General features: G+C 43.4%; 1 protein-coding gene and 1 long non-coding RNA gene across 3 annotated transcripts; one reads left to right on the forward strand and one right to left on the reverse strand.

Moving 5' to 3' along the window:
* The first annotated feature begins 28,717 nt into the window (after positions 1-28,717).
* On the forward strand, positions 28,718-204,265 carry FER1L6 (fer-1 like family member 6). 2 transcript variants are annotated; one of them, XM_044928802.2, is made up of 42 exons: positions 28,718-28,893; positions 65,758-65,796; positions 70,404-70,486; positions 75,497-75,617; positions 79,015-79,069; positions 79,526-79,657; positions 83,494-83,556; positions 85,419-85,497; positions 87,084-87,240; positions 87,815-88,001; positions 89,227-89,419; positions 92,817-93,169; positions 96,984-97,092; positions 97,974-98,157; positions 104,355-104,475; positions 106,060-106,160; positions 111,429-111,519; positions 114,614-114,733; positions 116,316-116,468; positions 123,689-123,866; positions 127,230-127,354; positions 137,272-137,406; positions 141,406-141,555; positions 151,982-152,092; positions 152,357-152,518; positions 153,838-154,018; positions 155,435-155,661; positions 158,558-158,680; positions 161,407-161,446; positions 162,997-163,109; positions 164,126-164,257; positions 165,238-165,363; positions 170,872-170,999; positions 175,487-175,657; positions 178,640-178,800; positions 181,131-181,273; positions 184,453-184,541; positions 184,976-185,074; positions 188,377-188,618; positions 190,352-190,515; positions 200,415-200,515; positions 202,244-204,265. In XM_044928802.2, the coding sequence occupies exons 1-42, from the start codon at positions 28,871-28,873 to the stop codon at positions 202,425-202,427; spliced, it is 5,649 nt and encodes a 1,882-aa protein (XP_044784737.2). In that variant the 5' UTR covers positions 28,718-28,870; the 3' UTR covers positions 202,428-204,265. The 2 variants fall into 2 exon arrangements, with proteins under 2 accessions (XP_044784737.2, XP_025121253.3); XM_025265468.3 differs by lacking the exon at positions 65,758-65,796.
* On the reverse strand, positions 148,329-161,043 carry LOC112579207. Its single transcript, XR_006545030.2, has 3 exons — positions 160,783-161,043; positions 152,342-152,469; positions 148,329-150,685 (listed from the first exon to the last, which is right to left on the reverse strand). It is a non-coding gene; the product is annotated as an uncharacterized LOC112579207 (long non-coding RNA).
* Positions 204,266-227,601: the final 23,336 nt, after the last annotated feature.

The following is a 227,601-nucleotide window of genomic DNA, read 5'->3' on the forward strand; positions in this document are numbered from 1 at the left end:
AGGGAGCAGCTGCCCAGTTAAACTTTTCTTAACTTCATCTCTCAGTGTTTTTATTGCTGGTATTTCAAAAGTCACTGTCCGGGTCCCTGTGGGCAAAGAGTGGGAGTTGTGTTTAAAGCTCAGGGTACAGGCAGCTGAGGGCTGGAGTGGTTTCAGTAGCTTCTTTCTTTGTGTACAGGCTTCTCTCTTCCAGTGGATGGCAGTGTCTCACTTTTTAATCCTCCTTTCTCTGAGGGACTTCACTTGCTTGAGGACAACAGAGTAAGCGGAATTCATTTACCGCCCCCCTCATCACCCACTGCCTCCAGCCCTGTTAAAGGACTGAGTTCGCTTGGATAACTACTTTGAGAATATCGGGACTTACTCCTCCCGGTTGATTGTCCTATAATTAATTGGTCCTTAAGTGGCTGTGTGACCTAATTCTGACTGATGAAACAGCATGGGAGGTCTGTTGGGGAGGGCACCCCTTCCAAAGGGAAAATATGAAAAAAATACTGAACAATGAGGGGAAATGAAACCCCATCCATGGTCTTTGGATGCTATCATTGCTCTTCTGAGAACTTCTAGGTCTAATACTTAGTGGTTGTGTAATGGTGGCATGGTTACATCCTTAAGTTAGGTCAATTTGGTTGATAAACGTGAGACCTCATAAGAGTGTTAGAAGAGAGCAATAAGAATTTAGTGAAGCTTGGAAGATAATGGGAGATAGTGGGAGATCTGTTACCAAAACAGTGTGGGGAGGGGCAGGGGGCAGGGGGGAGTTCCAGCTGCTCACCCCTAGAAAGCCAATAAACAGGCCAGGTTGGTGGAAAGGACCAGCATGCAGAAAAAGCAGTCATCTCTAACAGTCATCTTCAGATTGGTCATCAGTGGTCTGACCAGCATCATCTTGGTTGTTTCAGTTCAGTTCAGTTCAGTCGCTCAGTCGTGTCCGACTCTTTGCAACCCCATGAATCGCAGCACGCCAGGCCTCCCTGTCCATCACCAACTCCCAGAGTTCACTCAAACTCATGTGCATCAAGTCGGTGATGCCATCCAGCTATCTCATCCTCTGTCATCCCCTTCTCTTCCTGCCCCCAATCCCTCCCAGCATCAGAGTCTTTTCCAATGAGTCAACTCTTCGCATGAGGTGGCCAAAGCACTGCACTTTCAGCTTCAGCATCAGTCCTTCCAATGAACACCCAGGACTGATCTCATTTAGAATGGACTGGTTGGATCTCCTTGCAGTCCAAGGGACTCTCAAGAGTCTTCTCCAACACCACAGTTCAAAAGCATCAATTCTTCGGCGCTCAGCTTTCTTCATAGTCCAACTTTCACATCCATACATGACCACTGGAAAAACCATAGCCTTGACTAGACAGACCTTTGTTGGCAAAGTAATGTCTCTGCTTTTTAATATGTTATCCAGGTTGGTCATAACTTTCCTTCCAAGGAGTAAACGTTTTTTAATTTCATGGCTGCAGGCACCATCTGCAGTGATTTTGGAGCCCCCAAAAATAAAGTCTGACACTGTTTCCACTGTTTCCCCATCTATTTGCCATGAAGTGATGGGACCAGATGCCTTGATCTTAGTTTTCTGAATGTTGAACTTTAAGCCAACATTTTCACTCTCCTCTTTCACTTTCATCAAGAGGCTCTTTAGTTCTTCTCCACTTTCTGCCATAAGGGTGGTGTCATCTACATATATAAGGTTATTGATATTTCTCCCGGCAGTCTTGATTCCAGCTTGTGCTTCTTTCAGCCCAGCGTTTCTCATGATGTACTCTGCATAGAAGTTAAATAAGCAGGGTGACAATATACAGCCTTGATGTACTCCTTTTCCTATTTGGAACCAGTCTGTTGTTCCATGTCCAGTTCTAACTGTTGCTTCCTGACCTGCATATAGGTTTCTCAAGAGGCAGGTCAGGTGGTCTGGTATTCCCATCTCTTTCAGAATTTTCCACAGTTTATTGTGATCCACACAGTCAAAGGCTTTGGCATAGTCGGTAAAGCAGAAATAGATGTTTTTCTGGAACTCTCTTGCTTTTTCAATTTGATCTCGGGTACAGTTAATCTTCAGTTCCAGGGTCCATATGTTCCCATTTCTTTGTGGCCAGTTCTCAAGTGCTTTATTTCAGATGCTGGCAATGAGGGGATGGGGTGGAGAAGGCAATGGCACCCTACTCCAGTACTCTGGCCTGGGAAATCCCATGGACGGAGGAGCCTGGTAGGCTACAGTCCATGGGGTCATGAAGAGTTGGACATGACTGAGCGACTTCACTTTCACTTTTCACTTTCATGCATTGGAGAAGGAAATGGCAACCCACTCCAGTGTTCTTGCCTGGAGAATCCCAGGGACAGGGGAGCCTGGTGGGCTGCCGTCTATGGGGTCGCACAGAGTCGGACATGACTGAAGCAACCTAGCAGGAGCAGCAGCAGCAGGGGATGGGGAGGGTGGCAGACATCTTGTCCAAAGGCTGATTCCCGCCCCCCTCTCCCCGCTGACAGGCAGAGGGTGAGAGCTCTTACAGACAGAGTGAGGGGGGCTACATGCAGAAACAGCAGTCATCTCAAGCAGTCATCTTCACATTGGTCATCAGTAATCTGACCAGCATCATCTTGTTTAAGGTACAGTTACTCTTCAGTTCCAGGGTCCATTTGTTCCCATTTCTTTGAGGCCAGTTCTCTGAACTGTGGCAGCTCATGTCCTGGGTGCAGTCTGGTCATCATGTAGTTAACTTCTCCACCTGGTGTTTTAGTGTCGGTAAGACAGCTCACAGGATATGGCTCAGAATATTATCTATAGTCCTTGAGAAAGAACTAAAGGTCCTAAGGATTATTATTTATTCTCCTTTGACTGTTTTCCTTTATTTCTGTATTTCTCATTTCTCTGGTTAAACTTCTTTGACTAGAGTTTTCCGCAGACAAAAGGCAGGCCGAGGACACGGTCGGGGGCAAGGACCATAGAGCCCTGCTCTGTTTCAAAACCACATAGCTGGGAGCAAGGGAGGAAATGGTGAGACAGCCCCAGAAAAGCCCATGCTCCTGCAAAAACGGTATAAGCGGGGAAGGTGAGGATGAGCCGTGAGCTTCTAGTAGGCAAATGTGAGCAGATTAGATTGGAGCCAGGGGACATCTGACACAATACTAATGACTGTATTGTTAAGTATCAGGCATAGCAATGACTATTCGTATTGTGCGGGAAGGGTTTCTAATTTTCTTGACTCCTCTCATTAGGCACATTGAAGGCATTCAAAGAATTCTTGTTAAATGAATTATTCTCTTATTAGCCTGGAAAAACCAAGGTCTTTTTTCTGAGGATAGATAGAAATACAGATTTGGTTTTTCCAGAAATGGAGCAATTATCCTTCAGTTATGTGTGCAATAATTAGACAAGACACACTTCTTTAATTTCCAGAGGTAGAGAATTACATAAATGCAAGACCACTAATAAAAAACAAGGTCATTATCCATGACAGGTGCAGAGGACCCTGAGATGAATGGGGCTGTATGCTCCCAAAGGCATTCAGCCAAGCAGAGAAAGTGCACACGGAGCTGACCATAATACAACGAGGAAGGGTGGTATCCTACGGCTACTTAGAAAGAGGTGCAGAGCACAGAAGAGGGTGTTGTGCTGAGAGGAAAGGAGAAGAGAGTCGGTGGGGTTTATGACAGGCTGCTGTGAAAATTTAATTGGAGTGGGGCTTCCCTGGCGGTCCAGTGGGTAAGACTCTGTGCTTCCAATGCAAAGGACTTGAGTTGGATCCCTGGTTCAGAAACTAAGATCTCACATGCCTCAAGGCCGATAAAAAAGAAAAAAAAGAATAGGAGTTTGCCAGACGGGGAGTGCAGGAGTGTATATCCTATGCAGAGGGGTTAGCATGAATGGACACAAGGGAGCAAGACAGTGTTAAGCATTTTAAAGTAATGGCAAGTTCTCTGCATTTGTAGAGCATGACCACGGTCCGTGCTATAACAGAAGGATAAAGAGAACATTGCTTTCTGCAATCAGGAGAAAGCTGAATGCCTCTGGTCATCTGGAGATAAGCTGAGTCACCTAAGTATTCTGAATGTCAGTAGAATCTTTGTTGCTTTTGTGTTCACATTACCCGATTAAGGGCAAAGTTTTCAGGTGAGGCTTGTGCCTTTAAATCTTGACATCCCACGGGTAGCTGGAAACAGTGTGGGTAGATGGCTCTTTGAGCTCTTGGAAGGTAAGCCTGAAATGAATCTTACTCATTCTAAGGTTGTGTGGGCTCATGGTGGGTATGACACATGGCTGGTGGTCAAAATACAGGTGTTGGCTTGATTCAAACGCTGTAGATGACTGTGAAAGCAAAAAAGATGGTAAGTCCTGTCTCTGAAAAGGGAAAGTATGACATCGGAAGTATGAGTCTCTTGGAGAAGAGAATCATATCTTTTTTTTTTGGCCAAATGGCATGTGGGATCTTAGTTCCCCAACCAGGGATTAAACTCACACCCCCTGATTTGGAAGCAGAGTCTTAACCATTGGACTGACACAGAGATCCCAGGAATTGTCTTTAATTACAGGGAAAATGAAGTAAAAGGCTTGCATCGAGAAGTATTTTGTGTCTTGAAATTCTACGTTCTATATTTTTTCTTTGGACTTGCATGATTCCTGCAAGGACCCAGGCAGGCTACACAAAGAACCTACTTTATGAATTAATCAACTTGAGACAAAGTTCTTATAATTAAGCTCAACTATGATCTTTTTTAAAAAAATAATTTTCTTCTGTATTTTCCCTGACATTTTCTCTAAAGAGATAACAATTCTCTTGTCAAATTGTTTCCTTTCAGAGTCCATCTCTTATCCCTCTGAAATGTAAACTTCTCTGCTTGATGGATAATCTAGGTCTATGGAGAAGAATTCAGATGTTAAAATAATAAAACAAGCCTAGTGTAAGGGCTAACGATCGTGACTATATTCTACCCATTGTCAATCTCTTCAGTTATATCTAAATAATGAAACTGGACATTTGGTACAACAAGAAACTAATTTTCTTTTTTTTTAAATCTGTTTAAAGGTAAATCATTTGCTTTGTGTGCTGAATAAAACCTCTGGTCTTTAAGAGAGATATTTATATTTATAATTGCTGCTTCATCCTGCAGAGGCTTTCAACAAATTTAAATTAAAGTGTTTTGGACAGTTTCTAACTTTAAACATCTTGCCAATTGTCGTTCATCTACAGTACTCCACACATTCTTGCCGAATTTTTATTTGTCTGAATTTGATCACAGGAGCTACAAGAAAGAAAATTTAAAAACTTGATATTTGTGGCTCAACCATAGAAGAGGCTGACCAGAAGAATATAAAATAGCCAATGAAAAAGAAAATCAGGCATTTAGTGTTTGTCTAAGGCTCATTAAGGCTTCCCTGGTAGCTCAGCTGGTAAAGAATCCACCTGTAATGCAGGAGACCCCAGTTCGATTTCTGGGTCAGGAAGATCCGCTGGAGAAGGGATAGGCTACCCACTCCAGTATTCTTGGGCTTCCCTGTGCCTCAGCTGGTAAAGAATCCGCCTGCAATGCGGGAGACCTGGGCTTGATCCCTGGGCTGGGAAGATCCCCTGGAGAAGGGAAAGGCTACCCACTCCAGTATTCTGGCCTGGAGGATTCCATGGACTATATCGTCCATGGGTCTCAAAGAGTCGAACACCACGGAGTGACTCTCACTCTCACTAAGGCTCATCAAGAAAACAAAGCAGAAATACCAGTACTGACTCTTGTTGTCATGGTGATGATCCTTCCAAATCTTAAATGTATAGAAGCCCAAGAAATGCTTCACAAGGCATGTGATCCAAGGACTCCAGGCTCTCTAAGGCAGTAAAATTTATGTTTAGGAATTTTGATTCAGGCGAGACAAGCCTGGTTTCTCTCTGTACCACTGTCTCTGCATCTCCCCATGTTTGCCACCCAAAATCAGTCCTTTGGTTTTGTTATGGAGGTTTCATTACACAGAGCTTCCCAAGTGGCGCTAGTGGTAAAGAACCCAGCTGAACACCAGGTCAGACTGGGCTCCCCTGGTGGCTCAGATGGTAAAGAATCTGCCTGTAGTTGGGAGGATCCCCTGCAGAAGGGATTGGCTACCCAGTCCATGGGCAGAGCAGCCCGGGGGCCCACAGTCCGTAGGCGCCCAAAGAGTCCGACACAGCCAAAGTGCCTTAGCCCCAGAAAATGACTCAAGTGAAAGATCTGATTCCTTCCAAAGAAAAACTATTACTGTGAGTGAAAGTTTTTCTTTGAATTAAGATCAGAATGAAGAAAGAACAGAGATAACAATCTATAAGACACACCAGTTGTGCATAAGTGTTCCTGCTTCACATTTTTGGGGTTTTATAAAAGCCCTCTTATTCTTTTTTTGGTCTCAAAGCATGGCATATGGGATCTTAGTTCCCCCACTAGGGATTGAACCTGTGTCCCCTGCAATGTGGAGTCCTAACCACTGGACCACCAAGGAAGTCTGAAAGCCCTGTTAGTCTTTTCATCAAGTTTAAACCAAGACCCAGGGCCACTTCTACCAGAAGATTAAATTTTATACCCCATACATTTCTCTCCTCTTAATCTTGGTAATTCTAGAAGTAGGTTTGCCAGATTTAGCAAATGAAAATACAAAATGTCTGGTTAAGCTTGATTTTAAATAAATAATAAATTGTTGGTAAAAGTATATGTTCCATTTACTCAAAAACTCAAATTTAACTGGGTATCTTGTGTTTTACCTGGCGAGCCTATTTAGAAGACATCGTGTTACCCTATCCAATAAACTTTTTCTTTGCTGGCATTGAATGACCTGATTTTGTTTGGGAATCTACTCCTTCTTAGGTGGATTTACTTCAGAAGTTAATCCTGATTGGTCTAAATGAGCCTAGTAGTTCCATTCTCCTTGAGAGTGATTGGTTTAGATGTGGTATATGGTTCAATTCTTGACTATGGTGGCTCAGATGGTAAAACATCTGCCTGCAATGCGGGAGACCCGGGCTCGATTCCTGGGTCAGGAAGATCCCCTGGAGAGGGAAATGGCAATCCACTCCAGCACTCTTGCCTGGAAAATCCCATGGACGGAGGAGCCTGATAGGCTACAGTCCATGGGGTCGCAAAGAGTTGGACGGTGACTTCACTACTGGGGTAGGGATTCTGGGAAAGGCTTCTTTGCTTATTGAAAGAAACACATGAAAAGAACTGATCTCTTTCATTCCTCTGGATGTTGTCCTGTCTAAATGTGACACCTGGAGCAGTGGCAGCAATCTCGAGACCATCACAAGGGCAGACTAGACTGGAGGACAAAGCTAACTTTTGGAAGATGGCAGAGCAGGGAATTGGGAAGAACCTGGATCTCTAATGATGTCACTGATTCCCTGAATTAGTTAAGCCTGATATCTCACTTTGGAACTTCTTAGATGAAATAATAAAGTTTCCTTATCTTTTAAAAAATTAATTAATTAATTGTTTTGGCCACACCATAAACCTTATGGGATCTTAGTTCCCCAACCAGGGATGGAATCCAAATCCCTGCATTGCAAGGTGGATTCTTTACTGTGTGACCACCAGGAAGGTCCCAAAATTTCCTTACCTTATAAAGTATTTTGATTTGAGTTTTCTATTCCATGTAACCCAAAACATCCTAAATAATAAATTATTTATTAGACTGGAAAACCAAAGCGCAAATAAGTGAGATAAGTTATCCAATGTCACTGATCAAGGAATTACTGGGGTTGAATTTGCACACAGAGCTGTCTAAACTTCTCTCCGTTATACCAGTTCAATCATTTCCCTGGAGTGTGGCTTTGGGCAAATTCTACCACTTCTCTGAACTTTGACTTCCTTCTCTGTAAAATAGAGATGTACCTTTTCCCTTTTTTTGTTGTTTCGTCATTAAGTTGTGTGCGATTCTTTTGTGACCCCATGGACTGTAGCCCACCAGGTTCCTCTGTCCGTGGAATTCTCCAGACAAGAATACTGGAGTGGGTTGCCATTCCCTTCTCCAGGGGATCTTCCCCACCCAGAGATGGAACCCGTCGCCTGCATTGCCGGCAGAGTCTCTACCTCTGAGCCACTGTGATGCGTTAAAGATTTAAATAAACAGTGTGAACAGAAAGGTCAACATGAAGATACCTAATACGTTTCCTCCTTCCTTGCTCAATTTATGTTTTTATTCTTAGGAATAGTCCTTTGCTCCTTACTGTGAGAGCAGATGAATAGTCCTTTTCCTTGAAAAGGGCGGGTATACTATAAGGAGTTAGATAAGTAAAGTTTCCCATTCCATGAAAGTACTTAGACTCTTGAGTCTCACTGTTCATTGGACTGAATGAAGCTCATAAACTCAATGAGTTCTTCAGATTCTGGGGATCACTCACGATTGTGTCTACATGCTGGAGCGTTTCTTTCCATCTTGTTATAGTTTTCCATTCCAGTCATCACTCATCTTGAGTTTTCATGCTGTGGATGACACAGTGGGGAACAGCCCCCACTAGGAGCCAAAATGTAATGGTTCTCAGAACCATACTTTAAAAAAAAATTCTCTTATGGATCTGGAAGCCAGAAGTTCTAAATTGAGGTATTAGTAGGACCATGCTCCCTCCCAAGGTTCCAGGGCAGGATCCATTCTTGTCTTTTCCTGTTTCTGGTGGCTCTGGGAAATTTCTTGGCTTATAACTGCATCATTCCAGTCCTCCATCTTCCTGCGACCTTCCCTTCTGTGTTTCCCCCGATGTGTGTCAGGACACTTCTTAGAACCATGCTTTCCAAAAACAGAGGCTGGGACACTGATTTTCAGGATACTGGCTAAGTGAACTTGTAAAGGTTGCTTAATCATTCTGAGCTTTACTTTCCTTATCCGAAAAATGGAAATAATAAGACTTAACTTCAAAGATTGATGCCAGGACCACACGAGGTAAAAAGTGAAAGCTTCTGATATCTAGAAGTTGAACAGAGCATCATCACCTTCAGGGAGTCCTGCCAAACACACAGCGCTCAACATTCTGTTACTGTCGTTACCTCTGCAGCTGCAGGTCACCTGCCAAACTGTTCTCCTTCACAAAAAAAAGATTCATGAATTCAGCCTTTCAGTCACACATTTCTCTTTAGAAACTGAGCAGTAATCAAATTTCCAGACCTTGTGTGAACGGCAGGGGCATGAATGGGTCACAGCTCAAACAGATCCTCCAGTCAGTTCTGACGCCTCACCAGCATCTCTGGTTTGAATATAAACAGGAAAAACTTTGAGACTCTCTGAAAGCCCATGTTTGGGATTTGAGTAACTTGAAACCTGAGCAGATAATTACATACCCTCTGTTACAGTCCTCCAAATTAACTTGTACCAACTGAGCTCACTCAATCCGTTTCAAAGGCTAAGGAAATTGACAAAATAAATTGTCTTCCTAGAATTGATATAAAATATGCTTCTACTGAGAAGTTACAGAGAAAATAGACTAAAAGAACCTTGGCTAGTGACTCAGTCTAGATTCCACCAGCCCTAAATCATTGCTCCAGCTAGGCTGTCTTTATGGAATAGCCCCTCGACCCTTCTCCATCTCTGCCCTCTTTGTGAAATCCGAAGACTTAAATATAGTGTGTGTGTGTGTGATCCAAAATAAACATTCCCAAAGCCGTAGGAAATTCTCTTGCTCCTTCCAAGCTAATTCCCTCCTCAACAGAGGTAACCAGTATTCTGACCTCTATCACTTTACTTTTCTGTGACCTTGAACTTCACATACATGAAATCATGAAGTTTGTACCCTTTTATATTTGGCTTCTTTTGCTCATCAATGTGTTTGTTGCATGATCCATATTTTTGCTTGTAGCCTTAGTTTTTGGTTTTGCTTTTTTGATTGTGCCATGCAGCATGCGGATCTTAGTTCCCCAATCAGGGATCAAACCCATGCCCCTTCAGTGGAAGTGCAAATTCTTAACTACTGGACCTCCACAGAAGTCTCTAGTTTTTTTTGTTTTTTGTTTTTTTTAAATAGAATTTATTAGTAGTTTTAGGCTCACAGCAAAATTGAGTTGCTGGTACAGAGATGTCCTATATACCTCCTGCCATCCACCCACAAGTGTAACTTCTCCCATTATCCATATCCACACAAGGCTGGTGTTTTGTTACAATCACCATGTGGCACAATGGTTTTCAACTAGGGCAGGGCACCATCCTCTTAGGGACCACGCAGATGGACAAGTGTGGTGCTGCCTTAACTGTGACAATCACCGGCTCACTACCGGTGTGCAGTGGGCAGGGGACAGGAATGATAAACATCCTGGACTGTGCTGTGTGGCCCCACAAGAGAATGATTAGCTCCACCTGTTTACTTTACAGGGGAGTTAAAGCACAGGTGAAGGATGCTAGTCTGGGGTTGTGTGGGGTGACATGAGCTAGGAATCCCAGTGCCCCATTCTAGCTTCAGTGCCCTCGCTTCTCTGACATAAGGTGCAGCTCTTAAGAGGATGAGCTCTGGAGTTCCGATAACCTGGGTTCAAATCCAAAGTCCAGGGTGTTCTGGGCAAGTTGTGTGATGCATGGCAAGTTACTTATCCAAGCTTCAGTTTCTTTATCTGTAAAATGGGAATAACCTTAGTATTTGCCTTGCAGAGTAGTTTTCTGAGGATAAAAATGAGCTAATTTACCCACAGTGTGCTCAGAACTGCCTGGTCCATGGGGGATGCACTTTATACATTGAGTGTCAACTCTTTCTCACAGTATTTGGATGTGGTTGTTTTTGTGAAGATGGCTGTATGTTAGTCACTCAGTCGTGTCCAACTTTTTGCAACCCCATGGACTGTAGTCTGCCAGGCTCCTCTGTCCATGGAATTCTCCAGGCAAGATTACTGGAGTGTGTTGTCAATCCCTTGTCCAGGGGATCTTCCTGAGCCAGGGATCGAACCTGGGTCTTCCTCATTGCAGGCAGATTCCTTACTGTCTGAGCCACCGGGGAAGCCCCAGTGGGGTTCATACTCGTGAAGATGGCTAGTATTTTCCTTTTTAAAAAAATTTTTAATGAGGTACAAAGTGTTTATTCACAAGCTGGGACTTCCCAGGTGGCCCAGCAGTTAAGACTGAGTGCTCCCAGTGCAGGAGTGCAGGTTTGATCCCTGGTCATGACAAGCCACTCCAGTGTTCTTGCCTGGAGAATCCCAGGGACGGGGGAGCCTGGTGGGCTGCCGTCTATGGGGTCACATAGAGTCGGACATGACTGAAGTGACTTAGCAGCAGGGAACTAGATCTCACATGAGTTCACAAGTCACAGCTAAGAGCCCACATGCTGCGATGAAGATCCTGCAAGTGGCAACAAAGATGCTGTGTGCCACAATGAAACAGTCAAACAAATAAAAAGCTCACATATCACAAGTGTGCAGATTAATGAATTTCTTCCAACTGGACTGATCCTCATAACTAGCATCATGATTAATACACAGGACATATCACTGGTACTCATATAACCCCTTTTGTTCCCTGTCACTACTCCCCACAAAGAGCAAACTGTGAGTCTAAATTCTAACAGCTTCGATTCTTTCATGTCTATTTTCATACTTCGTATAATGGAATCATATCACATGTACTTTTTGTGTGTGCTGGCTTCATTCTCTCAATATTGTATCTGTAAGTTCCATTCTCCCCCACCTCCCCCTTGTCCCACTCTCTCTGTTTATTGGAAAAGAATAAAATGCCAGCACAGAGGGAAAATATATGAGAGGGTGACTTAATGGAAATTTTTAAAGAGGAAAACTTGCTGCTTAGATTAGTTAAAGGGATTGTGTGAACTTTGCTGCCTTGTTAAAATCCCGGCACTTAAGGGTCCCAAGTGTGGTCAGAAGAGCCAATTAGTGATTTGGGCTTTGAGGAAGGGATCAAAAAAGAAGAGTAATGATAAATAAAAACTTATGTAGCATGTGTTCTGGGGCAAAAGCAGACTCAAAGCAGGCCAGTTGCTAGATGAGACATCTGTTCAGTGGCACTCTTTCTAGAATTTTTCTGATGGATTTTATATATCATAACTGAGGTTCATTTCTTTATATAATGAAAACACATTCTAAGTACCACATGTTTTTCATTCCCAGAAGTGATCTCTGCTTCCTACATACGTTTGGGGAGGTGGCCCCCATCAGCACACTGCTTCTTTCCCTAAGCACTGCTGTGTGGACTTGCTGGCGTGTTTGTGCAATAAAGAAGTAAGTCTGTTGACTTGAATTGATATTCATCTTTATTTCTATACTCTAGTAGGAGTCATTGTCTGCTTAATTTCAGGAGATAGAGGTAATCATTTTTCTCTATCTTTCACCCAGCAGAGCTACAAAACAAATTCTGAGCTATCGGTTTCACAAGGCAGGACGTCACCAAAGAGTTGTCAGACATGTCAAGAGAGGCGTGATAGGAAGACATCGGGAGCATAGCTCTTCAGAAAGCGCCATCGGTGGGTTAATCAATGACTCAGACAGGGAGGGAGAGTTGTTCGCTGTCGCCTGCCAGGTGAGCCCGAGTGATGCGGGCCCCTGTGCCCCACCTCTGTCACTCCCATACTGACCCAAGCTAGTATTGTCTCCTGTCTGTTTTAGGAAGTCTCACTGCTGTCCCCCCATGTTCTCTATAGTCTGGTCTCCATGCAGAACCCAGAGCTGTCCATGAAAATTGTAGGTCAAATCTGGTCTCTCTGCTTCTCAAAGCCCTCCAGTGGCTCTCTCTTCATTCAAAGGGAATATATATATAAAAGATTTTATATGCCTATGTGTGTGTGTATATATATATATATAATCTTTTATATTAATATATAATCTTATATATGCACATGTATAATCTTTTGTATATTATACACAGATGCTAGGGGATTTTGTGCATAATGTGTGATAGAGTTTCTTATCATGGTAAGACTTTCTTCTTAGGTGTGGACCAATTCTTCCTTCTCTGCTTCATAGCCCTGACAGCTACCACAACACTTGGCACATAGAAACGCTTAGTGAGGGACAAAGTGATATAATGTATGTGAAAGCAACTGGGCATACCCTCAGCCAAGAGTCATTCTTTCATACAATTTTTAATTACAGTTGATGTATTGGACTTGTCTGCAATTGCTAGCCTTCTTTTTGTTCACTGCCATGATTTTGTCCAACCTCTGTCTATTTAGCATATTTTTCCATGTCTCATTTCCTCTGAGCTCCCAAAATAGCACTATAATTTTCTCTGATTGATGCTGTTTGTATAAACTGGCAAGGATCCTGGGTTCACACACCTGAGTCCTCTGGCTCGAGTGGGTTTCAGCAGGACGCTTGGGAGTTCAGCCACCAGCAGCTGGACGTGTTTGGCATCAACTGAGATGAAGCGGGGAGAAACAGCAAAGCCCTGTAGAGTGGCAGGCACGATAAGGGCCGTTGTCATCCTGCCGCTGTGACAGGCAGTTTCTGGTCCTGTTCTGCGAGTGTTCTCACTGGTGGGCTCATGTTTCAGCCTAAGTCGCTCAGGCTTTGAATTAGCATTTTCATCAGGTTGTTCCAATGACAGGAAGCACCATCACATATTATGCAAAAAATCCTCTAGCATAAGCATGTGAAAAAAAAAAGCCTCCTGTAATTTTGTTTTCTTTACCCGCCCCTGCAAAGAAAATGAAATTATTATCTCTAGAGAGATTGAGTCTTCCCTAAAAAAGTTGTTACCATCACGAAAAAGAATTACCAGCCGTAAGAGAGGCCAACAAATTATTATTATTTTGCTTAAGCACATTTTCCATTATAAGTACAGGTGAGAGAGTAAGCTAGCTCTTCATAAATCTTTTTGGTATTGTAAAGAACTTGATGCTCTAATTGTTTTTTTTTTTTAATGAACACATTTTTGCTACCTTTTAATTTTATTTTCAATATTTTAATTAATTAATTTAATTTTTGGCTGCACTGGGTCTTTGTTGCTGATGTGGGCTTTCTCTAGTTGCAACAAGCAGGGTGTGATCGTGCACAGGTTTCTCACTGCAGCGGCTTCTCTTGTGGAGCCAGGCTCTAGGCTGTGTGGACTTCGGTAGTTACAGAGCACAGGCTCAGTCGTTGTGGTGCTTGGTGGCAGGCGGAATCTTCCTGATCCAGAGATTGAACCCATGTCCCTTGCTTTGGAAGGTGGATTCCTACTCACTATACCACTAGGGAAGTTATCTAATTGTTTTATTATTTTTTTTTTAATAAAATGTAGCATCGTCTTTAAGAAATCAGGTTTAAGATTTCTGAGCTATCCTGTGTCACTTTCCCAGAGAACAAGTCTTAGAGAAAATTAAAAGCAGCTGGGAGAAGGGGTTGGGGTGAAATAGAGTAACATGATATGTTCCAGAACAGGAAAGATGAGAGACAGGAAGAAGCTAGCTGCGTCAAGACTGCTGAGAATCAGAGCGGGGAAGTCAGGAGACTCACTGGTAGCATTTTGCTCCCAAATCTACTTTTTAACCCTTGCATGGCCAAGGGTATGCCGAGTTCCTGGAGTCAAAGTCATAAGGAGAGCCTGGAGCAGTCTTTGGATGGGAGTAAGTTAAATACAGGACAGTTGATCAAGACCTGAATTTCACCACTTGTGGCTCAAATGTTAAAGAATCTGCCTGCAATGCAGAGACCGTTTCAATCCCTGCGTCGGAAAGATCCCCTGGAGGAGGACATGGCAACCCACTCCAGTATTCTTGTCTGGAGAATTTCATGGACAGAGGAGCCTGGCAGGTTACAGTCCACAGGGTTGCAAAGAGTCGGACACGACTGAGTGACTAAACAACAAAGTTAAATACAGGACAGTTGATCAAGACATGGTTTTCATCATTACAGCCCAAGCCTTAACCTACGACCTCCCAGAGAGCCACTACCCTCCCCTGCAATGTTTACTGACCTCTGTCCCAGGGACAGAGCTCTGGGAGAGGCAGGGGGTGGGAGCCACGCCTCAGGACCCCACCCTGAGGTCTTCATTTCCAGCCTTGCCTGCACTAGCTGTGTGACTGTGTTACTTCACCCATTAGACTCATCCTAGAGATAAACCAGTTAATGTTCGTGAAACATTTGGCATAGTGCTTGGCAGGTAGCAAGAACAATCGGAACATTAAATAAAATACTTTTTTTTGGCTTTGTCCAAATACTTTTTTTTCCTATTCATTTTCTATAAAACTTTTACACGTAACTATATCTGTTTTAAAAGGAAACTTTGTTACTAATAAAAATGGAAGGCCATGTTATGAAAAGAAGGTAACTAAAAATAAAAATGAGGAAAACAAAACAGTGTTATTATTCTAGTTATATTCTGTGCCCTGTGTCAGGCTCTGAGCTTGAGGCCTCTCTCTCTATGTTAAAAAGTGAGATTTGCCAAGCTTTGGGCATAAAAGATACAGTAGCACCAAAATGAAATTTACCCTTTGTTGTAATCACAAGGATCAAGGGAGAAAGAGAGTTGTAATAATTTTATTATACATTTCATTATATAACGAAATCTATATTATTATATAGATTTATTGTGTATATATTTCATTATATATACAATTTTATTATATAATGTATGATACATTTTACTATACATTATATATCAGTCAGTTCAGTTGCTCAGCTGTGTCTGATTCTTTGCGACCCCATGAACCACAGCTCACCAAGCCTCCCTGTCCATCACCAACTCCTGGAGCTTACTCAAACTCATGTCCATCAAGATGGTGATGCCATCCAACCATCTCATCCTCTGTCGTCCCCTTCTTCTCCTGCCTTCAATCTTTCCCAGCATCAGGGTCTTTTGAAATGAGTCAGCTCTTTGCATCAGGTGGCCAAAGTATTGGAGTTTCAGCTTCAACATCAGTACTTCCACTGAATATTCAGGACTGATTTCCTTTAGGATGGACTGGTAGGATCTCCTTGCAGTCCAAGGGACTCTCAAGAGTCTTCTCCAACACCACAGTTCAAAAGCATCAATTCTTCTGCACTCAGCTTTCTTTATAGTCCAACTCTCACATCCATACATGACTACTGGAAAAACCATAGCTTTGACTAGATGGACTTTTGTTGACAAAGTAATGTCTCTGCTTTTGAATATGCTATCTAGGTTGGTCATAACTTTCCTTCCAGGGAGCAAGCATCTTTTAATTTCATGGCTGCAGTCACCATCTGCAGTGATTTTGGAGCCTAAAAAAATAAAGTCTGTCATTGTTTCCACTGTTTCCCCATCTATTTCCCATGAAGTGATGGGACCAGATGCCATGATCTTAGTTTTCTGAATGTTTAGTTTTAAGCCAAATTTTTCACTCTCCTCTTTCACTTCTGTCATAAGGGTGGTGTCATCTGCATATCTGAGGTTATTGATATTTCTCACGGCAATCTAGATTCCAGCTTGTGTTTCTTCCAGCCCAGCATTTCTCATGATATACTCTGCATATAAAGTAAATAAGCAGGGTGACAATATACAGCCTTGACGTACTCCTTTCCTATTTGGAACCAGTCTGTTTTTTCATGTCCAGTTCTAACTGTTGCTTCCTGACCTGCATACAGGTTTCTCAAGAGGCAGGTCAGGTAGTCTGGTGTTCCCATCTCTTTCAGAATTTCCCACAGTTTGTTGTGATTCACACAGTCAAAGGCTTTGGCATAGTCAATAGAACAGAAGTAGATGTTTTTTCTGGAACTCTTTTGCTATTTCGATGATCCAAAGGATTTTGGCAATTTGATTTCTGGTTCCTCTGCCTTTTCTAAAACCAGCTTGAACATCAGGAAGTTCATGGTTCACGTACTATTGAAGCCTAGCTTACAGAATTTTGAGCATTACTCTGCTAGCATATGAGATGAGTGCAATTGTGTGGTAGTTTGAGCATTCTTTGGCATTGCCCTTCTTTGGGATTGGAGTGAAAACTGACCTTTTCCAGTTCTGTGGCCACTGCTGAGTTTTCCCAGTTTGCTGACATATTGAGTGCAGCACTTTCACAGCATCGTCTTTTAGGATTTGAAATAGCTCAACTGGAATTCCATCATGTCCACTAGCTTTGTTCATAGTGACGCTTCCTAAGGCCCACCTGACTTCACACTCCAGGGTGTCTGGCTCTAGGTGAGTTGTCACACCATCGTGGTTATCTGGGTCATTAAGATCTTTTTGTATAATTCTTCTGTGTATTCTTGCCACCTCTTCTTAATATCTTCTGCTTCATTAGTTCCATACCATTTCTATCCTTTACTGTGCCCTACTTTACATGAAATGTTCCCTTGGTATCTCTGATTTTCTTGAAAAGATTTCTAGTCTTTCCCATTCTATTGTTTTCCTCTATTTCTTTGCATTGATCACTAATGAAGGCTTTTTTTTTTATATCTCTCCTTTTTATTCTTTGGAACTCTGCATTCAAATGGGTATATCTTTCCTTTTCTCCTTTGCCTTTCACTTCTCTTCTCACAGCTGTTCGTAGGGCCTCCTCAGACAACCATTTTGCCTTTTTGCATTTCTTTTTCTTGGGGATGGTCTTGATTCCTGCCTCCTGTACAATGTATATAATATTGTATGCTATATACAGTATAATATATAATCTCATCTAAAATAATTTCAGGACCACCAGGGAAACACACAGTTCACTCACACACTCAAATATGTATTTGGGGCTTCCTTGGTGGTGCAGAGGTTAAGAATCCACCTGTCAATGCAGGGGACATGGGTTCAATCCCTGGCCTGGGAAGATCCCGTAAGCCACTGAGCAGCTAAGCCTGTGAGCTGTGACTATTGAAGCCCATGCTCTCCAGTCTGTGCTCTACAAGAGAAGTCACGGCAATGAGAAGCCCGAACAGCACAGTTAGAGAGTAGGCCCTGCTCACTGCAACTAGAGAAAGCCGGAACAGGGCAAGGAAGACCCAGTGCAGCCAAACTAAATAAATATACAAATAAGCAAGCACAGAGCTTCGTGCAGCCCCGATTTTCAAAAAAATAAAAAATAAAAATGTATTTGGAAAAATGGAGGTTTACCCTCACATTTCTCCTGCCTTGGGCACTTGTAAATTTCTTCACCATTCCCAGCTCTGCGGGAAGCATGCACTGTTGGTTGTCACTTGGGCTCCCCAGACTCTCTCCCTCATTGCATGGTGCTTCTCTGTGGACACCAGTATCAGTTAACAGCTTCTGTGCGACGGGCTGTACTTCTTATTGTGTTGTCCTTCTTCCCATCATTACATTGCCACCAAGACCAGGTGTGGATCAGACTCTCCTGAAGTATATGTGAGTCTGACCTGGGTCCTTTGGCTGTGAAGGGCAGCCCCGACCCAACTGGTGAAAGTTCAATATTGGTCTAAGGATTAGATCACAGTTTCTGTATGTTTTACACACGTGAACTCATCTTCTCTTCACAACAGCCCCATGAGTTAGTAACTTAATTTACAGATGAGGCAGCTGAGGCTCAGACAGGTTAAGCAGCTTGCCCAAGATCACACAGCTAGTAGGTAGTAAGAGCCAGGATCGTCTAGGTTCTGGAGTCTGGGATTTTGCCACTGCACTGTACTTCCTCTCAACAAACAAACAATAAACAAACAAATGAGATAAGTATATTGTGGATCAGAGAATGACCTATGCTAATGGAGAATACCAAAGGAGGGCGTGCAGGGGGCTGGGTTTTCACCGAAGTGAGTAGTCAGAGATGATGTCTCTGAGCAACGAAGGATTTGAGCAGAGGCCTGATGGGGTTGAAGGGGAGGAACCTTGAAAAATCATTCATTTCACCCATGAAATCAATCTTAAGGATATATTACCTCTGATCTTGCCCACTGCTCAGCTCAACGTAAGAAGATATGCAGGATCAAATTTAGGAAAAACATTATTATTGTTAGGTGCTGGAAAATAGAGAGGAGAAGATCAAAACAAACAGCTGAGAATAAGGAAGGATTCTTAGTCTTCTCCATGCCTGGTTCAAAGTGAGGGCAGGATTAGAGAACACACAGCACAGGCTCCTGGGGGTGCAGTCCACAGAGTGCGGGCTGCTCAGTCACTCAGTCGTGTCTGACTCTTTGAGACCCCACGGACTACAGTACACCAGGCTCCTCTGTCCTCCACTAGCTCCTGGAGTCTGCTCAAACTTATCTCCATTGTGTCAATGATGCCATCCAACCATCTCATTCTCTGTTGTCCCCTTCTTCTTCTGCCCTCAATCTTTCCCAGCATCAGGGTCTTTTCCAGTGAGTCGGCTCTTTGCATCAGGTGGCCAAAGTGTTGGAGTTTTAGCTTCAGTATCAGTCCTTCCAATGAATATTCAGGGTTGATCTCCTTTAGGATGGACTCTCAAGAGTCTTCTCCAACACCACAGTTCAAAAGCATCAATTGTTTGGTGCTCAGCCTTCTTTATAGTCCAACTTTCATATCTGTATATGACTGGAAAAACCATAATCAGGGTTCTAGGGGGCCAAATAAAAAGAGGGCTTGTTCTGGAAGCAACCACACTAGAAGAAGCAAGTACTGTCCTGGGAGGGGGGATGCAAGGGGTGGTGGTACAAAGCATTGTCCTGGGAGGTGGCAAACGAGGGAAGCCAGCCAGGGGTACCACAGTGAGCTGAGGGGCTGTTGGGTAAAAGAGGGGAGCGTGCTCAGCTCAAAGGCCTCCAGATTCCAGTTCTAACAACACACTTACCTTCGTGTGCTATTCCTTCCAAGTACGATTTTAAGTCCCTTTCAGAGCAAAGGTACTGAGGTATTTTACTGTGTTGGCTGAAAAGCTCGTTAACAACTTTTGCAGAAACCTAAATGAATCTTTTGTCCAATCCAATATGTGCTGCTAATTGGCACATCTGAGAAAGCCTGAGAAAGCCTGGCTTCTTCCTTACTTCTGCTCTGCAGAAAGGTAAAATCAGGCAGAACACATGGAATGTTCTGTTTGTTTGTTATTGTGGTTACATGTTGTGTGATTCACAAGGGCTCTGAAACTCTGCTGATTTTACTTTCCTGCAAGGAATCTGCCTTTGTGCTTTGAATCTGTAAATATTTGGGAAGGATGTTTTCTTGCTAGCGATTTGTAACTTTTTTGCCTGAAAGGTCATGAGTTTCTCATTTTAAAATTTCTATCTTTTTTCTTTTATCTTGATGTCTTTCCCCCTTCCCCATTTTGCTTTTGAGTATTACCCTGATTTGCTTTACCTTATTAAAAACCTAAGTTATATTTGTGGTTCTCACTGTGTAACAATAGTACCCATATTAGGTAGAAAATAAGAGCTTTCAACACCGTCTATGTACTGATGACTTTCAAGTTTATGTCTCTAATCCCACATGTTTCCTGAGCTCTGGGTTCAAGAAAATCTGGAAATCTTTCTCTTTTTTAAAAAATATTTTGTTTATTTATTTGGAAAAGACATGAGTTTGATTCCTGGGTTGGGAAGATCCCCTGGAGGAGGAAATGGCAACCCACTCCAGTATTCTTGCCTGGAGAATCCCACGGACAGAAGAGCCTGGTTGACTACAGTCAATGGGGTGGCAGTGAGTCAGACACAACTTGGTGACTAAACACCAACACCAACATCTATTTATTTATTTATTTGGCTGCCCTCGGTCTTAGTTGTGGTGCACGGTATCTTTCATTGTGGCACAGACTCTAGTTGCGGCTTGTGGGCTTAGTTGCTCTGCAGCATGCAGGATCTTAGTTCCCTGACCAGGGATCGAGCCTGCATCCCCCGCACTGCAAGGCGGATTCTTAACCACTGGACCACCAGGGGAATCCTTGCATTCTTAAATGTTGCCAATGGATTAGATAAAACAACAACCACGGTAACATTATGGGATCCAAACCTATCTAGTCTGCAAAGGGTGACTGACATAGAGACAGAGAGGGAGAAGGATTCAAGCCATGCTTGGGGAAGGAACACTGCTGGAATGTATGTGGGTATGAGTGGTTGCAAGTCCGGGGCAATAAGACAAAGAACTGGATAGGGCTGTACAGCCTGAGAACTGAATCTACTTGTAGGAGTTCAGACCCCATTCGGTGTACTGTGGGGAGTCTGTGATTATGGAGATGATTTGTTGAAAACTCTGTTCTATAAAGCAACAAGATCCCCTAGAGGAAGGAATGGAAAAGGTTGTTGAGTTGAGGATAGAGAATGAGTTAAGAGTGTTGCAGGGAAGCTCCAATTCTCACTCCAAGTTGCATCTGTTCTTTGATTTGCTTTTTGTTGCTTTTGTTGTTATAATCGCACATAATGACCTGCCTCAGGGAACCAGACCCTCTGGCTGAATATGAAAACCAAAGTGCCTTTGTTCAGGACCCTGTCCACTGTGGATATCTACAGGAAGAAAGAAATTAACACACCCCTTCCCCAGTCTTGCCATTCCAGAGGATATTTGCAAAATTGGTTGTTGTTTAGTCACTCAGTCATGTCTGACTCTTTGTGACCCCATGGACTGGAGCACGCCAGGCTTTCCTATCTTTCACCATCTCCTGGAGCTTGCTCAAACTCATGTCCATTGAGTCGGTGATGCCATCCAACCATCTCATCCTCAGTCATCCCCTTCTCCTGCCTTCAATCTTTCCCAGCATTAGGGTGTTTTTTAATTCAGTTGGCTCTTCACATCAGGAGGCCAAATTTTTGGAGCTTCAGCTTCAGCATCAGTTCTTCCAATGAATATTCAGGATTGATTTCCTTTAGGATTGACTGGTTTGATCTCCTTGCAGTCCAAGGGACTCTCAAGAGTCTTCTCCAATACCACAGTTCAAAAATATCAATTCTTTGGTGCTCAGCCTTCTTTATGGTCCAACTCTCACATCCGTACATGACTGCTGGAAAAAACCATAGCTTTGACTATATGAACCTTTGTTGGCAAAAAGTAATGTCTCTGATTTTTATTACGCTGTCTAGGTTTGTCATAGCTCTTCTTCCAAGGAGCAAGTGTCTTCTAAATTCATGATTGCAGTCACCATCTGCAGTGCTTTTGGATCCCAAGAAAATAGTTTGTCCCTGTTTCCATTGTTTCCCCATCTATTAATGGGCTTTTTACTTTGCTTCCTCACTTCCCCCATCTGTGTTCTATAAAATAACTTGGCCTCCAGACCCTGATAAGATGGTTATTTTGAGACTTTCCAAAGTCGTATTCCTGTAGACTGCCAAACTCCTCTGTTTATGGGATTCTCTAGGCAAGGATACTGGAGTGGGTTGTCATGCTGTCTTCCAGGGGATCTTCCCAGGGATCTGGGTCTCTTATGTCTCTTGCATTTGCAGGTGGGTCCTTTACCCCTAGTGCCCCCTGGGAGGCCCTGTCTCAACACCTCATCTCTCAGTTAATTGGCCTATCATGCAGCAAGTAGGGTGAGTTTGAACTCAGTGACATGAGGATGCTACAGGGATTCAGGGTGAAAACTGATGAGGGTCTGAACCTGGACTAAAACAGGGCTAGCGAGATATATGAACAGTCAAAAAATATTCATGTTTGGCTAAAAATAAAGGTTTCTTTCCATTTGTTGAGAGGTTGATTTAGGAGACTGAGGTCTAAGTCACAGACAGACCACTAACTAGTTTTGTGGCTTAGGGCCAATCATTCCTTTTAAACTTTAGCTTTTCTTCTGCCACATGGTGACAATGATAACTGTCCTGTCAACTCAGGATGCTGCAGCAATCCAGAGAAGCAGAGAGCCTGGAAGAGCAGCCATCACCATAAAGGACTGTGTCCGTGGAAGTGAGCTGGGGATATGGGGATGCACATGCTAATTGAAATGAGGATGGGCATGCTCATTTATTTATTAGCACGGGCTGTGTAGGAAAGGACAAGGTTATCATGGAAGTGATTTTTATTGGTGTAATTTTAGCCAGTTCTGGGATTCCACATCAGTTAGGATTTTAAAAACATAAGGAAACATGAAAAATTATTATTTAAAAGAATGATGATTTTTTTTTTTTAATTTATGTGAAACAATAGCAGCATCCGGAGAGGAGAAACTTCCTCTGTTGCTGTGAGTAGTGACAATCACAGACCATGCTAAGTCTCACAGCTGCTTCTTGTTTTAAAAAAATTTTTATTTCTTTGCACTTGATCTTACTTGCAGCAGGTGGGATCTTCATTGACGTGTGTGGGCTCTTTTAGTTGCAGAATATGGGATCTAGTTTCCTGACCAGGGATCAAACCTGGGCACCTTGCATTGGGAACACGGAGTTTTGGCCACTGGACCACTAGGGAAGTCCATTTACAGCCACTTCTAAGCAAAATGGACCCACCCACTATCTTGAGTTGAGGGCTCAATTCAAGGCAGCTGCATTTGACACCTCAAGCTACATCTGATCCAGCAGCAGCGGATACATCAGTGGTCTAAGATGTGCCCCTGTGTCAAAGAGATTCTTCCAAATGGGATTAATAATGGTAATTAACTGAGCCAGGAGGGTAATTTCTATAGGAAATTTGGATGAGAAAGTAAAGCTTCCCATCTGTGGCATAAGGACCATGGGGTAGACGGGTAACATGGCAGACCCCTAGGGAGAAGGGGGGATGATGGTAGAAGGAAGATGGTAGAACGCTAGGGAGATGGTCCAAGATCTTTTACTTCCAGCATTTCTGGAGTTACTTTAGGTCAAGAATCACTCTTCTGCTATTTTCCACGAGGCCATGTCAACTTTCATTATTTTGTTCTATATAATTCCATTCAGTGGGAGTCCTTAAAATAATCTTCACCATTCACTTGAGTTAGCCAAGCCTCCTGAAACCAAAAGGCTATATAAAAATACTGTGCCTATTCATCTGAACTGAGAATAATCTTTTTTGAGGTGTTTGAATTTAAAGCAGAAGTTAAATGGTAAAGTTAGATGGTATGTGACTGGATAGACTCAGAAGTTTAGGTTAAACATTAGAAAAATGCTGTATTTCAAATTCCTCTTTTATAGAAGGGCCATTGCTTTAAAAAAGGAAGATGTCTTAAGACTAGTCATGTCAATGACAATGAGAACAAGGCTGAATTAACTAATGAATTGATGGTGGAGTGGAATAATCCTGGGCTTCAGTCAGAAGCCTTAACTTGAAGTCCAGGTCCTATGACTTCCTGGTTGGGTGGGCATTGAGGTTGCAGGTAAGTCATGCAGTCATGCAGGACCCCAGGTGTTGAAAAATGGAGATGTGATGGTGTTGACCCTTCTATAACAACAATGATGATGATGATGGTGTCACTCCTGTGACATAAAGATAAACTTATGTCCATGAGATAAACTATGCAAAGTTCCTCATAAATAAAACTAATCGGTATTGTGAAATTAAGAAATTAGAGACTTCCTTGGTGGTCAAGTGGCTAAGACTCTGCTGTACCTCTAGGCTCCTCTGTCCATGGGATTTTATAGGCAAGAATACTGGAGTAGGTTGCCATGCCCTCCTTTAGGGGATCTTCCTGACTCAGGGATCCAACCTGGGTCTCCCATACCGCAGGCAGATTCGTTACCATCTGAGCCAGCAGGAAAGTTGGGAAAAAGGATTAAGAGGCTTGATCAAAGTTGAACAGCGTGGGATTCAAACCCAGGTCTTTTGGGCTCTGCATTCTATGGGTGATTGGCTCATCCTAGGATGCTGAAATGGATGGGCTGCCATGATCCTTGCAGATTGCCCACTCTAGGCCTTTCTTTTTGGAGAAAAGGAATCTGAGGTCCAGGGCAGTGAAGTGACCTGCCCAAGGGCACACAGCTAATTACTGGCGAGATCAAATTCTCAGACTTGGGCCTCTGACTCTCACAGCAGTAACCTATCATCTGTGCTAGGTGACGTCTCTGGTGTGCAGCTATTTTGAGTTTCCATGTGCTTCCACAGATAGGCTGTGGAATTCCATGTAATTCCACAGAGAATTACAGGGAAAACTTAACCTTCCTGAGGGAACAGCTGGCATGCGTGCTGTGCTGTCTGGAACAGCCCCACACCCTGGGTTTATGGTGTTTTGCCTCTGGCTTTTCCTGGCAGCAGGTAGTTGTGGCCCAGATTAAACAAATAAGGGAGTTCACTGAAAATCAACCCCTCGATTCTTGTGGATCAGCCACTTCTAGCATGAATGTTACATGGCACTGCACCTGGAAGGGAGCAGAAAGGACACATTAATATGCTCACAATAGCCAGTTTGGGTGGAGTTCTCATCAGGTATCAAGGTCCTTTAATTGTCATAGGCTACCAGTTAGTCGATTAAACCCTTTTAACAGCTGAGGAAACCGAGAACCAGGGACATTAAGAAACTTGTCAGTGTTAAAAAAAAAAAAAAAAAGCCTCATGAGTACTGAAGCCAGGTTATAGCCTTCATTCTCTGGTATGTTTGATGCCAAAGTTGAGATTTGTAATCACTGTGCACACCTGTGCTGGACTTAGCTTTGTACCCATGGGAATGCTGGGTGGTTGGGAAATAAGGGAAAGTTTTGCCTTCATGAAATTGATAGCCTCACATGGGATGCACAAGTGCACAAGCATGATTAATTAAAGCACTTGCTATCTCAGAGGGAGTGCTGACTTTTTCTACCAGGCCCTCTTCTAAGAGATTTATGAGAATCACCTTTAATTTTTTTTTAACATGGCTATTCAGTGAATTTTAATCTGCATCTTACAGATGAGTGAGAGAGGTAAAGCAGATGACCAAACTTTATAGTTTATAAGTATTAGAGTCTTGATTCAGTCCAAGGTCATAGTTACTATGGTCAAGTTACAAAAAAGAAATGCAATGCGAATCTAAAAGGAGAAGTCTGTGGGTTTGGAAACTTGATTACACTAAATGCTTTGAATCTATCTGACTTTGATAGATTTTCCTGCCAACCTCAGTGATCTTGAAGAGCAGTGGATTGCACGGTGTTGGAGGCAGCATGTTGTAATCAAAACGGGAAGAGAATGGATGCCAGAGCTCTGAATTTGAGACCCTTCTCTTCCTCCTGGTGAACTGTGTGGCCATTGTAACTTGGCTGTTGTAAGCCAAGAACACATTGGCTCTTTCTTCTGTGTCCTGCTTGCTGTCACTGAAAGGAGCTTATCAGTTAGTCAGTTCAGTCATTCAGTTGTGTCCGACTCTTTGCAACTCTTTGCAGCACGCCAGGGCTCCCTGTCCATCACCAACTCCCAGAGTTTACTCAAACTCATGTTCATTGAGTCGGTGATGCCATCCAACCATCTCATCCTCTGTCATCCCCTTCTCCTCCTCCTTCAATCTTCCTCAGCATCAAGTCTTTTCCAGTGAGTCAGTTCTTCGCATCAGATGGCCAAAGTATTGGAGTTTCAGCTTCAACATCAGTCCTTCCAATGAACATTCAGGACTGATTTCCTTTAGGATGGACTGGTTGGATCTCCTTGCAGTCCAAGGAACTCTCAAGAGTCTTCTACAACACCACAGTTCAAAAGCATCAATTTTTCGGCGCTCAGCTTTCTTTATAGTCCAACTCTCACATCCATACATGACAAATGAAAAAACCACAGCCTTGACTAGACAGACCTTTTGGCAAAGTAATGTCTCTGCTTTTTAACATGCTGTCTAGGTTGGTCATAACTTTTCTTCCAAGGTGTAAGTGTCTTTTAATTTCATGGCTGCAGTCACCATCTGAGGTGATTTTGGAGCCCCCAAAAAACAAAGTCTACCAGTTTCCATTGTTTCTCCATCTATTTGCCATGAAGTGATGGGACTGGATGCCATGTAAGGAGTTCATAAACCTGGTTTATTTTTAAGATATTTTTTGTTTTATTGCTTGTGTCTGGGAAGATACCCATAGGTGCTAACAAGCCCCACAAAGACTGGAGAATTTGTAAAAGCTTCATAGAAATCTCGAAGTTATAGGGCTAGTTCTATTTTTTCTCATATTCCTTTCTTAGGCATACTTAGATAATTATTCATCAATTGATTTCCCTTTGGTATTACAAATGTCTGCTTCTTTAATTCCTCAAAATCTTCAAAGAAGGACAAGAAGAGAGTTGTTTTCAATTTGGCCAGCTGTATTTCCCCAGTGGGGCTTCCCTGGTAGCTCAGTGGTAAAGAATCCATGTGCCAGTGTAGGAGATGTAATTCAGTCCCTGGATTGGGATGATCCCCTGGAGAAGGAAAGGGCAACCCGCTCCAGCATTCTTGCCTGGAAAATTCCATGGACAGAGGAACCTGCTGGGCTACAGTCCGTGGAGTCGCAAAAGAGTCAGACATGACTGAAGTGACTTAACAACAGCAACAATTTTCCTGGTGAGTTTCCTTTCTTCTAACTTTGTGACGATGAAAATAACAGTTGTCTGGCCAATGCCATTGGTTATTAGCTATGTGATTCGGGCAGGTCTTCTTTTTTGGGCTCCATCTTCTCTCTCTCTCTCAAACTAAGGCTACATAAAATCACTGGTTTGCACATTGAATTGCACACTCTCAGAAATGGTCATCACGAGTTATGGAATTATTGGAGAAGATCTGGAAATCCGTACATTAGACAAGTCTGAAGGCTGAACAAAACCATGCCTTACATATATCTATTACATGTGTATAAGGATGCTGTTGTAAATTATGAAATGCAATTTAAAGTATTACTGTAATTTTACTAATTTTGGCCACTATGCTTTTCTTCATTAAAATGCCATTAAAACTGTTACTGAATATTTACTGATTTTGATCATCATGATTTTCTTAATTAAAATGTAATTTAAAATGTTCTTGAACTTTTGTTCATTTGGGTTATTACAATGTTTTTAACAAAAGATACTACACATTCTGTTAATATGAGGAAGGTCTGAATGCATCTTTAATATTAGGAATGGGTCTCCCAAATGCAAAGGTTGGGAATCACAGGTCCAAATGATTTATTGGGTTCTTTGCAGGTCTAACATTTTGGGGTCCTAAACTGCAGTGGCCAAAACAGTGGCCATTAAGCCACATGTAGCCATTTAAATTTAAATTAATTTTAAAAAGTGTACACAGTTGCACTCGCCACATTTCAAATTCTCAATAGTTGCATGGGTTAGTGGTCAGTGTTGGTAATAAAACATTTCATTGTTGAAGAAACAGCCTTTTCTTGGAGAACTGAGTCGTTTATTTATTTTTTTGCCTTACTGAGCAGCTTATGGGATTTTAGTTCCCCAACCAGGGATCTCAACAGTGAGAGTGATGAGTCCTAAACACTGCACCACTGGGGAATTCCCTGAGTGATCGTAATAACATGTTGTCCTTGCAATGAGATGGTATATGTGTGTGTGTATACTCAGTCATGTCCAGCTTTTTGCAACCCCATGGATTGCAGCCCACTAGGCTACTCTGTGGAGAAGGCAATGGCACCCCACTCCAGTACTCTTGCCTGGAAAATCCCATGGACGGGGGAGCCTGATGGGCTGCTGTCTATGGGGTCGCACAGAGTCAGACACGACTGAGCACCTTCACTTTCACTTTTCACTTTCATGCTTTGGAGAAGGAAATGGCAACCCACTCCAGTGTTCATGCCTGGAGAATCCCAGGGACAGGGGAGCCTGATAGGCTGCTGTCTATGGGGTCGCACAGAGTCGGACACGACTGAGGTGACTTAGCAGCAGCAGCAGCAGCAGGCGCCTCTGTCCATGGGATTCTCCAGGTAAGAATACTGGAGTGGGTTCCATCTCCTCCCCCAGTGGATCTTCCCAAGTCAGGGATCGAACGTGCATCTCCAGGGTTGGCAGGTGGATTCTTTAGCACTTGAGCCACCATGGTCTTAGAAGAATATGAGTTTGAGGCTTGAAGGCACTTAGCCTTTGGTTCTGTCATTGAAGGGAATTAAGACACGTGCTGCTAGGCGTGTCTGACGGATGGGTCTACTCTTGGTGGGACAGTTTCCTTTTGCACATTTGATTACACTGGGTAACACGATGCTCAAGAATAGCTGTGCACGCCAGTGAGTGTTGATTCAGCCACACCCCAAACAGCCTCACCCACCAGATGACTGTGAAACTCAGAAGCCTGTGCTCAGGATCTGGATAAAGCCAGACATCAGGATTTTGCCAGTTCCTAGCCCAGAGGAGCCACCAAGAAGAGGAAGAATGGAGAAGCCATCCAAAGCCAAGTAATATATTTCCTTTTGCTAGCAAGGTTTCTGGGTGTGGCCAGAGCCAAAGGGCCGGGAGCTGGGAAAGGAGGGCCTCCCTTCAAAAAATCCTTAAAGATTAACTGAGACTTAAAGCTTAGGAGGGAAAGTTCATGGGCCAGAAAGGACGGCTGGGTCTGACCATGCACTTAAAGGGCTTCCCAGGCAGCTCAAGTGGTAAAGAATCCACCTGCCAATGCAGGAGACATGGGTTTGATCCCTGGGTCAGGAAGATCTCCTGGAGAAGGGAATGGCAACCCACTCCAGTATTCTTGCCTGGAGAATTCCATGGACAGAGGAGCCTGGCAAGCTACAGTCCATGGGGTCACAAAGGGTCGGACATGACTGAGTACATACATGCACCTAAGAGACAGATTTTTCCCCTTCTGATGAGAAAATATATCATATTCATTGTAGAAAACTTGGAAAATATAGAAGCTATGAGGATTTTAAAAATCACTCACAGTATCACTGGAGATAACCATTGTTAATATTCTGAACATTAGAAAAATTCCTTTAGCTCTCCCAACTGAGCCATAAGGTGAAAAGTGAAAGTAAAAGTGTTAGCTGCTCAGTCCTGTTTGACTCTTTGTGGTCCCATGGCTCCTCTGTCCTTGGAATTATCCAGGCAAGAATACTGGAGTGGGTTGCCATTTCCTTTGCCAGGGCATCTTCCTGACCCAGGGATCGAACCCGAATCTCCTGCACTGCAGGCAGATTCTTTACAGTCTGAGCCACTGGGGAGCTATAAAGGGTTAACATTAAATGCTTTGTATTTTTGGAAACCAGGCCCTTTCCTGATGTAATTGCACTAACCTATAAAGCCAGCTTAAACTTGTGGTTTCTTTTCTTGCTCTGGCCATCTCTTGCCTCAAAGTCTCTTCTCTCATTTTGTAAATAAGAAGTGGGGTCTTTTTAGTCCTATGGTCTCATTCTTGGACCTGCCTGGGGAGTTTTGCTGGGGCTCAGTCTGCACCCTTATGGCCCCAAGGGCCTTGGGGAAGTTAGTCGTGTGTCCAGAACAAGCCTTGGCTCTTCATTTGGCTTGGGGCTGGCGAAAAGGGGTGGGCTGATGAAAAGGGGTCTAAGCCCATTTGTATCATTTCATCTACAAAGCAACTTGGTAGAATTAGCTGGGCACATCGTCAGCTCTGCTTGGGGACAGGATTGGGGTAATGGTATACAAATAGGCTGCTGAATCATTTTTGAAAACTCAATCATTTATTAAATATATCTGTTACGAGTACAGCTCTTTACTAGGTTCTGGGTCCACACACACGGATCACCCAGATCTTCTTTCAGAGCACTTGCAGATAAGTGGTATTGATGAATAGCAAAATAGACGACTATGATGCAGGTGCTGTGAAATTATGATAGGAGTAGGAACCCGGGTGGGAAGAGAAATTTCATCCATTTTGGAGGATCAAGGAAGGCTTTTCAGAAAAAGTGCATCTAAGCTGAGAGGTGGAGGGTGAATGGTAAACAACATTCCTGAATGTCGAGAAGGTGAGAGAATGTTCCAGGTAGAAGACACAGCAGGGGTAAAAGCTGGGAGGTGAGAAAGCATGATCGCTCTGAGAGGACAAGTTCAGTAGGGCACATGCGATGTCTGTCTGCATATTTTCCGGGTAAATGCCTTGCACAGGAATGTTTGCTTCCAGACTGGCCTGAGTTGCTCTGATGGTACATTTCCCTTCCTTCTCAAGGGTTACTGTCACAGTTTCTCAAGAAGACCCAGGTGGGAGTCGCTTTCCTCAGGCAGCCCTGCTAGATTTCCTCTGGGGGAAAGAAACTCTCTCTCCTCTGAATTCCCACAGTGCTCTTGTCCGCTCTCACTTTCCATGTATACAACAGCTACGTCCAATGTCTCTCTTGCTACTTTCTGGAACTCTGAGCAGACTGAGGTCAGGGACAGTCTGTCTTCCAGAATCTTACCTGGTGCCTGGAACAAAATTGCACATACACAGCATATGTGTGTCCAGAGAGAGCTGCATTCAAACAAGGACTGGTCTTCTATGGGGCTGTCTTGTACTTTTTGAGATTTTATTTTATTTTATTTTTTTGGCCATGCTGCATGGCATGTGGGATCTTAGTTCCCCAACCAAAAACTGAACCTGTGCAGCCCTTAAGTGGAGTCTTAACCACTGGACTGGGAAGTTCTTTTTTTGAGATTTTATCACATCTTCTCTCCCATTATAATCATTCTTTCCCTCTATAGACCTGCCCTGATCCTCTGCTATGGCCAGGCTCAGGAAAAATTTCAGAAGAGGATAATGACATTTAATTTCATTTGTGCATGCAAATTGGATGTGTCAGGATGAAGGTTTCAAGTGGAGTTATAAATAGTGCTCAGAGCAAGGGCCATGCTGTGCGTGGAGAGAGAGTAGAGCTTCTCACTTGGGGAGTAACACTGCAGTGTCATGGAGGGTTTTTGGCAGAGTTCATATCCAACCATTATGCATGTGTTTGGCTGCATTTATTGGTAAATTAATGAAATAGTTCTAAACCAGTGGCTGGGTGGGCTCCTATCTTGAACCCAATGAATATCCTGACACCTAGGATCCACTGACATCCAGCCATTAATGGGTTAATGCCGATCGAGGCAGGGGGTCTCCAGGGTCCTGCACCAGTGCCACTTTGACAGGTCAATACCCATGCCACTTTGAATATCACCCCTGGTTATCAGGTATACGTCTGTCAGTGATAGTGAAGAGTTTCCTCCTAAAGAAAGATTTGGGGTGAGAGTGGCTTTTGATAAAAGACAGCTGATTAGGAAACCATATACAGGAGTGAGTCCAACCCTTGAGTTAATAATTGACTATTGCTTCACCTCTGCTTCTCTGTTTTCTTGTCTGTAAAAGAGGGAAAAGAATTCATTCCTATTATCCATCTGTCCACCCATCCATCCAGCTACTTGCTCATCCATCCAACAAACAACTGTGCATCCCCACCCGGAAATGTTGCCTATGCTGGCCAGACAGACATTTAGGAGTTCAGTTTGGGAAACTGGTCACAAATCTAGTTTTGAAGGTTGAATGAGATGTCGAAAGCAAAGCCTTTCAAAACTGTGGAGGATTTCACTTATGGTGAGTCCTCATGACATCAGTAGAAACGTTACTTCCGTGGTGTTGACTCAGGCAGGCAGACTAGGGCATTTTGGTGCAATTTAGCAGTCAGGAAGGCCTTTTAGGTCTTCATCTATTCATGTTGTTTGTATAATCCTGCCTGTACCAAAAGACTGTGAGTCAGTTTCCATTTAACTAGTATTTGATAAGATCCTTCTTGTTCCAGATACAGTTTTTTTTTCCCCAAATGAAAAGAACCTTACAATTTTTGCTGATTGTAAACATAATGCACAATTTTTATAAAAGTGTAAGACCACACGGTAAAAGGTATAGCTGCTGCTGCTGCTGCTAAGTCGCTTCAGTTGTGTCCGACTCTGCGCGACCCCATGGACTGCAGCCCCCCAGGCTCTTCCGTCCATGGGATTTTCCAGGCAAGAACACTGGAGTGGGTTGCCACTTCCTTCTCCAATGCATGAAAGTGAAAAGTGAAAGGGAAGTTGCTCAGTCGTGTCCGACTCTTGGCGACCCATGGACTGCAGCCTTCCAGGCTCCACTGTCCATGGGATTTTCCAGGCAAGAGTACTGGAGTGGGGTGCCATTGCCTTCTCCTAAAAGGTATAAGGATGAAAGTAAAATTACCCCAATCCTGCCTCCCAGAGATGAATACTCCTCTTTCTGATGAACAATCCCTTCAGGCATCTTTCTATGCTGATATGCATTTTTAAAACCATAGACTGAATTGTGTTATACATGCCATTCTGTAACCTACTTTTCCTCTGAATATTATCAACATGCACTGAAAATTCCATTATCCAGTGGGTGATTGAAGAGAAGTGCTTAATATTAAAAAGCACTGTGACTTTTATGGTTTCTTTTCCCATATCGTACCAAGATTCCGTGAGAGTTAAATCCTTTTCTTGCATTTTCTTCTTGAACTAATCAAATTTGTGCTTGTGTCTTGTATGGTGGTTCTTTTTAAATTAAATGAGTACATATTGCCCTATCACTGCTAATGAATACCTGATACTCCACTGTATATACAAAATACATTTATTTAATTAGCCTCCGGCTGATGAATATTTGAGTTATTTCCCATTTTTGGCTAATGTAATCATTCCATAATAAACATCCTTGTGTATTCAACTTTGTTCATTGGCAAAGTTGTATGATCTCATCCTCAGGATAAATTTCTAGAAATGAGAATCTGGCTGAGGTCAAAGGTTTTTAAAATTTAATCTGTATTTGTATCAGGGGCTATTATGGGGCAAGAGAAGTTGTGGAAGCTCGAGGCTTAGCTGGGTTGATGGGACTTCAAACTCATGGCACAATTATAGAACAGTCCAGAAAGCAGACAGCTGAAGAGTGAATGCTTTTACATGAAATGGTCACTGAATGTTGGAAGCAGTTTCAGAGAAAGTGAGTGAAGTGACCTTGCTTTGGAGTCCTTAAAAATAGCTGGACCTTCATCACTGAGGTTACCTCTTAGAGAGCTCTGCTTAAAGGCAGTTGGATGAATAGATTCTTTTTGTTCAACAAATACTTCACGAGTGCCCTTCAGTGTGTGGCATGGGGCAAAGCCAGGGCAGCCAGGGCGGTCAGTCCATGAGGGACACAGGGTGGCCAGTGTGAACTGCAGCTCAGAGTGGGTGTGCTCTGGCCAGTTCTTGAATCCTTCTATGACTCTATGGCTTCCTGTAAATGGATGGGTACACTGGCCCCCAAGGGTTGTAATCCACTTCAAAATCGAGCATTTGGAGGGTAACGCTGGTTTGTCCTGAAGAAACAAGACTAGACTGGTTCTATGGCCCCCAGAGCTGGGAGGAGAGATGGAGGCATGGTAGCTCTGTCTGGGAGACAGGATTGAGCAAGGAGCACTCATGGTGACTCTGAATGACCACATAGCTGCTGTTGGGTAGGGAATACACGCTTTATACAGGAAGACACACTGATTTGACCTTTGGGGTCTCTTCCTACTCTGGGACTTCGTGATTTCATAATAAAGTTTTAAGCAATGTGATATTCATTTGTTTACTCATTCAACAAATTCAAATGCCAGGGACTCTTCTAGATACTGGAGACAGAAGACAGATCAAGTTAGGTGTCTGCCACTGAGGGGCTGTTTTCTTAAAAATTAAAATAGAATTTAAAATAGAAAAGGCATACTATAATATTTACCATCTTAACCATTTTTAAGAGTATTCAGGGGTGTTAAGTATATGCACATTGTTGAGCAAACAATCTCCAGAACTTTTTCATCTTTTGAAACAAACTCTGTACCCACTAAACACCAGCTCCCAATTTCCTCCTCCCCTGCCCTGATAATCACTATTCTGAGTTTGACTACTTTAATAATTTTTTATTTATTTATTTAAATGGGGGGGTACTTTACAATATTGTTGCTGTTTTTGCCATACATCAACATGTTGACTACTTTTGATGCCTCATGTGAGTGGAATCACATAGGATTTGTCTTTTTGTGACTGGTTTATTTCACTCAGTATAATGTCCTCAAGGTTCACCTATGTTGTAGGATGTGACAGGATTTCATTCTTTTTTAAGGCTGAGTAACCACGTGGCTCTATCAGTAAAGAACCCACCTGCCAATGCAGGAGACATAAGAGACACAGAGCCTGGACTCAAGAGAGCCTGGAATGCTTCTCCCTATGCCCTTTCCCTACCCTACTCCCCACTGCAAAAAGAAATTGCCATGCTTCTAGATTCCAAGGGTCACCTTTGGATCTACATGTTGAACTTGCTTTATATCTTATAATTGATGTATATGATTTATATGTTAGTGTCCCCCTACAATTCCCCCAGCCCCCCCAAAACCATTCATAAGTTGGTGATTATCTTTCTATATTCTATTTAATCCCACTGACTCTTACACAGCCCAGGGAGGTAAATATTAAGAGATGCTGGTGAAGACTCTGTAGCTAAGAAGGGCAGAGGGACTTCCCTGGAGGGCCAGTGATTAAAACTTTGCAGGTGGCACTATGGAAAAGAACCTGCCTGGCAATGCAGGAGACATAAGAGACAAGTTTGATCTCTGGGCTGGGAAGATCCCCTGGAGGAGGGCATGGCTACCCACTCCAGTATTCGTGCCTGGAGAATCCCATGGACAGAGGAGCCTGGAGGGCTACAGCCCATAGGATCACAAAGAGTCAGACACTACTGAAGCAACTTAGCATGTTCCAATGCAGGGGGATGTGGGTTTGATCCCTGCTTGGGAAGCTAAGAACCCACATGCCTTGTGGTCGAAAAACCAAAACAAAACATGGAAGCACAATATTGTAACTAAATCAATACAGACTTGAAAAATGGTCCATATTTTTAAAAAAAATAATAAAGGTGGTAGAGTCAGCTTTGAACCCAGACTGACTCATCCAAAGCTCTTCTTTTCCTCTGAATCATGTGTCCTGGCTCTGGTTTCCAAAAATACAGCAGCGGTGATCTCTTGCCTCAGCATCCTGTCTTGCCCTCTTTGTTCTCCTCCGGCTGTGTCTTTTCCTGTCCTGGGGAGGGGCTGCTGCACAGTGAGTTTCTACTCTCTGAGCCAAGAGTCGTGGCTCTTGGCCATCATCACTCCAACATGGTGATGGAGAGATTTGCCCCCAAGATTTATTCCAAAGCTGGTGAGGAAATGTCTGGTAAGAAAGCGAGAGTCTGGAGAAGTTTTGCGATTTGCCTAATCAGTAAATGGCAGGCAGTGAAAAAGACAAGCTTCTTGGGAGCTTAGTTTTATATCACAGAAGTGAGTCAGACGTCAATAATGAGACTTTAACAACCAATCTCATTTTGGGGAAAATAAAAGATTCAACTCATGGCTTGGCTGAAAGATTGGGCTAGTCATCATAATAGTGAGTCTAGTTATTCGTGAGATAAGAGGATTGATGAAAAAAAATTTTCTACGTCTCTACGGGAACTGGTTAGTGGAAATAAAATCTGTATTAATCCTTTGGGAAAACCAAGTGAACTCTGAGTGGTAAGGATTCAATGATAGAAGTCACATTTCTTTATTCAAATATCTGAAGGGCAACCTAGTTTTTATTTGTGAAACTTAATTTTTGGCTTTGACTCTAATAAGCATCTTATGTTTTGAAAATCTTCACACCGGCTTTTGTGGAAGCACCATTCGTTTCCAAAGAGATCTTATTTTAATGCTTCTTCACAAGTTGTACCTCTGGCTGGTAGATGGGTGGGCTGGCTGATACTATCTTACTTTACTAATGCCTGCTTTATTCAAGGCAGAATCCCAAACACTGACAAAATAAACGTAGATCACATTTATCACTTCTTCTCCATGTTCTGCAGTTACCTTGGAGAAGGAAATGGCAACCCACTCCAGTGTTCTTGCCTGGAGAATTCCAGGGACGGAGGAGCCTGGTGGACTGCCATCTATGGGGTCACACAGAGTCAGACACGACTGAAGTGACTTAGCTTAGCTTAGCTTGGCAAGAGAGCTGAGTTAATTTAGTTTGACAGGATTTGTTCTTTATGAAGCTTTACTGACTGCTGTCTTACACCTCTATATATCCCTGTTTCTAAAGTTGTTGTCTGATGAGATTTCTTCTCACTGCTTCTTTTTCCCTTTCTGGAAAGGTATGCAAAGTCCATGTTGTGAATAAGGCAGGGCTCTACTTATGTAATTGCTACAAATGATGATAAGGGTTAGAGAGGAATATTAATTTCTCTGTTAATACTTGAATATGAATCAAAGTTTCATTGATTTGTAAATTACCTTCTAATGGAATTTGAAAAAAGTCTTCTCATCAGAATTTCTCCATAAATTCTCATTAAATGCTCACCTTTGCATATAAAGGATACAGATGAATTCACTGATGAATATTCCAACATGTTCAATTTTTTAGAGCAAAAAATAGTATTTGAATTAACCAATATTACTGCTGCCTGGTGGTGATTTATTGAAGTTATTTATTGTTGGTGGAATGAGACTATGTTTTTCTTTTCAACTGCTCTACACCTTTAATCTTCTTTTCCCATCTGTAAATTCTTCCCAAGGTAAAACCCATAATAAACCTGCTTCCCTTGCAGCTAGGATGCTGACATTAGACTCCAGCTGCACCAGTCAGATGTGTGCACTTGAGATTTTGAATTGAAAGCTAGTGACACAAATAAACAGGTGGAGCATAGAATGATTTTGGTGAGGGGAAGGGCAAATAGCCTATTTTCTTATTTATTTCTTTATTTTGGGTGCACCAGGTCTTTGCTGTAGGATGTGAGATTTTATTTTCAGACCAGAGATTGAACCTGGGTCCCTTGCATTGGGAGTGCAGAGTCTTAGCCACTGGACCACCAGGGAAGTCCCCAAATATCCATTTTCTCAGAGAGAGCAGTACCAGAGGTTCTGGCAGTACCTCTGGTTCCCAGTGTGGTGGATAAACTGAAGTATCTGTACCCAGAGGTGGGATCTACCCAGGGGCTGTCTGTGACGTGTGAGGCATTGCTCCTGGCTTTGTAGTCTTCAAGGTTTTCCCAGTTTCCCTGGGAATCTGGGGCTTCCCTTGTGGCTCAGATGGTAAAGAGTCTGCCTGCAATCTGGGAGACTGGGTTCGATCCCTGGGCTTGATCTCCAGGAAGATCCCCTGGAGAAGGAAATGGCAACCCACTCAAGTATTATTGCCTGGAAAATCCCATGGATGGAGGACCCTGGGGCTGCAGTCCATGGGGTCGCAAAGAGTTGGACACGACTGAGTGACTTCACTTTCGCATCTCACTTTTGAGAATTTGAAACTGTCTCATATCCTTTAACACATTCTTTTTCTAGTTAATCTAGCCAGGGAGTGTTTCTGTAATTTGCTACTAAGAAATCCAACTGATAAAACTGGAATATGAGGAAAAAGAAAAGGAAATAGGATTCTTTCACATGTATTTATATACATGTGTTTCAACAGCTGATATCTTTCAACAACTGATTCATATCAGCTGTTGAAAGACATCAGTAGAACAAGACTCTTTGTCAGGTTTTCTTATAGTAGCCATCATCTATTTCAACTGATTCATGTTTTAAAACAGCAATCTAGAGACAGTGATGCACACCCAGACACACCCAGATGTTTCTAAGGGAAACAGGGTGTTTTAATACCAATGAATGGCTGTGAGTTTGGGACTCACCAGTGGCCTTTTTGTTGTTGTTTAGTCACTAGGTCATGTCCAGTGGCCTTAGGAAATGGCTTTAAAAGATGAACTATGAAGAAATTAAGGATAGAGATCTTCTGGAAAGGCTCCAGGTTCTTAGCTTGTGAGGTATTAGGAGTTGGTTGAAATAAAGAATAGTTTCACTGGAGGCCCATGATTTAATTCTTCCACCCATTCATCCAACTATATTTATTAAGCATCCATTCTGTACCATGAACATGCAAAAATATCAATATTAAGGAGATGGTGGTGAGCTAGGCAGAGCTACACAGGCCTTTATTTGATGCTCCTTTCAGAGTGTTTCCATTTACATATGAGGGAAGGATGATGGGCTTTAGTATAACTGAAGATGATGAACACTGGAGATGTCACATGAATTATCCACCAACACATAGCCAGTAAGTAGTAGAACTGAGAATCAAATTCAATTCTTCTGGTTCCAGAATCTTACATTCTTTCCAGGATGCCAGCCCTCCTTACCTGCTAGAGTTCATATCAATAGTGAGAGACAGGTGTGAAAATAATACTTTTCTTGGAAGGGAGTCTGATTCAGAGAAGGGTTAAATTGGTAAATATAGAGGCAGGACCTCGCTTTCTAGGGCTTGTCGTCTTACTTCCACTCTGCAGTTGTACTACCCCAGGCTGCCTCTCTCATTTATATCTTGATTATAAACATAGTACTGAGAGATGCCCTTGATGGATGATATTCAGGGAAGGGAAAACATCAGACATCTTTGGGATGAGGGTCAGGTAGCTTCAAATGCAGTCAAATGTGAGAACTAGAGAAAGAGGGAGGGCAGGAAAGGGAACTCTACCTACTTAGCCATTTCTTCCTAGGGCTGTGATTTTATAAAAGACGTGGTCCCCACCCTCACTGATACCACAGTCTAGTGGGCAAGATAAACATGTACGCACTGAGTCATTTCTATCCTCAAGCCTGTGCATATATGTATCCTACTAGGTGGCATTATTTTCCTTCTTTTTTTTTTTAATTGAAATTTTTATTGAGACCATTGTAGGCTGTTGAGAAGTGAAGATAACACGCGATTATGGGAAATAATACAGAGAGATCTCATGCACTCTTTGCCCGGTTTCCCCAAAGGTAACATCTTGCAAAACTATAGTACAATATCACAACTAGTACATCAACTTTGAAACAATCCACTGATTGTACTCAGCCTTCCTAAGTTTTACTTGTACTCATGTGTGTGTGTGTGTGTGTGTGTGTGTGTGTAGAAGTGTGTGTTTGGCTCTGTACAGTTGTATCACCTGTGTTGGGTTGGGATCTAACACCATGGTTAAGATACAGAACTGTTCCATCACTATGAGGATCCCATGAGCTGACCTTTTATACTTTTATAACCATATTTTCCTCCCTCCCTGGTTTTATATTTTGTGTCTTGTGTACCCTTGGTATCTATAAAGAATCAATGAAGGGACTTCCCTGGTGATCCAGAGGCGAAGGCTCTGAACTAATGCAGAGGGTTTGAGTTCAATCCCTAGTCAGGGAACTAGGTCTCACATGCTGCAACTAAGGGTTTGCATGCCACAGCTAAAGATCAAAACTCCTGTGTGCCACAGCCAAGACCTGATGCAGCCAAATAAATAACTAATAATTAAAAAAACTCACAACACAAAGTAACATAAAAAAGGACATTTGAACAACTCCTAAAATAAAGTATTTTTTAAAAAAGAATAAACGAACTAACAATGCCATAAGAGATTGTATTACATTTATATATATATTTGCGTTTGTATTTATATGTGCCCTCTGAAGGAGAGGAAGAAGCCATTCATTTGAGCAGGGCCTTGAAGTCAGAGAAGAAGGCAGAGCTTCACAATGAGTGAGGGACACTCATGACTTGGACTGGAGGGCGTGGTGACTAAGCTCGTGGACTCCACGAAGGCCTGCCTGCCTGGGTTTGAATTCCCTTTCCACCACTTACTGTCTGAGTGATCCCCACCAGGCAGATCTGTAGGCCCCCTCAGTTTTCTCATCTTTAAAACAGAAAGGACATTGGACCCACTCCAGAGGTCACTTGGAACAAGCTGCAATGGTGCACCGGTAAGAGTGCCAGGAAAGCGGTGAGACTCACCTCAGCAAACAGATGCCATTCTTACTAGTCTCACTTAGCAATCTGAGAAGGTCCTTCAGTGACCCAGACTGAAGTCCTGTCTCATTCTGCCTTTGTGAAGAGGTGTGGATTGAGCTTTCTCCTTGGGGCTGATGCGGGAGACAGTTCTCAGACGACACCCACCCTTAACACCCCCCAGTATATTAACACCCACCAGGGCCCTGGTGGTCACCCTCATTGAGGATCCTGAGGCCTTGCTGGCATTTTCCCCATCTCTTCTTAAATGCATTCTATGAGGAGGTTGTTTTTTTAAAGATTGTTTTTATTTTTAAATTTTTTCAATCTTAGTTTTGACTTTTTCGGGGCTCAGTTGCAGCACGCAGATGTTCTGTTGTGGTGCCTGGGCTGGTCTCTAGTTGTGATGCACAGGCTCTCTAGTTGAGGCACTTAGTTGGCACGTGGAACCTTAATTCTCCCGCCAGGGATTGAACCAAGACCCGCTGCACTGGCAGCAGGATTCCTAACCCTTGACCACCAGCGAAGTTCCAGAAAATGATTTGTTAATGAGCATTTAATCTGGGAATTTGTGAACTTCCTGAGTCACCGCTCTCCTGAATAAGCAGAGCTTTGTGTAGCAAAAGCCCCACCTACACTTTGCACACATGGTCAGTGGACAAGTTTGACCCCAGGCTGACCTCCTTCCTAACAAAGAGGCTTATAGGAAATTATTCCCGAGAATCAGCTCCCTTTTCATCCACTTCCTCTTCATGTGATTGAGAGAGGTGTTTACTGTGGGTCTGATCTGTGGGTAGTGTGTCTAGACCTCTCCTGGTTCCATTGACATTCCTTTGTTGTGTACACACCTGCTGTGAGAAAATAAATCTTATGTTCCAAAGACAAAAGGCAGTTAGTAGAGCAGGATTTGGGTTAAAAACCCTTTGCGAATCCCTTTGCCAACTGTCAAATCCACTTCCAGAGGCCACCACAGGAAAAGGCCTGTCTGAGGAGCTGCAGAGACAATTTTTTTTAAGGATGAATTTGAAGAGCACCTTGGACATCACTTTGCATCCACAAATTTCACATGGCGTCCTCAACAATTCATTGTGTGCTATGAAATATTATTGTCTTTTTCTCCCCTTAGAGATTCTTGCCATCTCAATAGAGCAGGGACTTAACCCATTAAGTGTGGGCAGTTATGGAGAGGAGAGTAGTGAACTGTTTCTTAATTACAGATACGGGCACATTCAGCAGGCTGGTGGGACAAGCATAAATTTAGGGGACATGGGAAGAGGTTTTAGCCCTCACTGATGATTCTTAGCTAGTGCTCACTCTAAGGATGAAAAGACTTCTCTGGTGGCTCATACTGTAAAGAAACTACCTGCAAGCCGGAGACGTGGGCTTGATCCCTGGGTCAGGAAGGCCCCCTGGAGAAGGGAATGGTAACCCACTCAGTATTCTGTATTCTTGCCTGGAGAAGTCTATGAACAGAGGAGCCTGGCAGGCTGTAGTCCATGGGGTCTCAAAGAGTTGGATGTGACTGAGAAACTGAGCATGCGTACTAGGGATGAAAATCTTATTTTCTATTATTACTCTGAGTATAAAAAGAGTTTTCCCCTCTCTCTTCTTCATCTAGCCCTTCCCCTTTTCAGTATTAATATGGGTTTTCAGATTGTTATCTAATGTGTTATAATCCATTCCTGTTATTGATTTTGATACTCAAGTTGTCTCCTATTTTTCCAGAGAAAGCCCCTTCAGGTTGGCTCCTGTGTCCTTTCCACATGCCCCCATCAGGTTTTTTTAGCAGTTTCTTTCTTTCTGGAACGAGACTTTCCAGGTTCCTACCTAACCTCTTGTAATTATGTTAGAAAAGTAAGAAGGTAAAAATCATTTCCCAGCTTTAACACTGGCAAACATATCCTAGAACTTTGGCAAAGACCTAGCAGGTTCTGGACTGGTCCTATTGATCACTGAAGCTCCAGAAATGGATCCTAGGAAAGTCACTGTTTTCTGTGAGAGGCGGCTGAGTGTAGATGCTGCTGGTGCTAGGCAGACCTGTGGGCTCAGGCAAGTGCAGATTCATGGACATCTGGTCAACACGACCCCTGGCACGTATCCATGGTGATGGGAGGTGGGAAGCATATGGTAATTAAACCCACAAGGAAAACAAGTTCATTCAGGGATTTGAACTCTTGTTTCCCAGATGACACCAGGAGAGCAGCAAACCAGTTATAAAATTATCTCTTTGCTTTGCACCAGTTTAAACAGGTGCTAGTGGTAAAGAAGTTGCCTGCCAATGCAGGAAACATAATGAGATATGGATTCAACCCCTAGGTCAGGAAGGTCCCCTGGAGGAGGGCATGACAACCCACTCCGGGATTTTTGCCTGGAGGATCCCATGGACAGAAGAGCCTGATGGGCTACAATCTACAGGGTCTCAAAGAGTCAGACACAACTGAACCGACTTAGCACACAAATCTCTTCTACTCTCATATCTATAGAGACGATGATCGTCAGTAAAGGGAGACAGTAAAAGGATAATAGAGAAGATGATGAGGTGGAAAAAATCTCCCAAACCAGCTGATGCAAAAAAAAAAAAAAAAAAGTCAAATGTCAAAATGTTTCATCAAAGCAGAGACATTTTGGGTCAGAGCCTTCTAGACAGTTTGTGTGTTACTTGGCAAGCATCCCTTAAAGAACTTTGCAATGCCAGTTGAGTGTGTGGAAAGAAAGCAATAGACCTGTGTATGAGGATGGAAAGAAGATTAGCCGCTTGGTTGGAAGGAGTCAGTGGCCATGTCACCAGTGGCCTGATGTTACGCTAGGATGCATGCCAGTTGGGATGTCTCAAGCCAACTACCCACATGCTTCAAAATTGCTCTGAACCCTCCCAGTTGTTTCAAGGACAGAAGCTCAGAAGTGGGCCCATACTCCTCAAGTTCGATGAGAAGGCCAGGTCCTGAGGAAAAGATGAAGCCCAGCTAGTTTTGAGCCCATAATATGGTGCCCTACTTTTTCACCATAGAGGCTCAAAGCCCTTTAGTATTATCAACTTAGTTAATTATGATGTTGCCCTTTGAGTCTGGAAAGTGCATTGATATTTTTAAATAAAAGCTGATTGCAGCCTGATCTTTTCAATAAACAGTGGTGAATTTTCTAAGCAAAATGAGGGTGCTGTGACATCCATTCACTTGGACCCAACCGCCTTGCATTTTCTGGTCTTCCCATTGTTAGAAGAGAGTGACTATTACTAAAACAAATGTGTAGTGTTCAAGCTTTAGAAAGTCAGCTTCCTGGGGATCTTCAGGAGTTGAGTCAGCAAATACACACACTACTGTTCTCCTTTGTCTTGCCTCTTGCAGACACAGATAATCTATCAGAGTTTCAAAACTCTATATACTACTAATTGGATGCCTACAATGGATGGGATGATGGGGGCAAGAAGAGTGAAACGTATCTTGTCTCTCCTCTAAGAGCTTTTCAGTATGCTTGGGAAGAAATCAAGGGTGATAGCAACTGTTCTCAAATGCACTTTCAACCTATGAGAATTTCACAGTTACATGGAGTCAGAGCCATCCATTTTTCACGGTACGGCAGTAGTAGAACGAGGATGGTATGTTTCTCCTGGGTCTCTTACAACGTAATAGTATTTTCCAGAAAGACACTTGTCCTCTCGCCAGTTTTGGTTATGCTTCCCCTGTGCTGTGCAGTCTAACTGTGACTTGGTTTTTTTTAATTGCACAAAACACAATAACATGCAGGTTACCCCCAGTGGTGGAACGTGTCTTATGGATATATTGAATATGGGATAGGGAAGCAGTGAAGTGTGGACCTTAAGGGCGGAAGTTCACAGTCAAGTCTTGGCTATCTTCAGGATGGTGGATGGTGGATCCTGGGCACATCAGCTTAAGCTCTCTGATACCTGTTTCTTTATCTGTAAAATAGGGACAGTGCTAGATACTTTACAGAGTTGTTCTGAGGATGAAATGAGATAAGAGTATAAAGGTGTTTGCCACAGTTCCTGGCATATCAAAATGCTCAAATTCATAATTGCCATTATTATTTAAAATTTTTTTCTCTTAAATATTTATTTTTCCTGCTGCATTGGCCCACAGGATCTTCATTCATTGTGTCACGTGGGATCTTTCATTGCAGCACATGGTCTCTAGTTGGGGCGTGGGGGCTTACTTGCTTCATGGCATGTGGGATCTTAGTTCCCTGACCAAGTATTGAACAGGCTTCCCCTGCACTGCAAGCCAGATTCTTAACCTCTGGATCACTAGGGAAGTCCCAGCCATTATTACTTTTGAAATTAAGTTCATTATTTTGGTTGTGCATGGCCTTTGTTTAGTTGCAGTGCATGGGCTTCGCATGTGATGGCTTCTCTTGTTGCGGAGCACAGGTTCTAGGGGGCACAGGCTCAGTAGTTGCCCTGAGGCATTTGGGATCTTCCTGGACCAGGGATTGAACCCATGTCACCTGCATTGGTAGGTGGTTTCTTAACCCCTGGACTACCAGAGAAGTCCTGCCATTATTTTTATTCTTATTCTTATCACTATTATTACATGTGGCATCGATTCCAGCAAGCAGCCTTGTGGATGAGCAGAAATGTTGACAGAGCGTCCCCCCGGCCACCACTCCTTTAGGGATGCAAACATTGCTCAGGAACTGTTGTGCTGTTCAGGGTTCCCATCAGCCCCTGGACATTAGGAGGTTTCCTCTGGCTCTTTCTGGCTCCTTCACTTTGTAGACTCATCTACTCCCTCTCTGCTTCAACTAATACCCTGAGCTAATTTCCCTGTATTCCTCCACCTGGTGACTTCTGTTGACTCATAGGTTTCAAAATCGTGTTTCTGTTTCCTATTTCAATGACAGGTAATCAAAAGCAGTTAGTTGGTTTCCCCTTTCTGTCTTGCCAAGAACATTTTCTTTTCATTACTGTACATCTCAAGAAGGGAGAAGAAGGAACACTCGTAGAATTCAAGAAGACTGAATCCCACACAGACTCATGTCAGGTCTCTTGTCCCTCGGTGACTCTAATGTGCCCTTTTATATGACTGTCACCTAACTGTTTACACAGGGAACACCTGCTTGGTACAAAGAAATCAGTATCTTTTCCTACTAAGCTTCCAGTGTACTGAGAGGCTACATTGCCCAGAAGTTTACAGAAAAACTATAGCACAATTTGTAACAGGGGATTTATTTCCTTTTCATTCAGTTGTTGAATCATGAAGGGGTGAAGTGAAAGTCGCTCAGTCGTGTCAGACTCTTTGCGACCCCATGGGCTATACAGTCCTTGGAATTGTCCAGGCCAGAATACTGGAGTGGGTAACCTTTCCCTTCTCCAGGGGATCTTCCCAACCCAGGGATCAAACCCAGGTCTCCCACACTGCAGGCAGATTCTTTCCCAGCTGAGCCACAAGGGAGCTGAGGTACAATTACCAATTTTCAACCTTGAGTGGAAACATTTGATATCAATTAAAACAACAGGGTAATACCCACAAAAATAGGTCCAGTATTAAGATCTATAGATAGTTTAGAATTGCATATTAACACATATATGTGGAAACTAGAAAAATGGTACAAATGAATTGCTTTCCAGGGCAGAAACAGAGACAAGCATGTGCAGAACCATGCGTGGGGAAGGGGAGGGTGGGACGAATCGGAGAGTGGCACTGACGTATTTACACTGCTGTGTGTAAAAAGCTAGTGGGAAGCTGCCGCCAGCACAGGGAGCTCACCGCTGTGCTCCGTGATGACCTAGAGGGGTGGGATGCCGGAGGGTGGGGTGGGAAGGAGGCTCAACAGGGAGGAGATATATGTACACATATAGATGATTCACTTCTTTATACAGCAGAAACTAACGCAACATTGTAAAGCAATCATATTCTAATTTAAAAAAGAAAGTTATAAAAAAAGAATCCACTTCTTATGTTTCTTATTTTACTCAGTTCACCCATCTCTTAAAGATGACACCTATTTTAAGAGATCAAAATCACACCATTTGCTAAAAGTAGGAGCAAAGCTTTAATATAAAGGATAATGAATTTCCTACTCTTCCAGGGAAGATTGCATTTCCTGAGGTTTTCCTGGGTCCCTTGCTTTTTCCTCCCACTTTTTGTCATCCATTTGGGGACAGCAAAAGAAGCGAATATCAAACCATCATTTTGAGGCTTTTTAATAATGCTGATTGCAGCCATGAAATGAAAAAATGCTTACTCCTTGGAAGGAAAGTTATGACCAGCCTAGACAGCATATTAAAAAGCAGAGACATTACTTTGCCAACAAAGGTCTGTCTAGTCAAGGCTATGGTTTTTCCAGTGGTCATGTATGGATGTGAGAGTTGGACTATAAAGTAGCAGAAGAATTGATGCTTTTGAACAGTGGTGTTGGAGAAGACTCTTGAGAGTCCCTTGGACTTCAAGGAGATCCAACCAGTCCATCCTAAAGGAGATCAGTCCTGGGTGTTCATTGGAAGGACTGATGTTGAAGCTGAAACTCCAATACTTTGGCCACCTGATGTGAAGAGCTGACTCATTGGAAAAGACCCTGATGCTGGGAAAGATTGAGGGCAGGAGGAGAAGGGGATGACAGAGGATGAGATGGCTGGATGGCATCACCAACTCAATGAGCATGGGTTTGGGTAGACTCCGGGAGATGGTGATGGACAGGGAGGCCTGGCGTGCTGTGGTTCATGGGGTCGCAAAGAGTCAGACATGACTGAGTGACTGAACTGAACTGAGAGTGGGTCCTCCAAAGAGCCAATTCCAAGATGACATTGGTGTGATCAAGATTTATTTGGAGAGGGAATTCTCTGGTGGTCCAGTGGTTAGGACTCTGAGCTTCCACTGCAGGAGGCTGGTGTTCAAGACCTGGTCAGGGAACTAAGATCTTGCACGTCACTTGGTGTGTCCAAAAAACCCCATTTATTTGGGAAACTTATGGCAAAGATAGAGCTTCCCAGGTGGTGCTAGTGGCAAAGAACATGCCTGCCAATGCAGGAGACATAAGAGACACAGGTTTCATCCCTGATCAAGAAGATCCCCTGGAGGAGGGCATGACAACCCACTCCAGTATTCTTGCCTGGAGAATCCCATGGACAGAGGAGCCTGTCAGGCTACAGTCCCTGGGTTGCAAAGAGTCAGACACGACTGGAAGCAACTTAGCACTGATGCATGGGAGAGATAAAGAGGAAGGAGTACCAGAAGGCAGAGAGTTTTCAGACTATGATGCAAACCTGACTCCTGTGATGAAGAGCAGGAAGGAAGGGGAATTGGATAGGAAGAATCTTCCCCAAAAATTTTCCTCCAGGCCAACAGGGACTCTTGTGACTCAAGTCATCCATTAGAAGAGTACCATGTTTTATAGGACTAGCTCACTTGCAGTGCTTAGTCATTTGCTGGGTAGCATGATCTCAGTGTGACACAGCAGTGAATCAGAGGTACAGGAGCTAGGGCTGTCAGTGAACTATGCTTCGTGCAGCCAGAGACCTGAGTGGCACTTTTTCATGACTACCATGGTTTCCAGTTTTGGCCATTTTTAACTGTACAAACTTGAGTAAGTCATTCCAGGCTCAGAAACTAAATGGTTAATCTATCAATGAAGAGGGAAACCGTTCTATGTCACACAACTGCTGTGACACATCAGATCAGATCAGATCAGTCGCTCAGTCATGTCCGACTCTTTGTGACCCCATGAATCGCAGCACGCAAGGCCTCCCTGTCCATCACCAACTCCCAGAATTCACTCAGACTCACATCCATCGAGTCAGTGATGCCATCCAGCCATCTCATCCTCTGTCGTCCCCTTCTCCTCCTGCCCCCAATCCCTCCCAGCATCAGAGTCTTTTCCAATGAGTCAACTCTTCGCATGAGGTGGCCAAAGTACTGGAGTTTCAGCTTTAGCATCATTCCTTCCAAAGAAATCCCAGGGCTGATGTCCTTCAGAATGGACTGGTTGGATCTCCTTGCAGTCCGAGGGACTCTCAAGAGTCTTCTCCAACACCACAGTGCAAAAGCATCAATTCTTCAGCGCTCAGCCTTCTTCACAGACCAACTCTCACATCCATACATGACCACAGGAAAAACCATAGCCTTGACTAGACGGACCTTTGTTGGCAAAGTAATGTCTCTGCTTTTGAATATGCTATCTAGGTTGGTCATAACTTTCCTTCCAAGGAGTAAGCGTCTTTTAATTTCATGGCTGCAGGCACCATCTGCAGTGATTTTGGAGCCCAGAAAAATAAAGTCTGACACTGTTTCCACTGTTTCCCCATCTATTTCCCATGAAGTGATGGGACCGGATGCCATGATCTTCGTTTTCTGAATGATGAGCTTTAAGCCAACTTTTTCACTCTCCACTTTCACTTTCATCAAGAGGCTTTTGAGTTCCTCTTCACTTTCTGCCATAAGGGTGGTGTCATCTGCATATCTGAGGTTATTGACATTTCTCCTGGCAATCTTGATTCCAGTTTGTGTTTCTTCCAGTCCAGCGTTTCTCATGATGTACTCTGCATAGAAGTTAAATGAGCAGGGTGACAATATACAGCCTTGACGAACTCCTTTTCCTATTTGGAACCAGTCTGTTGTTCCACGTCCAGTTCTAACTGTTGCTTCCTGACCTGCATACAGATTTCTCAAAGAGGCAGGTCAGGTGGTCTGGTATTCCCATCTCTTGAAGAATTTCCCACAGTTTGTTTTGATCCACACAGTCAAAGGCTTTGGCATAGTCAATAAAGCAGAAATAGATGTTTTTCTGGAACTCTCTTGCTTTTTCCATGGTCCAGCGGATGTTGGCAATTTGATCTCTGGTTCCTCTGCCTTTTCTAAAACCAGCTTGAACATCAGGAAGTTCACGGTTCACATATTGCTGAAGCCTGGCTTGGAGAATTTTGAGTATTACTTTACTAGCGTGTGAGATGAGTGAAATTGTGCGGTAGTTTGAGCATCCTTTGGCATTGCCTTTCTTTGGGATTGGAATGAAAACTGACCTTTTCCAGTCCTGTGGCCACTGCTGAGTTTTCCAAATTTGCTGGCATATTGAGTGCAGCACTTTCATGGCATCATCTTTCAGGATTTGGAATAGCTCAACTGGAAGTCCATCACCTCCACTAGCTTTCTATGTTAAAGTTCTTTGTAATCTATGAAGCACTCTGGAAATAGAAAATAATATTAGGATGGAGTGACTGAAGCCTTTCAAATGTAGTAGCTGTTAAAAAGCCATTGTGCTCCTTGACCACAATGCATTGCCTTTCCCAGATTGCTCTGTATTTCCCATAGGCCCACTGCAGTGCTGGGCGTCTAATAGGTAATGAGTAAATGTTTGTTGAATCATGATAGCAACTTTTGAGAGTTCTGCAAGGAAACACTCCATGACTGAGATGGTATGTGGGATAATGATTGTAGACACTGAAATTTATTCCCTCTGGCAGAAGGCCACATGGCAGGAGGCAAAGCATGGGGGAGGGTGGAGGATGATTTTTGTTGATATGGTCTGCACTTGGATTTGGAATTGACGTAGCAGCTTCGTGCAAAGGGCATTATTCTTCCCAGAGTGGGGAAGGCTGGAAGAGAGTTTTGTAACCTTCTTGTTTTGCAATATAGCCTTTCTTTTGGGAATTTCTAAAATAATTCTGAAGCCAACTGAATTAAGACAATTCCCAATCTTCTTTTTAGATAACTTTACAGCATCACTCCTCTGAAGTTCATTTCCTAGAGTTGTCTATCATTTACATTATTGAGCCCTTTGAGTTTTACCAACTCATCCTTCCCTCCTTTTGAAGAAAAATCTGTTGGGGCTAAAATGTTTAAGGGTCAAGCACAGGAATGAGGGAAGTGGATAGTGGGGGTGAAGTGTGACTGGGTAATTTCTTAAGGAGCTGACTATAGCTCATCTGTTTGGTTCTATTTCCTGAGAACTCACAGTTTTGTCTGTTCCTTCTTTCTACATGGCTTTGCACCAGCTCAGCATTTTCAGCATTCAAATGTTTGTTGAATGAACTAATGAATGAATTAGATGTGCTGGGTACAGGAATCAACTAGAGAGAGTTTCTACCTTAATGGAACTTTTGGTTTAAGGGATGCTGGTGAAAAAAAAAATTATGTAAAAATAAAATGACAAACTATGATAAGTGTTGAAAAGAAAAAGCATGAGAAACATGAGGACCTGCTGAGGAGGAGGAGAGGGGGGAGTATCTGGGATGTTAAGTGGCATCCTTCTAAGGGGCAGGATGGAGTCAATAGGGTGAAGAGGTGTGTGAGGGCATATGGATTCCAGGCACAGAGAAGGCCATATGCAGAGACCCTGAGGGAAGGGCATGTTCCAGTCAAGTTGCCAAAGGAAGGTGGTCAGAGCAGAGAGAGAAAGCAGTGGAGATAAAGCAGAGAAATAAAGCTCTGGGTTTTTCCCTGTGGTGAACAATCAACAAACCTTTATGACTATCTACCATGCAGCTAGCTGACTTCTGTTGTTATGATGTGTACTTATATCTGAGTCAGACATAACAGCTGCACAGCAAGACTCATTCTGCAAATAAAGAGGAATAAACTTAAATTCTAGGAGGAGAAATGTGAGTTTTAGCTAGAGAACCATTGAGGGCCCCTGGGACTATTGAGTTCAGATAAGAGCTGCTACAGATCTTCTTTTGTGAAGAACAGATCAGACAAAGGGAGGAGGTTTTGCTCCCTTGAAAGGATCAGGGATCTGGAGGCGAGGTTCCAGCTCTGATGGTTCCATGATTGGCTGTGTGACCTCAGACCACATCACCTTTTTAGTCATCACTTTCCCCATCCATAACACCTGAGGTTGGGGCTCAGGGATCTCTGACATATTTGCTTCTGACTGGGGTCAAATTCACAATGACCAAAAAGGGAAGAAGGAGTGCATCAGGAAACATGTTCCCCATCTGTGAACCCCTGAGCCACAGACCATTTCTTTGGGGACAGTGAAGGCTCAGCTGAGGCTCTTGAATGAGGTTGCCCTGTGAGTTACTATGTAACCGGCTCAGTCCTCACTTGCAAAACCTTCTCCCTATCCCTTGTCTTCCTGTTCTGTCTCTTAGAGACTCTTACATCACTGCCTAGTCCATAGGCATCAACCTCCTAGCCTTCCCCATGAGGGATCAGTAGAAAGAACCCAACTTTTTTCTCCTTTCCTGTGGCGCCATCAAGAAGTGCAAGGGGGGACTTCTCAGTGGGTAAGACTCTGAGCTCCCAACACAGGGGGCCTGGGTTCCATCTCTGATCAGGAAACTAGATCCCACATACTACCACTAAGACCCAGTACAACCCAAATAAATAAATATTTTGTTTGAAAGTGCCAGAGGAAGTAACAAAGGGTAGTGAGTCAGTTCCTTGAGGTTGCCATACAAATGACCACAGACTGGGAGGCTTAGAACAACAGAAAAGTATCCTCTCCCAGGTCTGGAGGCCAGAAGTCTGAATTCAAGGTGCTGAGAGGACCATGCTCGCTCTGAAGGCTCTGGGAGAATCCTTCCTCTTCCAGCTTCTGGTATCTCTAGGCGTTCCTTGGCTTGTGGCCACATCGCTCCCATCTCTCCGTCTTCACATGGCCTTCTCTGTGTGTCTTCTCCTTTTCTGTTTCTTGTGAGGACACTTGTCATTGGATTTAGTCCCCACTGTCCGGTGGCACTAGTGGTAAAGAACCCGCCTGCCTGTGCAGGAGATGCAAGAGGCGTGGGTTCAATCCCTGGGTCAGGAAGATCCCCTGGAGAAGGGCATGGCAACCCATGCCAGTATTCTTGCCCGGAGAATCCCATGACAGAGGAGCTTGGTGGGCTATGGTCCATACGGTCCCAAAGAGTCGGACACGACTCAAGAGACTTAGCACAACACAGCATGGGGGTAATCTAGAACTTAATTACATCTTCAAAGATTCCTCTCTTTTTTTTGCCAATAAGGGCACATTCACAGTTTTCAGAATGTGCATATATCTTTTGGGGCGCCACCATTCACCCCACTACAGGCCATGACTTCTGAGACATTTGACCCACCAAAATGCCTTCTTTTTATTGATTTTTCTCCTTTCTAAACTTGACTTCTCAAAATAACATCATACTACAAGTTCCAATGAAATGGCAGAGAGGAGACAGCAGGCTGGAGAGCCTGAGAGCACAGGCTCTGAGGGTAGGTGGTGGTGGTGTTCAGTCACTAAGTCGTGTCTGAATCTTTGTGACCCCATGGGCTGTAGCCTGCCAGGCCTCCCTGTCCTTCACCATCTCCTGGACTTTGCTCAAACTCAAGTCCATTGAGTCAGTCTCAGTGATGCCATCTGACCGTCTCATCCTCTGTCACCCCCTTCTCTTCCTGTCCTCAATCTTACCCAGCATCAAGGTCTTTTCCAATGAGTCATCTCTTCGCATCAGGTGGCCAAAGTACTAGAGCTTCAGCTTCAGCGTCAGTCCTTCTGATGAATATTCAGGACAGGTGGCCTTGGTTCAAACCCCAGCACTTACCAGCCCCTCTGTGACTCAGTTTCACCATTCATAAATTGGGTACTATAACAGTACCTACCTCTGAGGGCTGTTGTGGGACTTAAATAGGATAATACTTGTTAAAGTATCTAGAACTGGCCTCAAGTAAAGTGAAAACACTTTACTTGTGGGAGTATGTGTGGTAGTATGTGGGAGAAGGGGGCGACAGAGGATGAGATGGTTTGGATGTCATCACTGACTCAATGGACATGAGTTTGAGCAAACTCCAGGAGTTGGTGATGGACAGGGAGGCCTGGCGTGCTGCAGTCCATGGGGTCACAAAGAGTTGGACAAGACTGAGCAACTGAACTGAACTGAAAGAGAAAAAACATATTACAAAGCAGTAGAGGATGGTGAAAACGACTAACTTGGATGGCTAGATGGTGGCTAGAAAGTATCCAGGGCTTTGGCACTATCTGGAGCTGGGGTTTCTTTGAGCCTCAATCCACCTGTGGCTACCTGACTTGGAATAAAGCACGCCAGTGGCCACTCCCCTCAGGATCTGCTCTGAGCTGCTGTGTTTGCGGATCAGCATCCTAGGCTCTGGCGGCCAAGCCAAGCAGCAGGTACTGGGTTTCAGATAGGGAGCTACCAGGTTGACACAGCAGAAAGGGCATTTCCGGGGAGACACCCGCCCCTCCAGAGGCAGTCTAGTGACCCACTCCATGCTAGAGGGGAGGCTTTCTCCTCCCAAGACCAGTTCTGGACACTGTGCCTCTGGCCCTGCGTTGAATCCAAGAAGATAGTGAGCACGAGCACTTCCAGGCACGGTCAGAAGCCCTCAGTGGCCAAGGTGAGACCGGTTGCTCTTTTTCTTATGACTGAGCAGGACTCAGTTGTAGTCTGGGCTGTTGGGAGCCCTTTGGGATGTGGCTCCTCTGTTTGTGCTTAGAGACCTGAGTCATGATGGGTGAGGTCTCAGAGTGCAAAGAGGCTGGGCTTCAGCAATGGATACTGTGTGGCTGTAGGCAAGTTTCCACATCTCTCTGAGCTATGGGGTTTAGCACCTGGGAAGGGAGGATTGCACTCTTGTTAAACCTGTGGCTCTAATTGGTATTTGGGAGAAGGTATAGAGCGGAGGTTTGATGGAGCTTGGTTGCAGCTTAGAGCTGTGGGATCTTAGGCAGGTTACTTAACCTCTTACACTTTAGTTTTCACATTTGTAAAAGGGATTGAACACTGCTATCAGATGGTTACTGGGACAACTAAATGAAAAAACTGTATGCAGAACCCTAAGCCAATGCCTGACTTATCCTACATGCTTAATCAGCTCAGTTCAGTTGCTCAGTCATGTCCGACTCTTTGCGACCCCATGGACTGCAGCATGCTAGGCTTCCCGGTTCATCACCAGCTCCTGGAACTTGCTGAAACTCATGACCATCAAGTTGGTGATGTTATCCAACATCTCATCCTCTGTTGTCCCCTTCTCCTGCCTTCAGTCTTTCACAAGCTTAATGAACAGCAGCTATTAAGATTTCCCCGGACCACTTTGAATAATGACAGTCAATAATGAAATGGATGACTCTATTGAGTAAATTAAACACTGTACAATGGATAACTGTTTAATCCCAGCATGGTCTAGAAGGAAAAGCATTCAGCTGGCCATGGGAGACTCAACTCTGTCCCCAGCTTGGCCAGTTTGTAGCTGGGTAACTGAGCAAGTTGCCTAACCTCTCTGAGCCTCAATTTTCATGACTTGAAATAAGAATCATAGTAGCTATTTTCTTTTATTTGCCAGGAGCTGATCTAAGGGCTTTTCATATATAAACTCAATCCTTGTTACTTTGTGAAGTAGATATTTGTTAATATCTGTTTTACAGATGAGGAAATGGAGGCATAGAGGAGTTATGTCATTTGCTTCAGTTGCATGGATTATAAAGCAGAGGCCAAGGTTAGATATGAGCCTGTGTTCTTCCCAGGATGCCATGGAAAGACTGCCATGCTCTGTCCCCTCACAGAGCTTCTGTTAGGGTCCCACATGTGACAAAGTGCTTGGGGGAGGGAAGAGTGTGGTCCAGGTAGGACCCAGAGTTCCCATGTACCTCCTCGGGTCTGGGCTCCACTGCATCTTTATTCATTACTGTGTAAACTAGGATTTTAAGCAGGAGTTAAACAGGAGTAAGTCGAGGCTTCCCTGGTAGCTCAGTGGTAAAGAACTCACCTGCCAATGCAATGATCCCTGCGTTGGGAAGATCCCTTGGAGTAGGAAATGGTAACCCACTCCAGTATTCTTGCCTGGGAAATCCCATGGACAGAAGAGCCTGGTGGGTTACAGTCCATGGGGTCACAAACAGACACTTCGCAACTGAGCAAGTTCATATGAGTTCAACATAATCTTCTCCACTTCTGATATTGCTCTTAGAGAGGATTGGAAGTAAATGAGTTTTTCATCATTGTTTATTTGGAAAATCTTTACTAAGAGTCTCAAGGACTCAATATAACTTTATACCTCTTCTATTAGTGTTTAGACCTCTACTATTAGTGTTTCCAGGTGGAGCCTGGGAGGGACAGGACTGGGATGCCCCTGCCAGTTTGGGACCCTGAACTGAGGCTGAAACCCCAAGGACAGTTACTCCTGGGGAGGGTTTTTTTCTTCCCAGCCAAGAAGCTAAAACTTCAGCTTTTGCAAAAGTAATTTCAAAGGAAACCCAGCAGAGCCTTCAAGAACGTCTTGGCTGAGTGCCGGAGAGACAGTTGATGGCATTCTGTTGTTCCTGAGACCCTGTAAATCTCACACACAAGACTCCCTCGAGACAAGCTGTTCTACAAAACCTCTCCAAAATGCCTTCAGTGTTATGTCTGGTTGCATGAGTTGATAGATGACCCTTCAGATCCATTTCCTTTTATGCAGGATATCAGTGAAAAGAGAAGCAATGAATTTCTGGTGGGGATTTTTTTTCCTCTGTGATCTGTTCGGGGTCTGGCTGACTGGAAGCTGTTTGTGAGTCATTGCATTGACTTGCTTCACTATATTTCAAGTTTTAACTGACAAGAGAGCTTCACTCGACTGCTGTAATTAAAGTCCCTACTTTGGGAACACATCAGCTTGAGTGAAGTAGATTTTCCCTCCTCATGGTTGCAGAAGCCATTAAAGAATTCAAGCGTGTGAAGGAGATGGGATCCTATGGAGGTCGTATCTGAAGTACCGTAGCCTTTCATTTTCAGCCTTGATTTGCTTTTTCTTTTATCAGTTGTGAAATTCTTTTCATTTGACTTTTTTAAGTAGACAGAAGAAAGTGGTTAGGTTATCATAGTTGACCCCTTGGAATATTTTCTGTAATGCACAGGAGTTCTGAAGGAGAGCTCTGTGGAAGAATAAAGGCCATTTTTTTCATTTATGTAAGTTAATTTTTATTGGAGTATAGTTGCTTTACCATTTTGTGTTAGTTTCTGCTGTGCAGCGGAGTGAATCAGCTCTCCGTACACATACATCCCCTCTTTATTGGGTTTCCTTCCTGTTCAGGTCACCACGGAGCACTGAGTAGAACTCCCCGTGCTGTGCGGTAGGTTCTCCTTAGTCACCTACTTAATGCAGGTGTGGTCTGTTATCAGCTCTTGCTCCACCTGTGTTTGGAGAGGAAGGGCTGTGGAAGGCCACACTTGCTGGAGTCTTAGCATTCCTGGGGGGTAAATATGGGAATAAATGGGGACCCAGAAGTCCCAGCAATTTCCATAAGCAAATATGACCTTGGTCTGGTTCCTAGGTCTTAGCTTTTTTCCTGGGTCTTAGTTTCCCTATCTGTCGAATAAGTAGGCTAGTCCTGAAGAGCAGTTTTCAAACTTGAAAAGTTTATTTATGCATTCCTTGAACTCCTTAACACAGAAAGCAGGTGATGATGAAGCCCCTCAGGTCAAAGGGGTGGAGGGAAGAGGGCAGATTGGGCCATCTTGATCTTTCCTTACTACCTCCTACCTCGACCCCCTGGGTAGACACCCTGGCTTGAGATCATTGATAACCCCTCCCACCAAATATCTAGAATTCTTTTTCCAATCCCTCCTTTCACTCAGCATCTTTACTGTAGTCATTCTGCCCAAAGATAGAAGTGAAAATGACTTTATTATTTCATCTCTTCTGACTGAAACTGGATAGTCCTGTTATAAATCACTCTGAACTATTCTGTCTTGGAAGAATGCATGTAAATTTCCATCTCCCCCTTGTATGTTTTGGAAGTATTTGTAGTCATCAATTTGTGAAGTAGTAAACTCCTCATCACTGTAGTCTTTGAGGCTAGGGTTGGCTTGTCAGCTGAAAGTCTTATTTATTAATTATTTTATCAAACAAATACCTCTTGAGGACCTAGTATATGCAAAGCACACACGTGTGCCCCAACCTTGCCTAATGGGGAGGACGGACATACATATAAGCAATTCGTAGGGGAATGACTGGCTTTACCAGCTTCAGTTCAGTTTAGCTCAGTTGCTCAATCGTGTCTGACTCTTTGCAACCCCATGAACCACAGCACGTCAGACCTCCCTGTCCATCACCAACTCCGGAGTTTACCCAAACTCATGTCCATTGAGTCGGTGATGCCATCTAACCATCTCATCCTCTGTTGTCCCCTTCTCCTCCTGCCTTCAATATTTTCCAACATCAGGGTCTTTTCAAATGAGTCAACTCTTTGTATCATGTGGCCAAAATATTGGAGTTTCAGCTTCATCATCAGTCCTTCCAATGAACACCCAGGACTGATCTCCTTTAGGATGGACTGGTTGGATCTCCTTGCAGCCCAAGGGACTTTCAAGAGTCTTCTCCAACATCACAGTTCAAAAGCATAAATTCTTCTGCACTCAGCTTTCTTTATAGGTTACAAATAAGTCACATTGTCTTTTATCATTCAAAGTCATTGCTTTAGTAGGTTTGAAGAGTGGTCAATTTGTCTTTGGTAAAGACAAGCCTTCCTACTCTTGTTTCCCTGGGAGCATCAAGCACAGGTTTGCTTTTAAATATTTTGTACCTTTAAAAACATGTTTTTGACATGTACACACTGCTTTATTTACTTATTTATGGCTACAACAGTTCTTCATTGCTGCATGCAGACTTTCTCTGTTGCAGAGATCAGGGCCTACGCTCTAGTTGCAATGCACAGGGTTCTCACTGCAGTGGCTTCTCTTGTTGCAGAGCACAGGTTTTAGGTGCATGGGCTTCAGCACTTGTGGCACAGGGGCGCAGCAGTTGGGCCAAGGGCTTTAGAGTACAGGCTCAGTAGCTGTGATGCTCAGGCTCAGTGGCTCCACGGCATGTGGAATCCTCCCGGACCTGGGATCAAACCCATGTCTCCTGTGTTGGCAGGAGGATTCTTATCCACTGCCACCAAGGAAGTCTGTTTTTAAATATTAAGCAAAGAGATAATTTTACTTACAGTCATAGATTTCACTCCCATCACTCTCAACTGTATTTCTACTGAAAAGGAATCCTTCTGTGATAAAAGATGTCCCAGGACTTCCTGAGACAGTAACACTCTGGTTTGTATTTGGATGCTTACCCATTTTTGAACACGGCCGCTGAACTGGGATGGGCTTCCAGCTTCAGCCACGTCCTGGGCCAGCACTGGCCTTCCTCATGACTTTCTAGTCTTGGTATTGGGCATTGGTCAACAATCTAGATTCAGTCATCCTCATCATGAACCCCCCAGGCATCTGCAGTTCCAGCCACACTTCAGTGCCTCTAAGGCTAAGGACCCTGTTGGAATTATCTTTGTACACCAGCGCCTGCCACAGGGCCTGGGCCACAAACAAAATCCATGACCTTTTGTTCCATCACCTTCAATCACCCCCAAGTAGTAGAGAAAGAACCAACCGATAAAAGATGTTCAGGCATGATAAAGAGAGAAAAAAAGAGATGCATTGAAAAAGGGAGTGATTTTAAGAAATGGATGAAGACCAAGGCTGGGTGACAGCCAGGGGTGATGCACCATTTAACAGAGAACAAATGGGTTATCAGGTACCAGCATGAGTAATTTCCTCTTTTTCCGCAGCTCCATGGTGAGTATTGGGATAAGGCTTAGCCACTGACTTTTGAGATTGTTCTCTTCTCTGATTATGCTCTGCTCTGGTTATGGTCTTAACTCTTTTCTATCTGATATGATAGATTTTTTAAAATACATTAAAAAAATTTTTGCCTGGGATGGGTCTTTGTTGCTGCACGCAGGCTTTCTCTAATTGTGACGAGCAGGGGCTACTCTTCATTGCAGTACAAGGGCTTCTCGTCATGGTAACTTCTCTTGCGGAGCGTGGGCTCTAGGGTGTGGACTCAGTACTTATGGTGCACGGGCTTAGCTGCCCTGTGGCATGTGGGATCTTCCTGGATCAGGGAAGAGCTAGTGTCCCTTGCATTGCAAGGTGGATTCTTAACCACGGGACCACCAGGGAAGCCCCTGATACTTTACATTTTTAAAGAGAGACAGAGAGCTTCCAATGAATTCTTGCAGCCCTTTCTCTGTGTGTGCTCTATCTGCCCATCTACCTGTCTGTGCGTCCTACAGTCACTGAGCCTATGCCAGGCATTATGGAAATACAGACATAAAATAGTCATGGTTACTGCCTTCAATAAAAGAGAATGATATTTTCAAGTAATCTTATGATCCCTATAATAAATGATTTCATATTATAGAAATAAGGACAAAGGGCCAGTGGAATCCAGAGGAAAGAGTGACTTGATTCCTCCTTACAAAACTAAGAACTGTTCACATAAAAGGAGGTAGCCGAACTTTCCTAGAAGAAAGATGTGGGTGTTGACAGTAGAGATGGGAGATGTTACCTGCAGTGGAGGCCCTGAGATCAGGTTCATGGACAGAAGCAGGTGATGAGTTTAGGAGGAGCTGTCCACGGGCCTGGAGAACAGAGTATGGGAAGTCAAATACTGGATTAGTGGGCTGAGCCTATAATGTGGAGAGCCCTAAGGGACATTCGTAGAATGTCGATCCAGTTTTTTCTTTTAATTAACATGTTTAGGATATGGTGGGCTTCCCTAGTGGTTCAGTGGTAATGAATTTGCCTGCCAATGCAGGAGATGTGGGTTCTATCCCTGGGTCTGGAAGATCCCCTGGAGAAGGAGATGGCAACCCACTCCAGTTTTCTTGTCTGGGAAATCTCAGGGACAAAGGAGCCTGGTGGGCTACGGTCCATAGGATTGCAAAGAGTAGGACATAACTTAGCCACTAAACAGCCATAGCCATATGATATAGCACTTCAGTGTTTACAAATAGAATGTTGTATGTTTTATATCATTTGATCTTCATGACAGCTACCTGAGAGAGGCATAACTTATCCTCTAATTTATAGATGAAGAAACAGGTGCAGAGACTTCCCTGGCAGTCCAGGGGTTACACCTCACCTTCCAGTGCAAGGGGTGTGTGTCTGATCCCTGGCTGGGGAGCCGAGACCCCACCTGCCTCAGGGCCCAAAAGCCAAGACAAACAAACAAACTAAACACAGAAGCAATGTTGTAACAAATTCAATAAAGACTTTAAAAATGGTCCACATCAAAAAAAAAAAAAAAAGGATCTAAAAAGAAAAAGAAACTGAGGTGCAGAAAGCTTAAAGATTTGCTCAAGTTTCCATAATGAGCAGGTGGCTGAACTGATAATCAAATCCAAGATTTTGGATCCCAAAATCTATGTTTCTAAAAAGCGATGCATTTTGTTGAAGCATATTGTTGTTCTTTAGCTGCTAAGTTGTGTCCAGTTGTGCAGTCCTGTGAACTGTAGCCCACCAGGATCCTCTGTCCATGGGATTTTCCAGGCGAGAGTACTGGAGTGGGTTTTCATTTTCTTCACCAGATGATATTCCTGACGCTTGACATATACACATAAAATACACACACAAATTATAAATATATGACTTGAAAAATTTCACAAGTGGATAGAGTAAATAGTAATCTCTATTAAGTTAGGGAGGTTTTACATCTTTCCAATATTACATTTTTACATCTATGAGCATGGAGTATCCCTTCACTGATCTTATTTTGTAATTTCTGGTATAGAAATCTTGCTCATATTTCTTAGGTTTATTCCCAGGTTTTTACATTTTTTGATGCTCTTGTGATATCTTTTATTTATAATTTTAGTTAACAGTTTATTATTGGTATGGTGGTGGTGGTGGTTTACTTGCTAAGTCGTGTCCAACTCTTGTGACCCCAAGAACTGTAACCCTCCAGACTCCTCTGTCCATGGGATTTTCTAGGCAAGAATACTGGAGTGAGTTGCTGTTTCCTTCTCCAGGGGATCTTTCGCATGTAGGAACCAAACCCAGGTCTCCTGCACTGCAGGCAGATTCTTTACCAACTGAGCTGCGAGAGAATCCCCTTGTTATTGATATAGAAATGTACAATAGATTTTTTAAAAATTGACCTTGTTTCTAGATGACCTACTGAACTCACTTATTAATTCAACAAATCAAACTTTATTTATTTATTTTTTGACTGGCTACGTGGTTTGTGGGATCTTAGTTCCCTGACCAGGCCCTCAGCCTTGAAAGCAAGGAGTCCTAACCACTGGACTTCAAGGAAATCCTTCACTTATTAATTCCACTAATCAAACTTTATTGAACTGTTAAGAGAGGGCTTCAAGTACAGTGTTGGATAGAAGGACTGATAGCAAACATCTTTTTTTTTTAAATTGGAGGCTAATTGCCTTAAAAAGTGTGTTGGTTTCTGCCTTACAACAACGTGAATCAGCCATAAGTATACATATGTCCTGGAGAAGGCAATGGTAACCCACTCCAGTACTCTTGCCTGGAAAATCCCATGGATGGAGGGGCCTGGTGGGCTGCAGTCCAGGGGGTCGCTAAGAGTCGGACACGACTGAGCGACTTCACTTTCACTTTTCACTTTCATGCATTGGAGAAGGAAATGGCAACCCACTCCAGTGTTCTTGCTTGGAGAATCCCAGGGACAGGGGAGCCTGGTGGGCTGCCGTCTATGGGGTCACACAGAGTTGGACACGACTGAAGCGACTTAGCAGCAGTAGCAGCAGCATACATATGTCCCCTCCCTCTTGAACCTCCCTCCCTCCCACCCCGCCCCACCACACTTGTCTAGGTTGTCACAGTGCAGAGCTGAGCTCCCTGTGTTGTACAGAAACTTCCCACTGGCTGGCTATTTTGTATACGGCAGTGTGTATGTTTTAGCACTACTCTCTCAATCTGTCCCACCCTCTTCCTCCACTGCTGTGTTCATAAGTCTGTTCTCTATGTCTTGATAGCAAAAATCTTTGCATCCTTTTTTTAAAATCTTAGAGAAAGTCTTTTAATATTTATCATTGATATGATATTAACTCTAGGATTTAGGTAGATATTCTTTATCATATTAAGGAAGTTCTATGCTCTTCTAGTTTGCAAAGATGGCTTCAGAATGGAGACTAGTTTGCAGGAAGGAGGAAGAATGGATCCAGAAAGTCCAAGTTAGAGTGAGGTCTGTATGAGAGTCGGAGCAAGGTGGCTGCAAGGAGGAAATGTGAGGGTGGGATGTTCTGGGTTCTCTTCCTCCTCAAAGGCTCTTATATGGCAACTGCTCATCTCATAAAAATTTCAAAAGAGAAAAGATCACTACAAGTTGCCAGAGTTCCTTTCTCTGGGTGTCCCAAATGGTGCTGTTTATTATTAGATGTTTTGTGATAAAGATGTGGTCCAATTCATTTAGAAAAATCTGAATACTCTATCACTCTCTTTGGAAAGTCATGATGAAGGTCAGCATATTAAAGGCTTGGAGAATCCTACAAAGGGAGGATTTAATTTAATTATTTAATTTAATATAGCACCCATCCTTCTGTCTTTGATGTCCATTACACCAATAAAATGAGACTCAAAAGGAATTTTAGAGATCCTCTCTTTACCCATTATTGAGTTGAATGATACTCACCTAAAACAAAATCTTTGTATGTCAGTCTATTGGTTTTCTTAAGGTTATAACTGTATCTTTCTCTTTCCCTGTTATGTTCAAAATCATTGAGAAATAGACCCATGTGGAAAATTGGGATCAACCTATCACCTTTATTGCTGGCACAGGTAGATTGGAGGAAGTTGAATGGAGTGGAGTCCAGATCAATTTTCATATACTTCACTGTGACTCAGAGGTACTCAGCCACCCAGCTGCGCACGGGGATAAGAATCTCTGCCTCAGTGACTTGTAGTCACTACAGTGACCTGTAGTAGGAGCAGAAAGCAGAATACAAATGTTCTGCAGGAAAGCTGACTCAAAGAAGGGAAGAGCACATGGGAATAGAAACCTTTAACATGACCCGAGGGAAACATGGCAACCAGTGGGTGCCATAATGTTATCATTGTGCCAAAAGATGCTCAGGGAATAGAAGTGAAAAAGAAATTTTGGGGAGTAAAGAAAAGATGGAAGTCTCAAAAGGGTGGAAACTTGAAGACTGATTTATTCTGGGACACAGGGAAAGAGAGATGCTTGTTCTAAATAAGTCTGTTTGGGACTTAGAGATTGATCCTTTTATCTTTAGAACAGAGATCAGGGCTCTGATTAGCCAGCATATAAAGAGGATGAAATAAAAATGAACATTTTCTTAGGGACCCAGGAAAGAGAAAGCTTGGGGCCAGGGGAGTCCAGCAGCCCTAAGTATACTGAGTCAATGACATGACCTGCCAAATTTGTTTCTCTATTTTCCTTGCTGTCCAGCCAACTCGGTCATACACTGATCTTAGCTAGAGAGGAGGAGGAACAGGAGAGGATGGAGGCTAGTAGCCATGGGTTAAACAGGTTCCTCCTACCCTCGGAAGATGGCCTCAGTAGTGGGCGCTCTTGATGTGCTGCAGGGTGGGTGAGAGGCATGCGAGGAAAAAGTCTCCATTTTCCTGGAACAGACCTACCACAGCACCTCCTACCACTATGCCCTTGAGTTTTTGGCAAGGGTTTCTGAAGGACTGTCAGAGACTGGCCTAACCCAGAATGGTTCTACCCAATGTTACTCCAGATTATTCCAGAGTCACCCTTGGTTCAGAGAAACCACAGGAGGGAGGATTCATTAGCATCCTTGGAGGGGTATTTCCTAGACTCTGGCAGGTGAAATAGCAAGGTTTTCAGTGACAATCTGCTAAGCTGGTGGTATCTGAATCTCATTGTGATGGCTGATGGGGCTGGAATATCAAAATGAGGACCTACCAGAGAAACATCTGTTTACCTCAACAAGGTGGGAGATTCCATATTACAGTAGGCAAAAATGGAGTGTTTCCCACCAGACTGGGAATCAGTTCTCCATCTACTCAGGCTTCCCAGGTGGCGCTAGAGGTAAAGAACCTGTCTTTCAATGCAGGAGACATGATCCATGAGTCAGGAAGATCCCCTGAAAGAGGGCATGGCAACCCATTCCAGAATTCTTGCCTGGAGAATCCCATGGACAAAGGAGCCTGCTGGGCTATAGTCCATGGGGTTGCAAAGAGTTGAACACGACTGAAGCGACTTAGCAGGCACGAACACACTGCATCTACTCAGTTCATTGCCTGGGACACCTCAGACCCAATAGAGGACTGACCCTTCTCTCTTAAACTGAAGGACTCTGTTCCATCAAGACTGAGCTGATCCCATGCAGAATTAGAGAAGACAACCAATTCTATGGGCTAATTGTTGGGATGAAGGTTGAGTGGAAGAGGAGTTGAGGTTGGACAATAAAATTCACCCAGCCTACCCAAATAAATTCACTAAGTACTCTGAATTTCCTAAATGGTATTGTTCCTGCTGGTTAAAAAATTATCTTTGAACTTCCTTAAAACATACAAACCTTGTCTCTGAGAACACAGCTCATCAGCACTGATAACTTAGCCATAGGAGAACCTATGTGCAGAACCCTGCTGCACTTCAGAATCACCTGGGGAACTTAAAAAACTACTGTGCCTTGGCCCCGCTCTGACCAATGAAATCAGGCTCTCTGGGATGGGATCTGGCCACAGTGTGTGAAAGGGTTTTAGAAGGCTCTTCAACAAGAACCCGATGTACAACCAAAGTTGATCATCGTTGCTCTGAACAAATAGGATATGATCAGGAGAATAGTAATGGGCAGATCATAGGGAGAGGGGAAGAAACGTTTCAGAGTCTTGACAAGGCAGGATGTCATGTGAATTTATATTTTCACAGTCTTCTGTCAAAACCCACATTATAGCTATTTCTGTGTTTGCTGGCTTGCCTCTAATAAATCTATGCCAGTCTTAGAAGTAAGATGAGTATACAGAGAGCATTTACCCAAGAAGGTATTTCCAACAGTCAGCTAGAAACTTACTCAAGGCTCTATGATAACCTCAAAATGGTGATGAAGCTTGGTTTTGTTTTGTTTTTTAAGATAGACCTGATTACCTGCAAATCCATTCTTTTGATAAAGGAATTTTATTAAATATTAATATATTAAATGTAATATATTTTTCAAATATATATTTTAAATTATTTTCAAGAGTTATCATATATAGAAACTCACAAATCAAAAAAAATTTTTTTCTACGCTGGATGTTATGATTGTGTTTGGAGGGTGAGGTGCAGAGGTGACCTGAGTCCTCTTAGATGGGAAGGAGAGCGGGAGGGGCCTGGACTGGTCACACCCATTGATGCAATTAACTTAGTGTTTGGCCTCTTGGCCTGAGCTGCTTCTATTCTGCACTAAAGGTAGAAAAGATGATTCTAGAAGAGGAATCTGGTGACACGAGTGGAAAACCACATAGAGACCATGGTTGTGAGCCATTTCCTAATCCCGGCTCCCCGAGCTGTGGACATGACCATAAAGTAGTTATTTGTAGAACTTTTAACAGTGCAGCCTGAGGGTTCAAGGAGGTCACACACACAGCACCCCCATGAGAAAAGCAAAGTGAACTTTATCGCCACTTCCTGCAGAAGAGGAGCCTGGAGCTCAAAGTCCCATGGCCGGCCCCAGAGACATAGTCAGAAAGTGACATAGATGAGACCCAAACTCCAGTTGCCTAGCTCCTCTTTCTGTGTGCTGGGCTGGCTGCCTCCCTGCCTGCATGAGCTCTGGGGTCCACGTGGAGCGACACCACCTTGAACAGAAGAGCAGAAGCGTATAAAACACACACACTGTTTAATGCTCTCATTGTTTGGATTCAGATATCGGAGTCATGGTAGCTTTCACCCTGAGGATACCAGGTGGGTACAAATATTTCTGTGTGTCTCTTGACTTATCTTTGGGTGGCCCTGGTGGGAGATTCAGTAGACCCTAAGCCAGAGACCCGCATCCTTTTTTAGAAGTGTATGTGGTGGGGTTCCCATGATGGAAACCCTGGCACACTGGAGGTGGGTGGGTGATGGCAGCTGCCTTGAAGACTTACCAGGCAATTCTTCCTGAGTTACTGGCTGATCCCAATATATTGACTGGAAACCACTGGCATCCTCTTTTTTAAAATTTAATTTATTTGTGTTATAAATATATCTCTTAACTTGAAGTATACTTGCTTTACAATGTTGTGTTAGTTTCCGCTCTACTACAACATGCGTCAACTGTATGTATACATATTTCCCCTTCCTCTAGAGTCTCCCTCCCTGAATCCCACCCCTCGAGGCCCCTGACAACCTCTTGTTTGTAAAAATGGGTAATAATAGCATCTGTCTCATGCATAGTATATTTCGAGGATCCAAAGAGCTAATGTGTATAACCTGGTATTTCATGGAACATGGTGAGTGTCAAAGTACGTTTAAAAAATTTTAAACTCAGGGGAATATTGTAGCATGTTTTCTTGTCATCAAGAAAATAATAATAATAATATAGCACGTTTAGGGCTTCCCTGATAGCTCAGTTGGTAAAGAATCTGCCTGCAATGCTGGAGACCTGGGTTCAATCCCTAGATTGGGATGATCCCTTGGAAAAGGGAAAGGCTACCCACTCCAATATTCTGGCCTAGAGAATTCCATGGACTCTATAGTCCATGGGGTCGCAGAGTTGGACATGACTGAGCACCTTTCACTTCATTTCATGGCACATTTTGCATTGTCTAAGCATTGTGTCCTTTTTAAACATCACCCTGTGGTTAGATAAGAAATATTGTGCTATATGTGAATGAAACGAGCTCATCTGAGTTAAGCATCCAGGCCCAGATTCTGGAGCTAACAGGTGGGGTCAAGCTGGGTCCTGAGCTGGGTTCTGTGTCTCCAATTTACCCTCTGCTGCCTGATTTGCCAGTGACTTGATCTTTCTGGGTTGGTGAGCTGTGTCCTCTCTCTACTGTGGATGTCATGTGGCTGAGGAGGAAAAATCAACTTTCATCAAGAAGACTTTTCACACTGGGCATCATGCTGGGCGTATCCTTGAGGACTGACTCAGGGTTCCAGGCAAACAACCTTGTGTGTTTGTGAAACAAACATCAGCCCGTTCCAGAGAGCAGAGTGGATTGTCAATTCCTTGGGCATCACTAGACGGGTTCTGGCTTCCTCTGCAGGGGATCTGAGCTGTGATCATCTCAAAACTGATTCTTCCCCCAAATCAATTAAAAATCTCTGAGGGTGGTTCCAGATGTTGGCATATTTCAAACCTCCTAGGTGTGTCTAATAGACAGCAGAGTTAAGAGCTCTTGGTTTTAAGGGGTAGGGGTGCCTGTCTCAGGCAGATTCTTTACCACTGAGCCACCAGGAAAGCCCTAAATTGGATATTATAATTACATGGGTTGCATGGATTTTTCAATTTTCTGATGCATCTAAAAGGTATTCAAGGAATTCTCTGGTGGTCCGGTGGTTAGGGCTCACGACTCTCATTGCCAAGGGTCTGCATTCAATCCCTGGTCAAGCAAATAAAATCCAGCAAGCTGCGTGGTGTAGCCAAAAACCAAAGTGGGGTTGGGGGGTGTTTATACTATACTGTAGTGTGCAAAACATTATGTCTTAAAGAATGTATGTACCTTAATTTAAAAATACTTTATTGCTAAAAATAATAGTTTATTGCCGAAAAAAGATGCTGAGCATTCAGTGAGTGGTAATCTTTTTTTTCTGGTGGAGAGTCTTGTCTCAGTGTTGATGGCTGCTGAGTGCTCTGTCAGATTGACGGTTGCTCAAGGTTGGGGAGACTGTGGCAATTTCTTTAATATAAGACAACAGTGAAGTCTGCCACATGGATTGCCTCTTCTAAGAGGTAGGACACCTCTCCCTCCTCCTGTGCCCACGACAGCAGCTTAAGGCATGCCCCGATGCCTCAGTTCCCAGCTGCCCCATGGGAGAGTTCAGAATGCTAAGGCCATCTATGAAGAACACTTCTGCTCCCTAAAGGTGTATTCAGTCTCCCTCTGGTAGGTACTCTTATTTATTGGTAGCAACTTCCTGTTACTGAATGGAAATAGCTCAGTCTTCTCAAGTCATCTGAGAGCTCGCTGGCCAGGTTCCCAGGAACATTGCTTCTGCCTCCGTGAAATGATCACAGGCAGTGAGCCCTTGGGGACCACAGTGGCAATTCAGGGTTTGGAAGGCACTGGCCATGGTACCTCTGCTGGGTAACTCTCCTTTGAAAACAGGAAAGGAAAAACTATTATTGGACATTTTCTTCAAGACTTTCAGGAAAGAGGGATTTCCCTGGTGTAGCTAAGATTCCTGGGAGACGTAAACGGGTATTCTTGTCACAGCTGATGGCAAATCAAAGTGGGAAAAATACTACCTCCCAAAAGGGTATGTTTTAATTCTCTCTATATCCTGGACACTGTCCTAGGGATTTTGCTTACTTGCTCCTTTTTATTCTTAGAACAATCCTGTGAAGAATGTACCTTGTTATTTATCTCCATTGTACCCTGGGGAAAACTGGCTCCAAGAATTGCCGTGACTTGTCCAATCCACCCATGTCTGGGTGGTTCTGGAGCCTATTATTTCCATTTTACTGTATTTCAGGGTCTCGAAGGGTTACCGCCCCCACCCCCAGGTCCCTTAGGCCAGTCCCCCCTCATTGAATTTCAGTGTTTGTCCTCTCTACAGCACCCTTCACTAGTGGCTCTCAGGTATCTGCTTGCACACATCCAGGAACAGGGAACTCACTCCCACCCAGTGCAGTTCATTCACTGTTCAGACAGCACCAACAAGGAAGGCTCCTTAATTCCTCATCTGGATCAAAGCAGGATGTAAAAGAATAAATAAGCAAATAAGTGAATGGAGGGGACATCTGTCTCCTAGTTGCTTCTTCTCATTGGTCTTAATTTTATCATTTCAAATAATGAGAATAACTAACATTTATTGAGCAACTAGTATGTTCCAGGTACTGGGCTAAATGCTTTACGTTTGTTATCTCATTTACACATGAGGACTCAGGAGTATAGAGAGGTTAAGTGACCTGTTCAAGGAGGCAGAGATGGGTTTAGAACCCAGGGAGTCTGGCTGTGGAGGCCCTAAAGTTGGCTACTGCAGTTCACCCCCTCGTGAGTCCAAAATATGTCAGTGAAAGGGAAAGCTTCCTTGGTTCCTTCACTGTCCTGTGTTGCTCCAGGACTGCAGGATGCTCCCTGAAAGGGTCTGAGCTTTGCTGCTCTCTCCTCCCTTCTGTCCCTGTTCCTCTTCTTCCCTCTTCTATGGGCCACCCCATCAGGCTGCCTGATGCAAGGCCAGGACTTTTTCTGACTTGCCACCCTTCCACGCAGCTCCAGAGAGGGGTTCTCTCAGGAAGCCAGCGATGCTCCTGATATCAGCTGTAGACAGCAGACTGGGCCCTTTCCTGGGCTGAGAAAAGTGAAAGTGTTAGTCACTTAGTCGTGTCTGACTCTTTGTGACCCCATGGACTGTAGCAGCCTGTCAGACTCCTCTCTCCATGGAATTCTTAGGCAAGGATACTAGAGTGGGTAGCCATTCACTTCTCCAGGGGATCTTCCTGACCCAGGGATTGAACCCGAGTCTCCCTCATTGCAGGAAGATTCTTTACTGGCTGAGCCACTAGGGAAGCCCTGAGTTGAGAAGGAGGCCCCCAACTGGATTCCTGCTCTTGGCTAATAATAATGATGATAGTGGCTGACATTTTGGGCATATACCATATGTCAGCTGAGCTGTGTACTTGTGCCGTGACCTCAATAAATCCCAGGGCTGCTCGTCCTTGGAGATGGTCTGAGAGCTTGGCTGTGGAGAGGGTGATTTATTCTGCTCAGGGGAATCAGCAGGCTCAGGCTTCTCAGTGGTTAGAGTCTGGGCTGTGAAATCAAGCAGACCCGGCTCCAGGGGTAGCTCTGATACTTAGGGGCTGTGTGACCTTGGAAACATTATCTACTCTCTCTGAGCCTTGGTTGTTCATCTGTAAGATGGGTAGGAGAGGGTTGCTGTGTTGATTAAATGATATCATTTGTTTTGAGTGCCTGGCATAGGTGAGAAAAGAGAAATGAAGGTAAAAACAGCTAGTGCTGTCTTTTAACTATGGTTCTGGGTGGATCTTATGATTTCTGTTCAGGTGGTATTTCGTGGTTTCTGCAAAAGCAGACCGATCTGGAGAATGTGTTGGGTCATCCTGACACTTGTGGGTTTTATTTTTTTGGTTGTGCTGCCCAGCTTGTTGGATCTTAGTTCCCCAACCAAGGATCGAACCTGGGCCCCGGTAGTGACAGTGCTGAGTCTTAACCACTGAACCACTGGGAATTCCCTTGACACTTGTCTTTTGATGCCCTTCCAGTGTGGATGAGGAGGATGGTCAGCTTCCAGAAAAACTCAGAGTGTGTGTGTGTGTGTGTATTTTCTCTTAACGTGTCTGAATGAGCCAAAGTTACTATTATTGTATTTTTTAGTTTTTCTTCTTCTTTTTTTCCCCCCAGAAAAGGGATGTTTGGGCTAAAGCTGAAGAAGAAGAAGAAGAATGCAGAGAAGGGGTTAATCCTAGCCAACAAAGGTGCCCAAGGTGAGGCTTTTGGGATTTCGGGAGGGACTACTACCCTGGGGCCTGCGGGTCTCCAGAGTTGACTGACCCCTACTTGGCTGAGAAGGGAGTTCACTCTCCGTGGGAGTGAGGTGGGAACTGTGTCTGGGTCTTCGAACCCTGCCAACCCCAAGTGTGCACCCACGGCCATCCCCATCGGTGCTGGGTCATCTGGTCGCTGAGCCGGGTGGGTGGGTGGACACCTGCTGGGCCATGAAAGGCCCCCACAAGGAGGCAGTGACAGAAGAGCTCAGGCTCCCAGCTCTGTTCGGATTTGCTCTGTGCCCCAGGATAAACCACTCAGCACCTCCAAGTCCCAGCTTCTCCCTTTGATAAGTGTTTGGAGTGTGGGCTCAGCTGACCGTGGGGGTCATGGGGAAAGCAAGTGAGATGATGAAAATCAGCGGGAGGGCAGCAGCTGCTCTGGGGGAGGCTTTCCATCCACGGACTCATTTAACCCCTCCATCATCCTGCCAGAAGGTGCAGTCATCCCAGTTTCACAAATGAGGTCACAGAGATGCAGTGAGAGGACTTGAAGTGTGGAAAAGACCAGCTGCAGGATTGCAGGGCTCAGTGGAAAAACCAAAATGCAAAGCCATTGTCAAGAACTCATTAAGAATAGCTGGATGGTGACTGCAGAGCACTAAGCCAAGGACAGCGAAATCCTTCTAATCACAGGGCTCAGCCGGCTGCCCAGACCCTTGAAGCCGGCCGTGAGGGGGCCGGGGGGTGGGGCGGCACAGAGCCAGGAAGCAACGGCATTGGGATGCAAATCCAGACTCTCAGATATTCTACACTTAGAATGGGCTACTTCCTTTTCCAAAAGCAGAAAATCCCAAGTTACAAGGTGACCTGTGGTGGTGGAGGCCAGGCCCCGAATCAGGGAGACAGTCAAGTGTATTGAATCAAAGAGGATCAACTGCTTCCAGTGGACAGGTCTGGGGTGATGCCTGGAGACTTTTGCTGGGTCGCCCTGACAACAGCCAGTCCAAAGCCAGCTTTCTGGACCGTTTCTAAACCAAAATGGGTCTCTTTTATTTTCACCCTCCTTGTCTCCTTGGAGGGATCCACCGTTTACCCTTCACTGCTGTGTCCTGTAGGTGCCCTGTAGCCTTATCTCTGCCCTCCCCAAGCCCAACTCCACTCCTCACTCCCATGTAAAACCCAATCTTACTAAAGAAAAATATGGGAATTCATCATACTGAAGTGCTAATAATAATAATAATGATTAAGTCATCCTTGGATGGGACAGGAGAGGCATCACATTTTAAGTGGAGACAAGGTTTAAAGCTCAAGAGAAGTACTTGCCTATTGGGTGAAATAGAAGGTATCAGGGAGTGGGTAGAAAAGACTCTAGGGTCCTTCTTGATATCCTTGAAATTACAACCCTAAGTGGACCCTGCAGTAGTCCTGGAGGTACAAGGCTGAAAAACAAACAGTTCCTTTCTTCAAGGACCTTATGAAAAATAATATCTCTGACACACTGAATAAGCCCCTTCTGCTTTTGATTTGACATACATTATTCATGACTCTGAAATGTAGATTCTTTTGCCTCTGTTTTAGAAGAGGTTCAGAGAGGGTAAGTGCTTGCTCAAGGTTACACAACCAATAGATGGAGAAACTGGCTTCTGAGGCTGGGTCCGTCTTACACCAGAGCCCAGGCTTTCCTACCCCGCGGGTCAGCCTCCAGTGAGGAGCCCTCACTGACTGTGCAGCAGGGAAAGAATAAGCTGGTGGAGATTTAGGACAGCTGACCACAGGCATTTCAGAGGACCTGGTTCCCATGGCTCATTCTAATTAGAGTCTTCAGCCCACAAAGCAAACAGGGCAAAGAGGAATCAGGCCTCTCCTGGAAAGTAAATAGTGTCCATCCTGCTGACCAGGGCCTCACCCTGCAGATCGACAAAACAGAGTCTATGGAACTGAGTACAAGTTGATCTTTCCTTCTTGGCATGACTGGGGAAGTTAGGGCTTCTCTGGGTGAAACGTTTAGAGATTCTCAAAGTCTGTGGCTCTTACATCTGTGTATTTTGAGACCTAATGGCTATGCCTTAATTTTGTAAAATACCAGTTATCTTGACCCATCCATCATTAGGGCTTCCCAGGTGGCTCAGTGGTAAAGAACCTGCCTGCCAATGGAGGAGACATAAGAGACGTGAATCTGATCCCCAGGTCAGAAGATCCCCTGGAAGAGGAAATGACTACCCTCTCCAGTACTCTTGCCTGTGAAATCCCATGGAGAGAGGAGCCTGGCAGGCTACAATCCATGGGGTCTCAAAGAGCTGGGACACAACTGAGCTTGTAACATAAGCACGTACCCATTAATTAGTTACCCAATGAGTAGTTGTTGGGTACCTTCCACGATCATCATTCATTCAACACATTTTAATGACATGTCTTCTAAGTGTTGGGTGTTGTGCCAGATTCTGGGTATACAATGGTGACACTGGATAGGTTAGAGGGAGGACAGTCCTGTAGGGGACACTTCCGTTTGTCCCTCCAGATCTATTCTCCACCCTTGTTCATCTGTTCTCTGTCCTAGGAGGCTGACCCCACTGGATGCACCACCCAGGTCGCTTCCCCAGTGGTGCACCCCAGCACGAGGTCTGGGAGAGGGAGGTCAGGACGTGTCCCCCAACTGGAGGATGGTCGTCCCCCCTTCTAGGGAAGCCCATGGGACCCGACCTCCTCTCTTCTCAGGTTCTAGTAACTATTCTCTCTCCTCATCTGGAGGGTCTCCAAGTGGTATCAGCTTGGCTGCTGTGAGCTCCAGATAGCTCTACAACCCTTTGTGGTTTTTCTACACCCACACCTTTGTAAAAAGTCCTCAGAACATCCTGTCCTGGTTGGGCCATCTGTTATCCATGGGGGCCCTGATGAGAAAACTGTATTACAAGTGGAGAAAAGTGCTGGAAAGAAAACAGACCATGCCCTTAAGCGGAGTCTATTGGAGGATTTCTTTTAGTGTGGTTCGAGAGGGGCTCCACTGGCAGGGAAAATATTTAAATTACAACATCGAGGATGAGTGGGAGCCCGCCAGGGCAGTGAGAGCAACTCAGGTGGAGCAGCCTGTGAAGAAAAACTCCAAGCAGGAGGTGGCTTGTTAGAAGGGATGGGAATGAGTAACTAGAAAGCAATGAGGGCAGGACCAGAGGAGCAGGTGGGCCAGGAGGAGATGGCAGTCAGGTAGGTAGGGAATTAGAGTCAATGGCAACCCATTCCAGTACTCTAGCCTGGAAAATCCTATGGGCGGAGGAGCCTGGTAGGCTGCAGTCCATGGGGTCGCGAAGAGTCGGACACAACTGAGAGACTTCCCTTTCATTTTTCACTTTCACGCATTGGAGAAAGAAATGGCAACCCACTCCAGTATTCTTGCCTGGAGAATCCCAGGGACGGGGGAGCCTGGTGGGCTGCCATCTATGGGGTCACACAGAGTCGGACATGACTGAAGTGACTTAGCAGCAGCAGCAGCGGCGGACTTCAGACATATTCTAAGTGCAATTTTTCAAAAGAGGGGTTTTCAAAAGAGAAACATAATCTTTTGTTTTTTTTTTTTCAAAGAAGGTTACAGTGGATGCTGCTTCGTTACTTGATTGGTAGGACACAGTATTTCAGTGACTGAATGAATGAGTGAGTGACTGAATGAATGAGTGAGTGAATGAATGAATGAGTGAGTGAATGAATGGATGAGTGAGTGAGTGAATGAATGAGTGAGTGAGTGAATGAATGGATGACTGAGTGAGTGAATGAATGAGTGAGTGAATGAATGTTGGCTATGGATGAAGCTTCGGCTGACTGCCTTCCCACCTCCAGGTCGGTCTCACCTTCCTGCATATAAACCCCTACAGAGAGGGGTCCATGTTTTGTTAATTTCTCCATCTTGCACATCTAACATAGCCCAGATTCTGGCATGTGTAAGTTTCCTAAGAATGTTCACTGGAAACCTGACTCTGTAACAGTTGCTCCTCATTCCTGAGGCCCTGTGGTCAAGACGGGGAGCAATAAAGTTTATCTTCACACTTCATGTCGCACAGTTGGGTACTGGCATTACTCTAGGGTCTCTGCAGGCTGGACTTTTGTTTCCCAAGTGACAGAAGAGTCAGAGCAGGCAGCATGGGCTCAGTCATCCTTTCTATAACTACTGGACACCTATGAGGTCTGTGTCCATGAGCCTCTGTGGCAGCATGGGCTGCGTTATTCTGTCTTCTGACTCAGTTCTGTTTTGTTGGTTCACTAATTCAAATCAGAGAATCAATATATATCAAAGCTGGAAGGGGTTTAGAAGCTTACCAGTTTCCCAGAGAGCCCAGGGTTCTAAGAAATGGCTTCAGGGGTTGCTGAAGAGGGTGATGGTGAGGCTGGAAGAAGGTCACTGCCCTACATTCTACCTCATGGCACATAGAACAGCTTGGTGTCAACAGACTTGTGTTGTATATTGAGGTTCTGTACAAAATTACATATATGAAAATGGACCGAGATCTGATCTCTTTGGGGAACATTATTCAAGCTATTGCACCTTGTTACTCAAAACTAGCCCTCAGACAGCAGGAATGACCTCACCAGGGACCTTGCTTTTAGAAATGGAGAGTCTTGGGCCCTACCCTGGACCTACTGAATCAGAATCTGCATTTTAACAGCTTCACAGGTAATTTTTATGCACATGACATTTTGCTAATGAGACGCAGAGGTAATAAGTTAGTTGTCTAAAGTCTAAATGTGGCAAGGTTGTGACTTGAGAGCGCATCTTTAAATTTATAAGCCATAACCCCACAACACCAGCATACAAATCTACCCTTTTTTTGAAAACAGAAGATGCATAACATGTGTCTGGCCTTTCTGCCAATAAAATGTTAAGGTCCATGAGGTCAAGGACTGTCTTCTGATCTCCTTGTGTGTTTGTGGTGACTGGCATAGCGCTGGACACAGAGTCGAGGCTCAGATCACCACGGTGTGGCATATTTAATAGACCGTTCTCTTTGTTTGCTTCTCTAGATGATCAAGCTGAAGCAGAAACACCACAGGAGGGAACTTCTCACCAGGAAGGCCTGGGAGGAGATTTGATTTCCGACAATACTTCCATCACTCCTGTCCCCTCATCTCCTCCAAAGAGAAGGTACAGTGTTGGCACAGGCAAGCAGCCTACACCTACTGAGCACCTCCCTTGTGCCAGGTACCCTGCAGGCTCTGGGAGAATAACACCAGTCCCTGTGTACAAGGAGCTGAAGGTCTGAGGCAGGAAGACAGCGTGCTGTGTCCCCTTCACTTTCTCTATGGCAGTGCTGGCCAGGGCCCTGGCTCTTCCAGCTTCTAGTTTTAAATCTTCATGTCCCTCATTGTTCAGGAATGACAACAGCAGCAGGAGACAGAATCAGGAGCTGTCCCTCACCTGTTCTGTAAGTCATCGAGATGCTAGATGTCTTAGCTTTGTGTTTGTCCCAAATGAGAAAGTGGTTCTTTTCCTACCCAACAAAAAGTCAGAACAAACTGACCTTCTGCATGCAATCTGCTCTTTCAGTTAGCTGTAGGTGTGTAACAAATAACCCCAAGGCTTAATGTAAGAATTCATTATTGCTCATGAGTCTACGGGTTAGTTGGTTAGTTTTTACTGGTTCCAGATTGTCACAGGTACATCACTCATGTTTCTCTCATCATTTGGCAGCTCTGTTGATTTTAGTTTGAGGGTTGGTCCGTTGAGCGCTGGCCTAGGATTTCTTTAACTGGGGCTATGGGGCTTTTCTGACTATAGTATTGCATCCTCTAGCAAGCTAGGCTTTTTTTTTTTTTTTTTTTTTTTTTTGGCCACACAGTTTGTGGGATATTAATTCCCTGACCAGGTACTGAACCCACAGCCCCTGCAGGGAAAGTGGGGAGTCCTAACCACTGGACCACCAGGGAATTCCCCCCAAACTTTTTCCAGTGGGGCTAATGCCAGAGTTCTGAAAGAAACAGTGGAAGTGTACACAAGATCTCTTGAACCTCGGCTTGAAATTGGCAAAAGTCACTTCTGCTGCATTCTGTTGGCCAGTGCAAGTCACAAGTCCAGCCCATGTCACAGCAAGAGCAGACTACAATTTCCAGAGTAAACAGTCTGGATATGGGGAAGCCAATAATTGGGGCTAGATGCCCTTTGATTTGTTTGTGTCCATTTCTTATTTATGATAACTCCTCATGCCATCCTTTCCTTTTCCACTCAGGATTATTACTATCAGTAGAGCAAATTAGTGCTTCCCTGAGTGGCAGGAAGATCCTGAGTTGTTATTACTGGGCTGTGACAGGATGCACAGTATATGTAAGGGTGGGGTAGGGGGGCAGAGAGAGATGGAAATCAGAAAAGGTGATAGCCCAGAGACTGACTCTTATAAGAAGGCATGAAATTTGTATGCTCATACTCACTGTAGTATCTTCTTCCCCCCTACACTGCACCTTGACACCTACCACCCTCAAACTCCAGAATCAGGATTTCAATTATTTTTAATATCCTTTAATGGATCTTTGACACTTATCTTACTAGGATAATAGTACTGCATTGGTGGAGAAAGGCAGGTGAAAGAGAAGTACTAGCCTTTTCCTTTCTCCTTGGTCAGTGGATTTGCCATCAATTAAAATTCTACCCATCCACCAGTGCTCAATTCAAACTTTACCTCTGTAGTGACTTCTTTACTGCTTAGTTTGGCTCTCACGAATATTTCTCCTCTCTGAACTTCTGTTACGTTCTTTCCCTATGACACATTTTGTACTTAATAGTTCTCTATATATATTCTGGTCCTCTCTCCCTTGGATAGATTGCTAGCTCTGCAAGGACCAAGATGATGGCTTCTTCATGTTTTCTCCCTGACTAGCACAGAGTTTTCACATAGTAAATGCTCAGTACAGGTTTGCCATTTTATTAAAGAACAGGTACTCTTTGATATCTATCTTTTCTTACATGCAATATTTCTTTTAATCCATAGAGCAACCCTATGCAGTAGAAATTATTTCTATTTTTAGATGAAGAAATTAAGGTTAATGTCACAAAACTGGGGAAAACAGATATTCTAATTCAGATCAGTCTGACTCCAAAGCCTTGAGATTCTTACTAGTTTATTCTCTGCTAGAGTCAGTTACAATCAGCAGAAATAGAATGAAATCAGATGCAGTGTTTCTAGAAGGCAAGAGAATAAAATTCTATAGAAATTCGAGCTGTATTTTTCCCCACCCATTGTGCTTCTGTGACAACAGGGATTCTTCATATCTTTCTATTATTATCCAATCTCTAAATGCCCAGGTATTGCACATCTGTTTTCAATTATTCATGACAGTCCAGACAAATGAAGTCCCCTGAAAGTGAAATCTCACTAAGATGGCTGGTTGTTCCTTCCAATTTTCTTTCTTTTTTATTTTTTTTTAAACCCCCCCTTTTTTTTTTTTTTCCTAAAAGCAATCATGAAACCCAGAATTGCTGTATAGATGAGAAATGGCAAAGTGGTCATCGGGATAGGACCAGACAGCAGATAAAGAAGATTCTTATTTAGACTCAGGTCTGCCACTGATTTGCTGGGGCATCTCAGCTTCTTGTTCTGTAAAATAAGAAATAAATTTTACTGATAATCATACTCACAATAAGAGTTGACATTTAATCTTGCCATATGCTAATTTAAATCTTTATATGTTACATCTTTTAATTGTATACACTCCATGTATATGGGTTATTATTAGCTCCATTTTTTAAGATGGGAAAACTGAGTCATAGAGAGGTTAAGTTATGTGTCCATTTACACTTATCTACTCCAGAGATGGGGAGAGGATATCTAGTATAAATAAAAGCACTTAGAAATACCTGGAAAAATATTAGCATGGCTTATGGATTTAAGGTAGGTTCTTTTATTTATTTTTTTAGAGAATAGTAATTACATTTTTTTGAAGAAATATTTGTGTGTTTTTTTGCAGTATAATTGTTTTACAACTGTGTATTAGTTTCTGCTGTGCAATGAAGTGAATCAGCCCTGTGTATGCATATGTCCTTCCCTTTGGGGCCCCCTCCCCCACCCCACTAGGTCATCGCCGAGCAGGAACCTGAGCGCCCTGTGCTATGCAGCAGCTCCCACTAGCTCTTGCGCACATGGTACCTATGTTAGTGCTACTCTCAGTTTGTCCCACCCTCCCTACCCCATCCCTGTGAGAGTGAAGGTGAAGTCGCTCAGTCCTGTCTGACTCTTTGCGACCCTATGGACTGTAGCCCACCAGGTTCCTCCATCCATGGGATTCTCCAGGCAAGAATACTGGAGTGGGTTGCCATTTCCTTCAGGGAATCTTCCCGACCCAGGGATCGAACTCAGGTCTCCTGCGTTGCAGGCAAACTCTTTACCATCTGAGCCACCACGTAACTCTAAAGAAAGTGAAGTTGCTCAGTCAATTCCTCCATTCTCTACATCTGCATCTCTATTCCTGCCCTGGAAATAGGTTCATTTTTCTAGATTCCACAGGTAGGTTTTTACTTAATGAAACATATGTGTTAAACTTTTTTTCAATAGATCAAAACTGTTGACTAAGATCCACGATGGGGAGGTCAGATCCCAAAATTACCAAGTAAGTGATGAGTCCTTCCTACCCAGCCTCCGCCAGCTCTTTTTCTTTTTTTATTTATTCATTTATTGTTGCCTGTGCTAGGTCTTCGCTGCTGTACAGGCTTTTCTCTAGTTGTGGTGAGCGGGGGCTACTCTCTAGGTGAGGTGCACGAGCCTTTCACTGTAGTGACTTCTCTTGCTGCGGAGCATGGGCTCTAGGGTGTAAGGGCTTCAGTACTTGTGTCCCACGGGCTTCAGTAGTCGTGGCTCCCAGGCTCTAGAGCACAGGCTCAGTAGTTGCCGTGCATGGGCTTAGTTGCTCCTCGGCAGGAATCTCCCCAGACCAGAGATCGAACGTGTGTCTCCTGCAGCGGCAGGCGGATTCTTTACCACTGAGTCACCAGGGAAGCCCTCCCCCAGCTCTTCCTGTGTGACTGAGCAGCCAGGCCGAGTGTGTGCACGCTGCTTTGTGTTGTAGATCGCCATAACCATCACGGAGGCCCGCCAGCTGGTGGGTGAGAACATAGATCCGGTTGTGATCATCGAGGTCGGGGATGAGAAGAAGCAAAGCACAGTGAAGGAGGGAACCAACAGCCCATTTTACAACGAAGTAAGTCATGGGGGTCACCAGCTTCCTCTCCACCAACATGCTCTTCACCACATGGCAGCATTCTTCAGCCAAACAGAAAACCTGTGCTCCTGCTGACTGCTTCCCATCCCTCATCTGAGCCCAAGGCAAGCTCGCTGAGCCTCCTTGCCAACACAACTTGACAATGGACAGTCCGAGGCAAGGACTTCCTCCTGATTTTAAATTCGTTGCTGTTTTCAATAGACCCATTTTCTTATTACTTAAAAAATATTATTAGAGTATAGCTGACTTACAATATTAGTCTTAGATAGTCTTAGTTGTCTTACTTACAACTTAGTAATGAAGTTTTTTAATATATTATGAAATGATCACCGTGGTAAATCTGGTTACCATCTGCCACCACACAAAGTTATTATAATACTCTTGACTATATTTTCTGTGCTCTAATTTACATCTCCATGGCTTATTTACTTTATAAATGGTAGTTCACACCTCTTGCTCACTTTCGATCATCCCCTCAACACCCCTCCCCTCTAGCAACCATCAGTTCTCTGTATCCATGAGTCTGTTTCTGTTTAGTTAGCTGATTTGTTTTGTTTTTTAGATTTCACATGTAAGTGAAATCATCTGGTATTTCTCTTTCTCTGTCTGATTTTTTTCGCTCAGAATGTTACCCTCCAGGTCTGTCCATGCTGTTGCAAATGGCAGTATTTCATTGTTGTTTTTTATGGTTGAGAAATATTCCATTGTGTATATATATCACATCTTCTTTATCCATTCATCTGTTGATGGACAAAGTGTCTTCCATATCTTGGCTATTATAAATAGTACTGAACACAGGGAGGCACATATCCTTTCGAATTTGTGTTTTATTCAGATAAACACTCAGAAGTAGAATTGCTGGATCCTATAGTAGTTCTGTTTTTAATTTTTTGAGGAACCTTCGTACTGTTTTCCATATTGGTTGTACCAATTTCTTATAAACTCATCTTCATCCATCATAAGTTCTGAGTATATATTCAATAAATGTGTTGGCTAGTAAGAAGATAAACATTCATTTGCAGAGCAGAAACACTGAAAATTTAATTATTAATTTTGACATAGTCATACTGATTTGGAAAGTAAAGCAGTGGTATTTTTCTAAGCAGCATAAAAACTGTAAAGGAAAACATCAAAGAGAGACATAGATCTTCAAAGTTTATACACACTAATTTCTCATTTCTAAATAAAAAGATTACACAGTTTTTAAAAACTGTCAAAGATGTGAAAAGTATAAAATGATTTATGAGAAAATATATACAGTATATATGTTTCCCCTGGTCTTTGATCTCTAAGTCCTTCTCCCTGGAGGCAGACTTTCTCACCAGGCATTTGTGTATCTTTTCAGAAATATTCCAGGTGTGCATAAGAATGTGAACAAATATTGTAGCCAAATAGTAGTGTTCTACACAGACTGTCCTGGACCTTGGGCTTTTCACAAAATGATATATCCTGGAGATTAGTCTGTATCAAGACATCTAGTTCAACCTTATTTTCCCTTCTTTGCTGTAGAGTTTTCCATTGCATGGACTTTTTATAATTTACTAAACCAGTCAGTCTCTCATTGATGGATATTAAAATTTTTTTCAGCCTTTGGATACTACTTATAATGATATTTAAATGGCATAATTGGGGTGAAGAGTGTATGCATTTAAATTTTGATATCACCACATTGCCCTCCAAAGAGGTAACGATTTACATTCCAACTGTGTGCAAGAGTGCTTGTTCCTCCCAGACACTTAAACACCATGAATTGTCAAAAAGTGCAGTCAACTCTTAATTAATTTTTTAATGAGAGTGGAAATTGAAAAGGAAGTCGGGGGAGTATGCATAATAAAATCAACAGAAAATTCCCAAATCCCATTTGAGCTGTTAACTAACTCCTTTCCTCTTTATCATTCCTGCCTTAAGGCTTTTAACTATTAGTTAAAAGTGGCAATGTCTCCTTCCTGTTCTACTCCCCGCCTCCAGAACCTTTGAGCTGTTAACTCCTTTCCTCTTTATCACTCCTGTCTTAGAGCCTTTTACCATGAGTTAAAGTGGCAGTGTTCTCCTTCCTGTTCTTCTCCCCACCTCCATAACATCTTTCAGCGTGAATGCAATATGAAATAAAGTGTGTGGAAGTGATTTAAAACTGCAAAACTCTACAGACTTGTTAATGAGAGTAAGTATTTGCTTTATGCAAACAAGTCTTGCATCTAAGTGACATTCCATTGGGCTAAATGTAATCATTGGGAAATCAAGTGAAAACAAAAGTTGAATTAAAAATCTTTGTTACAGACTTGGACTCTAATTTTCAAGCCTGAAGTTCATCAGATGTTGAAGGAATCAGTTAGTAGAGACTGGGGAATCTTTCCCAGCTAGAAAAATGTGTGTGGCTTCAGAGGTCCAGGGACCCTCTGTGAGGCAGTTGAGTCTGAAACATGTGAAACTCAGTGGAAGGCAATAAATGTTAGAACTAATTTACTGGTCCAAAGGAACCCGCAGCAGCTCATATACCAGAGAATGAAGAACTTCATGTAAATGAGTTTTGCACAGAAAAGATTTTCTGAACACCAAAACTCTTCAAAAGTTTGAACATATATATGAAAAATTTCCTGAAATGTTATACATAGCTTCCTGTTCTCTTAACCAGGAGACACTGAACATAATATAACCTTAATGTAGCTTTTCATTGATACTGCAGGACTGCCATTTTGAAGGTCTCTTATTTCTAGTGTTTGATGACATCTTTGGTTTTCCTTCCATGTTTTGGCTTTTCTGTTCTGCCTTTAAAAGCAAGCTGTTAGTGATCCCTTCTCCCTTCCCACTGCTGTCATGTTCGCTCTAATGTCTTGGTGTCATTCCTCCGTCTTGCAGCTCAAATACCAAACAATCCAAGAAACAACTTCCCAGTTCTGACTCGGCTACCACCTTCAGTCCTTAAAACACACAGGCTGTAACAAAGCACTACTCCAGCTTTCTGCATGAGGAGCATCCTACCTCACTTCGGGAACTTGACAAAATTCCGATGGTGAAACATCTAGCACTTGAATTCCTTTTATGATAACTTTAGGGGAACTCAACTTTGGTCCCTGGTTCAGCAATAACTAGCTATATGACTCCAGGCGTGTCTTTTAAATTTTCTCACCTTCAATCTTTATATGTAGAATATGGAAACTAGTCTATATATTTTCTTCAACTCTAAAATTCAATCACTTTTTTCAAATTAGAAATCTTCCTTCCCCATAATTGCTTTTTATTATTTTCCTGGTCAGTCTTGGGAATTTCACAAGGATGTTTGAAGCTGAAAAATCCCAAGAAAATGAAATTTTAATCAAGTTTACCCTAAATTAAAACCACAATGAGATATATTTTCAGTCATCATTATATATAAGCAATAAAAATGAATATATAAGAAAACCGACAATTCAAGAGTTAGCAAGGGAATGGAGAAATGGCTATTTTCATATGCTGCCAGTGGGAATGTAAAATGTTTTAGCACCTTTGGAAAAAAATTATGCTAGCTACTAAAAATTTACATGCACACAAGCTATGATCCAATAATTCCAATTCTCATGTCCATTTTAGAGGAAAGCTTCTGTATGTATTATGAAAAGATGTAATTGGTGTTTTTTTTTTCTATTTGAAAAAAAAAGAAAACAAACAAGTTTCAGTGAAAACAAATCAAACAAATTAAACAAGTCAATTAATTGATGATAGAGTTATGCCTTTGGGAACCTTGCAGCAATTCATTAGAACAATGCAGAACTAGAAGTATTGAAGAATAGAGTTCTTACATGAAAGTTCTTACAGGCAGAATGAACTTTGTTTTACAGTACTTTGTCTTCGACTTCATTGGGCCCCAGTTGCATCTTTTTGACAAGATCATCAAAATCTCAGTAAGTATATCATTGGTGGTGATGGTGATGGAGGTGGAAGAGATTCTAGGCTTTGGGAAGTCTTGAAGACTTCCTTGCCTATCTTCTTCACCCATTCAATCTATATTATATTATATTATATTATACATAAGTTCTGCATTAAGGTTTAGGTAATAGTGGAATCTTGCTTGGGGGTACTTAAAGAATGTGACTCTTGAAGAATGAGAAGTCACCAGGTGCCAAACATTCTTCACATGTGAATTTCAGGCATGCTGACAGGTGGTGAGAAGATATTTTGGGACCTGGGACATTGCCCAGATGTTGTCTCATTGCATCACTCAGACAACCACCTGTTTGTGGGATCAGCTTTATTGCAGGCTCTGAGGGGACTGGGTAGAGTTCAGAGGAACAGTTAATAGCTAGGTTTTATTCAGCATCATAGACAAGGGTCATGACCGTCTGTGGGGCAAGTGGATTTTTAGCAGAGGATCAAAGCTGGTATTGCCTATCTCTGTATCTCTAGCTTGGAAGAAGAAGGTAGAAAACTGTCCTTGAATCAAGGATCTCATAGAATTTTATTGTTAGTAGGGAGCTCAGAGGCCACGTAGTTCAACTTCCAGCCAGTACAAGAATCCTTCTCCACCACTTCCATGACATATGACATGGGGTTCTTAGACACTACTTGATTATATCCAGTGATGGGGAGGTCACTACTTCTAGAGAGGCCCATTCCATTGCTGGAGAGTTCTGTTATAAAAATTATCCATTTAGTAAGCTGAAATCTCTCTTCCTGCAGCTTGAGAACTGCAAAGGGATCCTATACCTGCTTTTAGATGGCAGTATTTTCAAGAGTGGAAGACACCTGAGTTACTATCACCCTTCATTCACACCCTCAGTTTTCTCTTTTCTGAGTTAAAGGTTAAACTAGTTCTGATTCTTCAGGAGTTTTGTGGCTTCTGGACCCAGGCCCAGCTCTGCCAGCTTCCTGTAGAACTTTTTTTTATCTTAATTGCATTTAGAATGAAAAATGTTCTGTTGTAAACAGCCAGCAGTCTACTGACTTATCAGACAAAATATTGAGGATGACAGCCTCTTTTGTCCCAACTACTGTACATGTCCAAAACTTCTCAAGACAGTAGGGATGGGAAAGTTGTGAGCAAAGCATTGCGGGATTTTAGGAGAGAAAGGGAACATGTTCAGTTGTGAAGGATCAGGGAGGGCTGCTTGAAGGAGGCAGCGTTTGCTCTCGGCATTTAAAGATGGGTAGAGTTGGGACTTCTCTGGTGGCCCAGTGGTTAAGAATCTACCTTGCAATACAGGGGACATGGGTTTGATGCCTGGTCAGGGAACTAAGATCCCATATGCTGTGGAGCTACTAAGTCTGAGTGCTGCAATTACTGAGCCTATGTGCCCCAGCTATAGAGCCCATGTGCTACAACGGAAGATCCCTCATGGTGCAAGGAAGATCCTGCATGCCACAGCTAAGACCCCATGACAAAGCCAAAAAAAAAAAAAACAAAAGTTGGGTAGAGTTTCTAAACGCAGAGATAGATTTGAATGTTGGGCTACTCTAGAGTTCATTTTGGCTACAAACAAACAAAAAACAAAAACCTTTTAGGTGGTGAGATTTGATGGGTGTCCCTGAAAGGACATTTAGCTAAAATCCTGCTAGAGGGTGAGGTAAAGCTGTGATTCTTTGCCCACCCTTACAGCCATCCCTGAGGTTCGATAACCAAATGTCATTGTGCCCCAGATAAGAGTGAAGGCCAGACAGGGTTCAAGGCCTAGAATCCTCTTTGATGGGTTTGTCATGAGCCCTTTTCACAGATTTAGCCTCAAAGAGAAATCTAATGTTGCCAGACTCAATGCTCCGTCTCTCCCAGGTCTTTCACCACAAGCTGATAGGAAGTGTACTGATCGGCTCCTTCAAAGTGGACCTGGGGACCGTGTACAACCAACCGGGTGAGAAAGAGTTGCCTCCCAGTCTCTCTTGCTCTTCTTCTCTTCTTCTGACACCTAGGAGTCAATTCATTTATCCCTTTATCCACTTATCCATTCATTCAATACATTGAGCATCAGTTAAGCAAAGTGGTATAACTGTGTGTAACTCATGGATCTCTTCTTCCAAGTTTTCAGTCTGATGATAAAGCTGTCTTATATGTCCATATGCTGTGTGCTTAGTCGCTCAGTCGTGTCTGACTCTTTGCGACCCCATAAACTGTCGCCTGCCAGGCTCCTCTGTCCATGGAGATTCTCCAGGCAAGAATACTGGAGTGGGTTGCCATGCCCTCCTCCAGGGGATCTTCCCAACCCAGGGATACTTCTGAGCAGTTTTTTAAAATATTTTCCCAAAGTCTGTCCAATTTATTGCTGTGAGACATAAGAAGGAAATGTGGAAGTTAAGAATGTGGCCTCGGGGGCCAGAATTGCCTGGTTTCAAATTCTACTCTCCTCTTTCTTAGCTGTGCAACCTTGGGTTAATAACTTGACTTCTCTGTGCTACAATTTCCTTATTTGTAAAAATTGGGATATGATAGCACCTCCTCCATAGAGTTGTTGGAGGATTAAGTAAATATATATGTAAGTGAATATATACATAAGCATATATGCATAAGCACTTCATAGGATCTAGCACAAAATAATGACTATGATAAGTCACACATGGGTTTGCTGTAATTATTACTATTATCCCTGATTTTTCAGAGGCACTAGGCAGATTGTCCAAGGTCAAGAGTTAATCAGTAACAGAACCAACAGCAAACATAAATCTTATAATCAAAGGTTCTTTCTCTTCAACAGTGATTCCAACTCACATGACCCCAGGGGGCCAGGCACTGGGCATCACTGAGTGCAGTGGACTGGGTTTAATGCAGTGGGAAATGAGGGAGGCTGGGGGGAATGGAGGCGGGGGCACATAGCACCTATGGAAGGAATAGCATCTACTCAGCTCCTTTCCTACCTGCCACCGTGTGGCAATGTGGACTATGTATTGCCAGATCTAACAGGTTTTTTTTTTTTTTTAAAGATAAGCTTAAAGTCTAGATTTTGTGAGAGCTTTTGAAGTTTGGGCTCACTATGTAGGCCAAGCAAAAAGATCCGTGAGTGGCACTTGTGAAATTACGTGTGGCTTCTTCTGTTTTGGCTACACCGTGCAGCTTATGGGATGCTAGTTTCCCACCCAGTGGTCCCTGCAGTAGAAGCACAGAGTCTTAGCCACTGGACCCCCAGGGAAGGCCCTCAGGCATGGCTTCTACACTGCATTCATGTCCTTCTCTCCGGTCAAAGCTAGACTCTAGTCCAGGCATTTTCCACTTGGTTAAGGGCTTCCCAAATCCCTGTGGCAGGTTGGGGAAAAAGATGGAGAAGTGGTTGGGGAGAGAGGAGAGGAGGGGAAGGAGGAGAGAGGGGCAGCATGAGACTTGGAAGTAACTGTGATGAGCGAGCCCCTCCTGGGGAGCAGAGGGTGGGGAGGTTTGTGTTGGAAGGAAGTGGGTGGAGCATCTGGGTGCATCCGTGCAGGGTATCTGAGCTGTCGGGACGTCTTGCAGGTCATCAGTTCTGTGACAAGTGGGCCCTGCTCACGGATCCTGGCGACATCAGGACTGGCACGAAGGGGTACCTGAAGTGTGACATCAGCGTGACTGGAAAAGGAGATGTCTTAAAGCCCAACCCCAAAACCTCCGATGCCGAGGAGCAAATAGAAAAGTGAGACAGGCCCATGGAGGACCGTGCAAGAGAAATGACATGTCCCCATTTCCATGTCTTTCCCCTCTCCCCTTCCTTATGGGCTCTTGAGAACTGCCAAGTTAAAGAGGCCTGTCCCCCCCAGACTCTTCTCTGTCAGGGGCGCCATGAGGTGTCCTACCAAAGGCACCACTATCCTTTGGGAGGGCAGCTTCTAGAACAAGAACAGCCTGTCTTCCTATACCAACCCACAATGGATAAGCTATTCCCAAGCTTATCCTACGGATCTGAATTGAGCTGATTTTTCTTTGAAGGGAGAATAATTTCAGCCACTGACTTATGAAATGGAAAGGTTTAATGCACCTCTTTTAAGTGTTTATTCTCTAATTCTGGAACCTGAACCAGTTTACCACATTCATTCTATTCATACCCTGCGCTGTCATTCACACCAGGAAGAAAACTCATTTTAGTGATGCATCCTCATATTTTCTCCTGTATCAGGATGCTCCTTTCTGCCTCCAAATTGCCTCTTCCTCTTCTTTCTATTCTTTCAAGTGAAACAGTTCCTTTATGTTTCATTTTTGTCCCCTGCAAGGAACCTCTTGATCCCTCAAGGGTTTCCATCAGAGAGGCCCTGGGCCAGGTTCTACGTGAGACTCTACAAAGCCGAAGGGTTGCCCAAGGTGAACTCCAGCATCATGGCAAATGTCACCAAAGCATTTGTGGGTGACAATAAGGACCTCGTGGATCCCTTTGTGGAGGTCTCCTTCGCTGGGCAGACGGTGAGTGTCCATTGTTGCAATCCTGGCAGACCTGGGGCCGGAATTCTGTTCTTTACCCCAGGACATTGCTGGGTAAAGGACATTACATTAAAATCAAAATCAAGACATGCCTGGAGAGAGAAAGCTTGTCCCCAAAAGGCCTGGCACGTGGCAGGAAAGTAGGGGAGAGTCACCTACTTCCTCTCACCTTCACCTTCCTGGAAGGTTCATGGAGAAAAACTGGCAGGGGGAACCACCATTCAGGACCCAGGCAGGCAGGCCTCCTTCCTCACCTCTGGCTCCTTCTCTGAGCTATTGGCCAGTCCTCAATTCCCAGAGAATTACCACCTCTCCTTCAATCTGCTCCACAATCTACCCAGCTTGTCCTTATCATATGTAAGCCTGGACATCCTTGTGTCCAGCTGTTCCCTGCTCAAGAGCCATTGGAAGTGCCAGGGCCTGGGCACATGGTCAGAGCTTAATCCTGATTAGTTGGACTCGGAAGCTTCAGCCAACACACGTGTCTCTACCCAGCTCCTCCCTTTGGCAGGGTGAACCTTGGACTACTTTTGTCTTGGGTCCCATTGGCATATAGAGGACATATATAACCCCCAAATAGGATATCACCTCCATTGTATGATGAGGAAACTGAGGTCTAGACTGGGGAAGGGATTTGTATTAGGTCCTAATTTTAAAAGATATTTATTTATTTGGTTGCACTGGGTCTTCAATGAGGCACGTGAGATCGTTCATCTTCATTGTGGCACACAGGCTCTTTCAGTTGCAGCACGTGGGCTCTAGTTCCCTGACCAGGGATCGAACCCAGATTCCCTGCATCAGGAGCATGGAGTCTTAGCCACTGGACCACCAGGGAAATCCTCAGTCTTTTATAAGACGCGAACTCAGGGTCTAATTGTATCTGCTGTCTTCCTGGAAATGCATAGAACGCCTTCATAGCACGGGTGTCAGTTTCACCTCAACCCAGTGTGATGATGAGAACTTTCTGGGGGAGGACCTGTGACAACCCTCCTTTTGTCCCAGATGCCCAGCACGGTGTCTGGCACAGAGCAGGACACTGGTTATGTTCATGGGATGTAACTGATTTTCATGGGTGCCTCGTGGAAACAGGTTCATTAATTTGGCAACTTACTTTATATCTCCAGCTGGTGTGAAGAGTGTTCTTTAGTTGGTCAAAGGCCTCTTTCATTTCCTCCAGTGGTTCACATCCTCCTGGCTTTGTGTTTAGGGGCGAACCACAGTGCAGAAGAACTGTGCCGATCCCGTGTGGCATGAACAGGTGGTCTTCAAGGAAATGTTCCCTCCATTGTGTCGGAGGGTAAAAATCCAGGTGTGGGATGAAGGCAGCATGAATGATACAGTGCTGGCAACCCACTTCATTGACTTGAAGAAAATCTCCAATGAACAGGATGGAGATAAAGGTAAGGCCTCACATGTCTGACTTCAAGGTAGGGTCTTGAAATGATTCATTTAGAGCCTCATCTTCAAAGCCAGAGGAGCAGGCGATGTGTTAGGCACTTTCCATCTCTGCGTGGTCTGTGGCTTGGGTTGGTTTAGGGTAGTGGACAGAGCCAGACTCTAGGAACCATGAGGCTTGTTCCCTGTCCCAGGTCTTCCAGGAACACTGCTGTGTGTTCTTGAGGAAGTCACTCACTTTCTCTGGGCTTTATGCTTCCTAACTGGAAAATGAAGACTTTAGATCGGATCAGAGGTTGGCAAACTGTGGTCCATGGACCACAGCTGAACTACCATGTATCTGTGTATGGCTCACAAGCTTAGAATGGTTTTACTGTGTTTAAATGGTTCAAAAAAATATGGTTCCCTCAACTACTGATGAGCATGAGCTGACTGCAGAGAGCCAGGGCAAGAATGGAGAGCCCCAGCCAATTCATTGAGTCAGTCCAAAGAATTTTCACCCTGGATAAAGCTCTTTATAGTAATTACCCTACATACAAATGAGTTCCATTCCAAGTGTGTGTTCATAAGTCCAATTTGTTGGTAAGTCCAAAAAGCTAGCCTAAGTACCTAGCTAACACAATCAACTATACAATACTGTACTATAATAGGTTTATAATACTTTTCCTACACATCATACATACATAAAAAACAAACACAAAAAATAAAACATTTTTAATCTTACTGTACAGTGCCTTGAAAAGTACAGTAGTACAGTACAACAGCTGGCATACAAGGATAGGCACACATTTGCAACTTTTTGAAAGTTTGCAACTTACATGTTCATATGTAGGGGACTTACTCTATTAGCAAAATCTAAATTAATAGCTGATAATTCTCTACATATCCCAACCCACCTTCCCTTTATTTAAATCTCAAGAGAATCTTTCTCTGCACTACAAATTTATGTTAATTAATGTATGTATTTGTGGATATGTGTGTATACACATTATACTGTAAAAGGCTTGGCTTATGCAGAGAACAACTTTTACACATTTTTGTGCCCTGCACAAGAGTGTTATCATAGAAAGGCCTTAATAAATATATACCATTTAACTTTCCATCTTGTGGAAATGTTTGCCCCAGATTGCTTTATGGAGAAAGCACATTCTGCCCATCCATAGCATTTCTCAACCAGACATAGACGTGTTTTACCCACAACTTTTCAGAGTCACTTTGTTGGGTTTGGGGAGATGTATAGCGATAGTAAAAAGTAGATATCATGGGTTATAGAATCTTCCTACCTCTTTTAAAACAATAGCACTACTTCTTAGAATTTATTAAAGGCAGGATAGAATCTAGTCCATGGAGGAATGGGGCAGTGGGTGAGGGGATGGAGAGAAGAAGCTTTCAGGTATTAGAATTATTGATAACAATAAAGCATATGACAACTTTTTGTCAACAAGAATTGTTAAGCAAATTATGATACATATTGATTCCTAGGTCAGGAAGATCTCCTGGAGGAGGTTTTGGCAACCCACTCCAGTATTCTTGCCTGGAAAATCCCTTGGACAGAGGAGCCTGGTGGGCTACAGTCCATAGGGCCACAAAAAGTTGGACACGACTGAAGAGATTTAGCACACATGCACTTATTAAGAGTAACAGCTAATATTTTAGAGCATTTCCTAAAGACTTCAGTGAAGCACTTAATATTATCTCTTTTAATCCTGATAGATTAGATTATCCCAATAGATAATCCTGAGATAGGTACTATTAGCATCCCCATTTTACAGTTGAGGATACTGAGGCATCAGAAAGTTAAAAGACTTCTCCAAGGTCACACAGCTTGAAAATGGCAGAGCTGAGACTTGAGATCTGAACCCAGGAAGTCAAGCTCAGGGCCACCATCCTGTACTGCCAGTCAAAATGGAACATTCTGGGAATTTCCCTGGAGGTCCAGCAATTAAGACTCTGAGCTTCCACTGCAGGGGTCCCAGGTTCGATCCCTGGTCCAGGAATGAAGATCCTACATGCTGCAGAAAAGAAAACAAAAGGAACATTCAGTTGCCAAAGAGATGTTTGCATAGACACTTACATTTTCCCAGATGCTATGGATCAAGAAAGCAAACAACTTATGCCAAGAGTAAGTTAAAATCACAGGGTCTTTTCAGTTCTACGTTTAGAGCACATTTCAGAACATTTACTTCTCTCAATCTCCACTACCATCACCCTGGTCCAAGCTATCCATGTCGTGAATTTTAATGTTGAAGGAGTCCTTGAACCAGTGTGCTCACATCCATTCTTATAACCCTTCATATAGCAGCCAGAGTGAATTTAAAAATACACATCTGAGTAGGTCACGTCTTTCCTCAAACTCCTCTAGAATAGTCCCATAATCTCTAGGATAAAGACAGACCCACTCGCCTCTCCACACTCTTCTCACCCGCTCCCTCTCTGGACTCCAGCCGCACTGGCTTTCTCTTCCAGTTCCTTCTGCTTCCAAGCTCCTTTCCAATGCCATATGCTCTCTCCTCTGCCCAGAACCCTCCTCTCTGCCTGATTCCTCTTCACGCCACAGCAGCCTGTTCTTTGTCCTTGCAGCACAAGATATAGCTCCTTCATAGCATTTGTAATGTGAATATTTGTTTCATGTTTGTATCTGATTTAATCTCCATTGGGCTTTATGTTTCGTCTCTAAAATGATACCTGGCACATGTTAGGAGTCCATAAAAGTTTGATGAATGAAAATGCATGTCAGCACAGTCTTGCTAAAATTATGGACAAGTCTAAACATATGCATGGAAGAAAGACTAGAAAGAAACATAGCAAAATGCCAATTGTGATGGCATGTCTTTCTTTCTTTAATTTTATTCTATTTTTGGTTACCATGCGTGGGCTTTTCTCTAGCCCCTGGAGAGCAGGGGCTATTCTGTAGTTGCGGTGCATGGGCTTCTCATTGCAGTGGCTTCTCTTGGCTGAGCACAGGCTCTAGGCACATTCTCTTCAGTAGCTATAGCACGTGGGCTTAAAGTTTGTGGTGCATGGGCTCAGTTGTTCTGTGGCATGTGGAATCTTCCCAGACCAGGGATCGAACCAGTGTCCTCTGCATTGCAAGGTGGATTCCTGTCCACTGTATCACCAGGTAAGTCCGGGATGTCCTGTTTTGTTTTGTTTTTTGACCGAGCCTCATGGCATGTGAGATCTCAGTTTCCCAACCAGGGATTGAACCTGGGCCATGGCAGCAAAAGCCCAGAATCCCAACCACTAGGCCACCAGGGAACTCCCCATGATGGGATATTCTGTAAATATTTTCTCTTGTCTTTTCTTTATACTTTACATTTCTAAACAAATGTGTACAACTCTCAGCAAGCAGTAACCAGCTTGAAAGCATAACCAGGCAACTAAAGCTTGGGCTCTTTCTAGGCTTCCTGCCCACGTTTGGACCTGCCTGGATTAACCTGTATGGCTCACCCAGGAACCACAGCCTGATGGATGACTACCAGGAACTGAATGAAGGCTTCGGAGAAGGCGTGTCATACCGGGGCAGGATCTTGGTGGAGATTGCTGTGGAGATCCTCTCGGGAGGGGCACAGGAGTCTAAATTCTCCAAGGCGCTTAAGGAGTTCAAGTTGTCCCCGAAGGACAAAGATGGCAAATCTTCCAAAGGCGTGAGTAAAGACCAGGGTGACAAAACTGACGATGGCAAACCCCAGCAGGCTTCAGACAAAACCAACTCAGCAGAGGTCGAGGTGGAGCCTTTCAACGTGCCCCCAGAGGTAGGTCTGAGCGCTCTTCCACTGAGACTGTGCCTGGAGCCCAGGGCAGAGACAGCATCTGCCGTGGACCCCCAGAGACCCACGGAGGTGTTGCGCCCCCTGCAAAATGTGTGTTGACTCAGCCCTGTATTTCAGGGCTGATCCTCTGCCTTTTCCTGCTCACATCATAGCCATCTGCTCATGTTGCATTCTGTCTGCATCCCCCCCAAACACAGATTCCCATGGACACCAAAGTAAAATAAAATTAAAGCACTCTGGAGGAGCTGTTGGGAGTGGGTGGCTGGGTGATGGACTGAACTCTGTCTGGGGCCTAATTGTGTTTAGCTTTGTTAGCTCAGCATACATTCTGGATGAGATAATGTGGGATGAGGGATGAAGAGGAGGAAGAGTGGGTGACAAGCAGGGACACAAGGAACCAAGACACCTGTTCCCTGGCCCCACGCCTGTGGGGAAGTCACCGCTGGAGGGAATGGTTATCATTGCTTGTGACTCAGCAAACAGCAGAGTAGCATCTTCTGGCCCAGTTCTGTGTTAGGGGTGAGAGGTCTGGGACCCCAAGAGGAACATAAACCGTGACTAAGCTCTCAGTCTTTAAGTTCAGCAATAGTACTTTGTCACTGCAAACGAAAGCATTTTATATTTTGGTGAGTAGATTATAGCTTGATTCTGCCTCTGGGAGGGTGTTTCTTAGGTCAGCCAGACTCTAATTTCAGATGGGGAAGGGATGGGGTGCCTGGTCTCCCAGAGCTGTCCATTCCCGGTAGAGACTAGAACACACAGAAGGATTTTTAGTATGTGGGTCAACTTAGCCTTGGAAGAGCCACTTGATTTTACTGCTGGGATTTAATAAATTTGGCTTCTGCCAGAGTGGATGATCCAAAAGAGAGCAAGGCAGAGACTGCAATGTCTTTTTTGCCCAAATCCATGGAAATCACACAGACATTTATGCCACATTCTAACTGTTAGAAATGAGCCACATGTCCAGCCCACATTGAAACAGGGTTGGGGAATGAATGAGGCTTCACCTTTTAAGGGGAGGCTTTTCCAAGAATTTGTGGACATAACTTTAAACTACCACACTACAGCTTCTGCCTTCCCCAGAGCCTCAGCAGCTCAGAGCTTGCCCTTACTAACATGATAATATCTATTTTTTTGTAGCATCTTCTTGTTTAGCTCTCCAGGTTCCCGCAGCTCTAATTTCCCTTGCTGCAGCCTTGCTGTCATTGTGAATCTGGACAAATGAGGTCCTATAATGCTGGCTTTTTAAACTCATCGTCATCATCACCATCAAAGCCTATCTCCCTTCTGTCAAACCTTGTGTTCATCTTTATTATCTTTTAAATTTATTTTTATTTTTTCTTGGTATATAACTGCTTTACAATGTGTTAGTTTCTGCTGTACAACATCGTGAATCAGTTGTAAGGATACATATATCTCCTCCCTCTCGAGCCTCCCTCCCATTCTTGCCCATCCCACCCCTCTAGGTCATCACAGAGCGCAGAGCTGAGCCCCCTGTGCTCTGCAACTGCTTCCTGCTTGCTAGCTGTTCTGCACATAGTAGTATATATGTCAGTGCTACTCTCTCACTTTGTCTCATCCTCCTTTTCTCCCGTGTCCAGAAGTCCATTCTCTATATCTGCATCTCTATTCCTGCCCTGTGTTCCTTTTTAAATCCTCAGCATTGGTAGGAATAAAAATAGAGCCTGACTGCATGAAATTTATGGTATGGAAGGGGAGATAAGACCTACAAAATAAATGTATAGGAAGTAGAATGTGATAAAGTGCCTTAAGCAGGTAAAGATAAAGTCATATTATCTCCTGGGGTGAGTGCAGTGTAAGGATTAAAATACTGGGCTCCCAAATAAGACAGTTGGGTTTAAGATGTGGCAGTATTGTGCGATGGTTACTGTCCGGTCTCTGGACAAGTATCTGTTTGAGTCTTTGGGCAAGTGATTTAAGCTCCTTAGGAGGTTTATTTCCAATAATAACCTCTACTTCATAGGCTTATAATGATGATTTAATGAATTAATACAACAAAGTGCTTATTAGAAAAGAGCCTGACACATAGTAAGTGCTCAGTTACTAATAATCATGTTTAGTAACTATGAACAGATATCTTACTCTTTCATGAAACTACAGCTTCTCACCTTTAAATGGATAGAATAGAAAGATCCCTCTCATAGGATAGTTACAAGAATTACATGAGATAATACAGGTAAAATTCTTTTTTTTAAACTTTTGTTTATTTAAAGTGAAAAAAATTATTGAGGTATAGTTGATTTACAATACCATGTTATTTTCAGTTGTATACCATAGTGATCCAGAAATTTTGAATGAAAGATAATTGCTTTACAATGTTATGTTGGTCTCTGCCATACATCAACATGAATCAGCCACAGGTATACATGTGTCCCCTTCCTCTTGAACCTTCTCCCACCTCCCACTCCATCCCACCCCTCTAGGTTGTGGAGAGCACCAGTTGAGCTCCCCATGTCCCACTGGCTATCTATTTTACATATGGGAGTGTGTATGTTTCCATGCTACTCTCTCCATATCTGACACACAATAAGAGTTCTGTAAACACTACCATCATCGTTTTTCTAGCTCAGGGCTTCAGGGGAGGCTTCCAGAAGAAGAGGCATTTGGGTTGGACTTTGAAGGGTGGATGGGATTAAGACATGCATTATAACCTGTTGAAATACTTACGGTGACTCCACGTATGGCATTGGCGTGTGTAGGCTTTATCCTAGGTACTGCACATGGGTGATCGCATTCCTGCCCCATGTAGGTCCTGCTGTGATGCTCATTTCACAGACAAGGAACATGACACCTGGATAGCGCACACGGCTTGCCCAGTCAACGGCTAGGAAGCAGCAGAGTTGGGATTTAAAGAGGGGATCACCTGGCCTTGGAACCTGTGGTCCCTCTTCCAGGCTCCGTGGCCTCCATTCCCTTCGGGTCTCTGAGTGATTTTTAACCTCCTCCCAGAGAGTAAACTTGGCCTCAGGAAGGCGTGATAAGGGGCTGGCTTACAGCCAAGGGACACAGTGGCGGCAGGCGGGAGCAGCACGTGCTGTGACTAAGAGTCAGCACCTGGCCCCACCCTGTCCCACACTTTCTGGTCAATAGAAACATTTCCTGCTGATGCCAGCAGCACAGGGGGCTTGTGTGTGAAGAAAGAGTCTCAAAAAGAGAGAAGGGGACTTCCCTGGTAGTCCAGTGCTTAAGACTCTGTGCTCCCAATGCAGGACGCATGGCTTCGATCCCTGATTGGGGAGACCAAGATCCCTCATGGCTGGAAAAAAAGAGAGAGAGAGAGAGAGACAGACAGAGTTAAGAGCTCTTGATTGAATGGGGCTCTTAGCCTCTGAAACTACAGCTGCTGTATTTCCTTCAGTGAACCTTACTGCTGTTTCTGTTGGGCTCAATAAATCCAAGGGTAAAGCCGGAAAGCACGGCATGGAAGCTCCAGCTCATTCAGCCGCCTCACTCAGAAATGTAATGTGTCACCTGGTTTCTGGAACCATCACTCTCTTAACAAGATACATATACCAAGCTTACCTTTAAAATGAAAGCAGATTTGATTGTAAGGTTGAGACTACATCATTGCGAATGGCTGAACTGGGATTTGCAGCGTGTAGGTCCTGGTTCCTGCCAGTCTGATTAGAGTGGAAGTGATGTACGGTATCAGGCTGACACCAAGACTCAGGTTTCTGTAAATCACCCTGGACCAGGTTGGCCTCACTGATTCAGTTTCCTCCTACTATAAAAAGATCCAGGGCCGTCTAATGTACTTTTTTTTTTCTTTCTATAGATTGTACCAGAAAAACATGAGGAATTTTTACTCTTTGGAGCATTTTTCGAAGCTACCATGATAGACCGGAGGATCGGAGATAAACCCATTAGCTTTGAAGTTTCTATTGGTAAGTGCAGACAAGCCCAGTGTCTGGCACATGGCGTGAACTTTATACCTCTTTCTTGAATGAATCAATGCCTTACATGCAGATGGTAGCATTCTGTTGGAGGTTTGCACCTCAGGAAGAAATGAGTAACTCCTTGTCCACTCTAGACTCAATATGTAAGGGATAGATTTGTTTTCACAGTTTTAATTAAATATATATATATTAAAAATAATAAAATATTTTTAAATGCATACCTATGGCTGATTCTTGTTGACGTATGGCAGAAACTAACCCAATATTGTAAAGCAATTATCTTCCAATTAAAAAAAGTTAAAATAGAAAGATTGAGAGTATAGTTTGCATTCAGACAGACTTGGACTACTAATCCTGGTTCCCTGACCCTAGGATCACTTAATTTCTCTTGGTCTTGGTTTCTTCATCTATAAAATGGGAATAGTGATAATTCCTTATGAAGCTATGGCAAGAGTTTAATGAATTAATGCACATGACATGCTATGCGTATAATAGATGCTACTGTTGTAACTCCCAGCAGTCTTCTGGACTGATGTGCACCTGGGAAAACCACTCCAAGAAAGAGCATTCCGTCAGAGAAGGTCTTGATTTACATTTGGGAAGTTTTGGAGCAGAAAAAATGGAGAAGGAATCCAGTTAATCTGTAACTTAAGTCATTTAAAAAAAAAAAAAAAAGACCTTAAGATGGAAGCTGATGATGGCTTTGTATCATTGGTAATCTTATTTCTTTGATCTGACCATCATCCTGCCTTCATACTGAGAGCTTATTACTCTGCCCTGGGAAGACATAAGCTTGGATCCTTTCTGCCAAGCAGCCTGATTCTACTTATTGACATCTGGCCCTTCTCCCCTTGCTACTGGCTCTACAGGTAATTTTGGGAACCTGATTGATGGAGGGTTGCATCACAGGAGTAGGAAGAAGTCGGCAGACTCAGCTGAAGAAGATGCTCTGCCACTGCTGCACGAAGGAGAAGGGGACGCAGCCCATGATGTCGCCATTCCCCTGGTCTCCACCACTCACCCAGAGAAGCCACTCGTGACAGAAGGGAACAGGTAGGAGACACAGCTTCCCTGATGGCTCAGGAAGTAAATGTAATGCAGGAGATGCAGGTTTGATCCCTGGGTTGGGAAGATCCCCTGCAGAAGGGAATGGCAACCCACTCCAGTATTCTTGCCTGGAGAATTTCATGGACAGAGGAGCTTGCTGGGTTACAGTCCAGCGGGTTGCAGAGAGTTGGACACGACTGAAGTGACTGAGCACACACGCACAGAAGCCCCAGGAGGTGAGAGTAGCTAGGATTTCTGACTGTGGAAATGTGACCCATTTCCATGACCGTTTGATTCAGTTCTTCCCTAAAACTAGAAACATTCTGTATCTTAGTTATGGGTGCAAGGTGCAGACTAGACTGACAGGATAACTGCCACTCTCCTGAATTCTCGTGTTGACAACTCTCCAAATGACACATCCAGTTAATTCATTCAAGGACAGAGTGATGACGATGGTTCTTATGACCATATCTGAAGCTCCCTTTATCCTATAACTTTGAAGCATAACAATATAGGAAGGTCAGAAGTTAAAATTTCCATCCAAAATCCTATCAACAGTTTTTATAGTCATTTGAACACAATGTAAATTCAACTTGGTGGAATTATTAATTACATCATTTCTTATCTTATTTTGGACACAAACTGAAGAACTCAGAAATGATTCTTAGCCATGAAAAAAGACCATTTCAGAAAACAACTGGGGCTCCTACATGCACCCTTACCGATCTTTAACCCACATGACATTTCAACATGCAAAGAGAAGTGAAATTATAGAACTTTGTCTTAAAACAGTGATGTCAACCAAGTGGCTTATGAGAAAGGAAAGCCGCACGTAGTGAGAGTCTTCTGTGTTCTGAGCTTTGTTCTAGGAGTAAAAAAAATATGATCTCACGGGATTGTCATAAGAGAAGATTGCTCATTACATGTCAAGGGATTGAAATCACATTGCTAGTTCTCATCAGTCTCTACTTTTCTCAATCTAGACAGTCTCTCTGGGTATGAACCCATGGCTTAGTGACCACTGTTAGAATAACAAGAACTCTCACATCTATTTTCCCAGATGGCCTTCTTCCTGAGTAGCAGATCTAAGCACCTCTACTTGGGGGTCCCCAAGCTAGTCATCAGACTCATTGTCTTCACAGGCAACTTTTCCCCTTTTCCTATCTTTCCCATCTCAGAGACTGGTCCTACCACTCACTGCATTCTCAGCCACAAATTGGAAATCTGTCAATTGTTCTCTTTTCCCTTCCTACCCACATCCAGTCAGTGATGAAGTCTGGTTAATTCTAGTTCTCAAGTGTGTTCCCTACTGCCATTTCTTTAATTTAGTCAATTGGTATCTTTGGCATAAGTTATTTTAAACACGTCTTACTTGGCTTGGACCTGCATCAAGAAAATCACCAAACTATCCATCTGAACTCCCCACTGTCCCAGTTTGACATTATCCACTGGCTACTTGTGGTTTTTAAAAAATAAATAAATAATTAATTTTTGGCAGTGCTGGGTCGTTTGTTGCTGTACACAGGCTTTCTCTAGTTGCAACAAGCAGGCGTTGCTCTCTAGTTGAGGTTCGAGGGCTTCTCGTTGCAGTGGCTTCTCTTGTTGTGGAGTATAGGCTCTAGGGCGTGTGGGCTTCATTAGTTGTGACTCGAAGCTTCTAGAGTGTGGACTCAGTAGTTGTCGCACATGGGCTCAGTTGCCTGGTGGCATGTGATATCTTCCCAGACCAGGGATCAAACCTGTGCCCCCTTCATTGGCAGGCAGATTCCTAACCATTGGACCACCAGGGAAGTCCTGCCTATGCCTTTCAGGATTAATCTCAGGGGCCATATTTTGTTGATTTGATCCCCATCCACTTCTTTACAATAAACTCCAGCCATTCCCCAAATTCCACCAGTCCTCCAGTGCCATTCCCCAGATGAATCCTGCTGTTTGCTCCATGTGGACCTTGGAACACGCTCTTGCCTCTGCCAGGCAATAAGCGCCATCCTCAGAATGGCTAGCTCCCATTACCTTTCAAGAGTAAATTCAAGTTCCCTTCCCTGAATCCCAAGGCTGATTTGGACTTCTCCACTCAGCTCCATCAAACACTGTTCACACTGCATTCACCTGTTTTTATTCGTCTGTCTCTCTATCAGATGGTGAGCAGTCAGAGGGCAAAGGACTGTGTCTTGTTCACCTTTGTATCTGCTCATCTCCGCACCGGGCATGTAGTAGATACTCGTACCTGTTTTTGAATGAGCTAAGGAAGTGCTATAACCGAGTTGGGTCCCAGATACCATGGGGGAAGAGAGTGGGAAGGGGAGGAGGTGAAGAGTTGGCAAAGGTCACAACAAAAGTGACACCCTAAAGAGCGAGGATGAGTTTAAGGATGAAAAGCGATTGTCTGGGACAAAGTAGGAAGGAGTAAGTGAAAATAACCCTGAATGCGTGTCCTCTCATTTCTGAGCATGGCTGCACATTTTCTAAATCCTGTCTCTCCCGTGGACCACCTTCTTTGGGGTCTTTTTTGGCCCCCTGGCAGCCATGCTTGATGGCCCATGCTCCCTTACATGCACCAAAAAGGACCCCAAACTTCCCCATCCTTTAATGGTTTTTCTGTCCAGTGTCAAACCTGAGGACATCACTGAGCAGGGTCTGCAGCTCTGGGAGGCTTTTCTGAGGCTCTCAGTGGTACTCTGCATCCTTCTCTGGGACCAGGCAGTGAAAACATCCCCACCTTGTTAGACTAGCCCATTGCTGATAGTGATGGTAATATCAGGAGATGTAGTATGGGAAGGGTTTAAAGGAGATGAGAGCGCTACAGAATCCTTCAGTGGGCCGCACATCAGTACTAACTGGCTCACTCAAAGGGACCAAAATAAGTCATGCTGATGTTTGGGGGTTTTCTGTATATCCTGTCACTATATTGAAGCTCTATCCACATAGTGGTAAGCCAAGAATGGCAGCATCTGAATTAGAAGGTTTTATAATAGAATATACCCCAACACACTTGGGTATGCCCACACACACATATGCCTATGCACTCACAGTGTCCACACCCATGAGCACACATACACACATGTACAAACACACACGTACAACTTATTTGTCTGTTGCCGCCATTTAAATACCACCTTATAAGGAGTGGTTTAGCCTGACACTTGAAACATCACCTTGGGTTTGCTCTGGGCTTTCCAGTTTTCTAAAGCATGTGCATTTACATATAATTTACATATGGGGCTGGAGTGCAAGAATGAGACTGGAGCACAAGCCCAGAGTCAGATTACCGTTTGATTCTCAGGGTTCCAGGCCTACCCTTGCCCAGAGTCACAAGGCTGATGGCACATCAGGGCAGCCGTTCAAACTGTTAGACTTCTCTTCCTGTTGGCAACGTGGTACCCTCCCATCTGCTGCTCTCCATCTGCATGGTCATTTGCCTGAGAAAAATACCACATCCTGAGCCCTGTAGATCCAGTAAGATCTGGAGGACCTGGGAGCCAAAGACACAGAGGCTCTGAACACCGCTAGCACAAAATCATCCAGAGCGAAGAAACCCTGGGACAGAGCACAACATCGAGTAGGAATTTATTTAGTTGCAGGATTCTCAGTGCCATAATCTATTTTTAATTTTTATTTGAGTATAATTACTTTGCCTGGAGACTCCCATGGACAGAGAAGCCTGGTGGGCTACAGTCCATGGGTTGCAGAGAGTTGGACATGAGAAGGCAATGGCACCCCACTCCAGTACTCTTGCCTGGAAAATTCCATGGATGGAGGAGCCTGGTAGGCTGCAGTCCATGGGATTGCTAAGAGTTGGACACGACTGAGCGACTTCACTTTCACTTTTCACTTTCATGCATTGGAGGAGGAAATGGCAACCCACTCCAGTGTTCTTGCCTGGAGAATCCCAGGGACAGCGGGGCCTGGTGGGCTGCCATCTATGGGGTCGCACAGAGTCGGACACAACTGAAGTGACTTAGCAGAAGCGACTTCACACACACGTAGTTGCTTTACAATGTTGGGTTAGTTTCTTCCATGTAGAAAAGTAAATTAGTTATACATATACATATATCTTCTCCTTTTAGGATTTCCTTCCCACTCTGCTCAATGTGATGTGGCAGCCTGGATGAGACAGGGGTTGGGGGGTGAATGGATCCATGTATATGTGTGACTGAGTCCCTTCACTGTCCATGTGAAACTATCACAACTTTGTTAATCGCTTTGTGCTAAGTTATTTCAGTTGTGTCCAACTCCTTGCAGCTCTATGGACTGTGGCCTCCAGGCTCCTCTGTCCGTGCAACTCTGCAGGCAAGAATACTGGAGTGGGTTGCCATGCCCTCCTCCAGGGGATCTTCCGACCCAGGGATTGAATCCTTGTCTCTTACATCTCCTGCATTGGCAGGCGGGTTCTCTACCACTAGTGCCGCCAATACAAAATAAAAAGTTCAAAAGGGAAAATAAAGATTTCTTTCCCACTTATGTCATCACAGAGCACTGAGTAGAGTTCCCTGTGCTATTCGGTAAGTTCTGATCAATTACCTATTTTGTACATAATAGTGTATATATGTCAGTCCCAGTCTCCCGATTCATCCCACCCCCACTTCCCTCATCAGTATCCAGGAGTTTGTTCTCTATGCTTGTGTCTCTATTTCTGCTTTGCAAATACGTTCATCTCTGTCAATTCTAGACTCCACATATGAGCCCTATTATACGACATTTGTTTTTCTCAGTGCCATCATTTTTAACAAGATAAAGGGAAGAGCAGTTTCTGACCTTCCTTATTTGCTAAGTTTTATTTTGTTCCCCTGCTGTAATCGTAACCTCAGTTTCTGCCAAGGACTTATTTGGCTTCTCTTCTGAATGGTTGCCTGCTTGTTTGTTTTCTGCAGAACAGACCATGGAGCATCTTTGCTAACTTTACGGCCTCTAGAAGAAACTTAGGTTGGAGAGCTAAAAGAACAACCATGCGTTCTTTCAGGCTGAAATCCTCTGTAGCTTTTGGAATGGAAACAAAGCTCTCTCTTTCACTTTCCCTCCACCCCAACCTCTAGAAGCTCATGACTCCTAACACTGTCCACATTTATTAGGGCCCCTGTCCAACCAATGCACATGACAAGAAATGTGCTCTTGCCTGCATTCCATGTTTCTCTTCACACCCAGATGTTTGTGGGAAAATTTCAGGGGGCTGGGGGCAGAACTAGGTAAGAATATAGCTGTCATTAGGCAGAGAACTTCAACCTTAGGCTATATCTCTCCCATCTTACCTGCTTCCACATCCACATCCTTGGGAACTGAATTCTCCCAGTTAGTCCCTTCTTTTCTGTCTTCAGTCTCATCCTCTGAACTATCTTTTTCTCACCATCATTTAAGCATATCCAACCATCACCATCAACCATTCTCTTTGGCTCCATGTCTCCCCTTCCAGCTACTTTGCCATCTCTCTGGTCCTTTCTTAGTGAAATGGGTCACCGATCAATATATTATTGGCACCAATGCCCAGCAACAACAAACATTGGATGGATGGATGGATGGATGGATGGCAGCCATGGAATGTTGGAGTTGAGTTTGAAGCACATGACTTCATCCTCATTAATATTATTGGAGAAGGCAATGGCACCCCACTCCCCTACTCTTGCCTGGAAAATCCCATGGGTGGAGGAGCCTGGTAGGCTGCAGTCCATGAGGTCGCTAAGAGTCGGACACGACTGAGCGACTTCACTTTCACTTTCATGCATTGGAGAAGGAAATGGCAACTCGCTCCAGTGTTCTTGCCTGGAGAATCCCAGGGACGGTGAAGCGATTTCAGTTTATAAAATACATTCACCTTTGTTATCTCAGTGGATCCTTACACAGTCAGTTCTTAGAATATAGAATTAAAGGGAAAGGAAAATGTTAGTTTTTCTCCCTTCTCTCAATTAGAAAGAGAATTTTGCCTTGAAGAGACCTTGCCAATTAACTCCTGCCTTCTGGTGATCATTCTAAGCTTTGCCCTGGGTCAGAGTGGTAGCCGTTACTACCTCTTCATTGTAGCCATATGGCTGTTCATTGCTTAGTGTTCATGGGTCCCCAGATAGAGGCTAAGGATGGAATTACTAGTGTGACTATTTTGTTACCATCCTTTCCCCAGTCCACCCAGGATGTGTGAAAGATGAACATGTGACTGGAATTGCCTGAAAAACACTGGTGGCCAACTAACTTCCAGACCTAATGTGTTTTCCCAGGAATTACAACTATTTGCCATTTGAGGCCAAGAAGCCCTGTGTCTACTTCGTCAGTTCTTGGGGAGACCAGACGTTTAGGCTGCATTGGTCCAACATGCTGGAGAAGATGGCAGACCTCCTGGTAGGTGACTCTGATGGGTGATGGATTCAAATATTGGGAAGCTGGTAGGCAAAGGGAATCTTTTCCCACCCAGAAGAGGGTCTTGGCCTCAGTTTAAATACCAAAGAATTGAGGCCTCTGCATTTGGATGACACATGGCTCCTGCCATGTGAACCCAGGGAAACGAGAATACATTTTGAAAAATTCCTCACCTTTAAATCAAGCTCTCCAAATTCAAATCCCTGCTCTGCTTCTACCTGTTATAGCACCTAGTATGATCCTTGCTAAGTCATTTCAGTCATGTTCGACTCTTTGTGACCCTGTGGACTGTAACCCACCAGGCTTCTCTGTCCATGGGATTCTCCAGGCAAGAATACTGGAGTGGGTTGCCATGCCTTCCTCCAGGGGATCTTCCCAACCCAGGGTTAGAACTCGCCTCTCTTAAGTCTCCTGCATTGGCAGGTGGGCTCTTTACCACTAGCGCCACCTGGAAGGCCCATAGAACCTAAGGATAGACCATTTTCCTCATCTCCAAAGGTCAGGGGATGGACAGCATTCTCACAAAATTGACAGATCTTAACTTCAACTAGTATAAAATCCTAAGTCTACCAATGCATGAAAGTGAAAAGTGAAAGGGAAGTTGCTCAGTCGTGTCTGACTCTTAGTGACCTCATAGACTGCAGCCTACCAGGCTCCTCCAGTCCATGGGATTCTCCAGGCAAGAGTATTGGAGTGGGTTGCCATTGCCTTCTCTGAACAAAGTAGATAATTCCCTCCAAAGTCAAGCCCTGCCACCTCTCTGGTCCTGTCTCTCACAAGCTCCTCCTCCTTACTTTATTCCAAGCACAGTGGTCTCCTTTCAAGTGTCTCAAAGAAACCAAGCTCCTTTGTGCCTCCTAGCCACCTCCATGCTCTTCCCTCTGCCTGGGCTGCTTTTCCTCATCATGTTTCTCCAAGGAAGCCCAGTCAGCCTCCATAGCTCAGGTTCGAGCACTTCCTCAGAGACGCTTTTTGACGTTTCCTCTTACCCTCTCCCATCATATCTTGTTCTTTTCCTTCAGAATTATTTGAGGAATTGAATGTGTGAAAGTATTCAAAACAGTGTGCATGCGTGCTCAGTTGCTAAGTCATGTCCAACTCTTTGCGACCCCATGGACTGTAGCCCATCAGACTCCTCTGTCCATGGGATTCTCCAGGCAAGAATACTGAAATGGGTTGCCATTTCCTCCTCCAGAGATCTTCCTGGCCCAGGGATCAAACTCCTGTCTCCTGCATTGGCAGGTAGATTCTTTACCTACTGAGCCACCTGGGAAGCCCATTTAAAATAGTACCTATGTGCAATAAATGTACGCTGTCCCACCCAAGCCCCCGGGGGTAAATAAAACCAGGGAACATGCTGCTTTGACATCTTGCACCTTCCCTTTGTGATTCCTCTCACATATCCCTTTGCAGCTCACATAACTCACGGACAGTGTCATCTCTTGCCTCTTTCCTTTTCAAAACAGAATATGAGCTGAATATAATTTCTGTGAATGTTAGAATCAGTGTCTCCACAACAGTTTCATTCCCATCTCTCATCCTTCCACCTCCGTGGTTTGTTTTCAGGAAGAAGGTATAGAGGAAGTAAAAGAACTGATTAAGATTTCAGAGGAAGCCCCAGAAGAGAAAATGAAGATGGTGCTCAGTGACTTTATCAGTCAAAGCAGGTACTGGAGGGACAGCTGGTGTCTGGGCAGCTGAGCTGTACTTACCTTAGAAAATAGTCAATTTTACATGCAGTCAAATGAACATTGAGTTGTGTTACATCCATCTTATTTTGTTCAGTAATTTAGCTGCTGTGGGCTCACTATTGCTTTCTGAAACTTTACTAAAACATAAAGCAAAGAGAAAAAAAAAAAGGAAAAGGGAAGAAAAGAAAGACTTACTGCAGAGATTCTTTTTGAAACAAGAAAATTGCTAGCAGTGTTAAGTGTCTGGCATGCTTCTTTGCATTTGGTAGGTACTCAGCAACTATTTGGGCTTCCCAGGTGGCACTAGTAAGAAAGAATCCACCTGCCAATGCAGGAGACTTAAGAGATGTGGGTTCATAACCTGGCTCAGGAAGGTTCCTTAGAGGAGGGCATGGCAACTCACTTCAGTTATGGTTGCCTGGAAAATCCCATGGACAGAGGGGCCTGGTGGGCTAGTTCAGAGAGCTGGACACGACTGAAGCACGTTAGCACACATGCAACAACTATTTGGCAGTTGGCTGGTGGTGGTGGTGATTTAGTTGTTAAGTTGTACTTGAATTTTGTGACCCTATAGACGACAGCCCATCAGGCTCCTCTGTCCATGGGATTTCTCAGGCAAGAATCCTAGAGTGGGTTGCCATTTCCTTCTCCAGGGGATCTTCCTGACCCAGAGATTGAACCTGCATCTCCTGCACTGCAAGTGGATACTTTACTGCTGACCAACCAGGGATTCCCAGTTAGATGGATAAATTGTATCAAATGCTACTTAACAGAAGTTTTTGTACACCACATTAATAAGCACCAATTAATGACTCTTACTCCAGGAGGTAGACAATATAATAAAAAAATAAGTAGGGTATGTTAGTTACCAATTGCAGAGTAACAAATAACCCTCGAATTTAAGTGACTAAAACATATTTATTATTTCATGGTTTCTTAGGTCAAGAATGTAGATGTGGCTTAGTTGGGTCCTCTGCTCAGAACCTATCCTAGGCTGCACTCAAGGCATTGACTAAGGCTACAGTTACCTCGGAGCTCATCTGGGAAGGACTCACTTCCCAGATCACTCACGTGGTCATTTGCAGCATTCAGTTCTTTATAAACTGTTGGATTGAGGAGGATTGAGAACTGCAGCTCCCTGCTAGCTGTTGTTTGGAGGTCATCCTCAATTCCTTGCCATATGGGCCTCTCCATGCTACCTCTCACAATGTGGCAACTGACTTCATCAGAGTGTGTGAGACAGAAGAGTCAGAGAAGACATGCCAGTAAGCTGGACATCATGGTCTTTTATTATCTAATCTTGGATGTGACAGCCCATCAGTCTTGATGGGTTCTGTCAGAAACCAATCCCTGGGACTAATGTATATTCAAAGGGGAGGAATCATATGATGGCAAGAACAGCAGGAGGCGGGGATCATGGGGGCCATCTTAGAGGCTGCCTCCCTTAAAGGAAACACCTTGGATTAACTCTTGAAATGAATCAGTCAATACTCGAGCAACAGTGAGAATTTGTCATCATAGAATAAATGGAAAAGGAGTGACATTTCATTTGATGGGAAAAACAAAAACAAAAACAAATAGACAGCAGATAGCTAAATTCCTGTGTTCTGCTTTGCAAGTTTTGTCTTTCCTAATCTCTCAACTACCCGAGCATTTTTACTTTTTTTAAAAAAGGAAGAAAGTGGAGAAATAAATATGTGTTTTTTCTATCTTTATTTTTCTTCTGTTTTTCACAGAAGCAATATGAATCAGTGCTACTCCTGCTGTGAGCTAAGTGCCACCTGCAATTCCCTTGAAGTATCTTTTAAAAGCTTCATGATCATTTTTAGAAATTGTGGGCAAATTAATAGCTGGAAAATTTTTCTTTACTAGGAGGTTGCTTGATGTGATAATCATTCCTTTCTTTTCTGCAAGTTTTAAACCAACTGAAAAATATACATGACCGTCAGACAGAGATCAGACATTTGTTTTCTATTTGGTAAATAGGGATTTAAGAAAGCAGTTTGGACCTGAGGTCAAGGAGGCTTTGTGGTTCCCCCCAACCTGGTGGCAGTTGAGCAGCTTGACTTTGGGGCTTCCCCCTAGAAGGACCAGACCACCTGCCATGTGGAAGTGAGGAGCCTGCCCAGAGCCCACAGTTGGCTGGGTCTAAAAGATGAAGAATGATCAGAGTCAGGAGCCAAAGTCATCTACCCCCATTCTGAGGGGGAAATAAGCTATTTCTCCCCCTGTGTGGAAGGGAGAGAGATTAGAAGTGTTCATCATGTTTCTTAGAGCTGATCCATCCTGGGAGTGGAACGGATTCCTTCTGCCTCTAGGAAAGAAAGGTAGACATGTGACAAGACGCCTTCCTCAAAATAGAATCCTTTTATTCTTCTTAAAAACTAAGAGAAAATGCAATGACTAGTAGGCCCAAAGAGAATCTCTGGCGAAGCTTCAACTTCCACTAGGCAGAGCTTCTGTGTGGGACCCCAAGCTGGGAGGTTTGGCATCTTACCCCCGTTTTGTTCCTTTGTAACTGATTCTTTTCATCACAAAAGTACTACAGGCTCATCTCACAACGACAAGAAAACGCAGGAATGGGTAGGGTAAAAATGGTCTCAGTTCTCTCTTCAATCCCACTCAGAGAGCAGAGTTTGATTGGTCTTTCTGGTTTTTTTTCCTGTGCATTTGCAAACATACACATTCATAAGAATGCTCTATTTCTTTACAAATATTGCACTTTGTTCAGCAGCTTTCTTTTTCACTCAACAGTGTATCACCAGCATCTTTCTACAGTGGTAACTAATGGTTGACCCCACTGTTTAGTCATGTGATATGTATCATGCAGTATTTAACTAGCCCCTGATATTTTTGTTCTGATTTATTTTGCTACTATAAATGGTGCTACAATAAGCATTACTGTATAAACATCTTTTTTTGCAAGAACTTTCAGTTATTTTTAAAGGATAGAATTCTAGTATAATTTTTGGATCAAATTATATGGACATTTATATATTGATAAGTGCTGTCAAATTACCTCCTAAACATTATAATAATTAACACTCTCCTATCGTAATAGAAGAGAGTGACTTTTTCCTCTCGAATATTTTCAATCTTGAATACTATCCAGTTTTTAATAAGTGAAAATGGCATCAATTTTAATTTGCATTTAAATTATTGCTGATGAGGGCAATATCTTATTTTCCCACGTTTAAAGCCATTTCTAGTTCATTGCACTCATAACCTTTTTCTACTGAGCACATTTTAAACTTCATCTCTCAAAGTGTTACTGTTCAGTCCTTTGTATATTTTAAAAAATATGAGGACATAGCCCAGTTTTGAAACTAAAGTATTTGCTTGACATACAACTTTTTAGGAATCTTTGGGTGTGTGTTAAATTTGTAAAATAAAGGAATTGAAAAAAACTGCATTATTTTGGGTTTGCGCTTACGAACTTGTATCAGTTCAGTTCAGTTCAGTTCAGTCATTCAGTCATGTCCGACTCTTTGCGATCCCATGAACCGCAGCACAGCAGGCCTCCCTGTCCATCACCAACTCCCGGAGTCCACCCAAACCCATGTCCATTGAGTCGGTGATGAAATCCAACCATCTCATCCTCTGTCATCCCCTTCTCCTCCTGCCTTCAATCCCTTCCAGCATCAGGGTCTTTTCAAATGAGTCAGCTCTTCTCCTCAGATGGCCAAAATATTGGAGTTTCAGCTTCAACATCAGTCCCTCCAATGAACACCCAGGACCGATCTCCTTTATGATGGACTGGTTGGATCTTCTTGCAGTCCAAGGGACTCTCAAGAGTCTTCTCCAACACCACAGTTCAAAAGCATCAATTCTTCAACGCTCAGCCTTCTTTATAGTCCAACTCTCACATCCATACATGACCACTGGAAAAACCATAGCCTTGACTAGACAGACCTTTGTTGGCAAAGTAATGTCTCTGCTTTTGAATATGCTGTCTAGGTTGGTCATAACTTTTCTTCCAAGGAGTAAGCGTCTTTTAATTTCATGGCTGCAGTCACCATCTGCAGTGATTTTGGAGCCCCAGAAAAATAAAGTCTGACACTGTTTCCACTGTTTCCCCATCTATTTGTCATGAAGTGATGGGACCAGATGCCATGATCTTCGTTTTCCTAATGTTGAGCTTTAAGCCAACTTTTTCACTCTCCTCTTTCACTTTCATCAAGAGGCTTTTTAGTTCCTCTTCACTTTCTGCCATAAGGGTGGTGTCATCTGCGTATCTGAGGGTATTGATATTTCTCCCGGCAATCTTGATTCCAGCTTGTGTTTCTTCCAGTCCAGTGTTTCTCATGATGTACTCTGCATATAAGTTAAATAAGCAGGGTGACAATATACAGCTTTGCCGTATTCCTTTTCCTATTTGGAACCAGTCTGTTGTTGCATGTCTAGTTCTAACTGTTGCTTCCTGACCTGCATACAAATTGCTCAAGAGGCAGGTCAGGTGGTCTGGTATTCCCATCTCTTTCAGAATTTTCCACAGTTTATTGTGATCCACACAGTCAAAGGCTTTGGCATAGTCAATAAAGCAGAAAGAGATGTTTTTCTGGAACTCTCTTGCTTTTTCCATGGTCCAGCGGATGTTGGCAATTTGATCTCTGGTTCCTCTGCCTTTTCTAAAACCAGCTTGAACATCTGGAAGTTCACGGTTCATGTATTGCTGAAGCCTGGCTTAGAGAATTTTAAGCATTACTTTATTAGCCTGTGAGATGAGTGCAATTGTGCGGTAGTTTGAGCATTCTTTGGCATTGCCTTTGGGATTGGAATGAAAACTGACCTTTTCCAGTCCTGTGGCCACTGCTGAGTTTTAGCCATCACATTAGGCATATACCAAAAGAAAGTGGAAAAACAAGCATTCCCCAAATCATTATGGGACCTGGACATCAATTCCCATTCTCATTTGTCTCTCAGAAACAGTACAGGGACTTCCCTGGTGGTCCAGTGGTTAAGACTCCAAACTCCCAATGTAGGGCACCCAGGTTTGATCCCTGGTCAGGGAACTAGATCCCATATGCCACAACTAAGACCCAACACAGCCAAATAAAGAACTAACTCTTTTAAATAAAGAAAAGAAACGTTAATGCATCATTGCTTAATCCTAGTAAAAAAAAAACCTTGGCTCCGTGGCTTCATCAACTTTCCCATTGCATTGTAGAAAGTATACTTGCAAATCTCTGGAATTTTAGAAATGAATTTTCACTAGGTTTGAAAATTGTTTTTCTTCTCTTCTAGCGCCTTTATCTCTGAAGCAGAAAAGAAGCCTAAGATGTTGAACCAAACCAATTTAGATAAGAAACGACTTACGCTCTGTTGGCAGGAGCTGGTATGTGAAAATCTACTTATACTTGGGAAGCACTAAAACATGTGCTTTAAAAATAAGCCTCATAGATGAAGCATAGGTCATAGACCACATGAGGATAAGGTTCTAAGGGTTATATGTTTGTGTGATATAGAGGAATGAGTGGAAAGGGAATAAGCAGATGAATGCGCTGGAGAAGAGCTAGCATGTATTGAATGTTTGTAAGATTGAGCTAGAAGCCCACCAGCGCTACATTCTATTCTGATGTAGGGCTTGTTCATTTTTTGGCATTTGTATCTTGTCAGAGGCTGTGGACTCTTGCACCTAACCTTCTGCCTCCTGGGCTGAGAGACAAAAAGAAATAACTAGGCTTCCTCCCCTCGATGTCCTCCCTTTACCATGTATGAAAAGCTGTGAGCCCTGCCTGAGGGCAGGGTCGGGTGGTGGCTGGTCCCTCTCTGCGTCCTGTGAACCCTGCACAGTGCTGGGTGCCTGGGAGTCACTCGGTCCCTGTTGAATGAGTGACAACTGGGAACTGCCAGGCCAAGTCAGACCCTGATTATTTCTCCTTGAAACTTCAGCTCCAGCTGTGGCAGCAAGGAGTGTCTTGTATGAAGTCATGATAATTCTGCAAAATGAAATTCCTCAGTGTCAGGGAGCTCAGTTTGGTGCTTTATGATGACCTAGAGGGGTGGGATGGGGTGGGAGGGAGGTTCAAGAGGGAAGAGATACATGTATACATACAGATGATTCACACTGTTGTATAGCAGAAACTAATACAACATTGCAAAGCAGTTATCCTCCAGTTTACAAAAAAACCCGACTCTGTTTGGCCAGGGACATTTTAAAGATGTGAATGGGGCCTGGAGAGATGAACCACTTTTTTTTTAAGGTCGTAGCTAATTAAGTATACTCCAGAGACTAAAGCTTGAGTCTCTGAACACTTGAATCATCCATCTTTCCAGAATAATAAATGGTTTGTGTTCTCCCCTACTCCTGGGGAGACCAGACTCCCACCATATATAAAATCTTCTTCCTACCCATTTCTTCCTCAGCACCTGTGACTGCCCCTCCCTGCCTCTGGAATAGCCATCCCCTATGTATCACCCGCCGAGCTCTCTTGTTTTCTGTGTCCAGCAGTCCTTGTCCTGAACAAGCCCACCATGTCAGTACCTTTTGGTGGCTTGGCTCTTTCCCCACCTCCAGCCCTGTGTTTCCAGCCTCTGAGTGGACACGTCAACTGCTGCCTCATTGCCCCTCTGACCCAACATACCCAACTCAGCCCATTATCTTCCCACCTAAGCTTATTCCCCGTCCTGTATTGGCATCACCAGCCTCCCCTGTTGCTCTAGTCAGAAGCCTAAGAATCAACTTTGAACCCTATGCTGCTGCTGCTGCTGCTAAGTCGCTTCAGTTGTGTCCGACTCTGCGACCCCATGGACTGCAGCCTACCAGGCTTCTCCATCCATGGGATTCTCCAGGCAAGAACACTGGAGTGGGTTGCCATTTCCTTCTCCAATGCATGAAAGTGGAAAGTGAAAGTGAAGTCACTCAGTCGTGTCCGACTCTTAGCGACCCCATGGACTGCAGCCCACCAGGCTCCTCCATCCGTGGGATTTTCCAGGCAACAGTAGTTGAATCCTATACCTCACCCTAAATGGTCAGTTTGACCCCAGGCAGGCACACGACCTGGCCTTTAAAGACTCTGGCCCTTACTCTATTCTTTATCCCCTGAACCACTGCCTAACCTGAGTGCCTTAGCATCTCTGGCCTGGACTATTGCAGTCATCTTCCTCCAGTCCACCTTCCAGAATGGTCTCCAAAACACTAACCTGCTTAGATCGCTCTTCATGAAAATATCACTGGGGTCTCTCAATTGCTCCAATACTTTGGCCACCTGATGTGAAGAGCTGACTCACTGGAAAAGACCCTGATGCTGGGAAAGACTGAGGGCAAAAGGAGAAGGGGGCAGCAAAGGAGGAGATGGTTAGATAGCACCACCATGTTGATGAATATGAATTTGAGCGAACTCTGGGAGATAGTGGAGGACAGAGGAGCCTGGGGTGGGTTACGGTCCATGGGGTCACAAAGAGTCAGACATGACTCAGGGACTGAACAACAAAAACAGTGCAATTGTTCAAAAGATAAAGGCCAAACTCCTTTGTGCATGACATACAGAGCTGCTCAGCATCTGGGCCCAGCCTAGTCTCCCAATCTTAGCTCCCATTTCTCCCTTCCTAGATATCTAAGCAGCAATGATTTTGAACCCCTATTATGTATCTTCATATGTAGTTGTTCCTTCCATCTGGACTGTCCTTTTTCTTATCATCTGATGAACTGAATGTATTTTTAAAGATTCAGCTAAAATATCATATTTAGCATTAGTCATAAAACCTGGCTTTGGCCCCTCTAGTCTCTTGGTGTTTTACACGGTTTAGTTATTTGCATGTACTGCTTTCACCTTACCAACTGTCAAAGTCTCAGGGAAGGGAAACCTGTGTCCTTCCCCTGCCTGAGGCCTTGGCTCCTGGGAGCGCCTGGTCCACAGCAGGCATTCAGGTCCCTCTAATCAGTGGCTTCCCAGGCGCCAGGCCCTGGGTGCAGGGAACACGAGGCTGTAGGTACTTGGTGCTTGTCCCCAGTATATTGACTCATCTGTTCACTCCACAAACATTTATTTAACACCTGCCACGTGCCAGGAACCCCATCAGACACTGACTTCTCTTGGCCTCAGCTTCTCAACTGTCAAATGAAGGTGAAATAATATTCACTCTTTCCATATTCCTGAAGTGAAAGTGAAAGTGCTCAGTCAGGTCTGACTCTGCAACCCCATGGACTGTAGCCCACCAGACTCTGTCCATGGGTTCTCCAGGCAAGAATACTGGAGTGGGTTGCCATGCCCTCCTCCAGGGGGTCTTCCCAACCCAGGGATCAAAACCAGGTCTCTTGCATTGTAGGCGGATTCTTTACCGTCTGAGCCACCTTCTTCTTTTAATGGGCAGCATGCAGACCCTGAAACTGCCCTCATGATGGCTCAGTGTAGAGCTTACAAGCACTTTGACTGTGCTTCTTAACCAGATTTCTAGAAAGATGTACACTGACTCTTGTTTTGTTTTAGGACGCGATAGCCAAAGAAGCCAAGGGGCTCACTCAGCAGCAGCAGAAAAAGTTATCTCTTGAAGAAATGATCCAGACAGCCCAAAACTTTGTGGAAAAAATCCGCTTTCTTGTGGATGAGGTAATCAACTCTATGGGTAAAGCTCATTTGAAAGATTAACCTGAATATGTCTTCCTGGGGGGTTTGAATGTTTGCTAAGGATGAAAGATGGAGCTGTGTTTTTTCTCAAGTTCTGCTGAGCTGAGGAGGCAGTATTCATTTGAAGGGTGAGAAGGGACGTTTTTAAATTAAGTCAAACATGTATGACTTTATGGATTTTTTTTTTTAACGAAGCCTGAGTAGTCAGCAGAAATAAAAAGCACATTCCTAAAACAAAAACAAACAGAAAAAAAAACACATTTCTTAGTAGGCTCAAGAAAAGTCAAAATAAGCACAAGAACTTTGATAGATTTTTAACTAAGAAAACTGAAATTGAAGCTCATGTTCAGTAAAAGTTAAAACAAATCTTCTCATTTTAAAGTTAGTTGTAAGCCATTGTTAATCGTCTATACCCCAATACCAAAAAAAGTTTAAGCTTAAAAAAAGAAAAAAATAAGAAGAGCAGGAAAAGGGGAAAAAAAAATTATTTGTAAGTAATATCTTCTGGTGACAACCAGAATGAGCTTTATAAAGTCCTCATATTTGCTTCTGTTATAGAAACCAGGTTTCCTGTGGGAAGGTTTCGGGGAGAGGTATAGGTCTACGGCTTCTGTTGTTCTTGAAAATTGTTTTTCTTGTTGCAAATCAGTCATTCCCTGGAAGCATAAAAAACCCTGAGACAGTCATTTTGGAATGCAGGAATTTTAATAAGCACCCAGAACGTTTGAAACAGGGCTGTGACTAACCAACCCTGTGGCTGGAAACCCTTCCCATGAGTGTCCCTGTTTCCATATCAAGAGAGGAAGGGTACTAGTTACACTTGAGGGTTATGGAGTTAGAAAGAGCATCTGCTTACAGTCCAAGGACGTCAAAAGCTAGTTTATGACAATACACCTCCCTTTAGTTTTGGAAGCTATGTTGGCTCAGAAATGTGCATTTCAAATACTCACTGTGTAATGGGTCTCTTGGCAGGGAATTCTGCAATTCTTATCTTGATTAGCTCAATTTTAAAGTCTAATTTTCCACGCAATTTAATGCAGTTTCTCCTGAACCTAAAATGGAGTGAAAATACTTAACAATCATATTTTAGGTATAAAGTCCCTTGTAAAATTGTTTTTCCTTTCTGAAGATGGAAAGACATCCAAGGACATTAATGGATTTTTGTTTTTTCATCTAAATGTTCTGGAAATGTTACCAGGCTCCTAGGAGGTCTACTGCGTGAAACTAAATTGTGCTTACAAGAGTGCAAAGAAAAAAATTCCATTGGAAAGTGTAGAAAATGTTTGTTCTGCAGATGGAGAAAAGTAGGCGAGCAAAGATGCCAAGTTATGGGTCTGACTTGTGTATTGTCATAGTGTGTTGAGAGTTTGGTGTATGGGGTTTCCATGACCTAAGACTTTCTTAAAGAAGCCGTACTTAACTTGCTTGGTTGCCCAGCTGTCTCAGTACCCAGACGGTTTAAGTTACAGAACTTTTGCAGAAGGGGGTTGTTTCGGGATAGGAGAACCCTGGAAATGCCTGTGTAAATGCCCACCTATCACATCCACCCGTTCTGCCCTGACAGCCACAGCACACCATCCCTGACGTCTTCATCTGGATGCTGAGCAACAACAAGAGGGTGGCCTATGCCCGCATCGCCGCCAAGGACCTGCTGTACTCCCCCATCAGGGACCAGATGGGTCAACACTGCGGGAAGATCAAAACTCATTTCCTCAAAGTAAGTCTGTGCTATTTTTGACTCAAAGACAGGAAATCTCTGTTTTTCCTGGGTTACACAGAATTCCTAGTATGTGTCCAGATTTTTGACTCAACCCTAAGACGTTCAAAAATCCGAGGATAACTAGAACATCTTGCCCCCTCTTGATTCAAGTTATGTTTAAGTAGACCATCCTAATATTTTCCATTTTTCCTTTTTTTTTTTAAATCTAGTGGATGTACCCTAAGGTTATTTTAAATTTTACTTCTTTGATTACTGGGAAGGATGAACATTTTTCTGTTAGTTTCCTCTCTACCTTTTCTCTTGGGTAATTTATCCATAGCATCATCTCACAAGTTCATCTATATCTTTAAACTAGATTGCAAAGAAAATTACAAGAGGAGAGGCTGATATTCCACAGAACTAGTTCAGGATTCCTGATGACTTTACATTGTAGATATATGATAGTCTTTTCATCTTGGCTCCCTGCACCCTTTGTGGGTTATAGGCACAATCTCTGGATAGAATCTACTGTCTTTAAATCAAGATTTAAGCCTTTCCAGGAGACCTTGGGTATTTCAGTTCTACTACAATGAAATTTCTATCCCAGAAGTGGCCTTGAGCAAACATAGAGAAGGAGTGGTCTCAAAGGCTTGTGTGCATGCATGCCGAGTCACTTTAGTTGTGTTCAACTCTTTGCATCCCCATGGACGTAGCCCTCCAGGCTCTTCTGTCCATGGGCTTTTCCAGGCAAGAATACCAGAGTGGGTTGTCACCTGCTTCTCCAGGGGATCTTCCCGACCCAGGGATCAAACCCACATTTCTTGCATCTATTGCTTTGGCAAGCAGGTTCTTTACCACTGAGCTACCTGGGAAGCCCTGATCCCAGATTAGGGGAATATTAATCTAGAGGAAACAAAACTACATCATCTGAAGACATGGCTAGGGAATAGTAAATCTGGAAAGGCAGTCAGGGTTCCGTGGTTCCTGTTCCAAGATTTTTCTTTCTACCTAATTTAATATTCACAATGCTATTAAAAATGCTGGAACAGAATTTGCAGAGCTCAGCCCAATCCACCACCCAGAGTTGTGTTCTGAAGCAGAGTTCTCCAGCTTCAGTCTCAGAAAAGGACACTCATTACCCAAAGCAAGCTCTTTCTGAGAGGAGCTGGATGCACTTGCCAGAGGGGGGCGCCCAATCTTCTTTTTCTTTTCTCCCTGGGACACCTGTCAATGCTGAGTCCGCCCCTTCTCAGTCTCATTTCCACCTCTATCCTGGTTTCTGCTCCACAGCCCTGAGTCTCATCTCTTCTTTTCAGGCCTCTAGCTTTCCATTTAGCTTTCCTTTATTGTTGTTCAGCCTCTCAGTTGTGTTGGACTCTTTGTGACCCCACGGACTGCAGCATGCCAGGATTCCCTGTCCTTCATCATCTCCTGGAGTTTGCTCAAATTCATGTCCATTGAGCTGGTGATGCTTTTCCCAGGATGCAGCAGAAAGTGGTAGCTGCAGACACCCTTCTGGATCCTGCCACAGAGTGAAGTCTCTACAAAGCAAACACTTCTTTCTCTTACTAACTGATGAGCTAACTTCAACACAGTTTGTGTGAATGACCATCTTTCTTCCCTTTTTCTGACTGGCCATGATTACCCTTCTTTGTAAGCCAGTTGGCATTTCACCAGGACCGTGGAGGGAGGTGGGTGGGTTATGGGTAAAGCTCAGACTTTAGCATTCTGTCTTGCAAAACTTGTACACATTGGTGATCATAGTTTTTTGATACAGATTTGCATTCTTTAATATTTTTCTGTTTTTTTTTTTTTTCTTTCCCTCCCTGCCTTGCCATGCTATTCATAAACGGAAAGAAGTTGCTCTGGTTGGTCAGGCTTCGGGAGCACATGAGAGAAAAGAGATTGGGGAAGGGGGAGCAGGGAAGACACAGCCCAGGCTGGAAATACACATGAAATTACACGTGGGGTGTTGCTTCTATGAGTACCTCAGAAGGCGCTCAATAATGTTGCCTGAGTTACAGCTTGGATTCCTAAGTGAGAGACTACACTGTCTTGCAGGCAAGTTCAATGTGTGTATTTTTTTTAAATTTATTTAGTTAGTTTTTGGCTTCGCAGGGTCATTTTGTGCTAAGTTGTGTCTGACTCTTTGCGACTTCATGGACTGTAGCCTGCCAGGCTCCTTTGTCCTTGGGGTTATACAAGCAAGCATACTGGAGTGGGTTGCCATTTCTTTCTCCAGGGGATCTTCCCAACCCAGGAATTGGACTTAGGTCTCCTGCACTGCAGGTGAATTCTTGACCATCTGAGCCACCAGAGAAGTCTTTGTTGCTGCATGAGCTTTTCTCTAGTTGCAGAGAATGGGGCTTCTCTCTAGTTATGGGGTGCCGCCTTCTCATCATGGTGGCTTCTCTTGGTGCAGGGCACAGGCTCTAGGGCACTACCACCGGCCTTCTGTAGTTCTGGTAGTTGTGGCTCTTGGGCTCCAGAGCACTGGCTCGGTAGTTGTGGAGCGCAGGCACAGTTGCTCTGTGACATGTGGGATCTTCCCAGACCAGGGACTAAACCCGTGTCTCCTGGATTGGCAGGTGGATTCTTTACCACTGAGCCACCAGGGAGTTTTTAAAAAGATGTGTAACCTACAAAGTTTAGGTACGCGGCCATGGTCCTTGTATAACAGCACAAGATATTAGCTGAGTGTTAGGTTCTAACCATGATTCACACATACAGGTTGTTTTCAGAGCAGCAGAGATGTAGGATGTTTTGTGGTTTTGTTTTAAGCAAGGGATATCAGTCTGGCTTGAGGCAATGCAATATAGTAAATGAAGAGTCTTGCTACTCATTGAAATAGTGCTCCATAGGTCAGCAGGATCAGCACTAATAGGGAGAATGCAGAATCTCAAATCCTACCCCACACCTTCGGAGTCAGAATTTGCATTCTACCAGATCTCCAGGCAACTTACATGCATGGATACACATATCAGTATGTGAGGAGGCCTAAGAGGATGGGCTCTGGAGCCAGGTGGAGCACGGTTAAGTCTTGGCTCTATTCCTGCCTTGCTCTGTGATGTTGGACAATTGTCTTAACCTCTTTGAACCTCCACTTCGTCATCTTTAAAATAAACAGCATGAAAGAATTTGTTTTATAGTCATCATGAAGATGAATGATAGCCTATGGCTTGTTAATAGTATGCAAGTGATAGGACTTTCTGGACTGCAAGGAGATCCAACCAGTCCATTCTGAAGGAGATCAGTCCTGGGTGTTCATTGGAAGGACTGATGCTGAAGCTGAAACTCCAGTACTCTGGCCACCTCATGCAAAGAGTTAACTCATTGGAAAAGACCCTGATGCTGGGAGGGATCAGGGGCAGGAGGAGAAGGGGACGACAGAGGATGACATGGCTGGATGGCATCACTGACTCGATGGACGTGAGTCTGAGTGAACTCCGGGACTTGGTGATGGACAGGGAGGCCTGGCGTGCTGCGATTCATGGGGTCGCAAGGAGTCGGACACGACTGAGCAACTGAACTGAACTGAATAGGACCTTCTGTGTGTAGGAACATTCGACCAGGGCCTGGGACAATGTAAGTGCTCAGCACATGTAAAATATTATCATTAGACCAAGAAACAGAAAATTCAACAAGTATTTACGGAGTGCTTCCTGGGTACAAAGTACTCTTTTAGGCATTGAGGACATCACTGTGATATGACAAAAATCCTACTGTTGTGAATTGAAGGCCAGTGATGGATCGAAATGGCAGATTTTTTTGTTGCTTTTATGACAACAAAATAACCATAGGCTCTCAATAGCTATTTGTTGAATTGAACAAGTGCTTAGCACATTTTAACTATTACCATTATTACCGTGGGCTTCCCTGGTGGCTCAGTGGTAAAGAATCCGCCTGCTCTGTAAGAGATGCAGGTTTGATCCCTGGGTCAGGAAGATCCCCTGGAGAAGGACATGACAGCCCACTCCAGTATTCTTGCCTGGGAAATCCCACGGATAGAGGAGCCTGGCAGGCTGCAGACCGTGGGGTCGCAAAGAGTCAAACAACAATAACAATTATTATTGTAGAAGTGATGAATGGAGAGTTATTTATCTTATAATTTTAAAAATTTTGAGTTGCAATTATGGTTCTCTTACTAACAGCAAAATGACCTTATTTGTCTTTTTAAAGCTGAATAAACAATGACGTCCTACTCCCTAAAGAATAAAATCTAAACTCCTCCATATACTCAGCATGATTCTAAGCCTCGTCTGTGTCATTCTCTGTTTCAGCTCTTTCTTTGCTGAAAGCTTTCAGCAGATCCATCCCTGGCATAGAGTAAGCATTCAGTAAACGTCAGCCCTTAGCACCACTCTTAGATCCTGCTCTTGTAGCTTTGTTCAGGCACTTTCCTCTTCCTGGGACGCCTTCTCTATTATCCAACCCCAAAGTACTTATTAAAACCCACTGGAATATGTGAGTCTTTTTTTTTCCTTCCGGTTTTATTGAGCTATAATTGACATAGAGCACTGTACAAGTTTAAGGCATACAGCATAATGATTTGACTTACATATATCTTGAAGTGACTATCATAATAAATTTAGTGAACATGCATCACCTCATATAGATACAGAATTAAAGAAATAAAAAAATTTATTTCTGTGATGAGAATTCTTATGATTTATTCTAACTTTTTCATATGTAACATCAGTGTTCATTGTATTTATCATGTTGTACATTACATCCCTAGTATTTATTTATCTTTAACTGGAAGTTTGTACCCTTTCACCTTCATCCAATCCCCCTTGCATACCCCCTGCCTCTGGTAACCATAAATCTGGTCTCTCTTTTCTTTTTTATTATGTACATATGTATTTATTTGACTGTGCAGGGTCTTCGTTGCTTTGCACAGGCTTCTCAATGAAGTGGTTTCTCGTGTTGTGGAGCACAGGCTCTAGGCACGTGGGCTTCAGGAGTTACAGCACGTGGGCTCAGTAGTTGTGGCTCATGCACTCAGTTGCTCTGAGGCATGTGGAATCCTCCCAGACCAGGGATTGAACCTGTGTCCCCTGCATTGGCAGGCAGATTCTTATCCACTGCTCCACCAGGGAAGTCCTAATCTCTTTTTCTCTGTTTGTTTTTGAAGTATAATTGACCTACTATACTATGTTCGCCTCTGTTATACAATGTGATGATTTGATATTTCTGTACATTTCAAAATGGTCACTATGCTAAGTCTAGTCACCGTACAAAGATATGGAATATGAGAGTCTTAAAGAAAGGGTGGAAATGCCTGCTGCTTCTTCTCTGGTCCAATGGCATCTTCTCTCTTACACTTGACTTTGAATAAGTGAATGCAGGTCAGCCTCCTTGTCTAGATGTGAGCTCTTGGAAGAGAGACCCAGGACTGTCTCTCAGTCCTTGAGACGCCCTTCTGGCCCTGTTCCCTCTGCAAGGTCTGGTGACACCTGGTGGCAGTTGCTGAGTTGGGTTGCTTAGAATCTTTCTGGGGAACTCACAGAGAAAGATAGGAAGGCAGGCGAACAACCAGGTGCAATTTGGATTCTGGGGCTTTCCACAAGTGCCTGCGAAATTGTCAGAGCAAGTGGTAGCCTCTCCTAGTGGGATTTTGTGACTCTCGAGGGGAAAGAAGTGGTGCAGAAGAAAGGGGAATTGTGTATTGATGGGAACGCCTGAGAAACAGAAGAGGCACTTTAGAAGAGTCAACAGTCTGGAGAGGTGGCCACTTTCAGAATGCAAGCATGGCCGGAAGTACTGAAGATGGCTGAGTCTGGGGCCTGGGACTCCCTAGATGGGATGTTGGTGATGGTTTAGTCACTCAGTCTTGGCTGACTCTTTGCCGCCTCATGGACTGTAGCCCACCAGGCTCCTCTGTCCGTGGGATTCTACAGGCAGGAATGCTAGAGGGGGGTTGCCATTTCTTTCTCCAGGGGGTCCCCGACCAAAGGAATCCCCCAATCCCGGTGGAAATAAAGGTGCCACTCTACATTGAGCTGTGTCCTTCACATGTTGAGCACGCATGCACCCATGCACAACATGTATGTTGTGTATACACAGCACTCAAACTGGCACACACATAAACATACAAATTCAAATCTGAGTGCATTCAAAGAGGGAAAACAGGGCAGTAAGGGAATTTGAAATCACACTGTGTGAAGAAAGGATGAAGGAAGGAGAGGTGTCCAGCCAGGTAGAAAGGATGTGATAAGGCAGGTAGGTTCCTACAAGCCCACAGGGGCCTGACCTATGGGAGGAGCGTCTGAGTTTTTCTGAATGAAGCAAAGAGGCAGAGGCTATGGCTGAAACTCTAGGCTATTGGAAGCTCTGGGAAGGGAGATTTCAGCTCAGTGTGGGGAGAGGCAGGCTGTGTGGGTTCACGGTCCAGAGCCCAGATCTGATTTCATCTCCCCCTAATTCGAGTCCTGGCTCTGTCCCTGAAAAGCTGAGTGATCTCAGGCACTAGAAATGGCTTCCCTGAGTAACCCAAAAGATTCGGATCAGCTAGTCAGTTAATTGGATCCGGGACACTTTCTTCATGAATGATGCATAAGCCAATGATGGATACAAAAAGCTTTGCTAAGCCTGTTGATGTTTGGTGTATAAGACATTGAAGATTTTCAGTAAAATGAACACTTTCAGTTAAAAAAAAAAGAGCTGTATTATCTTAGGAACTTATTATAGTTAGCCTTTCTGAGCCCGAGTTTTCTTCTCTCTAAAATAGAGGCAATAACCACACCTATCTGTTGCTGCTGCTGCTGCTAAGTCGCTTCAGTCGTGTCCGACTCGGTGCGACGCCATAGACGGCATCTCACCAGGCTCCCCCGTCCCTGGGATTCTCCAGGCAAGAACACTGGAGTGGGTTGCCATTTCCTTCTCCAATGCATGAAAGTGAAAAGTCAAAGTGAAGTCGCTCAGTCGTGTCTGACTCTTAGCGACCCCATGGACTGCAGCCTACCAGGCTCTTCCATCCATGGGATTTTCCAGGCAAGAGTACTGGAGTGGGGTGCCATTGCCTGTTAGGTTTAAATGATCCAGGGCTTGTAAGTGCTTCATGCAAGGCCTGTTTAAACTTCAGGGCCCATTAAACCTGGGTCCTTCTCTAAAATCATGTGTTGTGCCAACTAGGGTCATTGGTCTCATTTTTATACAAGCCCCAGGGAAGGAGCTCAAAGAGTGAGGCCCATTTGGTTCCTACTAATGAGACAATCTTCCTTGTAACCTTTCCCCAGCTTCCTGGAAAACGGCCGGCTGGTTGGTCAGTACAAGCAAAAATCGACGTGTACCTGTGGCTGGGCTCCACCAAACACTCTAATGCCATTTTGAGCAACTTGCCAGCAGGCTATGAAGCAGAAATGTCCTCCAAAGTGGCTGGCACCCATCACCCACCAGCCAACCTGCTCTACCAAGGTATGATGCCCACTGGGCCAAGAGGGTCATGAGCTGTCTCTGGTGGGCTTCTGAGAAGACAGTAAGGAGAGGTGAAATGCGTGAGTTACTTGCACAGAATCAACTTATTTGCCTCTCTTAATACAATATCTAAATTTTCCTTCTGACCTTCCGATGTCCGTTTAAAAAGAATGAAGTCATTAAGCATATCTAGAGTACACACTTTTCTGTTAATAGAGTGTAATGAGTTTCTTTGTAGGTGGACAATACAGATTGAGTTTGTATTTTAAGCACAGATGTCTTTTAAAGAAACATCAGTAAATTCTTGTGCTAATAGGATCTGTGGAATTGAAGCAGATTTTCTTTTACATGGCATTGGGGTTTTGACCCAAAAAGAGCAGGCGTTTATGTTTTCCAGTAATGACCCAATAGGAACTGATATCACTGGGGTCACTCGTGTTTCTTTGGTTCTTTACTTGGCTACTTTTAGAAATTCAGCATGGTCTATGTAATCCCTTTTTCTGTACAGATATTTTCAATGAGTGCCATCATGTTTACATTTTCACATAATTCTTCTATTTTTTTATTGTGGTGAAAGTCACATAATATAAAACACACTCTTTTTATCATATTTAATTGTACAGTTCAGTGGCAAGGGCTTCCCAGGTGGCTCAGAAGTAAGGAATCTGCCACCAGCGTAGGAGACACAGGAGACAGGGGTTCAACCCGTGCGTTGGTAAGATCCCCTGGAGGAGGAAATAGCAACCCACTCCAGTATTCTTGCCTGGAAAATCCCATGGACAGAGGAGCATGGCGGGCTGTAGTTCATGGGGTTGCAAAGAGTTGGACATGACTGAGTGAGTAACATTTTCACTTTACCCAGCTAGTAAACTATCTCCAAACTCTTCTTTCTTTCCATTGCTTCCCATCTTGTCTTTAGAGAGTTTTCATCTTTGGGTGAAAACATCCACATCAAGTTATCTTTTTATTTTTATAGACACTATCTCTAGAGACCCAAAGTACCTGGACATATTTGCTGTCCCAGCTATTCAAAATTCAGAGGAGAGGAGAGATTTTTCCCAAAGCTTTCTGATCCTCGGAAGCATGTTCTTTTCACAGGGTGCCCTAATAAACTCTTTCTGCTGTGCCTTGACATTGATGGCTTTGGCCGCTTTCCACACCTCCTGGAGAATTTGGTCTCTTCATTCATTTAATGCTTCAGAACATATCCATTCAACCAATAACACCAATAATTAGTTTGCCCCTGCATATGGAAGGCACAGCGGGAAAACTAGTGAGGGCTTGTAGAGCCGAGTGAGAGCTGATCCTGGCCCTCTGAGGGGGCCATCAGACGTGCCTTTAATAAGCACACGTGGAAAATGAGCCGTAGCCCAGAGGTGGACTAAGCATGAAAGCAAAGAGGAAGCCACTTTACTAGTCTAAGGAACAGAGCTGGTAAGACTCAAGGTTTCAGGAAAACAAAAACCTAGCCTAAGTCCATGTCGCCTCCTGAAGTTGTGCAGGGTCCTGTCTATGTGGCTGCACTGGGGGCTCTGCTAACATTCTGGGGTTTAGGCACTTTGGGGGGAGCTGGTGGGCGTTCTCGGGGGATGAGCCATTCTCAAGTTCCCCCCAGCTGAGAGATGCGCCACTGATGTAGCCTATTAAGGAACACGTGGGCCCTCTCTTGACATACCCCAATCAGGAAATTCCTAAACCATCCACTGCACATTTCTTTGTTTACCGTCCCTTTTAAGGAGTTCTGTTGTGTAAGAGAGTTAAAGGCAACAAATGAATATAAAAAACAAGAGAGGCCATGCGTCAAGGATCACTAAGTCCATGGACCAAGGAATATGATTAAGTCACCCCCTCCTTGGGGTCCCCACCATCCCCTGGTCTGCCCGCCGTTGCCCGCAGCCCTCTCTCTGCTGCCCAGCCCATCGAGCAGCTGTGCTCACTCCTGCCTTTCACCTCCCATGTCCTCTGCCTATATCTCCTGCAGGACACTCAGCCCCAGCTCCTGTCATGAATTGATGTACTTGGCTTATCATCTGTCTCCTCCCTGGAGCTCCTTAAGGGTGGGGGCCCTTTTAGCTGCTTCAGAAGCCTCAGAGGCCAGAACTGCACCTGGTACACTATAGGCACTCACAATGCTTTTGGCTGGCTGAATGGGTGGATGGATGGCTCAAGACTTTATTGAGTTTATTTTTTAACAGCTTTTTATTTTATATTGGACTATTGGGCTTCCCAGGTGGCACTAGTGGTAAAGAACTTGCCTGCCAGTGGCGGGAGACATAAGAGACACAGGTTCGGTGCTTGGGTCAGGAAGATCCCCTGGAAGAGGGCATGACAACCCACTCCAGTATTCTTACCTGGAGAATCCCATGGACAGAGGAGCCTGGTGAGCTGCAGTCTATAGGTTCACAAGGAGTCGGACACAACTAAGGCAACTTAGCAGCCATTCACACATAGCCAATTAACAATGCTGTGATAGTTTCAGGTGGACAGCAAAGGGATTCAGCCACACATATGTATCCATTCTCCCCCAAATTCCCCTCCCTTATTGAGTTTATGGAAGCAAAGACAATTTGTGGAACCATCCCTTTCTTATACACACACACACACACACCAGAAACAGGAGAATTACTAAGAGATAAAATATGGTACTTTATTTTTTAGTTGAAGTATAGTTGATTTACAATATTATATCATTAGGTGTACAGAATAATGATTCAGTATTTTTGCTGAATTATATTCCATTATGTTATTATAAAATAACATGGCTATAATTCTTTGTGCTGCACAATATATCCTGTTGCTTATCTATTTTATACATAGTAGCTTGTATTGGTTCATCCCATGGCCCTTATTTGTCCCTCCCTCTGTCCCTCTCCTCTTTGGTAACCACAAGTTTGTTTTCTATTAATATATCTGTGAATCTGTTTCCATTTTGCATGTAGATTCAAAACACCATGATATTTCAGAAAGAGAGTTGGACTTTGTAACCTGAGAGAAATGAAATCCGGGCTCTGGCATTAGCTGTGCAATCTTGGAAATGTATCTTAGCCTCTTTGTGAGCCATTTCCCTCATGTAGAAAATGAAGATACTGATGTATATTTCACGAGGTGTTATGAAGATTAAAACCCAAAATGTGGTGAAAGCAGCAAGGAGAATGCCCGTTGCCAAAGTACCCACGACCACGACCTCTTCCCCCATCTGCCCTGTGACCATTTTGGTCTCAGCGGCTGTCGGTGCTCGTGGTCTCCCTCATCTGTCTCTGGATGCACCCACAGACACACAGCACACACAGGCACCCACCCACTCACACTCACCAATCCTAAGAAGCCTGCTAATACACACCCCTTCCCATTATTTGTCCACAGATCGTCACATCTTTCAGCTGAGAGCTCACGTGTACCAAGCCCGGGGCCTCATCGCAGCCGATAGCAATGGACTCTCAGACCCTTTTGCTAAGGTCACATTCCTTTCCCACTGCCAGACCACAAAGGTAACCAGGGAAGCCCACCTGCTTTCTCCTTGCAGCCCACTGCTGAGCCACAGCAGGCCCCAGGAAAGAAAAGGGAGAAAAAAAAAAAGGGCACATTGCAAATACTTGTGTCTCTAGATGTGTAGGTATTTTAGACCCAAAAACATGGATGCAAGGAAGAACAGATGTGGGGAAGGTCTACTGATCCTATATGATCTGCTGTCCTGAAGCCAAGAGGTCAAGTACCCGAAGCAAAGGCAGACTGGGGGAGGAAAGAGGGATGAGGAGGGAAGGAAGCTGGCATCCTCAGCTCCTCCTTCAGTTATGGGCACAATGCCCATCTCAGTGGGAAAACGAATGAATGAGAAAACAGCACAATTGGCATGAGGCTTGTGCTGTAGTCTCTACTGAGGGGTCTCGGTGGGGAGGAAAGCTTTTCTGCTTTGTTGTCAGGAAGCCCTAGACTCTGTATTTCCAGCTGGGGGTCTTAGCACACTTTTAACCCCTCTGCAATTCAGTGTCTAGAAAATACTGCTTCCTGATGGATGCTATGAGGATTCAAGGAGATGGATCTAAGCCTGTTTCCTCTGGTTTCTTCCTTTCCTGTGCACTGAGCGCTGACATGTGAAAAGAGGCCCTAATCAGCACATGCCCAACAGGCTGCTTTTCTTGTGAAATCGTGTTCTGTAAGGGTTTACTCTGTTCTCTGAGGATTCACTGTTTGAGGGAGGGGAGCTCAGTAAAGGCTTTGCCTAACTCTGGGAGTTAAGACAGAATTAGGACACAGAGAGCCCTGAGCTTACATTCTATTTCATCTACTCTCCAGCTGCCTTTATTCACTAAACCTCCATTTATCCTCTTAAAATAGGACTGTTGAGAAGAATCAAAAAGTTAAGTGTACAAAGAGATTGATAAGTAGTGGCCATTCCCTTGGCTTATTTTAAGAGGGCTGACATTTCTTTCCAAATTGAGGCCGTAACCTGGGAGACTGTGTTTTGATTTACAACACAGATTGAGATCATCCTATGAACTAGCATCTTGTCCATTTCACCAGTGCATCTTGTCCATTTCACCAGCTCAGGAGGAGTGAGGAGTGCTTGCTCTGTGCCAGCTCCTAGGCTGGGCTCAGAGGAGCTGGGGCACCAGACTCTGAGCTTGCACAGTGTAGGATCTGGGTGGGGCTGGGCAGTTCTTTGGCAGATGAGCTGGCTGCACTATGCTAAACCCCATGGTACTGGACCCCAAGAGCCACATGGAGAGAAGGGTTGGCTCTGCCTGGGAGGAAAGTCAGGAGAGACCTCAGAAGGAAGGTGACTTCATCCTCATTTAGCGAATAATCATGAAAACTTGAAGATTTCAGACTCCTTTCTCTTCCCTGTGTTTTGAGAGGCATTACATACTATAGCGATTAGGAGTATAGAATCTAGAGCCCTTGATTAAAAGCAGGAGAAGGGGACGACAGAGGATGAGATGGTTGGATGGCATCACTGACTTGATGGACATGAGTTTGAGCAAGCTCCAGGAGTTGGTAATGGACAGGGAAGCCTGGCATACATACTGCAGTCCATGGGGTCATAAAGAGTCAGACACGACCAAGCGACTGAACTGAGAGCCCTAGTGCCTGGGTTCAAGCCTGAGCCCTTCCATTTATGAGCTGTGTGACCTTAAACAAAATCCTCTTTGTCCTCAGTTTATTCATTTCTGTATTTGTTTCTGTAAAATAGGGATGGTGGTATTGTATCTACCTCCAAGAGGGTGCATCACCCAGGACAGTGTCTTGTTTATAACAGCTCCTGGGTAACTGATTGTTAATATTGCCATTGAGGCTTGCCACCAGAAGCAAGGGAGATTCTCAAAAGGGGGCTCCCTGGAAGCCTTCTCTGCCTGCACAGCTTGGAGTTCCAGGTCCTTAGAGGTGATCTCAGGGCTGGAGGGTGGAGGAGGGGCAGGGAGTTTGAGTGAGTTCCCTCAGCTGATGTGTAATTCTCCTTCTATCTTTCATCTCTGTATGGTCTCTTCATTTGATTTAGACTTACATCTCAAAAAGCTTCCCTGGTGGCTCAGATAGTAAAGAATCTGCCTGCAATGCAGGAGACACAGGTTCAAATCCTGGGTCAGGAAGATCCCCTGGAGTAGGAAGTGTCTACCCACTCCAGTATTCTTGCCTGAGAATCCCCATGGACAGAGGAGCCTGGCAGGCTACAGTCCATGGGGTCACAAAGAGTTGGACATGATTGAGTCACTAACACTTTCACTTCTTTTCCCAAAGGGACAGATGACATTTATTTATCAAATAATCATTTGAAAAGGGAAACAAGTTCTGCTGAATCCTGGATACTTCATACTTTTGAACCAAGTACCTAATTTTTATTAATAATAATATTAGCTGTCATTTATTGAAAACTACATCTGTGCCAAGCACAATGCTAAGCTTTTTATATGCATTTTTGTCTATATCTAACTGCAGCCCAAAGGTTTAGGATAAACAGAATGATCTCTGTTCGTTTCCAAGGCAAACCATTCAATATCACAGTAATCCAAGCCTATGCCCCAGCAGTAACGCTGAAGAAGCTGAAGTTGAATGATTCTATGAAGACTGTTTAGAACTAACACCCAAAAAAGATGTCCTTTTCATTATAGGGGACTGGAATGCAAAAGTAGTAAGTCAAGAAACACCTTGAGTAACAGGCAAATTTGGCCTTGGAATATGGAATGAAGCAGGGCAAAGGCTAATAGAGTTTTGCCAAGAGAACGCACTGGTCATAGCAAACACCCTCTTCCAACAACACAAGAGAAGACTCTACACATGGACATCACCAGATGGTCAACACTGAAATCAGATTGATTATATTCTCTGCAGCCAAAGATGGAGAAGCTCTATATAGTCAACAAAAACAAGACCAGGAGCTGACTGTGACTCAGATCATGAACTCCTTATTGCCAAATTCAGACTTAAATTGAAGAAAGTAGGGAAAACCACTAGACCATTCAGGTATGACCTAAATCAAATCCCTTATGATTAGACAGTGGAAGTGAGAAATAGATTTAAGGGCCTAGATCTGATAGATAGAGTGCCTGATGAACTATGGATGGAGGTTCGTGACATTGTACAGGAGACAGGGATCAAGACCATCCCCATGGAAAAGAAATGGAAAAAAGCAAAATGGCTGTCTGGGGAGGCCTTACAAATAGCTGTGAAAAGAAGAGAAGCGAAAAGCAAAGGAGAAAAGGAAAGATATAAGCATCTGAATGCAGAGTTCCAAAGAATAGGAAGAAGAGATAAGAAAGCCTTCTTCAGTGATCAATGCAAAGAAATAGAGGAAAACAACAGAATGGGAAAGACTAGATATCTCTTCAAGAAAATTAGAGATACCAAGGGAACATTTCATGCAAAGATGGGCTCGATAAAGGACAGAAATGGTATGGACCTAACAGAAGCAGAAGATATTAAGAAGAGGTGGCAAGAATCCACAGAAGAACTGTACAAAAAAGATCTTCATGACCCAGATAATCACGATGGTATGATCACTCACCTAGAGCCAGACATCCAGGAATGTGAAGTCAAGTGGGCCTTAGAAAGCATCACTACGAACAAAGCTAGTGGAGGTGATGGAATTCCAGTGGAGCTATTTCAAATCCTGAAAGATGATGCTGTGAAAGTGCTGCACTCAATATGCCAGCAAATTTGGAAAACTCAGCAGTGGCCACAGGACTGGAAAAGATCGGTTTTCATTCCAATCCCAAAGAAAGGCAATGCCAAAGCATGCTCAAACTACCACACAATCGCACTCATCTCACACGCTAGTAAAGTAATGCTCAAAATTCTCCAAGACAGGCTTCAGCAATATGTGAACCATGAACTTCCTGATGTTCAAGCTGGTTTTAGAAAAGGCAGAGGAACCAGAGACCAAATTGCCAACATTCACTGGATCATCAAAAAAGCAAGAGAGTTCCAGAAAAACATCTATTTCTGCTTTATTGACTATGTCAAAGCCTTTGACTGTGTGGATCACAATAAACTGTGGAAAATTCTGAAAGAGATGGGAATACCAGACCACCTGACCTGCCTCTTGAGAAACTGTTATGCAGGTCAGGAAGCAACAGTTAGAACTGGACATGGAACAACAGACTGGTTCCAAATAGGAAAAGGAGTATGTCAAGGCTCTATATTGTTACCCTGTTTATTTAACTTATATGCAGAGTACATCATGAGAAACACTGGGCTGGAAGAAACACAAGCTGGAATCAAGATTCCTGGGAGAAATATCAATAGCCTCAGATATGTAGATGACACCACCCTTATGGCAGAAAGTTAAGAGGAACTAAAAAGCCTCTTGATGAGAGTGAAGGAGGAGAGTGGAAAAGTTGGCTTAAAGCTCAACATTCAGAAAACTAAGATCATGGCATCTGGTCCCATCACTTCATGGGAAATAGATGGGGAAACAGTGGAAACAGTGTCAGACTTTATTTTTGGGGGCTCCAAAATCACTGCAAATGGTGATTGCAGCCATGAAATTAAAAGATGCTTACTCCTTAGAAGGAAAGTTATGACCAACCTAGATAGCATATTCAAAAGCAGAGACGTTACTTTGCCAGCAAAGGTCTGTCTAGTCAAGGCTATGGTTTTTCCAGTGGTCATGTATAGATGTGAGAGTTGGACTGTGAAGAAAGCTGAGCACCAGAGATTTGATGCTTTTGAACTGTGGTGTTGGAGAAGACTCTTGAGAGTCCCTTGGACTGCAAGGAGATCCAACCAGTCCATTCTAAAGGAGATCAGTCCTGGGTGTTCTTTGGAAGGAATGATGCTAAAGCTGAAACTCCAGTACTTTAGCCATCTCATGCAAAGAGTTGACTCATTGGAAAAGACTCTGATGCTGAGAGGGATTGGGGACAGGAGGAAAAGGGGACGACAGAGGATGAGATGGCCGGATGGTATCACAGACTCGATGGATGTTTGAGTGAACTCTGGGAGTTGGTGATGGACAGGGAGGCCTGGCGTGCTGCAGTTCATGGGGTCGCAAAGAGCTGGACACGACTGAGCGACTGAACTGACTGACTAACTGAACTAGTGTCCTCAGTCTGCAGATGGGGAAGGTAAGGCTTGGAGACGCTTTAATTATTAATAGAAGGTGGTAGAGCCAAATTATGCTGGGAACTCAACTGGTAAAGAATTTGCCTGCGATGCGGGAGACCTGGGTTTGATCCCTGGGTCAAGGTAGTCCATGGGGTCACAAAGAGTCGGACACAACTGAGCAACTTTCACGTTGCCTTTCCAGGTGGTTCAGACGGAAAAGTATGTGCCTGCAATACTGGGTTCGATCCTTGGATTGGTAAGATCTCCTGGAGAAGGGCATGGCAACCCACTCCAGTATTCTTACCTGAAGAATCCCATGGACAAAGGAGCCTGGTGGGCTACAGTCCATGGGATTGCAAAGAGTTGGACACGACTGAGTGACTAACACCTGTGGAGCTAAGATGGATACCCATGTTGGTCTAATTCCAAAGTCATTTTGCTTAACCACTTTGCTTCCATTTTGGACCAATACAGTATAATAACGCATATATATGGAATTTAAAAAGATGATAACAATAACCCTGTATGAGAGATAGCAAAAGAGACAGAGATGTATAGAACACTCTTTTGGACTCTGTGGGAGAGGGCAAGGGTGGCATGATTTGGGAGAATGGCATTGAAACATATATAATATCATATGTGAAATGAATCGCCAGTCCAGGTTCGATGCATGAGACAGGATGCCTGGGGCTGGTGCACTGGGATGACCCAGAGGGATGGTACGGGGAGGGAGGTGGGAGGCAGGTTCAGGATGGGGAACACGTGTACACCTGTGGTGGATTCATGTCAATGTATGGCAAAACCAATACAATATTGTAAAGTAATTAGCCTCCAATTAAAATAAATAAATTTATATTAAAAAAAAAGAAAACTAAAAAAAAAAAAGAAAGGGTTCTAGATTCCCTCTCCTGTTTCAGTGTGTGCTGCCTCCGTGGGACTAGTCTTTGTGTGACATGCCCAGCTCATGCATGTAGGTGGAGAAGGCTGAGCTAGGGGCCCTACAGTCATAGCTGAGCTGGTCCACCATTCACCTGTAAGCACGTGTCTGAATGTGTTGCTCAAGGAAAACTGACTCTGAAGGGTGGGTTCTGCAGCAAATCCTTTATAAGTGACCTTCCCAACCCAGGGATCAAACTCACATCTCTTACATCTCCTGCATTGGGAGGCTGATTTTTTTTACCACTGCGCCACATGGAAAGCCCCTTATATGTGACTTAATGGTACAAAATAATTCAGACTGGAAATCCAGCTATTCCAGACATCACCAAGGACGTGGAACTTGGAAATCTTGTGGTGATAGAGCAAAGGGAATGAGAGACAGCTCCCAAAGAGAAAGACTTTGGGGATAGAAGGGGAGGGAGACTGTGTGGCTAAGATGGAGCTTGGAGGAGAAAGACAGGGATCTTAGCAGGTGGGGAGCATGGAAGCTGAGATTTCAAACAGGTGGTTGCTGAGTCCTGAGGAACAGGTGGTCTGTTATTAAGACACGAGTTACCCAGTGACCAAGACTGGCATGCAGTAGGTAGTCAATAAATGTTCACTCATTTATAAATGTGTGTGGCTGGGGTTGATTAGGGGGTGGGCAATAAGCACTTATTGAGTACCTACTGTATGCCAGACACTTTATATGCTTTATCTTAGACAATGGTCATAACAATTCTACAAGGTAGGTACTAACTCCATTGAAGTGAGTAAGACTAAGGTTCAGAGGGGCTGAATCACCTGGTCAAGTAGGACATAGGTGGATGGTGAAACCAGGGCTCCATTCCAGGGGTGTCTCTGAGACTAAAGCCACACTCCATCCATGACATCTTACTCCTTCTTCAAAGAGTTAAACTTCAGTTCAGTTCAGTTGCTCAGTCATATCTGACTCTTTGCGACCCCATGGACTGCAGCACCCCAGGCTTCCCTTTCCATCGCCAGCTCCCAGAGCTTGCTCAGACTCATGTCCATCGAGTCAGTGATGCCATCAACCATCTCACCCTCTGTTGTCCCCTTCTCCTTCTGTGTTAAACTTCAGTGTTACTAGAATCTCTCCAGCAATGTCATTGAACCAGTTTTTATAAGCATAACCTCTGAAGGAAGCCCTGAGAAAGTGAGGTGAGTTGTGCTCACCTTGGCAGAGAAGTTGTTATGGAATCCAAGCTGGCTCTGCTTGCTGCATGACAGGCCAGTGAATCCTAGAGACGAGGGGTTGAGGAACGGAAGAGACTTTAATCGATGAGCCAGCTGATGAGAAGATGGCAGCTATCACCTCAAAACAACCGTCTTGTCAGGGCCTGGTTGCCAGGTGGTTTTATGGATCAGAGATGGGGAGAGGCGAGGAAACAAAGTAAAAAGACTATTCAATCCTTGCAAATATCCCCTAGAATGGCAAGTCTCAGATAGGGGGATGTGTTAGTTTCATTTCCTTAGAGTCCTTGCCAGGTGCAGGGCTCAGGTTGTGTCCCTGAAGCAAGCCATTATGTATGTTTATAATAACAAAAAAGGGTTAAAGTCAAAGAAGCAGATCCAGTGTAAATTTAAATTTAACCCTTCCCGGTTACAAAGTGGAAGAATGTACTTTTGCTCGGATGAGCCTTTCAGTACCTCTCAAAGGTGGCCACAGGTCCTTTCACTCATGGGACAAGGCAATACCCACTCATTAGTTCATGCAAGTAGCTATCGAACACCCACTCAGCACAGGATGCCATGTGATACTGGACACTGTGCCAGCGCTTTGAAGGAATAGATACATAATGAACGAAAGATTGAATGCTAGCCTCTGGAATCTTACCAAGCAGCAATTATAGCCCCAAGTGCCAAGGAAGCCATCAGAACATTTCTGTAGGAAAGATGCTGTGAGAATCATAAATTGCTTTGGTATCACGCTCTTGGGGGCAGCCTACAAAAATGATCACATTTTTATTTTCAAAAGCAACCTGAAAACATGGTTATTGTGATGTCAGTCACCTTCACAGGGGAACTTAGCATTGCAACGCTGTAACTTCTGTTTGTGAGTTGGTGGAAGCCATTCTTTTCCTGTCCAAAGAATTAAGATTTTCTCTGGAACATAATGTTCAAAACCTCACTGTGTGAGAGGCATAAAATACTCCAAAGGCAAAAAAGCAAGGAAGGAAGTTGTGGAATGTGCGATATTTTTATGGATCACATAAAAAGCAATAAAAATATTATTTCGTGATCACAGTGCACATGATTTAAGGCCATGACTTGAAATGGCTCTTGATGTAAAACTCTGAGATGACAGTTTTATTTGGACCTTGGAGCCTAAGCAGTTAGTTAGTTCAGGCCAGAGGCTCTCTCTACTCCCTCCTAGAGAGAGTGGTGCGCAGTGGAAATTTCCTCAGGATCCAGCAGCCGCTGTGTGGTCTGCATTATGCTGTGAAATCATCCATTTGCCTGCACTGCCTGGGAGGCTGTGACTGGCCTCTTTCCAGTACTCACGTATGAATGCAACAGTTTTTGCCTAGTTGCAAAGTCTACACATCCTGCAAGCAGGCCTAGCTTCTAGCTCTGTGAAAATGGCATGTTTCCAAACATCCAATAAAATAGAGGATGCAAGTCCATCACACCCTACCTTCTAAAGGTACTGCTTGGATGGCCTGGCAGGGAGCACTGAGCCACTTCTGGTGAGACATTCATGGTTCTGGACAAATTATGTAGTTTGGTTGTCCTTTGGTTTCCCATCTGCATAATGGGTGCAGCTAATTTCCACTGTCACAATTTGCTATGGAGGAAAGAATGATGTCTTGCAAAATGGTAAGGATTATTTTGAAGACCCTAGTCGGTTCAATACAGTCAGATTAAGTAGCCAACAGCAGTAGAATTCCACAGGAATATTAACTTGAGAATATGCTTTTGAGTATTTGATGACACAATTTTATTTGTTAACAAATGAAGAATCACTAAATCTCCCTCATCCTCAGTTTAGCCTTTCATTGGGCTTCCCAGGTGGCACAGTGGTAAAAGTATCTGCCTGCCAATGCAGGAGATGCAAGAGATCCCTGAGTTGGGAAGATCCCCTGCAGGAGGAAATGGCAACCCACTTCAGTATTCTTGCTTGGAAAATTCCATGGACAGAGGAGCCTGGCGGACATGGGGTTACAAAGAGTTGGACATGACAGCACAACAAGAACAACCAAATGGAGATAATATTAGCATCTACTTGGTGAGGATGGATGAAGTTAGCAGTTTGGGCCAAAGGATCCAGGTTAAATCCTGGTTCTGCCACGTGCTCACTCTGGACAAGTGAGCATTGGCTTATGTTTCCACCTCCCAGAATTGTTGGGAAGTTTGAGTGAGACAGTGTGATGCACCGCAGCCAACACACAATACATGCTCAGTGAAGGGTAGCTGGTGTCATGATGGAAGCACCACTGTGAGGATTAAGCTGGAATTATGCTTGCAAATGCCTTCCCTGGTGGCTCAGACGGTAAAGAGTCCTCCCGCAAAGCAGGGACCCAGGTTCAATCCCTGGGGAGAGAAGATGCCCTGGAGAAGGAAATGGCAACCCACTCCGGTATTCTTGCCTGGAGAATTCCAAGGACAGAGGAGCCTGGCGGGCTCCAGTCCATGGGGTCGCAAAAGAGTCAGACACAACTGAGTGACTTTCACTTTTACACTCATGCTTGCAAATAGGGTGGCAATCAGGTGGGGTACTACTCATGAAACTTAGGTAAGCTCCTCCAGGGCAGGGAGTCTGCATGCCTAGCACCCAGTACTTAGTCGTATGTTAATTTCCTTTGTTGCTTGAATGTTGATCAAGTGATCAGTGATGTTAAGGATATGTCCTCTTTACCCTTCCCAGAGCCCCTTCCAACTCGATAGAGTGAGTGTTGGCTTTTCTCTTGGCCCCACCTTACAGGTCATTCCTGAGACCCTCTCCCCCACCTGGAACCAGATGCTCCTGTTCAATGACCTGGTGCTGCACGGAGACCAGAAGGAGCTGGCAGAATCCCCGCCCTTAGTGGTGGTGGAGCTGTATGACAGTGATGCGGTGGTGAGTGTCTCAGGGCTGTGCTGACCGGGCTTCACCAAAGACACTCTGTTTTCAGCCACCTTCCTTTCTTTATCCAGCCTGGGAAGGTGCCTGGACGCAATCCTCACCTGGGAAAAACACTCATTTTACAGAACTAGGGAAATTGGTGACGATCATTTGTTTTACTAATGGGTTTTTGTTTTTTTTTTTTTTTTTTTGCTTAGATTACCCTTTAGATTGCAATTAAAATAGGATCTGATTCACAAAAGTTCAATCAACATTCACTTCTTTAGGAATATAATTATTAAGGCCACCCATAGTTGTCCCCAGTCCCCAGCGGGCTCTATATTCTATTGCTGCTAGTAAAAAAAGTCCATGCCTTTTGAAAACAGAAGGTCTTTACTGATCTTTCTGGCTGGAAGCAAACGGATGTATTGTCACCGATTCAGTCTTGTAACTGGATCTTCTTATTTTGGTTGTTGCTTCCAAGCCCTGAAACAATGCATTTATCTCCATCTCATTTCTGTTATGATGTTAGCCAGACCGCTTCCTCTCCAAAGATGTCTGTGTTCTGAAATGCTGGGCCGATTCTAAAACTTACTGGAGGATTCTTTTTTTAATCACTGAAACAAATCTTTTTCTTTTTTAAACTAAGAAGTCTAAAGGGAAAGGCAAAGGCTTGTTTTAATGTTTTCTTTAATGTCTTTACCTCCTTCGGAGATTGTAGAAGCACAAATATATTAAGTACAAGAGTTGTTGCAAGAAAACTTGCTAAAGCCTCCTCACCTCCTCAGAGCAACCTGGCAGTTCCGACCTTCAGTCAAGGTCAGGAGGAAATTTGGATGGGAGAACTGGAGGGCATGAAGCCCCTTCTGGCTTTGGAGAAGAGGAAACAGAAGCCCAGAAAGGTCAAATGCCTTGTTCAAGGTCACAGCTGGCTGGAGGCACAGCCGGAACTTGAATTTAGCCTCCTGTGTCCACTCTTTCTTGCACAAGTGGAGTGGCCATTGTGACTGTCTCCCTTTAGACATACATATTCAGCTTCTCCTTGTCACTCTCTGGACTCCATTCCCCCATCTGTAAATTTGGGCTGCTGCTGCTGCTGCTAAGTCGCTTCAGTCGTGTCCGACTCTGTGTGACTATTTATGGGCTTCCCCAGTGGGTCAGTGGTAAAGAATCCTCCTACAATGCAGGAGCCTCAGGAGACATGGGTTCAATCCCTAGGTCAGGAAGATCCCCTGGAGGAGGGTACGGCAACCTACTCCAGTAGATGTGTGTTCTACTGCTGTGCCTAGAATATAGACTTTCTGTAAAGAAGGTCACAAAATAAACGCCTTTTTAATAGAGTCCATAACAATATGATTCCAATCTTAAGTATTTTTATTTGACAACCAATAACAACAATCAAGGGCTGCCCAGGTAGCTCATCAGTAAAGAATCTGCCTGCAATGCAGGAGACACAGGAAGTATAGGTTCAATCCCTGGGGCAGGAGGCTCCCCTGGAGGAGGAAATGGCAACCCACTCCAGTATTCTTGCCTGGAAAATTTCCATGAGCAAAGAGAGGAGTCGAACGGGCTACAGTCCATGGGGTTGCAAAGAGTTGGCCACAACTTAGCACGTGCGCACACACACACACACACACACACACACACACACAAATATACAAAACAGCGATCAGTCATTAAAAACAGACCCACCCACTGGACTACAGTGGATTTCCCTTTGTCTGTTTGCTTTTCAGACCCTCTTCTAGATCTCCATTCATTGATTGCCTTCCTGGGCCCCACCCCAAGCCAAACTCTGTCCAGAAAAGCAAGCCTACATTCTCACATCTAAAGGAAAAGAAAATGTAGGAGAGAAAGAAAATACGAACTTTTTTTTGCACTTTCTTCCTTGAGATACGTGTTGATGTGCAAAAGATTCTGTTCACACCCGTGGGCTGCCGCCATCACAATCCCATGGTGATGATCAAATTTTAGATTCTGACTCTGCAGGACCCAGCTTCCAGTCTCAAGCTTTCTCTCATTACACAGTGCCCGTGCCCTCATTCAAGTCTGCTGGCTCTGTAAGAAATTAGTTTATATTTGGCACGCAGGTTGCTTGAGTTTATGTTTACTCTTTTGTTTCCAGGGCTTGTTTTAAGTTAATTTTTCTAAGCTAGGATTATGGGCAAAATAATTATGCCGCAGATCATTCATTTCATATACAGCTGCCCTAACTCCACTCACCCCCAGAACAGGTCTGATGTGCCACTGGATATCAGCAGGCAGCTTCGTTTGTTTGTTTTCCCCCTTGCCAAGCTTCCTTTTACAGCCGGGAATGCAAATGTTGGTTCTTGAGTCCAAAGGCAATGAAACAGCACAGGTGTTAAAACCCAGCCTCAGCCAAAGAGAGTATGGGCGCTGTCCTTGGACTTGGAGGTCATTTATCCAAGAGTGAAAGCTCTTTTACTCTTGGATCAACAAGAGCTTGGATGAGTGCCTGCCCTGTGCCAAGGGGACATAACAGTGAATCAAATAGGTAATCCTGCCTGCCTGCCTGGGGCTTACGTCACAGCTGTTCTTGAGATAAACAGCAAAGCAGCCCCAGGCTCCAGCCCCAGGCTGTTTGGGGTGGAACCAGAACTGGGAGCAGGCACTAGGAAAAGGCAGAAGATATACCATCAAGTTGGAGAAGGCAATGGCACCCCACTCCAGTACTCTTGCCTGGAAAATCCCATGGACGGAGGAGCCTGGTAGGCTGCAGTCCATGGGGTCGCTAGGAGTCGGACACAACTGAGCGACTTCACTTTCACTTTTCACTTTCATGTATTGGAGAAGGAAATGGCAACCCACTCCAGTGTTCTTGCCTGGAGAATCCCAGGGACAGGGGAGCCTGGTGGGCTGCCGTCTCTGGGGTCGCACAGAGTCGGACATGACTGAAGCGACTTAGCAGCAGCAGCAGCATACCATCAAGTAGTTCTTCAAGAAACTTACAAACAAAGCCATTCTAATACTCTTTTACTGCCAAGAACAATTGGGCAGAATTGCTCTATTACTTAAACATGCTGATCTTAATCACCATCATATTACTATGTGTGTGCTGTGCTTAGTCACTCAGTCATGTCCAGCTCTTTGTGACCCCATGGACTGTACCCCACCAGGCTCCTCTGTCCATGGGGGTTCTCCAGGCAAGAATACTGGAATGGATTGCCACTGAGCACTTACTGTTTACCAGCTGTTGTGCAAAGCACATACATTATTACATTAATCATCATGGCCCTGTAAACAATGTACCTTTTTTTAAAAAAGAAATTCACCCAAGGCTTTACTGGGGCCCCTGCTGCAGCAGTGGGGGAGTGAGAATCGACAGGTTCCCTTGCTGATTTGCTCCCTGAGCAGGAGGAGCAAACTTGTTCCTTATATGGGGAGAGGGTAACACTGTCCTTAGGTGGTTTGCCCCCCCTTAGGTGATGTTGTGTGCAGGGGACATGCGCAGTACCCTACTTATGCTCTCAAAACAATGTACTTTTAACCCCTTTTTAAGCATGAGGATCAAATGGTTGAGTAAATGGTCCAAGACCAGAGATCTAGAAAGTAGTACATTTGGCGTCTCCAACTCATGCTTGCCTGGACTCCAAACTTGTGTCTCAACCACAGTGGTGCCCTGCCCTGGAGATTGTTCGGAATGTGTGCTACCACTTTATTTTCCTTTTCCCTTTCAAGTCTACCCGGGGTGATTATCTTCATTCCACTGAGCTCAATACACTGAAAAAAGAGATAACCCCTAAGATGGTCTTCAGCCAGCAAGCCCCTGAGATGACCTTAGAGTTTTCCCTGGGAGCCCAGATAGATTCTGTTGCTCCCCGAGCCTCTGGAAAAGGACTAGAGGGGCTTAGCAGAAGAAGACAGTGAGGCATGTAGACAGTAGTAAGAGGGAGACATGAGGCTGATGGCTTTGTGAAGGTTAATTACAAAATCACACTGAGACACGAGGTGGGTGACCACAAGGGACAACAATTCTTATCTTTTCTGCCCTAGGGAAAGCCAGAATATTTGGGTGCCACTGTGGCTGCTCCTGTGGTGAAACTAGCTGACCAGGACTACGAGCCCCCCAGGCTGTGCTATCACCCCATCTTTTGTGGGAACCTCTCTGGCGGGGACCTCCTTGCTGTATTTGAACTCCTGCAGGTAAGTGGACTGGAATCGACAGCCGCACTGACCGTCCATCTAGTCTACCCGGCCAGAGACGCAGCCTCACAGGAGGTGCACGTCCATCACTCTGTGCCTGGTCCCTCACTGCTGTCCTGTGTCTGGAGACGGCTCCTTCTGGGGACCTGGAAGATACTATTTAAGAACTCAGGTGACCAGCTATTCCCAGAGCCCCTGTGCTGCAAGTCAGAGTCCCAGGATGAAAGGTCCTTACGGATTTGGCCAGCAAAGCATGAGCAGCCCTATGCTCCATACAAACCATGAGAGGATGTGAAAGGGGAAGGGAGCAAACGTTTGTGGACACTCCCATGTGCCCCATGTTGTGGTTGCTGCCTCACATCCCCTCTCATCACACTGAAATCTCCCTCAATCCTGATAAGGTAGGGATTATGATTCCCATTTTACGGATGGTAAACTGAGGATTAATGTAATTGATTGACTTCCCTCATCAGGCCGCTAGTCGGTGGTTGAACTGAGAGCTGAACTTAAGACCTTTAAAGCCTTCTGCTCCTTACACTGTATCACAAAGTTTCCCAAAGACCTTGAAGACTTTGGGGAATTTAGGAACATACATCTAGGAAGAACTTCTCAGAAAGCAAAGGCAGGATACTTGGGGAGGGAAGCTGAGTCTGGTTGAATCATCAACGACCAAATGGGACAGAGGGAGGACCTGGGAAGAAATGACCTGGTAGGCCTGCATCAGGGAGGTTTCTCTCCCTGACCGTCCCATTCACTGGGGGCAGAGGGCACCTGCCCTTTGGGTCAGATCAGTCCTCTTTAGGAAAGCCTGTTTTCCAAAACTCCCAGTTTTAGAAAAATCTCACCTGCTACAGAAACTAGGAAGCAAGCAATCCTAAGACACAGCAAGCGAGTAAGAGGAAGGGTGTTAGAGGTGGATCCCATGGGTATGGATCTTGTTCCCATCACTTACTAGTGTGTGACCTTGGGTTAGCCACTTAGTCTCTGTCTGTTTAACCTGCAAAACTGGAGATGATAATTAATCTCCCTAAAGTTCCTGGCATGAAATCAACATGCAACAAATGCTACTTATTTTATTATTAGTAGTATTATTATACCATGGAATACTAAAGCAGGATATCTCAGTCAGTTCAGTCACTCGGTCACGTCCGACTCTTTGCGACCCCATGGACTGCAGCACACCAGGCCTCCCTGTCCATCATCAGCTCCCAGAGTTTACTCAAACTCATGTTCATTGAGTCGGTGATGCCATCCAATCATCTCATCCTCTGTCATCCCTTTATCCTCCCACCTTCAATCCTTCCCAGCATTAGGGTCTTTTCCAAGGGTCAGTTCTTCATATCACAGGTGGCCAAAGTATTGGACATTCAGCTTCAGCATCAGTCCTTCCAATGAATATTCAGGACTGATTTCCTTTAGGATGGACTGGTTGGATCTCCTTGCAGTCCAAGGCACTCTCAAGAGTCTTCTCCAACACCACAGTTCAAAAGCATCAATTCTTCAGCACTCAGCTTTCTTCACAGTCCAACTCTCACATCCATACATGACCACTGGAAAAACCATAGCTTTGACTAGACAGACCTAGTCTAGTCTCATCTATTTCAGGATATCTAGTCCCATCTATTTCAGGTGAAGAAACTGAGCTGGATATAAAGGCAATGGCTTACTTGATATGGCAGATTGGAGCCTAGAATTCATGTATACCAATTCCTCCAAGAGCTGGAGAGACTGGAGAGTATAAGAGGAAGGGAACAGCTACTGAGTTAGATACACTGGTACTCAAATCCAAACTGCCCATGTGTGTAGCTTGGGAGTTGCTTAAGACTATTAGAGATGAGCTCTGCTGCTGCTGCTGCTGCTAAGTCGCTTCAGTCGTGTCTGACTCTTTGCAACCCCATAGACGGCAGCCCACCAGGCTCCGCCATCCCTGGGATTCTCCAGGCAAGAACAGTGGAGTGGGTTGCCATTTCCTTCTCCGATGCATAAAAGTGAAAAGTGAAAGTGAAGTCGCTCAGTCGTGTCTGACTCTTAGCGACCCCATGGACTGCAGCCCACCAGGCTCCTCTGTCCATGGGATTTTCCAGGCAAGAGTACTGGAGTGGGGTGCCATTGCCTTCTCCGAGAGATGAGCTCTGAAGTACAGCTAATCAGACTTTGATTGTGGTCTGGTCTTTGCTCCATTTAAGGATGAACTTTTTAATGCTGGAATGGCTGCCTTGGAGAAAGAACAATCTATCTGTCAGGGGACCTGAAGCAGGATGAGCTCTTAAGGGGTCAGAGTAGCAGAAACCTAGGCATCGGCTTCAGTTCTGCAGCGACTGTAGTCTAGGAGGGGAGAAGAGGACTGGTGAAATCTTTGTCTTACAAATCTTAAGTTCTAGGATTCCAGGATGCCCAATCAGGTGAAAGTTGAATAGAACCAGCTCTCAGCAGATAGATGTGTGCTGCACAGAAACGTGAACTCTTAGCACTGAAAGAGTGACCTTCAAAACCAGCTGGTCCAGTCTTTCCTCAAGTGAAGGTCCAGGTGATTTTAGGCTGTCCATGAGTGATTTTAGGTCAAAATTGGGTAAAGTATTAAGTAATATTGAATTAATATTGGTGGAGTTTTGCTCCCCCCCCCCCCGCCCACCCAGGTTTTTTGAGATATAATGGACATATAACTTTGTGTAAGTTTAAGGAGGTTCAGTTCACTTCAGTTCAGTCGCTCAGTCGTGTCCGACTCTTTGTGACCCCATGAACTGCAGCACGCCAGGCCTCCCTGTCTATCACCGACTCCCGGAGTCCACCCGAACCCATGTCCATTGAGTCATTGATGCCATCCAACCATCTCATCCTCTGTCGTCCCCTTCTCCTCCTTCCCTCAATCTTTCCCAGCATCAGGGTCTTTTCAAATGAGTCAGCTCTTTGCATCAGGTGGCCAAAGTACTGGAGTTGCAGCTTTAAAATCAGTCCTACCAATGAACACCCAGGACTGATCTCATTTAGGATGGACTTGTTGGATCTCCTTGCAGTCCAAGGGACTTTCAAGGCTCTTCCCCAACACCACAGTTCAAAAGCATCAATTCTTCGTCTCTCAGCTTTCTTTATAGTCCAACTCTCACATCCATACATGACCACTGGAAAAACCATAGCCTGGGCTAGACAGACCTTTGTGGACAAAGTAATGTCTCTGCTTTTTAATATGCTGTCTAGGTTGGTCATAACTTTCCTTCCAAGGAGTTCAGTTCAGTTCAGTCGCTCAGTCGTGCCCGACTCTGTGACCCCATGAATCGCAGCACACCAGGCCTCCCTGTCCATCACCATCTCCCAGAGTTCACCCAGATTCACATCCATCAAGTCAGTGATGCCATCCAGCCATCTCATCCTCTGTCGTCCCCTTCTTCTCCTCCTGCCCCCAATCCCTCCCAGCATCAGAGTCTTTTCCAATGAGTCAACTCTTTGCATGAGGTGGCCAAAGTACTGGAGTTTCAGCTTTAGCATCATTCCCTCCAAAGAAATCCCAGGGCTGATCTCCTTCCGAATGGACTGGTTGGATCTCCTTGCAGTCCAAGGGACTCTCAAGAGTCTTCTCCAACACCACAGTTCAAAAGCATCAATTCTTTGGCACTCAGCCTTCTTCACAGTCCAACTCTCACATCCATACATGACCACTGGAGAAACCATAGCCTTGACTAGACGAACCTTTGTTGGCAAAGTAATGTCTCTGCTTTTGAATATGCTATCTAGGTTGGTCATAACTTTCCTTCCAAGGAGTAAGCATCTTTTAGTTTCATGGCTGCAGTCACCATCTGCAGTGATTTTGGAGCCCAGAAAAATAAAGTCTGACACTGTTTCCACTGTTTCCCCATCTATTTCCCATGAAGTGGTGGGACCGGATGCCATGATCTTCATTTTCTGAATGATGAGCTTTAAGCCAACTTTTTCACTCTCCACTTTCACTTTCATCAAGAGGCTCTTGAGTTCCTCTTCACTTTCTGCCATAAGGGTGGTGTCATCTGCATATCTGAGGTTATTGATATTTCTCCCAGCAATCTTGATTCCAGCTTGTGCTTCTTCCACTGTTTCCCCATCTATTTGCCATGAAGTGATGGGACCAGATGCCATGATCTTAGTTTTCTGAATGTTGAGCTTTAAGGTAGACAATATGGGAATTTGATATATGTATGTATTACAAAATGATTACCACAATAAAGTTTAATGAACACAGCCATCACTTCACACATTTAACGTGTGTGTGTGTGTGTGTGAAAGAAAGTGAAAGAGCGAGAGAGAGAGAGAGAACTTTTAAGATCTACTCTCATAGCAATTTTCAAGTGTACAGCACAGTATTGTAACCGTAGTCACCACACTGTGCATTAGATCCCCAGAACTTACTCATCTTCCAACTGCAAGTTTGTGCCCTTTGGCCACCCTTGCTCACTTTCCCCACCTCCCCACCCCTGTCAATCTACCAATCTACTCTCTGTTTATGTGGTTTTCACTTTTCAGATTCCACATATAAGTGATGTCATACAGTATTTGTCTTTGTCTTTGACTTACCTCACTTAGCATTGTGCTCTCAAGGTCTATCCATGTTGTTGCAAATGGAATTTTGCCTGTTTTGATCCTTCTAGCTACTTTTAGAAGAAAGTCTCATGCCCATCTGTGTATAATCCGTCTTTCAACTTGCAACCTTCTTTTTTAAGGAAGCACAGGCTTCAGTTTCAGTGCCTCTAAAAAAAATCAATATTAGCTATAGGAACATTTCTCTGAGTCTACTTGTTTGAACACCAGCCCCTCCAGACAGAGTGAAAAGAAAGTTTAAGAAATGCTACACATGACCTATTCCAATAACATTGTTTTGTTTTCATTGGTTTTCTTTTTAAAGTTACTTTCCATTGATGGCCAGTGGCTTTTGTTTTACATAGGAACCTGAAGTTTCTTTTCTGAAAATGAAATGATATCTAATGAAAATGTTTGCTAGATAATAGCACACATGATAAAAGTGGTAGCTCTTGTTGTTGTTTAGTTGCTAAGTCATGTCTGACTCTTCGCAACCCCATGGACTGCAGCATACCAGGCTTCTCTGTCCTCCACTATCTCCTGGAGTTTTCTCAGATTCATGTCCATTGAATCAGTGATGCTATCTAGCCGTCTTATCCTCTGTCACCCCCTTCTTCTCCTGCCCGCAATCTTTCCTAGCATCAGGGTATTTTCCAATGAGTTGACTTTTTGCATCAGGTGGCCAAAGTATTGGAGCTTCAGCTTCAGCATTAGTCTTTCCAGTGAATATTCAGGGTTGATTTCCTTTAGGATTGAGTGGTTTGATCTCCTTGCAGTCCAAGGGACTCTGAAGAGTCTTCCCCAGTACTATAATTTGAAAACATCAATTCTTTGGAGCTCAGCCTTCTTTATGGTCCACCTCTCACATCTGTACATGACTACTGGAAAAACTGTATCTTTGACTATACAGATCTTTGTCAGCAAAGTGATGTCTCTGCTTTTCAAGTGGTAGAAGAAGGACTGATGTGAGTAAACCAGCTCTAGTATAATGCTCTCATTTTACATGCAGAAAGCTGAGGTTCAAGTCTGGCTAAATTGGATTCAGTCAACTGATCTTTTCACTGCACAAATCTTCCTGAAGGATGTCCCTTAATCTAGGGGGCCCCAATCTTCCAGACCGTAGACTAGTACCTCCTGTCAGATCAGCGGTGGCATTAGATTAGAAATAAAGTGCACAATGAAAGTGATGCACTTGAATCATCCCCAAACCACCCCCTCCATCCATGGTAAAATTACCCCTTGTGCCAAAAATGTTGGGGACCGCTGCCCTAATCCATCAGTGAGGGCTGGACCAGCAGATCCCGACAGGCTCTCTGAAGTCTGGGCTTTCTCCCAATGCCATGGTCCCACCTCTGATCCTCCTTCCATCCCTCTGCGATGAGCCGGGTGGACTAACACAAGATCGTCCTGCTTCCTAACAGCAGGGTGGATGGAGGCAGCCTTGACAGAGGCAAGCAACCTAAGCGACACAATTCATTAGGGTTTCATTAAGACTTCCTCTCAGCTGATTCCTTGTCCAAAAAGTAATTTGATCATCAACACAACTGTCTCAGCAGGTGGATCTCATACAAGTCGAGCAGGCAGGACCTGAAAAATTCCTTCATTGTCACCTGTGGCTCTCAGCGTCTATGTGCGAGTGGTTTACCTTCAGCCTCCTTCTCCATTACTGAAATGCTGCCCTGTCTCAGAAGAAGGGTTTGGTACCTGGGTTCTTCGATGCCCCAGACTGAATTCCTTATCTCCATTTTCCTCCCCTACCCAGCTAGCTGCCTCTTGTCCTCCCAGTCCTGGCCCACTCCCCCCTCCAACCCCATTCTCCTAGCCTCTCTGCCTTGAGAATTCAGACTCAAATGTAGTTCTTCACTCTGGGTCTATATCCATGGCTAGGCCAATTGTTCTAGCCAGATGATCATCCCTTGTTCTCATAGACCCTCGTTTCATCAGGATTATTCCACCTGCCTCTTTCCTGGTCTAACCTACTCCTCTTTTCTTGTTCACTCAATTCTCCGCATTCCTTCCAGAAGACAATTCTCTATACTACTCTCCTCTTAAGAAATGATCAATGTCTGTCTGCTTCTCACCTCCAAGAAACTTTCCTGAAGACTATATTTTTGGAACATGAGTTCCTCTGCTGCTGCTGCTAAGTTGCTTCAGTCATGTCTGACTCTTTGTGATCCTATGGACCCTAGCCTGCCAGGCTCCTCTGTCCATGGGATTCTCCAGGCAAGAATACTGCAGTGGATTGCCATAACCTCCTCCAGGGGATCTACGGTTAAAAGAAAGTTTGACAAATTCTTCATTGTTTTATATATCTCTCTTGGAGCCTTGAAATGCCCATTACCATAGTAAAGACTCTGAGAAGTCAACTACAAAGAAACTTTTGAAATTCTTTTTTGAAATTCAACATTTCCCCAATGTTTTTGAGTACAATTTTTTTTTTTTTTTGCATGACAACTCTTAGTATTTCATGAAAAGAAAATGCAGCCCCTAGAAGAACATTGGGTGTCCATAGCTTGGCATTTAAGCTCTCCCCAAATTAATTTATCTTCAGACTGCTTTTTCAGTCTCACATGTCAGTACAGTCACTCTGCACATACTGTGGCCTCTTTACAGCAGATATTCTGAATTCTCAGACCTCACCACACAAACATCCTCCTCTGTTTCTAGCCGCATTGTCATCCTGTTCCAAAATGTTTCCCTACTCTGCCCATCCCGACCCCTGCACTCTACTTACTCTTTAGGAAACTGACCATCATCACCATTCAGGACCAGAGTGGCCTCCTCCAGGAAGCTTTCCCCCTCCCCCACCTCAATCAAATGTTTTATCCTCTTCCAACTGATGTCACTTTGCCTCTTTTTCGGTTTAATCCAGGCTTTGTTGCAGGCTTGTCGCCCTTAATCTGTAGTTTTTTGAAGGCAAGATCTACTTCACCCATTCATTCATGCACTTAAGTAAATATTATCCCATGTCTATTTTGTCCCAGAACGTTCCTAAGAATTCATCAGTGAATAAAACAAACTCCCTGACCTCATGGGACTTGTATTCTAGGGAAGGGAAGATAATGGACAACACTATATAAATTGTAGCATAGCAGCAGTGTGGTAAATGCTGAAGAGAAAGGGAAAGCACGTGAAATACGAAGCAGGTGTGGGTGTTGTGGGAGGGGGCAGAGTTAACACTTTAGGCATCCAGGGAAGGCTCCCTGAGGAAGTGGCATTTAAGTCAAGACCTGAAAGGGGATTTAAATATGCTTCTGGGATAGTTTCAGGAACTAGCAGTCCTTGAGCACCTGTGTCGCATTGGAGACTAAGATGAGTGAAAGTTGAGCCTTAATTGTTGCACAGGTCTGTCAATTTCCAGTTTACTCTTATTCCTAGGGAACTTACTATGTGCCAGGAAGTGTTGCCAAGCGCTTTGCATACTGCCTCATCCATTCTTCACAGCAATTCATGAATCAGATATCATTATCTTTACATATAACAGAACTGAGACTCAGTGACACTGTGTGACTATTTCAAATTCCACAGCTAATAAGTGATGAAGCACAAAACTGGTATCCACCTATTATACTGAATGAGGGGTAATGGAGGTGTGGATGATGGGCTGGGGGAGACAGAGAAAGGAACAAGGCTTCTGAGCATCAGTGATTTTTCAGATGGACTGGAACTGAGACTAGGGTCCTACACGACTCCAAGTGTGGCATCCCCTTAAAGTCTGTGCCTGGGTCCCCCGTCCTGTCCTGCCCCTGGAACTCCTTCGAGGTTCGGTTAGGTTAGATATGTCCTGGGATATTAAAGCAGTCAGGCTTTTGGACCAGCTTATCCTGATCCTTCACACTTTGCCTTCATAACAATTCCTTATCATACCCTACTGAGTAACCATACACTATGTGGTTTTATAGGCCTGCAGCCAACCCATTTCACTCTGAAAAAGCTGGGAGCAAAATCGCTCAACCTCCACCATGCTGTGGGATCCTTCAGAGTTTTAGTTGCTCAATCATGTCTGACTCTTTGTGACCCCATGGACTGTAGCCCACCAGGCTCCTATGTCCATGGGATTCTCCAGGCAAAAATACTGGAGTGGGTTGCCATTCCCTTTTCCAGGGGATCTTCCCGACCCAGGCATCGAAACTGTGTGTCCTGCATTGCAGGCGGTTTCTTTACTATCTGAGCCAGCAGGGCAGCTTAAACTCTTAAGGGCATCTTTGAGGCGCTTCTGGAATGAGCTTGTTTAGGGCATTTCCCGGGCTGACACCGCAGCAGCCCCAAGATGAGCAGACACGTGGTACTTTTTAAAGCGCGTGGAGCAGCACCATCCCCTGCCACCACCACAGCTGGTCTGTGGCTTTATCTTTGGAACCACCGGAGCAATCAGCTTTCTCAGAGAGGTGATGTGTTGCAGCCTGGATAGCTCATCACCAGGCAGTGTTCACCTCATCTTTTCCAAGCTTCTTTTTCTGGTCTGGCTCATTCTGCAGCTTCATTATCTTGAGTCTATTTGGCATTCCCAGTGCCTGCTGTCTTCTTTTTCCGGGCTTCTTTCTAATTAACTGAACCGCATCTGCTGTTGCCAGCTAGAATATGTCTGCAAAAAAAGAAATGGTGATATGTTTGTACTTTGTAGGTTTTGATGAGCAATTAGACTTTTTTCGAGCATACGGAGCTAATGTGTCAGTCAGCCAATAAACATTTATCAAGAATCCATTGGAGTTGGAGCATCACTTGAGGGTCTGAGAAGGAAATGCAGTAAACAAAGGCTTCCTCTTGGCCAAGTCTGACAAACTCCCCCATGAGGAAAACTTCCAGCTCCAAAGCAAGGGTCAGCTGGTCCAACATCTGAGGCCCAGAGAAGGAAAAGGACTCATGCAGGGTCACACAGCACAGCCTGGTTTCTGGGCTCAGTCCACTAAAGTCTGCACTGAGCCTACTGAGAAGACACACTGTGCCCAGGACTGAAGAGTAGAATGGCTCAGTGTGTATGCCGTGTGCTAAGTCGCTTCAGTCATGTCCGATTCTTTGTGACCCCATGGACTGTAGCCCACCAGGCTCCTCTGTCCATCGGATTCTCCAGGCAAGAATACTGGAGTGGGTTGCCATTTCCTACTCCAGGGGATCTCCCTGACCCAGGGATCAAACCCACGTCTCTTAGGTCCCCTGCATTGGCAGGCAGGTTCTTTACCACTAACACCACCTGGGAAGCCCCAGTGGCAGCGGCAGCTTCTTAAAAGATGTGCGTGCTGAGCTGGGTCTTGAAGGTAATGCACAGTGGTTGACCCAGGGAGAAGGCCCTTTCCATACGAGACTTTCTAATTCCTTTGTGTGAGAGTTCAGTAAAGCACAGTGATTGCCTTCCTGCAGTTTCATTCACTCCAAAGGCACAGGAAATGACAACTTTCGTCCCAGAAATCTGCCTTCAAAAGACTTCATTTTCTGTTTCACTGATTACGAGGTAGTGTCTGTTGGTTGACTGAATCTCCTGTAGCGTATACTAGGGGAATAGTGAAGTCTCAGAGGTTGGAATCCTATCAGAGTCCCTCTGCCATTCCACAGCTGGAGTTTCCATGCCATTTGATGAGGTTGTGAAGCTCCATCTACTTGTCTTTTTTCCCTCCCCTCTCTACTGTGAGCTCACTGAAAGCTTATGAACCTATTAACTCCTGACACATTGTAAGTGCTCACTAATGTTGGATTACCCTCATGAATGAATGTGTTTGTTGATTAAGAAACTGTGATAAAAATGCATCGTCTTGATTTACATTTTAAGCTGGAAACATTCATTTGGTTAAAACAGTGGCAGTCTTTCCCATGAGGTGAGATTGTGTGGCAGCCTTCATTTTCCTTGCCTCTCCTGATTTCTAACCAGCCTTGATCTGTGTGGTAGGTCCCCGCATCTGGGCTGCAAGGGCTCCCTCCCTTCGACCCACCTGATGTCACCCAGATCTACCCTGTTCCTGCCAGCATCCGGCCAGTGCTGAGTAAATACCGCGTGGAGGTAGGGGGCTGGGAAGGATTGGGCTGTTCTTTGGGACTAAAGGCACTGGGGCATTGCGATCGCAGCTGGATTGTGTGAGGGGACTGGTGGGGTCCAGGGGGAGACACAGCTGCTCAGAGGGAGCCCTCAAGGAACGCACCATCCTTTCCTGGAAGAACACACCGTGGTTCCCAGGCTGGGGCACCTGACGTTCCCACCCCTGAGCCACACCTGCTGGCTCCTCCCCGGGCCTTTGAGGGATAGCCCTACCCGTTTTCTCCTCAGGTTCTCTTCTGGGGAGTCCGAGAAATGAAGAAGGTGCAGCTCCTCTCGGTGGATCGTCCCCAGGTCCTCATCGAGTGTGCGGGACGCGGCGTCAAGTCCTGTGTGATCCAGAGCTACAAGAACAACCCAAACTTCAACGTCCAGGCAGATGCTTTTGAAGTGGTGCGGGTCCCCGCCTCCTACCCCCAGGCCCCTACATGCTCATTCCCTTCATTCCCTAAGATGTAACTCACTCCTTCATGAATTGGGGGGGATGTTTTAGAGTTTCAGGTGTCCACTACTCACAAGAAAGAGCAGTCTAATTCAGTGAAGAGCCAGAATATCAGAATGAGATAAGACAGACTTTTGTTGTTTTGTTTTGGAAGCTTCCAGGAGAAGATCATTTAGTAAATCAAAGCAGGTTGACAGTGGCTCCTGAAGTGTGGCCCCCAATTCATCACCATCACCCAGGAACTTATTATAAATGCAGATTCTCAGGTCCTGCCCCAGGACTACTGAATCAGTCTGTTAGGGGTGAGCTGGGGCCCAGACACCTCTGGTTAAACAAGCTGTGTAGGAGACTTTGATACACATTGATGTTTGAGAACCACTGGCCTGGAAGATACTGTCAAAAAACTAATGGTCAGATGTTTAAAAATTATTTGTATATAGCATCTCAGCAGTTTGCATTTGAATTTATGCTTCTAAAGTGATGTTTGATACCTGTGCTTTTTCTTTATTTCAGTACTGTTTTATGCTGTTTTATGAACTAACTGTGAAATCAAAGTTTGCTTTGTCCAACCCAGTCAGCTCCAACAGACACAGATTTTCTGTCAGCAAAGTGTTAGTCTCTCAGTCGTATATAACTCTTTGCAACCCCATGGACTGTAACCCACCAGGCTTCTCTGTCCATGGAATTCTCCAGGAAAGAATACTGGAGTAGGTAGCTGTTCCCTTCTCCAGGGGATCTTTCCGACCCAGGGATCGAACCCAGGTCTCCTGCATTACAGGCAGATTCTTTACTGTCTGAGTCACGACTAGAATTAAAGAATGTGTACTGTGTTTGCAAAGCTTCCACACCAGGCTTTGTTGAGCTTGGGGTGGGGGAGGTCACCAGGGTAAAGAAATGGATGGGGTGCTGGCCCTCAGTTCCATCTTAAGTGGCTCAGCTCTCATCTGTTTTATATCCTGGGTCTGTGTTTCTCTGAGATGAGAGTTTGGATAGATAATGACAAAATAAGAAGATTGAAGACGACTTGGGGAGTGTGTGATTTTTGCAATTTATTTGTGGGTTGAATTGTCAGTGCCATCCCTCATATGTTGCATGATGACTCCCTGACTTGAGAAGACAGTGCTCCAGCCTCTGGCCAGCTGCAGGCGTGACCCGGAGGGATAGGGCAAGGCAGGCTCAGAGGAAGGATAGGTGCCTGGTTGGCTTTGGTCCTGCTCGCAGACAGGTCAGCTCAGGTCATACCCCACTCCATCCTCATCTCTCCCTGCAGGAACTGCCCGAGAACGAGCTTCTGCACCCGCCCCTGAGCATCTGCGTGGTGGACTGGAGAGCCTTTGGGAGGAGCACCCTGGTGGGCACTTACACCATCAACTGCTTGAAACAGTTTTTGTGTAAATCCAGGGAGCCCCTCAGCCTCACCTCACAGGTGGGCGGAGCCCAAGTTGGGAAAGGTAGGAAGATTCTAGATCTTGGAGCTGTGGGCTACGAAGTTGTGGTACCTGCAGGTGTCCACTCGGGACCCCAGCACAAAACAAATGCCCCAAGGTCAAATGGTGCTTTCTGAAGAATTTGCTCCTGTGGTCCCCTTTGCTTCTTAGCTGCCAGGTTCTGACCTGAAGCCTGACATCAGGGTCAACTCTTCTAAGAAGGGTTCTTTGTGACTGGAGCTCCATTCTGCCCCTGCTTGCGTGAATGCTAAGTCGCTTCAGTAGTGTCCAACTCTTTGCAACCTCATGGACTGTAGCCCACCAGGCTCCTCTGTCCATGGGGTTTTCCAGGCAGGAAGACTAGAATGCGTTGCCATGCCCTCCTCCCCTCCTGCCCCTACTCCCTGACATTTTCTTTGCTTGATGTACCGAAATTTCTTCTGTTTGGGATCCAGGTGCAGGGTCGAGTTCCTTGGGTGACGTGGTTCTTGCTGTACAGTCATCACTTATCTCTGCAAGACTGCTGTCTCATTATATTCACCGGCCTCTCCATGCTTTATTCCTAGTTTCCCCACTGCATGCCTCCCACGGCTGATGCTTGTAAAATCTAAATCTATTTGATTAACATATATTATATGATACTATAATATTCACTTGGTTTTCCACTTTCCTCACTCAAATCTATGTTTTAAGATCTGTCCATGTTGCTATGGTTACTTTCACTTGTTCCCCCGATCTGGTGCATCTACCCTACACTGGTTTCATTATCCCCTCATACTGGACCACTGGGCTGCCTCCAGCTCCCCACTTCTGCACTGTTGTGATGAACATCCTGTGTGTTCACTGAGGGAGAATCCTGTGTAGGGGTGAGATTACTGGCTCCCAGGAGATGAATACGTGTAATTTTATTAAGTACTTTCAGAGTGTGCTCCAGAGAGCAGTACTGGTTTACATCAGTCTACACTAGTCTGTGCCAACCTATTCAAGTATACACCAGTCTATTTCAGGCTCCCTATTATGCACATGGACTCATGTGGCCAGAGTTCTGCCAACACTTTGGGAGTTCACAGACCTCTGGAGTTTCTAAGGTTTCCCCTGGTTAACACAGTGGGGGAGGGCAATCAACACATAGAATCTGTTCATTAAATCTTAATAAACATGACTCCTACAACCACTGTTATTTAAAATTACTCTGAGGGATCAATAATAAGTATAATCATTTGTTGATGAACAGACACCTTACATCATGATCTCATTTATTTCCCAAAGACATGGATACTTTTACTGTCCTTTTATAAATATGGAAAGTGAAGCTCAGCGTTGTTAGGAACTTGTCATATTTGAATTCTGATCTGTCTGATCGCCAGTACTGGGTCCTTGAAATGATTGCCCTGTATTGATTGTAGCCCAGTTGCCTGATCCAATGTCCTTTCATTTCAGATATTTCAGATTCATCAGTTGCCACTGAGCCCTCTGAGACCCTCAGCTCTGTTCAGGAGGAACCAAAAGATCATGTCTTTGTGGATATTGAGCCACCTCCCACAGTGGTACCTGACTCAGCCCAGGTTCAGGCAGCCAACCTGATTGACATCCCTGACTCGTCCCCTATGCTGGAGCCAGAACACAAACCTGCAGCCCAGGAGCCACCAAAAGATGGAAAAGCTAAGGTCAGAATGTCATCTGTCTTCATATTTACAAGGCACATTAGAGTTTGCTGACTAGGTTCTAGATACTAATCCTCCCACCTGTTAGTTGTATGAGCACAGCAAGAAACTTCACATTTCTGAGCATTAGTTTCTTCATCTGTAAAATGGGGACACTGATACCCACTTCACAGCATTGCCATAGAATCAGATGTCAGTGTATATGGAATTAAAGTGTTAGTCAAATGTGACCGTATTTAATGGAACAGAAATACTTCTCTATTCATTGGCTTGGAAAGAAAATGATTTCCTCATCTAGGCTTATTCCACAAATATTTTGAACCTACAACCTACTTTGTATAACATCTTGTGGGACCAAAAAGATGCATCTTCTGGATTCTAAATAGAAATGAGACTTATCTTCAGTTGGCTGAGATTCTGTAAGGGGAGGTGGATAAGTATATAAGATCATAAAATGGGGGCAGGAGTAATCTTTTAAGTCATAATTTTGAATGAAAAATCCTTGTGTACCTACCAGTTGACTCACAGAAGAAAGCAGTTTTGAGAATGTCCTAAGAGAGGGCCTGCCCAGCAAATGGTAAAAGCTGAAATAAGAGGCAGAGTGAGATAGATGAATCGATATTTTCTCGGGCTCTTCCCATCTCATCCAGGCTCAATGTGACTCTCTGACAACCCACAGGTTTCTCTCTGTCCCACCAGCAATGTACCTGCCGCTTGGTGTTACAAATCTCAGTTGAAGTGTTTTTGCCACCATGAAACTGTGGGTTTCACCAGTTCAAAGATGATTTAAAAAAAGATCTCTATCATGTAGAGGTTTGACAGAAAACAACAAAATTCTTTAAAGCAATTATCTTTCAATGAAAATTAATGAATTTAAATATATATATATATATATATCTTTGGATCCGCTGTACCAGATAGAATGCCTGGCACATCATAGGTAGCCAGGAGATGAGAACAAACAAATGATGCATACAAGGTCATGATGAATCTTTCAGGACACAGCTAACTGTCTTCTCCCTAAATGCCTGTTTTCTGCCGTATGTACATCACACTGCCTTCCCATCTCCCAGTCAACACAAAACACTTGTGTTGTCAGTCTCATTTATTTGCACCAGTTCCAATCAGATAGGATGCTAAAGGGGGATTTTCTACATTATGCCACTTAATCCTCATGACAGTGAAGTGAGCAGGTGTTGGGGGCCAGCGTGAGGCACTCCACCCATGGCAAAGGTCATGAGGAAGGAGGCTCAACATATGCAAAGGTGGGATCGAGCCTCAGGAGTCCGCCTGGAAATCCTCGAGCATCTACCCCCATAACCAGAGCCTGCCTACTTTGCTACTTTGCTACACCTCTGACTTTACGGGGGGCTGTCCCCCACCACCTCTTTTGGAGAAGGAGTTAACGTAGAGCTCCAGTTAATAATAATTCCTGGGTGTGACAAGAGTGTTTTAACCTACAAACTCCTCTGAAGGTTCTCTAGCCTGCCTGACAGGCTTGTCTGGCCACATGTAATTGCTCACAGCCTCCCAGCCGTGAGAGGCACGAGATGCTTTAAACCTTCTAGAAACAGGTTCCTTAGAAAAGTTAGAAAACCATTAGTATAAGTATAGTGGGCTGATTAGAAATTGTATTGGTGAAGGGTTTTTCATTTGTTGAGCCAATGTTTGTTGCTAAGTCTCCACATCCCCTGCCCTTATACACATTAATTAACATAAAGAAGAAATAAGTATTAACCTTTGATATTAATCACGTTAGACCTTAGGCTAAGTAAATTCTTTCCTTAACTAAAACCCACTACACCCTCACCCTACAGGAATGTAACTTTATTTGGGTGGCGTCTGTTTTAAGAATAATCACCCCTGGAGAAATAAGTGTCCTGGCTGACTGACCGCTGTCACAAGGAGAGGGTCATAAATTGTCAGCAGGCCCCCTGGCCAGAAGATGATGTCACACCCCTAAGACCTCTGTATACATTTGTATGAAGCACCTGACTTTGATAAAAGTCAGGACTGCTGACCCCACGTGACTTTTGCATAACATCTCAGTGTATAAAAGTAGACCACGGAAAATAAAGAATTGGGATCAGTTCCTCGAAAGACTGGTCTCCCCATGTCTCTCTCTCTCTCAAATTCTGGCTGAGTCTCCATCTGGAGCGTGGAACCCGCCATGCTTACTAATTATGCCTGGGCTTCTAAGATCCGACCGGGGAGGCCTCAGTGTCTCCTCTCCTTCGGGAGAACGGAAGGACGCCTGTGGCCTCCGTAAGTGGTGCAAACTTCTTGTCTTGAAGTTTTATTGGTCTCCCGCGTAAACCAAGCTACTCAGCCTCTTTTCTCCACTGAATTTTCCTACTGAGCTATCCTCATTCCATTACTCTTTATACCTCTAATTAATATCTAATTGAAGCTATTGTATCCTGATCCTCGCTGACGCCGTCCCCACTTTGAACTCCCTGGATCAGCCGGGGCTGGACCCTGGCAAGCAGGTATCATTGTTCCTAGCTGAGGAGACCGAGAATCACAAAATTTCTATTTTTGTTTATATTGTGTTTAGAAGTTCATTCACTTTCTACTATACCACGTTGTATCATATAGATTGCTTGTCTCTTCCACTCAAGTCAAAACTTCTCAAAGGTGGGGATTGTGTCTAACCCTTAGATTCCCATATCAACCATGATATATCTCATAACTACTCAATAAATGCCAAATGAATGGATGACACATTATTAAACTTTTATTTATTAAGGAGAATGGGGAACTGTAATAACAAAACCTGCCGACGCCTCCACCCATCTTCTGAGGGTACCCATGTATCCTCTTCCTTAGTAAACTGCTCAGCCACCAGCATGCAGATTCTTGCCGCCAAACTAATAATCCATCCCTCATTCCTTGACAGGACTCCAGGAAACCTTCCCGGAGGTCTACTAAAAGGAGAAAGAGGACCATAGCTGATGAATCGGCTGAAAACGTCATTGACTGGTGGTCAAAATATTATGCCTCCCTGAAGAAAGCACAGAAGGTGGGTTCTTTCTTGGCTGTGACAGCCACGTGCCTCGATAAACACACAGCACCCTTTACCACCCCCCTCTAAAGTGCTGCATTGGTCCCTCTTTTTGGTTCCACTCTAGGTAGGCTGTACTTGGGTGTGGTTCCATTAACTGCTGAAGGGTACAAGCCTGGAAGGACCAGGGTCCAGAACTGCAAACTCCTTACTGTCTGGCTGGAGCTGACCCTAGGACACAGGCTCTGCTGTAAATGCTGGCAGGATGTGATGTCTATCTTGGCATCCAGAGAATCTGCCCACCTCAGGGAGGTCCAGCCAGGAGAAATGGGGTCTCTAGACAGGTGGGCATCAGTGAAGGGAGCTTCAGGTTTACCTGGAGACACCCAAGTTCAAGTGTTCTCCAGCTGGATTCTAAGTTCAAAGGGGAAACTATCAAAAGTAAAGGCTGGGGTCTTGGCCTTAGCAAATGGCAATAATCAGCAGATCCTCGTGCTCCTGGAATAAGAATGGAATTAAGTTATAAAGTCAGAAAACCAGTGGGGAGTGGGTCTGGAGATTTAGGGAAAAGCTCAGTGAGTTTGGTAAGACTTCTCATCCTTGAGTTAAAATGGAAAGGAAATTCTGATGTTATTATCATATTCTATTGAATAGGAATTCTTCTGTTCTTTATTTGGAAAGACTGTATTTCTTTTTTTCCCACTTTTTTTTATTAGAGTATAATTGCTTTAAACTTTGTATTAGTTTCTGCTATACAACAACGTCAATCAGCTATGTTGTTGTCATTCAGTTGCTCAGTCACATCCAACTCTTTGCAGCCCCATGGACTGCAGCACACCAGGCTTCCCTGTCCTTCACCATCTCCTGGAGCTTGCTCAAACTTGCTTAATCAGCGATATGTATACATATATTCCCTCCCTCCTGAACCTCCCTCCCACCCTCCCCCTTTGTGTGTAGGTTATCACAAAGCAGCCAGCTGAGCTCCCTGTGTTACGCAGCAGCTTCCTGCTAGTGTACATATGTTAATGTTACTCTCTCAGTTTGTCCCCCACAACTTCCTGCACTGTGTCTACAAGTCCTTTTTCTATGTCTGAGCCTGTATCCCTGCCCTCCAAATAGGTTCATCAGTACCATTTTTCTAGATTCCATTTGTATGGGTTGATGTTGTTTTGTCACTAATTTATGTCTAACTCTTGTGACCTTATGGACTGTAGCCCACCAGACACCTCTGTCCATGGGCTTTCCCAGGCAAGAATACTGGAGTGGGTTGCCATTTCCTTCTTCAGGGGATCTTCCTGACCCAGGGACCAAAGCTGCATCTCCTGCATTAGCAGGCGGGCTCTTTACTGCTGAGCCTGCAGAGAAGTCATATATATATATATAGTTGTGTTTAACTCTTTGCAACCCCTTGGACTATACAGCCCATGGAAATCTCTAGGCCAGAACACTGGAGTCAGTAGTTATTCCCTTCTGCAGGGGATCTTCTTAATCCAGCGTGGAACCCAGATCTCCTGCATTGCAGGTGGATTCTTTACCATCTGAGCCACCAGGGAAGCCCATATATATACATTAATATATGATTTTTTTTTCCTCTTTCTGACTTACTTCACTCTGTATGACAGATTCTAGGTTCATCCACATCACTTCAACTGACTCAATTTCATTCCTTTTTATGACTGAGTAATATCCCGTTGTATATATGTACCACGTCTTCTCTATCCATTCATCTGTCAATGGACAGTTAGCCATGTCCTGGCTATTGTAAATAGAGCTGCAATAGTATGGAGGGTCCTTAAAAAACTAAGCATACAACTACCATGTGATCAGGGTCCAGAACTGCAAACTGCATAGAAGTCCCACTATGGGGCATATATCCTAAGAACAACTTAACTCAAAAAGACACATGGACCATAGTTTCTTCATCTAGGACTATCCATGAATATTGATATACAGTTAAATAAATAAACAACCAAATGTTAGTCCCTGCCTCTAAGCTCCCTCCTTCTGCTGGAGTGGGCACTAGCACTTTGGGTGAGTGTGCAGCCCCTTCCTCTTTCTCTGTTAAGCTCCGCAATTCCAGCACAAACCCAGCAGCCCAAAATGTCAGTGGGGAAACTCACAGATGCAGATCGGGATGATGCTCCAGGGATGTGGAGGAACAGCAGGGAGAGGGGTTGCTTTTCCAGCGGTTGAGAGGAGACTGCACCTAGAGGAAAAGGACATCAACAAGCTTGGTGGCCCTGGTCCTGGATGTATGGGCACCTCTTCTCTAAGGCAGGGCATCTCCCTCCACTTAAGTCCTACTTTACAGCAAGGCTTCCTTTGGGAGCTACTAAGGACTGTTTCAGAGAAGGCAATGGCACCCCACTCCAGTGCTCTTGCCTGGAAAATCCCATGGACAGAGGAGCCTGGTAGGCTGCAGTCCATGGGGTCGCAAAGAGTCGGACACGACTGAGCGACTTCACTTTCACTTTTCACTTTCATGCATTGGAGAAGGAAATGGCAACCCACTCCAGTGTTCTTGCCTGGAGAATCCCAGGGATGGGGGAGCCTGGTGGGCTGCCATCTATGGGCTCCCACAGAGTCGGACACGACTGAAGCGACTTAGCAGCAGCAGCAGCAAGGACTGTTTGCATATTCTTTTAAAATGCTGAGGGCTGAGATAATTCAATGAGAACTGTTAGCAATCTGGGTTAATAAATGAGATGTGAGTGTCATCATCTTGTTTCCCTCTTTTTTCAAAGGAAAAGGAGAGCAATTCCAAGGAACAAAAAGGCAACACAGGTGAGTGGCTATTTTGGAGACTTGTAAATGCAGCATAAAGCCATTTGAGTGAGAAAATGATAAAACAGGAGCCACGAGAGCAACCTTGGAGCCCAATGCCCTCATTTCCCAAGTGAGGAAATAATCCTAGGAAGATGACAGCACCTTAAAGAGATTGTGTAACTGATTTGAGCTGGACAGGAACCAGATCCCAGGAGCCCAGGTCTCCTGAGCTCAGTTCAGTACTGAAGTCGACCCATTGGCTCACATCTCTACCCTAAAGTCTTAATGTAGAAACAGCAGAGTAAAAATAGGAACAAACTGGGATGGCAGGCCGAAACCAACATGGTAAACTTTAATAGAGGTGACCTGGATTTAGGTTCCGAAACTCAGCTGACAAGGATTGGATAGAGCCGGTTTGGCAGAAGCTCAAACGAAAGAGCCCTGGGATTTGAAATGACTGCAAACTTGATGTAAGCCAGCAGTGGGTCTTGGCTTAAAACAAGGGGAACACCGAGTGCTGTTCCAGGTAACACAAAAGTAAGAAGACCAGAGTCAAGTTCAGTTCCGCAGGCCACTCCTATTAGCATATTTGATTCTAAGACTAACCCCAGGACATAAACAGTAGTATCCTGGTTTGCAGATAGTAAAACGGAAGTACAAAGAGGTCGTGTAACTTGCGGAAGTTTATCTGGCTAGAAAATATCAGAGCTAGAAGTTTGTTTCAGGTGGTTTTTCTCCAGAACCTGCTCCTAAAAAATTACCAAATAATCTCTCAAAGTACATTTGTGACTTTGTTTAAGACTATTAACCTATTTGAGTTTGAAGATATTTTTTAAATATTTGTGATTTTTATTTATTTATTAGGCTGCACCAGGTCTTAGTTGCAGCATGTAGGATCTTTGGGCTTGGTTCTGGCATGGGGGCTATTTTTTTAAGTTGTAGCGTACAGGGTCTAGTTCCCCAACCAGGGATCAAACCCAAGCCGCCTGCGCTGGAGAGCAGTCTTAGACACTAGACCACCAGAGAAGTCCCGAGACTGAGGTTGTTGAACTAGACAATTCTCAAGGTCCTAAAGAGATCTGAGGGGGAATGGATCTCAAGCTTTAGTGTCACTTTATCCTGGGTCTGTTCTTTACTAGCTGGGTGACTGGGCAAATTACTCACCCTCTCTGTGCCTAGTATAATGAGTTCTCACATATCGCAGGAAGGCCTGCACGTTGCTAGCCCCAGGCATCTGCTGACATTGCCCTGCTCCTTGAGTGGAATCTCCACCGCTCTTGCAGTGCATGGTCTGTAGGACTCAGGGCAGAAATCCTACTATGAAATATTACAATTTCTTCTTCTTTTTTTGCTATGCCATAGAACATGGGGAAATCTTAGTTCCCCAACCAGGGATGGAACCTGTGCCCCCTGCTTAACCACTGGGCCACCAGGGGAGTCTCTCTATTCCTTTTTTAAAAGAAGGGTCATGACACATGCCAGAGCAAAGGAAAAGAGGGAGCTTGACCTTGTCTCTTCTCATCTAAACAGCCATAAGAAGTCTAATCATTTCCACTAAATATCCACAGAGGCAAAACCAGATGAGGTAGTGGTAAATATAGACAGCCCGAAGAAGAAGAAAGACAAAATACTGAAGAAGAAACCCAAAGAAGATGAAATTCCCAACCTGGCTGTCTTGCAGGTGTGTGGACACAGCCATCTTGGCCATGGTTAGGGCGGGAAACTCAGAAGGGGGTTCTTTTAGTCCTTCAGTCAACTTCAGAATGCCTTTGTCTGAACTAACTTGCTTTGTCTTTGTTATCATCACTGATTTAAAGCAACAAACTGTCAAGAATGCAAGCCAAGACAGTAGAGCTTGTTCTTTTTCCATTTTCTGCATGCCCGTATTGAGAAGGGGCATAATTTCTATTGGCTAGCCTGGATCCAGCAATGTAATTTAGTGTGTGAGTTCCCCTGGGATCATTTCTTGGGGCTTGACATCATCATGCAGATGTGCACAGACTCGAAATAGTAAGAGTTTTAGCTCTTACTAAAGTCAGCTCCATAGACCAGTCCTAACATTAGCCAGAGGTTGTTAGCTAGAGGCAAATTGATGGATATGAAAATTGGGAGTATGAAAATTATGTCCCTAGATACTGAATTTAGCTAAGTTATTTTGATAGGAAATTTGAAGAAGTGATCTAATTATATTACTAAACTAAAAACTCAGTTTTCCATTTCTAAAATATACATGTAATTTTCTACTTGGAAAATTCACAGCTATATGCATTATAATAAAAGCAAATATTCTATCACTTTATATACATTAAGAATGAAATGTTTAATGAACAGTTTTTAATTTGAATATCCTCAAAATATGGCAGTCTGTATCTGACAATCAGTGACATCAATTAGCTATAAAAAGGTTAGCCACATTTATACTTATATATTACATTTTTTAAAAACTTTGGTTTAGCTATACTTCTTAGAATTTGAAAGTTTATCAGAAATGTTTTATACATTTCAAAGTGGTAGCTAGTTCTAGGAATGTCAAGTCAACCATCTTTCTTATTTTGCTAAAGATAAATTAATACTCCCTCTTATACTTTTCCAAGAGGTGTATAGGAAGACTGGTTTTGGAGAATCTTGGCATTTTTTCATTAAATCAATCCTGGGCTTTCCTTCCTCTAAGCACTCTCTCCTCCCTTCTTCCTAAAGATATATGATGGGGATCTCGAGAGTGAATTCAACAATTTTGAAGACTGGGTGAAAACCTTTGACCTGCTCAGAGGCAAGTCCATGGAAGATGACCAAGGCCTCGATGGAGACCGAGTCATAGGAAAGTTTAAGGCAGGTTCCAAAGTTAACTTTTTTATTTGGCTCTCCTGTCTATAAATATCAGATATGACTTAATTCTGTGGGACTGTGGTGTGCAATGTGGGTAAGGAAAATCCTTGATCTCTATGCAAGACCCTCCCTTTTTAGAATTCCACAAGACCAAGCCCTCGTCTTTTAAAGTATTTGATTTGTGGCCAGTAAAGTAGATTGCAGCTCAATCTGTGGAACATGAGGAACCAGAGTCATTACCTAAAAAGATCACTGAGTTTTACTCTTCTTTCCCTACCCCTGGCCTCCCAAACATTTGATTGACACAAACCTGCCAGCTGAATGATTAAACTGATCAAACAACACAAGCCCTTCATCTGGCAGACTTACGGTGTCAGCCTCACAAAGTAATAGGTGACACTTGCTATAAACTACTGCACGCCTGGGCCCTTTATATGAAAGAGACGTGTTGGAAATCACATGGGCATTGCAGCTTGCCAATCTGAATTTTAAATCCTCATTGTGATACCAACCAGCTTCGTGATCTTGAGCAGTACTTGACCTCCCTGAGCCTCGATTGCAGCATCTAAAAATAGAAATACTGCAGTCGAATGGAATGAGATAATGGGAGAAAATGCTAGCTCAGCACCTCGCATGTACAAGGCACTCGGGATGCCATCTGATGCTCCTATTCATGCTTCTCATGTAACAGCCCACTGAGGAGGGTGTTGCTGCACCAACACCGGTTCACTGGTGTACCCTGAAGAACTACAGATTGCAGGCAGGTCATATGAACTGCCCACCGATTCACTGGTGTACCCTGAAGAAGTACAGATTGCAGGCAGGTCATATGCACTGCCCAAGGACACCCAGGGCCAAGGCTAGAGCTGCCCCAGGTCCTGTTGGGTCCCAAGCTATGGTTGCTTCCCAGAGCTATGCCCTATACGGTTTTCAGTGGAGCATATCATCATCTTGTTTCAACGCATGGTGCTTTGTGGTTCCAGGGCTCCTTCTGCATCTACAAAAGCCTGGAGGATTCCAGCATCGAGGACAGTGGGCAGTTGAGAATCCAGCAAGGGATTCCACCGAACCACCCCGTCAAAGTCCTGATCAGGGTGTACATTGTTGCGGTGAGCCATCCTCGTTTACCCTGAGGGGTTGTCGGAATCACCAAGAGCTGCCACAACAAAGTTTTATAGACTGGGCGACATAAACAGCATTCCTTTTCTCCAGTTCTGGAAGCTGGAGGTCCATGATCAAGGTGCCACCAGAGCTGGTTTCTGGTGAGATGCATCTTCCTGGCTTGTAGATGGCTACCCTCTGGCTGTGTCCTCACAAGCCTTTCCTTTGTGTGTGTGTTGTGTGTGTGTGTGTGTGTGTGTGTATGTGTTTGTGAGGGAGAAAGAGACACACACACACACCGAAGGAGAGAGACAGAGAGAGGAGAGGAGATACGTTGTCTTCCTCTTCTTGTAAGGTCACTGGTTCTATCAGTTTAGGACATCACCCTTAATTCAGTTCAGTTCAGTCGCTCAGTTGTGTCTGACTCTTTGTGACCCCATGAACCGCAGCACACCAGGCCTCCCTGTCCATCACCAACTCCCAGAGTTCACTCAGACTCACGTCCATCGAGTCAATGATGCCATCCAGCCATCTCATCCTCTGTCGTCCCCTTCTCCTCCTTCCCCCAATCCCTCCCAGCATCAGAGTCTTTTCCAATGAGTCAACTCTTCGCATGAGGTGGCCAAAGTACTGGAGTTTCAGCTTTAGCATCATTCCCTCCAAAGAAATCCCAGGGCTGATCTCCTTCCGAATGGACTGGTTGGATCTGCTTGCAGTCCAAGGGACTCTCAAGAGTCTTCTCCAACACCACAGTTCAAAAGCATCAATTCTTTGGCACTCAGCCTTCTTCACAGTCCAACTCTCACATCCATACATGACCACTGGAAAAACCATAGCCTTGACTAGATGGACCTTTGTTGGCAAAGTAATGTCTCTGCTTTTCAATATGCTATCTAGGTTGGTCATAACTTTCCTTCCAAGGAGTAAGTGTCCTTTAATTTCATGGCTGCAGTCACCATCTGCAGTGATTTTGGAGCCCCAAAAAATAAAGTCTGACACTGTTTCCACTGTTTCCCCATCTATTTGCCATGAAGTGATGGGACCGGATGCCATGATCTTCATTTTCTGAATGTTGAGCTCTAAGCCAACTTTTTCACTCCCCACTTTCACTTTCATCAAGAGGCTTTTTAGTTCCTCTTCACTTTCTGCCATAAGGGTGGTGTCATCTGCATATCTGAGGGTATTGATATTTCTCCCGGCAATCTTGATTCCAGCTTGTGTTTCTTCCAGTCCAGCGTTTCTCATGATGTACTCTGCATATAAGTTAAATAAGCAGGGTGACAATATACAGCCTTGATGTGCTCCTTTTCCTATTTGGAACCAGTCTGTTGTTTCATGTCCAGTTCTAACTGTTGCTTCCTGACCTGCATACAGATTTCTCAAGAGGCAGGTCAGGTGGTCTGGTATTCCCATCTCTTTCAGAATTTTCCACAGTTTATTGTGATCCACACAGTCAAAGGCTTTGGCATAGTCAATAAAGCAGAAATAGATGTTTTCCTGGAACTCTCTTGTTTTTTTGATGATCCAGCGGATGTTGGCCATTTGATCTCTGGTTCCTCTGCCTTTTTTAAAACCAGCTTGAACATCTGGAAGTTCACGGTTCACGTATTGCTGAAGCCTGGCTTGGGACCTCGTTTAACCTTAATTAGCTCCCTAAAAGCCCTGTCTCCAAATACAACCACATCGAGGGTTACAGCTTTGACACAGGAATTTTCAGAAAACATAACGCAGTTCTTAATAAGGGGTATAAAGTTTGGTTGGGCTTCCCTAACGGCTCAACAGGTAAAGGATCTACCTGCAATGCAGATGACGCGGGTTCAGTCCATGGTTTGGGAAAATCCCCTGGAGAAGGAAATGGCAACCTACTCCAGTATTCTTGCCTGGGAAATCCCACGGACAGAGGAACCTGGTGGGTTGCAGTCCATGGATGTGACTTAGAGTTGGATGTGACTTAGCGACTAAAGAACAATAGAGTTTGCTTGGTAACATGGACATTTACTGGCTTTTCACTCAGCGAAAATATTCCCAAGCTGCCAGGACCACTGTGTGTAGCTCTGTTTGCTCTCTGTGGTTAGCTGCTAGCTGAGCAGAGAACCAAGCAGCACTGAAGCAGGCAGCTCCCAGGCAAGCCAGCCAGTGAAAAGAGCCAGGGCAGAACAGGGCAGCTGCCGCTGCTCAAGCCTCCCGCTCCCACCCAGCTATGCCTCTGCTCTGCTGCAGGCAGACATTTCATTTCCAGTATATTCCCAAGAAAACTATTATCTGCCCTAGGCTTCCTTTCTGACAGTGGGGCACTGATCTTTCATTGTGAAACTTCTTAGCCCGATTGCCAGGAAGCTTGGGGCCAAATTTGCTGCTTGATCAAAGTGACCATGTGCTCGACTTTCGTGGTTCATGTGTTTGTATTTTGACCTTGAAGTTGATTTATAGCCATATTATTGTGTATTAACTTTTTGATTACATTGCATAAAATATTTTTAAGAAACTGAAATGAAACATAAAACAAAGATGAATTATTCTTTAATGCTAAGGTAGAATGAAATGTCCCCTTTCCAGCATGCAGTTCTCATGCTCCCTTCATTGTTAGTAGCAATGCCCATCATCACCATGACCACCACGTGCAAGGCATGTTCTAATCACTAAGGATGTTGTGATGGGAAAAAAACCAAAACAGTCCTTGCCTTCAAGGAAGTCACAATCTAGTTGGAACGATGAGAAGTACTTGTAAAGTGTTACTGGCAATGCCAGTGGTCTATATTAAACACTCAGCCACAGGAGAATTTAGATAAATCTCAAAATTTTGTTCAAGAGATCACTCATGTCTTGGGAGAGATAATTAATGTGCATTCCTCAGGAAATAGAACATGTGTTCAAATAAATTTGAGGAAATGTTGTGCATATAATAATTCTTTCCCTTGTCCAACCCCTGAGATACATAAAGCTCATTAGCATGCTGAATGCTCTGAGAATTCCAGAAGCAAAGAAACTGATTTAACAGCTTGATTCTTTAGCAGCATTTTCAAACCTTATTGCCCACACCTATTTTTCCTCCCTACAGAAAACCCTGCCATCTTTTTCATGAATCAAATAGAACATAGGATCTGTATAGGAGGAAGGAGAGACTAGAGAAGGATTATGATTTGTGTATTCATTTAGCAAATACCTGCAGCACACTTTTATATTTATACATACATACGTGTATATGGGTATGCATATATATATATTTATATACAGGTACCCTCTAGAATAGGCAATGGCACCCCACTCCAGTACTTTTGCCTGGAAAATCCCATGGACGGAGGAGCCTGGTAGGCTGCAGTCCATGGGGTTGCTAGAGTCGGACACGACTGAGCGACTTCCCTTTCACTTTTCACTTTCATGCATTGGAGAAGGAAATGGCAACCCACTCCAGTGTTCTTGCCTGGAGAATCCCAGGGATGGGGGAGCCTGGTGGGCTGCCGTCTATGGGGTCCCACAGAGTCGGACACGACTGAAGCAACTTAGCAGCAGCAGCAGCAGCAGCAGCCTCTAGAATGCAGATCAGGTTCCTGCTCAGGAAACAGCATGGAGGAAGGAGGACTGGGACTGAAACTTGAACACAGGCAGGTCTTGAACAAATGAAGAGTCAGAGAGTATCAGCCCTGAGTTTTAGGGTTTAGGATAGACTGTGGACAGCCAATGTTTTTCCTTGACATTTCTAGTAACAGTGATTATGTGTGGTTTGCTTTCTCACACTGATTTAATTAACTAATTGAAATCTTGAAATCTCTAAATTTGATAAAAATACCAAAGAAGTAAAAAATTATACTACTTAAAAGTTGCATGGAGAAAGAAATAAAATCCCCTCAATTCTGCAATTCCATCCCCAGAAATAGCTTACCCTTCTTATGTATATATACTCTTTTTATGCAAACACATCTCTATTTACACTTGTCTACAACTACATCCAGATATATATTTAATGGAGCCCCACTTCATGCATTACATGTTGATCTTCTATTTTCTTTCTTTCGTTAGTAATGTACCTTGGACATTTTTCTAGATCGCTTCATACAGGTCTTTTTCATTCCTCTTAGTAACCACCTAGTGTTTTACTGAATTAACATAGTATCCATTCATTCATTCACTCATCAAAATTGGGAAGACCCTATCTTAAGTCCTGGAGATAATGTAATGAACAAGACAGATAGTACTCTCTTGCTCTCATGGAGATAATAACTAGTTGGAGATGATATGAGGATTAGGAGGGTATAAAAATAACCACAGACAGATAAATAAGCAAGATAAATGTTAGAGATAACTGCCACATAAAGAATTAAAATTGGTGATGTAATCAACTATACTTCAACAAAAATTAATTTGGCGATGTGATGAGAGTAAATGGGAAAGGGCCAATTTTGAATTTTCTTCCAAAGTAATTGACATGTAAGTTGTTCACAATTTTTAGTTATTAAACGATATTCTAATGAACAACCTTGAAAATATAGCTTTGTGTGCTTATGCCTTTCTGTCTGTAGGATAGAGTTCTAAAAATAAGACTGTTTCTTATCCAGCTCTCAACTCTGCACTTTCTCCATCTTTTCCATATCTTTCCTCACCATCTCCCTACCCTGGTCCTCCCTGATGGAAATGGATTGTTACTTAGCTGACCAGCACTCAATGCAAGACTGATGGGCTCATGCATTTCAAAGCCAACTGGTTTTAGGAGAAGCTTTTATGTGTAGCCCATAATATTACAGATGAATCTCAAAGAGATGACTTGTTTTGTCCAAGATCACATGACTACTTAGAACTGGAACTCAGATTCATGCTTTTTGCCTCCTCGTCCAGCAGGTTCCTCTTTACTCTGTCCCAACCAGTGCTTCCCACTGGGGAGACAACTCCAGAGAAAGCAGGACTTGAGCAAAGCTGGTAACTTTTAACAGCCGAGTGGAAAGGCTAAAACAGTGGTTTTTAAACTTGGCTGAATCATCTAGGAAGCGTCTAAAAAAATCACAAAGTCCAGGAACAATTAAATATCTGGGGATAGAACTCAGTTCAGTTCAGTCACTTAGTCATGTCCGACTCTTTGCGACCCCATGGACTGCAGCATGCCAGGCCTCCCTGTCCATCACCAACTCCTGGAGTTTACTCAAATTCGTGTCCATTGAGTCAGTGATGCCATCCAATCATCTCATCCTCTGTTGTCCCCTTCTCCTCCTGCCCTCAATCTTTTCCAACATCAGAGTCTTTTCAAATGAGTCAGTTCTTCACATCAGGTGGCCAAAGTATTGGAGTTTCAGCTTCAGCATCAGTCCTTCCAGTGAATATTCAGGACTGATTTCCTTTAGGATGGACTGGTTGGATCTCCTTGCAGTCCAAGGGACTCTCAAGAGTCTTCTCCAACACCACAGTTCAAAAGCATCAATTCTTTAGGATAGAATTCAGGCATCAGTATTTTTTAAAATTCCCAGACGGTCCCTGTGCCCAGTGTTGAGAACCACTGGACTGAAGGATTTTTTTTTCCTCTTCTCCAGGCATTTAATCTTAGTCCAGCTGATCCAGATGGCAAATCGGATCCCTACATTGTGATCAAGCTTGGCAAAACTGAAATCAAAGACCGGGACAAATACATCCCTAAACAGCTGAACCCAGTATTTGGAAGGTCAGTGGCCATCCGAGTCTCATTACACCGTCCTCTCTGTGTTTGCTCCTGTGGGGTTTCTTTGAGGAGGGGGTTGGTGTGTAGAGCTGTGTGGGTCTGAGTACACGGTGCAGATTAAATGCTGCCTCCTGCTCATGGTAACAGCCAATCAAGCCAATATTCATGGGGAAGGGCCGGATTCTTTCCTTGGTCTTTTTAGCAGTTTGGTTGTGCATGATCTTCACGCCCATGGTTTTCCAATAATGATTTTCCCAGATCTCAAATGTAAGAGGCCCCTTGAACAGTCATAAGGTTCCCCCTCCTGCCTTGGAGAGAGTCCATTTTTACAGACCAGATAATCGAGGCCCAGAGAGGTTTAGAAACTTGTTCTAGTTCACACCACTCATAAGTAGAAGAGAAGGAGCCAGATGTTTAGTCTTTGTCTGTTACCAAAGGGATTTTTGCATCGTATCATTTTGCAGTTCATTAGGGCTTCCCAAGTGGCACTAGTGGTAAAGAACCTGCCTGCAAATGAGATACGTGTAAGAGACGCGAGTTCAATCCCTAGGTTGGGAAGATCCTCTGGAGGAGGGCAAGGCAACCCACCCCAGTATTCTTGCCTGGAGAATCCCATGGACAGAGGAGCCTGGTGGGCTATAGTCCATAGGGTTGCAAAGAGTCGGACAGGACTGAAGTGATGTAGCATGTAGCACGCTGCAGGCAAAAAGTTGAATTGCACCCCCAGTGTTCCTGCAAAGTGTTTACAAGACATTGCATTTGCATATTTTAGGTGAGCCAGGGATTCTCCAGTTCTCAGCAACCCTCCCCCAGAATACTGGAGTGAGTAGCCTTTGCTTTCTCCACGGGATCTTCCCAACCCATGGATCGAACCTAGGTCTCCCACATTGCAGGTGGATTCTTTACCGGCTTAGCCACCAGGGAAGCCCTTCAGCAACCTTATCACCCCATTTATCTTCTAAAAGGGTTGTGTTTGTGAGCCTGACTGCCATTAACTCTGGAGTCAAGCACACCCGGGTTTCACTTTGCCACATCATGCAGATGGCTTAACCTCTCTGATCTGTAGCAATAACAGTGACACGACCCTCGTACGCCTTCAGAAGATTAAGTATGACAAGCACCCAGCACTGTCTATGACATTGCATAGTAGCTACTCAAAACGTATTAGTTTCCTTCCTCTCCACCTCGATAATCATTTTAGCAATGTACACATCTTAAGTATATCTAATTTCTTTTTCCCCAGAGTCCCAAGGACCATGGGATGAAATCTCTATCCACCTCATTTAAATTCATTTACACAATTGTGGTTGCTTTGGAACTTCTGACATTTGATCAGAACCAGCCTCTTACATGTGATTCAGTTCAGTTCAGTCGCTCAGTTGTGTCCGACTCTTTGCGACCCCGTGAACCGCAGCATGCCAGGCCTCCTGTACATGTTATTGTTCCCCAGGAAATAAGACAATAAACGATCTTGCTTGTTCCAATTAAAGAGAATGATTAAAAGGATGTGCTAAGGAAATGTACCCTTGCTTCCCTGATCCGGAGATGACTTTTATCATTACCTGCCGTTTATGTAACCAACACTTCTTTTTGCCAAGTGCTTTGTAGTCACTTTTTATGAACTGCTCTCTCCATAGTGCCATGAATTAGACTGGTTTTATAACCTCCACTTATGACCATGGTAAACAAAAGAGAGGCTGCTGGGATATTCCTTCCTACCTCTGGCACTTCAGAGCCTCTTCCAGAAGCCTTCCAGGTGTGGATGCTTTGTTGGATGTGTATTTAATTGTTACTCAGGGAAAGATACTGCTGGCTCAGTCTTGAAAAATTCTAGCAGGGGCCATGGAGGGCTCTTGTGCCTGGACTGGGGTCTGGGGAACCCCTCTTTGAGACCTTTATAAGAGGATGTCACAGGCTCCTCCCCTGATGCCCAGGCCCAGACCTGCCTTAGTTTTCTTCATAACCTCTAGCATGAATTGGTGTGTTTATTGTGTGTTTATGGTTGTTTCCCATCTCCCCACTAGAATGTGAGCTCCATTGCAATGAGGACTTGATCAAGTACCCTGTACCCTGTACCTTGCTGTAACCCTAGTACCTCAGACAGGGCATAGCACAGAGCAGATGCTCTTTGAGTATCTGCAGAATTATAGAATAAACGAATGAATATACAATGGGGAAACAATCCTTCAGTAATTTTTCAGTGGGATTTCAGGGAACCCCATTATCCTGAGGGTGTACACATCTGAAGAGTTGGAGGTTCCTCATTTTCTTAGTAACCACAGTGCCTGATACACATGACACATATTATGATGTCTCATAAATGTCAAATGAACAAATGAATCAAAAAAGAAGTAATGATTGGACAAAGAAACAATGGGACATCTTTTCTCCAAAGGTTCACAGTACTGAATGTTTCTATAAGACTCAGGTTTTACCCATTTCGTGATGCATTCTCTTTTCTCACACCAACGTTGTATCCAGAGGTCATATCACATTGACACCCACGTTCGTATAAGTCTGATTTTCCCCCTAAGTGACTGGAGATCCAGTCATGGCAAGCTGCTTTTGGTAGTTTTCCTAAGGACAGCACTAATGAAAATTCAGGAGAGGTGAACCAGGGAGCGCACAGCACACCATCCTGAAAGACGGATCAAGCATTTGAGCCCTCTGTCCTCTGTCATGGTTGCCAGGGGCAGTTAAACACTTAATAAGTCTTTCCTTGGTGGCAGCAGCTTGGTGATGGCCAAGCCTAGAGGTGGCTGGGGGCTTTCTGGTGATATGCCTCTAGAATATCCATTACTGCTTTAAATACAAATCTTGGAAACCCAGGGAGGCAATACTATGACTTCAGGTGGAAGAAATGAACTCATTTTCTGCACAGCTGTATTCCTGGCCTGCTAGGGCTGCCTCAGTCAGTTACAGGCAAGGAGCTGTCCAGCATCTCTGCATTTTTCTCTCTGGGGAGGGTTAATTGGCTCTGGGCTATGCTGTGATTGCTCTCCCCACCACTCTGGAGAGTGAGAGTCGGGCTAAGTGGGCCTGACCTTGAAGGCCACAGCCCAGACAGGCCTGAGGACAACTAGGAAATAATGGGCCCTCTAGTCTCCTCTCCTCCCAGCCTCCTCTCTGTCCCTTGCTCCCAGACCAGCCCTCCCCGTGTTGTCCCAGAGCAGAGTCAGGAACAGCTGGAGAAACACTGGTGTTTTAAGAACACATTTGCCTAAAATGCAGGCCTACATTCCCAATTTAATTCTTAATTACCTTCTCTAATGCTCAGTAGAACAGATAACGCATTGTTACAAGAAATCCGACATCATGCCTATTCCTCTCAACACTGCATTGGGGTGGGATTGTGGAAGGAGCATGGAATTAGAAGGAAACTGATACTTATCTTAGTTTGACATGATCTGTGATCTTAGGCCAGTCCCCTGTGTTCTCTGGACTTCAGTTTCCTTAGCTGTAAAAGGAAGAGATTGGATATGATGATTTCTGAGATCCTGCACAATTCAAAGAAACATTTATTGTGTCTGCTTTCTGCAGCTGAAGTACAGGCTCCAACAATGCAGAGATGAGGAGGGCAAGTCTCTCTGTTCACAAGGGGCTCAGAATCTTGTATAGATACATCCCAGTCCTGCACGTCTATGTTTTCATGGTTTTCCATTGTCAGTAGGATTTTCATCTCAAATAAACGCAGCTGATATTCCCTGATGAATCCACAATGGAGGGGAGAGGAAATGGCAGTTTATTGGGCACCAGTTGAATGCCTGGAAGTAAAATCTGTGCTTTGTATAAACAAGATCCCATTTAACCACTATGCTATATTATAAAGAAGACGTATTTATCCTCGTGTACATGTAAAGAGCCCAAAAGAGTTGAAATAACTTTCCCAATGTTTTACAACCAGGAAGTAGCTGATTCAAAATCAAGATTAGAAATCAGTCCTGTTTGAGACCAAAATCTAAGGACTTTGCTCTTCCTCTTGCTGTCACCCTAGTTGAGACTATAACATGTGACCCATGAGAGAGTAGATGATTGGCTGCTGGAAATTGACAAAAGGGCTGGAAATTGTTTGTATCTCAATGAAAAATTAAGCTACATAAATATCCATTAAGTAGTAATTGGGTTTCTCAGTGTTTAGTGAGTTCCTACGGAATGTAGGCCTATACTTAACCACTTGATGCAAAGAGCCAACGCAATGGAAAAGACCCTGATGCTGGGAAAGATTGAAGGCAGGAGGAGAAGAGGGCAGCAGAGGATGAGATGGTTGGATAGCATCACCGACTCAATGGATATGAGTTTGAGCAGGCTCCAGGAGATAGTGAGGGACAGGGGAGCCTGGCATGCTGCAGTCCATGGAGTCACAAAGAGCTGGACATGACTTAGTGAGTGAACAGCAACAATGGACTGTAGGCAAGCTAAAAGTGAAACAGGAAAAAGTTCTCTGCAGCACCAAATGCTGTTGATTCCTAAAGCCTCTGCTTGGACGGCAGGTCATTTGAGATCCAGGCCACGTTCCCAAAGGAGTCCTTGCTCTCCGTGCTGATCTACGACCATGACTTGATTGGGACGGACGACCTCATTGGTGAGACCAGGATTGACCTGGAGAACCGCTTCTACAGCAAACACCGAGCCATCTGTGGCTTGCAGAGTCAGTTTGAGATGTAAGTTCCTCTTCCTGTGGAGTCTCTGTTGGTGCCCTGAGGCTGCAGCCCAGGCTCTGGGAAGACCACCTAAGACTCAGTTTTAATATCTCAGATGGGCTCCATGTCAACAGGGCTCACTGCTGACATGGAGACTGCTCATTGCACTTGAGGGTATTCGGGGCTGGGGAGGCAATATTGATTTGGAACCCAGGGCAGATTCTTCGAGTCAAGAGTTGAATTGTATTTGTTCAGTTGATTAGCTAGGCCTGGTGGACTGAGTTCTCAGTGGGGAATGATGCTAGAAGAATGATTAACATAACACAAATGCCAATATCCTAGTTAATTACAACCAACACTCACAAGTACTTAAAATATACCATGCACTTCACATGGTATATCTAATTCAGTTCTCCTCAAAACTCATTGAGATGTTATTCCCATCTTACACATGAGGGAGAAGTGGGTCCAAGTCTCTCTTTAAAAAGGTTTTTGAGCTCTGCTTAATTTTAGAATGTATACTAGATTTCTTTTTTTCAGTTCAGTTCAGTTCAGTCGCTCAGTCGTGTCTGACTCTTTGTGACCCCATGAACTGCAGCACGCCCGGCCTCCCTGTCCGTCGCCAACTCCCAGAGTTTACTCTTTTTTTAAGTATGGCTTATTTGATATCTTAAGAGAAAATTCTTATAAATATCAGCTATAAGAATATATTAAAAAAAGGAAAATATAAAAACATCCATTAGGCTTCCATGGTGTAATTTTAGAAATATTTTTGAATATAAAGTAATATATATTCCTTGTAGAAAATTTAGGAAATACAGAAAGTACAAAACGATGCTCAAATTATTTCACTCATAGGTAAAACTTACGTTAAAGAGTGTGTATGTATTTCCTTTCAGTATTTTTTCTATGCTGCATGTATGTATAGTTGCTTAGTTGTGTCTGACTCTTTCCGACCCTTTGGGCTGTAGCCCACCAGGCTCCTGAGTCCATGGGATTTTCCAGGCAAGAATACTGGAGTGGGTTGCCATGCCCTCCTGCTCCAGGGTATCTTCCCAACCCAGAGATCGAACCTGTGTATCCTGTCTCCTGCCTTGAGAGCATCTTCTTTACCTGTTGAGACATCAGGGAAGCTCTTTTTCTACGTTATTTCCTCCCAGAATTGGACTCATACTAACCATACAATTTCCTAAGCTTCTTGTTGCATTTATACGTTATAGCATAAGCATTCTATGATATTAAATATTCTTCAAAATCATTATTTTAACAGCTCTCTGGTATTCCCTTATATAAATTTATTGTACAATTATATAACCAGTTTCCCTTCTTGAATTTCAGGGCATTTACATTTTTCTTCCTTATTCTAGTAGAAATATTACTGCTATGAGCATTACCACACAAAAGCCATTGCAAACCTTTCTGATAATTCATTCAGTGTTCATCCATCGATATGAATTTATTCCATTGAAAGGAATGCACACTTTAAAAACTTTTAATAGTAACATCCAGATGTCTCTCCAGAAGGGGTGGACCAATTTAGACTCTCATTAACATAGTCCAAAGCATCTATTTCCTCCATGGAATGATTTTCAGGCAAGTCTCTACTGCTGGCCTGTTCTTCTCTGAACCGAGCATGCCATTTCAGTCTGGGGACTTCAGTGAATGGAGAAGCCTTCTGGGGTACTTATATCATTCTCAAGTACCTGAGAGGGTACCATTCAGAGAATGATTAGCTGTGTGCACTGTGAAGTCAGTAAAGGAAGCCACACGTAAACGTGGTGTGTCTTCTGTTCAGAACTTCCTGACAGTGGAATTACCAGGTATCAAAATAGTTTAGTTAGGTAAGTTGTTCACTGAAGTCTTAAAAATAGACAAGAACACCTATTTCTGGGAAGGTCTATGTATGGGCCTGGCTTGGAATCTTCTTCAGGATCTTCATATTTCTGAACCAAGGTAGGAAAACTGTTTTACAGCCGTGTTTTGTTTCTTTCAATGTTTAAATGGATTAAATTCTGATGAATCCTGCATCCCAGGGAGCAGAAAAATCCAAGCTTATCTCAGTCATGGTTCCTAGGGAGCATCTCATTACAAGTTAATGATTTTTTTTTAACCAAATAGCTTGTTTTTAAGGAAAGAAGGGGTTGGAAAGATCTGGAAACTCACCACTAGGAAATGACTGATTAGAGAAACAGCACCTCAAGACTTCCTGCCTGGGATGTGAGTTTACAATATGATTCTGGAAGAGGAGGAGAAGGGAGGAAAGAAGCAGAGAAAGTAGAAGAATGAGCTTGGCTTTCTTCTTAGAAGTAGCAGCCAAATAGCTATCCTGCTAGTGACAGGACAAACTAAACCAAAACTACCTGCAAAGAAATCCATAGAGACAGAGAGCACACTGCTGATTGCCAAAGGCTAGCCTGGGCACGGGGAATGACGAGTGACTGCTTAAGGGGTAGAGAGTTTTCTTTTGTGGTGATGAAAGAATTTTTTTGGCACTAGATACAGGTAGTGGTTGCACAACATTATGAATATACTGCTGCTGCTAAGTCGCTTGAGTCGTGTCCGACTCTGTGCAGCCCCATGGATGGCAGCCCACCAGGCTCCCCCATCCCTTGGGATTCTCCAGGCAAGAACACTGGAGTAGGTTGCCATTATACTAAATCCCACCAAATTGGTCAACTTTAAAATAGCCAATTCACTTCAGTTTTTTAAAAGGATGCATTTGTTTTAAAAAATATATATGAAACTACCTGAAAAGAAATGTTCTGTCAAGCTATTCCAAAGTTCTGCCTTTCATACAAGCACACATATGCAGAGGTATTGACCAGAAAAGAGAGAAAACAAATTAAACAACAACAAAATCGCTAGCCCAAAGCATGTGAAATGTCAAGTTAAAGCTAAAGGACACCACACAGGTCATACTTAGGTGGTCCTTTCACAGACATCTTGGGGGGCGGCTCCTGAGGAAGCCCGGACCTCACCCTCTGTCCTTTGTCCACTTTTCAGAGAAGGATACAATGCCTGGCGAGACACATCCAAACCTACCGAAATCCTCACCAAGCTCTGCAAAGACAGCAAGCTGGATGGCCCCTACTTCCGCCCTGGGAAAATACAGATAGGAAACCAGGTCTTTTCTGGAAAAACAACCTTTACAGAGGAGGACACGGGTAACTCCCCACAATGTATCCTGCTGAAGTGGTTCTTCTTTTGAAAAGCCTGCTTTCAGTGGTGTTGATGACTGAAGGCAGTGGTCATCTACTGTAAAGTTAATGCATGGAAAAGTACTGAGGAGGATGAAGATCACTTGTAATCCCCAAATTCAGAGATAATGATGGTGCATGGTGGTATATTTCTTCACAGTGTGTGTGGGTGTGTGTGTGTGCATGCAATATGCCACATTTTTACATAATTTTAAATATGCTATGTATATGGTACATTAATATGCCATATATATATATATATATAGTTTTGTACTCTGCCTTTTCTACTTCCAATAGATTATGACAATTCTCCTCTGTTCTCTGAAACTATCTTTGATAATCTTCTATTTTATGGCTGTGACATTTCCATTGTGTCCATTTTTATGGTGTCACTTAATGCTTCCATGAACCTGCTTACACATATTTTTGCATATTTCTGATGAGTCTACAGCACATATCATAGAAGCAGAATTCTTGTGTCAGAAGATAGACAATATCTTAAAATGAATATTATATAGAATAAATACTTGGACACAACTTAAATTATCCCCATAAGTGTTACACCAACAACTCTCCTTTTCCAACACCAAGAAATAGATTTTTCCATTTGAGCAACATAGAACATATCAGGAGGACCCCAGAAAGCCTTTCATAAATTTAGGATGAGAAAAAAAAAATCCCCTTTAAGGATATAAAACAATGCCTGTACTATCACACCTATCCATTTGATGCTTAAAGATTACCTATATATGGTGCAGTGCTTCTGATGCAAAAAGCCCAATTACGTACACGCTACAGGGTATTCCGACACTCTGTCGATCCCACCACTTTAATGCCAAGATTTCTTTTTATCTTGTTGTTTTGGTCCCAAGAAATTCTAAGAGGTTTTCCTCATGCAGAGTTATTGATGTTTAGTATATTAACGATATAGATGAATTTCTGTGAGAAAAATACTTTTTCACAATATACTCTATTAAGCCAATTTAGTCCCTTGGTCACTATTCTACATTTCATGATTAAACAATTTATTTGCCCACCAAAAACCTGGAATTATGTTCATCAAGATAAGTTCTTGACTGATTAAACGTTATGACAAAGATTTAATTCATCGATTACTTGTTCATCCCTATCGACTTTTACTGACTATAATTATTGTTGTTGGAAGATTCTCTTGGTAGCCTTTTATTTCTTTGGTTAAACCAGGTTCAACTTTTCCTATGTCAAATTTGGCCATTCTAAGGTTTGTCAAGCAGATTTTATTCTTTCAACAATTTTTGTCTTATATGGCAAGTATTTTTTCTACCAATAGTTTTTATCATGAATTACCTTTTTTAAAAATAAAGTGATAGGTCAGAGAACGTTTTCCCTGAGTAGGTGCTGGTAGGAGTGAGAGATCTCAAGCAATAATGAGAAGAGTCATAAGACATCAATGAGCACATGTTATGTCTATTTCACCACCTTGTTTAGGACCACTCTGATCCCCTGGGCCCTCTCCCACTATAGTGTTAGCAAATAGCATTATGTCTCCAGAAAAAGTACCCTCTCTTGTCCCTTGAAGCCAAGTTTGTGAATCATAGACTGAAGGAGTCTGATTCAAGGGGTGAAGGGAGTCCTGTACTCCCAAGACCCTGACTGTGCTGAGTCCTCTGGTCAACCCATCTCATTTCCCAATCTCTTAACTTTTTTCTTAATTAATTTTTAAAAATTGATGTATAATTGATTTACAGCATTGTGCCAGTCTCTGCTATATAGCAAAGTTGGTAAGAAAAGCCAGGTCTCTGCTATACAGCAAAGTCTTTCCTCAGTTATACACATATATATTTTTTTTAAATATTCTTTTTCATTAAAATTTATCCTGGAGAATTGGCTATAGTCCCTTGTGCTATACAGTAGGACCTATTCTAAACATAAGGGCTTGCATCTACCAAACCCAAACTCCCAGTCCATCCCCCTTAGCCCCCTCCCCCTTGGCAAGGGGAAAGATCACTTGGCAAGATCACAAGTCTGATCTTTAGGTCTGTGAGTCTATTTCTATTTCATAGATAGATTCACTCTCTTAACTTTCACTCTCCTTCCCCCTCCCACCACCCCACTCCCACCTCTTTCCATTTTATTTGTCCTATTTCTTTTTTGCTATCTCTTCTCTCTACCTGTATATTTTCTCTCTACTTGTATGTTTAAATAAACCTTTCAAACACTTTAAGGGAGTGTTTGAAAATGTATCTGATAGTTCATCACTGTCCCCTTACAGGAACACGCATCTGACAAGTCTCTGTATTTTTCTCTCTTCCATGCAGATGAGACGGTGGAGTCGTATGAGCACTTGGCCCTCAGGATTTTACACTCTTGGGAGGATATTCCAGAGGTTGGGTGTAGGCTGGTTCCTGAGCACATAGAAACACGGCCACTGTACCACAAGGATAAGCCCGGAATGGAGCAGGTAGTGGCCAAGAAATGTTCATCCCCAACAAATGAGACTTTTGCCCTAAAAGTTAATCTTGTTTGTGCCATGTGGTAATGGCTCCCAACCAGGGACAGTTTTTCCCCCTCCTAGCCTGGACATTTGGCAATCTCTGAAATATCAATATTTTTGGTTGTCTCAAGTGGGTGAGGGTGGTACTGCTTCTAGTGGGAAGAGGCCAGAGATGCTGCTAAACATCCTGTTTTGTACTGGGCAGCCCCCCACAACAAAGAATCATTCAGCCCCAAGTGAATGTTAAGATTGAGAAACTCAGCCCTAAAATCAGAGTTGGATTTATTGCTCTTTCCTTTTTATGATTTGAGTAATCAAATTCTTTCAGAAGAATATTGGCATTTAAGAAAGTTCAAAACCCATTTGACGTACCCAAGAACTTGTCCAAAATCTATCAGTAACCACACATCCCAGTAGTTTTCCCAGAGGGGCAATAGATGGAGGCTTACCTTGAAGAATTAGCAAAAACAAGCTGTGTGGAAGATAACTAGAGATCTGGGTTATGAGTTGGAAGGGAAAAGATTAAGAAACTTTTAATGTCCTAGACTCCTTATGGAAATAATATCACTCAGTTAGGATAACCAAGGATATATTTATCCATATTATGGCCATTTTGAGAGTAAAAGAGGTCATTATTAACAATTAAGCTGCTACAAAGGGCCCACGCCAGGGTTTTCCTAGACAAACAGAGGTGTAGGGGTCACCTAAGCCTTATTTCTTAATATTGCCTCATGATGAAATTATTATGATCCTTACTTTTAAGAAATTGTGGTTAGGAGAGTTTAAGTAACTTGCACAAAGTTACTCAGCTGGTAAACAATCTGCCTGCAATGCAGGAGACCCCCGTTTAATTCCTGGGTTAGGAAGATCCCCTGGAGAAGGGATAAGCTACCACTCCAGTGTTCTTGGGCTTCCCTGGCAGATCACATGGTAAGGAATCCACCTACAGTGCATGAGACCTAGGTTCAATCCCTGGGTTGGGAAGATCCCCTTGAGGAGGGCATGGCAACCCACTCCAGTATTCTTGCCTGGAGAATCCCTATGGACAGAGGAGCCTGGCGGGCTACAGTCCATGGAGTTCCAAAGAGTTGGTCATGACTGAGCAACTAAGAACAGCACAACACAGAGCTGGGATTTAACCCAGACAGCTTGAGTCCCTAGTTCTGTCCCAGCTCTGAATTCACTCACTGTGTAGTCTGGGCAAAGCAAATGAGCTTGACTATAATGGGGCAGGAAGACCCACACTGCTATCCCAGGCATGGTGGAATATAAACCTAGGGATAGCATGTGTGTGGGTGTCTGAAAAGAATACACTTTTATCAAATGTAGAAGCTTATGGTTATTTCTTAAGATTTACTCCCAGATCTTTGAAATCTTTTGGTTACTGGTATCCCTCATTTTCGGAGAAGGCAATGGCACCCCACTCCAGTACTCTTGCCTGGAAAATCCCATGGACGGAGGAGCCTGGTGGGCTGCAGTCCGTGGGGTCGCTAGGAGTTGGACATGACTGAGTGACTTCCCTTTCACTTTTCACTTTCATGCATTGGAGAAGGAAATGGCAACCCACTCCAGTGTTCTTGCCTGGAGAATCCCAGGGACGGGGGAGCCTGGTGGGCTGCCGTCTCTGGGGTCACACAGAGGCGGACACGACTGAAGTGACTGAGCAGCAGCAGCAGCAGCCCTCATTTTACCTGTCAGATGTGGCTTATTGGTTAAAGATGAACATTAATGTCTGTTGCCTGGAAAAGTCCATGGACAGAGGAGCCTGGTGGGCTACAGTCCAAGGGGCTTCGAAGAGTCAGACACAACTGAGCAACTGAGCACATAATGTCTCTTTAGAGTCCCTAGGAATATAATCCTTCATTGAATTGGAGTGGGTAGCCTATCCCTTCTCCAGAGTATCTTCCCGACCCAGGAATTGAACTGGGGTCTCCAGCATTGCAGGTGGATTCTTTACCAACTGAGCTATCAGGGAAGCCCAGAATTGTCTCATCACTTCCCAAATGCTAGCTCTTTGCTTACATTGTCCCTTCCTCTGGAAATCCTCCTTTTGTTCCCCTAGCCAAAACTCCTCTTTCACCCAAATCCTACGAATCCTCCCCGCTCTGTTAACAGCCCCACTTACTTCATATAAAATTTTCCCTGACCATCCCAGCCTTTGCTGATCACTCACCTTCTTGCCTGAGCTGACAGAGCACTTAGAGTACATACAACAGAGCTGAACGTAGAATCCACTGGATCTTCTTCCCACCTGGGCCTCAAATCCCTTGAAACAGGGTAAAGTTTGGTGTATGGAGTCCAGAGCAATGGATGGAAGGTCCTGTTCTATCACTAATTAGCCACAGGACTTTGGATAATTTCTTTGACTTCTCTGAACCTTACTTTCTTATGGCTAGGGGTAAGCACTGGTGGAGCTAGTGGATGTTAAGATACATTGGAGGCAATGAAGCATGATACTTCTGACAGATAATAGAATCTCTGTTATCCTTAGGGGTTGGTAAGAAAAGCCAGGTCTCTATAGAGTCAGCAGATAAGATTTGAATCCAGGCCCTGCTATATATTGCCTGTGTAAATACATGCAAGACATTTCTCATGTGCCAAGTAGGAATTTCTACCTAGTGGAGATATTGGAGGAATTAATGAGACAATGCTTTCAATTGCACAGGGCTGCATCTACCACATAGTAGGTGCTCAATAAGGTTTGCCCTGCTTTTGATATATGCTCCAATTTTTAATAAAAATGTAGGTTCTGTCTTTGTCAACAAATAGTCTAAATACAGTATGGATAATATTATTATATTATATTTACCTAATAACTGCTCCTAGTAAAGTGAAAGTGTTAGTGCCTCAGTCATGTCTGACTCTTTGCGACCCCACGGACTGTAGCACACCAAGATCCTCTGTTCATGTAATTCTCCAGACACAGATACTGGAGTGGGTTGCCATTCCCTTCTCCAGGGGATCTTCCTCATCCAGGGATCGAACCTGAGTCTCTTATGTTTCCTGCATCGCAGGCGGATTCCTTACCATCTGAGCCACCAGAGACTCAACCCTAGTAAAGGGATCTGTTAAAACTGTGAATGGTCAGTGTCCATGTGGTAACCACACTTTCCCCCAAAAAGCTAGAGTCTTCTTTTCTTCACAAGGGCCGTCTGCAGATGTGGGTGGATATGTTTCCTGAAGATATGCCTCAGCCTGGACCTCCTGTTGACATTTCTCCAAGGAAACCCAAAGGGTAAGTAGTTGCAGCCTCATCTTCAAGGAAAGAGACCATGGTGCAGACTAAAAGACCTGGTGTCTGACACAAGCTGACACCTGACAATCACACCTGGTCAGTTACATCAGGAGGTGAGTGGTGGTATAGTAATAGTAGCGATGGGGATGGAAAGAGTGGCCCCTGTTTTATGGTAAGAGCCCTGAGTGTCAGCATTCTTCCACGTTCTGAAAAATGTTGGTTGATGGAAGGAGGATCTGCTCAGAGAAATTCATATTCATGATGATTCCAGCTGGGACACTTGCTTTTGATGGAACAAAGACCTTAAGTCTCAATATTTTGAACTTGGTAAAGTCGAGGAAGCTTATAGACTCAAAGCAATACCAGAATCACATAGACACCAATCGACTCAACCTCCAGGGTCTTCAACCTACGTCTCCCTTCCCTTATCCCAGGTATGAACTGAGAGTAACCATCTGGAACACAGAAGATGTCATTTTGGAGGATGAGAATATCTTCACAGGACAAAAATCGAGTGATATTTATGTTAAAGGGTAAGATCATCAGCAAACTCCATCCACCCTTTCCTTCTCCTGTTCACCCTTTAACCCTCAACCAAACTATGCCTCATGGAAGGCATTCCACCCACACCTCACAAAAGGAGGCTTTCTTACTCACCTTGTTAGAGAGGTCACTTTCTTTGCCAAATATTTGGTCATTTTACTAAGAATGATTATCTCATGAAATATTTTTGTGAGAAAAGTTTGTTTATATGAATGTCTCTTCCTGTTAAATGTTGAATGCCTAAACTTTTTGAATGACATTCAAAATATATTTACACCAGCAGGAAGTAGTGAACTATAGTGCTATTGATGAAAGATTAAGTGTTAAGATTATAAGCATGCATGCTAAATTGCATCAGGCATGTCTGACTCTTTGCACCCTATGGACTGTAGTCCACCAGGCTCCTCTTTCCATGGGATTCTCTAGGCAAGAATACTGGAATGGGTTGCCATTCCCTCCTCCAGAGATCTTCCCAATTCAGGGATCGAACCTGAGTCTCTTATGTCTCCTGCATTGGCAGGCAGGTTCTTTACCACTAGCACTACCTGGGAAGCCCACAGTGAAGTGAAGATTGCTCAGTTGTGTCTGATTCTTTGCAACGCCCATGGACTACACAGTCCAAGGAATACTCCAGGCCAGAATACTGGAGTGGGTAGCTGTTTCCTTCTCCAGAGGATCTTCCCAACCCAGGGATCAAATCCAGGTCTCCCACATTGCAGGTGGATTCTTCACCAGCTGAGCCACAGCCTAACACAAAAGTTGAAATTTATACCTTTTCATTTGCTAGTTTGATAAAAAAAATTTATCAGCCTAGGACCTAGGAAACTAAATAATTTGTATCTCTCTCCTACATCTTGGCTATGACACAAATTCCTTTGTAGGTTTCCTTTAGCCCCTAGTCGGGGAGGGAGAGGAGGTGGTAGAGAACCAGAAACAGTATGACTTAAACATGTACCCTAATCAAGAGGGGGGGGGGATATATGTGTACATATAGCTGATTCACTTGGTTGTACAGCAGAAACTAATACAACATTGTAAAGCAATTACACTCCAATTTAAAAAATAAGAAAAGAATTGTGGTTCTTTTAGCAGGAAAATTTCAAAGAAACAATAATTTTTCTCTCCACAAACTCTGAGGAAGTTAAGAAATTACTTAGAGGTTTTCAAAATAAATATTGCATAACCTAAGGCATTCTATGATTTAAAAAATAAAAATAGAATAATAATCATAATAACATATAGAAGTTATCTATAATAATAACTATAGATAGCTTCTCATCCAAAATCTTCTCGATAAACTACTTGTTTTCAAACAAAATATTCAGTATACTCTCAAACACAAGCAATAAAGCATAAATATTATTGTAATAAAGTGTACCAGTTTTTTAACAACAACAACAAAATGTATCCTCAGATAAAACTCATCTCAGAAACAGTAAATTCTTTTCAGTTTTATCTCTTTGTCTTCCCCCAGCAAGAACCCGTCAAGAACCCGTCTTCTTCACTGACAGTCTCGTTTCTGGTATGCCACTAAGTCTTATTCATTTTAGGTCCCAAATAGCTGTCAGCAGCATCCATTCTCTTTATCGTCACCACGTCATCATCATCTTTTTTTTTAAATAATTTTATATATTTATTTATTTTTGGCTGTGCGGGGTCTTCATCCCTGTGTGGGTTTTTCTCTAGTTGCCGCAAGCCGGGGAAGCCAGCTACTTTGTTGCAGTGCGTGGGCTTCTCATTGCTGTGGCTTCTCTTGTTGCACAGCACAGGCTCTAGGACATGTGGGCTGCAGTAAATGTGGTTCCCGGGCTCTGGAGCACAGGCTTGGTTGCTCCAAGGCATGTGAGATCTTCCTGGACCAGGAATCAAACCCAAACCTCCTGCTTTGGCAGGCAGATTCTTTACCACTGAGCCACCAGGAAAGCTCCACCATCATCATCTTTCCCTCCATCATTTCTTGCTGGGGTCAATACTATCTGAATTGGTCTCTCCATATTCAGTCTTACTTCCAATAATCTGTTCTTCACGTTGAAAAATGAGTGATCTTTTACAAACTCAATCTGATCACATCAGTCCTGTACTCAAAATCTTTTAATGACATCCTATTTTCTCTGGACAAGGATCTAAAGTCTCTCATAAGTCCTAAAATATCACATATAATGAGCTGCTACCTATCATCTCACTGGATCAGTTCCCCCCCTTGCCTTCTCTAGTCACACTGAGCTTCTCTCCTGTCTTAGAATGTATCCTAACTTCTTCCATAGGGCCTTTGCATATCCCTCACTGGTGACTTCTTCCACCCCACCACCCATTTCCCTCTATCCTCTCCCCTCCATGACTGTGGCTCCACAAAGGCAAGGATCACCTCTGCTTGCTCCCCATCACCCCCTAGCATCTGGCTCAGCCCTTGCCTCATAACAGATACCACACATACCTTGACTGGCCGATCACCATCTTTAGCTAAATAAAGGTACCCTTACCTAAATAATTGTGCCTTTACCTTGAGTGGTACCACTCTTCTCAGAAGAGAAGGATCTTTATCTGCTCTTGGGGTAGTTTGGGGTAGAGGAAGGGATATTTGCTTTCAGAAAATAAGTGGTTATGGCATTATCAATTAGTTTGAATTAAAAGTAACTATTTTCTCAAGAGTTAATTAGCCATGGATAAAGTACTAGAGGAAAATGTATTCATAATAGCTTTATACTCAGCATGGAGGAGAAAGACCAGATAGTACTAAGAGGAAATAACATAATAGATCATTTGGAATACACAAAGCTCTGGACATATACTATCTCATGTAATTCCTCAGAATTCCCATGAACTAGATTCTGTGATTGCTTCCATGTTCCAGATGCAACAAAGGCACAGAGAGTTAAGACAACTTATCTATGGAATGGAGTAATGTAATAAAATGTATTGTAATATAGTGGGTGCAGAAATGCCCCCTCCCCCATAAAGAAGTCTCCCAGGGTGAGAAGAAACTCATATTAAACTTTCATTTCACATTTCCTGAGTTTTCCCTGTTTACTGCATGGGGCTTCGGATCTGCCCAAGAACTACTGAAGACAATTCCCCAACCTGACTTAGAATGAGAGTCTTCTTTCTGCTTCAGACCCTTTGATCCCTATTTATAGCTTTCAGATCCAATGGAAATTTCCCTCTGAATCTAACTATGTCATAATTTTAAAACTATGATCCGTGACCACAATGAAACTACTTCAGTCACTCTTGGTGATGCTGATGCATGAATAATGTGCTCAGAGGGTTTAATTCTTTCTCTGTCTTCATTCAGGTGGTTAAAGGGTTTGGAAGACGACAAGCAGGAGACAGACGTGCATTACAACTCCCTGACCGGAGAGGGGAACTTCAACTGGCGCTTCCTATTTCCGTTTCAGTATCTCCCAGCAGAGAAGCAAATGGTCATTTCCAAGAGGGAGCATATATTTTCATTAGAGAAGATGGAGTGTAAGACACCAGCTGTGTTGGTGCTCCAGGTTTGGGATTTTGAAAGACTGTCCTCAGATGATTTTCTGGGTAAGGTAGAGACTTCATCAAAGTCATATTAATGTTGAGGGTTTTATCCCAACTTCTGGAGAGCTTAGTCTGACTTTGCTCCACAAATAATCATTTCGATGCTGTTTAATAATTTTGATAGCAAAATATTGGAACATTCCAAATAGCCCTTAATATAAGGTAATTGACTTAGTAAGTTATGGTACATCCCTATGGTAGAAGACATGTATTCAAGTAACCTTAAATTGATCTTTGCTCCAAAGCCAAGAAGCTGTTAAATTTTGAGCTAATCACTGGTCTTTTTTGTACCTCAGTTTTCTTCAGTTGTAAAATGGGAATAATAAAATTATATACTTCAGAGGGTATTGGGAAGCATATATTTGATAATCTAAAAGCGAAGTACAGAGTTTCATACATAGTAGTGCTCAATAAGTAATAACCCTGCAGCCATTAAAATATTAGAATATTTAATCAGTTGGATAGTTAGGCAAGGTGCATTAAATGAAAAAAGTATGTATGATTTTTTTATCCCCTTTTGGTAAAAACTGTGTTTATTTGTGTAGCAGAAAGAGTCAGAGACAGCCAAAGAGACAGAAAGACTGACATGAGAATATGAGCTAATAAGTAAGGCAGTGGTCAACTTTTGGGAGGTAGGATTATGTAAATTTTTTAAACTCATGTATATATTTTAAGTGTCCACAGTTAACAAATATTACTTAATAGGAAAGTTTATTAAAGAGAGAAATATAGTATTCTCATGGCATTCTCTTATTATGACTTATACTTACTTGTTGAAAACACATTGTTGAAAACTAGTGAATGCAACCAAAAAGAAGCAGACTCACAGATACAGAGAACAAACTAGTGGTTACCGATGGGAAGAGAGAAGGGAGGAGGGGCAACCCAGGGGTGGGGGTGTGGGAGGCAAAACCACTGAGTGTCAGACAGGCTCCGGGGTGGATTATACAACATAGGGAAATACGCGAGTATTTTATAACAACTGTGAGTGGAAACTAACCCCTTAAAGATTGTACACAAATTTTCTTAAAAGAGAAAATTCATTGTTGAGAACCCACGAAGGTACTGGAAGAGTTGCTACCAGGACAGTAAGACTTAGTCCCCAGCCTGGAGGAGTTTAATGGACCCAGAAAGGGAAGGGTGATGCGGGGAGGAGGTTCTTCTAGGCTGATCAGTGCTAAGGCAGGGAAAAGCTCAGAGGATAGACACAGAATCTAGATCATACTCGGGGAACAGAGAAGAGGCCCAGAAGAAGACATCAGAAACCGAGGCTTCAAAGTTACATACGGTAGCTCTGCCCTGGTCTTCTACCTGCTGCCACACCACTTTCTTTTATTTAATACTTTTTTTTTTTTTTTAACATGGACCACTTTTTAAAGTCCTTATAGAATTTGCTACGATACTGCTTCTGTTTTATGTTTTGGCTTTTGGGCTGCAAGGCATGTGGGATCTTAAGCTCCCCGACCAGGGATCGAACCCACACCCTCTGCACTGGAAGACAAAGTCCCAACCACTGGACTGCCGGGGAAGTCCTGGTGTGCTGCCGCATGATTAATGCTTTAAATGCAACAAACATGTCTTGGTCATATTTGTGTCCTGGATACCTACCACAAGCTATTGATCCCTTGTGGTCCTGATTGAATGACCAGTGAGAGGATAGATGAATGGGTGTGTGAATGAGGATAATGATGGATTTTAAAGCCCTTCCCTAACCTGTTAAGGGCATCTCTTCACAGGCTCCCTGGAGATGAACCTCAATAGTTTCCCCCGAGCAGCGAAGTCTGCCAAAGCCTGTGATCTCACCAAATTTGAAAATGCAAGTGAGGAGAACAAGATTTCCATATTCCAGCAAAAGCGTGTGCGGGGCTGGTGGCCTTTTGCTAAAAGCAAAGAACTCACAGTAAGTCAGAGCCGTAGAAGATGGGGTGGGGATGGGGCAGGCAGAGGACCCATGCTCTTTAAGTGAGTCATTTTGTAAACTTAAAGAAAAATGACTTGAAATGACAGAGAGCCCTTTAGGGCAAAGGGTCTTCTGAGAAGCAAGAATTCTGAAAAATTTATAAATGCATTAAGCCCTCCGTATTTCAGCATGCTTGATTTAATAGTAATCTATGTCAGGGTGGGTTTCCATCCTCTTGGCTTGAACATATGCCCCTGGCGTTAATTTTTTTCAACATCTGTTGAAATTATGCATACATTCCTGACAAATGTGTAATTTTAATGCAAATGCTTCATCCCTTCACCTTCAAACGAAAAACTCAATTTAAAAAGTGATCCATCCTTTTAAAACTTGCTCCGGAGGATGCTGGCAGAAAGGAGAGCCATTCACCCCTTTCCCAACTTGCCAACTTGCTCCATCCTGTGTGGCACATACTGTAGTTCAGACATTTCATGAGTAGTGGGAAGAAAGTTTCCCTTACCCTTTCTTTGGGCCCCCTCATCACCTGTGTAAGGGAGGACGGAGGACTCCAGTGCTGAATGAAGTTGAGAAAAGGGACCAGGACCGCATGGATGGCCCCCTTTCGCTTCTGTCCCTGTCTTCGGGGGAGCGTGTTCTCCCTTCTGCTCCTAGTGCCCAGAGGTCAAAGCAAACCCAAGTCAGGACCCTTCAGGTCACAGGTCTGGGTATAGACCGAGTTCTCAGTCTCTCTCTGTTCTGAGGACTCAGTGGGGGCAAGACATGGATTTCTTTGAGCCTAACTGGGTAAATGGCGGCTGCTGACCTGACTCCATGGGGTCTAATTCTAGCGTGTTTTCTTGGAGGCTTTCTCTTCCCTCCATTCTCAAGTTCAGTCCCCTCTGTGAGACGGGATCGGAAGAATGAGAATTCAAGCAGACTCCTTCTTTCCTGTCCCCTCAAGTATGCACTGAGGTTTTACTATGTGGCAGCCTCTGCACTCCATTCCAAGCTTCATGGCTTAGCACATAATAGACGCTCAGTTAGTGAACTGATTGATGAATGGATGAGTTCAGAAATGAAGGTTCATAGCAATGTTATTCATAATACCCCAAATTGGAGCCATCCAAATGTCTATCAACTGATGAATGGATAAACAAATTTGATATGTTAATAAAAATTTCAGTAACACAGACCTGATTGAAGTAAAGAGGCATTTATTTGAGGTTTGTTAGGACTACAGCCAGAGAGAGGCAGATTCAAGAAGCACTTGAGTTGTGTTCTGTTCCACTACCAAATGAGGGAGCCTGGTAAAGGCAAAACACCACAAAGTTAAGCAGATTTTTTTTTGGTTACCAATCAGAAATCTAGCTGGCAAGAGGGTGCTTTTTTTTTTTAAGCAAGGATTGGTTGGGGTTTGAAATGATTACATTGTTGCAAAAGGAGGGGGGGATCTTTGAAACTGCAAGGTTGCAGGGAGCAGCTGATGGCAGATACTGTTTTGAAGATGGCTAGTGGTGTCTTAGAATTTGATACAGTTCAGAAGGTTGAAGTTCTCAATGATTCAGGAACTTGCATCCACAAAACCACCTGGCTCCATTTTGGATGCCTGAACCATAGTTACTCCATTTTGAGTTTTAAGTGGCTTTATATATGTCATATGGATATGTATATCCATATAATGGAATAAAATTTAACCAGAAAAAAGTATAAAGTGTTGATACATGCTCCAACAGTAGACTGCTAGCTATTTCTCTAGCAGAAACAGGTTATTTGGGATTAACAAAGAATTGCAGTTCGAGGTCTGCAACCGTGGCTGCTGTTGCTGCTGCTAAGTCGCTTCAGTCCTGTCCGACTCTGTGCGACCCCATAGATGGCAGCCCACCAGGCTCCCCCGTCCTAGCCATGTGCAAGTCCCCAGCAAAAAAAATGGACAGAACTCTTTTATGGAGGGAAAAAGGAAGCTGGGAGTGCTATAGTTAACAAAGAATCCATGGCTTTTCATTGGCTGAGTCGTGACTGTCTCTCATTGGATGAGCTGTGGCCAGGTGAGAAGAGGAAGTCTTTCTTCCTGTTAGGTTCTGCTGTCTGCATAGGGCATGAGAGCCCCCTTTTCTGATCCCTCCACTCTATTTTAATTGAGATTTCTGTCTACTCATTTTTACAGTTTCCATGCCTGTAAAATGACTAGTTCAGACTGGGTGCCTCCAAGATGTGTTTCTAGCAAAGACATACTCTATTTCCAACTCTGCGTGAACTCCCCTCCTGTGCCTTGAAGCCAGCAGTCAGAACATCACTGTCCTCTCATTCCAATTACCAGCAGCCAGGAGGGGTTTGTTTATGGGCTCTGCCACCTGCCAGGCTTATTTTTAAAGCCACTTATCTGTACACCCAAGTGGTGTAATTGAGAGACTTGGATCACACAGATCCTAGTGTGGAATATGGATAGTGAGTGAAAAACAGCTCCAAATGGAATTGCAAAAGCACGGGCATCCTTTGGTGAAGGAACAGGACTATGTATAGAACATGTTTTTCATTAAACACATTGCATTATGCATCTTATTATCCTGCTAAAAGCAACCTTCAAAGAAATCACTCTTTTAGGAGATGAAGATCAGGAAGTTTCTTTTATAGGTTAATATTGTGAGTCTACAGGTAGGTAGCCCAGGTAAGTCCCAAGAGCATAATAACTAAAATTAAAAGAGACGTTTCTTTGCTCTCAGTTTAGTATGAAAAAACGTTGTCAGCATTTACTATGGCTCCATACTCATACGCTAGGCACTAAAGGCTCAGCAATCAATAAGACACATTCCTGCCATCGAGAAATTCACAGTTCAGCTGAGGAAACCTGTAGACAGACAAACTATCTGAAGAGTACATGGCAAATTCAGATTCTACAGGAGCAGAGAGGGGAGATATTTTTCACCTGAAGATCATTTTTAAGACAAACTATATTATATGCATTTATAGAAAATTCAAAAGACACCAAAATGCAGAAAGGAAGAAATAGTGCCCATATGCACATTGCTCAAAAAAACAATTGCTAATACATATTGTTATTCCTGATATATATAGATTTTGGTTAATTTTATATAATCGTGATCATTCTATGTTAAAAACAATGCCTTGTTCATTTTGGTTTATTCAGTGTTATAATAAGCATTCCTCTACATAGTATTAGGAATATGATTAACTCTTTATATTCTCAAAATAGAAAGGCCACAGTTAAATCATGTGTTTTTCCTCAACATATGTTCATTTAAAAAAATTTAAGCATGCAGAAAAGTTGACTAGGACAAGAATCAGCTACATACTCACCATCTAGACTCAGCATTTGTTGATATTTTGCCATATTTATTTTGCCTATATATGTGAATATATATATGTGTGTGTATAGTATAGGTATAGATACACACACACATACATTGGCTGAATCACTTAGGAGTAAGTTCTAGACATTCTAACACTTTACCCCTAAATACTTCCATGTGCATCTCCTGAGAAGATGGACATCCTCTTACATAACTACAATGCCATCATCACATATAAATTAATAATATTGCCTAATATAACTTGATATCCATATCATATTCATTTCTCCTTCTGTAAAAAAGGATACCCTATTGTCCTCAAATGTATTTTATAGCTTTAAAAAAAAAAAAGATTCAGTTATAGTTGATATGTTGCTATTACTTATCTTTTTGATCTATTTTATTTTCAAATAGGCCCCCAGCCATTTTTATCTATCATCTATCTATCCATCTATATATTATCTAATTATATCATTGTTTTTCATTTATTAGTTGGCATTTATGTGTTAAGAAGAGCTTTCTCTCATCAAATGGATATATATTATAGTCACCACATCCCCTAAAAAAATATATCAGATAAATGTTTAATTCTCTCCATTCACTACCAAGTTTTTGAATCAAGAATTAGTGTAAGACTCATACTTAGTGGTGGTAAATGAGATTTTTTTCTCTTACTTTATTTTTTTTGTATCATCATTGACTCATGAATTTAAAAATTTTTTTCTAACCCAGTAGCAAACAAGATTCCTAGCACCCTGACACTTGTTTCTGAATACCAGTTCCTACTAAAAGAACCCATATATCTTTGGGGAAATGACTGACTCCAGGTCAGGGCAGATAAATGCAATGCAACCCTGAGACATCTCATTATAACAAACAGGACAATTTGAATATCCAAAAGAATAATGACTATGTGTTTTGTGTTAAAGCTTTTTCTGAGTTTTGAATTATTTCCTTCAATTAGCTATTGAGAAATGGAGTTCCTAGGTCCAGAGTATGATCATGTATTGTAATGCACACAGTCACACACACAGGCATATGTGTGCATGTACATATATATGTGTATGTGGGCTTCCCTTGTGGCTCACCTGGTAAAGAATCCCCCTGCAATGTGGGAGACCTGGGTTCAATCCCTGGGTTGGGAAGATCCTCTGGAGAAGGGAAAGGCTACCCACTCCAGGATTCTGGCCTGGAGAATCCCATGAACTGTATAGTCCATGGGGTCACAAAGAGTTGGACACGACTGGGCGACTTTCACTTTCATGTGTATATGTATGTATTGTGTATATGTGTATTTCTCTTCCTAAAGGATTTAACCAGCATACATTCCCACCATTAATGTATGAGAATGCCTCATCTCATACAAGTGAGAGTTGTGTTTAGAAAGCAATCATTGCTGCTGAAGACAGCATATCCAACCTCAACAGAATCACTTCTCGGCCTCTGGCAGCTTCCACCCTCCGGGCTCGTGAAGTGTGAAGCCCATGAGTGATGGCCGTGATACCACGAATCTAGTCTTGTCAGGACCTTTCCTTATCATTTTCTTCCATCCATAGATGTCATTAGGTTAACAGATAGTCTCTCAAAGTGTCCACTTTTTCCAGCTCTGATTTAAAATTACATTGGGAGGATATTATTAGCTTAAGACCTCTCCTTGGTGCTTGGTTGAATACTGATGCTTGAAATAGAATATGGCCTGTGTGTGGAGAGATATGGAATGAGGAGCAGTGTTTATCAGACTGCATCAGTAAATACCTTCCCCCTGCTGCCTTTGTGATGCGAGATAAACGCTTCATGCCCACTCAGGCAGGGCAGTGAAGCGGGGTTGAGGCTCTTCATAATATTAGCTGATGACTCCTATGCTTTGAGCAGAACTCATTTCATATCCTCTGCCTCCTTTTTTTTTTTTTTTCCTTTAAATTTTTTCTATAAGAATATGGGTCCTTGGGACTTCTTTGAGAGTTTTTTGAATAAGCAGAATATTTTTCTCACTAAATTATGCATTTCTGTCCATGAAGTAGTGTTGAAGGTAAGAACTATGATTTTTTAAAAGTTTGATATTTACCAAGCACTGGGGTGAGCACTGTATAAGTGTTATTTATTTTTCAAAGCAACTTTATGGGGTACATCCTATTAACATCCCCAGATGAGTGAGACTCAGAATGGGCAGGTAACTCATCCAAGGTCACACAGCTAGTAAGTGGCAGGATCTGATTTCAGATATAAATTTGTCTGCACCAAATCCTACTCACTCAATTCCTGTGCTGTGTTATGCTATGCCTTGCTCTACTATTCCCTGTTACTGAAGGCCAGCCGTTAGATGGAAGTCAAAAACGTTTTTCTTTTCTTTTTAAAGCCAATTTTATTAATACATAATATATTTACATACAGAAAAGAGTAATATACATTCTAGAAAAGTGTACCAACCATGAATTTTCACACACTGAACACTCCCGTCGGTACCTAGACAAAGAAGCAGAACCTCTCCAGTGACCCAGACCCCTCATGCCGCTGTCCTGACCGCTATCCTGACCTCTAACCTCATTAGTTGATCTGTTGCCTTCTTTAGCTAAATGAAATCACACATAGTGTATTATTTTGTATCTGGCCTCATCTGTGCAACATTTTTCCTCTCTATACCAAGTGTGTATTCTCAACATTTAACATCAAAAATATATTCTAATGCTGGGGAATGGCAGTGATTGTGAGATTCTTCTTGAACATTTCAGAAAAGGCATATTGATTGATTGTTAAATAAATAGGCTGGTTCACTTCTTCCACAGAATGCAACCACTTAGACACATGAAATAGCAGAAGATGTTGTTGTTTAGTTACTCAATCATGTCTAATTCTTTGCAACCCCATGGACTGCAGCACACCAGTCTTCCCTATTCATCACTGTCTCTTGGAGTTTGCTCAAACTCATGTCCATTGAGTCAGTGATGCCATCCAACCATCTCACCCTCTGTCGCCCCCCTCTTTTGCCTTCAATCTTTCCCAGCACCAGTATCTTTTCCAATGAGTCAGCTCTTCACATCAGGTGACCAAAGTATTGGAGCTTCAGCATCAGTTCTTCCCATGAATATTCATGGTTTCTTTCCTTTAGGATTGACTGGTTTGAGCTCCTTGCTGTCCAAGGGACTCTCAAGAGTCTTCTCCAGTGCCACAGTTCGAAGGCATGAATTCTTTGGTGCTCCATCTTCTTTATGGCCCAACTTTTCACTACTAGAAAAATCACAGCACTGACTATATGCACCTTTGTTGGCAAAGTGATGTCTCGGCTTTTTAATACTCTAGGTTTGTCGTAGCTTTTCTTCCAAAATAGTGGAGGATGGGATTTAGTGTCAGAAGACCTGGGTACAAATCCTAGTTTTGTGGCATAAGTTAGCAAACATCATCAAGCCTTCGTTTCCTGGGCTGTAAACTGGGAATAAAAATGTCATCTATTTTGCCAAGCTGTCAAGTGGTTTAAATGGAATAATATACCACCATGCAAGTTGTACAGCACTCTAGCTAAGCTTATTGTTAAGCAGTTAAGAAAAAAGGCACCTATGATCCCTTCACTCTCATACTCACTTGTTCTCCATTGGATTTTGTCCTCCTTTCCAAACAGTCTGGAGCCCAGCAGTTGGTTAGTGACTCTTAAACTCTGTCAAGTATAGAGGAGTTAAATGAGGCTCCTAGCATATAAAAGTGTTACACAGTGGAGCCCAGATCATTGCTGGAAAACCTCTGGAAATCAGCCAGAGGGTCTTATCTTGCAGATTGGAAGCCCTCTCTGCCATGCATTGGGAGGTGGCTTCTTGGGTTTATTCCAGCCATGAAATCTTACACGGTTATCCTAAGCTCTAACTCTGCCTTTCATGAAACCTAGCAGTTAGAGCCAAGTTGCTTTAAAGAGGCTCTGGCCATTTGATAGATGAGGAAATTAAGGCCCAAGAAGACAAATGCCTTTAGGTGGCAATGATGAAGACAATCATAGAATCATCTCGTGTTAGAGGTAGGAAGGGTCCCATAAAAATTTTAGTCCAATTATCTGGCAATTGGAAGGCAGCCTGCTATAAAGGAAAGAGCATGAACTTTGGAATCATACAGAGTTTGGTTCAAATTCCAGTTGGTTAGCTAATTGCCTATGGGACCTTGGGAAAGTTATTTGACTTTTATGGCTTTATTTCTCTATCAATATAAAGGAGACCTACTTTGCTAGTCACTATGATAGATTATAGACAAAAAAAACAAATCTGGGACAAAACAAGCATTCAATAAAGTGTTGCAATTACAGTTAGAGTTATATTACTATTATTGTACTGTTGATAGATGTGTAGAGGAGTGACAAGAATGGATAAAAGCTTTATATTCTTTCTTTCCAAGCATTTCCTCAGTCCCTTTATGTGCAAGGCATTGCTGATGGAGGCAAGATTTCTCAATAGGAATGAGTATATATACACATATTTTTAAGGAATATTTCTGGGTCATATGAATTTAATCCCTTCTGAGTTGGGTCACAGTACTAGTCTAAAGAATGGATGAGATTACCTGGATTTGAACTCATGACTTCACTTGTAATAAAAGCCCACTGTGCTTTACTAATTTAGACAGCCATGACACTACCTCTCTGAGCCTGCTCCAAAAAAGTGGGGGAAAAAAAGTGAAAGTGAAAGTCACTCAGTTGTGTCTGACTCTTTGTGACCCATGGACTATACAGTCCATGGAATTCTCTAGGCCAGAATACTGGAGTGGGTAGCCTTTCTCTTCTCCAGGGGCTCTTCCCAACCCAGGGATCCAAACTCACCCCAAATACTCTACTTCTCTCTAATTTATCCGAAGATTACATTTTTGTGGCTGCCAGCAACTAAATCTGTTTGTTAAGAAGCCCTGGCTTGGGTTTCCCTGGTGGCTCGGTGGTAAAGAATCCACCTGCCAAAGTAGGAGACACAGGTTTGATCACAGATCTGGGAAGAGCCCATGTGCCGCAGATCGACTAAGCCCATGGGTCACAGCTGCGGAGCCTGCACTCTAGAGCCTGGGAGCCACAACCCATGTTGCGCTCTAGAGCCCATGTGCCACACCCACTGAAGCCCATGCGAGCTAGAGCCGGGGCTTGACAACAAGAGAAGCCAATGCAATGAGACCCCTGCCTACCACAAATGCAGAGTAGCCCCACTCACCGCAACTGGAGAAAAAGCCCGTGCAGCAGTGAAGACCCAGCACAGACAAAAAAGATAATAAATAAATAAAAATGAAATATATAGATATATATATGAAGAAACCCTGGCTTTTTCAGAAAGAATAAATAAGTTAACACTAGATCATTGGTTCATTAGAACCTTAGACCTTTTTACTGGGTAGGAAATCAACCTCAGAAGTCAGGTAATGCCCCATCCACACGGGATTCAGAAAGGCAAACTTAACAGCAAACATAGGTGCTGAAATTCTTTGATGTTGCTCCAGTCTCCTGCCACTTCTGTGTCCCTCCTATCATCTTGAATCTTTTATAATCTTGTTTTTTTGGCCACACCACACAACATGTGGGACTTTAATTCCCTGGCCAGGGGTTAAACCTGTGTCCCCTGCATTGAAAGCATAAAGTCTTAACCACTGGACCGCAAGGGAAGTTCCTCACCTTGAATCTTGATCCACAAAACCAAAGGAGCAAGAGAGAGGGTCTCCTCCACCAAAAACAGGAGCTCTACTAGATCAGGGATCCTATTTTTCTTAATCATTAAGTCCCCAGGGCCTAGAACAGTGCCTGGTATACAGGGAGCCTCCAAAAGTAGTGAATGAACAAGAAAGAATGACTCTCACCTTTTACAGAAGTCCTGTCTCATCCTTTGATAACCCGACTTATATCCCTGCCAATAACTTTGGCACGGTGCTCTGAAGAAGCATACGATTCACAATTTTCAAACCAGAGACTGTTTCTCACTGAGGGGAGAGAAGGGAAGAGAGTGCTAGAATAAAAGGGGAATTCTAAAATATTTAGAGGGCACAGCAAAAACAAGGATGACAGAAAAGCCATTTGGCAAATGTAGGTCCATACACACCCAGCTCCACTTGAGAGCCATCGACAGGGAAGAAAGATGGTAGCAGATGCAAAAGGGTTTGCTACTCAAGTAATTAGTCCCCTTTTCTGTTTTCTATAATTCGTATTACTTCTGCAGATATTAAATGATTACAAGTGAAATAGTCCTTCCTTTTGAGAGCCATCAACAGAGAAGAAAGATGGTAGTAGATTCAAAAGGGTTTGCTACTCAAGTAATTAGTCCCCTTTCTATTTTCTGTACTTCACATTGCTTCTACAGATATTAAATGATTACAAGTGAAATTTGTGTGTCTTTGTGTACACATGGGACCCCCTCGCCTCACAAAACTTGAGGAACATTATTTCAGGACTTTTATTGTCCATCGTAAAAATGGCTTCTCCCAGGACCAAAAAGATATTTCCTCGATAATAAAGCAGCCGGATAGGCAAAATCCTTCCTGGCATTCTCCCACATGATAACACTTCTCGAAAGTTGGCCTTGCCCTCCCCCTTAACCCCCACCCCGCAGTTCTTTGTGACTATAAACTGAGAGTTTTGTCTTTGTGCAGGGCAAGGTTGAAGCCGAGTTCCACCTCGTGACAGCAGAGGAAGCTGAGAAAAATCCTGTTGGAAAGGCCCGAAAGGAGCCAGAGCCCCTGGACAAGCCCAAGTGAGTGAAGTCACGGGGGTGAGGGGATCAGACATGGGAAAGGCCCTCTGTGGTCCCCATATCAGAGGATGCAAGCATTTCTCCAAAACATCCCTCTGGGAGAAGCGAAAAGTGAGGAGGAGTCAATAGGTACTAATGATTCATGTAGTTTTTGGTTCTTTGTGTTTTGTTTGTGCTTAGTCCCTCAGTTGTGTCAAACTCTGCAGCCCCATGGACTGTAGCCCACCAGGCTCCTCTGTCCATGGGATTCTCCAGGCAAGAATATTAGAGTGGGTTACCATTTTCCTCTTCCAGGAGATCTTCCCAACCCAGGGATCGAACTCAGGTCTCCCGTGTCTCCTACATTGCAGGCTGATTCTTTATTGGCATGGTTCTATAACTGAAAAATATTCCAAAAATCTTACACAGTATCCAGCAAATGGAAAGGACACTTTTTCATAATACTACCAAATAAGCAGTTCCAGAATAATTTCATATATATTTTTTAGTAATTTTGTATGAGAATGTGAGTTTCACATGAATTTTTTTCCTTGTCTTTCTCTAATCATGCATACAAAATTATCTTCATATTTCACTTATCCTTGGCTTAAAAATTTTACCTTGTTGCCATAATTGTCAAAGGATTTTTTTTTAATGGCTGTGGAATTGTTCACAGACCCATATTTAAGTTGGTTGCCATTCCATAGTTGGATGTTTAATTTACTTCTACCTTTTTCCATTATTGTAATATGATAAAAATGTTTCCCCTTTATAAATTATCACTTAAAATAAATTTCCAGAAGTAGAATTACTAGCAGCAAGGACTACCATATTCCATTTAAACCACGGTTATATATCAATTAAAAAGTAAACATACAGGGCTTCCCTGGTGGTCCAGTGGTTAAAAGACTTCATCTTCCAATGTTGAGGGTGTGAGTTTAATCCCTGGTTGGGGAGCTAAGACCCTACATGGCTTGTGGTAAAAAAAAATCAGAACATAAAAGCAATATTGAAACAAAGTCAATAAAGGCTTTAAAAATGGTCCAAATCAGAAAAACTAAAAAAAAAAGTTAAAAAAGTAAACATATGTATCAATAGATATGAAATATGTGCACAAAATACTCTCTCAAATTACAGCTATCTTGTTCCTCCCTGGACCCCAAGTGTCTCCTGATGAGTAGGTGTTCCTCTCTTTGCACCTATATTTAATCTGTCATAGTTTTAGGAACATAATGGTTGGAAGCACTTTGAAGAACACCAGAGAAACGTAAAATATAAACTCTGCCTTCCAGAAGCTTTCAGTCTGTTTAGGGAGAGCACACAGATTCATAAAATAGATATTAGTGTGGAAAACACATGTTAGGTTCAAAAAGGGGGTAGGTCAAGCAATGAGTGAGGCAGGAATTCAGAGGAATTATTGTGGACTGGGGTGGTCAGGGAGGGCTTCATGGAAGAGGTGAGGCTTGAACTGGTCAGGGTAGGACAGACAGAGAGGGCTCTCAGTTCTCTGGCTAGGTTCTAACTAGGCTCTTGCCCTCCTCAGGACCACTCTTTAAAATGATGAGGAATCATTATCACATAAAAAGTTAGCATGCTCCTGCTTGAAGACAACATGGTCTTCTCCCATTTTCAGGCCTTTCATTGTGGGTCCTCACAAAACTGAGAGTCAGAAATCCTTCCTGAGATCTTGAGATTCGTATGTGTTGACAACCTGGCAACTTCTCTGATCTTCTCTTGCTTCCTTCTCAGCCGCCCGAACACCTCCTTCTCTTGGTTCGTGAGCCCCTTCAAGTGCCTGTACCACCTCATCTGGAGAAACTACAAGAAGTACATCATCATCGGTTTCATTCTGATCATCCTCATCATCTTCCTGGTCCTCTTCATCTATACCTTGCCGGGAGCCATCAGCCAAAGGATTGTTGGGGGCTCGTAGAGGGTCATGGAGAATCCAGACCTTCCCTTTCTGCTGATCCCCTCTTCTTCCTCCTCTGTAAATAGATAGGAATGTGTGCTCTGTGCAGGCACCATACTGGGTGCTAAGGGGGTAAACCCAAAGACCTAAGAGCCACTCGCTATGACTAAGGACACATCAGCTCTTCTTGGAGGAAATGGGAGAGGAACTGTCCCTCCCTGCTCCAACCCCTGCCACCCCTCTTTCCAACTGAAAAACCTTAAGGCATAGTTTTGCCCACAGGCAGCATGAAATAATGGTTCCTTTACCCTATAGTAGTCACTGGTGACCTTAAATTGACTTAGGTGAATATTTTCTTTCCATAATTGGTTTTATTCTGAGAAGTTTAATTCTAGGTCTCAGATATTATTGGAAACACTTCTTTTTAAGTATTAAGTAAATTTTTTTACTGCAAATTAAACTAAAAGCATTTTAGCAAATTACTAGATGTTTAACCTGTCCCATATATCTTAACCTTGTTTTAATCCTTACAATTTACAGGACACATTCACTTATTCAGGCTGAGAAGCTGGCTTGGAATAAACTTTATATACACCACTTAAAATACTTCATCGTTGAAAGTCCCATCTAAAAAGATGTTGCTGGTTTTCCATTAAATGCTTGTAGAACATGCTCAGTAGTAGTAGTGAGTTCTGGAGAAATCCATTTGTATTTATGCATATTTATTTAGCATATGGCAATTTCCAAGTGGGAATTAAAATGTGATTCTGGGTATGTGTGAATAGGACAGGAAGCTCCATGAGACCAGTAGGAATTCTCTTTAGTCAGATATATAATCCCCACCAAATATCGTGCCCCCCTAGCCCTACACCATGATGTGAATAACCATCATCCGCATTATTCAATCTTACCACCATATATGGTAGGTTCTGTCATGACTCTTAAGCACAGATTAATTTCAAAAGCAGTCTTAGAAACAATACCCAATGCACTTGTCAGATGGGATCAGTTTTTCTTAAATTAATTCTTTGATCTTCAAAGTAACACAGTCTAGATCTGCCATCCCATCTAAAGCAGGGAGGGGAAGTGAGGGACTAGTGTTCTCAGGCGAAATAGGAAACAAAGGAATTGGAATGTTTGGCCTTAAACACGAATAAGTATGGCAACTGTTTTTTTCTTTATTTCTGGCGGGGCCATTTGGTGGTATGGAGGAAGCTGGATTGGGGTTCCCCTCTCAACACCAGAAGCACTGGGGCTACTGTTTGCTTCCTTACACATAGCTCAGCTGGTAAATGATCTGCCTGAAATGCAGAAGACCTGGCTTTGATCCCTGGATTGAGAAGATCCCCTGGAGAAGGGAAAGGCTACCCACTCCAGTATTCTGGCCTGGAGAATTCTATGGACTCTATAGTCCATGGGATCGCAAAGAGTCAGACACAACTGAGTGACTTTCACTTCACTTCACACATATGTTACTTCTGTAAAATGAAGCATGTTACTTCCACATGAGAAGTCATTTAGAATGTTCCTGATTCATCAAAGATTGAAGTATTAGTGTTGTTCCCTGAATTCTGGCCCTAGACACTCACTCCTTAGTAAACATAAGTCCTATTTTTCTGAAGTGCTAAAAACTAGAGCATTTAAAGCATTGACGATGTTTCCTAGTGTAATTAGTTACATAAACTATGGATCATTCTTATTGTGAAATAACAGACATCAGTAATGATATAGCTCAAATTACTTGATGGCATGGAATATATACACTGAGTACATTGTAAATTTTTTTTAAAAAACTATGTATATCGTGCTTTAAAAGGAAAAATATGTACATAGGCATAAATTAAATGTCTGGAGGAATATGCCAAAGTGTTAATAGTGGTCATCTTTAAATAGCAGTTGGAGAAGGCAATGGCAACCCACTCCAGTACTCTTGCCTGGAAAGTCCCATGGACGGAGGAGCCTGGTAGGCTACAGTCCATGGGGTCGCAAAGAGTTGGACACGACTGAGTGACTTCACTTTCACTTTAAGTAGCAGTATCTTTTCTTTCCCTTCTTGTTTCTCTATTTTTCCTAAGACTTCTAAAATAAATATGCATTATTTTTAATATCAAATGTTTAATAAGCAATTATAAATTTAAAGGTTTTCATTTAAAACTATTTATTGAGTGTCCCTTATGTGCCGAGCAGTGGGATACAGCAGAGGTAAGATAAACGCAGCCTCTTGTCGCCATGGATTTTGCATCCAGAACTTCCTCAAGATATTGTTTATCTCTAGATTATGGTTTGTCTAAGAAGAGCACTAAGTAAGGAATGTGTTTTTCATGGATGAAGTTTAGGGAATAGCACAACACACGTTTGTGGTGACGTTGAAAAGCAAAAGAACAACTTTATTTTTAGGACAGATTTGGGAGGAAGGTATTATGCTTTCTGCTGGATTCTAGACAGTGAAATGCCAAGTCAACACTTGACAAAACAATATACATTGTTCAATCCACAATAAAAACAATAAAAACGGAAAATTCTTCTAAGTTAAATACAGCTCAAATTTTCTTTGATGTCATATTGAATGCTGAAAAGCAAAAGTATTTGAAACACTTTCAGATCAGATGGTGCTATAAGAAATGTGTGAGGAGCGATGGTAAATGAGGATAATTTTGGAATCGGCTCTGTCTGGTGTCTTACACATAGATTATCATTCATGGCCTATCCTGTGTGGAAAATAAATAAGTAAAATAATGTTCTAGGCCAACTGTGCACAGCTAGCCTTAAAGGAACTACAGCTTAAGAATTTAAAAAATTTAGGACTTCCCTGGTGGTACACTGGTTAAGAACTTGCCCGCCAACGCAGGAGACAAGGGCTTGATCCCTAGTCCGAGAAGATGCCAGATGCCGGGTAACAGTTAAAGCCCTGCACCACTTCTGAGCCCGCACTTGGGAGCCCTCGAGCCACAACTACTGAAGCCCACGCACTTAGAGCCTGTGTTCGGCAACAAGAGAAGCCACTGCAAGGAGAAGCCCATGCACCACATTGAAGAGCAGCCCCTGATCACCGCAACTAGAGAAAGCCCACAAACAGCAATGAAGACCCAGCACAACCAAAAATTAAAACAATTTTAAAAATTAAAGCAGAATACCCATTTCCCAAAAAGCTGTCATGAGTCCCTACTTGTATTCTTCAATAGGATTAATTTTTTTTAATTAAAAAAATTTATTTATTTTAATTGAAGGCTAATTTACAATATTGTAGTGGTTTCTGCCATACACTGACATGAATCAGCCATGGGAGTACATGTGTTTCCCATCCTTAACCCCCATCCCACCTCCCTCCCCATCCCATCCCTCAGAGTCGATTAATTTAAATCTATTCATTTGATGGATTAGAGTTGTTCTTACTGCTTAAATCTGGTTCAGAGTGGTTTTGCTTATGTTTTTTTTTTTTCAAAACAACATTTAAATCTTTCCCCTCAAACTAACTAAGCAAAATGGAATACCAGCAACAACATCATGAAACAACTCACGGGGTGTGATATCTAATTCTCCAGTAATAAAAATGGCCTGTGCCTTTCTTGCTCTTTTCCCTCAAAAGACACATGAATAGAAATCGGAAAACTAAACTGTGTTTGTCGCAGCTGGGGCCAGTTGGTGTTTATTCATTCAACAGATAACTACTGAGTTCCATCCTCATTCCAGTTGCTGTGATCAACTCTGGACTCAAAAGTACACAATCTTCTAGATAAAGTAAATCTTTGCTCTAAAGGAGCATAGGGTTTGCTAGAGAGAAGATATTAATCAAATAATTACATAAAACCAGATAAATACAGACTGATAGATTTAATAGGAGCAAAGTACTGGGATCAGAAAGAGCATCTCAACGAGGACTCATAGCCAGTCTGGCAGTCAGGAAGAAAGATGGAGAGGAAGAACATGCTAGCAGAGGAAAGTAGCATGTGCAAAGGCCCTGAGGTAGGAGGAAGCAAAAGACAGTGGGTACCAAGTGAGAAGCAGAGGGTCCTGAGATGGAGCTGAAAAGTTATGTAGGGGCCACATCCTTAAAGGCTTCAGTCTTCACTTTAAAGGCAGTGGAAAGTGAGGATTTTTAAGAAGTGGAAAAGAATAATTAGATTTTTATTTCATGTGGAGAACAGATCGGAGGTCATCCCTCCCATAAGAGAAAATGGTTATTTTCACTCAGCAATTGTGGCAAAGAAGGAAAGAGAAGGGATCTGAGATGATCACTCAATGGCTCCAGGGTGGTCTAATGGGGAGTTGGGGTCTGGTATTAACTCTGCTTCACTCAGGCTTTGTGACCTAAGGCATCTAACTTCATGTCTCTGATCTATACTTTCCTTGTCTGTGTTATAAGGAGGTTCACATATATGGTGATGAAAAGACCATGGCATATTTCGGTGAAAAACAGGTGTTGATGGGTCTGTATCATGGAGCAGGATGGATTGAACTCAGAATCTGATTGTGAAAAGCTTTGAATGCCAAGCAAGAAGGTTGGACTTTTTGCAGCAGAAAGCGGGGACCCCTGGAAGAGTTTAAACAGAGAAGTGACAAGAACCAGTCAATGTTTCAGAGAAGTTGCTCTCCCTGCAGTGCATGATGGACTGATGAAGATGAGATCCAGGGCCAGGGGACCTTTCAGGAAGCAGTAACCAAAACTCTGGGCTTTCTTGATGGCTCAGTGGGAAAGGAATTTGCCTGCAATGCAGGAGACACACACGGATTCGACCCCTGGGTGGGGAAGATCCCCTGGAGGAGGAAATGGCAACTCACTCCAGTATTCTTCCCTGGAAAATCACATTGACAGAGGAGGCTGGCAGGCTATAGTCCATGGGGTCGCGCAGCAAAGAGTCAGACATGCCTGAACACACGACACATGCCACATGACATGAGCCAAAACCCTGGTGGGAGGACCAGTGTCAGGGCCATGGCCATGGGATGGACAGGAGGACCCAGATTCTGGAACATTGGTGAGGTTCCCCAACCACCACCCCTATCTCTGGCACCCAAGATAAGTGTAAAGGAAGACAGGAAGGTTTGAATCCTGACTGTATCCTATCTGGGCAGGTCATTTGATCTCTGAGTCTCATTGAGTTCTCTCATCTGATATAAAGGAATGATTACCTACTTGACAAGAGTTGTGAAGATGGGAGAAAAGGTATGTCACATGTCCAGCACATGCCTGGCGTGAAGCCAGCCCTTGAAAGATAGGAGCTAGTGTCATAAATACTATCTCTACAGGTGGAACCAGCAGGATGTGGGGTCTAACTGGACCTGGAAGTGAGCAAAGATGATCAGACTTATGTTTTAGAAATGTTCTGGCACATGGACTGAAAAACTTTCAGCCCATAATGTTCCCAAGTGTATTTCTTTTGTATTGATTCTGTAATAAATTACAACAAACCCAGTGGATTACAACAGCACAAATTTATCATACAGTTTTATAGGTCAGAAGTCCATCAGATTTAGCCCACTGAGCTAAAATCAAGATGTCAGTAGCGCTACCTTCCCTCCTGGAGGCCTAGGGGGTCAGTTCAGTCACTCAGTCATGTTCGACTCTTTGTGACCCCATGAATTGCAGCATGCCAGGCTTCCCTATCCATCACCAACTCCCGGAACTTGTTCAAACTCATGTCCATTGAGTTGGTGATGCCATCCAACCATCTCATCCTCTGTCATCCCCTTCTCCTCCCGCCTTCAATCTTTCCCAGCATCAGGGTCTTTTCCAATGAGTCTGTTTTTTGCATCAGGTGGCCAAAGTACTGGAGTTTGTTTCAGCATCAGTCCTTCCAATGAATATTCAGGACTGATTTCCTTTAGGATGGACTAGTTGGATCTCCTTGCAGTCCAAGGGACTCTCAAAAGTCTTCTCCAACACCACAGTTCAAAAGCATAAACTCTTTGGCACTCAGCTTTCTTTATAGTCCAATTCTCACATCCATAAATGACCACTGGAAAAACCACAGCTTTGACTAATGGATCTTTGTTGGCAAAGTAATGTCTCTGCTTTTCAACATGCTATCTAGATTGGTCATAGTTTTTCTACAAAAGAAGAAAGTGTCTTTTAATTTCATGGCTGCAGTCACCATCTGCAGTGATTTTGGAGCCCCCCTCAAATAAAATCTGTAACTGTTTCCATTGTTTCCACATCTATTTGCCATGAAGTGATGGGACTGGATGCCATGATCTTAGCTTTCTGAATGTTGAGTTTTAAGCCAACTTTTTCACTCTCCTCTTTCACTTTCATCAAGAGGCTTTTTAGTTCTTCTTTACTTTCTGCCATAAGGATGGTGTCATGTGCATATCTGAGGTTATTGATATTTCTCCCAGCAATCTTGATTCCAGCTTGTGCTTCCTCCAGCCCGGCATTTCGCATGATGTATTCTGCTTGCAGGTTAAATAAGCAGAGTGACAATATACAGCCTTGATGTACTCCTTTCCCAATTTGGAACCAGTCTTTTGTTCCATGTCCAGTTCTAACTGTTGCTTCTTTACCTGCATACAGATTTCTCAAGAGGCAGGTCAGGTGGTCTTGTATTCCCATCTCTTTCAGAATTTTTCACAGTGTGTTGTGATCCACACAAATCAAAGGCTTTGGCATAGTCAATAAAGCAGAAATAGATGTTTTTTTCTGGAACTCTCTTGTTTTTTTGATGATCCAATGGATGTTGGCAATTTGATCTCTGGTTTCTCGGTCTTTTCTAAATCCACTTGAATATCTGGAAGCTCACAGTTCACGTACTGTTGAAGCCTGGCTTGGAGAATTTTAAGCATTACTTTGCTAGTGTGTGAGATGATGGCAATTTTACAGTAGTTTGAACATTCTTTGGCATTGCCTTTCTTTGGGATTGGAATGAAAACTGACCTTTTCCAGTCCTGTGGCCACTGCTGAGTTTTCCAAACTTGCTGGCACATTGAGTGCAGCACTTTCACAGCATCATCTTTTAGGATTTGAAATAGCTTAACTGAAATTCCATCACCTCCACTAGCTTTGTTTGTAGCGATGCTTCCTAAGTCCCAGTTGACTTCACATTCCAGTATGTCTGGCTCTAGGTGAGTGATCACTCCACCATGGTTATCTGGGTCATAAAGATATTTTTTGTATGGGTTTTCTGTGTATTTTTGCCACCTCTTTTTATTATCTTCTGCTTCTGTTAGATCCATACTATTTCTGTCCTTTATTGTGCTCATCTTCCCTCCTGGGGGCCTAGGGAAGAATCTGGGTTTTTGCTTTTTACACCTTCTAGAGTAAGGGTTCCCAAATCCCCAAGCTGTGGACCTGTATGGGTCAGGTGACTGTTAGGAACCAGGTCGCACAGCAGCAGATGAGCAATAGTGAGGGAGGGAGGGAAGCTTCATCGGCTGCTCCCCATCACTCCCCATTGCTGGTGTTACCACCTGAGCCATCCCCCTCCACCCCATCCGTGGAAGAACTGTCTTTCCTGAAACTGGTCCTTAGTGTCAAAAAGGTTGGGGACTGCTGTTCTAGAGGCTACCTGCATTCCTTGATTTGTGGCCCCTTCTTCCATCTTCAAAGCCAGCAAGTTTACATCCCTCTGTGCATTTCTTTGGTAGAAAGAAATTTTCTTGCTTTCAAGGACCTGTGTAATTACATCGGACCCACCCAGATAATCCTAGATAATCTCCCTACCCCAAGGTCCTTCAGTTAATCACATCAGCAAAGACCCTGTTGTTGTTGATAGTCTTTGGGACCCCATGGACTGCAGCATGCCATGCCTCCCCGTCTCCTACTATTCCGGGAGTTTGCCCAAGTTCGTCTCCATTGAAATACCCTACTGCCAAGTAAAGTAACATATTCATGGGTTCTAGGGATTACGACTGGACCTTTTTTTTTTTTTGCAGACAGAAGCACTATTCTGTCTACCACACTGAGCATTACCCTGGTATTTTAATTTAGCTCAATTTGAAAACCATTTCAACAGAGATTTGAAAGCTGATGGGGTGATTATATGGGTGTATGGAAAGGAGGCTCCACAAACACTTTTCTTTCTGGAACAAGATGTTTCCATTTGTTGTTCAGCCTCTCAAGCAACAATTGTCTCAGGGGAAAAGGTAAGATCCGTTCCATCCTTCCCTGACTCATTAAAGTCCTTTCAAGCACAGTAGATGAGGTGTATTTGCAGCTGGCTATGAAAGGACTCTGCCGTTTCCTCTTACATTTCTGCCTCAGGAGTTTTGAAATAAGCCTCTTACGTTCAGCTTTCCTTTAACACAGCAGTAGTTTCTTCCAAATCTGGAGAAAACCTGTGTCTTGGCTCTCTGTAGTTCATAAAGTGCAATCTGAGAAAAAAGCACTCTATTTTTCACTGAATTGTTTTACTAGTGGAAAGAAAAATGGGTTTTGGAGACTCAGATAATAGCACATGAAATGGGCATAGACAGGAGCTGTGCGACCTTGAATGAGTTACTCAGCAACTCTGAATCTTTTCTTCCCGATATGTAAGATCTTATAGGATTGTCTGTGTTTGGGCATTTGGGTAGTGGTCCTCTCCAGGGACAGAGGTAGAAGATTATGTTGTTCAGTTGCTAAGTTGTGTCTGACTCTACGGGTTTGTAAAGGGGATCATAAAGGGTCTAAAATACTGAATACTGGGACTTCACTGGTGGTTCAGTGGTTAAGGCACTATACTTCCAATGCAGGGGATGTGAGTTTGATCCCTGGTCTGGGAACTAAGATCCCACATGCCACGTGGCATGACCAAAAAGTAAATAAAATAAAATACTTTGTTCTCCATGTCAACACTGACAGTACAATGTGGCTCAATCATTCAGTCGTATCCAACCCTTGGTGATCCAGGGACTGTAGCCCACCAGGCTTCCCTGAACATGGAATTTCAGGGGATCTTCCTGATCCAGGGATTGAACCCAGGTGTCTTATGTCTCCTGCATTGGCAAGTGGGTTCTTTACCACTAGCACACACCTGGATTTGAGCAAACTCCAGCCGATGGTATTGGAGAGAGGAGTCTGGCGTGCTGCAGTCCATGGGGTTGCAGAGTTGGATGTGACGTAGCAACTGAACAACAAGTTCCCTGTGCTCAGAAACAGAGGAGAACTAGATGTTGGTGAACAATAGCAATGCTTTCTACATCGGGGTATGATCACTTGCAGTTTACACGTCAAAAAATTAAGGCTCCAAAGTTAATTATAATGAAGTTCTGTTTGGTTCTAAAGCATCTTCTCTCCTTATTCCCACTTTTTAAACCTACAATTAGAGTGTCACCACACATGTAGAACACAGGGACTTTGCTGAGGAGTCTGGTGCTATTTTATTCCAAACCTGGAGTTTAGCAGGGAAATCTTAACCACGGCTCTAGAAATTCAGCAGATTTCCACAGCAGTAGAGCTACAAATGTGGACGGTGTCACGAGTAGCTATTAGAAGGTCAACGAATGTGGTGGCGTTTTTGACATTGTTTTCATACCTTCTAATTTATAGTAAAGAGAATTTCTGCTGGTGACATAATTACATTTTAGAATACTGGATATAGACTAAGTGCTCCCTAAAGAATTGTCTAATTTTCTGCCTGTATCAGTCTTTGTGATGTTTATGATGATTTAATGAAATGTCTTGCTAAGTGTAAGCCAAGTGATTTTCAATAAAACACCATGATTCAGATGGTGGTGAATCATTTTTACGGCTTTCCTGAGCTCCTTCACCAGAACCACTTACAGCTCCTAAGAGTCCACCTGGGGCTCTTTGGAAACACCCCAGTGGCACTTTACTTCCTTTGACTCAGGCAGCTCAGCTGCAGTCTTAGCAGTTAGGATACAGGCGTGTAGAGGCAGCCACAGAGGCCACGAAGTAGAAGTCAATTTGCATTGATGCCAGTTCTTAAAATAAGCGGCCTCCAAAGTACATCATGCTCTGCTCATTCTTGTCCTGCTGCCTCTCCTTCTGCCAAGCCCCGGTGCGCTTGGCTTGGACCTCTCCTATGATCCAGACACACTTTATCTGGCTCTGGGGTCAATGTGTACTTGTCATGTGCCTTATGCGCCTCTCTGAGTCTTCTGCACTGAGTTTCTTCAGGTCCTATCACCCTGATGTGTAGAAATGTAATGACAGTAACAGTAACAACCCCAAGGTCAGGACTCTTAACCCAGTTTGATTTATAGGAACTCAGCCTCCTAAAAAAGTCGTATTCACTTACTCAGCCCCAGAAGCTTTTAAATAAAACCTTAAACCAGACCTAGGACAGTTCACCCATCCTCATTTCATCTCCAGCTGTGTGGGCAGGAACAGATATGTGGACAGAGGCAGAGACTAGGGTGGCCATGGGACAGGTTGCAAGTTTAATGGATCTAACTAATGCTTACCCTCGGTTTCAAAGTACTGCTCTCAGTGTTAGGACTGCTGGTGATTTGTATGTTCTTTCTGCTTCTATGTTTTTTTCCCCAACTTTCTACAATAAACATCTGTAGCATGGGAATCAGGAAAAAAAAACATCTAAATTATAGTTAAACAAAAGGAATAAGAAAAGACCAATAATTTAAATAATAAAACCTATTTTAAAAATGGTTTAAAATGTGCTCATTTTCTTGTGTACTCTAGATGGGGTGTATACTCTGGGAGGCAAAGTTGTATTTATCAACTGACACAGAACAATGAGTAAGGAAAATGAAAAATATGTTCCAAATTTACCCCGGATGACCTTTGGATTATCCAGAGGTGGTGCTGCAGTTTTTAAGGAGCTTCTGTTCTGTGACTTTCCCCTTCTCAATGATAATCAACCTAAGTATTTATCTGGATTCTCCCAGAACACAGACTACATTATTCTATTCCTTCCCTGTCCTGTTACCAAATACATTCACTGACGAAACCAGGATTCAAAGTCACCCTCTCCATTTCAGCAGCATTTCTCACCTTTTGAGCAAGTATGGCTGAAGATACAATTACTCTATTGCCCACCTAACTGAGGGGAATATTCTAAAGAGATGGATCTTTGGTCTCAATTCAGGTAAAATCTGAATGTATGTTCTTAAATGTTCCCAGGACTCAGGCTCTTCATCCAACGAGTGGAGTTGAAAAGCACATTTCCCCCAAGCTTCAGAGTGCCCCCTGGGACATCAATCACAAACAGCGGATGTGGAACTGCTCTATATACAGTAGGTCACTGTTTACATATTTGCAACTAGTGACCAAGGGATTGACTTTTTGCCTCAGGTGCCGGGAAACATAGAAACCAATTCAACTAGAAAATTAAAAATGTGTTTGTTCATTCATTTATCCATTCACGTATCCAAAAGGCATGTCCTGGTCACCACCATCATCTCAGTGCTTGGAGCTGGATCCTGATGAATAAGGTAGTTTATAACCTGAGACTGAGTCTGAGAGGTAGAGTATATAGTGATCCTTCAGGCTCCCAGACCACCTTCTGCTGCTGCTGCTGCTGCTGCTAAGTCGCTTCAGTCATGTCCAACTCTGTGCAACCCCACAGACCACCTTCTACCCACCCCTATTAGGCCTGGGCTCTGGAACTGAGCCAAAGGTCCATATAGTCAAATGGGGCTTCCCAGGTGGCGCTACTGGTAAAGAATTTGCTTGCTAATGAAGGAGATGCAAGAGACGCAGGTTCATTCCCTGGGTCAGGAAGATCCCCTGGAGAAGGGAATGGCAACCCACTCCAGTGTTCTTGCCTAGAAAATCCCATGGACAGCAGAGCCTGGTGGGCTACAGTCCATGGGGTCTCAGAGTCAGACATGACACACACACAATGCACACACACATGGTTTTTCCAGTATTCATCTACAGATGTGATACCATAAAGAAGGCTGAGCACCAAAGACTCGATGCTTTAAAATTGTGGTGCTGGAGAAGACTCTCAAGAATTCCTTGGACAGCAAGGAGATCAAACCAGTCAATCCTTAAGGAAATCAACCCTGAATATTCATTGGAACGACTGATGCTGAAGCTCCAACACTCAAGCCACCTGATGTGAAGGACAGGGGAGCCTGGCATGCCACAGTCCATGGGGTCACAAAGAGCCAGACACGACTTAGCAACTGAACAACTGGGACTGTAATGAGACAAGTCTGCTAGGATTGAAAAGCAAAGTTTCCAGCTACTTCTCCACTACTGACTGAGAGAAATGCACATTTTTTTCCTTCTTTTACCAAAGAGAAAATAAACACTTAAAAACTGACAAAAGTCCTTCAGCCAGGAAACTGGACTCAGACTTAGAAAAACCAGACAGTAAACACTCAAGCTAGCAGGGAGAAAAGATCTTCTCTAAAGAGCTTCTGTGGGGCATGCACTAAAGAGGCTGAAAATAAACCCTCTTAAGAACAGAGCAGATGGGGTCTCATTCCCTCCATGTACGTTTATGACATACTTCATCTCAAGCCTTGTCTTGGAACAAAGAAATAATTTAACACACATAGGCAGACACACTCAGACGGAGGAACCTCCACTCCTTGAGGACTGAGGCTGAGGGAAGACAAGGGTGACTCGCGTTCCCATGGACCAGATCTGCTTCACAAGCGGGCAACACCCTCATGGAACAAGGTGACCGCTGGAGTCCCCTAGCTCCCCAGACGTCACATCTTAACTCAGCCCCTCCTGTCCCACTCATGCCTGCCTTATGGGTGTCTGAAACTCAGTATCATTGTAATTTCTTCCTTCTAGATTAAGACATTATCCCTGGGGAGCTCAGCTTGGTGCTCTGTGATGACCTAGAGGAGTGGGATGGGGGTGGGTAAGAGGGAGGTGACTGATTCATGTTGTTTTATGGCAGAAACCAACACAACAGTGTCAAGCAATTATCCTCCAGTTTAAAAGTAGTACAAATAAAGAATTTAAAATAGGGAAATTAAAAACAAACAAAAAACACAGAATTAGAGAGTGCAGATCATGAATTTTGGGTATGGTTTTGAAAAAAAAAAAAAAAAAAACACACATAGAATTCTAGTTCATGGTCCCCATACTCCAAGAAAGTCTAGAATAAATGTGTTTACTTAAAAAAAAAATTTTCCCTCATATATAACCCACTTCAGGTGCTGGCAAAAGTGGGCAAAATTAGGTGAGTCAAATTCCAAGTATTTGCAGGAAGGAAGAAGTTAATTGTGAGTTGTCAGAAATCAGAAGCCCTCCCAGGATGTCTATCAGGAGAATGCTCAAGCCTGGTGGTTCTCAAATTTCATGTGCCTGAGGATCACCTGAAAGGCTTGTGGAAATCCAGTGCTCTTCCACCCTTGCTGATAAAGAATTTCAGGTTCAGAGGTACATATCCTCTACTTTCTTTTTAATATACACCGAATTCCTTGGCACTGCCAATCAAGTATATCAACAGGTCTTCAATAAAGAGCTTGGTTTTATGTTAGACAGCCAAGATATTTTGGAGATTTCCCAAGAATATTCTGAAGTCATGTACCTTAACACTCTTATGATATATCATCCTTGTTACACAATTATCTGATGTAAGAAATAGCCTGTTAGTTTTCATATTTGTATAATAGAAGTCATCACATCATTTTATCATTAAAAAAACACCAAAGTACATATGCTCAAAGCTCAGAGGCTGATCCTCCATTGTTTCCTGGTATCTGATGTGTATAATATTTCTCTACCTTATTTTAGTATGCTATTACATAGTTTTACTCTTTTTAAAAATTTTACCTTTTCACATTTTAAAAAATTTATGTTTTTAAAAATCAAAGTATAGTTGATTTACAATGTGTTAGTTTCTGGTGTACAGTAAATTGATTCAATTATATATATACTTATACTTTTTAATTTTCATTAATTATATGTAAATATTTTAAAATAGTTTTATTATTTCTATGTGTTTTTGAAATGAGGGCATTTTCGCCCAATGCTCATTCTATCATCTGGAGTGAGAAGTACGACCATTTGCTCTCAACCCTTTTCTATTGCCAGAAGACTCCAGGAAGTCCATCTCCAAAAAGCCCAGAGATCAATTTGCAGAACTCCCTTTGCTGTCTTTTAGAGAAATCCCACAGTTACCATTTCTGTTACCTTTCTTTATTCAGGAAGCAGTCCGTGGAATTCTCTAGGCCAGAATACTGGAGTGGGTAGCCTTTCCCTTCTCCAGGGGATCTTCCCAACTCAAGGATCGAACCCAGGTCTCCCGCATTGCAGGCAGATTCTTTACTAGCTGAGCCACAAAAGGGAAGTCCCATGGTATATCCATGGTTTGTCTAAATGCTTTTTTATTTTCTTGGTTCAATTTAATACAGAGAGAAGAAAAGGAGGAGAAATGAAGACATCTGTTCAGGTTCTAATCGGAGGTGGATAACAGGGTTATTGATATTTCCCACTTCTCAGTCCCACATGGTAGCATATTTACCCCAGGAAAATCAAATCCATAGCTCAAATGGTCTTTATGTTCCATGGGAACAGGTTGTCAGTGTCATGGCATATCACTTGTACTTAGCAAGGTGCCTAATGTATAGTGTTATGTATTAATTTAACCTGTTTATCAACTGAGTTGTCATCCCTAAGGAGTAAGTGAGACATATTTAAGTCTATTTCCCATTTGAGGAAATTGAGGGTCAGAGTCACAGCCAAACACCACAGACAGGACTAGATGCCAGAATTATTAACATTGACCCAATTCAACACATTCCAGGAGAAACGATACAGTATTGTTGATGATTTAGTAACTAAATTGTATTATTCATATACATATTCATGTGAATACATAAGAGAGAGTCAGTAAGTCACTTGTTAGATTATTGTAATTAAATGAATTAGTATGATTAATTATTATCCATTTGTTTCTTGATATTTCACACTCATGGGATATCTCAGAATTGAATAACAGCATTAAGAACCCTCTCCCCAGAAAAATGCACATCTATACAAATGCACACAAGCTCATGAAACTGTGCATCAGTTTCATCAGGTGCCCAGAGCTCCTAAAACTGAGTTAAACCTGAAAAATCTCTTCTAACAGCTTTAAGTTTTAGGGTCTAGAAAGGGCTTTAAAGATGACTGGTTTCAATTTCCTTATTTCTACAAATATGAAACCAAAGACCAGAGATAGGGAGTTACTGGCAGATTGATTTTAGGGTGCGCACACAGAAGGCATGGGATACCAGCTGTTTGGGCATCCTCCTCAGAGTTAGCTGAGGAAAGAGACACTCCACCTTATAAGACCGTTCTCCTCCCAAGTCTCACCCTCCTGAGCTTCCTATTGGCAGAAATGACCTGCCCAAAGCTTCACAGATGTTCAAGAGAAGCCCAGAGACTAGAACTCAGGTCTCCTAACCCCCAGCCCATTGCATTTTCCATGACAAGTTTTGTCCCCAAAGTCTCTTTTTTGTTTTGCTTTGTTTTTTTGTTTTTTTTTTTTTTGTTTTTTTTTTTTTTGGCTGCGCTGGGTCTTCGTTGCTGCATGCAGGCTTTCCCCAGTTGTGTTGAGCACGAGTTTCTCTTCATTTCAGCACACTGACTTCGCATTGCGGAGACTCCTCTTGTAGAGCACAGGTTCTTCGTGAGGGGGCTTCAGTAGTTTCAGCACAGGGACTTAGCTGCCCTGGGGCGTGTGGGATCTTCCCAGACAAAGGATCAAACTTGTGTTCCCTGAATTCGCAGGTGAATTCTTCACTCACTGGACTACCAGAGAAGCCCTGTTTTGCTTTTTTCTTTTTCTCTTTTATTAAAATTGAGGTATGTTAGTTTCAGGTATGCAACATAATTATTTGATACTTGATTATATTGCAGTGATCACACAATAAATCTAGCTAACATCCATCACCTCACACAAGTACAGAATATTTTTTCCTTGTGATGAGACCTCTTAAGATTTATTCTGTTGGGAACCTCAAAGTCTCTTAAAATCTCTTCCTTCACCCTCCCAGCCAGCTGCTCCCCTCCCATTCTGTTTCTGAGCTCCATTTTCACTGACTGATTTCTTATGTAATGCATCCCTCCCCCCTTTCAATTAAAAAGGAACCTAAGTTTCCGTCCATAAAGTGATAAATAGTTCAAGTGGGATGACTGAAACCAAAAATTACTTAATTACTTGTATATTTCCAGTGTAAGTATCCTTAAAGCAAACTCTTATAAATAAATCAATCAACTATGAGAAAACAACAAAAACATAACAAATTGATAAGATAACAGATGACACTTAAAATTATGTCCTGAAAATGTCACTAGAGGTTTGGGTAAATCTTTATTATGCAAAAATGAATTGAAACTAATAATATTTGTGGAGCAATATAGGTACAGAACAGAATTCAGTTTTGCTGTCCCTCCACACTTTGATTAAATCAAATGAACTGACCCTTCCAGATAATAAAAATTGTTAATTGCCTCAGAAACTTAATTACATGATGACTGATGAAGCAGTTTCATTCCATAGAAAGGAAAAAATTATTAAACAACAACAATTCCTTTTCAAGGTGAACTCCTGCCAGGCCCCCGAAACACACGAAGGACAGAGGTTTCTGAGTGTTTGGCCGGTAGTGGAACCCAGATCTCAGGGCAGGGCAATGACTCACCCACATCTTATAGCAGTAAGTTATATAGCTTAGATTTCCAGATAAGGCCTTGATATTTCTGAGTTGGCTTTTCTACAAATATTAATGGTGAGTTTTGCTATCATCAGTGACTAGGACCAACCATCCCACTGAGGACCACAAGAAAACGTACACAAAACAGTGGTTATTTGAAGGAATCAAAGAGCTACCAAGGTAAAGATAATTTACAAGATTAAGATCCAGCAAAACCAGGGGAAGTGACACCAGACACTGGAACTCCTTTACTACTAAGTTCAACTGTTGATTCCAAGGCTTCCCTGGTGACTCAGCTGGTTAGGAATCCGCCTCCAATGCAGGAGACCCTGGTTCAGTTCCTGGGTTGGGAAGATACCCTGGAAAAGAGATAAGCTACCCACTCCAGTATTCTTGGGCTTCCCTGGTGGCTCACGTGGTAAAGAGTATGCTTGCAATTAGGGAGATCTGGGCTCAATCTCTAGGTTGGGAAGATCCCTTGGAGGAGGGCATGACAACCCACTCCAGTGTTCTTGCCTGGAGAATCCCCATGGACAGAGGAGCCTGGTGGGCTACAGTCCATGGGATCACAAAAAGTCAGACACAACTCAGTGACTAAGCACAATGCAACAACAAAGCTGAGCATGAGAGTAGAACTTCTTGGGATTCTCATAGGACTAGAGGGAAATAAAATGGGTTCACCATCCTTCAGAGAGGAGGAGCTTTGAAAATTATGCAGAGATTTTAGTTTGGAAATAGAAAGGCATCCTAGAAGCAACAGTAAATGGGAAATGAAATAGCCCTCCCCAGGACAGAGGCTTCCAACAATTTCAATCCCTGATTTGATAAGGTGATCTTCCTGAATGGCTCCTGTAATGTAGGAGACCCGGGTTTGATCCCTGGATCAGGAAGATCCCCTGGGGAAGGGAATGGCAACGCACTCCAGTATTCTTGCCTGGAGAATTCCAGGGTCAGAAGAGCCTGATGGGCTGTAGTCTATGGGGTCTCAAAGAGTCAGACACAACTGAGCGACTAACACTTTCACTTTCTTTCTGCCCTTAATTTAGTATAGTTCCAACAGAGGGACAAAAGCAAATACAAGAAAGAAAAAGCAAATAGCAAAATGTCAGACTGAAGTCCAGTCATATAAATAAGTTAAACTGGGTTCCACACTCCAATTAAAAGGCAGGTATTGTCAAACTGTATGTTTTGATATATGTCAAGGCTGTATGTTGTCACTCTGCTTATTTAACTTATATGCACAGTGCCTCATGACAAATGCTAGGCTGGATTAAGCACAAGCTGGAATCAAGATTTCTGGGAGAAATATAAATAACCTCAGATATGCAGAAATATCAATAACATCAGATATGCATGCAACACCCTTATGGCAGAAACTGAAGAGGAACTAAAGAGCCTCTTGATGAAGGTGAAAGATGAGAATGAAAAAGCTGGCTTAAAATTCAACATTCAAAAAGCTAAGATCATGGTATCCAGTCCCATCACTTCATGGCAAAAAGATGGGGAAACAATGGAAAAAGTGACAGACTTTATTTTCTTGGACTTCAGAATCACTGCAGATGACGACTGCAGCCATGAAATTAAAAGACGCTTGCTCCTTGGAAGAAAAGCTATGACAAATCTAGACAGAGTATTAAAAAGCAGAGACATCACTTTGCTGACAAAGGTCTGTATAGTCTAAGCTATGGTTTTTCCAGTAGTCACGTACAGATGTGAGAGTTGCACCATAAAGAGGGCTGAGAACCAAAAAATTGATGCTTTTGAACTGTGGTGTTGGTGAAGACTCTTGAGAGTCCCTTGGGCTACAAGGAGATCCAACCAGCCAATCCTAAAGGAAATCAACCCTGAAAATACATTGGAAGGACTGATGCTGAAGCTGAAACTCCAATACTTTGGCCACCTGATATGAAGAGCTGACTCATTGGAAAAGACCCTGATTCTGGGAAAGATTGAAGGTAGAAGGAGAAGGGAATGATGACAGAGAATGAGATGTTTGGATGGCATCACCGACTTAAAGGACATGAGTTTGAGCAAGCTCCAGGAGATGGTGAAGGACAGGGAAACATGGGTTGTAAAGAGTTGATACGACTGAGCAATGGAACAAAAATTGTCAAACTGGATTTAAAAAGCAAGATCCAATTATATGCCATCTTATAAGATATGTATTTTAAGTACAAGAGCACTGGTAATTTGAAAACAAAAGGATAGAAAAAGCTACACCATGAAAAAACTAAGCATGAGAGAGCTGGTGTGGATATACTGATAACAAAACAGATGTCAAGATAAAGAATTATTGCCGGAGATAAAAGGAAAGTGAAGTCGCTCAGTCGTGTCCGACTGGGGACATTGCTAGATAATGAAAGTATCAATTCATTAAGACATGACAATCCTGAATGAGTATGTACCTAATCATGAAGGTTTAAAATACTTGAATTAAAAACTGATCACAACTAAAAGAAAATAAGGGAGAAATCCATGATCATAGTTGGATATTTTAACACAACTTTAATGTTTTTTTAACTTTCAATAGTTGATAGACCTATGAACTACTATTAGCTCTATCAACCAACTTGAACTAACAGTTACAGAATTTAAAACCTGCTGATGACAGCAGAATACACACTCTTTTCAAATGTACCAGGAGCATTTACCAAGATAGACCATATGTATGTCCACAACATAAGTCTTAATGTACATGAAAGTTTAAAATCTTACAGGGTATATTCTTGGCCAAAGTGGAATCAAAATCGAAAAAGTCAAAATACTAAATACAAAATACTAAAATACTAAATACAAAATATTAAAAAGTCTTCTAAAAACTCATCCAAGTACTTGGCAATGAGAACCCACTGCTAGGACTTCCCTGGGGGCCCAGTGGTTAAGACTCCTTGCTTCCACTGCAGGGTCACGAGTTCAGTCTCTGGTCAGGGAAGTTCCACACGCTCAACAGTGCAGCCAAAAACAAAACAAAAAAACACTGCTAAACAATCATCTGTCAATAGCAAAATTAGGAATTATTTTTAACTGAATGATAAAAATATAATACATCAAAACACGTGACCTGTAGCTAAAACAGTATATAGACAGAAATACACAATATTAGATACTAATATTAGAAAAAAGAAGAAAATTGACTCAAGATGAATTAAAGGCTTAAACATAAGACCTGATATCATAAAACTTTTAGAAGAAAATGAGAGACGTTCCTTGACATTGGTCTTGGCAGTGGTTTTTGGATATGACACAAAAGCACAAGCAACAAAATAAAAAATCAACAAGTGGGACTACATCAAATTAAAAAACTTTTGCAGAGCAAAAAAAAAAAAAATCAACAAAGTGAAAAGGCAAACTATGGAATGGGAGAAAATATGTGAAAATATTGAAAATATCTAATAAGGGTTAATATACAAATACACAAAGATCTCATACAACTCAATAACAACAACAATAAAAACTTTAGGTGAATCGACAGCTATCTCAAAATAAAATTTAATTTTTAAAAATCTGATTTTAAAATGGCCCTAAATAGACATTTTCCCAAAGTAGATATCCAAATGAGCAACAGGTACATGAAAATACATTGACATCACTAATCACCACAAATCAAAACCGCAATGAGATGTCACCTCACACCTGCCCCCTGGTGGCCCAGGGCTTAAGAATCTGCACTCCCAATGCAGGGGGCACAGGTGCTATCCCTGATCAGGGAACTAAGATCCCACATGCAACATGGTGCAGCCAATAAATAAATAAAATGCACATTCCCATTTATTAAAAAAAACATTAAAATAAAAGACAAGAGACAAGTGTTGGCAAAGATGTGGAGAAAAGGGAACTTCAATCCACTGTTGGCGGGGATGTACATTGGTTCAGACATTGTGAACTAATGAAAGTGAATCAATGAACAGCATGAAAGTTCTTCAAAAAATTAACAATAGATCAACCATAGGATCCAGCAATCTGGCTTCTAGTATATATCCAAAGAAGACAAGAACAGGATATTGGAAAGACATCTGCACTATTATATGCAATATAATATAATATTATATGCAATTATATATAATAGGTAAGATATGCAAGTGACATGTCTGTCGACAGATAAATGGATAAACAAAATGTGATGTATGTGTATATTTATGTACATATATATATGCAATGGGATATTATGCAATCATGAGAAGGAAGAAAATCCTACCACTTGAGATGACTTGCATGGACCTGGAGGGCATTATGCTGAGTGAAATGTCAGACAGAAAAAGAGAAACACTGTATGATATAGTTTATAAGTGAAATAGAAAAAGCTAAACATGTAAAAACAGAGTATAATGATGGTTACCAGGGGCTGGTTGCAGGTGGGTGGGGCGGTGAGAACTGGGGAGATGTTCAAGAGCACAAACTTGCAATTAGTGGATAAATAAGTAATGGAGATCTAATGCACACCATAGTTATTGTAGCTAACAAAAGTTATTATAAACTTTGAAGCTGCTAAGAGACTAGATCTCAATTGTTCACACCAGAAAAAGAAATAATAATTATGTGATGTGACAGAAGGCTTAGTTAACGCTACAGCACTAATTATATTGCAGTATATAAAGGGCATCAAATCAGCTTCCGTAATGTTATGTGACAATTATATCTCAATAAGTAAAAGAAGAAGAGTTTAAAATAGACCAATTTCTTAATGATTTAAACTGTCTTAAAAAATCAGAAAAAGAAAAGCAATCAAGGAAGGAAAATAATAAAGATCAGAAATCTGTGAAATAAAGACAATGGAAAACAAACACGAGAAATGTTAACAAAGCCCAAAATAATAAGGAAAAAAACAGAGAAAACAAAATTGCTAATATTAGGAATTAAAGAGGAGATATAACCCCAGATGTTAGGAGGACAATAAGACAATATTATCCCCTTCTGAGGTGGCACAAGTGGTAAAGAATTCGTCTGCCAGTGCAGGAGAGGCAGTTTCAATCCCTGGGTCAGGAAGATCCTCTGGAGAAGGAAATGGCAACCCACTCCAGTATTCTTGGCTGGAGAATCCCATGGACAGAGGAGCCTGGCAGACTACAGAACATGAAGTTGCAAAGAGTGGGACAAGACTGAGCATGTACCCACTAAGGCAATATTACTAACATCTTTGTGCTGATAATGTCAGTACCTGAACCAGTTCTTTGAAAAACAATTTACCAAAACTAACAAGAGAAAAATAAATGACTCAAATACTGTAATGTCTATCAAAGAAATTGCATTCATCATACAGAATGTTCCCACACAACCAGATGGTGTCACTGGTAAAACCCATCGAATATTTAAGGAAGGAACAACAGCTGTGTGCGTCATACAGTTGAGGATTCAGCAGCAGGTCACTGGCCTTCACCATCGTTGCTTCCAGACCCATGAACCCCAGTCTCGGTCCCTTTCTTCCAAATTCTAGGGAAGAGATTTAATTAGCCCAGCAGGGTCAGGTGTTCACCTCTAGAAAAATTAAATCATCCATAGCCCGTCAGGTGCACGAGCAGTTACATAGTACTGACCAGGACACAGGGACTGGAGCCTAAGCACAGGGCAAGCGCCTGGACAAGAGGGGTTCACCCCAGGCAATCACCCCCAGAGTACCTGAGAGGCCTACTGGCCTGAGAAACACTCAGCTCCTACAACTGGACACACACAGGCTGGGGCAAAAAACTAGAATACAAACTCCCTACATATAGACTGTATCTGCATTCCTACTTCAGGCAGAGGAACTTCTCTAGGGGTCTTCTCATTGTAGGACCACATGGAAATCTGTCCTCTGGCTCACATGGAAATCCAGTCCCAGTTAAAGCAAGGTTTAAGGTACAACAGATGGGAAAATGATGATCTAGTAACACTGAGAAACTCAACCAGCAAGTGAGCCAGGGAATACAAGCCAAGATAGGAGAACCTGTGTTTGGACCCACCATCATGTTTGCATAACCACTCCCCAAGCTCATGCGCTTCTAAAACAAACTCCCCCCAAAACAAAAACAATGATCCACTGGAATCTCTCAAGCAGATTCTGAATTATAATCCCCGTTTTCCACATGGATAAGTTCACAGTTGAAAGAAACAAAGGGGCCTGCCCCATCTGACAGTGGTCTGGGGTATCTTATGTTGCATGAGTCCTGCCTGCATAGTTTTATCACTTTAAAAGATAATTTGGGGCCCCTGTGGATTTCAGTTGAATGATGAAGCAGTGGGGTACAGCCTTTCAGGGAGAGGCCCTTGCATTTCTTTTTTCTAATATTTATTATCTGGCTGAGCTGGATCTTAGTTGCAGCATGTGAATTCTTAGCTGCAGCGTGTGGGATCTAGTTCCCTGAAGGAACTCAAACTCAGGTTCCCTGCATTGGGAGGATGGAGTCGTAGCCCCTGGACCACCAGCAAAGTTCCCATTGCTTTTCTTTTGCTCTTACATTCTCAGCTTCCCTGCCTTTCCTGCTTTGCCTGCCTCCCCATTTTGTTGGGATTATTACCAATGTTGAAATGAGAACAAAGATCATAAAGCAGAACTGCCAGGCAGCTTGTGAAAGGTAACTGAAGAGGGCAAAACTATATATTTAAAGAGGTTCATTTCTTAAAAGGCTGAGTGATGATTTCCTCTCAGGATGAAAGTATGCAAATCCTTTCTCTGCAAGGAGGGGGAAAGATGGTCTTTGGAGAATGAATCTAGACTAATTTTAGCTCATTTGCATTTCTAGTGCATTAACAACTTCAATTTGGAGTGCAGAGGGGGAGGAGATCGGCTGACCCAATTACACATCTTAAAAGAAGGTGGTGGCACTGGGTGTGTGATGAGCAGAAGAATGGTCTTTTCAACAAATGGTGCTTCATCATCAAAATATCCGTAAGAGACAAAATTCTAACCAGACATGAATCAACTCCAGATAGACTGTGGCTCTAAATGTGAAAGGTAAAGCAATACAACTATAAAAAGAAGACATTAGTAGATGATTAGTAGATTCATGATCTTGTCACTAACAAAGATTCTTAAATAGTATGCAAAAAAAAGTTCTGTGAAGACAAAAAATAATAGATTGGACCGTGTTACCAAAAAAATATAATTAAATTAAAAAAAAAAAAGGAGGCAGGACAGAGCTGGTCTTGCGGATGCTGACGTTGGGTGTGATGGTATGGGCTTTGGTCACACAGCTTGCAGACAGAGGACATTCCCTGCCCCTGACCTTCATCCCTCATCGTCATCTGCTCTTCCCTGGGCCAGCCAACCTTTGGGTTGAATGCACTGAGGAGGCAGCATGATCGGGTAGAAAGAGTGAAGGTGAGTTCCTTGTCTGGGGCAAGTCACAGCCTCTTTCTTCCTGATTTTTTTCTCTGGAATGAGAACTCTTCCAGGTGCCTGACACAATTGACTTTCAAGAAGATTACCATGTTGTTGTTCAGTCGATAAGTTGTGTTTGACTCTTTGTGACCCCATGGACTGCAGCATGCCAGGCTTCCTCCGTCCTCCACTATCTCCTGGAGTTTGCTCAAATTCGTGTCCATTGAGTCAGTGATGCTATCTAACCATCTCATCCTGTGCTGCCCCCTTCTCCTTCTGCCTTCAATCATTCCCAGCATCAGGGTCTTTTTCAATGAGTCAGGATACGATTAAATATGAGATAAAAGAAAATAGATGCTGGTCTCTGTCCCCAGTTGCTGGCACAGAGCTTCTGAAACCCTTGGAATTTCCTGGGTAATAAGAGCATCTTTTGTTCTAATGAGGTAACTCTGGGTGGGCCCTTATGGCTCCTGGATGAGGGCTGCTCACCAGAAAGACCAAGCCATGATTAGAGACTTGGAATTTTAGCCCTGTCCCCATTCCCTTGAGAAGGGAAAAGGACTGAAAAATGGAGTTAATGATCAATTGTGTCTATGTGATGAAGTCTCTCTCTCTATGTATATATAAATATCACAAAAATTTCAAGACCTTCCAGATTGGTGAACACATCCACATACCTGAAAGGTGATAGACCTGAACTCAACAGAGATGGCAGTTCCTTTAATAAGCCAATAAACATATTTCCTTGAGTTCTGTGAGCAACATAACAAATTAATGGAATCTGAGAGGGGGGGAGATTGTGGGAACTTCTGATTTTTATCCAAGTGGAACAGAAGACACGGGTAACTCGGGGATCTACTACTTGCCATTGGCATCTGAAGTCAGGTGGCATAGTCTCGTGGGACCCAGCCCTCAACTTGTGGGATCTGACACTTTCTCTGGGTAAACCATGTCCAAATTGAGTTAAATTGTAGGACACCCAGCTGGCATTGAGGAGAATTGCTTGATGTGGGGAAGAAGCTTCACTCATTTGGTGACCAGAAGCATCAGAAATGTTTTGTGTTAGTAACAAAGGAAGATCCGCAGGAGGAATAACTGTAGGTTCCTCCCTACACGGGTAATTATTACTGTTAGTGTGTCTGAGCCTCATTCATCACCCCTATTATCCATCCATCCAGAGATTATCATCAATGGGAAGTTGTATGAAATAGATTACAGGGAGACCCTGAAGTTCTGGAAGTTCATATGTTCCTGAACTCTTTATTTCCCAAATTCTGTAAATCAAATGAAATTCAAAATGCAATTGGTACCCTTGCTATTTGTAAATAGATAAAACCCACAGTGAATAATTTTACAGAGCAAAGACTCAGCTCTTCAAATCTGATTTATAAGCTCAAG

This window comes from Bubalus bubalis, chromosome 15, assembly GCF_019923935.1.
Source record: "Bubalus bubalis isolate 160015118507 breed Murrah chromosome 15, NDDB_SH_1, whole genome shotgun sequence".
NCBI classification, from domain to species: domain Eukaryota; kingdom Metazoa; phylum Chordata; class Mammalia; order Artiodactyla; family Bovidae; genus Bubalus; species Bubalus bubalis.

What these genes read in the sequence shown, in the direction of transcription:
- FER1L6 (XM_044928802.2), top strand. Translation starts at nt 28,871, where the DNA reads ATGGAGAAGCCATCCAAAGCCAA. An exon ending in CAAAAGATGGAAAAGCTAAG is followed by an intron (nt 155,662 to 158,557) that starts GTCAGAATGTCA and finishes ATTCCTTGACAG; the next exon opens with GACTCCAGGAAACCTTCCCG. An exon ending in GTCCTCAGATGATTTTCTGG is followed by an intron (nt 188,619 to 190,351) that starts GTAAGGTAGAGA and finishes ATCTCTTCACAG; the next exon opens with GCTCCCTGGAGATGAACCTC.